Source organism: Gastrolobium bilobum, unplaced genomic scaffold (genome assembly GCF_033153095.1).
Source record: "Gastrolobium bilobum isolate Gb01-03AN ecotype WA unplaced genomic scaffold, APGP_CSIRO_Gbil_v1 utg13468, whole genome shotgun sequence".
Lineage (NCBI taxonomy): Eukaryota > Viridiplantae > Streptophyta > Magnoliopsida > Fabales > Fabaceae > Gastrolobium > Gastrolobium bilobum.
Window position 1 is genome coordinate 201801 of NW_026898617.1, and position 285230 is coordinate 487030.

Genomic DNA, 285230 nt, shown 5'->3' on the forward strand with positions numbered 1-285230 from the left:
CTCCTCAAGAGTCAAAAGTCTAATGTAAGTAGTTTTTGCCACAAACTAGTTATGATTAAGGACCGATTCGTGAACTTCCAAAAGTTCCTCTTTGTTTCCCCCCCTCGTAAATATTGCAACGAGCCAAACTTTTCATTTGTGAAAGAGATTATGTTAAAAGGAGCTACATTGTAATTTCCCAAAACATAATTGCTGGAAGATAAGCTAATGCAAACAAGGGGAGTAAGACAGCAAGTGAATGTCACGTGGAAGGAAATAAAGTAGGTGCCCTACTAAGATTGGAAGCTGATAAATCACTTTCACAATTTAATTGTCCCAAACAAAACAAATTTCTTGAATATCAATCAATCTTTACTTTCCATTTGCGAACTGCAATAAAAACCACAGGCAAACATGGAACCGGAAATTTTCACATCATATTCCTTTCAGATCCTCCGAAGAGATACAACAAAAAGATTATTGAATGAAGGGACCAACCAAACCCAGATTATCTAGTCTAGCCCTCCAATTTTTAGCATCCAACATGTCCTTTCCTATAGTGGAACAAACCAAGACACAATTGGTCCATAACCACTTGTAACACAAGCATTGGTTACAACTGTTTAAATTTAAAAACTTATCATTCTAACTCACTAATTACAAACTTCAAGTAGTAGAAATAAAATTACAAATTTGAAAGCTAAGTGTTACAGAAGATGCAACGACTTGATATGATACTATCAACAATGCTTCCCTTTACTACCTCTAGATTCCTACTCTGCCTGTTCCACAGGTGCACTGCCAAGCTTTCTTTGCGAATTTGCTCCATTTTCTTGACCAACCATTTTGAATGGAGCTCATCTCTAGGCCCTCCAAACAGACTCCCAATCCCTCTCCAATCCACAGGATAAAAAGCAGATGGTGGCAACACAGTGAAATTAAACCCGGGTCTTCCACTCACCCTGGATATCACTCTAGAGATCAAGTAAGGACCATTGTGACCCCACTTGTTCCCATCAAAAGTGAGTGCAAATTCTTCAATGAACTTGAAAAGCAATGGATGCTTCTTATCAAATATCAACACCGCATTGTTCAAACGACTCCATTTCCCAGTTTTAACATCAAAATTCTGTGCACCAATGACGTTCCTTAGCTTAGAGAAGCTCTTCAAGACCATGACATCTGCGTCCATGTATGTGCCACCAAATTTATACAAAAGAGCAAGCCTAAGCAAATTGGAGAGGTTTTGGCCCAAAGAGACTTCACCTGGATTCACATTCCCATTCTTCAGTCGATTAAACCAGGCTTCAGCATGAGTACCCTTGAATATATAATTGAAATCAGGGGCAATGGCTATGACTCTAAACCCATTATTCACAAATGGCCTCAGAATCCGAGTTCCTGTATCAGAGTCCAGGGATTCTGAAACTATCACCAAACAAGCTTTTGGGTGAGACTTGAACAAGCTCTCCACAGAGAACAATTCCCTATCACCAAATTCTTTCAATGGAGAAATCCAAGTCATGAAGAACCTAACCTTGCAAGAAGAAGAAGAAGAAGAATTTCCAGTGAAGAATGCTTTAATCCTGGACTGAAACAGTGGAACTTCTGAACGCACACTTCTGAGGCCACGCTTGTGCTTCTTGACTCTTCTGGACCTACGAATGGAAATTTTCTGAGTGGAGTTTTGCTGAAGGGGAAAATGGATAACCGGCGAAGTTTCTTCTTTGACAGCAAGAAAAACAGAAGAAGATAGCTTTGAATGGTAAGAAGACCATTTGGTGTGGCTTGGTGGGGAAAGAAGGAGAGGTTTGTGTGTGGATTTGGGGACATGAATCCAGAACACAGTGAAACCATTGTAAGCCAATAGGAAGAGAATGAGAAGAGCAAAAAATGAAGTGGGTAATGAGAAGAGTGTAGCAAGCACGGATCTTTTGAGGTGTTGAAGTTGCTGAAGGAGAATGAATGGGAAGCAGAGCACAAAATAACGAGGTTTGATACTTTGGTCCATTGTCTCAACAAGAACATGAACAGGAATAGGGGATGATTCAAAAAGTTTCAACTTTGGGCAGTTTTTCGAGGTAGAGAAAGTGGGAAAGAAAGCATTGTAATGGCGGAAGCGGTAAAAGAATGCTAGAGTTTAAGTGGAGAGAGAATAAACATTAAATTCAAGTGAATCGGTTCTTGTTTGTTTTGGCTCACGTTGCTTCGCTGTCCTAACGCCACTTTATTGGAAAAAATATCTGATGCTCGGTTAATTAGGATTAGAATATGTAATTAATCAATGAAAGTCATGATTTTCATAATAAATATGTTTAAAAAAAAAACTATGATCTTGAGAGGAACACGAACAAATGGTTTAAATAATTGTCTTATAAGGCATGTTTGGTGCACATTATATTGAGATAAGCACGAACAAGGTTTAAATAATTGTCTTATAAGGCATGTATGGCGCACATTATCACAAACAAATGGTTTAAATAATTGTCTTATAAGGCATGTTTGTTTGTTGCACGTTATAAAAGAAGGCTTAATAATATAAGATCTGATAGTATAAGGTCTGATTGAATTTTAATATTATTCAGTGTTTGACATGATATTGTATAAAATAATATATTGTATAAGATAATAGCACTAGTGTTTGGTGTAACATCCCTTAATGTTAACTTTTGTAAGGAATATTACATGTTTTCTTGTTTCATGTATATTTTCGCTTTATGTATAGTCAGGTGAGAAATAAGATGGAAAAGAATTAATGTTATTAATTAATACATATTGATGATAACAACAGTAAAGAAAATTATATAAACATCTATCAACATTACTTCATAGATAATGTTACGTCAGGTACAAAAGGAAGTTATTTTACATAGGTCCTATAGTCTACTAAATATTACATCACTTCAGTTTATATTTTACATACTGACATCACATAATTATACAATACAAGAGTCATATCCTAATCTAGTCTATAGGTGTAAGTCTCCACACTCTCAGCATAGAATATCGAAGCAGCTCCTTGATTTGCTACTACAATATAAAACTCCATGCGGTCCTCGTAAGAGTAAATATTGATACTCCACCCTTCACCTGATAAGCTTAGACTAGGCATTATGATTTTATGGAAATGTTAGCACAAAACAAACACACGTGAGAAAATTCTCAGTAACATTGAGATTTTCTAACTATAACCATTTCCAGCCGTAATAACGGAAAATACCATTCTCTCAAATAATTTAATAAAATAAAGTAATATAATAAATAATACATTGTGTAATATTTAACTGAAGCTAAATAATTTTCCAACTTTGTGGTTCTCTGCATATGAAAGATTTATTGTGGATGAGCTCAAGCCACGATAAGGCGTCCCTTACCCTATAATCATCTTAACCCAAACTCTGTGGTTCAGTTCATTGCAGTCTTCATCAGTTAAATTTACACATTCTCTTCATAATTATTTGGTACCAAATAACGACCCAAATTAACAATCAGAAAACAAACTTAAAAGAAAATAAAGAAACCGTAGAAGAATGAAATCAAAAACTAAACTACTGTAACAAGAAAATTCAAGGAATATTAAAAGAGAAGAATTTAACAAAACGACAGTAGCATAAAAATTCATATCGTTTGAAAATAAGAAGAAAAATGAGAGAATATATATATATATTTCTACCCAAAGTTACCTTCTGCATTACTGCCTCGTCGCTTTCCTCCTTTCTTTTTCTTTCTTTCTTTCTCTTTTTCTTCTCGCTGTTCTCTCTCCTTTTTTCTTCTTACGGATAGCGATATATATATATATATAAGAGACTTGTTTACGGTTAAATTATATTTCGTTAGATTTGGACAATCTGGTTAGATTATAACTAAGTAATCATTACTATTCAGTTATAACTATCCACGTTATCAGCAACGTACCAGTTTCTAGAAGGATTCTCGTAAGCATTTATCAGATGGTTCCACGTTACATGTTTACGTTTTATTTAGTTTCTGTAATATATTTATACATATTTTTATTTTTTATCAATTATTATATTATTATTAGTATTTTTTATTTTATTATTAATATATAATATATTATATACATTTATCTTAATATTTATTTCTTCTTTTTATTATTATTATACATATATACGTAAACATATATATATATATATATATATATATATATATATATATATATTTACGTTCACGCGAAAGTTCACGCTCTTTGCGTGAAAATTGGAGCAAATGGCGCCACTCTTGGCACTCTTGGCGCTAAAGGCGTCACAATTGGCGCTATTGGCGCTATTGTTGGCGCTAATGGCGTCACATTATTATTTTTTTATTTTATTTTATTTTTTGAATATTACATTTGGTAATGCATTGTATAATACTATATAGGATAAAAATAAATATTTTTGATAAAAATAAATATTTTTTGATAAAAATATCATTTAATAAAAAATTATATAATTCTTTCAAATATGTAACATGACATTAATTTTATAAAAATCCATTAATTTTATAAAAATCTTTTAAATTTATAAAAATCAGTATGTCCAAAAAAATATTAATTTTTATAAAAATAAAAATCTCCAATATATTAAAAAATAATATATTGAAAAATTAATTTTTATTTTAATATATTAATATTAAAATAATATATTAATTTTGAGAATTATACGGATTAGCGATGTTAATACATTAATCTTTTATTAGACCTAATCTCACCTCTTTAGGTCGGATTAAGTTATATATTGTTTTGATGTATTAAAGGATTCTGTTGTTTAAGCTTATACTATATAATAGTCATACCAAATAACTAAAGATGTTATAATATATAATATAAGCTTATATAATTAGATCTTATACATCACACCAAACATGCCTATTTGATGCAAAGTAATTGGGACTGCTCTTAAATGCACAAGTGGCAGTAATATGAAAATTTGAACCTAATTTAGTATATTATGAATTTTTTTAAATTTTGTAAATGTACTTTAAAAATTATATTTAAAATAACTCTTCAGTCATCCACTTAAAAGACAATTGGAACAAGAACTAGAACCGTCGGTGACGCATATTATTAGATAGAATCGTTACTCATAATATAATATTGTTCAAAATTTTATTTCAAAAATCGAGAATAAAATGTTCAAAATTAACTGTCAATGATATTGAGAGTCTCAAAGAGGGGAAAATTAGTTTGGAAAATTAGTTCATAGTTAATTATCACTTCACATGAAAAGAGTTTAGTTTTTTAAAATAAAAGAGAGAATAACATAATTTAAGCATCGCAAAAAAAAAATTACCCTAAAATTTTAAGGAAAATGTTATATTTACTACCTCTTTTTCTTATTACATTTTACTATTAAATCTTAGTCGTTGATTTTTGCTAATCTAACAGTTATAATTTATTGGGTCATACTTATTAATTAATTATTAATTTTTTAATAAATTATAACTGTTAAATTGACTGAAATCAACAATTACAATTTAGTAATATGAGATAGTAAAAAAAAAAAAAAAAGTATAATCTCTCTCTAATTTTAAAATTAACATAACAGACGTTTAACTAAAACGCAAGTAATGAGTCTGAACATGTAATGTAAGTACCCATTGGATATAGATATTTGCTTTCCCTACATCTACGTCTAACTGGAAACTCAACAACCAAAGCCGAGGCACTTAAATCAAGATTACTAGTTTTAGATTGTTGTCGGAAAAACGTAAATGCCAAAGTAGCATAATATACTTAGACAGTTAGCACTTGCCATGGTGACCAACAGCACTTTAATTGTGGCCCAATAGGCGTCCTCCTCAACTGGATATGACTAAAAATGTCCACATAGGGAATGTAAAAGATAAAAGCCCAATCGCTTCTGATTGAGATATGACGCGTTTAATGCAGAGAGTTGAGATTTTAAATAAAATCAGAAGGAGATTAAAAAATTATAAAACGTAAAATTGTATTATAAAAAAATTGTAAAAATGTAAAAGTATTTGGAATATCGGCAAAGTCATTTTGATGAAAAAAAAAATCATAAAAATATAAAATTATAGTGATAAATCAAGATTTTAACAACTATTACAATTTACAAATGATATAGAATAGAAGCCTATGATCACACAAGAAAATAAAACAATCGATAAATATTGCTTTAATTGGTAAGAAGGTTGTTCCCATAATTAAAGTTCTTTTTGAGTATGTGTGTATGAAGACATCACCACGTTAAGGCCAAATGATCCCCTAATGACAAAATGGGGTTTATTAACAGAAAAGATCTCAAATGGGTTAAAGAGCTGAGCCTTGCAGCTGCTAGCCGATCCAACCAACTAGTAGTATAACACTGCCAACTGCGAGTCTCGAAACTAATTAAGTTACTTGTTATGAGCATCCTTCTCTGCCAGTTAAATTTGATGAAAAAATCATTTTCCAACCAAGTACGAACATCACTACTAAAAAAGTGTTAATTTTTGACAGAATTTTTTGACGGAAAATATTCTGTAAAAAAATAACAACGAAAATTTTGACGAAAAACGTATCCCGTCGAAGTTTTCCACGAAAATAATATTCCGTAAAAAATTTCGTCCATAAATTTCGACGAAAAATGAATGTCGTCAAAAACTTTATAAAAAATAAATCATAAAAGAAATAATATTATGAAGTTTTCGACGAAATTCATTTTCCGTCGAAAATTTTCCGTCGAAAATTTTTGACAGAAAAATAATTCCGTCGAAAATATTATTAAAAAATAAATCAAACAAAATTATATTTATAAAGTTTTCGACGGAATTAGTTTTTCGTCAAAAACCATATAAAAAAAATTATATTTATGAAATTTTTAACGAAATTCATTTTTCGACGAAAATCTTATTAAAAAATAAGACAAAAATATTATATTTATGACGTTTTTGACGGAATTAATTTTCCTTCGAAAATCATATAAAATATATATTAAAAAAGAAATTATATTTGTGAAATTTTCGACGAAATTCATTTTCTGTCGAAAATCTTATGAAAAACAAATCAAAAAGAAATTATATTTATGAAATTTACTACGAAAAACTAATTCCGTCGAAAATCCTTTTAAAAAATAAATCAAAAAATAAATTATATTTATCAAATTTTCGACGGAATTCATTTTTCGTCGGAAAAATAATTCTGTAAAAAATCTTATTAAAAAATGAATCAAAAAGAAAAATATATTTATGAGGTTTTCGACGGAATTATTTTTCCGCCGAAAATCTTATAAAAAATAAAGTAAATAAGAAATTATATTTTCGAAGTTTTCGACAGAATTCATTTTTCGTCAAAAATCTTATTAAAAAATAAATTAAAACGAAATTATATTTATGATATTTTCTACGGAATGCATTTTTCGTCAAAATTTTTAATTATCAACGAAGAGAAATTCGACGACCTGAATTCCGTCGAAAACTTCATTTTCGACGGAATTTTTGTCATTTTCAGCGGAATTTTTTCGTCAAAATTTTTGACTTTTGTAGTAGTCGCGTGGTAAAAGTTAAGAAGAACACACAATATTTTATGGGATAGGTTATTTTACCTACTTCTTTTTTGCCTACCCCATTCAACACCGTCAGATTACAATCTCATCCGACAGTACATGTTTGCTAAATAAAACAAACCTTTTTTCTCTCTTTCTTTCTCCTCACTTACTGCCACACCCTTTCTCTCTTCCTCGCCACCAAGATCAAAATTCCAGTAACGAAAAAGGGTTCCTCCAAAAAAGAAAAACACATATTCGATAAAAAAGAAAAAAGGACGAAAAACAGAACATGATCGACGACCATAAAACGTGAGGATTCCTTAGGGTTCATGGAGCTGGTCTCACTTAATTCTAATAAGACGATGGCGTGATTGAAGGATACTATAGTTGTCGCTTCCGGTAAAGGTGGTGTGATTACGAGTTTTGATTATTATTTTTTTTATTCTTTCTCTTCGAAGGAATGATTTCTTCTTCTTCAAGTTTTGATTATTTTTGTTGGTGGAGTGTTGTTTCAAATTATTTGTTGGCAGTTAATTTAGCTTTTGCACTTGCAAATAAGTGCCAATTGAAGGTTGGTTTGCTTGACGTTGATGTATATGGACCAAACTTTCCCACCATGCTGCACAACAACACGATTGAAGGTTGGTTTTCTTTCTTTCCATCAACCTTTTCCAACGAAACATCCATCATGTAGCTATCCTATTATGTTAAAAGGGAAGAAAGCATCAATATCAAACAAAGTTATCATACTATTTTTTTTTCAATTGAGTTTTGATTACTCAGTAATTTTTTTTAATGTATATAGAATTGTTTGCAGTTTGAATTGTTTATGTTTGGTTATCATACCATGTTTTTTTCTTCAATATTTCCTTTATGGTTCATGGGGTTGGTGAGTGCTTCTGGGTTTTGTATTGTTGTATTTGTTATTGGGAACTACATGTTCAGTTCTTTTTTTGTGCAAATTTTTCTCTTTTTTTGTTTGGATTGTGGTTTTGCTTTGGATTTTTTTTTAAATATTGCTTGAATTTCTTTACAAGACAACGTGCTACTTGAGGAGGTGTTTCAGACTCTGAGGTTTGATTCAAATGAACCATAAACATATCAGAAATATAAGAGGCCAGATGGATGATCCAGGGACCAATTTTACACAATTTGGAGATATTGATGACGACCCAAAAGATTACATTGACTTTAGTGATGAGATTGAATATGACATGCCTCATGAAATGGAAGAGTGCATGCAGAAGGACTTAATTAATAGTATGTCAAATGTCCATCCGTCGACACCGACAAAGAATATTGATATTTCAATTGAGGTTGGAATGGAATTTTCTAAAAGGAAAGATGTAATAGACTTGTACAAAGAATTTGGTATGACAGAAGGTTTTGGAATCCGGGCACGACAAACCAAGAAGAATTACATGAAGCTAACATGTGCTAGAGAGGGTCATCTAAAATCGAAGACAAACAATGTTGGTGAAGTATGTCAAACCAAATCAAGGAATACATCGTCCTCACGTGTAAGAACCTGCACCGTTAATTAAGGAAGTCAATTAATTAATTATGCGAAATTAAGAAATAATTCCATAATTGACCCTAATAATTATCATGAGACTCTAAAAATTATAATAAGTGATTAAGAATGCTGAAAGTCACTTTTCAGAAGAAAAGTGCAGATACTGGTTCTGCTAGTCGGTATAAATGCGTACCGAAAAAGTATCCCGCAAAATTATAATAAGTGCATGATAATTACTAGAATAATATGTAGGACTTGTAAAACGAGCTTCAAGTCAAAATAATGAGAACTGGTGCCAGAAACTGGTACTGGCTATGAAAAGCGCGTACCGGAAAGGTGCTCCGAAAATTATAAGAAAAATATGATAATTCTTGTAAAATTAAGTAGGTTAAGAATCCAAAGTTTGGGATTAAAATACTAAGCGTAGCAATTAAAGTTAATACTGTGTGTTTAAGTGTTAAACCACCTATATAAGCCTTAGTGGGCACTAAACCCTAGGCCATGTTGTGCCTCCTACGTGAGTTTTTGCTGAGCTTGAAGTCAGCCACCCTTAGCCACCCCTTCATCTCCATTTGTGAGCCAAGTGGCCATCTTTCACTTGGTTTCTCCTCTTTTACTTGGTAAACACTTGAGGGCTATCATTGTGAGGGTGTGAGAGTGCATCTTCTGAGTTGTTGGCCACTGTGTGAGGTCAGTTTGAGTGCTGAGTTTGGAGTTTGGGTGAGAGACATCTTGCTCTTGGCTTGTGAAGCTTCAAGAAGCTTCCTTTGTGAGGAAAGGGCCAAGCTTTGGTAGCATTTTTGTGCATCCTTGAAGTCAGAACCTTGGAGCTGTTGTGTGAGCTCCAAGAGCACCCATTTTGCTGAGTTTTAACTGTGGTAAGTTGTACCAACCTTGGTCTTGAGTTTTGTTGCTTAAAGATGAAGTCTTGGCATGTTTAATGAATTAAACAAGTAACCAACTGTCATATGGACCTCTATGAACCTTAAGATGCATGTTTAAGCTTCTGAAAGTGTTAAAAATGGAACCTTGGAAGGATATCTTCGCGAAATGCAGAAACTGCATTCTGTCGTGAAATATCCGGATATTTGCCCGTGGAATATCCGGATATTGATATCCAGATAATGGGATCTGGATATCCGGATATTGATATTCAGATATTTCTAGAGTGATATCCGGATATTGGATATCCGGATATTGCCTGTGAGATATCCGAATATTGCATATCCGAATATGTCCCCGAAGAATATTCAGATATTCTGGGTTGGCGAGGAACAGTAGCGTACTGTTCATCCAGAGCTGATCTATGGGTTTATGGACCCTAGTTTGAGGAAGTTGAACTTCTGTAATTAATTAACGTAAGTCAGAATCATGTGATTAAGGGCTTATGGCTTGGTGAGAAGCCTTAAGACGTAAAACGTAATGAAAAGGCGTTGTCTTTATGTTGTATACTTGTAGAGTATGATTGTTGATGTATTGTTGGTCCATAACAGATTGTGAATCTGTTGTGTTTGGACTTTGAGCTGTGGACTCTTGGCTTTGGGTGTTAGCTTGCAAGGTAAGCTTTCGTGTCCTCGGTTTAGCCATGTTGTGGTTCCACCATGTCCCATAGGGGTATGGTTATATGCATGCTGTGTTACATGCTTTTGATATATGAAATGTTGTTGAGCTTTATATGTTAATGGCTTTTAATATGCATGTGTTGTTCTATCTTGACGGTAAGCCTGAGTATGTAGCGTCATACAAGACGGTGATCAGGGGTGGATGCAAGTAGCATCTTGCACTATATTTGGGTATTAAACGTATATAAATCCTGCATTTCTCTGGCCAGTAGAATAGAATTAACACACATGACATGATTATCTATTGCATTGCACTGTTTTAGAAATGATATTGATGAACTACTTTTAAACTTATATTGCACATGTAAGTGAGCTTGGGGTGGAAGATCCTTTAGGACCCCTTGTCTTACTGAGATTTCTTGTTTAAAGATCTCACCCCACGTTTGGAGAATGCTTATTTCAGGTTCAGGTAGTATGGTGACTGATGCCTCTGGCGGCAGGAGGCCAGAGCTTAGCTGATTATGATATTACTGCTTAATTGCTAGCATGACTAGACTGGATGTTGTTTATGTTTTATGCATTATTATTATGTTGTTGATGTTGAGACTTATGTTGGGCTTTGTTGCCTTATTTGGGTGAGCATGGGAGTTGTCCATGCCACTATGTTGTTAGTACTTTTGAGTCGAGTTGTATAAACTGCTAGTTGGTCTGGTCTACGTGTTGTAGCTCCGTGACTAGAGACATACTTATGTTGTTTTATTTAATGAGGTATTTCAGTTAGCTGTTTTATTGCAATTGCATACAGGCGATGTTTTATTAATTGATTAATAAGCAAGTTGGTAATGTTAATGACTTCATAATTGAAAAGAAAAAGATATTCTGCATTTTTAATTAAGCGCAGCTTAATACGATAGTATGATAACATTGACGGATATATACGGGGTGTTACATCATGCATAGGGTGTAAAGCTTGTCTCAAGGCTTCTATGAATGGAGACACAAAAATGTGGAGAATTGCATATTTTGACGACAACCATAATCATGGTTTGGTTACTCCGAAGAGTGTTCCATATATAAGATCATATAGGCAAATGCCTGATGTTGCTAGATCATTAGTTGAGAAATTCAATGACTCAGGCTTGCCCACCGGAAAGGTGGCCACCATCCTCAGAGGCCATGATTTATTGTTTGATAGTCGAGATTGTTATAATCATATGAAAAATGTAAGGAGGAAAATATATGACGTTGGTGATGCACAAGCTGTGGTACGTTATTGTAATAGACAACAATCAATGAATCCAAAATTCTTTTATTCGATCAAGTATGACGATGAGGATCGTATAGAAAGTTTTTTTGGATTGATGCGAGGTCCAGACATGTATATGAGCTTTTTGGTGATGTCATCACTTTTGACACGACATATAGGACTAACAAATATGCATTGCCTTTTGGACCCTTTGTCGGTGTGAATAACCATTTGCAGTCAATCTTGTTTGGTTGTGCTCTATTAAAAGATGAAACTGAAGATACTTTTGTGTGGCTATTTGAGGAATGGCTTCGAGCAATGAATGGAAAACATCCATGTGCAATAATTACTGACCAGGTATAATCAATTTAATTTCGTATTTTGAATTGTTTCATACATTAGTGATTGCATACTTACACATGTAGGTGAACTTGCAGGACAAGACAATTACCAATACAGTATCCAACGTTTTTCGAAATACAAAACATCGATTTTATATGTGGCATATTATGAGAAAGTTTCCAGAGAAGTTGTCACATGTGTACCAAGACCATGGGTCTTTCAAGAAGGAATTCAATGATTGTATCTATAAGTCCAATAGTATTCAAGAATTTGAAGACAGCTGGCATCGTCTTATTGTTAAGTATCATCTTATTGGGAATGAGTGGATGCATTCACTTTATTCAATTAGATCATCTTGGATACCAATATTTAACCGTTCCACTTTTTTTGCTGGTATGCACACTACTCAGCGCAACGAAAGCATAAATGCATTCTTTGATGATTTTGTTACATCTAGCACTACATTGAAGGAATTTGTGGAGAAATACAACCAAGCAGTAGATACTCGATACGAGTCATTGAAAAAGGAAAATTTTGAGTCCATGCACAAAGAAAGATGCTTGCAATTCAATATGCTATTGGAGGAGCATGCGGCAAAAGTGTATACACGTGCAATTTATGTAAAGTTCGTTATTGAGCTCTCTCATATCCTAAGTTTCTCCAAGGAGAAACTTAAAACTGATGGTGAATGGGTTTCATATTGAGTTTTTAATAAAAGAGACATAAAAGATTCAGCAACAGTTGAGATTAAGTTGGAAAGTAGAGAATCTAGGTGTTCATGTCTTTATTTTGAGTTCATGGGAATACTATGTCGGCATATTCTTGCTATTTTTTTTGTTGAAAATGTTGAGTAGATACCAGAACACTTCATTTTGCGACGTTGGCGCAAGGAAGGAAATGATTTGTTAAGTAAAGACAGAGAAATGTGTTTGCTTAATGGAGATGGATTCGTCCACAGCCTTCACCTAAGCTCTAAATGTAATAGACTTATTGAGCTTGCACAGAGGTCAGATGAAGCATTTCAATTTATTTATGATGGTCTTGATTCTCTTGCTATATCTGCTAAAAAGATTCCAACATATGAGGGGAGTAATGGCCTTGGGGATACTGATATTCAGTACTTGAATTCTCAACTCGAAGATTCTTCTATGATAAACTTGAAAGATCCCAACGTTTCCCAGACGAAAGGCTGGAAAAGGATTCGTAGCGGGATTGAAGAAGCAGCAAAGCCATCCAGTATTTGCGGAAACTGCAAGAAACAGGGACATAATAAGCGCACCTGCAAAGAAATAAATATGCATTAATTATTGATGTTTTTTGTGGTTTCAATTCTTTATTTATACTTTTTTTTAAATGAAGTTCAGGAAGCTCATTACATACTTATAGATAAGTTTGAACTTCTCATTAACTATAAAGCTAGATGACAAATAGTTTCTGGTTTTCTGGTTTTTGTTATTTTCTGAGTTAAAATGAAACCAGTTTATTGTTGTTTTCTGGTTATACCTTTGGTTGCCTTGAGAGATGGCTGCATATAATGGTTAAACTTAGCAAACTGAATTTATATGTTGTGAGTGAAGCTATTTGCTTTCATTAGTAATTATGCAGACTGAATTTTGCTAGATGTAAAACAATTAATTCGCATCTTACACCATAAAGGAATCCCAACTCACAACATATAAGACTGTTTAAGCTTCAAACTTGCATGGTGCAGAATTCTTGCGGAAGCCAATAACCCTTGGGGGAGGGTTTTGTGTCTAGCCATCTCTTTCAAGAGGTAAAAAGTTATTGGCCATCAAAAAATAGAAAGTGAATAGTATGCTTTGTCCTTTTTTGTAATGCAAGCTTGAAATATGCCTTCTCTTTCAAGGTGAGAAAGCCCCAAGTGTTTTTGTCAGATTGCTAATATGAAATTACACAAGCTCTTACTGTTACTTACACAAGCGCTAAGTATTCCTTGAAAGATACAACAAAGATTGAATGAAAATTATTAAAAAATAGTACATAGTTTTGAATTATATGGTTGGGGTTTGATTTTCTCATGTTAAATGAGAATTCAATTCTCATGTTGTAGAGATAAAAAACATGTGAGACCCATGTGTTAGAAAAAATTATATGTAGGACCCATGTCAGCACGAAAATCGAAGGGTGTGTAGGAAAATTTGAATTCTCATGTTAAATGAGAATTATAAAACCCTATATGGTTTATCTAGTTCATTCTCATCGTGTACTGGGATTTTTGCCACCAGGGACTCTGAATTAAAAATCAGTATGCTAGCACCACTACTTTACTTAATTATATTATAATCCGATAAAAGGAATAGTTAAAAATAAAAAATATAACTAATTACATATACTCAGTCGCGAAAAATGGCATGAACCGTGACATGTTAACATTCAGTTAGCCTCTGATTTGTATATATCAATCAATAAATAAACTTGGTGACATTCGAACTGAAGGTTTTAAATTTTGATTCCCATCCCAAATTTTTTTTACAAACATGATATGCTTTACAAATGAGATAGATACATTCAACCAAAGGAAGATTACAAGGAGAAGAGAACAAATTAAATTAGCACGATACGGGTAGAAGGTTTTTTCATGTTATTTACAAACATGATATGCTTTACAAGGAAGATTACAAGTAGAAGATTACAAGCCTCATCTACTTGGACCTCAGATTCAACTACTTCTCAGGGCCACGTCCTCAAGAACTCTTCAATAAGAATCTGGATGCAGTATTTCTAAACAACAATCAATTTGAAGGTGAAATTCCACAAAATTTGGGTAGTTCCCGTGCCTCTGTGATAAATTTAGCCAAAAACAAGTTGAGTGGAAACATCCCAGCAAGTTTTGGCTTCATGGGTTCTAAAATAAAGGAGATTTTGTTCCTCAATAACCAGCTAACTGGATGCATTCCTGAAGGAGTGGGGCTCTTCATAGAGATGCAAGTTCTGGATGTGAGCTTCAATGCACTGATGGGTCATTTGCCAGACACATTATCTTGCCTGCAAAATATAGAAGTTCTCAATTTGGCGTACAACAAACTTTCTGGGGAGTTATCAGATATAATCTGCTCTCTAAGTAACCATCAAGGTATATTTCACTGCTTTATTATAGCAGTCCCCATCGACATCCACTGATGGACTCTCCATTAACACTTGAAGCCGAAAAGAATCATGCTCCCCTTTTATAAGAAAGTATATAACAAGTTGGTAACTTACATAATAATGCACTAAATGGATCTTAAAAAAAAAGCCAGAATTCATATATAATTAGACAACGTTTTAAAACATAGACAGCATCACATGATGCCATCGCAACATCTCAGTTGCATGGCCGCCTCAATGCAGGCAAATTTTTTTGATAGGAATCTTTTTCTTATATGAAAATAAGTGAACATAAATATATTAGCATGAACTGTAATGGAAGCTGGAAAAAAAATTAGCCATAAATCAAAGCTTAATGTATAATTAATGCATAAGAAACAACTTCAAAGAAAGAATAAAAAATTTAAAAAGAAAAAAAAGGATAAGAAAAACTGAATAAAAAGATAGAGAAAGAGTTCATACATTCTAATTATTCTATTTGATTCCATCCAAATGATATATGTAGAAGCAAAAATTTAAACACACTTCATATGGCTTTAACACTATCACCATTGCTTGAATATGGAAACAACACCCCACTCATTCATCACCAGCAAAAAAAAATCAAAACTTGAAGAAAAAAAATCATTCCTTCGAAGAGAAAGAATGAAAAAAAAAATATCAAAACTTGTAATCACACCACCTTTACCGGAAGCGACAGCTATAGTATCCTTCAATCACGCCATCGTCTTATTAGAATTAAGTGAGACCAGCTCCATGAACCCTAAGGAATCCTCACGTTTGATGGTCGTCGATCGTGTTCTGTTTTTTGTCCTTTTTTCTTTTTTATCGAATATGTGTTTTTCTTTTTTTTTGGAAATATTCCAATCGGTTCATCGCTTCGCAACTAATCTGATTCGGGGCGGGTCCAGGATTAAGGCTTTAAACCCCTCCCAAAGGTGGTACTGGGAGGATTCGAACACATGCTCTCTCCCCACCTGCTCAGCTCCCATGCTATATTTTATCGAATATGTGTTTTATTTTTTGGAGGAACCCTTTTTCGTTACCGAAATTTTGATCTTGGTGGCGAGGAAGAGAGAAAGGGGAGGAGAGAGAAAGGGTGGCAGTAAGTGAGGAGAAAGAAAGAGAGAAAAAGAGTTTGTTTTATTTGGCAAACATTTACCGTCGGATGAGATTGTAATCTGACGGTGTTGAATGGGGTAGGCAAGGGTAAGCAAAATAGGAGTATGTAAAATAACCTATCCCATATTTTATAACGTTATTTATTTATATTTTAATATGATATGGTAGAGTAGGCACTTGGAGATGGATCTTGCCCATCTATACTGATGTTTCGCTACGTCCAAAGTTCCCAACATGTTATCATAAAAATTGAATTCCAGGGGATGTTGAATGATGATAGGTCAGTGTTAGCAATGTTTGCCTCCAGCTATTCATCAACATCTGCGGAGAAGAAGCTCTGTGTTTAATGTTGGGGGAGCATTACAGTCCCAAGGTCTTCGACACTTCTACAATCATGAAAAAGCATGTAGTATCATTTCATTTGGTTCATGTTCGATCCTTGAAGAATGGAGATATCCAATCATAGATTGGTATGTTTCTATAGGATTTAAATACCCTCTTTCATATACATACATATAGAAAATATACTTTAGAGAATAACAGATCACTCTACACTATAATAGCGGCATAACTAAAGGGTAGGGTGTGTGCACAAAAGAGAAGGGGTTTATAAGGTGTGTACTTGGTTGTCTTAACCCTTTGGAGTTACTTGACAAGAGTGGTTTCTAGGCCTCATAGAAATATTGAAGGTATAGTTCTTAATCTATTGTTGTCGTATTATGATTAGTATAATTAAGGAGAAAAGAGATAAAGAGAAAATATAGGTCCCACACACTTTTAAGTGTGTGTAGCAACATGTGAAACATATCAAACCCTTAACTGTACTTTCTATTAAAATTTACTTTTTTCTATATATTTTCAATGGGAAAAATATTTATTTTTTTAAAGGACAATCATTTTAGTTAAAACTATTATTTTTTATTTAATTTTTAAATTAAAAAAATCTCTCATTTTTTTTACCATGATTTCTGTTTTTCTCACTATAAAATACAATAGTTTTAACAAAAATGAGACAACAAACACTAATCCCATTTTTAATACACTTCATATTTTATATTTTTTAAACTAAATCAAACAATATTATCTTTTAGTAGAATTAGAAGAAAAAACCACCACAAAAAAAAATAATTAGAAGAAAAAAATCAAACAACTTTGGTAATAACTTGGTAGGCGTGCGTAGAGGTGGCAAAGTAGGCGGCCCGTCCCGCCCCTCTCCACCCCGCCAAAAAATGAGCCAGCCTGTCCCGCCCTGCTTTTGAAATTAAGCTGAAAAACTCAGCCCGCTCTGTCCCGTTTGGCGGGTTGGCCTACCAGACTGAGCCTATTTTATACTGACCCGCCAAAAAATGAGTCCACCCCGCTTTTGAGCTGGGTTGACATACTCAGCCCACCCCGCCCCGCCCCGTTTAGCTGGTCGGGCAGGTTGGCCCGCCGAACCGAGCCCATTTTGCCGGCTCTAGGCGTGACAAGCACATGTGTGCAATTACTATATGGTGAAAACTATTAGTCGCTTTTGAAAAGTAAAGGGAGGCCATCACCCCTAATTACCTCGCATCAACCTGGTTTATCATGTATGATCAGGGGATAACATGTGTAGCAGATTTTTTAATTTATTTGAACTAATATATATTTAAAAAATTATTTTGTTAAGTGGCGGAGCTAGCGTAGGAACTCAGACATGACTAAAAAAATTAATCAATATCAAACACTAAATTTTATCGAACAACTCTACAATTTTGTAGCCAAGGTATTGGCTAGAGCTAATGTGGCTCCGTCACTGAGTATGTTTGGCTTATTTATATATTATATATATTAAAAAATCATAGCACTGAGGGTGTTCAGCTTTCTTCTCTCGAGTTGGAATCCCTCAAAGGTTAGGGCTCCTCTCCACTGCCTTTGACATTTAATAAACCTATCAATTTGTAGTATATTTGGATATTGAAAATTGCTATGGTGAATTGATGCAGCGGATAAATGTATTCTCGAGGTATCGGAAGAGGCAAATTTGGATGTGAAAATGTTCGGGAGAGATATTAAAGGTGCTTTTGGGGCATCATGGAAAGAGGTGCTTTGTGAAGGGAAGCTCATACAAGGCAAAATTGATGCTGGGAGCCCATCAGTTCTTATTATAACTTCCTTTGCCTTAAGATCCATACATCTTTTAAGGTATTTCATCACAACATCAATGCATAAAAATTTAATTTCACTTTTCTTATTATGCAATGACAGGTGCAATTTTCCTTTTAAAAAAATGTACTTAACTTGTATCAGACAGATCACTGTAAAAATCCTGCACATTTTTTTGGTAATTGACCGTACCAATAAATAAGAACTAATGATAGCTATAGGAGATGGGTACATAGGGGTAAGAATGTTATTATATAATATTAGAATGTGGTAACATACATCAGTCATGACCCATCTTAGCTTTCATCGAGCAATTCAATTTATGTGATTTATAGTCTACTGAGAAATTTCCATGTTGATAGTGTTGTATGTATGATGGTTATAACTTCGTAAACTCGTTTTGTGAGCCCTTGTTTTGGTGTTTCTATAAGTACACAGAGATATAATTTTAGACTTTAGTATTGGTGTGGAATTTATAAATTTTTTTATCACAAACATAATGTAGAAATAGACTTATGGGAAGAATTGGAAGGAAAATTAAGACTCAAATGTTGTGTGTATATGTAGTATTGTCTTATGTTTCATATGGCTACCCATCAATGTTAATCTGTTCATATGATCAATGTTATGGTTTGACATCTTAAATTAAAATGCTTGGTATATTTGTGAGAGTAGTATTTTAAAGTTTTGACATTACTCAAGAGTCCAATGTCATATCATAATGGTATGTCTATTTTTTGTCAATGAGGTCTTAGGTGTTTCTATTTTTACTCTATTGAATGTACGTTGTGGTCTATTTACGTATACAGCATCTTAAATTTTTTCTAATACCAACCATATTTTCATTTTGCAGAGCCACCCTAATGCCAAGGGCCTTTTCAACAAGCCTTTCCCATACTATCACGTTTTGGGGACAATCTTTGGCAAGGATGCGGCTACTGGTGGTAATGCAGAAGGCCCACAGGAATCAGTTCAAGGATTGGGCAGGGATAGCAATATGACAGATATCTTCATGCAATGCAACCATGATGCCAGAAAGTTGCTGGTGGCTGGGTTCTTGTCTAGGTCTTTGTGATAATATCTTCAGGTGGCTTTTTGGAAAAAAGGGATATGTTGGTAGACTCTGTATATTGTCTTTTTGGTGTAGTTTGGTTTCAAAAAATAGTCTTGTAAATACCATGCTGTGAATAGTACACACATGGCTGTTGGTGAGTCAAATAGAATCTAACATTCACAACTGATTTTTTGTATGTACCTCAGTATCTGCATTTTGAATGACATAATTCGTAAATTCTCTCATTTTTTTGCTTCTTTAATTTTGTTGTACAAAGGATCTAAACTATATTATTGTTGCAGATGCAAGTTTTACTTGATCCTTCTATTGTAGCCAATCTGCAGAATGGGTACAACCATGGAGTTCAGTTATCCAATTCCATCAGTGACATAAAATTTCATGTCGACAATATTTTGTACGGGTTCAGTTAGTGTGAGTAATTTAATTCTATGGCAATACTTCTAACAGGTAGCAATAGCATCTCAGATTGATTTGGTTAAGTTAGTGTCTGGTTCCATCTCAGATTGGCAAATTATTTTTTTCAGTTAATGTCTCAGATTGGAAGTGTATATCTGTCTCTACAGAAAAGGAGGAAATAGAATTAAATTTAGTTATTGAATCTATAAAGAGTTTTATTAGCAGCAGCTCAGCAAGCCAACCGGAGGTGGCGACCCCACGTGACACTAAATGTGAAGCCAAAGCACAGAAAAACAATTGTGTGAGTCGGTCCAGCTGCAAAGTTGCTAGATAGGAGGAGCCAATTACATCAGTCAATGTAGAGAAAGTGGATGGATGAGATAAAAGCTTGCTTCCTTTTGTACCTTTTGTTTTTTAAACATTGTGATCACAGCTTATTGTATTCAGGTGTTGTACCTTATTTTTTGTCGTGAACAATTATCGTTATTTGTTCCATTTTAGATTTTACTATTGTAGGACTTTAAGTTTCTGATTATCTGGTATTTTTACTGAGATGTCAGAAGAAACACATTGAAGTTAAGATAAATAATTGGTATTTTTAATCTTTACACAATGGACTGAATTTTCAATCTTTAGCCACATAAAAGATCTCAACTGCTGACCAAGGAAAAGTTGACAATTAAATTACACAGATATAAACCAATGAACAATCACATGTTTCAAGGATAATATTGATTATTAATTACAAGCTGGGTGTCCAAAAATACAGACACAACATATATTATTTCCAACTTCCCACTCCCAGTACAAACTAAATAGCATACATGAGGTTATCCATGATAGTATGATGCAAAAGTTAATCTATATGGCTGCGTAGTCATCTTCGGTTGCGGGTGCATCTGATACAACAATGTTAAAACAAAGGCACCAAATAAGACAGTGATCACAGCAGTGAAGTTGACAAGTAAAGCCTCATTTTTTTTATTTTCCAAATTTTTTTTAAAATAGGGATATTTTCGTAATTGTCATTTATTTCTTCATCTATATTTTACCTCAAGCCAAATATAGACTTTATAAATCTTACTTAATTTGCTTGGTAAATTTTTTTCCAACTAAATAACTTTTTTTATATTTTCTTACCAAACTCACTTTCCAACTATTTTCCTATCAATTATATTTCTCTAGTATTCAAAAAATTTCTCCTCAATCAAACGTCCCAGAAAAAGAAAAAAAGAAAAGAACAAGTCATAGCAGCCACGTAAACTCTCAGCCAATAAGAAAACGACGCGTAAGCACACCGTCAACTACATCCCTGTACATTTCGATAATCTCGGTGAATACGCGCACTCAATCTCTTTTCGATTACCAAATACACGTAATAAACCCGTACTTTGGTTTGAAATCTTTATTCGAATTCGGAAATCCACACGATGAGAAAAAAAATATTTATCCCCCCACTAAACTTACTAAATTTATAAAATCACCCCCATCTATTTATTTATTTTTAAATACCGGACATTATCATTATTTATAAGCACTGGCTTATACATTACCAAAGCATACTATTTTTGACCTATTGATTTGGGGATCTAGGTTTTCTTTTTTCCCTAATAAATTCTCTTTCAAATTCGTCATCTCCTTGTTGTCAAACCCTAGCATCTGCCACCAGATTACTGTGTTTTTTTTTTTCTGAGACGAAAAATAATCAATCACCAGTGACCGAATCGGGGATTGATGTTGATGATCACTCACCCTCGGCTAGTGTAGGGTTTATGGATTTTTTCCCCCAAACTTCGTCACCGTCGTCGTAATCGTCATCGTCATCGTGTATTCAATTACGGATCTAAAATTTTCTCAGAAAACAAAAGTGCCTAATGTTGTTACATATATGTGTTTACAGTTGCCGATAATTGAAAAAAAAAAACTGGGATGAATCTAAAGCATTCTTGACGAGGATGATGAATTACATGTAAGAAATTGGAATTTTTTTTATGAAAGCACCAATTAGACTTTGAATTGAGTTTGTGATTTGAAGGGAAAAGAAAAAAGAAAAAAAAAAAGGGAAAATGTATAAGTCAGTGGTGTACCAGGGGGAGATTGTGTTGGGAGAGGTAGAGATATACCTTGGGGAGAAAAAGAGCAAGAACATTGATCTGAAGGAAATCAGAATAAGTCACTTCTCGCAACCGAGTGAGCGGTGTCCACCACTTGCTGTGCTTCACACAATTACCTCATCGCGTGGTGTTTGCTTCAAAATGGAGTCAAAGACCTCATTGACACAACAACAACAGCAGGACGCGCTCTCTCACTTGCACTCCTTGTGTATCAGGGAGAACAAGGTATAATTAGCAAAACTTGTAAAAGTGAAAACTCATACTTCTGAACTTAACTCAACTTTATAAACTTTCACCGTAAGGAGAAAAAAAGAAAAGAAAAAAAACCCATATTCCCATACAAGCATATGGACTCTGGACAGAATCTCACACTTGAAATAATTGTCTCGACTAATCAACTCACCTGTTTGAACACCAGGTGCTTGCTTAATTGGTCGCCCCAAACTTGATTAAACACTTTTCCTTTACTCATCATTACCCCAACTGGGTTATGAAGACTGATTCTTGTTCCTTGTTAATCTTATAACATTTTTGTTCAGGCTTGCTTTTTATGTTAGGAAGCATGTGATGATAGTCAAATATAGTATCTGTGATACATGTTATAAATACTTAGCTGATGAAGAATTTTAAAATTTATTGATAATTTCAAGTGCAGTGTAATGTAATAGAATAACAGATACGTTAATCATGTATCACTACATGAAAGACGTGTGCTCTGCTTATGACATCATGGTAAAACAGATTAACCATTAGAGATATTCCTGATATTTTCATAATAGATTTTAGAGAAACCATGATCTTATAGTTTTGACACTCTGTATCTTTAACATTTTTCCAATAATCATGGGCTTAAAACCTTGTTAAGTTTTGTTTGTTTTTGCATTGAGCATTCATTGCTCATGAATTATATGTGGATATCAATATCCCTTTTTATAAATTCTCTTGTTGGATTTTAACCATGATTTCACACATGGCTCATGTAGACTGCTGTAATGCCATTGCGTGAGGAAGAAATACATTTGGTTGCAATGTATTCACGGAATAATGACAGACCATGTTTTTGGGGATTTATAGTTGCCTCGGGACTTTACGATTCATGCCTTGTGATGTTAAATCTTAGATGTTTGGGTATAGTGTTCGATCTGGATGAAACTCTTTTAGTGGCAAATACACTGCGTTCTTTTGAGGATAGAATTGAGGCACTTCAGAGAAAAATAAACTCCGAGGTAGATCCACAACGAATTTTTGGTATGCAAGCAGAGATCAAGCGGTACCTAGATGACAAGAGTATATTGAAGCAATATGCTGAAAATGATCAAGTTGTTGATAATGGGAAAGTGATAAAAATTCAATCTGAGATTGTTCCAGCATTGTCTGATAGTCATCAACCTATACTCCGACCACTAATAAGGTTACAGGAGAAGAACATTATTCTTACACGCATCAATCCACAGGTATGTAGTTTTTCTTTATCCAATTATTTGATTGTATGTGTTAGAATATATGAAAAACATCTCATTTAATCTTGATTGTTTCTTAGAGTAATTTAAAGTATCTTAGATCATTGCTTAGGATTGGTTCCAAAATATTTTTATATTTCATCATTTGTTTCTTTTTTTTTTAATTAGGATTTGGAGTTTAATGTTAGTATAAATAACTATCAGTGCTTGGTAGTTTGTATCACATCATAACACGTCCTTCATACCAAATTAATATTAATTTTAGATTATTTAGTATTTATTTTAATATGATATCAGAGAAGTATTATCCTCTGTTACTTGTCTAGTCACTATTCTGCTACCGAGTTCCCTAAAATGTTGATCTCTACTTTATTCCCATGATTATTTTCTTCTTTCAAATTAGTTGTCTCTTTTGCCTGGTTTTCTTTCTAGCACCTCTCTCTGTCTCTCCACTGTGCTATTGTTAGTTCTGTTTCTCATAGTCAACGGGCTTTTCTCACTGCCACCATCTTCAGAATCCTTAGATCAGTTTGTCCCATTGCCATGTTGTCTTTCTGGCAGCCTCCTTTCCGCCATCTGCCACCATTCAGCGATTTTCTAGTAAACTTTCTGGCCGGTGACCATGCTATTGGTCTCTCCTCCTGATCTGCCCATTGCTTGTGGTTTCAGGCCAAACTGACCTCGTCTTACTGTCTGACAACTTTTCTAGTGACATCTTTCTACCAATGTGTCATACATTGATGAATTAGTAATGAGTTGTGTGTGATTCATACCATCCTCCAATTGTGATTGTATATTAGATAAATTTAGAGTATTTTTTTTTTTGGTAAACAATTTAGAATATTTTTTATTATCTCTTAGGATTGTTTTTCATATATCTAAATATTTCAAGATTTGTTTTCTTATTTAATTAGGATTTGGAGTTTAATATTAGTATAAATAGAGATTAGTGCTTTGTAGTTTGTCTTGCATTCTAACACATCCTTCAGATTATATAGCATTTATTCTCTCTTCTTTCTTCCCTACTTAAATCACTTTAATTTAAAAGTATCCACTGCCACATATTAGGATTGTGCATCTTCTTCTGGAGTTTTTATTCTACGTTGATCCTGTTCTCAAATGATACGTTTCCGTTAGTGTGAATTCTGCCTTTCATGTTGTTCAGTCGAGAGAGTATATGATTATTACATTATGGTTTTACAGTGACCTATGCTTGAAGCATTTATGTTTCTTTAGCAGAGCCTTTTGATGTCTGATTTGATGAATTCAACATGAAAGAATATTCCATGTTTTATATAGTTTCTTAACATATATAAGTATATAGGCTTGTCAGAATCATTAGTCTAACAAAAACTTGGGTCTTTGGAAAGATTCGTGATACAAGTGTTCTTGTGAGGTTGAGACCTGCATGGGAAGATCTCCGGAGCTACCTGACTGCAAGAGGGCGCAAGCGTTTTGAGGTTTTTGTTTGCACAATGGCTGAAAGGGACTATGCACTAGAAATGTGGAGGCTTCTTGATCCAGATTCGAATCTGATAAACTCTAAAGAACTATTAGATCGTATTGTATGTGTCAAGTCTGGTAAGTGGCATGTTTTTTTTTTTTTTTTTGACCATTCTATTATTTTTGTTTCCAAATTAGAAGCTTTATATGTGTAATGGAATAGCTAAAGGAAGCAAATTAAAGGATGAAGATAGCCTGTATTTAAAATTTAAAATCCACGCCAGCTTTTCTGTGACTGCTGTTTCATTTATTTATGATGCTTCTTGTGTGTTTCAATACATTATATTAGGTTTAAAGAAATCATTGTTTAATGTATTCCAAGATGGCTTATGCCATCCAAAGATGGCATTGGTAATTGATGATCGATTGAAAGTGTGGGATGAGAAAGACCAACCTCGGGTGCATGTCGTCCCTGCATTTGCTCCATATTATGCGCCTCAAGCTGAAGTAAATTCACTTGCCTATATGATTTATACTCAATATCTTCAGTTTCATATATAGAATTTCATTATTTCTTTAGTTCTCTGAACTGATTAAACCTATATATTTGTCTTGTAGGCAAGCAATACTGTCCCTATCTTGTGTGTTGCAAGAAATGTTGCTTGCAACGTTAGGGGTGGCTTCTTCAAGTAAGAACTAAACCTTTTAAAATTTATCTTGAATAGGCTTATTTGTACACCTGAAGTAAAGAGAAAAAAAAAAATACAGTCTCACTAAGTTTTCTTGACAAATTGGGAAATCTTTTTTTTCCCCCTTTTTTAAAGTCAGAACTTGATTTTTGAGCACTTTTGATTTTTGAGCACTTTACTTTTCTCCAAAGTATGAAGTTCAGGATTCCTGGACCTGATTATGTCCTCTGATTTGGTGACAGAGATTTCGATGATGTTTTTTTGCAAAAGATTCCTCAATTTGCCTATGAAGATGATATCAAAGATATACCTTCTCCTCCTGATGTGAGCAATTATCTAGTTTCAGAGGTTAGTGTATGTCTAAGTATACACGTTGACTAATGACCATAATTTGCTGGGTTATATTATGTTGAAATTCAAGCAGAATGTAATTCGTTTAATTTTTTGTCCTATAATATATGTATGTCTATGTTTTACTGTTGTTCAGGATGATGCATCTCTTTCCAATGGAAATAAAGATTCAATTATATTTGATGGCATGGCAGATTCTGAGGTAGAAAGAAGTTTAAAGGTAACAACCTGAGGCTGAATGAATATGAGACCTGTGATTTACATATCATTAACATTTTATTATCTTTCTTTTGACTGTGCTTGCTTTTAGGATGCAACAAAATCAGCTGTTTCAACTATCCCTGCAATGACTGCTAATCTAGATCCCAGGCTCGCTTTCGCTTCTTCTCTTCAATACTCAATGGTGTCTTCTTCTGGTACAGTCCCTCCCCCAACAGCACAAGGATCTCTGATGCAATTTGGCGAAATACAGTTCCCTCAATCTACTACTCTAGTTAAGCCAATAGGTCAAGTTGCTCCTCCAGAACCCAGCTTGCATAGTTCTCCTGCCAGAGAAGAGGGTGAAGTACCTGAATCAGAATTAGACCCAGATACAAGGCGTAGGCTTCTCATATTGCAACATGGGCAAGATACAAGGGAGAAAACATCAACTGAACCTCCATTTCCCCGTAGACATCCCATACAAGTTTCTGCTCCACATGTCCCATCTCATGGGGGATGGTTTCCTGTAGAACAGGGGATGGGTTCACAGCAACTAAGTCGGGTAGTAGCTAAAGAATTCCCTGTAGATTCTGAACCATTGAGTATTGAGAAGCACTGGCCTCATCATCCATCCCTTTTCTCCAAGGTTGACAATTCTATTCCATCTGATAGAATTCTCCATGAGAGCCACCAAAGATTGCCAAAGGAGGTAATGGTTATAATAAATTTCAGTCTAGCTCTTTTGTCTGAAGTTTTGCTGGAGGCTCATACTTTTGGATTCTTTAGTAATTTAGTTAATTAATTTTACTAAAGATAATTTCTTTGCAGGTGCATCATATAGATGATCGCTCAAGATTATCACTCTTTAGTTATCATTCTTTCTCTGGTAAAGCTATAACACTTGTATCCGAATATTTGATTGGTTATCTTGTTCTGTGTTGTCATTAAAATTACATGATGTCATGGTTGTCATGAAGGTGATAACATTTCCTTGAGTAATTCGTCTTCCCGCAACAAGGATCTTGACTCTGAATTGGGCAGTTCTCTATTTCATTCTGATACTGCTGCTGGAGTACTAGAAGAAATTGCACGGAAGTGTGGAACTAAAGTGAGTAGAAATATGTGTCTGCAAGAACATAGTTATGGCATCATTGCATAGATTACTATCCCAATGTTACCCCTTAAATTTCTATTGCTTTAATGTGAACAGGTGGAATTTTGGTCATCGATAGTTGGTAGCACAGAACTGCAATTCTCCATTGAGGTATCTTTCATTCTGGGCTGCAAGACCTTCTGAGTCCTTGTTGATTATGTTTGGAAACCAGGGGTTATTTATGAAATAGGTTGATTTCCATTTATTTAGAAAAAATTTCTCTTTTTAAAATCTGTTAATCTGTCCTGAGATATTTATTTTTTCTATACTTAATTAACTGGAAGAAACTGATTTTGACCAACGTAGCAGTAAACTTATTATTAATTATGTCTTCCAGATACTAAACACAGGTTGGGTGTCCTATTTCTTAATTGGTAGATTTTAATTTGTTGGTTTTATTGTTTTATCTGGAAAAACGATCCAATTAATCTTAATATTCTCTTCTAGTCATAGGCTCAAATTTGGTTTCGCATTGCTTCCTATTAGTGGTGTCACTTACTTAAATATGTCCTCCATTCTGTTTATTGAGAATTCATTGATATACCTCGATGAACTTGATGTCATTCTCCTTTGCAGGCATGGTTTGCCGGAAAAAAAATTGGTGAAGGAATTGGTAGAACTAGAAGGGAAGCCCAACATAAGGCAGCTGAGTATGCTATCAAACAATTGGCTGGTAAGATTTTGTAAAAAAATTTAATCATGACTTGATACAGCATTACATTTTGACAATTTTTTATAATGTTTTTGTAGATGTATATATATCTCATGCTAAGGCTGATCCTGCTTCCACTTATGGCGATGTGAGTGGATTTCATGGTGCAAATGACAATGGTTTTGTGAGTAATGTTAATTCTCTTGGTAACCAACTATTGCCTAAAGAGGAGTCAGTCGCATTTTCAACTGCATCGGAGTCAGTGAGGGTTTTAGATTCTGGGATGGAAGTCTCTAAAAGACCAATGGGTTCAATTTCTGCCCTGAAAGAATTGGTAAGCTTTTTGATAAATAGAGCAACCAATTTTGGTCTATTTATTTGTGTTAAACTCTTTTAAGTTTGGTATTGATATGCTATATATTCTCCTTTCAACTTCTTTAGTGCATGATGGAGGGCTTTGGTCAAGGCACTGAGAAGCGGGAAGGTTCTTTCAGGTCTGTTATTTTTTGACCAGGAGATTTTGTATATTTGATTTTCTTTACAGATTCTGTATATTTTGATAAGGATTCTTTAAAAAAAAAAAAAACAGCTTCTCGAGATTAAAAAAACAAACATCCAAACAGACACAGTAATTATCTTTACACCTTCCCCTGGGGTTTCACTGTTTCTTTTTGTATTTTTCTTACTGTTTCTTATTATTAATATTTTGTAAATCAGGCCAGTGCAAGGATTGTCAAATAAACGTCTAAAGCAAGAATATCCCCAAACAATGCAGCGGATTCCCTATTCTGCAAGATATCCCAGGAATGCTCCTCCCGTTCCTTGAAAAGTATAACGACCTTTTTCATCTCAACTAATCAGGATGGCCTTTGTTGGGACATGCTTATGTTACTGAAGCAACTATTCGGAGAGTGACTGTTGGTTGGATGACTGCCAGTTAAGTGGGTTCTTGGTCTTTCATTTTTTTTTGTTACCGAGTCCAATGCCAAGTGGAACACTCGCTTTTCATATCTTAAGATCCTCTCTGAAGTAGGAATGGATCCTCTAATGTGATACGAGGTTATGCAGATGATCTCAGTCATCCATAAATGAATCAAATGGTTATGGAGAGTTCATTAGGATAAAGAGTGAAAAAAAATATATATATAACAATTGATTTGTCTATAAACTGTTGAGATGGTCTCATTTGACTTCATGTCATATGAGAGGATTCATTCTCCAGTGGTCTGGAGCGAGATACTAGACAAAGATACTGAACATGAGAGGCAATGCAGTGCCGGTTGTGTGTTTGAGGCCGGTTCAAAAGATGATGAGGCAGCCCCACATGCTGTACATATATTTATGTGGCTTTTATACTTGTGTACTCAAAGAGCAGCCTATTGGAATTGAGATTTGATTCTTTCTTTCTTTTTTAACTGAAGTATAATACACCATTCAGTACAGGTATTTCTACACTCGAAGTTGGTTTGCACTAACCTTTCCGGCTAATAGTCTTTCATGCCACTGAAAATTCTATCACTAGGCATGCTTCTGAAGACAGTGTCATTGACGGAGTTTTTGCGGTCAGCTCACTTAAGTAGTACAGTTTTTTCACTTTTGGTTATCTCTGATTTTTTTCTTCTTCCCGAGTCTTTAGGTAGAGAACTATTACCTTGTGCTATAGAAATCTCTCACAATTAAAACATATATATGTGCCTGTATCTGAATTGATACGAAGAAATTTTTAACAGATTGGGGCTGTGCACGATTTTGTATTGGACCGGTGCTTGTAGCGTATTACTCTGCTAAATGTTAATTGCAGCTTCATGTTAATATTAAATGAAAAGGATTTAGCTAATAACTTTGCTATGAAAAGTGGATATATATGTACATACAAAATGGGATGGTTCAAAATGATTTGATGAAAATGTATCATGTCTCTGCATAGGGATGCATAAAGATTTAAGGATGGAGTGGACTGGTTTGGAACGCTTCTTTCCAAACCTCCTTTCCCTCCTCAAACTGGTTAGGTTTGAGTGGAATTAGGTGCTTTGAGTTTTCTTCCTTCCCGTTACTTAAAAAGATTCCCAAACAATGGGTTGAGGTCTCTTTTATCACACCACTTCATTACTAAACACACCATTCTATCCATGCAAACATAACATTAGGAACAATCTTCCTTTATATGTGTAAAGGGAGAATAATTACAGATTCAGAGAAAAGACTTCTAAAAACTAACAGTTTGGCCCCAATAATTACTGAATATCTCTTTGTACCAAGGAATTAACGTTGTATTGCTTTTCGGAAATATAAATTACTCATACACAAACTAGGAGTGTTCAAAATGTCCAAAAGAACCAAACCAATCAATAACCAAACTGTTTCACATTTAAAAAACCGGTTTCATACAAAACTGCATTTTATTTTATAAATCGGTTATTTACCAAACCATAAAAATAATTGGTTATCCATAACCAAACTGCTCTACTTTTTACAAACTTCAATTTTTGTTGTGGGTTTTTTTTTTTTTGTGTGGTATTAGTAGCACTTGCCTAATGCTAAATTTTATGATGTATTATTAACACACTCAATTTTAGGATAGATTTTCCTTTTCTTTTTCCAAACCTCATGCCAATTTTCTTTCGGATAGATTTTGATCCATAAATATGATGCTTACAGTAAAAAGGAATTTGAACTATGGCTTTTGTGCCAATTAAGCAAGATTTAAAGAAGCTTGAACTCATGTTCTAACAGAACCTCCTTCGGGGTGTGCTATCTCATCATTAAATGATAGACTGTTGGGTGCAGTTTTGTTGGTTTTTTTTTTTTTTTGTGCTGTTTGTTTTTAATTCCCCAAATTTTCAAAAAAAGAAAACCTCTCTTTTCTCAACCAGATCAAGATCCAAATAGATCTTCAATGGCTCAAACCGAGAGAAACAACTACTTATAAAAATAACACAATTCATCAAAAAATGATTTTGAATATGTTATAAAACCGGTTTTTAACTTAATAACCGGTTTATGATTCATAACCGATTTTGAATTAAAACCGGTTATGAACCATAAACCGGTTTGGAACCGGTTTTTTAAAAAAAAACCAGTTTAGTTTGAAAACCAAATCTTTTAAAACCGATTCAGTTCGGTTTTTGTCAAAACCGGTTATGAACCGCTCCATGCACACCCCTACACAAAACACGGAATATTTTGCTCTGATTAGAGTTTGTGTATGCTTTCTCATAATGTTGTAACGAGTTTTCGAAGGTGAGATTATTTGCATTATTTGTGATACTAAAACTTTATTTAATAAAATTCATTTAAGAACTCAAGTTATCGATATGAGCTTCACATGGAAGAAATGATGAAATTTAAGTTCTAAATCTAAATGCCCAAATATTATATCTTTCGCACAGATAGAGGTTTAGAACGTGGGGTGTTTGATAAGGGAGTTTTAATTTTTTGCATGGAAAAATTCACATGGGATTTAAAAAATATCATGTTTGGTAGAAGTTTGTAAAACATTTGCATAGGAATGTGATGTAACATGTAAAATTGCAAGAATTTGTCCACTTCAGAATATCACCCTCTTATTTTTCTTGGGAAACCAAAAAGCGGCAATGAAAAAAAATTTAACTTATATCAATTTTTTTGATAATATTTCAGTTTACTAAACAATTTTTTTTTTTTTATTTTCTTACCAAACTCACTTTTCCACTATATTTTCAGTAATTGAGTTTTTCAACTAAATTTTTTTTTTCCTCTACCAAATGTCCCCTAAAGAACTAAATATACTGTTTGTAATTGTGAATTTATTTCACCGTATTACAATTTATTTTTTATAAAAAATATCATGGGAGAAGTTGTTGTCTAAAACAAAAAGATAAAGGATGTTAACAATATAAAGTTACTTGCGCATTATGTACCAAAAACAAGTAAATAAAGTTATTTGTGCAAATCATTAATATGAATTATTCTAAAAGACCAATAAAATTAGTTTAATGATAAAAGAGTTTGTTCCATTAATTAAAAGATGAATAATTAAAATGAATATTTCTTCATATTTTTGTGACTGTTGATTTAGTAATAAATAACTGCAATTTATTCCTGTAAATTTGTGTGAAATTTTTTTGGTGTAAGTCTGGTGATAGATTGCAAATTTAATTTTAAATGAATTTGATTTTGTAAAATTTATTTTACTTAAAAAGTGAATTTGAAGTAAAGTGATTTTTGCATACCTTTATCTAAAAAAATTATTTGTGTAAAATTAATGTTGTTTTCTCTAATATTTAGCTTTTTTTTTTTGGTGGACAATATTTAGCTCTTTTTATTGTGCTCCTACATGCTCCTAATTATCATATTTTTTAAGTTTTTATATATTTTGACACAGCCTTTTTCTCTATCTAGAATTTTGAATTTTTTTATATAAAATACCGATTTAAGACCGTAATCAAATTAATTATTAATATCACATTTTACTAATATTTAACTCTTTCTACAGTCTTATTTTTATATCCTCCATTAATCTTTTAACTAAAAGTATGATGATAATTAAATAATAAACATAACTAAAGACATTTGTTAACAGTTTGAAATGATGTTAGAAAGAAAGGAAGAGGTACAAAAAGATTAGAGACCTAATTAATAAGTCTAACTCCCACAGCTTTAACAAATTTTGACCTTTTTTTTAAGTTGATTGGAATTAGGAGTTAAGGTTTAGAGTTAAAAGATTACAAATTTGAGAACTAAACTAACAGTTTATTCAAACTAATTTAATTACTTTGGACTATCAGTTTATTGAATAATGCTATTCAATGAACATCTCTATAAACATTTGTCATTATTAATCATTTACTTAAATGTATTCAATGTATGTTAAATTAACTTATTTTAAAATTACTTAAAAGAGCTTTAAAAAATGATCGATTATCATAACTAGATAGGTAACAAATAGAAATTTTCTTATCATACTATTTTTTTTTTTTTTTATAACATTATCATACTATTTTATATCACAAGTAAATATTTTCGTGCATGTTTTTCAGGTGTAAAAAGTGATCAAGATATTTTTCTTATTTTAAAATTTTCAACATAATAATAACCATAATAATTTTTTGGGTTCGTTTTTTCTACCGTCAAGGTAGATAACTTATCTACATTGAGCTCAAAACGACGTCGTTTTGAGGCAGAAATCAACGTATTTTTGTAATTATAATTTATTTCAGGGTTATAATAATCTTTTTAATTATAACTTTTTTAATTTTTTAACTCAGCGGTAAGCTTAAGCTTGCTTGCCGTGGTGTGTCAGGTCGCGGGTTCGAATCAGCCTCTCTGCAAAAAGCAGGGGAAAGACTGCCTAGAGTATTCCCTTCCCCAGACACTCACGAAGTGGGTATTTGAACTGGGTCGGCCCTTTTTTAATTTTTTAACTCAAAACGACGTAGTTTTGAGAGCGAATGTAGATAACTTATCTACATTCACTTTAGAAACATTAAAACCTAATTTTTTTAAAATATTATGATTAATATTTGAAGACAACTATTTAATATATTTTTTATAAAAAATGAAAAATTGATCCATTAATAATGCTAACAAACGCAATTGTTTTTATTATATAAAAATATATTTTCATTGACTAAAAAAATGATAAATGCTATATACATTTTAAAAAATAACAAAATATTCTATAACAGCGATGAAATATTTTCTAACTTCAATGTAAAACGTTATATTAATAATGAATCAAAATTAAATTCTGCAATTTTTGTTATATTTTATAGAGAAAAGTGTTTGTCATTTTAAATGACAAAAAGTTATGTTATTTTAAAAGAGATATAGACACAAAAAATTTAAATTTTAAATTAAAAAAATCATCAACTTTTTCTCATGATTTCCGTTTTTTCCATGTCTATTTCTCTCCTAAAATGACATAACGTATATCATTTAAAATAACAAACAACAAACCTGTTTTATACTTATTGTTGTTTTTTCTTTTTCTTTTGTATTCACCGTTAAGTATTTGAAAAGTCAAAAAAAGTTTAGAGGCACTGCTCAACTTCCGTCCAAGCAAATCAGCATTTGCATTTGTATTTCACAGAAGAGAGAGAAACTCATTTCTAGAGAGAGAAACCCGCAGACATGTCTTCCTTCGACACCTTCACCGATGACTTGAACGTCAACTCTTCTTCCACCCACCACTTTTCCGCCTCCTCCGCCGCCGACCACGCGGAGGAAGAGGAAGATACCTACTCCGGCTACGGTGGCTACTCCAGCTTCACCGGAGGATTCTCCCCCGACGGCGATGTCTCTGTCGATCACGCTGCTGCGGCATCGCCGGAGATCTACGGGTTCAGTGATCCGAATCCTGGCTACTCTCAGTCTCCCTTCGAGTCGGTCACCGTTGAGAATGGGAATGAAAACGGAAACGATTACGGCGACGATGTTTTTGTCTCCGACGGTCCAGTGCTTCCGCCGCCAGGTGATATGGAGCCGGAGGAAGGTTACGCCCTTCGGGAGTGGCGCCGGTGAGTGGTTGCTGTTTTTCTTATGGTTTGTGAATTTGTTGGATCTCGTTTGAATCTGCTTAGATCTGTGATGATTTTGCTTTAATCCAGAAGTTTATAGCATGTTTGATCACATAGTTTCATGCAGTTACTTGATTTGGAATCAGGAATTAGGAATCAGGAAGCTTGATCTTATATGTATAAAGAAACAAATTGATGAACCTAGTTTGTTACTATGTCACTTGAAGTAGTTAGTTGAGCTGTGGTAAGATATGAAGATGGGATTTTTCCTAAGATTTAGTATAATTGTTTGTTAGGGAGGAAGGAATTGATTTATATCCACAAGTTCTAAGAGTATGTTGGATGGAGGAAGTTTGGAGGGGAAGGCAGGAGAGTAATTAATTTTTTCACTCATGGAAGTTGGATCTCTATAGTCTATAGTTATTGTTTGGTGAGGTATTTTTTAGGTTAAATTCGATGGTGCAAAACACTTAAGATAGCATCTCGGACTGAGATTCCAATCACAGTGCAGATTATACTACTTTTAGTGTCTCTTTTGTGTGCTCACTTTATTGGATTAAATATTAGTGGAAGAATAATCATTGTATGACCCCTTGCCCTTTGGAGTAAAATGATCGTACTCAATGTCTCAAGGTGACAGTAATGAGTTTTACATCTCTCTTCTGTTAAACTTAGATAAGGTAAGCAATTTAAGAAGAACTAGGTGATGATAAATCTTGATGAGGATTGCATCAGATCCTCCTGAACACATATCTTGGATTTTGTGAGTGCTATGAAAAGTATGACATGAAAGCTGTATAATATTTAATCGAGTGTGCTTCTTAAATAGGCTATTGGCAGAATTTTTTCCCTCTCCTTATCTATTTCTTCCACCCGTGTTCTTCAGGGAGTAATAGATATTGGGCAATCTGGTTATGCAAATATGCACATTTATCATGTGTCAAAAGAAATTAACTCGTAAATCTATGTTATCCGATGCTACAATCAGGTTCTACGCCCCTAAAAAATATTCCTCCCAGGTTTATGTTTTTGCTTGCCCTGAATAACCTGTTTCTTCTACATTCTGTTTAGAGACAATTGAACTTCTCCTCCTTAACTTTATGGTTTTACAATGTTCTCTTCTCTCTTATAATTGAAGAACTAATTTACTCTACCATTTTCTAATAAATCTTGCCAATAATGCCCATCCATTTGATATAGGATTGAACTCTTATAATGTTTGATATATTGCATGCTGCGCAACTGGTCTAGGCTTGAAAAAATATTACAAATTTTTGTTGTTTTGATTTATACACCGCATAATTTGAGCATTCCTGTAGTATCAAGTAGCAATACAGAAATTAGGATTCCAATTTTGATATGAAATATTTATGTAAATTGCATGGTGCATTACTTAAACAGTTATCTTTTTTTTGGCCTAGATAAAGTGTTTAGTGTTTTAGATATCCAAAAATGCCTGCATAGAGTACTATTTGCGATAACGGCTTAAAATAATAGGTCAATGTGACATTATTGTAGTTAATACTGTTATTAAATTTTTTATCCGAAAAAAGTTGATGCCATTAATATAAATTCTCTGTTTGTACAGTTATCAGAGGCAAAATTATTCGAACATAATGGAAAAACTATCATTTTCTTAATTTCTGATCTTAGGCCAATAAAGATTTAAGATCTAATGCAACTTTGAACTCAGTTGTCATAAAGAAAATGAATGCCTTTGTCTTTCGTTATACAGTCAAAATGCCATTCTGCTAGAGGAGAAGGAGAAAAGGGAAAAAGAAATGAGATTAAAGATAATTGAGGAAGCTGAGGAATATAAGGTGGCTTTCTATGAGAAAAGGAAGCTTAATGTTGAGACTAACAAGGTTCAAAATAGAGAAAGGGAGAAGGTAAGTTTTACTTGCATCATGATATCATCTTTCGCATGATGTTTTTTTTTTCCTGCTCTTTTAATTGTAGAAAATGAAATTTGTTTGTGGAGCAGTTATTCGTGGCTAATCAAGAGAAGTTTCACAAAGAGGCAGACAAAGCTTATTGGAAAACAATTGCAGAGCTCATTCCTCGTGAGGTTCCCAACATTGAAAAGAAAAGAGGCAAAAAGGATCAGGAGAAGAAGCCATCAATTATGGTCGTCCAAGGCCCAAAGCCTGGCAAACCCACGGATCTTTCTAGAATGCGGCATATACTGTTAAAGCTGAAGCATACACCACCACCTCACATGATTCCTCCACCACCTGCTCCGACTAAAGATGCCAAAGATGGTAAGGATGGAAAAGAAACAGCATCTAAAGTAACTGGATCTGCAGCAGCAGAAGGTACACCTGGGTCACTACCAAAGGATGCCACCTCTAACGGCTCTGCAGATGAACCCCAGAAAGAAGCTTCTGCCACTGAGGAGCAGCCTGCTGCATAATTCTGCCTTATCATACTTAAGCTCCCTCTCAATCTTTCTTCTGCTATCCCCTTCTCCACCTGCAGTCTTTGATGAATCTTTTTGTCTTGTTATTAGTTTCTAATGTTTATTGGTTGCATTTTATTACCTACATTAAGGTTTCGTATGAATTAAATCCATTATTGACAATGATTACATGGAGATTCAATGTTCATATGGGTTTAAATACATCCTTTTAGACAAGAGTGTTTTTTTGACCTTAATGATCATGGGATTGCTGACTGGTGGTGTCAAATACAACGTATTATCATTTTTGGTGTTAAAATTTCCTCTGGTATGCGTCTGATCGGCGAGTAACGTTTTAGTCACGGTTGAAATAATTTAGCTGAATTAATTAAACATATTAAAGCAAATCAAATCAAATCAATAATTCAATAATTTACTTTATAATGCTTGCTAATTATTTGTTCGGAGTTTATATGTATCATAATTCATTACACATTAAAATGTTTTTAAGATTTTTGTAGGTTTATCCCAAACTATTTCCCCCTCAAAATCCTTTTGTATCTTTTCGTTCGCTTGATCTCGTGTTGCTTTGGATTTTTGTTATATTGGACCCCTTAGCACTTATTATTTTTATCATTTTTATTTTTTATTTTTATTTTTTATGGTGTCTAGAGTTATGGATTTTTAGTTAAGTACGAACTATTAAATATATGTTATCTACCACTGTTATTTGTGTCTTGTGATAGATCATAAATTATTAACAAAAATCTGAAAAGGTAATGAATAAGATAAGACATACAAATGAAAGGCTTCCATGCTTTAACTGGGGTTTCAAACTTGGTCTAATTAACTGATAGATATACTGAAAGAGTTAAAATTTCATTGTTGTGATTATTACCAGAGCACGTGAGAAATAGAGCGGGGCAGACAACTCAACTATCTCTTCCTCTTCACCAGTGTTTGGTATGGGGGGAAATTTTATTTTCGTGGAGAAGTGACATTGAATTTTTTTATTTTCCCATGTTTGGCACAAGATGTGCAAAATTTTTCCAGGAATTGAGAATCTCATCCGATGGGAAACTTAGTTAATTTTTATGGGACAAAATTAACCCCCGTCTCTTCTCCTTTCTTCTTCTTTTGACTCCGTTATTGCTTCATCCTCAGCATCAGCGACTTCTTGGCTCTTCTCCAATGCGTTGTCTTCTTGCACATTTGTTATCTCAGAAGCTTTGCCATTAATGCCATTGGACTTAACATCCTTAATCTCTTCGACATTTTCATTGTTCTTCTGTTCAATAAAACAACAACTCGGTGTCCACATCTTCCACAAAAATGCAATGACCCTTTTCCAAGAAACACGTCCATTTAAAGCCCCAGATAAAACTTTAACAATTTGAACCCAGAAAACCAGACTTTTTTCCACAATGGGGTGCCACCCAATCAAGAACCCAACCCCAAAAGTCAAACTTTAAAACATTCACAGATTCAACACAAAATGGGAACCCCAGATTTAAGAGCTACCTTCAGGAAAAACTCTCCAAATACCGCAATCAATTCATAAGCCACACCATGAAAACAAACGCTGGATTTCTTGCGCTGGAGAACGATGGTGTTTCCGGAAGCAACATCGTGTTTAGATTTTCCACAACCCATTTTTTCTTTCTTACGTGAATTGATTGTGGGAAACAACACAAACCGAGAGATAAAGTGAGAGAAACTTGATATGAAGGTTGGAATCTCTGTCTGTGTTATAAGAATGTATGAAGAGGAGAGGGATGTTTTTTGTTGTTATGGTTCAGCGGTGAGGCTGTGGCCTGCATAGTAGGCGTGGTGGTACGCAGAGTGTGAGAGAATAAGAAAGATGAAAGGGAGGATGTTATTTTCATAAAATTATTCTACATTCTCATCAATATTTCACAGTTAATCAAACATTGCATGGGGAAAATTGACTTAATATTATCAGTAATATTTTGGCGTACTAATTTTTTGATAAGATTCATTATAAATTCATTCCAAAAATTTTCTCCTCACTTCAGGGAAGGATACTGGATACATTGTACGTTATCATTTACGTTGGACAATTTGTGATTTGTGTTTCAAGCAAACTCTGCTCCCCAATTTCCTACTGTAAGATAAATATGAAATAAACATTTTCAACATGCACTAGCATGTGGATGTTTTCATCATTCATGCTACGTTATATTCTTTGGAAAAAAAAAATGAAACAAAATAGATTATCTAAATCTATTAACTTTTAAGAAAACAAAACCTACTTTTTTTTTTGGTCTCCCTTTGCAACTCTGGAATTGACATAAGAAATTATTTAGGCATCACCGTGGTGTCACCTGAGTAATACTAACTTTAGTAGAGCTATTCTGGGATTCTCCTGCATCAGTGAAAAATCCTGGTGCTGTAAGTTGTTTCTCGTTGAGCTGAATTTCCTTGGTGAGCATATCAACTACCTGAGTCATCAATGGCCTTCTGCTTGCTGTTGACTGTGTGCAGAAAAGAGCAACCTTCATGTACCTAATCACCTCTTTCACATGAAAATTTTCCATGTCTGAATCCACAAGCTCCAACAATTTCTCCTCTTCATAAAGTTGCCAGGCCTGTTAAACCAAATAATTATATGTCATTATGTCCAATCCAAAGTTCCACATTGAGAAATAAAATACATGTCTTGCAAATATTTGCTCCAAGGAAAACTTAGGAATGCTTTATGTTAAGTGGAACAAGGTGGCTATTTGACTAGTTTGCCCTTTTTTAATTTAAAAATTACTACTTTATCCCTGTCCTAAAATTATACACCAATTTGATCTTGTTTGACTGTTAATGACCAATATATTTTAGTATATCAACTCTCATAAACATATACTCGAGTATTTCTTGTTCCCTTGACATGTACTCGAGTATATGTTCAAAAGAATTTCTATAAAAAAAATTTAACGCGTAGCTCTTGAAAAGTTACGTGAAATAAATAAATAAAACTCGATTTGGACATCTGAGTTCAAAGTTATGGCTTTCCGAAGTCTTATTAAAGAATTTCCAAAAGTTTATAATGTCAATAGGTTTTGTGATACCCACAAAGCTACTCTTCAGGTTACTCATAATATCTGAGTCATTACTCGAGTATATGTTCAAATATATTGGTCAAACAGAGACAGATTAATGTATAGTTTTGAAAGGGGACAAAATGAAATTTTTTAAATGAAAAAAAGGACACAATGGTCAAATAACCGAAACAAGTAGTTAATGAAAGGAGCACGGAGAGAAACAGCATATAAACGTTTTTTCCCGCAACTTGACTCACATGTTTTACAATTGGAGACTAACAAAACATAAAATGTATAATGTTGCAAAGTAACTCATAAATATTGGAAATGGAGACTTATGTACCCATTCTAATAGGAATTGGTCTGGCATTCCCATGTTTGTCCTCGTGCTTCTTTTGGCACTAATAATTTCAAGTATAAGAACCCCAAAGCTATATACATCAGCCTTCATGGTTAACTGGCCACCAAATGCATATTCCGGTGCTAAGTAACCACTGCATACATGGTTAGTATAAATCAGTTCCATAATCCAAGTATAAATTGACCAAATTCCGAAGTGAAAAAAAAAATAAAAAAATCTGAAATATGACATACGTTGTTCCAGCAATTCTTGTGCTAATGTGACTGATGTCATCTGGAAATAATTTAGCCAACCCAAAATCACCTATTTTGGGATTAAAGTCTCTGTCAAGTAGTACATTACTAGCTTTGATGTCTCTGTGCACAATATGTGGTGCAAGTTCTTCATGAAGAAATGCAAGAGCCTTAGCAGTTCCCACACAAATAGTAGATCTTTTTCTCCAGTCTAGTTTGATGTTTTTATTCTTTTTGCCTACAAAAAGATAGGGAAAAAAAAAAAGGTTACATGTTTCATCCTCTCATCTGCATATGAATTTAATTTGTGACTTCATAATTCACACCAATCATTTGGAAAGTTACCAAGTAATGCACTATCAACGCTTCCATTTTCCACATACTCGTAGACTAATGTACGGCTAGGTCCTTGAATGCAGAATCCAATCAATTCAACAAGATTTGGATGTTTAACATTTGACAAAGTGTTGATTTCAGCCAAAAATTCACGAAATCCTTGCTTTGACCCAACTGAAAGGGTCTTCACTGCTACCTGCCTTCCATCTTTTAAGGTTCCCTAGCAAAATTGCAACATGGGCATTTAGAATGTACTTAGCAATCAATAATAAGAGCATAAAATAATATAATGAGAAATGAATAAAATCTTAATCTGAAAAGCTGGATGCTGAAAAAGCAATCAATTATGGAGCATGTGCAAAAGAGAATAAAATTTAATATATACAAGCTTTGCTTAAATCTTTAATCAGTTGTTGTTTAAATCTTTTCTTATAGTGAAGGGTATACCTTATCTTTGTTAATTATGAAATTTAAAAAATTTAAACACAAAAAATTTGTTCCAATACCTATTTTTTATTTGATTTTTTTTTAAAGTTTATTTTTCATAATCTACTTTTAAGAGTAAAATATTAAGAATATAAAAATTTTAAAAACAAGAAAAGAATTAAACAAGCTCTGACTATTTTTAAATAATTATTTTATCATATCTCCACATAATTAATAACATGGCATACTTTTTCTAATGACAAGTAATAATACTAACGATTGAATGATTGATGAATCGAATATTTATATAAAATGTAAAGGGGAGCTGCGTAGAAAGTGGCAGGACATGCAAAAGTAGGTATAATATTAAAAAATAAATAAAAATTTTAGTATATTTCCTTTAGCATAGTGGCCCACTGGCTAGTGGTTTCTACGTTATCTCATGTATATATTCTACTCCTATTATCCGGCCAAATTCAGGTCATCCGTACAATAATCTAGGAGATTTACAACTATATTTATTGTAACTTAATCACAAGAAATCGATACAGTTTGAATAAGAAACTCTAATCATGTACTTATTCGCACATATATATATATATATATATATATATATATATATATAAAATAGGCAAAATTCAGGTCATCCGTACAATAATTTAGGAGATCTACAACTATATTTATTGTAACTTAATCACAAGAAATCGATACAGTTTGAATAAAAAAACTCTAATCATGTACTTATTCGCACATATATAGATATAATAGGCAAAATTCAGGTCATCCGTACAATAATTTAGGAGATTTACAACTATATTTATTGTAACTTAATCACAAGAAATCGATACAGTTTGCATAAGAAACTCTAATCATGTACTTATTCGCTCATATATATATATATATATATATATATATATATATATATGATAAAATCATTTTTACAGCCGTTTTACGTACAACAACGATAGGTGTATGGTTATGATTTTTCATATTTAATGTTTTCATCCTTTGTATGGTTATGATTCCTCGCATTTAATGCTTTTAAATATATATATATGGCAAGTATTTGATTGCTGCACATACAGCAGCGGCAGAAATGTAAACCTATATATATATATATAGGTAAAAGTAAAATCATTTCTGCAGCCACTTTACGTACAACAACGACAAGTGTATGGTTATGATTCTCCGCATTTAATACTTTCAAGTATATATATGGCAAGTATTTTATTGCTGCACGTACAACAGCTGCAAAAATGTAAACCCCATATATATATATATATATATATATATATATATATATATATATATATACCACTAAACCCATTATATATTTTGCATACGAGTTTTTCAAATAAATCAATGTATTGGTACAATGTATTGATGTTTTCCATTTCTTTTCTTATTTTTGCATTACACGGGAATTGAACACACACCACTACACTACACACACCTAACACACACACCCACAACCACTAGGCTAACCCTAGTGGTCGATGTTTTCCATTTCTAGTTAGTCTCAGATTGGCTTTTGCATCTCATATGACATATGAAATCTTAGAAGTGATATTCAGCATGAAAGAAAGAGATAAAGGAAAAAGAAACTGCAAATAGCAGCAACTCAGCAGCATAAGCACCCCTGAAGAATTATTTTGATAAGTTCAATTGGACCAACATTCATATTAATTCCATAGTTGCATTTTTATACAAGAATCATGAGTAACCTGAATACCTGGTAAACAGTTCCAAAACCTCCTCGTCCTATCTTATGTCTTAAATGATAATTATCGGTTGCCAATCTCAGTTCTTTATCAGAGAAATGCCTAATATTACCTAGCGGATAGCCTGCACAACAGAAGAATATATATACTAAGTACATAAATGGGAAGTAATAATATGTTAAGAAAGGAATTCTAGATAAAGATCTTTCCAGTTTAGGAACAACTAATCACTCAAAGTGGTTAAAGGATCAAGCTAGCTAGGTGATTTTAAGGACAATCTTTACCACATATAAATGATAACGAAATTTCAGAAGGTTTCTAGCATTGTTGAAGGCCATAAAATAAGATAAGTAACCAGTAGATCCTCACCATCAATTTCTTTGGGAATATAAGAAAGACTTCTTTTCTTCTTTATAGTGGAGGCTCCAAAGCAGCCACAACTCATAATGGTCCTGTGTATATATTACTGCAATACTCTGCAATCTGCATTATATAACATTCTAACATAAAAGACTAATAAGAAACATAGCCATGCATAGGCATGGGCACCCAAATGGAGATGAAATCTTATTTTCTTGCTTAATTGGAAGATTAAACCTTATTTTTAATTTCAGGATGGAAAATAACATTCATATGTGTTTTCAAATTAAAAAAAAAAAACTGAAGGATACAACACAGTTTGTCATTTTCTTCAATTCAAAGTTCAACAAAACCAAAGAAAATACCCCTTCAGTGAAACAAAGTAAGACATGAGATTTGAGATTGAGAAATGGCTACCTAGTTAGTTGATAAGACAATTCAGGTGGAAGCAGAGGTGTAATAATAGCCCTTAAAGTTGAAGGATAACCACAGACACAAACCTAAATCCAAACGTGAGAAGAACATGGGATGTTAACATATTATAGTCAGCTATATAATTGAATTTTGAAAAGACACAAATTTTCAGCAGACAGGCTGGTTGGTTTTATTATTTTAATGGGCCACAGTGGCGGCTAGTGTGTTTGGTTGTTCTTGTTCTTCTCTGCTTTGTCCAGCAATTAAGAGTGTTATGAAACGGTCACACATGTCAAGCTACAACTTCACCTCATGTCAGTTCCCACTTTGTCTTATTATAAAATCAGAATCTGATCAATTGAGAGCACAAACAGAAAAAACAAAATACAATTACCTTAAAAGAGGGACTAGTGTTCCTCATGCTTAAATTTCCAACACTCACCATTCAATTTTTGTTTTGATTTTTACATTCTATTATTAATCGATATTTTAAATGTTTTAATATTTATTTATTTTTATTTTGATCAATTTATTTTGAATTGAAAAATGTTTTTCAGGTTAATCAAAATACACGATTTACCAATCATTGAACATTGTCAAAAGTTTCAGCTTTCAAAGTTGGGCACTTTGCACTCTAATCCAACTGGATAGCATAACATAATATGAATTGATTTCAAGCGAAAAAAAAAGTAATACTTGACTTTTTTTGCGGAGTCATGTTTTCTACATAATGGGGTAGGCATTTTATATTATCAACTATTCTATCTTTGACTATAATAAGATTAAGGGGAGTTCCTGTATATGGTTGAAGTCATATATGAATGCTGAAAATCACATGCATATTGCTTCAACTCTTTTGTTTTTAGTGCTATTAGTATTTATTGTGGAATTTTTTTCTCTGCTAGTGATTTTCAAAAGTCAAAAAGATCTCCGTATATTTGTGGGCTTAAGTCGGCATTTGCGAAATGATAATTATGTCAATGGTTGGTTTAAATACCAGCTTAATTAATCAACCATCAATGACTTTCTTGATCTTGTAGGCTGTAGCTTCATCAACAAAAGGACAAACACTTTAGAGAAAATATTTATAAAATATCAGTTATAGCCTTATTTTTATTTTTTGAAGTTAATTAATAAAAAATATAAATAAAATATTATTAACCAGTAGCCAGACTTAGACTCTAGTATCATAATAACATTTTTTTTTATTTTAATACAACCATAATAAGTAATAACAACCAGTAGCTCGAGACCTAGCATCACGGAGAAAGCCCCAGGAGTCAGAAAAAGATTGAGTACCAGTTACAGGTTGCGTCTACCACTATCTGGGATTAAAAAATTTGAAATTACTCAAATAATTGATGAAGTGATAGATAAATTAAAAAAAATATATATATATTGTTTCTATAATTTGTCTCGTGTGATATATTATATAAAAAAAATGAACGAAATTCTTTGTATGTTACATGAAACAGCACGAGAAATAATATTCATTTTAAAAAAAAGTATTCATAATTTCGTTTCTCTATCAAAAGTTGTTGCAGCTACTCGTACTGCACGTGGCATAACTCTAGTTTGCTTAATTGTATTTGCAAACCCAACTCAAATTATATCATTGGGTCCCTGGTAGCGGTGGTAAGAGGAGGTATTTTCATATAGCTAAGCATGACATCAATGCCTCTTATTAAAGATCCAGCTATTTGGGATATGTAACACAATTACCCTACAAAGTTAGGCTAGTGAAAGGCCACCAAGATGATTAAGTGATGTTGTCCTCAAGCCAAAGGGTAATTTGCCAAGTATTCCAACCAAATCATTAGATATAATTTTCTTCTCTAAAATGATTTATACATATCATAATCGACGTGTCAAACCTTATCACTGATGCAATGCAAAACATCATTCTATACCAAACCCTCGTCAGCAATCAATAGTTGTCAACTATTATCAATTTCCTATTGTCAAACTTGAAAAAATTTATGGTGCATCAATATTACTGTGATCCTTCAATTAGAATTTTGACATTTGGCTTAAAATAAATTTAATCTTTTTTCTCTCTCCTCTTTTATCAACTTTTTTTCTCTTTCTCACTCCCCTGCCCCACTGAATATTGTGTGCTCCAGGAACACTAAGGGTATACATGACAACCATTTCTATTCCCTAGTACTGTTCCTGAAAAGAAGTAATTCTTTTCTATTTCGGTGCCTCGGAACAGTTTCTAAGAAAAACAATGTATTTGATAATATGTTTTATTTTTATTTCTGAGAATAAAAATTGTGTTTGATAACATAATAAATAAAATAATAAAAAATAATTCCTATTAAATATAAAAAAAATTCGGAGCAACACTTTCCATATGGTGTGGCGGCGGCGGGTGGCATGGTGGTGGTGGCGGCAGCAGTACGGTAATGGTGGTGACAATGACGTGGTGATTGTGACGACAGTGGTTGCGACGACGGCGGTGGTAATAGTGGCGGCGACGTGGTAATGGTGGGGATGGTGATGGTGGAGCTGGTGGTGGAGGTGATGGCAGTGGCTGCAATGGTGGGGGAAGGTGGTTGGTGGCGGCGACAATGGTAACGGTGGCATGGTGGTGGTGGTTGTGATGACATCATGGTGGTGGTGGTGGCAGTGGTTGTAGCGGTGACGGTGGCGGTAGGTGATAGTGGTGGTGGCGGTAACATGGTGATGGTAGTGGCAAGGGTGGTGTAATGGTGGCGATGGTGGTGGTGGTTGGTGGCGGTGACAGTGGCGGTAGTGGTTGCGGCAATGGTAATGGTGGTTGGTGACACTGGTGGTGGTGGCAGTGGTGGCGTGGGGATGGCGATGTTGGCGTTGACAGTGGTGGTGGTGGTGGTGGTGATGGTGACGGTGATAGTGGTGGTGGCGGTAGTTATGGTTGTGATGATGGTGACGGTGATAGTGATGGTGACGGTGAAAATGGTGGTGGTGGTGGCGGTGGTAGTTATGGTTGTGGTGGTGGTGACGGTGGCATGGTGATAATGATGGATGGAGGCGGTGGCATCGTGGTGGTGGGGGGTGACGACGACACTAGTGGTATGACAATGGCGGCGACGATGGTGGCGGTGGTCGTGTCGAGATGACGGTGGTGGTGATGATGATGGTAGAGATGGAGAGTGATTGAGAGAGATAAGTGTTTCTCATTTTGTGCCCGAGAACAAAAAAAATAGAAATTTTTTATTCTTTTTTATGTTTTCCAGCACAAAAATTAAATCGGTTCATCCCGGGAACAAAAAAATAAATCGATTTTACCAAACGATTTTTCTATCCATTTCTATTTCCGGAAACATAAATTAAAAAAGAATTGATTCCGAAAAAGATTATTCTGCACACATCGACAGACCCACTTTGTTGCATGTGTCTGCAAATGCAGACACATATTTGGAGAAAAAAATTAATTACTCGGTAAGGCATTGGACTTCATGGACTCTGCACTATGTGAAGCATGTAATGGAGATGATTGCTTGAGATGTTAATTTGTGGAATTTAAATCAAGGTTTAATTACTTTGATATTTTTGGTACAGTAAAAGATTGTCTACTGTGAAGTGACGTGAAGCGTTGAATTTAATTATGCGCACAGTTGTGACTTGAAGATTAGAATGCATAAGATAGGTTTTCTATTAGGTGATTTTTTCTTAAACGAGCGAAGTATTTATTAGATACAATTAATTATATTTTATATCAAAATAATAATAAAAAATAAGGTAAGATTATTTTGCATATAATTCTTATTTATAACTATAGATCACAAAATTATGAATATTGAGAATAGAAAAAATAACAATAGAAAAATCATCTTTATATTATTCTTGATTACTATTTTTTTTTATATTAAATTAAAGTTTTTTTCTCTTTTCTTGTTTATATTTTTTTTATTCTTAATACATTTAAAAAAAAAATTAAATTTTTTTTTGGGACGTTGCCCCCGAACTCTATCACTAAATGTGCAGACATAAATAAAAATTTATATGTTCGCCATTGCCTGCACACCCTAAATATGCTCTCGTCAATGCTAAATAGTCATTTGTCATGTATCCGCAACGTCTTTAGGACAAAATGACTCTTCTTTATTTTTAATTGTAAGGGTATATACGGGAGTTTGATGGAGGAGCAAATGCAATATGGAATGAGATGGCTAAGTGTATTAAAAATATGGGAACGAAGGTGTTGGGAGAAAAGCAAAGGAAATAGATTTCATACAAATGAAACATGGTGGTGAAATGGAGAGGTGCAAGAGGCAATTAAAAATAAAAAGGAATGCTTTAGATCTTTGCATAAAAGCCCCAGTGAAGAGAACTTGCAAAAGTTTAGATTGGCGAGAAAAAATGCAAAGAAAGCAGTGCGAGAAGCTAGAGGCAAGGTTTTCGCTGATTTGTATAAAAATCTTGGGAGCAAGGATGGTGAAAAAGGTATATATAAACTTGCAAAAATAAGGGATAAGAAAAGTAAAGACCTCACCCAAGTTAGATGCATCAAGGATGAAAATCAAAAACTTTTGGTGAGAGATAAAGATGTAAATGAAAGATGGATGAACTACTTCAACAAGCTATTTAATGGGGATGGCGATATAAACGAGGTGGACTTGGAAGACACTTATGATGATTTGAATAGAAGATTTGTGCGCAGAATTAATACACATGAAGTTAAGGAGGCTTTAAAGAGGATGGAGACTAATAAAGCCTTGGGACCTGATGGTATCCCTATTGAAGTGTGGAGAGGCCTGGGGGATGTGACAATAAAATGGTTGACCAATCTTTTCAATAAGATTCTTCAGACAAATAAGATGCCTGATGCATGGAGGAAAAGTATGATTGTACCTATTTACAAAAATAAGGGAGATATACAAAATTGTTCTAACTATAGAGGCATTAAGCTAATGAGCCATACTATGAAGTTGTAGGAGAGGGTTATTGAACATCGCTTGAGGAGAAATACTGAGGTTTCTGTAAATCAATTTGGATTTATGCCATGAAGATGTACCATGAAAGCCATTTTCTTGATGCGACAATTAATGGAAAGATATCGAGAAAAGAAGAAGGGCTTACATATGGTGTTCATAGATCTTGAGAAAGCATACGATAGGGTTCCAAGGAAAGTTTTATGGTGGGTTCTGGAGAAGAAAAAAGTACCATCAAAGTATGTAAAGGCAATCAAGGATATGTATGATAGGGCTACTACACGTGTGAAAGCTTGTAACGGAACATCAAGTTATTTCCCTATCACGATAGGTATACACCAAGGGTCGGCTCTAAGTCCTTATCTCTTTGCCTTAGTTATGGATGAACTAACAAAAGATATTCAAGAGGAAGTGTCATGGTGTATGCTTTTTGCATACGATATTGTGCTTATCGATGAGAGCAAAGACGGTGTTAATAGAAAACTTGAATTGTGGAGAAGCACGTTGGAATCTAAAGGATTCACATTAAGTCGGAGCAAGACTGAGTATCTGAAGTGTGACTTTTCTCTGGTAAGAGATGTAGACCAAGATCTCGTGCATCTAAGTGGTCAAGAGGTACCCAAGAAAGATGCTTTTAAATACCTGGGCTCCATTTTGCGAAAAAGCTGAGAGATTGATGAGGATGTAAATCATAGAATTAGAACAGGGTGGATGAAATGGCGTAGTGCATATGGGTTTTTGTGTAATCGCAAAATCCCCCTTAAGTTAAAAGGAAAATTCTATAGAACAGCAGTAAGACCTGCAATGCTATATGTAGCTGAATGTTGGCCAGCACATAGGCAACATGAGCATAAAATGGGAGTAGCAGAGTTGAAGATGTTAAGGTGGATGTGTGGTTATACGAGGATGGATAAGATAAGAAATGAAGATATTCGACGAAAGGTAGGGGTACTACCGATGGCTGAGAAGATGAGAGAACATAGATTGAGGTGGTTTGGGCACGTAATGAGAAGGCCCCTGGATGCTCCCGTAAGAACAGAAGTTTGTTACCAAGAGTTCAACACAAAAAAAGGTAGAGGTAGACCAAAACTTACTTGGGGGAATGTATTAAAACAAAATTTAATGGAGTTGGATATAGATTGGAGGACGGTATGTCTTAGAACGGATTGGATAAAAGCTATAAGCATGGTGGAGGGTTAGACCCGTTGTTACTCTTATGTTCCAGATGATCCCTTTTTAGTCATTTCTCCCTCTTCTTCTTTTTCCTTTCTTTTTTACTTTTATATATATATATTTACTATTCTATTTATTTATTTTCTTTTTCTTTTTTCAACCTTTTTGTATATTTTATTTGGGTTCATCTACCACCGACCCTAATTAATTTGTGATAAAGGTGTTGCTGATGTTGATGTTGAAAGGTATATACGAAGGGGAAAGATATACTTACCACCAAAAATATATATTTTTTTTTGGTGAAAACCACCAAAAATATTTACCACCTTTATAATCAATTTAATCACTGTTGATTTTCGTTAATCTAACAGTTATAATTTATTAAAAATTATTGGGTTGCACTTATTAACTAATTATTAATTTTCAATAAAATCCAATAAATTGTAGCTGTTAGATTGATAAAAATCAACAGTAATTAAATTAGTTATAAATGTGATAGATATTTTTTGTGGTAAATATATATTGTCCCATATATGAATCAATTCTTACATTAGCTTTGGCTAAATTTATTTTCCGGTACATTTAACATTCCTTCACATATAAAAAATTTAGGAGAATTGACTTTTACTTGTGTTAGTCCGAAATTCGAGTATGATTGATTAAGTATGCCACGTTATCACATTTAGTAATTTATAAAATACTGATTTTTTTGTCACTATTTGCCCGTAATCATTCATTTTTGGGTAAACTGTATGTCATTTCAAACGATGTAAAGTTGTATCATTTTAAGAGAGAGAGAAAAAGAGATAGATAAAGGAGGAGAGAAAGTTGACAAAAAAAATAAAGGTGTGAGTCCCACCTCTTTGTGAGAGTGAAAGAATATAAGTTGTGTTATTTAAAAGGATAAACATTTTTCCCTTCATTTTTATTCTCCAAAAACATGGCAACAATCGGAAAAAAATAAGATAGAAAAGATGTGAAAAAAACAAATTATTAAGAAAAATATTATATTTACAATCTCTTTTCACTTATAATCTTTTATCATTAAATTTTAACCGTTAATTTTTATCAATCTCATAGTTTAATTTATTGGGTCATATTAATTAATTAATTATTAATTCTCAATAAATTATAACTGTCAGATTGACGGAGATCAACAGTTAAAATTTGATGATAAAAGTTATAAGCAAAAAGAGGTTGTGAATATAATTTTCCTCAATTATTAAATAGTAAAAAGTATGCTATAAGATTTATATTAAACTTGTTGTTCTTGTGGTTGTCGAACTTGATGAGATTGGTCAATTAATCGATAAATTGGTGGAGAGATTTTCAAAAAGATTAATACTAGACTTGCATAAATTAGAGAGAATAATTAATAACTAATTTAAACTTATTTTGTGGAGTGTATTTTTTTTAATGTAAATTTTTGCCTAATAACCACAAAGCACATGGTTTCAATTGGCACGAGGTTATTCCTGTTTAACTAATGATCCTGAGTTCGAATTTTAGTGCACAGTTGTGTTAAAAACCCTGGGTCAGTTACTATATATCTCCATTTTTCTCCTTCCTTACTACTAACATAACAACATATTCATTTTTCTCCTCCCTCACTACTAACATAACAACATATTAATGTAATGTCTTATTTCTATTGGATGGATGTATTAAGTAATGGGTGCAACAAGAACACTTAAATATTTTCCATATAAAGAGTGTTTGCGTCTTCAAATTCTTAGAAATCTTCACTTGTGAAAATCATTTTTGTTCTTTTGGTTACCCAGATAGTTATAATTGACAAGAATACTATACTTTCAATTTCGCCCCCTCCCTTGTCACTAAATTTGCTGGCTCCGTCATTGCTCCATAATAGATGAATTGCCGAGTAGGGGTTCAAATATCGAGAGGGCCTTTGGGTCAAAATTGGATAATTTTCGTGTTGATTGATTTGGGATTAGTTTCATACTTGTGCGGGTCTCTTTTCATGCCTAAGTTGTGGGATGCTTAGGGATCTAATTTTCCCGAAAGTGATAATTAAGGTTGTGGAATCCAAAAAAAATGTATCTATATTATATTTTCTAATTAATGAAAGTGTATATTTGTGCTAAGTTAATAAAGGTGTATATTTGTTCTAAGTATCCATTTTATTATTTGCTATTTTTCAATGTGTGATCTTACATAAAAATTAACAATTATCTAATTCACAGTTTCGGTATTTTAATTTGGAGCAGGAAGAATGCAGTCAAATAAATTGCAGTCGTCAGATGCATATGACTCAATGGCTAAATTTGTACTTATTATTATTTTGCGATACAGATACGATTTATACAATACAATACGATTCACAAGCCCAACAATACATATCGTGAGTTGTATTAGAAAGAAATTTGTATCGAACGATACGATACGAAACGTGTATCCTACGATACAAAAATTAAATCAAAATTTGTAATTTTTAATATAAAAAAATAAAGATATGATTTGTGATTTAAACAAAAAAATAATCGAAAAAATCTGTATTAATAAAAAAAATTAATTAGATAAATATTCTAAACCTCTTTAATCTCTAAGGAAGAAAGTTTCTTTTAGTCAAATGTTGTATCTAATTTATTTACATATGTAATTATATATTTTGTTATGTATATTTTTATTTTGTTATGTATTATGAAAAGAATACAGGTTCGAATTTTGGAGAGAATCTTTAATATCAGTATTGGATAATTATCATGCCACTTAATTCAGAATTAATTTTATATCTATGTGGGTCCTTTTTTTCACTCGAATCATGAAAATATTCGGAAAATCTAATTTGCTATAAAGGAATAGGAAATATTATATTTACAAATTTTTTATTTACAAACTCTTATAAATTATACTATATACTTCCAAAAATATACTAGGTTAGACCATGTACTTCCGGGAGTACATAATGTAATTTGTAAAAATTTATAAAAAATATTTGTAAACATATCCTTCCTCAAATATTATAATAATAGGGCATAGAATAAAAAATAATAATGATTGATAATAAATATTAGATTGCTCAACGGTAAAAAAAAAAAAATATTATCAAGTGACTGTTACTTAGGTAAAATTAATTTCTCGATAATGAACGACATTAATTTTTCTTATCAATATTTTACATTTTAAGTAATGATATGTAGCTGACACAAAAAATTTCCCATGCGAATCGTGGATGAGTGGAAGGCTGAGTGACGAAACACTATCGTTATAAAGGTATATGAGCGCCACCCTCGTCTCCAACTCAGAAAGAAAGAGGAGCACATCTTTGATATTACTAGAGTATATATTTTTTATTAAAAATAAAAAAGAGTGATGATTTAGAGAAAAATAACCATATAAGAAAAGGTAAAATAACAAAAAATATATATTATTATTTTTAAATTGAGTAAATGATGCACTGAATCTCCAGTATTTCAGTAGTACTAAAAATATTTCTCATAAAGAGAAAAAGTAAAGGGACAAAAGTCCTCAATTCATAAAAGGTTTTTATTGTAACAGATAAAAATATATCTTATAAATAAATAAAAGTATATGAAATTATGTGGATTTATATGAAAAAGAAGTGAAAGAAAATATGAATTTTATAAACTACACTTTTATACATGTAGGAGCGAAATTTTGACAATTTTTTTTATCTAAATATCATATGAACAATATCTTTTATTAGACTGCGACGCAAAGTAATTCGTTACGATTGGTAGTGAATTACGTTCGCCAATAATTTTATGATACATGATTTATTTTCGCAGAAAAAAATTGACTGGACGAAGTTTGCTACTAGTGATAGTAAATTTGGTACGTAATATGGCCACATGTCATGAAATCATAGACGACAAAATTCGCTATCAGTCATAATGAATTACGTCAGGTGATAGTCTAATAAAAATTACTATTTACATGATATTTGGATAAAATGTTTGAAATCACTGTTCCAAGTCGTAAAACATGAAATATTTTACAGTTTTTCAGTAAGTGACGGCTGCCTATGCAAGTTAGAGAGAGAGAGAGAGAGAGGGAGAGAGAGGGAGATTTGAATAAATCAGTGGGAGACAAGCAATAGACAAAACACACAACAGCTTCCTTAGTTCATGCATGCAAGCTCATCCAATTGGTTCAACAATCTCAACATTTCAACCTCAACCAACAAAGTAAAAGCAAAAGTGGAAAAATAAAACCACCACCCAAAATACACTGAATTGAACCATCTACTGTTTTGTAAGATGAAAAAGAAAGAAAAGTTCCCCTAACAAAGCCTGGAAGAATTAATCACACACACCTGTTTAATTTGCTTTGCTTTGTCGCCCACCAGTACCACCACAAACCCTAACCTCAAAACCCCTCTTTTAATAAACAAATAGAAACCCAAAATTACACTAACCCCCCCACTAATCTCTCTTTTACTTTCTCTCCATCTGTCGCCTTCAATTGCGACTTTCTGCCACTCCCACCCATTCTCTCTCTCTCTCTCTCTCTCTCTCTCTCTCTCTCTCTCTCTCACTTGGTATATAAAAATCAGAGCTTTTTTTTTGGGGTATGAATCAAATTGCTGAAACAAAGGAGCCAGAGGAGGAGCCAGTGTCTGAACCACAGGAAGTGTTACAGGGTTTGGAGAAGAATGAAGCAGTGAGTGGTGAAGAAGAGGAGAAGCCACCGGTGGACGATCCAATGGAACAAGACTCAGTCACTCCCGCCACCGTTTTTTGTATTAGGCTCAGGCAACCCAGGTCTAATTTGCTCTATAAGATGAGTGTCCCTGAACTTTGTCGCAATTTCAGGTATCTACAATAGAGTGCAGGAAAATTCACGGATTCTAGTTCAATTTCCTGCATTTGTTGATTTTTAACTCTCTCTTTTTTTTTTCGGTGAATAATTTTTACTCTTATCTGTTTTTTTGTTTGTTTTTGAAAGGGTGTGGTGGTGTCATGAATTGAGTGCTGGTTGATTTGAATATGACATTGCTAGTTCAAAATAAATTTGATGAGAGCAAATTTTGTTTGCATTTTGAGTGTTAAACTCTCACAGACTCACTATATCAAAATAGAAAATTTTCATCTTTTGTATGGTTGAACTGGGTGGGGATCACCATATCTACTGTAAGATTTTATGATATATATATATATATTTTTTTTCTTTTTACCATTTTTATTTGTCTGTTGCATTCAACAGTTGGTTGTATATCCACTGACAAAACAGTGAAGCTAGATTGGAAAGAGATGCCACGGAAATAATCCTGTTCCATAACATATGTAAAGGAAAGAGATGCCCTTGAAAGTGATTGCAACCAAATACAACAGAGAACAGCATAAAGTGCAAACTGCCATAATTTTTATTGCTGAAGCCCTTGATACTTATCATGAGAAACTTCTCGAAATTGGCAGGACACACACAATAGTCACGAAAACTCTAAGGATATTGTTCCATAGGATATTAGCTTCTTGACAATGCAAAAATAAATATGCATCTATTTCTAAACCAACCCTACATACAACAAATTAGGCGGCATAGCTGTGTGATGTCTGCGAATCTGTAATGCCGTATTAGTATTAATTATATTAAGTATTTCTGTCCAAACAGATAATTTGACCTAGAATATGCCTTTGATTACCAGAGTAGGGGAACAAGTCAGAAATTGTAATAGGATTTAGAAGAAAGCACAGCGGAAGTGTCAATCGTCCAGAGTATTTTATTATAATTGGAAGAAAGACAAACAAAATCAAGTAAGTGCAAAAGAGGTTCTAAATAGTGCCTCATGTCCCAAGGGTGCGTATTTCCTTTGATCACTTTCTTTGGTAAAAATATCCTTTTATTACTTCTGGATTTTGTTCACATCAGATGGATAACCATTTAGATTGGGATGCTTCTTTTGGAGGATACTGAATCATTGCTTTGTTTTACTTTTTAATAAAATCACATTCTAAAAAAATAATGAGCAGATATCAATGCTTTGGATAAAGAAATCATGGAAAAATATAAAATGTACAGTGTATTTTTCCTTGAAAATGTGGATTGAGAAAACTTTCTGTCTTTATCTTCTGCTACAATTTTAAAAAAAAAATATTATTCTCACATATTTATTTGAATGTTCCAAATCGTCTGAGGAAGATATTTATGGAGATAATACTACCTGTTGTTGCATCTTTGCATTGCTTGGAAATCAACACAGTAAACATCTTGTCTTTAGTACACACATTGTTTTCATCTCAATAATAGTAATTTCATTCTTATGTCAGGGTGCTGCATCAATTCATGCATTTTACTTTTGCTTTCATTTGCAGTTGGAATTTCACTCTTTCTAATGTTTAAAATAGAATAAAACTTTTTTTCTTTTTTTCTCCATGTCAATATAATATTGAATAATCTTCATCTCTCCCTTAAATATTTATATAAGCATCTTTGGGAAGTAGAAAATAAGTAAATGGTCGGCTTCCTTGGCTGTTCTTCATAATCCCGTGGAGTGCTGGTGTAGCCAGTGCTCATTAGTCATCCCTATTATTGGGAATGAGCATATCATCTCACATTTCACAATGAATCTATTGGTGTAAGATTGAGATTTTGTGTTTGAGCACTTTGTGTAAAGTGAATTTGTTTGTGTATTATTTAGACCTTTTATAGCATACTAACTCTGGTACTGTCAATTTGTAAAAGAACTTATTAATTTTTTTTTTCCCCAGTGCTGTTTCCTGGTGCGGAAAACTGAATGCTATTGCTTGTGCTTCTGAAACGTGTGCCAGAATTCCAAGGTTGGTGTATTTTTATCCGTTGGTCATGTTTCCTTCCTGAAATTCTTGGTCCATGTGCTAAATGTTTTGTTAGAAATATGACTTTTGTTTGGATAGGTCGTTGATGGATCAAAAGAACTGATTAGATTCAGATTACTTTTGCAGGGCCTTTGCATTTTAGAATTTATGGATAATTTCAAGAAGATTTGATTGATTAATGTTTCAAACTTTCTCAACTATTTTTATCCTATTGTTAGACCCAGAAGAGGCACTAGGAAGAGATATTATGGGATAGATATTCTTGTAGATTTATATGGGTGACTGTTTCTTGGCTTCTTTCTCTAATTGGCTTATGTAATATTTTTCTTGCTCTTAATCAGTTTCTTCATTTATTGGCAAATAAATTTGTCAACTTTCAGTTTTGTCCTGTCCAGTTTCTACTTTCTAGTAATATTGTAAAAAGTTCATAAAACAATGTGTTAAACTATGGGTTGAAATCAGACTTTCTGATCAATATCAACATATATTGTATGCATATTATAGGCGTATTCATTTGTTAGACAGACCCACAAGCAAATTTGAATGTACAGAGCTTATGCCAAACAGACTTGTTCATGTGCTATATAAGCTGAGCTTAATGATGTCCGAAGCTCATATCATTTATTAAATGTACTTCTAATATTTGTTCAAATCATTAAATTTTTATTGACGAACAGTCCCATCTGATGTCTAACCCTGCTAAATCATGTCTACCCATTGCTTTGACTCGCTAACAACTCTGTATGTTTGTTTTGTTGGCAATTTTGTGATGATTATTGTTGTTTTTCTTTTTACCATAGCTCAACTACAAATCCACCATTTTGGATCCCTATACATATTGTGATCCCGGAGAGGCCGACTGAATGTGCAGTATTTAATGTCATAGCAGGTATTTTTAATGTCATTGCTTCCTTCTATAACCATGGGTGTTTCATTTTTGCTGTGTTTGGTGGTTTTGTTTGATCTTATTCTTCACTCAGCAGTAATGCCAAGCCTAAACAATAGTAAAGTTAGGAGTTGGTTTTTCAATTTCATTACCAGTATCAAGATTCTGCTAAGTCCCTGAGGCCACTCCACATTGTAATCCTGCATAAACTAACTTTATTAATATATGGATTTAGGAATATAAAGTTCGAGTACAAGGCCTCAAGTTAAAAAGCAAAGAAGGAATCTTTTAATCTTCAGAACTTTTGGCACTCATGTATGTTGAATTAAACCCTTGCAAGATCTTGATCTGGATAGCCTTTAAGCATCATATTTCAGATGTTATTGACACATCAGAGTACTCTTTTTGATTTGATGTTGGGGTATTAATTGTGGTCAATCTTTATGAAGTTGTTGTCTCTCAATCAGAGGGGCAATATAACCGATATCAATGAAAAGTTCGAAGGATGTTCATGATGACAATATATGCATTATTATTATTAACATAACCAATTTACATTGAATTTTTTGACAAGTCATATCTCATTTGTAATATTGGTAAAATGAAAAAGCAGCCAAGTTGAATCTAAATGATGCAATCTATAAAACCTGCAATGGAATTTGAGGTTCTCTATAACAGTAGCAGATATGTAAATCATGGAATTAGCATTCAGCTCATCTATAAATCACCTCAAATACGGGAATGTTTGGTTTATTTTGCTTGATGGACTATCCATCATATGGGAATAACATTTTGATGTTATTTCTTGTCTCTGTTTTTTCCTGGTCTTTTAGTTTCCGAACTGAACTGCTTCATTATTTGTGTGTATTTGGATATTTGATTAGTTGCACTGTATGCCTTCTGCAGATTCTCCTCGTGATTCTGTCCAGTTTATTGAATGGTCCCCTACCTGTTGTCCCCGTGCATTATTGATAGCAAATTTCCATGGGAGGGTAACTATTTGGACTCAGCCATCGCATGTGAGTTACTATGGAGATAATACTATCATAATCTCTAGCATAGTATAATTGCAAGTACTCTGTCATAAGCTTTCCCATGGCCATAGGTTTAATTCTGTGTGCCTGTAATAGAAAATGTGTTGCTAAGACTTACCCCAAACTTTATAGTTGCCTGTATTATTTAGGTGGTTTTTTTAAATCCCAGGATGGGAGATTTAGCTATTTAATATATATTATATATTATAGCCTAGCCTTACTAGGAGCTTAATGTGATTGACTTACCACTTGTGTCTTCCAGTGGGATGATATTTTGCCCACCTTTAACCTTCCATCACATGGCTTATCCATTGTTCATATATTTATGTTGTTTGTTTGTTACTGATTTCTTGTCCATTCAGGGGCCAGCCAATCTTGTACGTGATACTAGCTGCTGGCTGCGTGAGCATGAGTGGCGACAAGATATTGCAGTTGTTACAAAGTGGCTATCAGGGGTGTCTCTGGTATGCAGTTAACTTCTCTTCTATGTGTTCAAATTTTCGTTATGTTGTTTTTTAGGAAATCTTGTAAACATTTTTTTTCCTGGGTACGTTCTTATAAACATTTCTATTTGTCTAACTATGCCCTTAAACTTATGTGGTTATACAAAGCATGGGGAAAAAGAAAACAAAATTTTTTCTCTAAAAAACTATCTCTCTCTCAACAACTCTCTAAACAAATCACTGTAAAAAAAATCCTATCTCTAAAAGTTCTTTAGAGAGCGAGCTTTTTTATAGAAAGAGAGAAATTAAGAGGGGGAGATATATTTTTTTGAGAAAGAAAGCTTTGTTTCAAGAGAGAGTTTTTTTAAAGGTAAATGGATAAATTAAATTTTTTTTCCTCTAAATTAATTTCCCCCCCTCCAAAACCCCCCCAATTTGGAAGAAAAATTATTTTTTAACAAAAAGAAAGGTTTCACAAGATTAGTGAAAATCCCTAATTGCCCTTCAGCCACAAAGTCATTTGATCTGTGCAATTACTTACAATTTGCACTGTAACTAGCGTGCATCTAACCAAACACATATAAATCTTGTGCAATTTGAATCTGATCCTTTTAATCTGAATAAATTACTTTTCTTGAAAAAATCAGTATAGGTGGCTTTCATCTAAACCTAGTGCTTCTGCCAATTCGAAGTCAACATTTGAGGAAAAGTTTCTTTCACAACAATCTCAAACTTCAGGTCAATTCTTTTTGTATATGGCATTTTGATTGTCAGTTTTTTAAGTAAGGTTGTTCACTGTGGTGGTGGTAATGTGATATTTGGAAGAATACTACTGTTTTTATTGCATTTTTGGCAATATTTTTTAATTCTTTTTGTCCTTTTTTAGTGAACCATATGAGAAAGGAAGCTAAAATTGTATCATCCGTGGTGCAATACGACAAGGAATTATCGTGCCGAATAGGTTGTGGAAGTGGAGGGATCCATGTGTGTACAGTGGGTGTATGTTGTGTGTTGGGAGTTTGAGTGTTGTACAACTACTCTTCGTAACTTCATTGATCATAGTGAATTAGTTTCTTTCACCCATGGACATAGGCCTACCACTTTCTCCTCTTATTTTTCTGCTGCACATCAGGCTATAACAATTTTCCATGTTGTTTTTGTGATTTAGTGATAAGTGTCTTCATGAAGACAAATCATTTGAGATGAGTACTGGACTTAATCTTCTTTCCAATTTTGGTTGATTTTGTCTTTTAATTATAATAATCAACCATTTAGTGGCTGGCTGATGCCAATTCTTAGAATACATTGTAGCGGTTGTTCTCTCTTTTTCTTTTTCTTGTCTACATCCTAAAGTTTTAACATGGTATAAGAGCAATACCATCTGCCATGACTTGTGTGTCTGTTTATGCTAAATTGAGTTCTTGGAACTCTATGTATATGCCCCTTTTGTTTTCCCTTAACCTTATTGTTTTCTTAGAAGTGAGATATTTCTGTTTTGGAAAAAAAAGTAAAATGTCAGTTCATGTTCTCGCTGGTTTCTTCTAAACAGCCAATGGTGGCTGCAATTTGAGAACTTTCAGGTGTCCTTTGGGCATCCAACAGTGAGGATCAGGCTGGTCATGTCTGACAGGCAGTGGGAGTGATAGACTGTGGTTGGGTGAGTGGCTGCTTCACCAGGTTGTGCGTGTTTATCTGTTGACATGTTTTTGGAGGTTGTGCATCTGTTTAAATTTCTCGAGCAACCGGTGGTAGTTCCCATTGATATCAGTCCGGTCGTGGTTGGTTCATGCTGGGAGGAGAGATGGAATTGAGCTGGGTTGCACATTTTTTGGACCTTTTTGGTGTGTTTTGCTGCGTTTCAGGATTGGGTCTGTGTTTTCCTAGTCCAGGCAATGTTGTTTGGCAGCTTGTAGGTACGCCGATGACAGTGGTGCTCCAGGGAGGCGTTTTCAGGTCTGTGTTGTTATTTCTAGTGACTTTTTCTGGTAAATTTTCCCTCCTTGGTGGTTCGGGTATTTGCTTCTTGATATCATCCTGTTTGAGGAGGAACAACAAAGCTAGCTCATGATTGCTGACCACATTTGGGTGGATGTTGGTGCCACGTTTGGCTGTTGAGGAGTTCCTGTTGATTGTGATTGGCAGCACTTGGCTGGTGGTAATGATGTTCTTGTTGCTGCTCTGCCTCTGTTTGATTCTGTTTGAGGTTTGGAAGTAATTTTGTGTGGTTTGTATGGAGATTATTATTCTAGGTTTCTTTCGCAGATTGAAGACTGGGCACTAGTAAAGGTCCCTAATTTGTGTTACCAGGTGGTATGATTCCCGACACAGTGTTCTTGAGATTAAATTAGGAGGCTGAGGGAGCCACCAAAAAGAAAGTTTGAATATTCCATAAACTTATCTCATATGCTTGGGACGTGTGACAACGAGAAGCAAGGAGCTATCAACCAAGGACGTTGCCAAGATTTGTGCTTCAAGGGGAGTACTAGTTGCCTAAGTTTTGTTATTTGATGGGCTGGTGGTTTGCTACTTGTATCAAGCTTAAACATAGTGAGCTTATGCTTGAGGTGGGGTGTTAGAAGATATTAGGATTAATTGTCTTGTTAGTATTTGTTGCGTAAAATCGGCAAGTGCACCGATCGTACCAAGTAATAAAATAGTGAGTAGAGATCGTCTCCGCGAGGATTGAGGCACCGAATTTATTTTAACTATTCCTTTCTTATTGGATGAACAAAAGTTGGTTTTGAGAGTAATTGTGTTTGTGAAATTGTGAACTATTCAAGACTTGTGAACAATTCAGAGAATGATTTGAAAACTTGAGAATAAAAGATTTTGAGAAAAATACTTAAAAAGGCTATTGCAGTAAAGGACGCCAACACCTTTCCGATCCCCACCTTGTAATATTGATTAATGTTTATATTTAATTACCCAATTGATCAAACAATTCACCATCTAATTATTAATTAGTTAAGCCCTAATCCCTTAGTGATCTTAACTTTATTAACCTTATTAGAATCCTAATCCCTTAGAAATCCTTTTTCAAGTTAATCCTTTAACCCAGTGAATTTTCCACGTTTGCAGTTCATGTAGCCTATCCCTAGTGCATACATGAATTGTTATTTTACTCTTGTCAGGAACTAGAATCCCAATATTCCTATTGAAAACCCTAACCCTCGCAATCCTAATAGAGTGATCAATTCTAAAAGAATTAAAAGATAAAGAACAAGATAAAATAAATGCAATTGAAATAATTAAATATAAAATTAACCAAACTACAAGAGGTTCACATCAAGGGTTGTGACCCTTACCACAATATAAAAAGACTAGCCAGACATATTCATGTCTGACAATTCTAAGAATTGAAAAGAATTCATAAAATAAAATAATAAAACCAGAAAATTGGAGAAGAAGCTTGCTCTGCGTTCTGCCTCCGTCTTCCTCTCTGTGCAAAAGCTCCCTTTCTCTTGAGGTCTGAGTCTCTATTTATAGAGTCTTTGACCTAGTGTAGAATCTTGATTGAATCCTTGTCGTAATCTCAGTGTGATCTGTCTCTGATTTAAAACAGATTTAATGTTGATTGACGCACCTCCCACGCCACTAGTGTGGTTCCCACGCTATGAGCGTGGGAGTTTTTCTTCAGAATCCTGGAGCTCCACGCAACTAGCGTGGTTTCCACGCTGCAAGCGTGGACTGATTGAGAGTCTGGCGCTACTAGCGTCAATGCCACGCTAGTAGCGTGGTAGCTTCTGCCTGTTTTTGATCTCTGGCGCTACTAGCGTGAATCCCACGCTAGTAGCGTGGATGCCTCTGGCTGAAAAGCTCCTTTCATGCTTTGAGCGTCATACCCACGCTGTGAGTGTGGGCCTTCAGTTTAGCTTTTTCCTTTTTAGCTCCAGTTTGTCTGTTTTTCCTACGAAATCAACATAAAATCAGTATGCAATCTCTGATTAAGATTTTGACAGATTAACAGTGATTATTGCCCTTTTTGCTTAAGATTTAATCAACATTCTTTCTCTTTTTGGCTTAGATTTCCTTATATGCTGAATGCATATCAGTATTGGCCTTGTAGTAGTAGTACTAGTACTTGACCTAAGTAATATCTTTCTATCAAATTCATACCACATTGTCATTCTCTCTTTTTCTTTTTTATTGTTTAAACCCTAAAGTTTTAAAAGCTATCAAGCCCGGATAATTCAAAAGAGGAGCCATGCCTGTATCAGACACTGATGCCATGATGACACTTGTAATCCTAGTGGAACACTTTCCAAATTGTGTGTCTACATCTGTATCATGTTCTGTGTCTGTGCTTCTTAGGCTTATTCTAACGCAAATTTTTTATATTGATGATGATGGTGGTGGTGACGACCATGACGATGCCGAAAATTATAACTACGTTTTCCTCTTATTTGATTGCTTATTTCAGTTATTTGTTTAATAGCTCATTTTTTATGTTCATTTTTCTTTCTAATTAATAGTGCATATCTGTATATTAAATTTCTGTATGCTTGTGTCTGACACATGAAATTTGTTTGGTTTCAGCCAGATGGCCCAATTTTCTTTGTGTATGTTCTGTATTCTCATCAGGCTCGGTTCAACTTCATTGGGCCCAGTGGCCTTGTCAGAATGCGACAGCACCCAAATGGTTTTGCACTAGTAAAGGACTATTGGGTTGTGGGCCTAGTGGCATAATGGCTGGTGATGCTATAATTACAGAGAGTGGTGCCATGCATGTAGCAGGTGTGCCAATTGTTAATCCATCCACCATCGTTGTTTGGGAGGTTATGCCTGGGCCTGGAAATAGTTTCCAAGTAACTCCAAAGACAAGTACCAATAATGGTGTCCCACCTCTTAGCCCACCCAACTGGACGGGTTTTGCACCTTTAGCGGCATATTTATTTAGTTGGCAAGATTATCTATTATCTGAAGAAAAGCAAGGGAAAAAACAGACAGACCAAAACTTTGGTGATTCTATACCACTTCACTGCTCACCAGTTTCAAATTTTTCAGCATATGTGAGTCCTGAAGCCGCAGCTCAATCTGCGGCAACCACTACATGGGGTTCTGGTGTAACAGCAGTAGCCTTTGATCCAACTCGTGGTGGTTCTGTGATAGCTGTTGTGATAGTTGAGGGTATGGACCTGATTCTGATTTGATCTTTTTCTCACACAGTAGTTGTTCTGTGCCTAGGCATGCCTTCATTAATAATGATTTTTTTTCCCCCCAGTTTCAATGTTTTCCTTCTTACATTATAATCTTCAACATCTATCATTATTTTACCCCTTTTATAACTGAGTCTTGTTGAATGGCGTTTAGATCTGGAAAGCTTTATTGTGTTTATCTGTTCAAGTTATTAAATTCATGTATATGTGAACCTAATATTTTTTTCCACCAGCTACTTTATAATTATTACTATTACCATCTTTAGTTCTACTCCATTACCTTCAATTAAATTCGTATCTCATTATTCAAAATGAAGAAATATGGAGATAATGTATATTCAAATATTAATTCTTTCCTTCATTTTTGGGTATACATTTCCCTTTTCAGCAGCCTGTGTACCCATCCACTGTCCCCCCCCCCCCCTCTCCATTGCAAGCATTTTGCAAAGAAGTTGTTTCCTAGACTCGAACCCTTGACCTTCCTATCACAAAGGAGCAGCCTTACCACTGCTCCAAGGCTCACCCTCGTTTGTAAATGAAACCAATGAATTTATTAAATAAACTTGTGTTGTGGTCAAAACTAGTTTGTATTTGATTAGCAACTATTCAGTTATGAAACAAAAGGATTTTATATATCCACAATTGAGAAGAAAAAATTGAATATCAAATTATAGTGATACTAATGGAACAGTACAAGCTTTGACATGTTCCCTCGTAATAGTCGTGTTTCCAGTCTTGCACTATTCATCCTTGTGCTAGTTGTATTCTAGCTGAGACCAACTAAAGTAACATATTGGAAGGACCCATATACTTATCTTGCCTTCTCTATGCCTCTATGTTTTGCGACAATGCTGACCATGATTCATGTTTTTCAGAATTTTATGCTAGATTTCTTGTACCCTGATTCTTGATCTAGGAACTTGATTTTATAATAATACAACTTATCTTACCTTTATAGGACAGTACATGTCCCCTTATGATCCAGATGAGGGCCCATCAATCACAGGGTGGAGAGTGCAACGCTGGGAATCATCTTTACAGCACGTTGTCCTCCATCCAATATTTGGGAACCCTACTTCAAGTATGGGTGGACAGCCTCCAATGCAAACTGTTTGGCAGTCCAAAGTGGACCTAAGCATTGCACCAACTAATGATTTCATGAATCATCAAGCACTTGCAGTTGGAATGAATGCTGGTATGCAAAAGGTATCTGAGTCTGGCTTTGACATGTTAAAAGGGGTCAATTTTGATCCTTTTGATCTTCCAAGTGATATTAGGACACTTGCTCGAGTTGTTTATTCTGCTCATGGTGGTGAAATTGCTATTGCTTTTCTTCGGGGTGGTGTCCACATCTTCTCTGGTCCAAATTTTGCACCTGTAGACAACTATCAGATTAATGTTGGATCTGCAATTGCTGCTCCTGCTTTTTCTCCTACAAGCTGCTGTTCAGCTTCTGTTTGGCATGACACAAGTAAGGATCAGACAATATTGAAAATAATCCGGGTTCTTCCTCCTGCTATTCCAACTAGTCAAGTAAAGGCCAACTCATCAACCTGGGAGCGTGCAATTGCTGAAAGGTGATTTATTAAAACCCTTTTTACTACTTGGCATGTTAACTATTTCTTAATTATCCCATAAATTATTGGAAGTTGTGATTTATTTCCTTTTGCAATGGTTTATTTCGCTTCTAACATCTGTTGGGAAAAGCAGGTTTTGGTGGAGCCTTTTGGTTGGAGTTGATTGGTGGGACGCAGTCGGATGTACACAGAGTGCTGCTGAGGATCGTATTGGTAAGGAGTTGCCAATTATTAAGTCCTACTATTTTATTTTTATGTGTTCTTGAAGTTTGTTACAGGGAAGTTAGAGATGGTAATTATTTAGTCTTATTATTTTATTTTTTGGGGTTCCCTTGAAGTTTGTGCTAGGGAAATTTAAGAAAAGGGAAAATTAAATTTTACTTTGTTTTGTATATGCACTCTACTGTGTAATGTGCTATTGATACTCTATATTGATGAGTTTTTTTTTTTTTTTTTTGCAGTTTCACTTAATAGCGTTATTGCAGTATTGGATGCGGATTTCCATTCTCTTCCTTCTGCTCAGCACAGACAACAGTATTGTCCTGTATATTTCTGTGAACTGTCACCAATTGCTTTCATACTTATGTTCTTCATTGTTAGTTGCAGGGGTGTTCATGGGTGAAATTGGCAAGTATATGAATTTGAAAGTAATAAAGTGGATGAGTTTAGAATCTTCCCAAGAAGATGATAACTAATTACAACTACTCGTATCCTTAATTGTATTTGGAAGAAATCAGAATAGAAAGCAAAAATTGAATCCTAAAAATCTAGAAAGAAACTGCAAAAAACATTATGATAGGAAGTTAGGGAGTAAGCATGCAACATTGATGACATTAGGGATCCAATGCCACTTGGTTTTTCTAAGTAGTATTTAGAATTCCAACCTAACTAAGATCTTATCAATCAATTGATTAGGAGATTCCCTGGATTAACCAGTATCCAATTCCTTGGCATGTCAATCCTAACTGAAAATCTAAGTCGTGTAGATTTTTCAGGAACAGAGGTAATTTTTTTTTCTTAACTTGTGGATGGATAAAGAGCTTAAGATGTTGCACTGATCATAGTTGACATTTCATTTGAGTATAGTTCGATGCCATAGAGCTTTAACTTTAGGCTTCATAACAGGAAGTTATACAGACACAAGTTACACTTATGTTCCACGTGATGATCCTGATTTGTTAGCCTTCTTGTTTTAGAGCCTGTTTTGTGCATCTTTTTTTTAAGCTAAAAGCTACTTTTAAGTTAAAGTTAAAAAAAAAAACACTTAAAAAATAAAGCTAAAAGTTTTGGGTGATTATATAAAGTTATTCTCAGGGTTTTGAAGGTGGGAGAAGAAATGATTTGTTATTAGGGTAAATTATTAGGGTAAAGGGTAAAATTTGTAAATACAAGTTTCGAATAAGGGTGACTGAAAAATAAATGAGAACTCCAAAAAGTTGAAATATATCTTAAAAAAACTCCTCTTGGGAGGGAGCTTTTAGGTTTTTTTTTTTTATTCATTATAAAAATAAAAAAATTTATAATAAGAGCTTTTGTAAAAAAAAAATGGCTAAGCTTCTTATAAGGAGAGAAGCTAAAAAAGAGACCCGCCAAACGGGTATTTACTATGTTTCAAACTGGCACAATCCCCTCTAAAAATGTTCTAGATGTAGCCTTACATTTTTTAATTAATTTTTTAGCCATTTCATTGAATTGTTTAAATTTATTTATTAATTTAGTCTTAAATCCTTCAGAAAAGCTGCTAAAGCTCACTTTTCATCCAAACTTTCGTGATCCCTTTTGTGTGTCTTTCAGCTGGGACAATGCTTGCTATAAAGCTAAACAAAACTATTGTTATAAAGCTAAACAACATTATTGTTATAAAGCTAAACAACATTAACTTTACTATTTCAGTTTCTTCTGTTTATTGTAGTTTTTTTCCTCACGTGGAAATGGCTGTGTTGCTTCTTTTTGGGCCAACAGTAACTTGGTTTTGTATGATTGCAGAGTCTAGACAGGATAAAGTGTAGACTACTTGAAGGAGCAAATGCTCAAGAGGTCAGGGCAATGGTTCTGGATATGCAAGCTAGGTTGTTGTTGGATATGCTTGGGAAGGGAATTGAGTCTGCTTTGATAAATCCTTCAGCTTTAGTGCCTAATCCGTGGCAAGTATCTAGTGAGACATTATCCAGTGTTGACCCTGAAGCAGTTGCTGTTGATCCTGCACTAGTTCCAAGTATTCAGGTTTGCTTAGGTTACAGTTGTAATCACATGCTCCTTATTTTGTTTAATGAGAAGAACTAGAGTCCAGACAGAACTATCTGGTGCAGTGGTGGTTACTACATGGTTCTGTCTGCATACTCTGCTTGTTTATGTCTTGCCATACATTCTTTTATTTAAATTCACACAATTAAAAGAACTGAAACTGTTGCATTTATAATGCACTATTTATATAAACCTACCTACCAACCTATTGAATGTGTTTGTATATTAAACCATTCAATTCCCTCCCATCTTTCAATGAGCTGGCATTTCTTTGAATTTGTTAAATATTTGATTCTGTATACATCTACTCTTACTTGTTTCAATATCATGCAGGCCTATGTTGATTCAGTTCTTGATTTGGCTTCACATTTTATCACACGGTTGCGGCGTTATGCAAGTTTCTGTCGTACATTGGCCAGTCATGCTGTGACTGCAGGGACTGGAAGCAACCGAAACATGGTTGCTAGTCCTGCCCAAAGTTCTGCAACTCCTGCAACAAATCAGGGTCAGTGTGCAATGATATGATATTTTTTTTTTTGAATAACTATTTTTGTTATATTATAGTTTGTCTGGTTTCGTAACCAATTGTATAGATCCATACTTCTATAGTCTTTTCATTATGGATCTACTACAGAAGCAAAGATTTGGTGCTTTTTTTTATTTGTCACAGAAAATTATCAGTCGTCGTACCTGGAATGTAGGAAATCTCGCAGTCAATCCCTATATTTTAGGGATCCTTGTTCTGTCCATTGTTACCCTAATTAGGCTGATTAGATTTGATTCCTTGTAATTAGTTGTTTCCTTTTTGTACACATAGACCATGTGTGTATATATTGTAACCATTCATGCTTGGAAATAACAAGATACACAGATTTTTCACGTGGGATATCTTTAATCATCAGCATGACTGCATGTTCTTTATTGTTTATTTTACATTTCAAACTAAAGCAAAGACAACATTGTCCAGGAGGTCAAAATGGGACAACCAGTTCCAGTGGAAACCCACAGATGCAAGCTTGGGTGCAAGGGGCCATTGCCAAGATTAGTAGCACACCTGATGGGGTATCCAACACAACGCCTAACCCCCCTATCAGTGGTCCTTCTTCCTTTACGCCCATAAGCATTAATACAGGAACATTTCCTGGAACACCTGCAGTTCGACTTATTGGGGACTGTCATTTCCTTCATAGATTATGCCAACTTTTGCTTTTCTGTTTTTTCTTTCGTCGGACACAACTTCCCCGCTATATGGGTGGTGCGCATAGAACTGTCGATACAAATACACAAAAGCCTCAACCTAATGCTTCTGCTCCCGGAAAGGTGGATGATACTGCAAAACCTGTGTCAACTGTGGTTAGGTCAGATGATGGTCAGACAGGTCGAGTTGGTCAGCTTGTTCCTGGGGCAAAAGGAGGTGAAGAACCATCTCCTGGGCGTTCAAGACTTGGTACTGGAAATGCTGGCCAAGGATATACATTTGAAGAGGTATAACTTTATTATAACTCATCCGAAAGCTCCTATTTCAGTGATTTGTGTCTGACATAAATGTGTTTTGCAAGTTCTGGTAATTATTTATTTTGCTTACCTGACTGTTAATTTTACTTATGGTCTTACCGCACTGGTAATGCAGGTCAAGGTTCTTTTTCTAGTACTTATGGATCTCTGTCGCCGAACTGCTGGGCTGCAGCACCCATTACCAATTTCTCAGGTGGGGAGTAACAGCATTCAAGTTCGGCTGCATTATATTGATGGGAACTACACTGTACTGCCAGAGGTTGTGGAAGCATCCCTTGGCCCACATATGCAGGTAACTCTTTTATCATTCGAAGTTAGTGTTTCTAGGAGACAAGTGAAAGTAGTTATAATTAGTATTTCATGAGCATGATATACTATTGCCACAAATTTATGATGCCATTCAATTCATGATTTGAAAAAGTGATGTAATAGTGATAGAAGTTAATGAAGTAAGATTAGAAAGGGACTCTATTGTCTTTCTTTACGTAAGGATGGCTATTATAGCAGATGTATTTCTGATTTAGTGAGACAGCACACTGCGTTAGATTATGTAGGAGCAGTTGATTTGATGATTGAAAATCAAGCTTTTGATAAAATACATGTTTTTGTTCTTTTTGTTTCTTTTGGGTGCATTAAAATCTGTTTGCTTTCTAGGACTAAGTGACTAATTTTCCTGTGAATGACCGCTGCCCCAAAACTAAATAAAAAATGGCTATACAGAACATGCCCCGTCCTAGAGGTGCAGATGCTGCTGGTCTTCTACTGCGTGAGCTAGAACTCCACCCTCCAGCAGAAGAGTGGCATAGACGGAATATGTTTGGTGGACCTTGGTCTGATCCAGATGATGTAGATTATGCAAATGATACACCAAAGCTAGTTAGTTTAAATCCACTTGATTCCAGCTCAATGGAAAATTGTGATGTCTACTATGGAGCCAATGGTTTATGGCCAAGGAAGCGCAGGATGTCTGAACGAGATGCAGCTTTTGGGTTGAACACTTCTGTGGGTCTGGGAGCTTATCTTGGTATAATGGGATCTCGAAGAGATTGTATTACTACATTGTGGAAGACTGGCCTTGAAGGGGTCTGGTACAAGGTGCGAAGGGAAATCTCAGTTGTTTATGTTGCTTTCTGTCCATATGTACTTGTAAGGTTTTATGGTTATTGAATACTTGTTATTGAGTATGGTTTAGGAGAGTTTTTTTATAAATAAAAAAAAGAAAAAGAAAACTCTAATGTAGTCAATGCCAGGTTTTCTCTGTATATATCTCTACCGATAGATTGAGGAAAGTGCCAACTGGTGTAACTGTTTGATAGTGATTAAAATTTTTAGCAGTCCCAGACTTTGTTAATATGGTTAATCAGGGCCAATTTTGTAAACAACGACATTCCTTCGATGATGCTTGGAAATTAGTAATAGGCACTTGGTCTTTATTCTTCCGCTTGACCTCCTAATTTTATTGTCTGCCTGCAGGATATTATTTTATTTTCTGATTCTTATTTTTACTTTTGTGATGCAGTGCATAAGATGTCTGCGGCAAACTTCTGCTTTTGCCTCACCAGGTTCTGCCAATGTTCCTAGTCAAAATGACAGGGAGATTTGGTGGATCAATCGCTGGGCTTATGGCTGTCCAATGTGTGGTGGAACATGGGTTCGAGTTGTATAGCTGGATTTATTACAAATTGTCATTATGTGAATTTCTGTCGGGGTGAGGGAAGCAACACATATTTTTGGCTAATTATAGAACTGAATGTGGATCAAATGCTGACTGGAATTGTACAGGAGGGAGAGATGTTGATTTACTTGACAGGTTCATTCTCAGCATGTTGTCATCGTTGGTGACTAAATGAACTTGTATTTGAGTATTTGTCCTACTTATCACCTTGTTTGGTTCCAAGTATTCTGAAGTAATTCATCCAGATCTCCATTTTTTGGGAATAATGTTCCAGTCCCACTTATCCATGTAGAGTTTACAGTTGCTTCCTCCAGGTATATGTTCAAGTCCCACCATATCATGCTAGGCATATAGTGTTGTCCCCCCCCCCCCCCCCCCTCTCTTTCTTTCTCCCCACCAACACAATCTTTTTTTGTCCCAAGAAAAAATGAAATTCAAACAACATTTGAATTAGTCTTAAAATCAAATTTCTAAAAACTTATTGAAGCCCCACCATAGTAATTTGTATATAATTTTCAAATTTCTTAGATCAAGTTTATTTTGTCATTCTATACACCTCAAGGTAGAGAATAGGCAAAGGAGTTGGATATAAGCTAGCTAGTTTTGGCTGATCTTGGTCATGCAGAGTCTGATATTATTATGAGTCTTCTGGCTTTTAACTCTGAACTCTCATTATCTGTTCTGTAAAATGCATCACAAGTCAGCCGGATGATCATTTTGTCATAAATTTTTCCCTTCGGCCATGTTCCTTTTATTTTCTGACTTTTATAAGTTATTCATTCGACAATGCAGATTGTAAGACCTCTGTAATAACCCTGGTGAATATGTTTCATGCATGCAGGTGCTTTAATCTTCGCAAATAGGATTATTATATTAGAGGTTGCTGCCGAAGGACAAGAGAGTAGGAACTAATATTTGGTGTCCCTGATTAGTCCCAGAGAAAGCTCTGCATAGCATACTACTGACTCCTTGTGTGCACATGTGTGTGTAGAGGCGTCAAGTGGTCCGGGTGCTAGAGAAGTTTGCCTATTTCTTGGAACAGACAGAAACCATGTAATTAATTGAATAACTGAGCATTTTATGTCTTTAGAACTCTGTAAATTGATTAATTAGTTTATTTAATTTTTTGGGGCATACGCAATAGTATTATATTTAAGCAAGTTATACATCAATTTACTATGGGTCTATTATTTCTCCTGTTGTAAGATAAAATTACTTCTTACATATAAAAATGTGTGAGATTTATATTTTCTTTTTCTTCTCTTCACATTGATCCATATGACCTTCACACACTGTGTATAAAAGATAATTTTATTTTCTATAATATAAAAAACATTAAAACACATTTACTACACAGCCTAGTAGTTTATATTTTGGGTCATTGAGTATCTTCATATTCACTATATATATATATATATATATATATATATATATATATATAGGTAGGATCTTTTGACACTAGTGTCAAATTTGAATTTTGAGACCTCATTTGAGAGCCATTGGATAAAAAAAGATCAATGGTATCACATGTTTACAAATCAGAGTTGTTAATCTTTTTTTATCTAATGGCTCTCAGATGAAGTGGCAAATTTTAAATTTGACACTGGTGTCAAAGGATCCTACCTCATATATATATATATATATATATATATATATATATATATATATTGGAAATTCAATTCTTATGTTTCAGGAAGGTGAAACCATTTTCCTACTCACCCATGGACAAGCGTGCTAGATTTTTTATATGGAGAATTGTGTCTGGAAATTCGAAAATCTCTCTTGCAAGAGAGAAAAAAGTTTCTACACCTAGATGAAAACTAATACCCAAAAAAACATCCTTATGCACACCTAGCAAAAGTTGTGTTTTCTTTTTCCCTTACTACAGAAATATGAGAAACTAATACCCCTCATATAATTACTAACTATTTATGCGTGAATGTAGCATACAGGTTTGATGTTGTGCTTTACAGCTCAATAGAACAGGAAGAATGTCACTGAGGAATTCTTATATGCACTAAGGGGCCCATATCAATGGGAATAGGATGTTGATTTGATGTCTCCATGCATATTTGGTCAAATCAATTGTCTAAATCCATTGCTATTGATTGTGACAGCCAATGCATAAAAGAATTTTTTATGTGAATGAATGATAAAATAGGCCTTTTGACCTTGGTTACATGAGTTTTAAAATATATCACCGGAATGATTTCGAGGTGAAATGTATTGTCGGAATAGTGCATAACCACGCGGTGGAGAATGTACCGTTTTCAGTTGCGTTTTGTTCCAAACCGCGTTACATGCAACAGGTATCACGTGACAATCGGTGCTGGAAGTGATGGAACTGGGCTGAAGTGATGTAACTGGAACGTGATCATGTGAAGACCGCGTGTCTGCAGTGTCGGAAGACCACTGACGCGGTACTGTCAAGCCGCGAACCACCAGCCAATGGTGGTCCACCATCTCCTCCACTGAAGGCGGTCGTCTCAGAGCCGCGTCCGGGAGGCGTTCTTCAAGATGCCGCGTCCAGCCCTCCCCGGACCACTACTTATTCTCCCTCGTCTCCGGCAGAACATCGCACTCTCTTCCAACAAAGAACGTGTCTGGTGGTTGTGGGGTTTCTTTCGGTTTGCCATTGTTTGTATCATTTTCAAGTAAGTAGTATTATTATATGCTTGGTTTGCTGTATTATTAAAATTAATGGGTTGCAGTATTATTAAGATATTAGGTTTGCTGTATGATTAACATATTAGATTTGTCATATTTTCAAGTAAGTAGTATTATAATCTGGTCCACATGTGTTAAAATCATATTATTAAGATATTAGATTTTTGTAAGTTTTTCTTTTTGTCTTAAAATGTTAGAATAGTGAATTTAATTGTGACCACAGGGCGAAGTGACCATTACTCTTCAAGATGTGAATGCTATTCTTGGATTGTCATCAGACGGGGAACCCCTGATTGGACCGACATCCGCAAATTGGAGTAATGTTGTACAACAAATGCTAGGACACCAACCTTTGCCGCATGAGATTGAGGGAAGCTATTTGCGAATGTCCTTCATAGATCGACACTATGGACATTGGGTTGCGCACCAAGGCATGCCTCATACTGAACTCCTCTATTCACGGGCTTATATATTACGCCTCATTGGTGGATTTCTGTTTAGTGACAAGTCAGGGAATAAGGTTGCCCTACGATTTTTGCCATTTCTAGATGGGGATTTTTCGAGTATGACCACGTATAGTTGGGGAGCAGCAGTGTTAGCACTCCTCTACAGGGAATTGTGCATGGCGACAAACCCAGCCCAAAATATTATGTCTGGTTGCCTAACCTTGTTGCAGATATGGGCATGGTCCAGATTCCCCCCATTGCACCGTTTATACCACCTGAAACCGATCCAAATGATCATTACGGAAGAAGGTATGATGATATTTGCGTATTGTACTGCGAAAGTTGTCGTTATACATGTCGTTATACAGTAAGACTTGGAGCCAAATGGCATTTTTCTTATTTTTTGGGCTTGTTTTTTTCAGATTTAATAATTTTCCAAGGCGGATACGACCAAAGGATTTGATGCACTATAGATCGACACTTGACACTATGAGCAGAACCGATGTAGGAGTTATGCAGTCGTTATGCAGTCAAAATGATCAAGCAGAACAGCACACCCCGGATATACCTGTTAGATCATTTGTCAAGGATGAAACTGATCCATCTGATGACTTCTTTGCAGCGGCCACACATGAATTAGATTTCACATCCCAAATGGATGCAGAATCGTCATTACCCCTGGCACGTAGGCTACCTCACAGGGATGCGAGGACGAGACAATGGCCTCCCAGATCGTAGATTGTTTATATAATGGTTATTGTTATGAATGCACTTTATGTATACAGTTTTATTGTAATTGAATGTGGTGATGTATTATGGACGTTATTTTATTTATATTTGAATGTGGTGAATGCACTTTATGTATACAGTTTTATTGTAATTGGAGGCTGCTAATCAAGATAAGGGTTTGCAACTGCCGATAATATTCCTCGATGTCGATCTGATATTAGGCATATACCTGTTTTTTGAGTGACATACAAACGTATACAAGACAAGAAGTATTCCCATGACTCCTTGGTTTCACCTTCTACCACTGCAAATGCCAATGGTAATACCTCGTCGTTTCCATCCTGCGTTGTGGCAATCAGCAATGTACCTTTATACTTCCCATATAAATGAGTGTCATCAACTTGTATAACAGGTTTGCAGAAGTTGACGCGTCACAACAATGCTTAAAAGTCCAGAAGATTCTATGAAAAACCCGGGAACCAGTCACAACACGGTGATTGACCACGTAATCATTTGTCTGAATGTGGTAAACCGAACCCTCAGAAAATGTCCATATGTAATTCAACCATCTGGGCAAATAAGCATAAGACTGGTCCCAATCGCCATATATTTTTGCCATGACTTTTTTTTTAGCCATCCACGCCTTCCTGTATGAAATAGTGAATCCATAATTGTTTCGGGTTCTTTCTTGTATCAAACCGATTGATACATGAGGTTCTTCCTTCACCATTTCTGCCAAAACAATATACATACATAACCTTAATAGCTTGCCGAAGTGGATATAAAACTTGAGAAATACAAATTTAATTGGACAAAAACACTCACCTAATATCGTCGAAGAAATAAAGGCGGAATCAAGTTGTCTGAAATCTTGGGACAGATTACAAGTGACACAATTGTGAGGTCCCTCCCATCTACTCACAACCCACATTAATCCATTTTTTGGTTTTATTGCCCTCATTCGCCATGGACACCCCGACCCATGGTTCCTGCACCTCAATACTAGCTTCATAGTCGTGCTCTCAACAATAATAGCTTCCTTATTAATTTTCATACAATATGACTTAACTGCCATCTGCACTGATTCCTTATTAATTTTTATCAATTAATGGTTATTATTTTCGCAAATTTTTTACGATCGTTAATTTTTATCAATTAATGGTTATTATTTTCGCAAATCAAATTTATTAATTAATTATTAATTCACAATAAATAATAACTGTTAATTGACAGAAATCAACAGTTAAGATATGATTATATGATGTTGTAAATGAAATATGTCGCAAGTATAACCTTATATTCCAGTTTTTGCTGTTTTATGTTGTTATAAAGGTAGTGACTTATGCGCTTACCGGAAAAAAAGAAAAAAGAAAAAAGTAGTGACTTATGCAACATGTCATAGCCACTAAATCATATGAACCGCTGCTTGATTCAGAGGTTATTCGTTTACAATCAGCTGGTGACATGCCTCAAGGTTTAGATTCTCTTGTAGTTACGGCTAATTGAACAACGTGCATGATCATCAAAGGACTTTTCGTTCAATCACTTCACTGGACTCAAATGCAAAGTTCAATAATTAAATTGGAGTAATGGGTGGTTGGTTATGTAGGCAAATTGCTTGTTTTTATTAGAACAAAGAAAAGTGCTTGGTGGTTGTATTCATTCATTTCATTGTCATTGTTGCAGAATATTTCTGTAACTGGAAGTGCTTAAGCAACTTTCCCTGTAGATGATGTACATCACAGATTTTCAATTGTAGTAAATGGTCAACAACACGAGCTTTATTAATTGACAGACAACTTCCTCAGTTTATTTTGTATGCGTGATTTTCTCCTGCCCTGTTTCATTTTTTAAGAAAGATCTAATAACAAACATATAACGAAAGCAAGAATTCAGAATAGAAATTATCATAGTCATGTTCAACATCGAAGCATGAATATGTACAGAACAATGGAACCAAACAAGAATAACCAGATATACCAAAAGGGCTACAACTACAACTCTACAAGCAAAGAAGTACCCCCCAATCATATTAAGTTGCTCTTAGCATAAAAAAAAACACTTAAAAGGTTATGATTAAATTAGTAAAAGCTTGGTAGCTAGCCCCAAGTAGCCCAATTAGCTTCGCTTCCAACACGTGGCATCATTGGGATTCTTGACTGAGAATCGACATTGAAGTTGGCCCCACACATAACCCCTTCACTGTCAATCCGAGGCATTGCTTTCATCTTCCTCGTTGGATGCTCAAAGCTCATTAGACCATGCTCACTATGAAACATACACCCTGCAATGCATTTTCAACACCAATTATGCATTAAATTCCAGACAAAGAAACTCACCCTTTATAGTTACTATGTTTCTATTAGTCCCTTTGCCATTATCTCATAATTTTATTAATTTGATAAAAATTATGGACTCTTTTATTATCTTACAAAATCCTGATTTTACAAGGGAAAGAAAGAGTAACCAAATTTACATACCTGTTGGGAAAGGTGCAAACGATTTAGCACAACTTGCTTTTATAAGCTCCAGGTTCTCAGAAATAACTACTGAACCATCAGCTGCAATACCCCAGAAGAGCCCAATCTTGCCATTAGAACCCTGATCAAGCATAAACAACATGTGGGTAATTAGTCCCAGAAAGATCAGTAACACCATGTATACATTATTAAATCAAAAATTTCCTTTTTTATTCCCAATGTATATAGGGGTTCAGAAAGGGACTTACAGATGCAACAAAAACTGTTCCATCTTTGTTGTCATAGATCACGAATCCAAAACTGCCTTCAAGTTCTTTGAGGACCTGATCAGCTGGGTATGGACCCCTATCCCGAAGTGTCCTATAGGCTTCAATGATGAACAGTGCCTCATTGGTTCCCTTTGATAGCCCATACTGCTTGTTGAGATTGCTAAGGTTGTGCAAGGAACCCACGAAAACACAGTATATGTTATCCAAACCACTAAACAACCTGTGACACATTTTTTTTTCATTAGCAATACAACTCAATAAACATACATATATATATATATACATATAATTCATAAATCTAATACTGAAATAATAGATTCATTAATAAATCTGCTCTTTTTTTGTTTGTTAATCTATTATAAGCCATTTTCAGACATATACCTTTGGTGAATGGAGGGCTTGTTAGAAGGGGCATATGCTAATAAAGCATCATTTCCAAAGCTCATGGAGAAAGCATTGGAGGAATTGCAGGACATGAAATCTCTAAGGATTTCATGAGTTAGCTTAGGCTTATTGTATGAAGAGAAAGAAGCTGGACTGTTCAGCTCCTTGGGTGCATTAACCAACTTCTTGAAAATCCCCAACATCTTTTGTCTCTTGGTCTGAGTAATTAATTCCAATGTCACCACTCTTGTGTATAGACTTTCTCAAAGAAAAAAATGCACAAATTTCAGTATTGCAATTTGCTGCAAAAAGAGCATGAAAAATCTATGAGCTTTGGAACAATGAAGATAATGCAAATGAACAAATGTAAACACTCAAAAAGTGGAAGAGGAGAAGAGAGAAATGGAAATGGAGGGTACCAAAAATCAGCAATCAAAATAGCTGCAGATGGAGAATGAGATAGATAGCCTTTGATAACGGACAGTGATGAAAATAATGAGTAACTAATGTCTAGATATAGATAGATATATATAGATACAACACAAACTCCAAAATGTAGGAATTGAAGAGAGATAACGTGCCCTCAATGTGGCGATTCTATCCATTCAGGGAAAGTAGATAAAGATAAAAAAGTAATATATTATGGGATAAGATATTGTAACAATCAATTAGTGTTATTACCAATCAATTTCATCGTTAGATCGATTATATTGATACAACGGTTATATTTATTTTCATCTTTGTATGGTTATGATTCTTCATATTTAATGTGAAAATTAAATATGGAAAATCATAATTATACAAAGATGGAAATAAATATAACTGTTGGATCAACATAATCGATCTAACAGTGAAACTGATTGATAATAACACTGGTTAATTATTACAATATCATTCCCCATATATTAATATATTATTGATCAATGATTTTACAATAATATGCTAGTGCTTGGTACGTATGAGCTTCCATATATGAATTAACTATATGTAATTTGTTTTCGTTGAAAAGTTTAGAACATAAAAAAAAAAAGAATTATCTTAAAGAAAAGGAAATGGTCAATGATATATTTTGTAGACAAAACAAAAGTAGCATCAGATTCTAATGATAGGAACGTGATGTGATGAGGTGGAGGTGACTGGTTGGCAAGTAATAACTGGAGACACGGGCAAAGTCTTATCCACATTCATATATATGACAATGATCTGACTCAGCAACTTCCAAAAGCGCGTTCCCCCATCCGCAAACTATGCCGCATTTCAATCAATTTTTTCTTTTCTTGTTTTAATCATGAGGTTATTAAAGAAAATTCACTTTAGTCTCTTATAGTTTGTACTTTATCAATTTACTCTCTTTTTTTCTTTTAATTTGTTAAATTTAATGATAAAAAACTTAAAATCATTTAAAATTCAGTTGGGATTCGAAGTTAATTTTTTTCTTGGGCTGTTGACATGAATATATGTATAATTTATTATGTTATCATCTCAAATAAATTTTATTTATTATATTCCTCATACTACTTTCGTGCATAATCATTATAGAAAATCTTAGTAAGATATCCTTTTATTATATCCTGATTAGTAGTGTCTCAATTAGAATCAACGAAGAATTATTGATTTATAATTTTTACTTCCGGTCCAATGATATTAAGTTGATTGTAAGGGTGATAAATTTTTTTAATAATAAATATAACCTTCCATATATAGAGCATAAGCGAAAGCTGCGAAATCACGAATCATTAAGTACTGTAATCACTATTTTGATCATCTGTCACTCCCTTGCCCATTTCAATGCTTATATACTATTAGATTAATGATGTGTATGTCTTGTCATTGAATTTTAACATTCTATTGCGATCTTTTCTTAGGTTAGCGATTGACAATTATTGTTGGGTATTGATTTATATTAACCATCTAAATATCTTATTTATTTATTTTTGAGAAATGTCATTTTTAAAAAAATAGTCATAATAAATTAGAAACACGTGAATTTAAAATCATGTGACGAAATAATACTGTAAACTTGCCTGGTGACTCGTATTTGAACATGACTTCGAAAAGATTAGGATGTGCAGCTGATTCACTCCTACAAAGAAAGTAATGTTTGTGCGAATTGACTCTCTAAATATCCACTAGACTATCTTATAGAGGATAATTTACCTATTTTTTCTACCTCTCTTGGTATTTGGCTGACTTTTCTTCTTTTACAATATTAATTTTAGTCTCTGTGGGGTGTTTTTTTTCCCTACAAATTATAAAAAAAAAAAAAAAAAAAAAAAAAAACATAAGAGAGTACGTTCCTAATTGTATAAACCACACAATAAGTAAATATAAAAAATAAAGCCACAAATTTCACAACATACCCCAAGCTAAAATTAACCCTTAACTAAATAACTAGAATTGATAAGCATCTGGATAGCATATGAAATTATAAGTTCAAACTTCAATCTCGCCATTGTATGAAAAAAAAAAAATTAACCCCTTAACCCAAGTGCAATTAGTATTAGCATATAATAGCAAAATTAAAATAGAATAAATCCAACTCATTTATCAAATAAATGATTTTAACTATAATATTAGAATTGTTTAATTATTCAAGTCAAACTTAAAATAGTTTAAGATTGACTTTCTTAATTTGTGTAATAATTTGAGTAAAATAATAATTTATTGATTATAGAAATAACATTATTTACATCTCTTCAATTATATATAGTTTCACCTTTAATCAGATGAATATGATAACGATGGAAATCAACGATAACGAGCAAGACTTGATTCACACATCATTCTATATCTCAAACAAATTTTGAAGAGTTCAATCGTTAATCATTAAAATTGTGGTAAGTGATTTTTCCCGTGAAGTCATCATCGATGCATGATTTACAAGAAATATTACCGATAATAACTAAAAAACTCAATTCTAAAATTACATGTAAAACTTGAGTTACGAAAAGTGAGCCACAAACTTTACAAAGAGATAATGATCTTTATATTTGATTATATATCATACTCCATACTCAGATATTTTTCTTCAGGAAAATAAACGGCAGTCACAATATTGCCCCCGAATTTCCTACCATTTAGTGCATTTTTAGCGGCGGAACAACCAGCTGTATCAGAGTACTCCAAGAACACCTACAGGGGAAACCAACACCACGTTCAAACAACTGTGAGTTTGGATTATTCTTACCTTAACATTCCTCCTTTAAAGGCTTAATTAAGATGCCCTTCAAATGTTTAAAAGCATTATGGCTCGAGGTAGATGAAATTAGGCCAGTCCACCACATTAGGCCCTAATGCATGCAGGTTAGGGCCAAAATGCCCACGGGACCCAAAGACCCACAATAACAAAGTGGAGCTACATGCCCTTTCGTGTTAGCAACTGAAGCGAGAGCTCAAACGCATAACAATTGAACAACGTACCTTTCCAATACCTGGAGGCAGCTCTTCACTGTGTTTTGGACGAGGAATAACAACATTCAACAAGGTCCCTATACAGTCCAACCAAATACAAGAAAGCATATCAATCAGAAGCCCATGAACAAAGACATTAGTAGATATTCCACAGCAACCTTTTCTAATCTGATTTGTTTTAACAGACAATTGCCATTTTGATATCGCAACAAAATAAACTCTCAAAAAAATAAAGTCATGAAGTAAGCACCAGAGTTCCAAAAACTATATTGACCAGTACATAAAGGGACATTATAACCCAATCCCGTTCGCACAGATGGAAGGAGTCTGTGTTCCCTTAACCAGTGTCTCGAGTTCGAGCTCTGGGTATGGAAAAAATGGATTGGATAGAGCCACCCCCGAAAGGGTCCGATCGATGCTCGAAAAGGGATTAGTCTCACCGCCGACGGGGGTGGGGATACCTTTGAGTTTACTCAAAAAAAAAAGGGACATTATAATTTAATAGCCATAGACAGTATTTATATATATTTTTTAATTCTCTCTATCCCTTTGGAATACTCCAAGAAATTGCATTGTCATTAGGCATCTCAAGAAAGACAAACTTCAACAATTTTTTCTTGCGTACCAACCATCGTACAAAGTCATTATCAACCATTTTGAAAGCCCCAGGTGACAAGAGACAGAGTTAACTAATCGAGAACTTCTCCACACCAAGCTAGAAAATGCAGATCCAGACATAAGTTGAACAATCTTACTAGCTTTCCAATACATAATGAGTTTTAAAAAAGTCTTCAGAATGGCAAACAAGGTTAAGTGTTCCCTGAAGATCTAATTACATATTATACGTAGATCCAACTCACTCACTAAGCCAGAGAAAATTTAATGTAATATAATGAATTAACATGCACAGCTTTAAGTAGAAAACGGCAAGTGATGGGACACATCATATTGCACAACATGCATACCAAATTTGCAGCATTCATCCCGCATGTCTTCCAATATTTCTTTATACTCCATGTCATCCATCAATTGATCGGTAGTAACGGCCTTTAAAGAAAATCAGGTAAAACAGGAGAAGGGAAAGACCAACAAGGGTCAGTCAAATCAATTTGTTAACAACCACAGTAAAACTATGATAAAATGGAAATGAAGAGAAGAAGAGGAGGAGGAGGAGGAGGAGGAGGAAAGAAGAGGGGGGCGGGGGGGATAGAAAGTAAATCAAACGTCAAACCTATTGAAAAGCTCTATATCAATTATTTTGGTTAACAATAAAATTATGCACGAAGTAGAAAGCAGAATTACCTGAGTCAAACATAAGACTTTAGTGGGGCTTTCATCATTTGTTGTTGGCACTCTTTCCATTCCTAAAATATTTAACCCACCCACTTCCAGAGCTACTTTCTGTTGATGAAAGCATACAAATAATCAAGAGCAATAATAAATGGCAAACAAGTACAAAAATAGGAGGTAGAAGTACATGTGCTTCACCTGCATAGCTATATGCTGTTGTGCCCGTGCAAAGATATGTTCCTGTTCTGTTTTAGAATGTCCACTGCCCAAGAAGTAGTTTGTAATGAATTTCGTTGACCAACAGGAAGTAGAAAAATAAATAATCCCAGATTTAATTTTCAGACAATAGAAAAAATGTAGTGAAGAGTACTGGAACAATGGTTTCAAACAGTACAAAATTCATCTACATCACTTCTAACTTCCTTGTTCCATGCTCACCTCATCAACAACAGCAACCCAATTCCCAAACAGCAGAATAAAATTAAGAGTATGCCACAAAATACAAAAATCACAGAATATTAACGGTTATTGGAACCAGTATATAGAAGCTTCACAGCATAATAGAATGATCTACCCATAAATCAATGGGAAGTAGGATTAATCAGCAATCAGGGTATTCAGGGGTTTAGTAATTAGAGATTTAGCTCAACCGTTGTTTTCTATCAAATTACAAATATTTAGAAGAACACTACTTAAGGTTTCTTAAAATTGAAACTAACTTGGGCTTGCCAACTAAAAAGGAGTCACTAACTGATCAATTATTCAGTAGTCTCAGTAAATTACTTCCTACTCCTTGATCCTTTCTTCTTCTAAATTAAATTTCTCCTATCTATTTCTAGCATGTTCATATTGCATATTTCTCCCATCTATTTAGCTTGCCAACTAAATACATGTTCATATTTTATAGGATAGGAACATGTTGAAGGAAGGAGAGTTGGAAATTGGGTATGCCATGATATTAATACAGAGGTATAAAAAAAAAAGAGGCAATAGATGAAATCCAAGTTCAAGCACATAACAGACTTGTTTCAGTAAAAAATCCAACCTGACAGTAGCACGCCTTACAGTCAATGTTTTATCACCCATTTTAAGGCCATTGAGAGAGGCACAAGCAATGTCTGTTACCGCTGGATCCTAACAAGATTGTACCCAAAAAAAATTAAAAAGTTTTATACTTTGCTAGGAAATTACCATATGGTTAAAAATCGTGAATTGTAAAGTAGCTACTTGAAAAAGAAACAGTTGAAAAGTAATATCATCATAAAGATGCACTGTCTACATTACAAATTTCTTCACCTGATAGATGCAGAAACCATATCCTTTAGAATTTCCAGTGTCTTTATCCCTAACTATATCAAAAGCCCGGAGAGGACTGCAATGGTTCAAATGCCATCACAACATAAATATACACCAGGTTTATGTTCGTAAAGAAAATCCATAGGCGTGAATGACATATCAAATAAAATTCCAGAATACAGAAAAGACCAAACTTAAGAATAATTAAATGCATGATAGCCTTACCCAAAAGCCTGGAGCAATTCTTTCATTTGTTCTTCAGTAAAGTAGTATGGCAGCCCACCTACAAAGATGCGGTCAAGTCCCTCAGTTCCACCAATTGCACTGGAAACAAATCCAAAATGGTCAGAATAGAGGAACAACTTTGAACATCATGTAAAATCTATATAAAATATGCACATCCGCATCAAACTACATGGTCAACTTACCCCACAGAAAGTCCAACAGCAGACAAGTTAAGGTATGGACTTGGCTGGCTGGGACCTAGAGCTGCAGCTAGTGAAGGGTTATAGTCAGTTGGCCTACGAACCCTCACAGCAACACCCTGAGATATAACAAGAAACATGTCAGTGTTTAGTGTTCTCACACATTAAGTTCAATAGAAATTATCAAGCATTAAGTTGCACATTCCAAAAAGGCCTGAGCCTAAGTTGCATGGATACAAGAGTACCTATGCCAGTATAGGTACAGTAAAACAACCAACTAAAGTAAATCATAAGATGAATATAATTTTCATAATACTCTAACTGAAGCAAGCAAAAATATTTATAGGGAGTAAATAGCAAACCAAACCACTTAGTAATAAAACTAGGTGTTTTACATGGATCGACTTGTTCTTTAGCGATAATTGAGTACTGGATACATAGTCATGTGTATCCAATAAGTACCGGTAACAGATACATACCCAGTACCGGTATGGCAACCCATTATTAGTACCCGTGCATCATAGGTCTGAACAAACAGGCTGCATGAAGTATTAGATTGAGAATGCACTAAATAACAACCTCTTACGAATATGCAGGTAAAGAACTTAAGAATTGTGCAAGAAGCTTACTTTATCAACAAGCATTCTTCAACTGTATTAACCATGACCATAGGCATATATAAAAAATAAAAAATCAATACCAAAAATTTGTAAAAACTGCAAATCAACATATCAGGCATTACCCTTACTCTGGGATACACTACAGTCCCAACCCAACCGCAGGTAGCAATTTGCCATATACCAGTAGAACAATATATTAAAGCTCTCTGTTTTTTTTTATATTTTTGGTAATACATGATCCATTGGTTTTAATTTGTCATAACCTTGAGAATGACAAAGACTACAGAAACCTCAAGCATTTAGTTATGACTAATGATGGAAAATGAATGGATGGACCATACAACAATTGCCATGCTCCTTATTTAATTCCTTCTATCACTTATTTCACTTTTATATAATAAAACCTTATGATACCAGTGCAAGAATATTAACATGGCAATACTTGCCTCAAATATTATTCCATCTAATGCCATTGCATTACTAGCTTCTTCAACAGTTCTCATCTCCACAAATGCAAATTTCTTCTCATGATTGATGTAGACATTGACAACAGAATCACCTATAAATCAGAAAATCTTGAATAAACAATACAATAAAGCAATGTTGGAAGGAAATAAATAATATCTATATCAGATGGGGATCAATTGACACTAGTATAAGACTCGAGACACTTACACTGATAATAACTTCTTACAGACAAATCTATTTCTACTATTTTATCAATACAAATGGTGAATTGTAAGTAAGCATGTTTGATTGCAAACCTATACTGTCCAGTTTTTCTTTAAATTTAAAAGGCTATATCAAGAAGATGATTTCTTGTAATTCAAAGGTTGAATTAATGAAAACAACATTCTCAAATAAGCTATTGAGTAACGTAACTGTGCTAAAAGCTTGTTTGGCACATCTTTTATTTAAGCTAAAAGCTACTTTTGAGGTAAAGTTAAAAAAAAGAGCTTAAAAAATAAAGCTAAAAGTTGTTTGATAATTATATAAACTGTTAGGGTAAATGATAAAATTTATAAATACAAGTTTAGAATAAGGATAAAATTGGAAAATAAATATGAGAATTCCAAAAAGCTAACATACATCTTAAAAAAGCTCCTCCAGGAGCTTTTAGCTCTTTCTTTTTTTCTTCATTATAAAAAAAAAAATCTCTTTTTATTATAAGAATTTTTGTAAAATTATGGTCAGCTAAGCTTTTGCTTATATGGAGAAGAGAAGCTAAAAATAAGAGCTCCCAAACAAGTACTAGGTCTTATACAGGTGTCTAATTACAAAATAAATTAGTATGCATATTGCACCTGTTCCAGTAGAATTCCCCCCAATAGCAATCATGACGTGGCTGAAGAATGCTGCAATTGACTGTTTCAAAAATAAAAGAACCTCAAAATAATTGCAAAAAGCACAGGGAAACAATTCTTAGATTATGCTAGTTTTAATCTAACCCAATTTTGCTAATTGAGCAGACAGAAGAACGTAATATGCTATATCCACTGGAATCTTGCGTCCAGGAATAGTAAATACCCAAAAAAAAAAAAAAAAGCACTGAAGAACATAAACAATGCAGCGAGCATGAATAAAGTAATACTTTTCACTAAAAAAGTCTATTGTGGCTAGAATTCATTCTAGAAGACCAGTATGTCCCCTATAATAGTAATGACTCCAAATTACTTGAAAATTGCAATTCTTTTGCACTTCCTTGGTTATCATAATCATGAATGCTAAATCATTTTACCACCAATATTGTCTTTATATAATTGCAACATATCTTTACAAATAAGGTAAAATTTGTTCTCATAAAGAACTGGAAGGCAATACTTGTAAGGGTTGTCAGTCATTTGAAAATATTATAGATCTTATATGGTTTATCTGTCTACATAGGAACTTAAATTTTTTTTCCTCATTAATGGATCTCAAGACATATCAAAAATTGATCTGTGGAACCCACAACACTTAATTGATAGTCAAAACACACACATGCACACAAAGAGAACCTGTTCATTAGTCAAAGGAGGAAGCCCACCAACATACACTCGCCGTGCGTGCCTTGTAGCCTTTAGAACAAGAAAATAGAAACTGTCACAAAAGACATATAAGCCTACGAACACACATATTGACACAGACATATCAGGAGTCACACAACCTGCTGTGTCATAGGTTGGACTTGCATTAAGGAAAAAGCTCCAATCTGTGATAAATTAAATCATCTAGAGTGTTCATAGAAATAAAATAACTGAAAATCTGTTGCCACAAAACTCATGACAAACAAGCACCTGCGATATCCCAAATTGTGGCAAATTTTGTGCAGTTCCTTGAATCATTTGGTTAATACCCAACATTTGCCCTGCATTATTAACTTTTAAGAAACAAGAATATAGAGGAAATAAGTTGTACAGAAAAAACATTGCATGGTTTTGTAGCTTGTCACTAGATCAAACAAAGAAGAGGCTTACAAGCATCCATTTGACAACAAATAAAGCCAAAATGAAAGAAAATATATCATACCTACTATATAGCATGAAAAATATAAAAATTTAGAAATGAGTTTGATCACTGCAGATGCTGGGGGGAAATGTGTCTACCAATAGGCAACTTTTGCCAGTTGAGAGTGAAAGGTCCAGCTACAGAACGCATAGGCTGTCCATTGAATATGCTACAGGGTGTACGCTGATAGGTAGGTTGGTAGGACATGCAGCCCAACATTGCCTTCTTACCCAACCATAAAAATAAGCCAGAAACACAAACCACACACAACAGCCAAACAACACAAGAATGATTCTTAGTTTCAAAAGTGAATTTATCACTTTAAAATGTACAGAAAATATCAATGAAAACACATAAACTAAGGCAACAATTATTGCAGACTGAATATGCCAAAAAACAAAAGAAGACCAAATGAAGGCTGTAAGCATAATCTAAGGAGGAATCCATACATGTAATGCATTAAATTAAGGGTTTACGTAAAAACCTGAAACACCAGGTGTTACGCCCGCAGCAGGTGGTGCAAGGTCAAAACCAGAGGTCTTTTTGCTGCAGTCACAATTAGATACAACAGAAGATAAATGAAAAAAACACAATTAACCAAAACTAAAAGACAACGAGGAGCTCAAGAGTATATCATATTAGAATAAAAGAATGATAACATTACAGAACAACAAAACATAAGTTAAGGAAAATTTAACATGCAAAACAAATGTTTGCTCAATTATAGGAATTTTTTTAGAAAAATCTACAAAAGACAGGAACTTTTTCAAAACAAGTTGTTTTCAGTATAAATACAGGTGAGCCAATCAGTAATTACTAATTACCAAGCCTGAAATGGCCCTTTATATTTTAATTATGCTAACACTGAGTTCGAAACTGAGGCTAGAATATCATTAGGGCTCAGAAATCAAATAAGTATTGGTTGGTAGCTATTCAAGAGCAAGAAGATCGACAAGAACAATGGAGACACTGAAAATTGAAGTCCAGGTACCATTCTGAACGAGAAGGGGATCTGGATCGTGATCTAGATTCTCCCCTGGATCTCTTTGAATATGCTCCATATTTGTGCCTTGTATCTCCATCGCGAACATGGTCATTATGCCTACAAAAGGAACATATCTATCCAATATATGAAATGATAAATAGAGGAAAGATACACAAAGAAAGGTGATGGATGATCTATAAATTTCTTCAGAAAAATATTAGAAAAATGGGGAAAGAATGGTCAATAGAGTAACCTATCATAATCACGGCTCCGGTGACGATTATAACTGTCATATTTGCCCCTTCCTTTAAAACCCCCATCCCTATAGTCTCTGTGGTGGCGGTTATGAAAAGGTTTCCTCTCTCCATCTCGCTCTCTCATCCTCAAACTCTTATGAGCTGATCCACGAGAAACTGGCTGAAGTAATTTAAAAACATTGAGTCAACTCACTGGAACCACAATTACCAGGAGACCAGCCAAAAAAATAAGCACGGAGTATTCAAACAATATACAAAGCATATTTTAATCTTACGAAACAAATGCACATTGCAGGAAATTTTAGAGAAATACCCTTAAGTTAACACCACTACTGCAGGTAATGAAATCTTTTCAGTGAGCAAGCCCCAAACCCCAAAAAAAGATAAACTATTTCAGCGAGAAAGACATCTAAACCGGGAATACCCTTAACACCACTACAGCAGGTCATGAAATCTCTTCACTCCTCTTGCTCAATCATGCACCAATTATGAACATATATATGTGATTAAAACACATCAAACAACATCCCGGAGTATCATATCCAAAATGAATGAAACTATAAACTAAAAACACAAAAAAAAAATTGCAAACAAGGTGAAAATTATGATATAAAGACTTCAAAGCGACAAAAAGACCTCAAACAAGAAAGGATCTCGATGTATGAATTACAGAAGCGACACGAACCACATACAAAGAAATTAACCATTCGGGAAAAAATAAATACATAAAGTGGGGGGGGAACCTCGTCGGGCGATGAACCACCACGAAGGGAAGCGTGATTTTCGATGTCAGACATTGCAGGCAAGGCAGGTATAGAACTTGAAACCCTAAATCAATCGTTAATCTTTTAATGGCAACCAACCATTTTTGAATTCAAAACATGAAATTACAGGAAATTGATACAGAAAATTGATAAAATAAAAATAAAAATAAAAAATATTTTCACCAATCAAATCACACCTAACGATCTATGCCAAAAAAAAAAAAAGGAGGAGAAAGGATGGTTCGTCAGGTTTTCTTTCTTGTGTCAAATATTTCTATCTATACAAAATTCGAGCAACATTTCTGATCATGTAGAAGAACTCATAATTTAAAAATTTGTCGAATATTTTAGTTTGGTGTATATGTTTACCGTGAAATTATCGAGTATGCTATGCAATATAGCAGCTTATAATCAGATTTTTTTTTTCTTACAATCTCTCACAATAATTTTTATTATAGTTGGATGAAAATTAAATTAATTTTCATTATTTTATAACTATAAATTTAATTTAATCCAACGTTAACTGAAATAATTATAATATATGGTAAGAAAAAATACAAATATAACCAATCTTTTATTTATTTGTATATAATAAAAAATATTTAAGAAAAAATATATTTAATTGTTTGGAGAGGTTATACTTATAAACAAAGATTTTGAATCAAAATCAAAACTAACTTTCAAATTTTGTAACGATTAATTTGATTTTAATCTAAATATAAAGAAAATAATTATAAGAGGTTATAGGTATAGCATCTCTCTAATTGTAATAATATTATTTTATTAGTGATAAAAATATAAATCATAATATATATATAAAACAGAAAAAAAAAATTGCAATTAATGCAGATAAGTTATATGCATTTACTTTTAAAACGACGTCGTTTTGAGATTGAAAGATTAGAAAATTATAATTATAAAGACTATAATAACTCTGAAATAAATTAAAAATACAAAAACATCATGATTTATGTCTCAAGATGACGTCGTATTGGACTTATTGCAAATAACTTATATGTAGTAACTGTAGAAAAAGTGAACCCTAAATAAAAACAAGCATGTAATATTTTAATTTTAAAAAATAGTTTGGTTTATAGAGAATTATTGTAATAGTGATTTTGTCAATACTCCGTTATGCTTAATATTGATTAAAAAATTAATCATACATGTTTACACGAGAACGAAGGAATATTCAGATGTTATCTTGTTCTAAAAAATAAGGATTTGAATTTGTTATTGATGGGTCTGTGACCCATTATTTTTAGTAGTTGACCTTGGCCCATTTCAATAACTTAGTCTACTTGAAGAAAAAAAAAAAAAAAAAAAAGACAGCATCGGCTACACATAAAGAAGAAATAATACGTACATTGCCACTGGTTTGTGTTTTTTTTTTTTTTGTTGGTGAGAAGGAAAAATAGCAACGCTGTTGGAGAAGAGAAAAGATAGTAGGATATTGGATTTTCCTCTCTTTTTGATTTCCATTTATTTAATGATGATGTTGGATTCCTCTATTATTAAAGAGAGATAACAATTTATATGAGTCCTTATTATTATTAATTGTTAATGGTGAAAGTTTTGGTATCTCGTTGTTTTTCTTCTCGTATTGGATTTTTCATGTAGAAATTCTTATGTATCAAATTACTGTGTTGCTGGTATTACTGTTGTTATTGATGTTGTTTTTCTTAGTTATAAGTTTACTTTAATTTGCACTTGGTTATTGTGTTTGGCCCAAAGAGCTTTGGTTTATAATTAGGGTTTTTGTTTTATCCTTTAATATAACATAACAAATTTTTCTACCCTCACAACATTTTGTGGGGCTCACACTTTTTAAAACAAAAAAATAAATAAAAAGTTAAGGCACGTAAAATAAATCTCTATAACATTACACAATCACTTTTCCTACAACATAACTCTTATAAAACCCTTATAATTATGGGTATTTGAAATGTAAATTGAAATGGAAGGTAACTCAAGCTCTATGCGCTCTATGCTTAAACTTAATGGATCAAATTGGTTTATTTCAGTTATGTTTCGTTAGTATAGTTTCAATTCGGTGATCTATATTCAAGCTCTGTATTCTTGACAATTTTTAGAAACGAAAGTTTAATCTTTTAGTCGTTGCTTTTGTTTGTTTTGAGTTTTGATTTTGCTTAGGAGTGCAAAAAGATAAGTGTGAGAAAACTTGATAATTGATATTTTTTTGCACTTATTTATCACTCTTGATTAGTATTTTAGGATTAATTGGAATGAAAATAATGGTTTTTTGGGTTAAATTAGTTTTTTTGGTTGTTTATTGGGTTTAATTTATTTTCGTCATAAATTTTCAGTTTTATGTTACTTTAGTATTTTGATCATATGTCACCCCACAAGTGTCCGTTTGACTTCGTTCTTGTTGCGTTTTAAAGATAACTCAGAGGGATACAAATTCTATGCAGACATGAAAGCCCAGTTCAGACAAGAAGATGGACAAAATGGCCTAAGGGTGAGGGATAAGGCCTGATAAGAGATTGATGTATTAACATCGTTAACCAATGTAATTCTCAAAAATTAATATATTATTTTAATATTAATCTATTAAAATAAAAATTATTTTTTCAATATATTAATTTTTAAAATATTGAATACTTTTATTTTTATAAAAATTAATTTATATTTTGGACACACTGATCAATAAATTTTTATAAAAATTAAATCATAGGACATTTTTTGAAGAATTATATAAATTATTTATTAAGGGATATTTTTATTAAAAATATTTATTTTTATCCTATATAGTATTATACAGTGCATTACCAAATACTAGATGATATTATCTTATACAATATATTATTTTATACAATACCGTGCTAAACGCTGGATAGTATTCAAATTCAATCAGGTCTTATACTATCAATCCTTATCCTATACTATGCACCAAACATGCCCTAACACAACAAGGGCCTATTTGGTGTGATGTATAAGGCTTGACAGTATAAGCTTATACTAGACGTTATGACATTTTTAGTTGTTTGGTGTAACCATCGTATAGTATAAGCTTATACAGTAGGATCCCATTATACATCAAGATGATGTATAACTTAATCAGGACTAAGAGGGTAGGATTAGGCCTGATAAGGAGTTGATGTATTAACCAATGCAATTATCAAGAATTAATATATTATTTTAATATTAATATATTAAAATAAAATATAAAATTTTAATATATAAATTTTTTAAAAAATTGAAGATTTATATTTTTATAAAAATTAATATATTTTCTGGATACACTGATCAACAAATTTCTAAAAAAATTAATATCGTTTGATATATTTGTGAGAATTATATAAATTCATTATTAAAAGGTATTTTTGTCAAAAATATTATTTTTATCTTATCTAGTATTATACAGTACATTATCAAATATTGAATGATATTATTTTATACAATATATTATCTTATACAATATCATACCAAACGTTGGATAATATTAAAATTTAATCAGGCCTTATATTATCAGGTCTTATATTATTAGACCTCATCCTATATTGTGTACCAAACATATTCCAAAATGATGTATAACTTAATCAGGCCTACGAAGATGAGTTTAGGAGGGGTTGATGTTTTAATATTGCTTATAAGTACAATTCTCAAGAACTAATATATCATTTTATATTAATATATTAAAATAAAAATTATTTTTTTAATATATTACTTTTTAAAACATCGGAAAATTTTGGTTTTATAAAAATTAATATATTTCTTGAACACACTGATCAATAGATTTTTATAAAAATTAATATCATACGACATATTTGGAATAATTATATAAATTCTTTATTCGAGGGTATTTTTCTTTAAAATATTTATTTTTATCCTATTCAGTATTACAGTGCATTATCAAACACTAGAGGATATTTTTTTTTGGTAAACAACACTAGAGGATATTAACTTATATAATATCATATCAAACAATGGATAGTGTTAAAATTTAATCAGATCCTATACAATCAGACCTTATACTATCAAGTTTTATCTTATACTATGCACCAAACATGCCATTTGGTGAAATATACATGTCCAAGAAGGTGTTTCAATAATTAAATATTTGAATTAAATATGCAACTTTGCATTTTACAAAGAAAATTAAGACATTTGCCAGTATTTAATTTTCTTAATTTATTATTGGACACTGCATTTGGTGAAATATTTAAATGATTGGACATATTAGAAAAGAACAACGGATAACTTAAAATAATAGAAAAATATATAATTGAAAGCACGAATCTCACCATGGGAAAATAATTTGCATAAGAATATATATATATATATAATATAATAAAAATATTTCTACAGTTACTGCAAATAAGTTATCTGCATTTATTCTTAAAAGTGACGTTGTTTTGGTGTTCAAATATTAAAAAATTATAATTATAAAGACTATTATAACCCTGATTTAAATTAAAATTACAAAAATACCTTGATTTCCGCAAAAAATAATGTCGCTTTGGACTCAATGCAGATAACTTATCTGTATTTTCTGAAGAAAAAATGAACCCATAAAATATATATAACAATAAATAATTTTCCCAATTTTTTTTTTGAAATCCCTATAAATTTAATTGTTATTTTTATGATTTCAATAAAATTAATAAAATTATATGATAATTAAGAAATTATTTTAAATTATTATAAAATAACACAAAATATTTAAATTATTTCATAAAAAATGAAAAAAATTAATTTTCAAATTGTCATAGAATGTAACAGATTTAATATTTTTAAATGTAAAAGAATTTTAATAATTTCGCATAATAATTATTTATTATGTTAATAATTATTTGATTAAATAAATTCAATATTAATTTCTAAAATAATATTAATTATTATATGATATTAATTACTATTATTGCAAAGTGCGGAAATAGAGATAGAAATGATAATGAAATTTGAAATAAATGACTGAGTATCGATTATGTTAGTCGTGTCTTATCATATTATTTTTCAAATAATTTCAAAAATAATTGAATAATTAGTTTTTAAATTTGCATTAATCATACTATTTTAGTTACCGTGAAATTTAATTTCAAACAGAATTTAATTCTTTATCAACATGGAAAAAATTCAAAGTGATATATAATTAAAAAAAGTAGTGTAATTTGATAAATCATTTATAAAAGTACATTTACTTGGTCAAAAACCCGACTAAATAATTATAAATTTAAATAAAAAAGATTACAAATTTGACATGAAGATGCCTTATTAAATGGTTCATATGGAGGGCCATCAGAGTCATTCAGAGCAGTAATAAACCCCCAAAAAACTGTGGGTGCCAGTTGTAAACAGTGACATGAAAACGAGACAACAACAGATAGGGCAAAATCAATCAATATTTGTATTCCAATTGAAATTCTACTTGTCGAATTAGAAAGATCTCGTGGACGTGAACAATCTAGGAAGGAAGAAGGCCCCACCTCTATTATTAATAATTAAAATTTTATAAGCAAAGCGTTACCCACATCTTCACCTCACCTCGGAATCCTCGTTTTTGGAAGAAAAAAAAAAATACATGAAATGATAATACCAGAAAGGTAAAGAAAAATGTTTTTCTTCTTTTATACAACGAATATTTGATTTCTATACATAGATTGAATTTCATGTCAAGTTTTTGCTTTTATTTTTTTTTATTTGCTGGCCTCATTTTTTTTGTCTCAATATAAGACAATTTTTTTCTTATGTTAAAGGAAAAATATATTTTTCTATCTTAAAATTATAATCATACACAATTATCATTTTATAACTATCTATTTTAAAAGGGTTCGCTTTTTCTACAGTCAATGTAGATAAGTTATCTACATTGAATTCAAAACGACGTCGTTTTGAGGTGAAAATCAAGGTATTTTGTAATAATAATTTATTTTAGAGTTATAATAATCTTTTTAAATATAATTTTTTAATTTTTCAATCCAAAACAACTTCATTTTAAAAGTGAACGTAGATAACTTATCTATGTTCACTTTAAAGTTTAAAAACATTAAAACTATTTTAAAATTATTACATTTTACCTACACTTTTTCATGTGATTTTTATTTTTTCCCATTACATTTCCCCTTCACCTCCGTACGTAACCAGTTTCTGTACGGGATTACATTACAGGCTGTTTAGGTCACCACAAGCCTATAAATATATCCCCTCGTTTTCAGCCACTAATTGCTCCGTTTCTCAACAATTTTCTTTCTCGAAAAATCTCAATCACATTTAAATACCATCATAAACAAAAACCCTTCGTTTTCTTTCTCTCTCTCTTTGTAATTCTTCTGGTCATCGATTTTTTCTTGGGCTGTGTATGGCAGTGAGATTTTCAGGGTATGAGGTATCCGATCTGTGTCTTGGGAAACCCGCGCTCCGGTCACTTTCTGTCACCGACACCGTAGCCGACGCCCTCTCCGCCCTCAAGAGAACCGGCGACAGCTACGTCAGCATCTGGAACTGCCATCACTCTCTCTCCAAGAACCATCAACGCCAAGAAGAACCTCAAAACGAGGACGAGGAGGAGCATAATTGTAGATGCATCGGTAAGGTTTGCATGGTCGATATCATATGCTTCCTCTGCAAACCCCATAACCTCTCTTCCCCTGCCGTCGCGCTTCAATCTCCGATCTCCATTCTCATCCCCGATAATTCCGGCATCGTCCGACATATCGAACCCAATGCGAGGTTTTCTTTTCCTTCTCGTGAATCACTTTTCTGTTAATTTTGATATTATTTTTTGTTTGACTCTATCAATTGTAAAATATTAACCCTATTTTTTCTTATAGATTAAAGTGATTTCTTTTTTAAACTTTTGACCTTTTCTTGACTTTTCCTTTCTTCCAGATTCCAGCCGTCATGTTAGAATCATCTTTACAAAATCTAAAGAAAAAAAAAGTGATTTTGCTTTAACTTGAGAACATATACTTTTAATGGTCAAGAACAAAGTGTATTACATAATACAAAAAGGCACTTTTACCATAATTGGATTTGAAAGAATCACCTTTTGTTATTTATTTATGTAAAAAGGAACTTTTAGCTTAATTGGATTTGAAAGACGTAATGTATTAAATCTTCTTCAACTCAAGAATTGCGTACGTGGGTGTGCTTAATTAAGAAAATAGTGTGATGTTTTTTCCCCTTGTGATTTTGTTTTCTTGCAGCTTGTTGGAGGCTATAGATGCTTTGTATGAAGGGGTGCAGAATCTGGTGATACCGATACAAAACCAGAGCAGCTCAAAGAAAAGGGTGGTTGAATCTTTGGATTCCATGTTTTGCAACAAGAACCGCACCTTCTGCTGGCTCACCCAAGAGGACGTGATTCGTTACCTACTGAACTCAATTGGGGTGTTTTCACCAACACCCGCAAGCTCCATCAACACACTGGGCGTCATTGACACTCAAAACCTCTTGGTTGTTAACTATGATGACCCTGCCTCCTCTGCTTTGGAGCTTCTCGCCGTTTCCCTCATTCGCCAGAGTTCTGTTGCCATTGTTGATCCGCAGGGCAAGTTCGTCGGTGAAATCTCACCGTTCATGCTTAACTCTTGCGATGAGGCCATTGTGCCCGCGTTTGCCACACTCTCCGCCGGTGACCTCATGGCCTACATCGACTGCAGTGGTCCACCGGAGGACCTGGTTCAGCTTGTGAAGGAGAGACTCGAAGAGAAGAATCTAGGAGCTGCTTTGGAGTTACTTGGAGATGAAACTGGGCTTTCTTCTTGGTCCTCGTTTTCTTCAACTTCATCTGATGAAGAGTTTTGTTCGGGGAAGAATTGGAAGCTTGGAGGGTACTCAGCAAGGGTAGTTAGGAGGTCAGAGGCCATTGTTTGCTACCCATGGAGCTCTTTGGTGGCTGTTATGATTCAGGCACTTTCCCACCGTGTGAGTTACGTGTGGGTTGTAGAAGAGGATGGAACCTTGACTGGTATTGTTACCTTTGAAAGCATGTTGAAAATTTTCAGAGAACACCTGAAATCCTAGTGCCAACCCAGAGACAGAAGATGATGAAAACAACTGCTTCGCGCTAATTAATAAATGCCACTCATCTTCTTTAGTTTTCTCAAAAAATCAAACATGTGGTAGATAACTCGGATTGTGTCAAATTTGTTTTTTGTTCATAAACGCAGGTACACAGGTACCAGAACCAAAAAAGTTCCTTTTTCGTTTACGTGCTTGTGCGTAAGAGTACGACTTTTATTATCTTTTTGGGGAGAATGATAATGTGGGTGCTTTATTGATTTTTCATTTTTTTTTAATGACTTGCATAACCAAACTCAAAAGTAGAATACTTTAAGAATACAATACTTTAGAGTAAATTACGTGCACTTTAAGAAAACAACCCTTTCTTTATATGAATTTAATAAAGAATTTTAAATGTTTTTTAAATGAACGATGTTAAATTTAGATTTCTTATACTTTTTGTTCCAGGATGGGTTCCGGGTTTGGGACCTTATTTGAGAAATGGGACCTAAAGAGTAGAGATGCTGTATTGATTCATGGCCGGAATTTGCCCTTGCTAGGCAGCCCGCCATGCTCCATAGCCCGGGTCGTGGGTCGTTGGATTTCATGTTTTGGATCATCTTCCACTCTCCCAATTACCATGAGACTTCTATAAAAAAGGCTGAAACAGTGTTAGGGAGGACACACGTCCTTGGTTGGAGATACTGTACTTAATTTATCAGTTGTTTCTCCCATATATCCTTAGATACAAACACTAGCTCATCCTTGCTAGACATCCAGTGTTTAACACTATTAATTTTGATTCTTTTTAAAGAATGCCATATTGTGTAAAAATTTATTGCCATTCTTAGTATTATGCATAAATTAAAAAGTGGTATTACCAAAAGCTTGTTTCATAGCGAATTTTATATCCCACAACATATCCATCATTTAAAAAAAACTGCAGCAACAATTTTTACTCAAGAAAAAAAAAATTATATTAGGAAAACAATCCTGAGAGGAGATGATAAGCAATCTATGAATTCCAATTACGAAACTGTATGATTGTGGCAATTGCTAATTAGGAGGTGCTGCTTATGACTGACAGTAGCATATACTGTGTCGAGAGATTCGGATGCCTTTGAAAGGTCAAATTCGATTCCCTTTCCATGAAAAACTAAGCTTGAAAGCTACGCGTGAGGCGACGTAATTTGCAATATGTCGCTCTGATAAAACTTTTATGACTTTCTTTCACTTAAGGTAGCTGCCACATATAATGAAAATTTGATATTTAAGTAATTTTATTTTATAAACTGAACCATGACGTGACTATTTTTGATGTTGTAATTGTTAATGGCAAGTTGATTATGGTTAGAACTATCAAGGAAGTCACTGCTAAGAACGACCTTCATGTTGATACTAGATGATGGGGACACTCAATTTGGCTTTCTTGAGGAATTTAAGTGACCCCAGATAATGTCACAGTAATCTTGCTTAAGAATTTTTGAAGCGTTCAATAGCATCGTCTTCCCTTCGCCTTGTTGCTAGCTGCAAGATATTTTGTATTCAAAGAAGTTTAAATGATAACTCACATAAAATAATACTTAACCGTCTAAATTATGTTTGTTTCTTTTATATTCAGATTATTTAGTTTAATAATAAAATTTATTTAGTATCTCAAACAAAATAGACAAGTTGATTATAAGTGAATTTGTACGAGCAAAGAAGATATTTATAATTAATTTAGGAACATATTATATTTATCATCTATTTTCTTTTACAACTTCTTATTATCATTTTTATGGCTGTTGGGTCAAAATCAAATCAACGGCTCTCATTTAATATTATTTTTTAATACTTGATTGGATTTTGATTCAATAACCTTAAACTTAAAGTGGTTGTAAGAGATTCTAAGAGAAAATAGGTTATAAATATAACCTCTTTCGTTAATTAAAATTAAAATATAATATGATTTTAACCAACAGAGATGAACTCCAAGCCAAGGCTAGTCTAGCCATGGGCTTTGCATATTCTTGTGGTCCTAAAGCTCTCTCTTTTCTCCTTCTGATAGCGTTTTGAGGTCCAAAATCAAAACACACGAACAATTACAGTTCACAAATTTATTCCCCATTTAACAAGATTGGACCCAGGTTACATGATGACAACTACACCCCAATATCAGATGGTGACTATATAGGAGAAGCCCAGTCCAATATGTTACCTAGCCCTTTTGCTTTGCATTTGGTTTTGGTGTACATGCCTTTTACGTAATTTTACTATACTAAAGTTTGCTTAGACTATTAAAACATAAAAGCCAGTACAAGCAAGCATTATCAAGGAGTTCAGATCGAACACACACACACACACAAACACAAAGGAGAAATGTTGGATATTGATAGAATGGAAGCTACTTCTATAAAAATAATTTCATGTGGTTATAACTAAGTTATGTTTTACGAACTCCGTGTTACGGCGTTACTATGACATTGCATTTTTTATTTCATTTTTTTATCATATTAGTCACATAACTCTTACATTCATATTTCTTCATACACTTACCAATTTTTTTTTTAAATGATTTATGAGATCTTGACTCTTGAGCAATTTCAAACCTTAACCAAAAGTGAACAAATGTTCTTTAAAAGATGGCCAAATAAAATGCTTTACAATTGGTTTAGACAACAAAGAAGACAAATATTAGCATGTTATTTATTTCTTTTACCTTAGACCAGAAACTAGATAATACAATTTAAAAGTTCATTAAAGACAGTAAAGAAGAAAACTAAAATGAAATGACTATGAGACAAAAGGAAATAAGAGAGAGAGAGATAGAGGGGAGGGGGGCAGTTCCATTATATCCTTATCCGAAAGTACATCCATGTTCATATTATGTATTAAAAAGTGGGTTTTTTTTTTGGGGGGGCAAATGATAGGTGTGTATCATTTTATAGTATGATAGCACTTGGTGACAATGTGATGAGTTGGACACCACCTAATCTATTTTCAATGAACCTAATCGTTTCATCACCCTCCTTCTCTGTCAACTCCCCAAAGGCCCAAACAAGGTACTTTTCACCCTCTCATTCATTCAGTCTCTCCCAACATAAAGCTCATCCCTTTTGTTTTGACTTAAATATCCCTTCTGTTTCACCTATTCTCACTACTACATTTTCTTAAGGAATACAGATAAGTCTCGCATTGTATTTTTGAATTTCTTTTATATAGAAATAGAATCTTGCATGTTTTGAACTTTTTTTTTTTTTTTTTTTTTACATATATTCCGAAGTTTTGTAGTTTTAATTTTTTTTTCCAGAAAAAAATAAGAGAGTAAATTTATGGCATTCTATAATTTGAGATTGAGCACACTTTCATAAGATGGTTGCCTTGTTACGTGGCGTTACATTGAAAAAACACTTTATTTGAAGAAAATGACAGTGTTAGATGTTTTGAGTGCTTAGAATAATACCATTGAAGATCATAAGACTTTAATCAATGAGCACCGTCACTAATCATTGTTATATTCTTAATCTTTGGTAGTGCCAACTCTTTCCCCTTATTTGTAATTTGGCGTGAACTATTATTTTTTTCCATTCCCTTGAACATATATAAAATCTGGAATCTCTTCATAATTAATTATAATTTAGAGGAACTTAAAGAGCGTTTGGTACAGGAAATTTTTTTTTTTTAGCCGGGATTCTCAATTTTCAAAAATATAATTTTTACATTCAGTTTATAATAATATCCGTAAATTTAAAATTTAAAAAAATTCAGTTTCCCGAAATTCTTGAAGAATCCCACATACCAGACGTCCCCTTAGGAGTTAAAATCACTGAGTGGGCGAAACTATCTTCGGCCCGCACATTTAAGGATTTAAAAAATTATGTCGTTGTATATACAAATTTAAAGTGGGGTATTACAATTTAATTTATTAGATAAGTAAATATATAATTTTAAATACATGATATTAAAATAAAAATATAAACATTTTATTAAATTACTTAAATAGAAATTAGTTTTCTTAGTCAAATATAATTATATGAAAATAAAAAAATTATACCAAACAAATATTGTACGATAAGAAAATCTTTGATTAACCTAGAAAAAAGTCAAATAAAAAGAAGCGTAGAACCTTGGACTTGTAGGCCTGACATTCATGAAACACGCCAGCCTTGCATTTTTCAAAACAATTTAATAAATAATTCTGATATAGTTTATTCTAATTTTGATACAAGCTAGTGTAACAATATATTCTAATTCTGATACAATTTAACCCCCCTTTTTTGACACGGGGGAGAAAAAAATGTTCTGTTGTTAAGAATAGGAACAAAAAGAGCATTTAGATATGTCATCGTTAATTATTGGACCATCACACTGACAATTAAAAAAAATAAATAGATATCATTATTAATGTAATGGGTGCAAAGGTAAGTGGTTGATTGTTGGCTGTTGTGGCTACAAAATCATGGGAGCTATTTTTCTTTATATCCGGTCTATAATCATTCTCATATATTATTTATTACTTTATAGATGCAACCAAGAGAAATGGAGGAGCAGGCCCATAGTTCCTTCCTATCGTGAATGATAAATCTTAATTACTGACTGAAAAAAGAGAGAATGGTAGATCGGAATGTCGTTAAAACTACAACTTAGCATTTATGAATCCTTGCGGTATTTAATAATAGATTTGATGTTTCTTCATTATACAGGAGATAAAATTATTTTTTATATACGTATAAAAATATGTGGGATCCATACAAGATCACGTAAAGAGAAGAGAAAGAAAAAAATATAAGTCTTATACACCTTTATGTATATATAGCACTGACCGACCTACATGGTTGCCAATGTGTGCAAGTACAGACACAAAAAAAAAAAATCGTTTGAAATAACAAAGCTTGATACATATTACTGTAGGATTTGCTATGTGAATAGCTTGAAATAACATTTAATTTTTTTTAATAGCTTGTAGAGTAAAGTATCTTTTGGGTCCTAACAAAAATCACGGAGCCCATTTTAATTCCTTAGAAGAAAAAAAATCTACATGTGATCTCTCTAAAATTCAAAATAGACACAATTAGTCGAAATCGTGGCCCCTTTGAAATTCAAAGGAGACCCACGTTAGTCCTTAGGCGTTAACATGAGTCTATTTTGAATTTCAGAAGGACCACGAGTCGACCTTTTTTTTCTAAGGAATTACATTGGGCTTCGTGATATTTATTAAGAATCCAAAAAGTACTTAACTCTAGCTTGAAATAACATTTACAAAAATTGAGATATGCGTGAAATAGCTTGAAATAACAAAACTTTATATATCTGAATATTTTTCTTTTCTTTTTTTGTTTACATTCTTTTATTTTTTAATATATTTAACATTTTTTTGGGGACGATTCCCCCGAATCCCGTCACTAAATGTGCACTCATAAATAATATTTTATGGGTCTATCATTGATGTGTAGATAATTTTATCACCTACAACTAAGATATTAAATTCTGCTTATTCTTATTTTGCCTACCTCTCATTGATGGAATATGTTATTTTGCCAACCTTTGCCTACCTTTCTTAACACTGTTAGATTACAACCTCATCCAATAATGGAGATTTGTGGAATAAAATAAATCATTTTTCTCATTCTTTCTCCTTACTACCTCTCACACTCTTTCTCTCTAGTCCCCTTTCTTTCTATCGATTTGCGTAATTTACAACATGAATTTATATTTGAATCTAAATCCAATCAATAATTAATGGCATGATAATTCTGCTGGATGAATATAATTTTCAAAATTTCTTGAATCTGATATAATTGATCATGGCAAAAATCACAAAAATACAAAAAAACGAAAACCACGAAGAATCCCTCCTTTTGAATTAATCCACAATTACAGTAACGTTCCTATTTTGCGGTTAAAATTTGAAATCGAATTAACTTATCTCTTTCTTATTCTTATCTTGATTTTTACTTTGAAGTAGGAAAATGATCTATGTTCTTTCTATGTTACGCTCAATAACAGGCATACCTGATCCTATAACATAGAACATATGAGTTTGTTTCTTCTTGACACCCTTTTTCAATTTATTTTTTATGTAAATGCTCATAACAATGGTTGGATTGGATTAATTGCTTTTTTTGATATTGAAGTGACATTAAAAAGAGAGAAAGGACACGAGAGAGAGAAAGAATGAGAGACAGTGAGAGAGAAAGAAGAGGAGAGAGTTTTTTGATATTGAAGCGACATTAAAAAGAGAGAAAAGACACGTGAGAGAAAGAACGAGAGAAGAAGAGAGAGAAAGAAGAGGAGAGAGAAAAGAGAAAAAAGTTTATTTTATATAGTAAATCTCCACCATTGGATGTGATTGTAATCTAACGGTATTGAAAGGGATAGACAAAGATAGGTAAAATAAGAGTAGGCAGAATAACCTATCCCTTTAAATAATTAGCCTTTTTTCATACTTATATCGGATTTTCATAATTGGGAAGAAAAATACAATGTAATGAAAGCATAATCATTAGCATGAAAACAAAAAATATCTTATCCATGTCTCCAAGATAAGAAAGATAAAGTAATAATTAAAGAAAAAAAAAGGAGGGGATGGCAAAATTGTGAATAGATAGGTATAAATGGGGGAAGAGAGAATAAGGGGCTGCGTATCCATCAACGGTGCGTGGAGCTTAAGCTACCAAATCCTAAAAAAAAAGATAAAGTTGATAAATAATAATAAGTGTGTTCACTCTTCATTCACGGACTCACACAAACAAACATGACATTTATGTTTTCAATGTTATAAAGATAATTTTATCTTGTTAAAAATAAGGGTTATTCATTTCTGCTGCTCATGAAAAAATTTGTAACAAATAAATTTACATAAGATATGAAGTCAGATCCTGAAATTAATTTTTTTTTTTTTCAAAATACGAAATCGGATCCTTGTGAAATAAGTATTGCTGCAAATTTTCTGATCTGCACCTACATAAAAGCTATTAAAGCCTAGAAATAAACATAATGAAAAATATTAAACGCAACAAATATACATACCTTCTTTTAATATTAAAAAATTTAATTAATCCTAAAAATAAAATAATAACATTCGAGTGTGTGCAACGCCACGTGTCCACCCTCAAAGCTCTGGGTCATGCCTTTGAAGAAGAGAAGAGAATAGAAGCTTCAGTGTGACAGGGAACTGATACTGCTGATCCTAGAGAGAGAAAGAGCAAAAAAAAAAAAAAAAAAGGAAAAAAGAGCGAGAAAGTATGAAACTTTGTTGTGGGTTTTGGACTTGGGTTTAGATTCTTTGTTGGATTTTGATTGAGAAGTTTTGTCATCTGGGAAGTGGGGAAATAGATATGTACATAGCTTCTTCCATGGGAAGGTCTTTCAAGGACTCATTGAAACTGCTTGAAGCTGATATCCACCATGCCAATACCCTGTCAGTTTCTTCTCCCTTTTTCCACTCCTCTCAATTTTCATACCCTTTATAAAATTAATTCATTACCAGTGGTAAATTTTTAATTTTGTTTTGAATGGTAGACACCCTTCCTTTCATTTTTTTAATTTTTGGAATTGGATCATGAGTGATATTATTTTGGTTTGGGAATGATTTTCTGGGATTTAGCCCCTGATTTTTTGTTCCAATGTATTTGCTTTCCTTTTCAGTCAATCATCAATTTTCTTTCATTAATATGAAATATGATCCCTCTAATTTACTGCCAATTCATGGTTGAAATAATTTTCAATTTTTTGATTATCCACTCTACTCAGTGTACCTTATCTTTCCCTGTGTCTCTCTCTAGTTGGGGAAAATTGAGTACTTTCAACTGTGAAAAAGCTATGATGGAGTTTTTCCTTTGTTTTCCACCTCGTGTTTTGTTTGCTTAGTACTAGTTACATATATACGTCTAACTTCTGGTTTCTAATTTTGTAAATGACTGTATTGCACTGTTTCATGTGTGTTATACAGAAAAATCAGAGAACTTTGGTTCTCATTACCGCTTGAGTCACGTGGTTATGAAGAGAAGATTTTGTTATTATTTTCATGATTTCATTTATCTGAAATTTTTTTAATGCACAGTGACAATATTTTTTTGTCCTCTTATGGTATGTGTGATATTGTCACCTGTTTGACAGGGGTTGAATGGTCCCCTTAGTGATTTGGATCGCTAGCAAATACTGCATGATGATTTTGATACCAATTTGTTGCTTCTCGATCTCTATTATGCAATGCATTATCTTTCCCAGCTACGGTGACAGGCTGTGTAGTTGTGGTTTTTTTTAATCAATGTTTTGTAGTTATTCGTTGTGGTTGTGATGAGCCTTTAGTGAAATTTTGTCTAGAGAAGCTATTGATAACAGACTTTAGTTCTGAATGGTGTCCTTTCTAAACATTGAAAATTTGAAATGATGAGTCTTTGGAAGGATGCTTTTTATTACTTGTCTCGAGCCGTTCTTCTTATTTATATCAGTATTGAAGTTATCGCTTCATCATGCAAATATGTAGGGCGTCAGATTTTTCAAGGGAATATGATGGTGCGTGCCTTCAGATGAGAATGTCATACAGTCCAGCAGCACACCTGTTTCTATTTTTGGTGCAATGGACAGACTGCAATCTTGCTGGAGCGCTTGGACTGTTAAGAATCCTAATTTACAAGGTAAGGTATTTTGATTTTTGGATGTTCATATTGAACTGAGAAATTGGGCCAATGTGATGAATTTGTCCCATGCTGCAGGTGTATGTGGATGGGACAACTACCATGTCTACCCATGAAAGAAAAGCAAGTATTAGGGAATTCTATGGTAAATCTTTGTTTTTATTGTAATAAGTTAGTTTGTATTTTAGTCTGTGAACTGCTGATGTATTGAATTTCTGCTTTGATCAGCGGTCATATATCCCTCTTTGTTACAACTTCAAAAAGGTGTCACCGATACAGAGGATAAAAAACAGAAGGCTGTATGCATGGAGAGGTATCGTAAAAGAGACGATGAGGAGCACAGACAATCTTCAGACATAGACATTGAAAGAGAAGAAGAATGTGGAATATGCATGGAGATGAATAGTAAGATTGTGTTGCCCAACTGCAACCATGCCATGTGCCTAAAATGCTACCATGAATGGTACGCTCTCTCTCTCACAGCCCGCCCCGCCCCCTCTTTTCTCTCATTTTTGGATCATGACTTATTGATATCTAGAAGTGTTAGGTTGGGGGTTTTTCTGCTACATCTTGATTCTTTGTGTTTCTCTAGCAATGTGCTTTATGGTTGCTTTTTATTGGTTCTGTAATTTCATGCCTTATAGTTAGTACTGAATGACATAGGGTTTAGCTGGAGTAATTTGTAATGTGTTGAGCCTGCTTGAGTTTTCATAGATTTTGAATTTTTTCTGTTTGTTTGGATCATAATTGCTTATTACCATGTAAAGTAAGATGGCTTCTGCCACGATAGATTTTTCAAGTAGCATAATAATTATCATTCCCACCATAAGTGACCTGGTTTTAGAATCCCATGCTTTATGGCAGGTGTGATGCCATAGCAGGCACCATGTGTATATAGGTATGGGTTCTCATTTTTTTTTTTATTTGTAACGCCCCGCATTGACTAGATGCTATACGCTTATATGGTTTGAGAATACATCAGTCAATATACGCAGGTATAAGTGATACACAAGGATGATACAAAATTTCAAAGACTGGGTACTCCTATAATTCCGAAACAGCCATGTATATAACATTATGAGTACTTCACAAGTACAAAACATATCTTAGGATGCCATAGATAATAGTCTCATCTCCTATCAGCAGCCAACAACCCCAAATTACAACTCCCTCATAAATCAAGAGTTCCACAACACTTACACAACATCAAAATATCATAAGGTCAATTTACAAAGGTAAGATAGCCATAGCATCATTCACATAACAGCCCATAAATGTCCATTTCAACTATCCATAGTTCCTTTCTTTTGCACATCAGCCCCTGCAATCAAAATCCCATAAAAGGGTGAGGTGAAATTCCAATAAGTCTAGAGTACATTCTCATCTTTTCTTAGCTTATTCGAAAGTATGGCCTCGAAGGCATACTATTCCTCAAAACAGCCCTACATAAAGGATTAGTCACATAGAAAGTCATCATGGCACATGCTCATTTTTAACCAAAGTTTCAATTGTAAGGAGCTACTATATGGTCTCATGGACCCAATTCCAACACTATTGTATGTGCACCTAGTCAACCTATATGTGATTTGAGCTCAAACACGGTGAGGCGTTCCTCACAATTGCCAACTATTATATCTTCACAATTTTTGATATAGCTGCAATCATGCAATTCTATGAACATCTCAATTCTATAATTCTATCTAGTGAAAAGCATCTGAAACGACATTCTCTAACATCAATTAACCTCTGTGTGGTAAGACAATGATTCAAGGCAGTATAATTCAAGAAAACACCAATTTGGGGCTTTAGTTGGAGATTTTCTGAGTAAACTCCCTGAATTACTTAAGTCTCGAGTAGAAGCAAAATAATTGCAGATTTTCGGTTTCACCCCCAAATTGCTTCACATATACATTTCTACACTACAATACATATCAGAATCCACATCAAACAATTACAATACAAACGATAAACATTTCATGTACCTTCGATACAAGATTTCACAAAGTTCACACTTGCATTCAAGAACAAATTGGGGAAAAACACATGCAAGCGATTTGAGTAGTTCAGTACGCACATAGAGGTTTCAGAAATTAGCATGCATTCACATGGGTCACTTTTTCGAATTTTAAAACACAGAAAAGAAGAAAGAATGTCGCTCTGACTTACTTAAACAAGGAAGAACGAAAATCAATACTAGAGCTAGAGCTTGGTCTTTTACTCCAACCACAGCAGCTCCCCATCAAACTTCAATTCTGAACAGTTTTTCCTTGCCTTAGCCGAAGAGCACTCTAGGTACAAAGGTAGTGATGTTGCCCAAGTGTTTTAAGGGGAACTAAAAGAGGTGCTTTTTTTTAAATTTAGAGGAGTCGTTGAAGTGTTTGTAGGAAGAAAGGGACGGTGATCGTGGATTGCAGAGAAGAGGAGGGAAGGTGATTTCTGTGAGAAAATCTGAAGCGGGTAGAGGGAAGTGTTCTCTTAAGAATAAGAGGTGAAGTTGGTATAAAGAGATAGGGGTGAGCTCTGATAATGTTTTCGAACAGCATGGGTGTAGGAATGGTGGGCAAAAGGCCGAAAATGCCCCTCCTTACAAAGAAAGGTTCATGTGGGAGGGTAGGGGTAGTTTGGGATTTAACATAGAAATTATTTATTTATTTATTTTGAGAAGTAATTAGATTATTAGCTTTACTTAATTACACCTAGTAAAAGAAAATCAACAAGGTAATTACACACACTAAGATGGTACACAATTTCTAGGTGTTACATTATACTCTTGAATTAAATACTCAACTAAAAAGTAGAAAACAAGTAGAGTATTGGACTGAGAAATATTTGAAGAGGCGAAGTTGATTGCAACTGTTATGTCAAGCATAAGTTGTTGTGAAAGGGGTTATCTTGTTTTTCTCCTTGGTCTGAAGCTATGATGAATAGTTACTCCAAAATGGTGGCATATCTCAATGGTATCCGTATCTGATACTCAAATGATACACTCGCATTCATATTTTTGGTGTATCTTTTTTGTTGTTGTTGTATATATGCTGCCCTCAAAGTACTTGCCAAACTCAAAATGATTAATAGGGACTTGCAAGAGGGAAAATTGAAGAGCAGAATAGTTAAAAGCGTCAAAAGGCACTAAGGTGGGGCAAGGGAAGGGTCCAGCACCTTTTGCTGAATAGCACTTGGTCTTGTATACTCTGAATTTCTTGAACAGGAGGAGTTATGATTGTACCTCGTATGCAATGATTTTATGACAATTCTTCACTATTTGAAAGTTTAATGGGGTGGAGGGTGGGGGTTCCCTATAGCTAATTATGATGATCTATATCTTTTCCATTTGATACATTGGGTTAACTTAAGTTGCTCCTACAAATACAATGTACTATGTTTCAAGCAAAATAGGGTCTATCTTTGGTGCCTAATCCGGGTGCCATGCAGGAGAGATCTTGATGGTGGGATCAGTATGTGTTCCCTGAAGTTAAGCTGTCGAGGCTTGAACCCAATCTGTAAGAGGGGATGGCTTGGTCTCTGGTTCATCTGCGTGGTGGTATAATATATAAATGGCTCGTGCAGTGTGGTTTAAGGATATTTTTTACTTTTATTTTATTTAGTGGGATTGAGGTGCTTTATTTGGTGGGACACATGACTGTTATATCTTCCATGTCGTGGCGACTTGATTGTCTGAAACATGTGACTTGTTCAGCTTTATATGGTATTGCAGTGATAAGAAAGGAAAACTAGGTTGCTATTTTCTTGGGGAAATATTCTGGGATATCCAACATGATATATTTATTAGATATCTTGGCCAAAGAGAGTAGAAAGAAAAAGTTTACAATTTAATTATTACTTCTGAGAATGAGGCACAAAGTAATTTTGACCAAGAGAAGAGCTTGTCAAGCATACATGTTGGCCTTGGGGTTTATTTGTAGGTTAATGCTTTTATTGGATGTGAATGAGAAGTATACTATGTGGATTGGACTATATGAAGCCAGGCTGTTGTCCTTTGGGCTTTGGGATGACAATGCATTCACTTTGATCTTCTAATTGGTAGTATGACCGGTTATTGTTTCACTTGTGAGTCGTTCATTTCTGAGATTGAACCATGAAAGATTTTTCTCTCCAGGCTCTTGTTGCATTGATAGTCTGTGCCAGTGTGTTAATGGCCAATCTGCCCTTTAGTGCTAATAGGTTGTGGTCGGAACCTAACTTATGCGAGATGGAGGCCCAATCAAGGAAAGGCTCAGCAGGCCCAGAAGCCATTGCTTAACCATGAAGGAATGCGCGTCCATCCCGCATAGAGCAGCAAGCATCTCGCATCCTTTCTGGAACACACTAAACAAAGCATCTCGAACTTGGCAAGATCAGCTGCTCAGAACGACTAGGTCTCCACATGAGCCAATGAGCCAATGGCCAACAACTATAAGGGCATAGCTTGACCATAGACATCTTGCCTACAACATAGCCTGTGAAAGATGGCCTCTCTCCACCAATGAGAATGAATACCGCCACACAAATGCAGCACAAGCAAATGCACCTTTTTACTATAAATACGAAGGCATTCAGCACAGACAAGATCATCTATCTCTCAATAAAAAAGCTACTTAAGCATTGAATCACCTTGGACCTCTGACTATTTGATCTTCATCTCCTCCAATCTCTCTTAAACCACTTGAGTATCTTCCCTATCATCTCGCATACGCCCCCTTCATCTCGCTAGACACCCCTTTCACATTCTCTTCTTCAACATCACGAGACTCAACCGTGTGTGATTCAGCCCAATAGTTATTGGACTGATCAGGTTGTGTTAAACAACTTGATTATTCCTTTTAAAGAAGACCACAACAATCATATATCTTCCGTATTTTTATTTATTTTTTTGTGTTCTCATTTATTCCTTCCCCACATCTCAGTATATGAAATTTTGGGTGCTGCATCATACCTCCTGGTGCATTTTCAAGTGTTACTTGTTTAGTTGAAAGCTGGATGTAATTTGATATGTTTTTGCAGGAGAACAAGATCACAGTCATGCCCCTTTTGCCGTGACAGTCTTAAGAGAGTTAACTCATGTGATCTATGGCTATTCACTGATGGTAGGGACATAGTAGACATGGCAACAGTGACAAGGGAGAATCTCAGAAGGCTTTTCATGTACATAGATAAGTTACCTTTGATCGTTCCAGACTCCCTTTTTGACACATATGACTCTCACCTAAGATGAGTGATTGCAACAGACACATTTCACTGTCTGGTGTGGTCTTGGATGGGTGGTTCCTTTCAAGTTAATCACATAAATTCCAAATGTAATTCGGTAAATTTAGTTCATATAGAGTTGCAGTGCTTGCTTCCCACGTTTACTGTGGGTTGGTGGTGAAGTTGAGATGGTAAATTGTATCTATCTCATTTGTATATCCCTGTACAGATTGAATTACTTATTAAGAAGAGATTTGCATATTCAGTGGCTCTGACGTTTATAACCATTAATCTCTTGAGATACGCCATTCCCTGTCAAGAAATTAAATCTTTCATCATGAATGTACTTGCTAGAATATCAAATGGCGGTGGTGTCCGGTTTAATTGAATTAGTTGAGTAATTGATGAATTGGTGAAGTTTAAAAATATCAAAAGCCAACTTCACCAATAGCTAGCTACTTGTGTTTTTTTTTTTTTGAAGTAGATGATCCAAATCCCGAGTAATGACATGGAACTAACCTTTTTGTGATAAATAATTATGACGTTACTATATATAGTATACGAATTGACACTCTTTTAACTCTTAATTTCTATAATTATTCAATAAAACTCATATCGCACAAAATCATTTTATCAAAGATAAAATTTATATTATAATTTGTTATCTATCACCATCAAATATATATATATATATATATATATATATTATTACTATTAATTTATAGTTTATTACTATTAGATTTTTTTTTTGGATATTACAAATCATTTATCAATTTAACATTAGTGAAACGTGTATGAAAAATGTGTGTATTTAAGTCTCGTATAACCTCGTAACATGGTTGTATGCTTTCAAGTTCGGCTTGTTTCTATACACGTCTTGTAGAATGTAACACACGATAAACATTTTTTTTTTACACTTTTGCATGAGTCATGCATTGCCTTTTGCACAGGGACATATTTTACTAATATTAAATTAGTAAATAATTTATCAAAAGAATTAAAGGGATAATATGTTTCTGATTCTACGATACATGAATCAAAATGCCAAAATAAAAAGTGAATGTTGAAATGATTGATTGCCATTCAAACTAAAGATCTCATAAAGTTATATTGTAAGAAAGTAAATATGTTGTTTTAAAGTAATCACATCATGTACGTATATTTTGATAATTATATGTTTTTTTAAGCACCGCATAGAAAACACAAATTTACAAATTAAAGTCGTTAAAAAGGGTCATAATCATAACTAAAGACACAAAGAGGGAGTGAGAGAATAAGGGGTAATTAAAAAAACAAAAGGAGGCACGTGATGTGATGCGCAGAATTAATAAAAATAAAAATAGAGTGTTTGCTAAATGGAGGAAAGGCTCCAAAGTATATACAGGCTGTAATATCGGAGGCAAACAAATTGTGACACAGTGAGGCTGTAATCTGCCTCTATTGTTAGACATTTCCATTATACTAATCTTAATATTTGTATATAAATATAATGTTGTTCCATCAAATGAGTCATGTGATGTGAGAGACACAGAAAGAGAGAGAAAAGAGAAAGAGAAAGCGAAAGAGAGAGAGAGAGAGAGAGAGAGATATGGGGAAAAGAGTAGGAGGAGGAGGAGAAGATAAAGAAGGGGTGGTGATGGCTGGGGACTTCTTCTGGTCATACACTGATGAACCCCATGCCTCACGACGTCGTCAGATCCTCTCCAAATACCCTCAAATCAAAGAACTCTTTGGCCCTGATCACTCTGCTTTCTTCAAGGTTCCTTCTTTCTTTCTTATCGTTATCCGTTTCTTCTTTTCCACCCAATGTGGCTTCTTCTTTTCTTTTCTTTTTTCTGGGTTCGTTTGCATTCATCTTTGTAAGAAAATTTCTCTGTTTTGGGGTTATCATTCTTATTGTTCAATGCTCACATTACGAAGTTGTATGTTGCCGCCCATGTTTGTTTCCTGTACTTTATTCTTGTCAATTTCATATTTTGCTTATCTTGTAATTGTGACATTGTTTGTGTGATTATTTCACTTTTTTTTTTCTTGTCTTCCTTTCTTCTGGATGCCAACATTTGAAAATGAGTCATTGATGAAGTCAAGCCTGCATTTTTGTAATTTTTTTTTTATACCACCTAGATCTCTTTAGAAAATTCAAGTTGCTCAAATCTTTCTAAGTCTTGCTTTTGTTAAAGTAGTCCTCTTGTAATGGATATTTTATGGTTTGTTCTTCGTGAGTGAAAGGTCATGAGTTCAAATCTAGAAAACAACCTAAGGATAAGGTTGTGTATAAAGATTTACTCTACCCCATGTTCGCTGGTCGAGTTTAAGGAGTAATGGTTTTTTATATTCTTAAGTGGTATTTATATGCAATAATATTAGATTAGGATAGGGATTTGATATGAAATGTGTTTGATGTGGATGAATAAGTTTCTGTAAATATGTTATTCAGAGGGTAGGGGTTTGTGTTAATAGTCTTGAAATTTTTTTTCTTGCAGATTTCTCTAGTTGTTTTGCTTCAGCTTGGTACTGGTATTTTACTTAAGGATGCAAGCTGGCTGAAGATATTACTAACAGCCTACTTTTTTGGCTCATTTCTCAACCACAATCTCTTCTTGGCTATCCATGAGCTCAGTCACAATCTGGCTTTCTCAACACCAGTCTTTAACCGTTGGCTAGGGATTTTGGCTAACCTCCCCATTGGTGTACCCATGTCTGTAACTTTCCAAAAGTATCACTTGGAGCACCACCGTTTCCAAGGTGTAGATGGCATGGATATGGATGTCCCTAGTCACACTGAAGCACGTCTTGTGACAAACATTCTTACAAAAACCATATGGGTCTTTTTGCAGCTCTTCTTTTATGCCCTTAGACCTCTGTTTCTTAAACCAAAGCCTCCTGGTGTTTGGGAATTCATCAACTTCTCTATTCAGATAGCCCTTGATGTTGCAATGGTTTATTTTTGGGGCTGGAAATCCCTTGCATATCTGATACTTTCCACATTTGTTGGTGGAGGGATGCATCCAATGGCTGGTCATTTCATTTCAGAGCACTATGTCTTCAATCCTGAGCAAGAGACATATTCTTACTATGGACCTCTGAATCTTGTGACTTGGCATGTGGGCTACCATAATGAACACCATGACTTTCCAAGAATTCCAGGAAATAAGCTTCACAAGGTGAAGGAGATTGCTCCAGAGTATTATGATGATTTAGCATGCTATAAATCTTGGAGCCAGGTCATTTACATGTATGTTATGGATCGAACAATTGGACCTTTTAGCCGAATGAAGAGAAAGCCAAGCAAAACTGAATAGATGTTTCCATACACATCATTCGTTTTTCTTTCTCCCTTGTGATGTCTCTCCACCTTCCTGGATTTTCTTTATGAATCTCACTTTTGACAATTTTTATGTGTAACAGAAGAATGCTTTCTAGTTTTTGACACAATTAGCAAGTCATTTTTGTTCATTAGCTAACAAATGTGTTGAATACATTAGTTTTGGGGTTTCCTCCTTCAATACATAATGTTCGCTCATGCCCACAAAATTTATTTATTTTTATGTATTTTGCAAGCTAGAAAATGTTTATCATCGTTTATCTATGTACGTAGCTTCTTTGCCTCTGAACTAGTCAGATTAGGACAATGTTATGACAATTTCTAAGTGATTCTTTCCGGACCTGAGATTAGTGAGCTGATGGGCCTATAATAAATATACTAAATAATCCAAGCTCATTAGGGGGCGTTTGGTTGAGGAGAAATTTTATGAATGATAGGGAAATGTTATAGATAGGGAAATGGTTGAAAAGTGAGATAGATAGGAAAATGTAAAAAAAGTTGTTTGGTTGGAAAAAAATTTACCGGAAAAATTAAGTAACTTTTATGAAATCTATGTTTGGTTGTAGATAAAATATAGATGGAAAACAAGTTAATATTACCAAAATAACCCTGTACAGTCATAATTTTTAATCAGTACCCTTTACCCAATTTCATCTCCCAACGTCTATATGTCATCTCCCAACGTCTATTTGCCAAAGACCATATCTTCAAAAAAAATGAAAAAATCTCTTTCCTTGTAATCGATCTGTGTAAAATAAGAAGAAGGAGTGAGAGTGGTGGAGGTGGTGATGATGCACAATAAGACGAAGAAGAAGAAGAAGAAGGGGAAAGTCAAAGCGTAAAAGAGAGACATTAGTTAGAGTGACAAACTAGAGGAAGGAAGAATGCCAAATTTGGTACTAAAAGTTTTGTGACTTTTTTGTTGTGAATTGAAAATCTGGTGTGCATTATGCTGAGCTAGTAATAGTAGTCTCTTTCATGGTTGCAGCTTGCTTGCAGTTGGGGATGGTTAGATTGAGAAATGAGTTAAGAGGGTACCATGGTCATCAATGAGTTGCCAAATTTTCACAGATAGCTAGATAATTCATAATACCATGGTGGAAGTGGGTAAATTTGGCCTGCTTTTTTGGCTCAGATAGCCTTGCAAATGGCTTAACTAGGGAAGTGAGATAGATAGCAATGTAAGAAACCTGTTGAACCAAACATTGTAAACCAACAAACCCACTTCCAATTTACCCATCTTTCTCCACAAAATCCAGGAACCAAACACCCCCTTAGTATCTTAGAATTAATATATATAGAAGTTTACCTTGATGTTTCTGTTATGCATGTATTCAGAATTGGTTAGGGAGAAAAATTTGGAGATCTCTGGGAGTTGAGGTCTCTAGGGGTTTATTTTATGTATTTTATCTTTGTAAGGAGCTTGGCTCCATGTCTGTTTTCATCATTTTCAGAATTATAAAAGTAGGTTCCATCATGAGCTAAGTTGTTAACAAGAAACTGATTGTCCCTCGCCACAAGCACGTCGAGAAATACCAGCTTAATCAGTAGTTTTGAGTTCGAATTTTAGGAATGCCCGATCGGATTAGTTGATTAATTGATAAACTGTTAGAGAAATCTCCAAAAAGAAGCTGAGCGTCACCCCTATCCATTTACAAATATCATAGGTTGACTTCACTAAGTCCTTTGAATCATTAAATTTTCCTGTTGGATCCTTAGGTGTGTCCATAAGTGTTTGGTATAGGAGATATATTTTTTTTATCGGGAATTTTTTTTTCTAAGAATATGGTGGTAAATATTTGTGCCCAAGTAAGTTACGAAAAAGTGTTTGATATGCCAAAATTATACTGGGAAAGTTGAGTTAATTTTACTGATGTTGCGTTTGGTTGGGGATAAAATATTGATGTGATTTTGAAACAAAATGACGATTTCGTGTTTCTTGCCACAAATTTTTAAGACATCTGCATGTCTTATCTTAGGGTAATTTTGTCTAAAAAATGTAAAACACTTTTCATAGTTTATGGGTAAAAACTAAGAGGAAGGTTATACTTACAACATTTTTTTTACGACCTCTTACAACCATATCTTGGCATCGTTGATTTTCGCCATTCAATGATTATGATTTTCGCAAATTAAACTCATTAATTAATTATTAATTCATAATAAATAATAACCGTTGATTGGTGGAAATCAACGATGTTAAGATATGATTATGAGAGGTTGTAAAAAAGAAGTTGTACGTATAACCTTTTTCAAAAACTAATACCACCCTTCAAATGAGATTTTTTTTTCCAATGTCACGTTGAAAAACAGATTCAAGAGAATATTTATATCTAGATTTTTATCTCATTCTCCGTACCAAACATAGTAAACAAAAATTTCACACCCCACTTTCCTAACATATCTATCACATTCTCCGTAGCAAACACCTAAAGGTTTATTATTGGCAATTGATGATAATATCTAAAATCAAATTATTAGCTCGTGATATGAAAAAGAGAAATTTATTTAGAAGTAGATGCAAAACCATAAAATGTGGAAATGTTTCCATTTCTCTCCGTCAAATTCAAAGCATTAAAAGACCATGATCTTTTCCCACTATTCCCATGATAGAGGACTTTCAGCAACATATTTAGGCAAGCTGTTGCAGTTGCCTCCACCATAAACACCCAGACACGAGCGATTCTTGCTCAATAGTGTTTAGCTGCCAAAAACGATGATGATTTACTCTGAAGAAACATCATGTCCTTGTAATAATTTATATTTTTATTTAAACACATATTATCACAACTAGTTGCTGTGGTGTAGTGGTTATCACGTTAGTTTTACACACTAAAGGTCCCCAGTTCGATCCTGGGCAGCAACATAAGTTTCCTCATGTTTTTCGCCTTTCTTATCTCTCATTTTTTCTTTTTCTTTTTGCCAAAAAAGAATTTTCCAGAGGGGTTCTCTACAATTGTGAAAAGTTAGATTTCAGATGGTTTTTCAAAAGGTTACACAACCCTTTTCAAATTGTTAAAACATTGTTGACACCAACGGCTTTCCAAATTGTGTAATGGGTAGATATATTTGCTTTGAAGTAAAATTAACCAAGGGCCCGTAGAATAGTGAAAAAAATAATGAGAAGTTCAAGCTAAATTACCAAAAGCTAGGTGAATAAATAAATAAAACTATAAAGTGCGAGGATGGAATTATCTAATGTAACATTTTTAATGAACTTATTCCAATCCCAACGAGTTTATCAGATTAAGGATGCTAATTGGAAGTAAATTTCAATTTTCAAATTGCGTTGGTCAATCCTGCATTCATTACATAGCAAGCAACTATGAAGAACAATTGTGTCATCAAAGTGGGCTAAGGATATAACTTAGGAAGAAATATTTGTCCTTTTAAATGACACAACTTGTATTATTTCATTCTCACAAAGAGATGAGACTCACTTTTTTGTCCACTCTCTCACCCCCATAATCTATCTCTTTTTCTCACTTAAAATAACACAACTTTACACTCTTTAAAATAACACACACTTTTTCCTATAACTTAAAGCCATGAAAGTAACCACGTTTGGAGATTGAAATGTCAGTGCAGTGTCAAAAGACAAATCTATCATGAAGAATAATTCTTCAGTTGCAAAGCACAAAATCCATTTGGCCATATGGGAAAATTCCAAATTTTCTCGAACAAACTAACTGCCTGTCATTCACCACCAGATAGAAAATTGGAAGAGTAGCTCAATAACTTTAACAAAATCTAGGAAGCCCCGGTTTAGACTATAGTTGTCCAACGACCAAATTTCCCGGATTCTCTGTTTTCAGACAACATGAAGCTTCTAGAATCTCAAGGCAAAAAGGCATAAGGAATCATGCTGTTAAGTGTTACCCCCAAAATGAACATAAACCATGCTTATGCAAAGCAGATTGTAAGAAAACAACATAAATTCCTACAAAAATGTAGCCTATAAAGAATGGTTAAATGTACGCCTTTTTTGTAAAATTAGGTTGTTTTCACTATGCAGAAGTGCCAGGCATATCCTCCGGCGGGTAAATTGGTTCCACCGGTTGTGACCTCGGCTTCTGAACAGGGGTAGGCTTTGGTGGCCTGTTTGGACAAACTTTATCAACTTTATCAGGTTTAATGTCAAACTGAAACATGCAAGATACACAATTGGGTTATTACATGTTAAAGTTTGAATACATCCTTCAGAATTATGTAGAGCTGTGCAAATTCTTGACATTCAATAAAAAGCGAAGTTTTATACTTGCAATATGACAAATCAAATAAATCGGCCATTCAACAGTAACGGCTTATAATAAATGGGAAAATTACTTAAAAACAAGAGGAAAAAATATATTGGTATATTAATGATACTCTATGCCTATAATCTGATCTTCTCCATCGATTTAGCAAATCTATTGATGAATCACATTCAGTTTTCAATGGCTTTATATGTGAAATATGTTATGAATAGAGGAACATATCAGTTTTCTTTTACTAAATATTTCTCAAAAACTTAAAAGCTGAAACCAGGAAAATGAAAGAAACCATTTTGTTGCTCAACCGGAGAGTTGTAAGTTTATGTGATGGAATTGTAAGTGGATAGCCTTCAGATGTTTCGGGAAGAAAGTTCTAGGGTGCATTTCTATATTCAACTTCTCAGATAAAAAACATGCAATCCATTGAATAGCATTGGGCTGATTTGTGACACGGAAATCCTGTTAACCATACAAAGGACCGTGTCCTCTCCAGCTATGGGCAAGACAAGGAATATGGATGTAAAGTCGCGCTATAAGAAATTTAAAAAAAAATCACAATTATTATATGGTTCCTTTCATTTTATTTACCAGATAAATACATGCAAAAAATTGGTTCTGTGAAGCAAGGATGGGGGGAGTCCAAAAAGCATTCATGGAAAGCATCATTCCCTTTGTGATCATTGAAAAGATTCTCAGGCCTAAAAGCCCCTTTTTTTTTTATTTTGTTTTTTTAAAAGAGCGGGGAGCTGGGGGTGCATATAACAATTTAACCAAGATTTAGGTCCTTGAAATGAAACTGACCTTATAACCGCAGCCAGATACACAGGCATGGAAACATTCCTGTACAGGAAGGGAATAACCATCATTAATTTGAAAATAAAATTATTCCATAATTAATCTCAAGCCATTAAAGAATATCAAGTAAGTTGTAATTGATTGCCAGCAGGCATATTTATTAAAAGTTCTGACTATCCCCCATGTGTTATGGGTATCCCACTTCCCTGCATACGGATATTAAGATTTTGAAATGACGAGGTATTAAAAAACAAAGCTAAAATATATTTCAAATTTCATACAAAGAAAGTGAATTATGACAAATCAGAAAGCCAAAGAATATGGCTCAACCTGCTACTCTTGAATGAAAATATTATTTTATTATCAATTAAAAAGAAGAAGGAAAGAATAATCATTAATGAATTATATCTCCTTTACTCTCAATCCTTGACCAAACATTTTTTATTTTTAAAATAAATGACTTAGTAATGCCACAACACCTATGAATGCATAAATTGGATGTTCTCACTCCTGCGCCCTGTAAGGAGATGCCATGTTGTTACTTACAAAATTCTCACTTACAAACTAAATGTCAAAAAAGATATCATTTGAAATTTTGTATATTGTTGGAACAGGCACAGCATCAAAGGGGCTGAATTTTTGGAAGGGGACTCTGAACAGATAATGCACAGAGATTTTTAAAAAAATTTGACCTCCCAAATCTGTCTAACCTTCAGAGATGAAAATAAGATTCCTCAAACTGGACAATAGACTAGCTTTATGCCCATTTCTGGTGCTGGGTATAAACAACTAGTTGATTGACCCCACTAAAACAAATCAAGCAGTATAATTTAATCAATTGTAGCTCATTCTTTCGAAAGCACAGACCAAAATGCTTTCAAACCAAACGCTGACACCTCATTCGAAAAATATAATAAAGAGCTGCAGATTTTGGGATTGAAACAAGAATGTACCATTGGTACAAAACATAACAGGATGCTATAAATGTCTATCTAGTGAGCCCTGGGGTTTATATTTAGCCGTAAGTCAGAAGCATTTGGTAAGAAAATAAGGGGAAATAGTATTTTTCAGAGTGCATAGCATTTTTCAGTGTTCTGTTTTCCACTAAATACAACTACAATTGATAGGGTATGCACCAATATTTTGCCTACAGTTTATGCACAAAACTAAAAGCCGAGACTAGTACGTTTGGGAAGATAAATCTCTTACTGAGAAAGGGGCTTTAACGCATGCTTATGAAACTGGATGGGTGTGGATTGTACAATTTTAAAGTTGATATAAAATTTTGATTTGGACAAAACTTCAACGTGGTAAATCGTAATTTATCCTTAAAAATTTGAGATTAAAGGAAAAGTGTTGGTAGAATAAACCCAAACCAGCATTAAACCAAGTTGCAATTTGGAATCACTAAAATGGAAACTTGACAAGTAAAAGAAGAATGGGAGAATAGAGAGTACCTCTGAATAACTGGCAGCACCAGGAGAACGATCAATATAAGCACTCCACTGCTTGTCCTTTAGTACAGGGTCCTTGTAACATATTTGATTGCACTCCTCCAAGCCTGGTTAAACAATAATCTATCATTCATACATCAGAATCAAGTTCTGTCAGTCAACTTGTAAGTGCTACTTTTAGAATCACAGTTTGAGTTTGAAAGCCAAACTCATATATCAAGGTTTATTGCATAGTCAAGGAATCCAAAGTATGCTAAGATCCCTGACCATAAAAGGATCTAGACCAGGCTCCTATTTCTGTATTGCATCTCTATGTGTCCAAGTCTGATGAGTGGAGCAGCCACTGAGTCACTAGCATGCTTGAGGACCCACCCCTTAGGGAGAAGGGCTTCAAGTTCCACATCGGAGGTAGAGTATTTTGTTTACGTTTAGCATTCGGGAAATTCAAGCTACCACCCACATTAGGTGGCTTTGTCAGATTCCCTTTGGCCAAAAAAGACAAAGACTAGACTCCTATTTAAAGTAGTTTTCCTAAGGGTACGGTCTACTACTAATTAATGCTTTGGGAGGATTTTCATTGATGCAAGGCATAATCATATCCTTTATCAGAATGTGGCAAGAAGAAAACTGATATGAATCAAGTGAGTTTAAAGATAATGATTCTCGAAAATGTGAGCTAAAATTATGTGTTTAATCAGCCAACTAGTCCTGCAATCTACAGAGGCAAAATCATAGTTTGACCTGGCATGTGCATTTTGAGCTGCTTCCATAGCAAAAGTTAACATGTTCTTGTGATGTGGTGCATCAAGAAAATACTAATCGGTTAAATTTCTTTATTGCTAAAGTGGTTTAGCTGTTTAAGAAGTGGATCCAAACTCCAACACTTAACCAAATTGCCAAAGGTAAAACCTTTCATTGAAGCAATTATTATGCTCCTCTAGAAAGAATTGTTAAATAAAAACAAATTTTACAATTATTTTAAAGCAACTTATTAAGGATAGGAAAGAACAATTGCTCAGTCACTATTAGTATTGATGCAGAAACACAGGAAACTGAAATCTATAAACCCTGAATTCTCAGTGAATAGTAATAACTTTTTTCTGCATAGACATTGATAAGGAAAAATTAATAAAGCAGCAAAATGATCTCACATTCCTCCCAGGTCTCTCCGTCAGAAGTGCACCCCTTTTTGCAGAATACTCGCCCTACAATAACAAAAGAAGTGTTTGATGTTAAGTAAGTGCTAAAACAAACACAAACAATGAACTTTGAGTACAGATCCAAAACCATCTAAAACCAGAATAAGCTCACAAAAAGACCCCCTTATTCTATCAAGTGACTAATTATAGTGAAAGCCTAAAGTATCAATGGCAATCTTGTAAATGCATAACACAATAATTGTATCATCATAACTCTACTAATAACACTTACTCATGACTGAGTAACTAACAAGCACTCATCCATAGGCGAATGCAGGGTTCCATTTTGGCGTTGTTAAGAAATTATTGGTTTTATGATAACAAATTGTCTTAATTTGCTACCCATAAAAAAGAACAACTTGATTGAGTAATGTATTGTGCAACCAAGCATATCCAGAATGAACAATACACCACAATCTATCTATAAAAGTGAAAAAAAAAAAAAAAAAAAACAAATGAAACTGAATTGAATAATTCCACCATAATGTAGCCATATAAAATAAAAATAAAAAAAATGAGGTAATGGTGAAAAAGTGAGAGAATACATGGGATTTGAGTAAGGGCAGCGTATTTATGGGTGCATTGATTTCCACAAGGGGATGCCCACTGCTGCGGCATCATCCTCTCTTCAATAATCTGATTCTCCAAAACGAAACTATTCCTTACTCGACAATGGAACACGACATTTGTTTAGTATCATCATCATTCAACTCCATAACCATAACCGCGCTTCTTGTCCCAATTTCGGTTCGGACCAGTCATTTGTGGATCACAGATCAGCAATTTCGGTCCTTTTTTAATTTATTACTCCAAATTTTTTATAAATGGAAATAGACGGTCTCTTGTAAATTTTAATTTTTTTTTTTAATCTAACTCTTCAAAATTATTCATATATATGAAGAAAAAAAAATAGATATAGAATTTTCACTTTATAATATCCATTCCCTGTACAAATATCTTAGATAGTATTTTTTTATTTATAAAATAAAGACACTTTTATTACAATAATAAAAATATTATCTTATATATTTAATTTTTTTTAGAGTTACCCAACCTTAATTATCTCTTTGAGACAAAAATATTGTAAAAGAAGGTGAAATTAAATTCTTATTATCATTTTTTTTTAATTTTAAATTTTAAATTTCGAATGATCCATTAACTCGACTGTTGGGTGGAGTTAAATGCGTTCAACCATGGCTTGATGGAGCCAGACACATGCTTCAGGTTAAATGCGCTCACCGAACCTATTGAGTGTAGTTAATATTTTTTTTTTGTCAGCTTCATTTTCATACCAAGCTTCAATTTTACTTTTGTAATTAATAATGAATAACCAAAAACAATAATTGAACTTGTCAAAAAGATATAACTTCAAAAATTATACTAACAATTTTTTAAAGGGAAAAGTGTTTGTCATTTTAAATGATATAAAGTTATGTCATTTTAAGAGAGAGATAGACACAGAAAAATATTTTTTTATTTAAAATTTAAATTAAAAAATCCACTCACTTTCTCTTATATGATTTTCATTCCTTGTGTCTATCTCTCGTAAAATAACATAACTTATGTTATTTAAAATGACAAACACCAAATCTTTTTTTAAAATATAAAACTATTTAATAACTTTGTTAATCTTCTAACTGTGAAACAATCTTGAATTCAGAGAATATATGATGTTGTAAATAATAATTATTTAGTCATTTATTTGTTGTATTGGGCCAAACCCATTAGGTCAAAATTAGGTCAAGTATTCTCTATAAATAGATAACCTTTTGTATAGATTATTTACAATTCTATAATATATTAGAATACCTTTTTTCAAGTTGGTATCAGAGCTCTCAATCTGAGGGATTTGCTTCCGCACATATTATCTTCTTTTTTTAACAAAACCCTAATTTCTTTGCCTCTTGCCGCCATCAGCCGCCACCAGAAATTTTTTCTGGGGACCTTTTGGACCAAGGGGACCATTGTTGACCTTATTTTTCCTTTGTTCTATCATTCTACGCACTATTCCTCCGCCACAAATGACCCAAACACTTCTGACCACCTCCAATCATATCTGTCTTCACCGTTTGGATCACTTTCCGGTGACTTTTCAACCGCGACCACCCACAGACAGGCGCGCGCTCACCGGACGACCACACCAGAAAAATCTCAGCCGGAGAAGCCCCTCCACGCGCTCTGACGCGCCGCCCTTTTCCGGGCGAGTGAAGCCCACGCGCAGCTCCTTTTTCCGGCGCGTGGAGGTGCGTGCAGCCGTGTTTTTGGACCGGACCACCACCATTCTTCTCGTCTTCTTGTCTTCTGTCTGGATCTGTGATTATTTTTCTGATCAGAGGTCATTTGATATTCTGTTTGGTTGATTTATCGCTGGTTGTTAACTTTTTTTGTTAAAAGATGGCTGAGCATGATAGTTCTTTGATCTTATCTGGTAAGAGCACACGTTCTAGATCTCTTCTTGCTTCTTGCACTGATTTTAAAACCTCATGGATTTTGGATTCTGGTGCAACTGATCATATGGCTTGTCGTACTGAGTTGTTTTGTTCTTATCATCCTACTGTTGGTAGTCATACTATATCCGTAGCTGATGGATCCCATAAATCAGTTATTGGTTCTGGTAACATTCAAATTCAACCTTCCTTGTTTCTTAAAAATGTTCTTTATGTTCCTCAGCCTTCTACTAATCTTATCTCCACTCAAAAACTTACAACTGATTTGAATTGTTCTATCACATTTTTTCCTTCTCATTGTGTTATTCAGGATCTTACCACGAAGAAGACAATTGGAGTTGCTAATGAACAGGATGGGTTGTATCATCTCCTTCCAGACCAAGCTAGCAAAAATTAGTTATTAATGACACGTCATCCTTCTACTGCAGAGTCTATGATTTGGCTCCATCATAAGCGTCTGGGGCATCCACCATTTAGTCTTTTGAAGTCTATGTTCCCCTTTCTGTTTCTCAATAAGTCGGTTGAGACCTTTCATTGTGATGTTTGTGAATTTGCAAAACACCATCGAGTGTCATTTCCTTCTAGCACTATTAAAAGCAGGGAACCTTTTTCTCTTATCCATTCTGATGTTTGGGGCCCTTCTAAAGTGCACAATGTTTCAGGTGTAAGGTGGTTTGTTTCTTTTATTGACGATTGTACTCGGATAACATGGATATACTTGATGAAAGACAAGTCTGAAGTACCAGAGATATTTATTCGGTTTCATCACATGGTTGAGACTCAGTTTGGTAAGGTTATTAAAAAACTCAGATCTGATAATGGTACTGAGTACGTCAATCAACGCCTGTCACAATTCATTTCAGACAGAGGTATGATTCATGAGCTCACATGTGTTGATACCCCTCAACAAAACGGGGTTGCTGAAAGGAAAAATTGTCACCTTCTTAAAGTTGCTAGAGCACTACTTTTCCAGACATCTGTTCCTAGTTCTTATTGGGGAGAAGCAGTGTTAGCTGCAACTTTTTTGATCAACCGTTTACCTTCACGGGTCCTTAACAATATCAGTCATATTCATTCCATGACTTCCTTCTTTCCTTCTGTTCCCATATTGCAGAGCCTTCCACCAAGAGTGTTTGGATGTGTTGCCTTTGTCCATGTTCATAAACAACATCGGAGTAAGTTGGATCCTAGGGCTCTTAAGTGTGTCTTCCTTGGTTATACCCCTTATAAAAAAGGGTACAAGTGTTATCATCCACCAAGTCGAGAATTTTTTGTTTCTATGGATGTCACCTTTCAAGAATCTGAATCTTATTTCCTGGGTCCTCATCGTCAGGGGGAGAACAGTTCTTCAGAAGACTAGTCCCCTTCCTTCTTTGAGTCTGGACCAATCTTCTCTCTTCCTAGTGTGTCAGAACCTTCAAATACACCTGAGATACGGAAAATTTTGACACCTGAATTGGTATATCAGAGGAGGAAACAACCCATATTGTCTCACCAGCAACCTCAATCGTCTGAACCACTGGTAAGTCCTGAATCTCCTATTTCTTCTGAGTCTCCTGAATCTTCTGTTTCTGATTCTAATATTATTTCCTTTCATGATTTGTCTATTTCTTCTGATATCTCTAATGACTTACCCATTGCTTCTACTTCTGATGACTTACCTATTGCTCTTAGAAAAGGAAAAAGATCTTGTCACAAGAAAACTTGTTCCTCCTGTCCCTCTTGTACTCAATACCATATCTCCCACTTTGTTTCCTCTGCTAATCTTTCTGTGCAGCACAAAAACTTTGTTTCAACACTAGATTCTATTGCAATCCCAAAATCAGTACATGAAGCCTTGAAATATAGGAATTGGGCTCAAGCCATGCAAGAGGATGAATGCTTTGGAGAAAAATAAAACATGAGAGGTTATTGATAGACCCAATGGAAAGAAAGCAGTAGGGTGCAGATGAGTTTATGCCCTGAAATATAATTCTGATGGCACTCTTGAGAGATATAAGGCTCGATTAGTGGCCAAAGGTTACACTCAAACCTATGGCATTGATTATGAAGAAACCTTTGCTCCAGTTGCAAAGATGAATACAGTGAGAATCTTGTTATCCCTTGCCGCCCATTACAATTGAGATATAAATCAATTTGATGTGAAAAATGCTTTCCTCAATGGTGAGTTAGAAGAAGAAGTCTACATGAAAATTCCGCCTGGTTTTGATTCTGTGAAGGGGGAAAATAAAGTTTGTAGATTAAAAAAGGCCTTGTATGGATTGAAGCAGTCACCTCGTGCTTGGTTTGGAAGATTTACTAAGGTTATGATGACCTTAGGATACAGACAGAGTCAAGGAGATCACACTCTTTTCTTCAAGCACTCCCAAAATGGGAAGCTTACTGTGCTCCTTGTATATGTTGATGATATTATTATCACAGGTGATGATTTTGTGGAGAGATAGATTCTGCAAACACGGCTTGCCTCTGAGTTTGAAATCAAAGACCTTGAGAAACTGAGATATTTCCTAGGGATAGAAGTAGCTCATTCAAGCAAAGGAATTACTACCTCGTTATTCCTGGACTCTGTATTAGTAGTCCCCTCTTTAGAATTTAATCTCTTATCTGTTTCCAGAATTACTACCTCTTTGAATTGCACTATTTCTTTTTGGCCTGATTTTTGTGTGTTTCAGGACATCTCAACCCGGATGACAATTGGTTATGGAGTTAGACATGGAAAGCTCTATTTTTTGGATTTAAGTCACGACTTTATTCCCACTTCTGTCAAGTCTTTCAATACAACTGCTATCGATCAAGCCTCTGCCTCGGTGTGGTTATGGTATCGAAGATTAGGACATCCCTTATTTCCCTACTTACAAAAATTGTTCCTCAATTTATTTTCGCTTTTGAATAAAACAGATTTTCAGTGTAATATCTGTGAACTGGCCAAGAGCCATCGTGTTCCCCACCCTCCAAGTATCAATAAAAGTCAGGTTCCATTTCAAGTTATTCATTCGGATGTTTGGGGTCCATCTCGGGAACCCTCCTTGTCTCAAGCACGTTATTTTGTTACTTTTATTGACGAATGCACAAGATTGACTTGGGTCAGTATTTTAAAACAAAAAAGTGAGGTTTTTACTGTTTTTAAACGCTTCCACTCTATGATTTTCACTCAGTATCAATCTCACATTCAAATCCTACAAACTGACCATGGAACCGAATACACACATCACAATTTTAACTCTTTTTTGCTTGACAACAGAATCAAACATCAAAAATCCTGCACATATACTCCACAGCAGAATGGCCTAGCTGAAAGGAAAAATAGGCACTTGCTTGAGGTTGTTCGAGCTTCTTTCTTTGGTATGCAAGTTCCTAAACGGTTTTGGGGAGAGGCAGTCCTCTCTGCTGCATATCTTATCAATCGGACACCCTCTAGTGTCCTTGGTTTCCAAACTCCTCAACAAACACTTGAATCCTTCTTTTCCATCCCTCATATTCCAAATTTAGAACCACGAATTTTTGGTTGTAGTGCCTATGTTCACACTCCTAAACCCTTCACAAGTTAGATCCTTGTGCTACTAAGTGTGTTTTTGTAGGATACTCTGACTCTCAAAAAGGATACAGATGCTTTGATCCAGTTCTACACAAACTACATGTTACAATGGATGTCTCCTTTCACGAATGGGAACCTTTTTTTTCAGGGGGAGTCCTGAGTCCTTCACCTCAGGGGGAGACGCCTTCTGATGATTATCTTGGAGGAGAAGTACTGTTACAATTGAGTCCTCACTTAAACACACATCCTACAGTCGAACCTACATCTGAGGAAATCCATCAAGACACCATAATGAATTCACAAGCTGAAACTCCACTTCTAACTCCAATAACCGAAGCTGCATCCAGAGATGTTCCTGAACAGCAATCCGGAGATACTTTTGAACAACAACCGATTCTCATTGAGGTAATATCTGAACCAAATACTCTTCTTCCTTCTATTTCGAATGTTCCTGACAACACCATTCCTGAACCTCCTCCTTCCTCTAAACCTTCTACTCGGCATTCCCTAAGACCAACCAAAGGAATCCCAAAAAAATTGTATGAACTAGATCTACAAGCTAAGGCAAAATATCCTATTAGCAATTATGTTTCAACTCACAAGTTATCTAACTCATATGCCCTATCTGTAAACCAATTATCTACTGTATGCATACCTAACAATGTGCAGGAAGCTCTTGAAGATCTTAAGTGGAGAGAGGCCATGAACATTGAAATGGAGGCATTGAAAAAAAACTCAACCTGGGAGCTTGTTTCTCTACCTAAAAACAAGAGAACAATTGGTTGCAAGTGGGTGTATGCTGTAAAACTGAGAGCAGATGGTAGCATTGACAAATATAAAGCACGGCTAGCAGCAAAAGGATTCACCCAAAAATATGGCATTGACTACCAAGACACCTTTGCTCTGGTAGCCAAGTTGAACACCATTTGTATCCTCCTTTCCCTTGCAGCAAATAGAGATTGGCCCCTCAAACAGTTTGACGTAAAAAATGCATTTCTGAATGGAGATCTCAAGGAAGAGGTGTATATGGATATACCACCTGGAAGTAATACACAGCCAGGCAGGGAATCAAAGGTTTGCAGATTGAAAAAGGCACTGTACGACCTTAAGCAGTCTCCTAGAGCTTGGTTTGGGAGATTTTCATCGGTCATGAAGAACTTTGGGTACAATCAAAGCAATGTTGACCACACCTTATTCATAAAACGTCAAAATGGAAAGATCACAACCTTGATTGTGTACGCGGATGACATGGTGCTTACTGGAGATGATTTGGAAGAAATGAAAAAATTGGAAAAACACTTGAACACTGAGTTTGAAATGAAAAACTTGGGGGAACTCAAGTACTTCCTTGGAATTGAGATCTCAAGATCAGAAAAAGGTATCTCACTTTCCCAAAGGAAATATATTTTAGATCTTCTGACAGAAACCGGAATGTTGGACTACAAACCAATCGAACTCCTATGGAAATGAATCACATGTTAGGCATCTATTCTGACCAAGTAGCTGCTGATGTGGGAAGATATCAAAGATTAGTAGGAAGATTAATCTACTTATCCCACACTAGACCTGATATTGCATATGCAGTAAGTGTGGTAAGTAGATTCATGCATTCCCCTAGTAGTGATCATATGGCTGCAGTGGTTCGGATCCTAAGATATTTAAAAGGAACAGTGGGAAAAAGGTTACTGTTTAAGAAAAACAGCACATCCTCCATTGAAGGCTATAGTGATTCAGATTGGGCAGGTGACAAAACAACTAGGCAGTCAACCTCATGATACTTTACATTTGTGGAAGGGAACCTTGTCACTTGGAAAAGTAAAAAACAAAAGGTAGTTGCTCGATCAAGTGCAGAAGCAGAGTATAGAGGAATGGCACAAGGAGTGTGTGAGTTTCTTTGGATCAAACGAGTCCTACAAGATCTCGGGTTGTTTCAAGATCAAATTATGAACTTACATTGTGACAACAAGGCTGCCATAGAAATTGCTCATAATCCCATCCAACATGATAGAACCAAACATGTTGAAGTTGACAGACACTTTATAAAGGAAAAGCTAGATGAAGGCACAATTCACTTTCCTTTCATTAAGTCTGAAAAACAACTCGCTGATGTTCTCACCAAGGCAGGATCGGTAAAAACGTTTCAAGAATCAATAGATAAGTTGGGAATGATTGATATTTTTGCACCAACTTGAGAGGGAGTGTTGAAATATGATATTTAAAATTTAAAATAGAAATTAGTTGTGATCTAAGTTGTTGTTTACTGTTATGTATATTTGGTTTGTTTGTAACAAGATGAGATCAGGTTGTTTAGGATAGTTTCCTTCTTAGTAGCAAGTTGTTGCTCTGTTTTGTATTTATATGAAACCCCTTGCTGAGGGTGAAAACAATTGAATAGATGAATTCACCATTGATACAAGTTTTAACAACCTTCTTATCCTGTGCATCAAACAAGCTATTTATCCTATCTTGTGCATCAAACGAGCTAGCTATTACAATGAGAAAATTAATAGGGGTGTTTATGAACCCGATCTAAATCGATTCAAACTGCGATAATCGAATCCAAAAATCGGTAATTGAATTAACTGAAAATCGAAAAATCAAAAACAAAAAAAACTGCATATTTTAATTGGATTGGATTGGATCGATTTTCTATTTGGTTGGTCAAAACCATCCAATCTCAACCAATTCAATGTATTATATATTTATTATTTGGGGAAGGATATTGTGACAACCAAGTTGTGTTACTACCAAATGACTACCAATGAATCTCACTGTTAGATCGATTATGTGGATCCAATAGTTATATTTATTTCCATCTTTGTATTGTCATGATTTCCCAAATTTAATACTTTATATTTATTTTCACCTTTGCATGGTTATGATTTCCCATATTTAATGCTTTCACTTTAAATATGAGGAATCATGACCATACAAAGATGGAAATAAATATAACCGTTGGATCAACATAATCGATCTAACGGTGAAATTGATTGGTAGTCACTTGGTAGTAACATAACTTGGTTGTCACAATATCCTTCCCCTTATTATTTTTGAAAGATAGTGAGTTTGAATCTTGTTGTTTCTAGACTTGAAATATTGGATATTATTGATAGCAAATTACTTTGTTTTTATTTTTTTATTGTCTATTAATCTATTTTAACTCTTTATGAATTTGAAGACTTGTTTTAGTTTCAAGACTTAAATTTTTCAGTAATTTGTAACTTTGAATGACTTAATTTTAATATAGCTAGTGATTTAATTGTAATATAGCTAGTGATTTGTATAACTAAAATTTTAGATTTTTTGAAAAATTGAAAATCGATTCAATACAAACCGAATTAATTGGATTGGATCAGATTTAAAAAAAAAATCAAAACGAATGAATAATCAAATGATCAAACAAATGTAATTGAATCAGATAATTTTTGTTTTAAAACCGATCAAATCCACATCTCGAACACCACTAACAAATTAAGTAGCAAGTAAAAAAAAAAACATTATAAAAATGAAATGGAAACAGACAACAACCTTTGTGGGTCGTCCATGTGCGGAGCGAAGTTTGTGCGCTCCGAGAGCAAAAAAAATTTAGGGTGATAGAAGTGAGAGAAAAAGAAAAAAAGTTGAGAAGAGAGAAAAAAAATTTGGTCAATATATCAATCTTTTTAGTAGAAGGATGACTAATAATTATACTCCTAGACCATATTAAAAAATTCGCCAGCTGCGCCATGTCCTATTTTCACTTATCTTAAAAAACGTGGAACTTAGTGAACGGGAAGGGGTGTTTTTTTTATTTTCTCTTTTAATATTCTCCATGCGTTAATATCTTTTGACTTTAGAAGTGAATATACATTATCTGTACTCTCTGTTGTGTCGTTTTTACCATTATCAAAAGTGAGCACAGTACTGAGAAATGGAGAGGCTACTATGGAGGATATTACCTTTGCTAGCACTCCTCGTTTCCTTCGTAATATTCTTCAACATGCAGGATTCTTACCGGGCCGAAGTATCTCCTCTCATAAAGGTTCACAATCATTTCACTTTTCCCCGCTTTGATTCTTTTTTATGTTGTCTTTTTTAATTCATGATTATGTTTGCAACACCAATAAAAATTAGTAACCTTTTGGGACAACTGTGACTTCAAACTTGTTCAGTAAACTTATTATTGTTTTTCTTTTTGATAAAATATATATAATTACTGGACTTTTTGAAATTTTTGTTATAATAATCTCAACTGCCATTGTGAAAAGATCTTTAAGCGGAAGAGGGTGTGTGTTTTATTGTTATGTTATGGGGGTTGAATGATGCCTTTTTTGTGCAACAGTTATCAGGTGATGAGTGCAGCCTTCTTCCCCATCGTCATTACTGGATATCCAGCAAGCGCATTGTGACCCCACAAGGGATCATCTCTGGTTCAGGTTTTGTTTTTTAATCCTTGATCATTATATTTTTCTTGGGTATGAATCATCTCATATCTTATTTTAACATGACCATGTCATATGCAAAATTTCACCATTTATTCATAAATAACAGTTACAATTTTAATGAAGAAGTTCATAAAACAAAAAAGTGGAAATTATCACTTAAATTGCTGACGGTTTACAAGTATAAGTGGTTGAGATCTTCCACATGACATAGTTATGCTTAAACAAGACATGAGAAGATCCTTTCCCATTTTTCTTTTACTACTTTCATTTTGTCCCGTGAGGTTGTGGGAAAAGATCCAAGATAAGTATTTTCATTCTCCAAAAATCCTACCAAAATAAAGGACAGAAAGAAAGAGGGATACACTTGAGGTGAAGACACTTGAGGTGAAGTTCTAGGGACTCACGTGAGTGGCTCTAAAATCAATTCATTGACCATATTTTGTCTTGACCATTTGTTGTTTTTAATTTTACATCTAAATCTTTCACCTGGCTATCACTGTGTACATATGTTAATTGATTTTATTTGTGAACCATTAACAGTGGAGATAAATGAAGGGAAGATCGTATCTATTGTTGAGGGATACAGTAAGCAAGGGAATTCTATGCATGAAGAAGTAATTGATTATGGAGAGGCTGTTGTTATGCCTGGCTTGATCGATGTGTAAGATGTGCCAATCATCGTGTGGTTTATTTCTTTCACTGTTCTGTAGATGCATGTTCTAGATACTTCAATTGTGGATAGCATAGTATGATAAGAACTCTGGATACGCAGAATTCAGAAATGCTTCTGAAAATAGGTGAAAGCTATGGTATGGACTAACTTTAAGAATAAGATATCCTTGTTCTTAGACATTTTGGTTAGACCTTTTTGTGGATCACACAATCGGTGAGGCTATACCTTGTCACATGAATGTAAATGAGTTGAAGTATTCATGAGCTATTCGAGCACTTGAAGTATTCATGAGTAGCTTATTTTTTTCCTCAATCCAAGCCTGAGCATTAAGTGCTCGACTTGATTTACACCTGTCCTATATTCTCACTTCTCGAGCTACAAATCTTGTATCTCGTGCTAAAAATGCTTATTTAATATAAATTACATGGTAAAATAGAGTTGTGGAGAGAAGTTTCGGAATCATATGGTTTCTGTTTAAACAGAATTAAGACTAAGCATATGGAACGTAGGTTAGCAAGACATGCATCAACATTTTCATGGAGATGAAAATTGGAAATTGTAACGCCCGGCCACTTCAAGAATTAACGACTATCCCCATACTAGTACGAGACTTTTCAGTGTGCTTTTTCCTCACTCGCAGACTTCCCGAAAAAACTTCCTAGGAGGTCACCCATCCCAGAATTGCTCCAAGTCAAGCACGCTTAATTGTGGAGTTCTTCCGTTCCGGGCTACCGAAAAACAGATGCATCTTGTTAGTATAGGTAGTACCAATTAATTCTTATAAGCTATCCCAAACTGTGCAGTCTCATACCTGCACAGTCTTTGCCCTCGTCAGCGCTTAGGATGTTACATGCCCACCAGCTTCCGCCTATTTCGTCCTCGAACCACACCGTACTGGAAGAGAGGCCCTGCTCTGATGCCACTTGTAACGCCCGGTCACTTCAAGAATCAATGACTATCCCCATATACTAACACGAGACTTTTCAGTGTGCTTTTTCCTCACTCACACACTTCCCGGGAAAACTTCCCAAGAGGTCACCCATCCCAGAATTGCTTCAAGTCAAGCACGCTTAACTATGGAGTTCTTCCGTTCCGGGCTACCGAAAAATAGATGCATCTTATTAGTATAGGTAGTACCAATTAATTCTTATAAGCTATCCCAAACTGTGCAGTCTCATACCTGCACAGTCTTTGGAATCCCTCTCTTTCGGGTGTCGATTCGATTCATTCATGCATGTAACCCCCCACTGGAAGCCTGTCAAGAGCCGCTCCTTGTCCGTGCCTCTTTCCCCGCCCTCGTCAGCGCTCAGGATGTTACATGCCCACCAGCTTCCGCCTGGTTCGTCCTCGAACCACACCGTACTAGAAGAGAGACCCTGCTCTGATACCACTTGTAACGCCCGACCACTTCAAGAATTAACGACTATCCCCACATACTAACACGAGACTTTTCAGTGTATTTTTTCCTCACTCGCACAATTCCCAGGAGGTCACTCATCCCAGAATTGCTCCAAGTCAAGCACGCTTAACTGTGGAGTTCTTCTGTTCCGGGTTACCGAAAAGCAAATGCATCTTGTTAGTATAGGTAGTACCAATTAATTCTTATAAGATATCTCAAACTGTGCAGTCTCATACTTGCACAGTCTTTGGAATCCCTCTCTTTCGGGTGTCGATTCGATTCATTCATGCATGTAACCCCCCGCTGGAAGCTTGTCAGGAGCCGCTCCTTGTCCATGCCCTTTTGTACCGGCGATCACTCCCCGCCCTCGTCAGCGCTTGGGATGTTACAAAAATCATACCATATCACAAGTAGTCTAGTTTTGGTATTTTGGATCTATCATACTAATTAACAGGGAGATAGAGGGAGATGTAAATCATGGGATTCAAGTTGGATACATATAAATGGAGGAATGCTTTAGGTGTTATTTATGATCGAAGGTGTCACTTAAGTCTAAAGGAAAACTTTTCCACACTGACATAATACTATCATTCCTTTACAATACTGAATGTTGTGCAGTAAAGTGCCAACAAGAGCATAAGCTTAGTGTTGTGGTGTTGCGAATGTTGCAATGGAAGAATGGACAAACAAGAATGAATGTATTAGAGAGAAAGTAGGAGTAGCACATATCGAGGAAAATATGATAGAATTGCTCGGCTAGTAAAAGCACCCTTAAGAAGAGTTGATCAAATGGAGGATAACCAATAATTAGAGGTAGATGAAGACCAAGAAAATCTCTTAAGTTAAACTATTGAAAAGGACTGAGATCTAAATGGTCTATTTGTTCCCACCCAGTGAGACAAGGATTTTTGTTGTTATAATAAAAAATATTAAACTTACATGGGAAATGTAGTTCTAATAGGGTTTTCTTGATTAAGTTGTCTCAATAATCTTTGTAGCAATCGTTGTAAGTAAGATTCATTTGGAATAATCAGATTGAGGCATGAGGCATTATAAAAGTTGCAGACTCGCTAAGAAGATTATATAAATGTAGGAACTGAAAATAGGATTTACTTCCTGCTAGAATAAGTTCTTCCTTTCTTAATTATTATTATTAATTTTCTATGCTATAACTTGTGCTTCATGAACACCTTAGATTTAATGTAATAAAGGAAACTAGGGAAAAGAACAAGACTAGAACAAAAATGAAAAAGGATGAAGAAAACAGTTTCATGTCCTTTTTGTTTGGTTAATTTTTAGAAAATTTTATTACAAATTTGGAATGCTATACTAGAAGAGTTGATTACCTATACCTTTTTGAAATCAGTGAAATTCCAGCTGGTTCATTTTATACCTTAACATGATTTCTATGTCTCATCCCCCCTCTAATTATAAATTAATTACTTTGTAGGCATGTACATCTTGATGAACCAGGGAGAACTGAATGGGAGGGATTTGTTACTGGTACTAGAGCTGCTGCTGCTGGTATGCAGATGTTCTTCCTCTATTGGTCTGCGCATTTTCTTTATTAGTAGTATACCTTGAAACTTGATTCGATATCTCAGGAGAAATCTTAATGATTTTTCATATGCTTCTTAAGAACATCCAGATTTCAAGTTTAGAACAAAGGAAACAACAAATTTTATATGGCATTTATGATATGATGCTGTTATGATTTATCAGTTCTCACCTGATGTTACTTAGTAGATGACTTCAAAGAATTGTCCATCTCTTCCTGATGGCAGCGCCTTAGTGGTTCTTCCATCTGTTTCTATTGAAGTTAATATGCATTACATAGATCTATTGCAACACTCTGTTTCCACAGGTGGTGTAACGACAGTGGTTGACATGCCTCTAAACAATCACCCTACAACTGTGTCAAAGGAAACATTAAAGCTTAAGGTATCAGTGATTGATTCCTTTGTGCATTTAAATTTTTTAAAAGCAGTAAGTTTATCTATGGTAGTAGTATCTATACTCTTATGATGGATCCATTCATTTCAAAGAGGTAGAAGGAGGAATTCTTTCTGAAACACATTATCTAATATCTGGGTAAGCTGTCTTTTGTGATGTTGAATTTGCTAGGGTGCTTGTGCTTAACAGTTGAATTGAATTACTTGTTTTCAGCTTGAAGCTGCAGAGAATGAAATCCATGTTGATGTTGGTATGTTCAACAAAATCTACATTGGCATACTATAAATTGAGTTTCTGAAATTGTTTTTAATCTTCTACAGGTTTCTGGGGAGGCTTAATCCCTGAAAATGCACTTAATACCAGTATTCTTGAAGGTCTCTTAAGTGCTGGTGTTCTTGGTGTAAAGGTAGCTGTTTGAAAACTTATGCATTGCTATTGCAACTCTGCTTAGAGTTCAAGGACATATCAGTGGGGTCAACTTCATGATTCTATTTTTTTTTTTTTTAAAGTTAATTCTTACATTAGAGTATTAGACATTATGTAGGATTAATCTGATTTATTTACTTTAGTGTTGAGAATCCATGGATTTAGAAATTTTTAGGGTCTGGCTCTAGTTAATATATATCTTTGAAATGGTTTGGCACTATTTTTCTGTGGATTCCTGAATTACTGTGATCATCTATCATCTCATCATCTTGGAATTTAACATAATTGCTTCGAAGTATATATTACTTGCAACTGCTGTTTCGCAAGCCAGTATAAATCTGCTTGATAATATCTGTTGTATTTTGGTCTGACTCTTTTTGTTTTTATGTTTGTAGTCTTTTATGTGTCCTTCAGGAATTAATGACTTTCCTATGGTTACTATTGACCACATCAAGGTACATTCCTTTCAAGTTATACAAAGTTATAACTGGGAAAATATTTCTTTTTTAAAATCAGTTCATTACACTTCTTTATATTTCTTTGCTTGCCAGTTCCATTTTTCAGATCAACATGGCATGGGATTGTTGCTTTGCTTGACATACTGTGGTCTTCTTGCATTACTTTTGACTCATACATGGAGTCGCTTTTTCCTTTGGTGTTGTTCAATTGTTTTGCTAATGCATTTGTTAGGAGGGATTGCCTGTGTTGGCAAAATATAGAAGACCTTTGCTTGTTCATTCTGAGATTCAACAAGATTCTAAAAATCATTTGGAACTTAAAGATAATGGTGACCCGCGTGCTTACTCGACCTATCTCAACACTAGGCCACCTTCATGGTAAGGCATTATTTATAGCTTTGCTATAAACGGGTAGTTAAACCATAAGTTTAGTGCAGATAAATGACTTGTTATGCCTTTTCTTTTTATCATATCAAGACATGAAATTGGTTAGGCTCTTGCTTAAAACCTATCATGAATTTTGACGACTGAATTAGATTACCAATGGCCTCGACCAAAATTGGTTATGAGCTCCCTTCTAGAAGGAAAAGGGTCTGAGTAGAAAGGTGACTCCAATGAGGTGAAGGCTGTGTCTCAGGGTGTTGAGAAAATGAAGGCTACCCCTGTTCCTGACCATTGTCATTGTATAAACAGAATTGGTTATGAAGCTATGACTCTCAGGATATGTTTTAAATATTCTATGAGAAACTAACATAAACTAAAAATATGTATGAAATGTCCATTGGGCATGTTTTTTCCATGACGCAATCCATTTGGAATCTTGGATGAGCATAATATCATATATTTTTAAATAACATAATGACGATTAAATTTTCTGAAATATTGTTAAAGCTCTTCTTTACTTAACCAGGGAGGAGGCAGCCATTAAAGAACTTGTAGGTGTTACGAAGGACACTATAATTGGTGGTCCTTTAGAAGGAGCACATGTTCACATTGTCCACTTGTCTGATTCAAGTGCTTCCTTAGATCTGATTAAGGTATTATATGTTCTTTTTATCATTTTGCATGTATATTCCTATGATGTTGAAATGCTCTTCGTTGTAGATTGATAATCATGAATAGCATTTTGCAATAATATTTGATAATGGTTATTATAGTTAACTGAAAGTCTGAAGTTAAAAGCTGTTTTATGTTAAATTGAGTCTTAATAAAATCAAAATGCACATTCTTTATAAAGCCTGAACCATATATTTATAAAAACCTAAGCATTAGATGTTGTTTTCTTGTGATAATTAATATTCCACTTTTGATAAAAGAAATTTTATTGTAGAGAAAAAAGGGTAAATACCATATTAGATATAATATAAATATGTTAGATATATATTAAAACTAACTATTTCAGCACAAGGTTTCCATCTCTTTTCTCTCACTTAGGCATTCAACAGCTCTGTTCTTTGATCTGGTACTAGCAGCGTCATACGAGAGAGAGAGAGAGAGAGCAGTAGTTGCGGTTGCTCTTGAAAAACCCATATACAGAAGACTGAAGTTAGGCACTAACCTATCCCAAGAAATAAATATGTAAGGGCAGAGAAACACTCTTGAAATGCTGTCAATTAACTTAAGATAAATCAGATAACAGCATAAACTGCACACTGCCACAAAGTTTAGTCCCTTCTTTCCAAACCCCTTTGAAATGTATAATGAATGATACAATGGGGATACTGACCAAAATGCCACTGTTCACCAACTTTTTTACCTAAATGCCACGCGAACAGTGTTATTTCCTAATCTGCCACGGGGGCAAGTCGCTTCTGACACAAGCGACCTCGGTTTGCTGACGTGTCACATTTTTAGTGGATAACAAGTATTAAATTTAAAAAAAAAATTCAGAAAAAATGAAGTTCGCCTACCATGTAGGCGAACTTGGTTAAAATATTGTTGGAACCGAGGTCATCTGTGTCAAAAGCGAACTCTGACACCACCAGGAAGCTGACACATCAGCAAACCGAGGTCGCTTGTGTCAGAAGCGAACTTGCCCCGTGGCAGATTGAAAAATAACACTGTTCGCGTGGCATTTAGGTAAAAAAGTTGGTGAACAGTGGCACAGTGGTCACTGTTCCTGATACAATGAGGATATGCTTATTATTCACCAAGACTTCCAAACGTTAAATTCCACAAGAAAAATAGCTGGCAACAATGCAAATGTAAATTGACAAATTTTCTGAAGTTACACACAACACCGGAATTAGGGAAAATAACTATGTAAACCCCCACCCCTGGCCAGAAAAAAATCTTGTGTTAGATATGAAATTTTTTAGCAAACTTCTCTCATCAAATGAGAGTGCCATTGTTTTATTCTACAGGAAGCAAAAAGTCGTGGTGACAGCATAAGTGTTGAGACTTGCCCCCATTACTTAGCTTTCTCATCTGAAGAGATACCAGATGGAGATACTCGTTTTAAGTGTTCCCCACCTATCCGTGATGCATTCAACAAAGAAAAGTTGTGGGAGGCTATATTGGTATGCTTCTGCTCCACAATACACAAATTATTGTCTTACGTAAAATCATCCATGATCTCATCCGTTGTACTTGTTTTATACTTCATTTCAGGAGGGACACATTGACCTATTAAGTTCTGATCATTCACCAACTGTGCCTGAACTCAAGCTTCTTGAAGAGGGTGACTTCTTGAAGGCTTGGGGTGGCATATCATCTTTGCAGGTTAGTGAGTTTTCATTCAGAACAGGTTAGATCATTTAAAATTTGTTGTTACTATAAACCTAATCAAAATCTTCAAATTGATCGTTGAATGAATTTGATGCTTAACCACAGTCATATTAAATATGAATATCTGGTGAGCATATCCATTTTGAAGTTTTATTATTTGTTTTGGCAATTCGACTAAACATTGGGCTGTACTTCAGCAAGAGTGTGTAAAAGCCATTATTTTTTTCCTCATTTATTTGTGAACTGTACATATTTGGCCATACTATTGTAGCATATATATGATCTTTAAATTGATGAACATCACATAACATATTTTATGCTACTAAAATATTGTATATTAATCCAATGAAAGAACTTAAATATGAATTTATGATGTGTACTTCACCTGTGCCTCGGATTCAATTTTTCTTCATTATTTCTTTATGCTTGAGCTTGGTTGTTAATTTATTAATCAATTTAATAATATGACTAAGTATTTTCTATTATATAATGGCATAACTTTTTTATTATTATTATTATTGGGAAGGAAGGGTGGGTCTTATTCCAAGGACCAGGCCCATGCATATGCCCCAATAGAAGGCCATCCCTTATGGCAGAACTCTGGAAGAGCTCATTAGAGAATGAACAGATAAAATAATGATGGGGAGACTTCTGAGTTGCTGTCCTTGTTTACCTTTCTTGACACCTACTTTTCCCAAAGCCCAGATCTTGGACCTTGGTCTTTAAATACTTGGGTTCTATCACCTTTTAATCTTTCTCTCTTTTCTTGGTCCATGATTATTTTAGTCAGAAGCTGATTTTTACCACTTCTTGGAAGTTCCCATTCAATGTTAAAAGTGTTGTTTTAGTGATATAAATAATTATTGGGCTTCTAACGATCCACTTAAGCTTTCACCTCCATTTATGCTAAAACTTTGGCTTCCAAAGACAATTATTATTGGGTGCACTACAAGGAAATACTTGCTCTCAATTCTGATGTTACTTAAGATGCATAGGAATGGTCACATCTTTGTTTCTTTCTGATAAAATTATTTTTTATCAAAATAAAAAATAATTTTAAATCATAACTACTGGATGAGCATAAAGCATGCCTTAATCCCTGAGGATCATGATGGTGGATTTATGCAAGATTTTAATCAGAAAGCACGTCAATTGAATTTGATTTCTTATATAGCAAATATAAATGCTGTTATTGCCCAAAAGACTAATTGATGTTCTATTGGGAACTTGTAGTTTGATCTTCCAATAACATGGTCGTATGGGAAGAAATACGGTATAACTCTGGAGCAATTATCCTTATTATGGAGCAAGAAACCTGCAGCGTTTGCAGGTTTAGAATCAAAGGTGATATGACATGATTATAATTTCCTTCTTTGCCTCAGACCTGGTATAGTATAATATAATAATAGCAGTTTTCATTCCCTTGGTTCTGTATATAAAAAAATTATTGCAATCTATTTAACAATAAAAAAAGTTTTATTCTAATTATATCATTTTCATTTCTACTTAGAATAATGTCAGCACTATTCATTTGAAGCAAGTAATTAAAAATTTAAATAAAAGAAATGATATTTTGGTTTGTGAAAGTTTGACTGAAGGGGAGTTTGTCCCATTTTAAAGTTAAGGGATGTCAGGTGCCACAAGTGACATGCCTCAACCGGAGTTTACTATGGTACCTGTAATGACCTACCAAAGAAGGAGCGTGGATTGAACCCCAAGCCTTTTAGTCACGCATTTCAATCATAATATTCAATCCTAAATAGCACAAGATTGTCTGAAAGAAATGAACCTTATGCTTTTTACCTCGTTGCTACTACAAGATTTAACAATGTCTAAAATAACAACTCAAGAAAATGTTCTTTTGGTATCTTACTAGAAAGTATTATCATTTGCTGAAATAATGCACTGCCAATCAAAAACAGAAAACCAATTTCTCCATGATTTGTTCACATTTTTTTATTTCTTTTGGGAAAAGGCCACATGATAAAGCACTTAAGTATTTACTTGTGGGATTGTCAAGTCAACTTATATGTTTCTTAGAAAATAATTTCAGTTCAAATCTGACTAAATTTCCACTTGTGCTTTATAGGGGGCCATTGCAGTTGGAAACCATGCAGATATTGTAGTGTGGCACCCAGAGGTGGAGTTTGACCTGGACGATAATTATCCTGTTTTCCTTAAACATCCCGTACGTCTCAATTCTTCTTTACCCTGTTATTGAACTCATTTTGTTTATGACTTTCCTTCCTTGTCTCAATTACAAATTAAACTTAAAACCATTTAAAACTGCCATATGGTGGCTTCTTCTTGCTAAACTTTTCTACTTAGACAAATTGCATAATTGCAGTTGGGAAAAAAGGATTTCAGAAGAACCAAATCTTTCCTACATTCCACTTTTTTTATAAAAATAATATTCCTTCCACTCTAGATTTCATTTATTTATTTATTTATTTTATTGATTCCTTTCTCTTTTTATGAGAAACCATAAACAGAAAGACAAATTAGTTTTTTAATAATTTCAAAAAGGGACCATTGTTTCCCACTTTACCTTACATAGGCAGTTAGTATTATTATGACATGATTTTGATGTCACCAAGAAAATATTTGGCTAATGACTTGGCTGCTTTTGTGATTTCCATACGCAAAAAATGAAACCCTGGTGGTATTTAGAGCCTCTCTGCTTATATGGGAAGAAGGTTATCCGGAAAAGTTTTGGACACTTTTGTCAGAGGAAACCTTGTCTTTAAGGATGGAAAGCATGCTCCTGCAGCCTGTGGTGTTCCAATTCTAGCCAAATGAATTGGTTAAAAATTGGTGATCCCTATAACTTTCCGAACTCATCTCAATTCTTTTTGTCCTCTAAGAATTCCTTATGCTTGTCATGATCTTGATTCACACTGTAAACTGGTTTTATTCAGATGCTATTTGCCTCGGGACATAAATAAGAGATGGAAGTAGCTGTTGGCATCGGCTACTGAGCTAGAGATTCTCTTTCTCGTAGAGCAAGACTTCTTGTTGTAACTTGTATTATTGCTGCATGGGTATTTGGACACTGAAACATAAGGTCATACTTGTCTTGAATGTATATGTAAATTATAACTTAATATTTATGTTTTCCATTGCATGAAAAGAATAAGCACATGATTCGAAGATAAGACGGTATTAACACATAATAATAGTTAATATGATTAAAATAAGGGAAAAGTGTGTATCATTTTAAAGGATGTAAAGTTGTGTCATTTTATGTAAGAGAAAGAGATAGATAAAAGAGGAGAGAGAGTGAACAAAAAAATATAAAGGTGTGGGTCTCATCTCTTTGTGAGAGTGAAATGATATAAGTTGTGTCATTTAAAATGATAAACACTTTTCCCTTAAAATAATAGTTAACTTTAGGAAGGTAGTTTGGGAACATTATCCTTCATACTTTTAAATACGTTGGCAATGATTTTTCAATAGTAATATGTTCAAAAATCACATCCAATTTCTAAGGTGATATAACCTTTTGCTAACTAACCTGCTCAATAATCATCTCTTGATCTAATCTAACGAAAAACACTCCCAGTATTTGCAGAGTGGCGTTTGGTGGGTTGCTACAGGGTCCAAGAATGATGTTGGTACATTGTTAATCAAGAGAGATTTTAGCAATTGAATGTGAACCATGGTTATTTCGTTTTCATATTACTGTCTTCTGGATTTGACTCCTTCCATTTTTGTTTCAAAAACTTGCAAAGTCTGTACTCTACAGTTACCTCTTAAATATTAATTGCAGGGTCCTTAAATATGTACCCATCGTATAATATAATTCTTAAAATTGAAAGGATATTGTAACAATCAACTAGTATTATTACTAATGTTATTACCAATTAATGTTGATTCAACGATTATATTTATTTTTATCTTTTTATGATTATGATACTTCATATTTAATGTGAATTAATATACTGACATGTCGTAATCCTGTGTCGGTACAACATAAGTAGCATGTGCTAGGGGAGAAGAAACATCTAGACTACTCTATCATCATAAAGAAATTCTAGGGTATTCTTAAACTAAGATATTTATCTTACTTCATATCATTAAAAAAAGTAAAATAATATATAGTAATAACAAATATTTAATAATATGGAATAAAAAAATGCTGGGTAGTAATTGGACAAATCTTCAAAACTGCGACCGACAGTGGTGTGGAAAACCATGACTTTTGGCACATCTCTGCATGTAACTTCTAAATTGGTTACGTATTAATACACGTATCACCCCGAAATCTGAAGCAATCTTGTGAGGTTGCCACGTAAATAATCTTTGTGTAAGTTTGTGAATTTTTTAATGCTTCCATCCCAGAAAAACTGCAGAAAAACTGAGCATGAATTAAACCTCACCGTCCTATGTAAGTCTATGAACCTGTGTTGAGTTTAGCAGGAGCTGAAGAACCATTGAACTAAACTAGCTAGTCAGCAAAAAATGTTGGCGGTGTTTGCAAAAGCCATTGGAAAACCACCGGAGGAACTTATGCTTCCGGGAATGGCCTGCAATAATTCCAAGACCCCAGAAGAAATTGTAAACAAGTTTCAATCTTTGTGGCCGGATTCTACAGTTTACAACCTTTCATATGGGAACTTCATGGCTTTATCCCATGAATACGAGAGTCCAATACACCATAGGTAGATCAAAAGTTTACTTAATTCATTCATCTATTTTCATCTCTTATGAAATTGCTTTGTATAAGAAAAATGTATCTAGTAGTGCTAAAAGTTTAATATTCTTAGCTTTCAACAGAAAACACACTGGAAATCCATGGTATTCGGTTAAATTTTTTACTACTATGCATGCTTAGAAAATAAAAGTAAATACTTGAATTCAAATTTTAAAATTTTACTACCCATTGCTCAGGAGTCAGGACTCAATTGGTTCTCTAGTTTTGTTTATAATTTGTTGAAAACCATGTCCTTGCAACAATTTCTTATTTTCAAAGTTGGTTAATTCCTCATTGTTGTGAAAGTAACAGGTCAATTGTTGTTTTGGACGATATCTTCTGCATTTTTGTGGGAAATCTAGCAAACATTGCTGACCTTAGACATCATTATGGCCTCCCGAGACAAGCAACTGAAGCCATGATTGTGGTTGAAGCTTATAAGGCCTTAAGAGATAGAGCCCCCTACCCACCTGACCAAGTTGTTAAACATCTTGATGGAAAATTTGCATTTGTTATTTTTGATGCCAGGACAAACATTCTTTTTCTAGCTAGGGTGAGTTATCTTTGAGAAACTTAATGTTTTCTTATTAAACATTCTTGCTTTTTACTGTTCCTGCTCTGTAGTTGGTCTTAACATAGTTGATTCCTATGTTAGGATCGTGAAGGAAGTGTGGAATTTCAATGGGGAATGGCAAGAGATGGATCCTTAGTGTGCTCTGATCACCCTAAAATCATTGAAGAGGGATGTGGAAAAGCTTGTGCACGTTTTCCTCCCGGTTAGTTTAGCTTTACGAACTTTTTATTCTCTAAAAATACTCTGCTTTGAACTTTTTATTGGTCTTTCTTAGAACCTTCATGTTGCCAATTAGGCACAATGCTTTGTAATTTTCACTCACTCAATTCTTCAATTGGAATTCAGGGTGCTTTTTCATCAATGGAAGTGGGTTGACAAGCTTTGATCATCCACTGCACAAGGTTCGAGCTATTTTGAATGAAGATGACAGTGGAAACGTCTTGAGTGTATATTTTCAGGTGGATTTGTACACAAAGATTCCCAGCATTCCTCGATCTGGAAGTGCAGATAATTGGGCAGATGCTGCTGTAGCCAAGGGAGAATAAATGTTCGATAATTCATCACTGCTTAGTATGATCAAATTCAAACTTGGTGTAACAGTAACTAAAATATTCTAGAAATTATGTTTGTGGATTTATGTCTAATGAAGAGAAGAAGTGGGATTTCGCTATTAATTGCATCCCCAAGTAATGAAATTTGGACACTGAAAAAGCTTTTGCTAGGTTGAAATTATGTTACTTTTTATGTTAGAAATAGTCTCTTTATGATGTTCACTTTTTGTACAATAAAGTCTCTGGTTCACTTGATGTTCCTTTTGATTGTACCACATGTGAACTAGGAAAAAGTAAACTACCTCCATTTTCTAACAACGTAACTAATCAAACGCAATGTTTTGATGTCACTCAGACGTGCATGACAACCTTCCCGGAATCAATTTTTTTTTAATTTCTGTTCCCGGGAACAGAAATGGATAGGAAACTCATTTGGTAAAATCGGTTTATTTTTTTGTAACCGGGATGAACCGGTTTAATTTTTGTGCTGGGGAACAGAAAAAAGAATCAAAAAATTTCTACTTTTTTGTTCCCAGGCACAAAATGAGAAACACTTATCCCTCTCAATCACTCTCCACCATCGTACCACTAGTGTCGTCGTCACCACCCCTCACCACCATGATGCCACCACCACCTCCACCTATCACCACCACCACCACTATCATCGTCATCACCACCACCACCATCATCGCAACCACTGCCGTTACCGCCACCATCGCCATCACACGCCACTGCCACAACCCTCATCGCCATCACCACCACCACCACGACGCCACCACTACCATCACCACCACCACTACTATTGTCGCAGCCACTACCGTCACCACCACCGTCATCACTGCCGCCGCCACCAACCACCACCACCATCGTCACTGCCATTACTGTCACCACCACCACCATCGCCACCATTACACCACCCTCGTCACTACCATCACCACATCATTGCCACCACTGTCACCTACCGCCACCGTCGCAGCCACTGCCACCACCACCACCAAGATGACTTCACAACCACCACCACCATGTCACTGCTACCATTGTTGCCGCCACCAACCACCATACCCTCCACCATTGTCGCAACCACTATCGTCACCTCCACCACCACCATCCCCACCATTACCACTGTCGCTGCCACTATTATCACCGTCATCGTCACATCTACTGCCGTCATAACCACCACCACTATCTTCACCACATCACTGCCACCACCACTACCGTACCACCGCCACCGCCACCACCACAACTACACCATGTGGAAAGGAAAGTGATGATCCGAAATTTTTTTATATTTAATAGGAAATATTTTTTATTATATTATTTGTTGTGTTATCAAACACAATTCTCATTCTCGGAATAAAAATAGAACATGTTATCAAACATATTTTTTTTCTCAGAAACTATTCCATGGCACAGAAATAGAAAAGAATTGTTTCTTTTCAGAAACATTGCTAGGAAATAGAATGGTTGTCATGCACACCCTCATAGTGATGTTGGGGAATTGCAACCATTATTTCCCATGCCCGTTATAAGTATTTTGCTACATTCACAGATCACTACCATCGGTCTAAGGCAGAATGCTTGTAATCTTTAAGGACTTGAGGGAAATCACACTTTGGACATTGTTTCTTGTCCACCAACATTTAAACATCAAGTGATCAGAAGTCATACCAAAGAAAAGCTTCAAACATGTAGATATCCATTTAATGCAATGGCCAAGATTGAGATGTTCAATATCACAAATTGTTGTATAATATGTTAACGCATCTAAAATCATTATTTTTTATATTAGGCCTGGCTGTAATACTTAATTTCTCACAAGTTTATTATGCATATAGTAGGTTTACAGTTGTAATATACTTTTTATCATGTATAAATACTAACTTTCAGAATATTCTAGGCTTGATTTTAGGACAATATTTCCTGTAATCTTTCTTGCAATGTAAAACATAAGAATTCTGCAAGGGCTATAGAGAGCCGATCAGTTTTTCCAAAGAAAATGCCATAATGATATTTGACATATTATTGCTTAATATACAACAACATACATGTGTTAGCAGCACATTTGGTAAAATCCAGCAATGTTTCAACATAAACTTTATTTCACTATCATACTAAGGACTCAGTATTATAAACTTAATATGTAATAACCATTTTGATCAATTTAGTAATCAGATGGGGGTGTAGCCATAGTCATGTGTTGTTCATTTTGGTGGTAAGGGTTCCGAGTTGATGTATACTACGCCACATAAACCACTGAGGCTAGGACAATTGACAGGTTTGGAAACTAGAGGAGCCGTTCCTCCATCACTATCACTGCCAGAACCAGAACCTGTCATTTTGCCATGAATTCCAAACCAAGAGGGAACAACACCCTCCAAACCTGATTCAGAGTCTGCACTATTACCTGAAGATGGCTTAGGAGGGGCCCTACTTGCTTCACAGAAAAATGCTATACTTAGAAGGACCAAATATCCAAAGTATATTGTCCATCTTGGTGTTGTCATTTTTAGCTGCTCTTAAAGGCTTGGAATAATTGCATTGTTTGAGGACTTCAAAATCCGGTATTTCTGCATTTTTACTGTGTGTCATGGTGCCTGTGTGACTAAAAAGAAAAATCGTATAAAATGTTGGGTTTTATTAGTGTTATGTTACATGATTTAAGTGTTGTTTCCAACACACACAAAAATGGAGAGAGAAAGTGGAATGATGAAAGAGAAAGAAAAACATATGGACCCCACCTCTTTAATGTTTGGGTAGGAAAGTGATGTTATATCATATTACATGATAAACATAAAACCCTAAAATATTTGTTTCTTCTCTTTGTTGAAAGACTCGTAGCAAATGAATAGTTTTATAATAGGGTTTAATATTTTTGCAATATGAAAAACTTCTCAGCCATATTCATTTAAAAATAGTGGGACCTATTAAAGGTTGTTAAAACGTAAGTCTACTTATAATTAATGGTAAAGGTGAGCAAAAATGTAAAATTATGAAAAGTAAGAGTTTACTATGTACAAAAAAATAAAATCAATATTTATAAAATCAAAACACACCAATATATAAATCATCATAAATTTAAGTCCAAACACTTAAAAAAATAAAAATTAAGTTCAAACTCAGTCATTATAATACATATTAGAATCAAAATATCAAGATAATAAAATTATAAAAGAGATTAGGATCTCTAAATTAAATAATTGGAATCCAAGTCATTATCATTTTTTTTATCCCCTTCCTCACTAATAAATTCACCAATAAATTCAGAAATTTCCAAATCATTCAAGTTTTCCCCTTTTTCATTTGGATCATTCAAGTCAAGGGGATCTTGATCTTCTTTAACATCTTCCAAAAAATGTAAACTCGTCTATTTCTACGAGTTGACACTACGATTTAACAACAATAAACTTATTACAACACTACAAAAAAATGTGTAATTTGTGGAGGTTAATAAAACCCCCAATAATTCTGTGTATGGTGGCATTTTAAGAGGACACTAGATTATATTTTCAAATTTTGTCAATTTTTATAATTTTGTGGAGGGCTTTGACCCCCAAAAATATATATAATTTTAAAATATTTGAAAATTTTCTAAAAATGACCGTTATAAATATTTTTTTTTTAAAATATATATTTTTTCTTTGTTAACTCTCATCTAATCTCAAACTTATCTCTTCACTATTTTCAGCAACATCTTCTAAAGCCAATGTTAATCTCAAACTTGTGGCGTCGCTCCTCATTGTTAAGAGCTACAGAGAGTTGTGCATTTAGGACTTAGACATATTTTCATCTTTTTTTCTCTCTTAGTGGTTTTCATCTCTATTAGGATTTCTTACATCTTTTTCTTCTTCCGTAAATTTCTCCATGAGTTCTTTATTTCTTCTTCTTTATTTCTTTATTCATTTATTTTTGCAGATTCTTAAGAAGTTTTCAAGCAACGGGAGCTTGTCCTAGATCCAACCATCAACCCTGGACTCGGTTCCACTCGATGCCCTCGCTGTGTCTCCCTTCTCAACCCTGATTCCGTGAGTTTCTCTTCTTATTCTTCTTCTATTACGTGTTTGTGTTTTGCGAATGAGGTGTTCGATGAATTGACTCACTGAGATTTTCTGTGTTTTTGTGATAGTGTGTTCAGGAAAGAGGCGAGCGGACCATCACTTCTGTGATTAGAATATATAAATGTTGATATTCGTTTCGCGATTGGATACTTTTGGTGAAGATTATACAGTTGGCTGTTTTATTTCCCAATTTATTCCGCTTTTGTGATTTCCGAAATCAGAGAATATCTATTTGTTTTTTTTTTCCGGTTTCCTTTTCTTCAGTGATTAGTTTAAATTACTGCTGCGTTGTATATTGTTTCTTGTATCATCACTTTGACATGGAATGAGAAGAATAATTATTTCCAATTTCTTCTTTCTATTTTTCTATTGTTAATTTTTTATTTAATAATGAGAGAAAGTGTTATTAATAATTTTAATTTTTAGTAAGTTAATAAATGTTATTAAAAATTTCTGACTTATTAGTTATATTGAAAATTTGAGAGATTATATTTTGAAAATTCAGTGTTAATTTACAGAGATTGTTGAGGGCAACCAAAACAAGGACTTCAAATATACCTATATATCTAAGAAGTCATAATAACCATAAGAATCTTAGATACGTAGTGTCTTACATACCAAAGCATCTCCAGCATATCATGTAAGAGGAAACTAAGGAAACAAAATCAGCAAGATTATAAATTATCAAAATTTTATAACCGTAAGAAAGGGCATATGTCCACTTGTATCAGAGACGGTAACAGCAAAGTTTCATTCCCTGAATAGAAACATTCCATGCTTGATAATTCATATAGAGTTATCCTTACTAGCTACTCAAATTTGATCCCTTCTGGAGTTGTCTCATCATGGTGAACTATTTTTGAAGTTGTTTTTTCTTGCTCTTTTGCCACTACTATTTCTTTCGTTGATCCACATTGCTTGACTGTACATGTTAATTTTAAATAAGCCATTATTTTATAATTTTAAAGCATGGTTTCCCTCATCAAGTAAAAGATTTGCATGAAACTTCATGTTCATGAATTTGTATGTTTCCTGACCCTTCAAGTAGTGGGTGGCCACAAGAGAACATACTTTGTCAAATTATGTTTAATCTGTTAAGGTTGGGTGCTTTAGATTTTAATTTTTTATTGTTTACTGATAACCAGAGTATCATGTTAATGACCCTGAACAAGAACCTGTTCTGGTTGATGCAATCCCCACTTTGAAGTTCAACCAAGAGGCTTTCAGTTTCATTGAAGATACACAGTTAAGTCTAGTCTCTCAATTGGAAGTCACAGAGAACAAGTTCCTCTTTTTTGTGGTATCATATAACAGTCTTGTACAATTTTGCCAAGTGGCATATATGTCAATTCTGATTTGGATAATAACAACTCCACGAATCACTTTAAGGAAAGCTTGTCTTGGCAGCCTCATCGCGGCCCCGTTCTTTCCCTTACCTTCACCTCTTATGGTTATCCTTCATTCTTCAATACTGACTTTACTGCTTTGCTATTATTATACTTTGGAATTTTGATTATAAGCTATTTTAAATACAAAATAATCTTATCCTAACTAGTCAGTATTACTTGGGATGTTAAGTTTATGAAAGTTTTAGTTTAGTTATTTTCATCTTTTTCATTACCATAATGTGATTAGGTTTTGTTTATGGATTTAGTATATCTTTTCCGATTTTGATTATGTTTGCATTCCAATTGTTTGATATATTGACAATTTCTATTTATCTCTGTCAATATGTGTCGATCAGTTCTGGTCTTGCTAAACTAAAATTCATTTAATCGTGTTGCTAATTTTGTGATTTGTTTGTTATTCGTACATTTTCATCCTTGTGTATAAGCTGATATCATATTTATACTATCTCCATACACAAATTGTTTTTATAGGAATAAACATGCTAGCGTTTGGTCACCAGGCTCACCACAATATTATGGATTCTTTTTAGTTGCATTCATTGCCTGCTGCTATGTTGATGAACTTGCTTCTCTAATTATAAAATGCCATGCTTTTTTATGTGCATTGGAAATTAAGGATTTTTTTATCATCAAGTGAGCCTTGAACATTTTTTTTCCAGGGGGATTCTCTTGACAGGACCACCGGGAACTGGAAAAACTCTGCTAGCCAAGGACTGTGGTTTAGCAATGTTCATATCAGAAGAGTAAAAAAAAGTTAGTGTATACATGTTAGGAAATCTGGTTTAGCAATTTAACTTATTGACTGTGGCATATATGATTAATGTATGGGTTTAAGTCACTACAGTTTTTTGTCATCTCAAATTTTTGTATATGAAACTTTTGTCGTACATTATTTTAAAATTCCATACTTGTCCATGTAGCTGTCATTTCATGTTATAAGGTTGTTTCCAAGTCTACTCATCACAATGAAAATCTGCAAAGTTGAAAATTCTGAGAACTGAACTCTCAGAAATTCCATCCACTCATGAAAAGACTAGTACTAATCTTTGATATATATATATATATATATATATATATATATATATATATCAGCTATTGCTTGTGCTAAAATCTTATACCATTATCTTAGGAAAACAACATTTGCACATTATTTTTTTCTTCTTTTTTTTAATACACTGCACACTATTTCTTTACACCTTAGAGAGAGTATGTTATGATGTGTATTTCTCTTATTTTATTAACAAAAATGGTTTTTGTGATATGATAGGTGCCAAAAGAGATACGTGGCTTAGAAGTTGTGATGCCCTAAACTGAGATTCCAGAATGGTTTAACTTTAGAGGCAATGAAGGGCTCGTTTCTGGGCTCATGGGAAGTCCAAGTTCCTCATTGTTGCTTTAGCGTTGGTCTTTCAGGATGTGAATGAAATGGCAAACCAATCTCGCAGGCAACTTGTTCAGCTCCGCTTAGTTATCAATTTTTAACACTTGTCATGGGACATTTATGCCATATGCGCTAAGCTTGTTAAAAAGATAACTATAAGTCTAATTAGGATTAGAATTTCTTTTCAGTATTTTAACATGCTTGTAAAATAGTTGCATCTGCTTGTTAAAAAGATTTTAGCCTCAGATCATGACAAGCTTCTGAAAAAAGTTATCAAAGAATATTCTATGATCATTAAGGATCTTATCAAATATTTATCTTTGTCCATCTTTATAGTTACAAGGATATGAGGCTACTTGTAAAGCAGGATAACTTCCAAATTTTGGCCTGCATGATAGTTATCAATTTTTAACAACTTTTAGTTTTTAATTTCATTTATACATCTCTTTGATTTTTTTATCTTTGAAAACCAAGTTCTATTTAGATATGTATTCAAATATTTGGAATGAATTTTTTTTTATCCTTTTGAATCTACCTGATTTTTTAAAAGAAACGTAAAATTTTAAATATATTTTTTTTAAATTTTCAACAAATTTGTGGGGGGTTTTAAACCTCCAGAAACTGAAACATTTGTGGGGGGTCTGGAGCCTTCAGAAAATATTTCAACAAATTGTGGCATTGCACATAAAGTCCCCACAAAATATGTTGTGGCGTAGGCAAAACTGGGGGTCATTGAGGATGCCACAAATGTACTTTGTGGCGGTCAAAGACCCCCACAATATGAAAATATGACCCCCACAAAATGCTTGAATTTTTGTAGTGCAAAAAAACGAGTGAAAATATAAATGGAATCTATTCACTTTTATATAAGTGTGACAGAGAAATTTTTTTTCGTATTACAAAAAGAAATATTTTTCTTTGTATTTTATCCTTTTAATTAGTGCTTTCACAAGAGAGTTTATTAAACTAAAATGACAGACTCGTTATATATATATTTATAGCAAAGAAATTTTATATTTTAATTATTTATTATTAAAATGTGCACTGAGATTTGAATTCATTTTCACTACTTAATCACAAGTCTTGATATAATGTATTGCAATTAATTCAATTGGATAATTTAAATTATTAAATAAAATTCAAATTAATAATTTTATATTAACTGACACTGAATTTAAAATCTTATTATTTCTCTTTTCTTTGTACGTCAACAAGTACGTAATAACACCATAATTATGATTTTTTTTTCCCGGTAAAGGCTTTACTTAGTTCAAATCACGTAATGTTGTGAGAAATGTGTCAGATACACTACTAGCACATTTTAATGCGATCTGCATTACCATTGGCAAGTCATGTCAGGAAGCGCGTAAACCTACTCCCCAAAAAATATTTCAAAGAAATGAAGAATTATAATGATTAAGAAAAGAGTTTGTCTTTTTTATTGTTAATGTAAATAATTTATCTATATTGAGCTCAAAACGACATTATTTTGAGGCAGAACTCAAGTATTTTTATAATTATAATTTGTTTCAGGATTATAATAATTTTTTATTAAATTTTTTAATTTTTCAACTCAAAACTACATCATTTTAAAAACAAATGTAAATAACTTATATACCGTCAATGTTGAAACGTTAAAGCCTTAAAAAATTATTTGAAATACTGTAAAATTGTTTTCAAACTTATGCAGAAAACCGATAAAAATATTTCAAAAACAAATGTTGTATCTTAAAAATGGCATTATCTTCATTTTCTTATATATATATATATATATATATATATATATATATATATATATATATGAGGTAAACATTTCTACGGTCACTTTAGATAAGGTCATTTACAGTTAACATTTTTACTATGTTCTCTCGGGAGAATATAGTTATAATATTAAAGTTATTTTTTCTGTTTCCTTAGTTACTTTTTAGAACTTGTTTGCTGATATGGGCCCAAGGTGCATTGAGTCCAATAACCAAAACCAAAGCCCAAAGGCAGTAACAGCAACAGAATCAGCCGAAGGAAAGAAGGTACAGCCAGATCCAGAATGGCATGCAAGTGTAGAAGATGAGGTGTATCCTAAGGAAGTGGAAGTTGAGAAGTCCATTGCAGAAAGAAGAACTAAGAGAATGAGTAGAAGGCCAGATAGATTCAATGATTAGGATCAAAATGCACTTCATGTATTAAGTGATCAAAGCACATTTCTGTTGTAAGTAGTTAGTTAGGATTCAGTTACATCATCAAACGACCAATAAGTGTTTGGGGGATGGGATGCATGTAATGAGGAGTTGTTGTTGTATGTCTGTTGAACCTTGAACTATAAAAGGGGCAGGATGCTTGTAATGAGGGCATTGAATGAAAATAATAAAACTCTTCTCGTCTGTTCTTACTTCTTCTCCCTCCTTCTTATCTTCGATAGACCCTGTTTCTATCAATTTGGTGCTTTCATCTTCCTGAACTATGGCGAATGCAACACGATCTAAATCGAGTGATGATCGTTGGGAGCAAACACAATATGATGTTGATGTTCTCAAGGAGCAGATGCAGAAGCAGTATAAGGAAATCACATGCAAATTAGATGCGATTTTCGATAATTACAGAGAACATGAGTCTTCTCATTCTGCATCTTCTTCACATCATCATTCTTCTGGTTCTAAAGAGCTTCAAGCAGCTAAGAATTTACGCATCAAGGTTCCTCGTTATGATGGATCCCATGATCCTCAGGACTGGATTTTCAAGGTAAATCAATTCTTTGATTTTTATGACATTGTTGAAGAACAAAGATTACGTGTGGCTCCATTTTATTTTGATGGAAAAGCTTTGGCTTGGTACAAATGGTTACATAAGAATACTTCAATAACATCCTGGGAAGGGTTTCTGCAATCCCTTCAAATTCACCACTGGTACATCAAGTTCTCCAGGAAACTCATTCTTCTTTGACAAGTGGACATGTGGGAATTCAGAAGACTTTGGCTAAAACTTCTACCAGTTTTACTTGGCCTGGATTAAGAAAGGCTGTTAAGGAATTTGTTAATTCCTGCTTGGTGTGTCAACAGATGAAGTATTCCACCCAAGCCCCTGCTGGCTTATTACAGCCTATTCCCATTCCTACACAAATTTGGGAGGATTTATCATTAGATTTTATAATCGGTCTTCCAATGTCCTATGGTTACACCACTATCCTAGTGGTAGTTGACAGGCTTTCCAAACAAGCTCACTTTGGATCATCACCTAGGAAATTTACTTCTAGCAAGGTTGCTGACTTGTTTTCTCAAATGGTATGTAAACTCCATGGTATTCCTCGGTCTCTTATTTCAGATAGAGATCCTTTATTTCTTAGCAAGTTCTGGACTGAACTATTTGAACTCAATGCACCCAGTTGAAGCACACAACTACATACCACCCCCAATCAGATGGTCAATCTGAGGTCGTTAATCGAGTCTTGGAACAGTATCTTCGATGCTTTGTTGCTGATACTCCAAAGAAGTGGTATGAGATTCTACATTGGGCAGAATATTGCTACAACACTACTTACCATAGTTCAGCTGGTATGTCTCCTTTTATGGCTGTATATGGACGTGAACCTCCATCTATTTTGAATTATGTATCTTCTACTGCTACACTGGATGAGATTGATCACATATTGGGTAATAGGCAAGCTATTTTACAACAACTGAAGGCCAATTTATTGCATTCCCAGAAGATTATGAAACAGAATGCAGATAAACATAGGAGAGATGTCCTTTATAAGGTGGGAGACTTAGTATGGGTTAGACTTCAACCCTATAGACAGTCTTCAGTGGCTAATAGGCTGTCTCACAAGCTAGCCAAAAGATATTTTGGTCCCTTTGAGATTCTTAAACGTGTAGGTAAAGTTGCCTATAAATTGGCTTTACCTCTACATGCCAAAATTCATCATACGTTTCATGTTTCCTTGTTGAAGCCTTTCAAAGGAGATCATACAAATCCTCCATGTTCACTTCCTGACTGTTTTCAAGGAGGATTGCCTATTTTGGAACCCCATAAAATACTGGATACTCGCATAATCTCTATAGATGATGTTCCAGTTCAACAAATACACATTTTGTGGCATGGCATGACAGAGGAGAATGCCACATGGGAATCTCTTGCTGAGTTTTCTACACAATATCCTACTTTCAACCTTGAGGACAAGGTTGATTTTAATGGAGGAGGTATTGATATGGGCCCAAGGTGCATTGAGTCCAATAACCAAAACCAAAGCCCAAAGGCAGTAACAGCAACATAATCAGCCGAAGGAAAGAAGGTACAGCCAGATCCAGAATGGCATGCAAGTGTAGAAGAGGAGGTGTATCCTAAGGAAGTGGAAGTTGAGAAGTCCATTGCAGAAAGAAGAACTAAGAGAATGAGTAGAAGGCCAGATAGATTCAATGATTAGGATCAAAATGCACTTCATGTATTAAGTGATCAAAGCACATTTCTGTTGTAAGTAGTTAGTTAGGATTCGGTTACATCATCAAACGGCCAATAAGTGTTTGGGGGATGAGATGCATGTAATGAGGAGTTGTTGTTGTATGTCTGTTGAACCTTGAACTATAAAAGGGGCAGGATGCTTGTAATCAGGGCATTGAATGAAAATAATAAAACTCTTCTCGTCTGTTCTTACTTCTTCTCCCTCCTTCTTATCTTCGATAGACCCTGTTTCTATCATTTGCTGACGTGAAAAGAGAAAAAAAAAACTTTAATGTTATAACTATGTTCTCTCGGGAGAAGATAGTTATTATATATATATATATATATAGGAGAGAGATCATTTGACTCAAGAGTAAGACTTATAAGTCTTACTCTCCATCCTAACCGTTGATTTTCGTCCATCCAACGGTTATAACTTAGGAAGTTATATTAATTAATTAATTATTAATTATGCTATTAATGACAACCGTTGATTTCCGTCCATCAACGGCTGGGATTTGGAGTAAGACTTAAAAGTCTTACTCTGGAGTCAAAAGAACCATCCCCATATATATATATATATATATAGGAACCTTTGACACTGGTATCAAATTTAAAGTTTGACACCTCATCTGAGAGCTGTTAGATAAAAAAAGATCAATGACTCTGATTTGTAAGCATGTGATACCATTGATCTTTTTTGAGATAATGACTCTCAAATGAGGTATCAAACTTCAAATTTGACACCAGTGTCAAAAGATCATACTTCATATATATATATATATATATATATAAGGTAAGGTTATACTTACAACCTATTTTCGTTTACACCCTCTTACAACTATATCTTAACCGTTGATTTTCGCCAATCAACGGTTAAGATTTTCGCAAAATAAATTTATTAATTAATTATTAATTAGCAATAAATAATAATCGTTGATTGACGGAAATTAACGGTTAAGATATGATTGTAAGAAGTTGTAAACGAAAATAGGTTGTAAGTATAACCTTCCTTTTATATATATATATATATATATATATATATATATATATATATATATATATATATATATTAGGGGGCATTTGGCAGAAGAGAAATTTATTTGAAAATCAGAATTCACAGGAATATGGTGGGTAATTAACTTTCTCGAGAATGCTACAAAAAAACTATTGATAGGCCAAAATATTCTCAAAAATATGGATCAATTTTTCTAATGTTATGTTGGATCTGAAAATTAGAAAGCATTGTGCCTGATTTTCCTAAGAATCCAAGAATACCACCCTCTAGGTGGTATTGTTGGATGGTATTCTTGATTAAATTTTGTTCACAAAATAAAATCCTTAAAAATTCACATTTTTGGAAAAAAAATTCAAAAAATTTCTACCAAATGTAAGTCACTTAGATTATCGCCTTCAATTTCTTAGGAACCTAAACAAAAATCCTCTACCAATTCCCGCTAACAAATTCTATTAGCAATTTATGATATATATATATATATATGGGGAATGTTGTATTTACAAATTACACTAAGTATGATTGATCATACTTCAATCAAGAGTGTATGACCAGTCATACTTAGTGTAATTTGTAAAAAAAGTTTGTAAACAGATCTTTTCCTTATATATATATATATATATATATATATATATATAGGCAAAAATTCCGTACTAGCGTAAATTTTCAAAAGAATCTCCGCGCTGAGACACATCTGTAAAGAATGACGAGAGTAAAGCAGTCAAACACGTAGGTTTGACTGGCGGGACTGGACTCGCCACATACAACGACGTGATCAGGAGCCACGTAGGATGTCTGCATCTCTCCCGCCACTTGGTCTGACTCATTTGAGTCCCGCCATATGAGTTGGCGAGACACACTAGCCACATAGGATGTCTGCATCTCTCCCGTCAATAGGTCTGACTCATTTGAGTCCCGCCATATGAGTTGGCGAGACACACTGTCATCCGCCACGTGCCTTGACGTGTCTCACTCATTTGCACCTTATCCCTGCGCACCTTCAAACCGTCTTCTTCTCTCCTCTCTTACCCGGTTCCTCCATTTTCGTAGCTCGGTTGTGGAGCAATTGTGGGAAACAAATTTTCGTTGGCCAAATTTTCTTCTCCCGTCCGTTGGCACCTGAGCTGAAGCAAAGTGTGCACGTTCTCATTTTTTCCCCTTCCCCGTTTAGTACTCTCTGGACCACAGGTACTTGATTCTTTTATATCTGTGTAGTATTATTTTTTAGGGGTTAAGGTGTTGTGTATCTGCATTATTTATAGGTGGATTTTCTACAGGACACGCAGGACGATTTTCTACAGGCAGCAGCAGAGGATTTCGATATTAGGCACGATCCTGATGCAGAGAGAGTGGGTGGTGTCATTCGCAGGAACCCTGAACGTGATGCACGTTCCAGACCATGGCCTACTTATACTCCACCATCATAGCATGTGAATCCCTATCTATGCATTTGAGATGTGTTTATGGATGACTGTACTTATGCATTACTATATATTACTGATTTCTTTGGTTCATGTGTGGTTTCATCTTTAGTTCGGTACACTGCTTTTATGTGGGAAACGATATTTCCAATATGGACATGGTTGAAATGTATTTCGACTGTTATTTTCTGTATTTCAGGTACACTAGGTTTTAAAGTGTGGGATGCGATTCCCTGGATTGTCCATTTTCTGTTGTTATGTTGTCCGAATTTCGCCCGTTTCCTGGTTACTATTACGTTGTCATGGGTGTAAGTGGTTAAGTAGTTTCATAAACTCAAAGCACGATTTTCTAATAAAATATTGCCAACATTACAACACATTAATTTGATATGCGTCTTGTAGGACATGCACGCCTATTATGTCCGGCTATCTTACATATACTGCATTTAGTTTGGCTAGAACTTGGTTGGTCCTCAAGTTCGTCCATTTCATTGCGAATACGTGTAGATTTAGGACGCCCCTGTCCACGCATCATTGAGACATCAGGAACAAGCTTTGGTCCGGGATGTGGGGGAATTCCATCTTCACTACCAATCGGCAGAAATGGAGAAGAGTAGACACGCATAATGGAGTTTACAGAGAACACCGGATCCACGTATTGCTCAACATCAAGGGCTACCTTCTTACATGATGCAATAACATGGCTACACGGAATTTTGAATGCTTGAAACTTACCACATTGGCATTTCCTATCATTGAGGTTAACCCAAAATGTATCTCCTTGGTCATCGACTTCAAATGAGGTGCGCGCCACGTTATACTCCCGAACACGCATCGATGTAGCCCTCTCACTGTTCTTTGTCATCGCTTCTGAAATAGTTTTTGAGAAACGCTTTCCAATCTCAACATCTGTCTGTGCTTTACACCCTCTTTTAAAAAAGTAACGTGCAAGTCGACTATATGTGCATTTTACCAAAGAAGTTATTGGCATGTTCCTCGCTCCCTTGAAAACCCTGTTCACTGATTCAGAAAAGTTAGTTGTCATGTGACCATATCTTCGTCCACACTCGTCGTAACTCCGAGTCCATTTCTCCTTTGGAACAGCCTCAATCCACGCAGCGACCTCTGGACTAATGCTGCAGAACTCGGCATACGCAGCATCAAAGTAGTCTTTATTTGCAATATATCCTGCAAGAAAAAACACACTATAATATACAAACGGACCCAATCGACAAAGGATATACAACATTTTATGTAACTAGTTTGCATATATAACCTAGCTTCTTTAGAAAACCCTTCATGTATTGATCCTTGAATCGTGTATTAAAATTGCTCCCTACATGACGAAGGCAAAACACATGGTATGCATTAGGAGGTTGCCATCCAATGTCTGGATTGGCCACTGCTGATAAAATGCTTTTGTGTCGATCCGAAATAAGGCTTATACCAGTCTTATTGGTTACATGCATTCGGATGGATGCCAAAAAATATTCCCATGCATCTTTTGTTTCACTTTCAACGACCGCAAATGCAATTGGCAAGACCTCATTGTTTCCATCTTGCGCTGTGGCGATCAATAATGTCCCTTTATATTTACCGTACAGATGCGTACCATCGACCTGTATGAATGGTTTACACCATTTAAACGCCTCCCGACATTGACCGAAAGTCCAGAAAACACGTTGAAAAACCCTGGACCCGGTAATAACTTGTCCATTCATGACACACGGTCCATGTTGAATATGGTAAACTGACCCCGGAGAAAAATTCAACATGTGTGCGAACCATCTTGGCAGGAACGCGTATGACTCGTCCCAATCTCCGTAAATCTTAGCAATTGCTTTCTGCTTTCCCATCCACGCCTTCCTGTAAGAAACATTATATCCAAAAAGGGCAGTAACCCGTTCTTGTATCAAGATAACGGCCACCGACGGCGAAGCCTTCACCATGTCTGCATACAGATATAGAGCATATTTGTAATTAGTAATAATATCGGCCTTCACATGATAAACTCATAAATTGTCCCAGTACGATAACTTCAACAATGTATAGTACCTAGAATGGCCTCAGATATAAAATGTGAATCAAGTTGTTTGTGATCTTGAGAAAGGGTTGTGCTGACACAAGAATGTTTTCCAACCCATTTACTGACTACCCAGCTGTTCCTATTCTTCGGTTTAATTGCCCTTACTCGCCAATTGCAGCCTTCTTCATGCTTATGGCATTTCATAGACAACTTCGTGGTTGTACTTTCAACCACTACACCTTCTTGATGCTCATTCATGCAGTAATGTTTTATAGCAGCTTGAACATCGCTCTTTGACCGAAACTCTTGTTTCACATACATTTCGTCTCCTCTTGTCCACGGACCACGACCTAAGCCTTCAACATCCAGTATGTCTTCGTTCGGATAATCAAAATTAACAGCCTCATAGTGTGGGATGTCATCCCAAAATGGTGTCATATCTACAAAAAAATACAAAAACAAATTTGCCAAATATTAAAGTGATTATATAAAAAATTAATCATACAAGACGATACAAGACGTTCAATGGCTAACCTGATGATGATGGAATAACCGGATTATTGGACGTAGGGATAACAGTCTCCTGTGATATGGGATTATCATGATGTTCATCATCACCTCCATCACTATGATTCTGATCATGGTCATTTTCCAGTAGAGTGTCTTCATCTTCCTCCTCCTCTTCATTGTCAGGTTCAACATCTACCATATAGTCGCTTTCATCTCCACTTGCAATAGTTGATTGTGTGGGCTGGGGTTCCGATGATGACGGCATTTGTGTCTGACTGTTAAGGTCCAACCCACGTGTCGGTATTGACATGTCGTCTGATGTCTCAATATCGACATATAACTCAACAAATTGAGATGTAGTAGAGTTTTGGACAAATGTTCCAAGAAAAATGTCAATGTCCTCATCATCAGTTATTTCTAAACCTGCATATTTTCGATTACCACATGGGACTCGACCCGTGACTGAAGAAATTACCTGATTTTGTTGCAACTTCAACTTCTGACGAATCTTCTGAAGTAGATCTTCAATGGACAAGCCTCGGACAATATACATTGCTCTTTTTTCCCCTTCGAATCTCAACCCGCCTACACTGTTAATTTTAGAACCATTATAATATACAAAAGACCGATATTGTTCCATTGTACTGTGTATTTATGCAAATAACACAAAAGGAGATCTGATGAAAGTAGAGATTAAAAAAAAGTAAATACAAACATTAAATACGCATTACAGCAACTCATACAAAAAAAATTACGACATTACAGCAAGGTCATACAACAAAATTTTAACACTACAAGCAAAGCAACTGATACAAACAAAATTACTAGAAGTCAAGAACCCGTCAGTCAAAATCATATACAAAAATAGCAAGCATCCCGAACTTTCAAAATGTCCCATACTAAGTAACACCGGAAGACCCTATATATAACCAGGCAAATATTTCCGTAAGTGTCAGTGGCGAGATTAATTTTGTAGTGCACGGGACGCTACCCCACGAGTATCGCGTGGGGGGATGCAGAAGGACAACGTAAACCGTCAACCAAGGTGGCGGGAGTAGGTACGTGGCTGGAACACGTCACATTACCTGGCGGAGCTTTTGTACACGTGGCATAGTCTCGCCAACTGATATGGTAAAGAAGATTCTGTTAGTCATTTAAAAAGTGAATTTGAATCTTCTTGACCATCATGTTAAAGAGAGATTATAAATAAAAAAAATTATTGTTCAGGAATTACCCAATGTATTATAGTTATCTTTAAAATAAATTGTACTCAATCTGTAATAGGCTGAGTAGCTGGGTGATTCCAATCAAATATATGTTTAAGGAGAGATAAAAGAATTTTTAATTTTGATAAATCCCAATTCAGGATTAATCTCTATAGGCAAAGTCGGTGTACAAAAAATATATAAATAAATTGTCGTCCAAAGAGATAGGGACCCAATGGAATATGGATTCAGGTCCTATAAAAAAGGGTATTCCGTTACATAATAATGTAGCCGGTCAATATTCAGTATCCGGCGAGACTCATAAATAATGCTTAGATTCACAAAATAAAGGATGAATATTGTCTCCTTTGTTCCGTTGCTTTTATTCCCTCATTTCTTCTGTACTTCTGTTGAGATTTGTTTAAGTTTTTTAAAAGCTAATAACGAATTATTATGAAAAGATACTCTCTCTTTTTAATTTGAATAATAGTTTATGTGATATCATCTCTTCAATAACGTCTTTTTTTGCGCGTCATATGTAGAGGCGGTCAGGTTCTAAAGAAAAATAACGACGGTTTATCTGTCAAATATTTAGTTAAAATATCCTAATTAAAAATTGTAATTGTTTTTACTTAGTTACTAATTATATTTATTTAGCTATGTAATTAGTTTTAAAAACCAATTTTTATTTTAGATAAGCATATAACAAAGTCTAGTTGCTTATATATAGATATATCTTCTTAATGCATATAAATAAATTAACATAATTTTCTTATAAGATTGTGGGGTTTTATCTCTTTATTTCATTAAAAGCTTCTTTCTAGAAATATAAATCCTTTTACTTCTGTTTGGCGCATTTTATTTTAAGTTAAAAACTATTTTTAAACTAAAATTGAAAATAATAGTTTAAAAAATGATATTAAAAACTGTTTGGGAATAAATAAAATTTTTAGTTTAAAAGTTACTCTAAAACTCAAATTAAAATTAAGTTGTTTGATAAAAATAACTTTTCAAATTTCTATTTCTAATTAAAAACACCATAAATGTATTAGAAACCTATAGCATTTAGATAAACACAAATATAATAAGAAGTAAAAGATAAAGATTTTAAGGAAAACATAGATTGAAGAATAAATAACTTTTTTTTTTTTTTTGGTAAACAACGTTCTTAAATTTGAAGAGGATATCGAATAATTTTTTCATTAAGGTAGAGAGTAAAATATTTTAATACAGTTTTAGAATAAGGACATAATTAGAAAAAATATTAGTACTAATTAAGAAGAACTAAACTACACCTTAAAAAAAACTATTCTTAGGAGCTTTTAATTTTTTTATTTTATTTATATAAATATGTTTGATTAAACTTCTTGTATAAGAAGATAAATTAGAAAAAAGACACGGTACAAAATATACGTAAATAAATCTCTTGTCAATGGCGATAGAGATTAGAGAGGATAAATTAAAACTGGTATAAGATCCAATATTATTGATTAAAAAGTAATGGTTTAAAAATAATAAGAATATAAATTATTTTTCATATATTTCAAAAGTACTATATATTATATTAATATTAAAATATACGATGAACTATTAGATAATTCTAAAATAATATAAGATTTTATAATATAATAAGAATTTTTAATTCAGTGGTAGATTGTATAATATAATTATTCAATAAAAGGTTATTTAATAATGTAAGTGTGATTTAGAATTATGCAAATCAATCTCTCTTACTAAAGGAAACCATTGTCATTTGTAAATGAAGAATCGGATGCCTTTGAATTTATCAACACGCTTTATTTAGATAAATGTATATAACAAAAGTGAAGCCCAGCTTACAGATATATCTTTTAGTGTTAACAGATTCTGTTAGCATTTTATATTATCAAAAATATAAAATAAAATAAAATAAAATAAAATGAGAGAGAGAGAGTAAAATATATATAAAAAAGTTAATAACGAATTATTATGAAAAAAGATTATTTGAAATAGAATTGGATAATCCAAGATATGTTCGTTTTGTGTAATTATCTCTCCAATAATCTCTTTTTTCACGCATCCTACGGAGGGGGTGGTTAGGTCCTAACGAAAAACAAAATAGGGCTTATCTATCATTATCTTATTTTTGTTGATGAATACATTTTCCGCGTAAATATTATAGTCATGTGAATTAGAGATCCTATATATGCAGGAGCCAGGAGGGGTCTGGTCTTAGTGAAGTCATTCAACAAGTGTACGTCCAGAATACAAGTTCCATGGAGAAGTGTTCATATGATTACTTTAAAGATGTGTTCATTGGTGCTTCTGATTCGCAAAATGCAGGAGAAACGGTCACTCACTTTTGTTTGTTTTGTTGCTTTTATTTCACTAATTTCATCTATATATAATGATTCTTTAACATTTTAAGTAAGGGTGGCAATTCGAATTCAACACGAACATGGAACATTCAATACGTAATAAATTTTAAGTAAGGGTGGCAATTCACAGCCATTGAATCAAAAACTGATCATTTTATGTTGGCATATAAATACGTAATAAATTGATAAACAATTTTATTTTTTTAGAAAAAAATGATTTCTTAAAAAAAAAAAATCATCCTAATTATAATTAATGTTAATTCCATATAAGCCAGCCATCTAATTCCTTTCTTGAAAATATTGTGCAGAGACATCTTTTTGGAGTTATATTGAAAGATTATATGTCCTGTTCGCCACCAATCGGATTGAATCTCCAGTTTAGAGGCGCTGATGGCGATGTTGCTGCTAACGGAACAACTCAGAAAGCCACAGTTGGGTTTTTTCCCGCCTCTGCGCTCAAAATCGAAACATACCACGTACGTTACTCAATTAATAAATGTTAATACTTGCTCATACAAAATGAGTTTCATTTATTAAATTTTTTTTTTACGTTTTTCAATTTTTTTATGTTATTTATATATATATATATATATATATATATATATATTTTTATCATTTATTTATTTTTAATATATTTGTTGTTGTATATTACATACAGCCTGTGGCTTCACAAGAAATGGAATTGGTGGCTAAGTGTTATTATGAAAAGCGAAGATTTGCATGGGAGGTGTTACATAAATATCATATGATCAAGTATAAGTTTGAAGTATTATGGGAAAATATTGTAGCCATGCGTGCAGATATAAAAGAAGATAGAACCGGAATTCTTGAAATTGAGGTTTATTTTTATTTATTAATTTCATACTTTTTTCTCTTAATTAAATGTACTCGATGTTCATCGTTTTTTTATTTTTTATTTTTCTCAGCTAAACAAGCCACCAACGTTCTATCATGACCTTGACCCAAAGCCCAATAGCCATCCTAATTGGGAGTTATCACAAGATTTCACAGGAGGTCGTGCTTCGAAATATTGGTATGCATTTTGTGTTGATTCTAAATTATTATTATTATTTTATTTAATTTTAGAATAACGTGTCAGATATTCACTTTCTTTATTATTATATTTCCTTCCTAACTCCATGAACAGGATACATTACCTTGAGTTCCCTCATGGAGTTCTGAATAAACTCATGCAATGTGTAAATGGATTGTTGAATTTTCAACCATTTGACAATGTGATGCCATCATCGCTAATGCATTCAACTTCATCAAAATCAGGTAATAACTATGTTCATTATTTCCTTGCCTTTGAGATTGAGCTATATATATATATATATATATATATATATATATATATATATATATTATTAAAACATAATGAAACTGATCTTGGTTTTTATTAAATAAAGGGGCCACGGTATTGGAAACCGACCCAGCTACTGACAAGCAAAAAGGAGTTCTTATTTCATCTCAAGAAGCTCAACCAATTGACCATATGATGCCATCATTGCCAACGCATTCAACTTCAGCAACATCAGGTAATAACTGATTTCATTTTAATATTAAAATATAATGAAACTGAACTTGGTTTTTATTGAAACATTTTAATTTTAATTTTAATTTTTTGGTAGATACTCGCTTTCCTCATGTCAACATATCCAATACTCCGATATTCCAAGATGGAGAGATGGCCCTAAGGAGTCAAGAACTTGATGTTGATGCAAATATGCCAAGTACAAGCGGTGTCAAAGATCAATCTTCTGGGCTGTACGATGAAAACTCTATTGACTTTTCATGGCCAATAGAGGATATAGACCCAATGTTTTATGCGCCGGTTAACGAAGATTGTAATGACCTGACATGGATAGAAGATTTTTTCAAATCTATTGATCCTGAATAATTATATCTTTTCATTATATGTGGTGATGCAAATTTAATAAAATTCAATAAAATTCCTTACACATAAACTCATGTGATGTGTATTTACGTTGTATGTTGTACCTTAAATAATTTCATTTCGTTTTATATCATCTAAGTTTCATTAAAGACACGATTCTCATGGGACTTCTAAATCATTAACCACAAGTGAACATGAACCGCAAAATAGAATGATAGTCATTACATAAACTACGTACCACAGCTCCAAAGTTGGCTTAAAAATTATTGCCCAAGCAGATCTTGTGCTATAAAAGATATAAAATAAAAAGCTCTTGTGCTTTATGTATCGTTACAATTCACAATACGATTAATCAGTGGTGAAAAAGAGAATAAATTAAAATTGCCGTAAGATTTAATATTCATACACTCTAATAATTCTAAGCAAAATGTATTTTTTTCTTCAATTGAACAGTAAAAGTTTAAAAATGATAAGAGTATGATTTATTTTTCATATATTTCAAAAGTATGCATTACGTTAGTTTTGAAATATATGATGAACTATTAAATAATTCAAAAATAATGTGAAATTTATAATATGATATAAATTTTTAATCCAATGGTAGATCGTATAATATAATTATTCGATAAAAGAGTTATTTAATAGTTTAAGAGTTGTTTCGAATCTCTCATACTGAAAGTAAAAAAATAAAAGTAATAATAATAATACACAAAAACATTTTAGTTTGTAATTGAAGAATCATATGGCTTGAAGCTTGATAATATCGTAAATACATGATAATTATGGGTGAGCACCGATTGCTTGCTTTTAATGTATTATTTCGTTGTACCAAAAAAAAAAATTGTATTATTTCATTAAGATGTTTATGGTTGGATCGTCTTTGAACATAATTTTAAATTTCAAACCATGATGTATTATTTTAACAGTGAATATATTGCATTAAATTTATTAATTAATTAATAATTCACAATAAATTAAAATTGTTGATTTATGATTTAGGATATAAAAAAAATAAAATCATATCCTTTAAAAGAATAAATATTTTTTTCTAAGAGAATACTTTTCTTATATCACATAAGAAAAATATAATTTCTTATACTCATATTTCTTAAATGGATCTGATAAGAATTTTTCTCTCTTCTATTTATTGTTCAGGTAGAAAATAATATTTTTTTATGTAAAATAAGAAAAATATTTTCCTTAAATAAATTTCAAAAAAAAAATCCTTTGTGAATCCCCAAAATGATGTGCAAACTTTCTCTTGTTCTTTATGATTTTAACTTATGAATTTATTACTATCATTATTTATTTTGAGAAAAATGAAAAACTTGCTCGAGAAGTTGTTTGTTTGGAGGAGTTTTGCACGGAAAGTAAAATAAAATCCAAAATAAAAAGGAATAGCATAGCATAGTTATTCTTCTTGGTTTTCTTTTTCCCGTAAATTCCTAATTCAATGATTATTCGGTTGTATATATATAAAAAGGAATAGCCAATTTTTTTCGATTTAAATTGGACCGGTTTTCGGTTTTTTGAAAATCCTAAAATTTGTTTCATTATTATTGTGCAAATAACATATTTTGTATATATTGATCTTGTAAATATTTTTTTTTTGAATACAAAAGCATCATTAAACGATAATATAGTTTTTTTTGGACAATGAGATATGAAGCTCTGTATAGATGAAATTTTGTTGATGAGAAATAACTAAGTTTTTTTCTTGGGTTTAGTTGATAGGTTAATGAGTCTTGTGTTTAAAATTTTTTGGGCTATGATTAAGAAAAGACCCAAATAGATAGAGGGGATTAATATATTGTATCGTTTGGATGGAATCAGTTTTTATTAACCAATCCGAAAATAGATCTAATCCAATTAAAATTTGCGATTTTTTTTTTAATTTTCGATTTATTTAATTATCAGTTATTCTGTTCGGTCACTGCATCTTGAATCTGTCGAGGAACACCCTAAGCTGCATAAACATTTTTTCCTTTTCCTATACAAAAAAAAAAAAAGTGAATCTCACCTTTTTTTTTTTTTTTTTTTTCTCTTTTCTATTATCTGTGGATCTCATTCCCTTGTGATTTTATTTCTACGAGGTAAAATAATTATTTTCCCACGACATAATAAAAGTATTTCCATTATATAAATTACAAAACTTGAGTGAGGAGAGAAGAGAAGAATCTGGTAACTTCAGAGTTGAGTGTTGTTCTCACACAGACGCACCCAGGTACGCTCTTCCGTTTCTTTCATTTTTGTGGTGAGTGGGTCAGTCAAAGTTGTTTTCTTGGCCACTCTATCAATTATTCTCTTGCAAAATGCATGACCAATTTTATACATTTCATTTTTGCCATTTTGATTGCAAAATAATGTTATCCTACCTAGGTGCGGTGCGGTACGGTGCAGTGCAGTTTGATTCCTAATTTTAATTCTTCTTCTTTTTGTGTTTTTTTTTTTTCTTGATAATTTTATTTGTTTTCTCTGTGTCTTTGTTTTTCTGTAATGTAATTCTTATATCGTATTTACGGACAAAGGTTTCCCTTTTCGAATTGGAACGCTCTCCTCGTAGTGGTTTGTGGTACTTTCTTTAATTGTTCTGCCCTAATTTGTTCTTTTATGATCGAAAACTTCAATCATGGGTATAGGGACTTTCTTTAATTGTTCTAATCGTGGGAGCATTTAATTTTGGAAAAAGTGATCAATTATGTGGTTACTTGGATCTAATTTTCTTTGACAGTGTTTATAGCATAATTGGGATGGAAGTCTCTGGCCAGAATGTAGTGACATGTGATGAAGAAAAAGCATTGAAGTGCTTGCTTGATGCCTTTGGCTCTGCATTTTCTCTTGAGGAAATAGCTTCTGCTTACTGCAAGGCAAGCCGGAATGCATGCTTGGCTGGGGAAATTTTGTATGAAATGCAGGGAAGCTCCTCAACCTCTGCAACCCCTTCATCTAATGGAGGTGCCAGGGTTGAAGAGTCTTCACTATCATCTGATGGATATCCCTTTGAAAATTTCGCCCAAGAAAGAAAAAAATCAAGCTCCAGAGTTCGCCCAGCTTCAACAGGTACTGTTTCAAGCATTATTGGGAAGGATTATGTTAGACCCATGTCATCAGGAAATGGGTCTTATGGTGTCACTAAACCAATTAAGTTGGATGCAAATGTGCTGCCAATGACTGGAATCTGGCGTGAAAAATGTAAGCCGGATATGTTAAAGCATGATCAGCTTCAGCAGGATATGGAAGATTTCTTATTTAAAATGCTTGGAGATGGCTTTCAGCTTGACAGAAATATGATACGGGAAGTTCTTGGTATATAACTAACTCCCAAACATTTTGCTGTTGAAATAATATTGAAGTTGTTTTTTCTCTCATTTGTTGACATTTCCTTAATTTTTTTGATTTACAACCTCCTTTCTATAAATATTATAGGGAACTCCGTGTCATCTGTTGTTTTGGTCATTTCATTGTAGAAAACTCAAATTGTTCTTACCTCCTTTTTTTTTTTATTCAACTAATCCCATACTAGCATTGTTTGCAACTGATATTTCATTTTCTTCTTTGTATGATTTCATATAATGCTTAGCTAACCATTTCTAAGAAAACTTCATCATATATTACTCAACTGAAAGTACTAGTTTTACCAAATGTACATCATAATTCTTTATATTGTTATTTAGTTATCTTTATCATGATTATTCTGGGCATGCATATGCCGTTTTGAACAGCTTAACATCTAGAATTAATTATGACATGTCTTGAAAATAAATTAGCTTGTAGGTTGATCTGATGCAAGTCTTGAATGCTTTCTTTCCTGGCTTGACTAAACCAATTTAACACTCAATTTTCTATCTTGGGTGCCATTCTGTTCGTGTATTAATGAATCTGATTTTACTTTCTGTTGTCAATTCTTACTATTATTTACTAAACAATTCAATCTATTGACATCTAATGTGTATTATTATTTATTAATTTCATGACTGAGACAAGTAAAACATAAGCTGAACTATATAATTATTTATTATTATCATTATTTCTTTAGTTTGTATAAACAGCTGACCTGATTTTATTGCCAACATGCAGATATTTGTGGTTATGATATGCAAAAGGTACACACAAATTTTCTTGTGCTGCCATTGATGACGCTTTATGCTTTTTTTTTCCCCTTTCTGGGGTTCATATCAAAATCTACTATATATGTTTTTTTTTGCACCTATAATCTCATTTAGGGTTCAAACATCGTAAGTCTGACAATATATCATCTTTCTCTTATTTATTTTTTCTGGGTTATCCACGTTCTACCTCAATTTTCTGATTTTCTTAGTAAAATGACATACTTTATTAACAATCATGGTTTTTCTGTTCATACTACCCGATTTTCATTTTTCTATTGTCATTTCTAATTTGCATGACATCATTGTTGTGCGATAAGAAATAGCACTTGTTTCCTATGCCTAATAAATATATATTGAAATTATCCAGAGCTTGGAAAAACTACTAGATCAATCAATTGTGGCTCTGGACAAAAGGACAGCTGATGTTGGTGATTCAGCTGGGAGGGTAAGTATGAATGCCAAGATAATCTATACTTGAAGTCCACTAGGACTACTTTTTCTATTTTCATTATATCTAGTTGCAGATATTATAATTTGTAAATATTAAAATTCCTTTGCTATACTAATGCAAAGATTTGGGATTAAATTCTGCCTTCACCATGTAGGAGAGATTTTAGGCATGGGAGAGGGTTACCTCATGTTGTGAAAGTTGTTTGCTGCATTCCAGTCTTTCTTTTGAATGTTGTCTTGTGATATACGTGAATGATTTCTTTAACCAATTGTTTACAAGGAGCACATAATGTCTTGTGAAGAATATATTTGTTACTAAGAACAAATATATTTGTTACAAAAAAAGACCCCTAGATGCTCCCATAAGAACGAACGAAGTTTGTTACTAAGAGCTTGGCACAAAGAGAGAAAAAGGTTGACCGAAACTTACTTTGGGCAAAATAGTAAAACAAGATTTAATGGAGTGGTAAATAAATTGGAAGGTGTGTCTTAGGACGGATTAGCACTGTGGAGGGGTAGACGTGTTTTTCTTCGATCTAGGCACCTAGGTGGTCCCTTTTTATTCCCTTCATTTCTTTCTTTATTTATTTAATTATTTTCTTCTCTAATTTATTTTTCCCTTTTATCTATCTATTATTATTTTTATTATTTTGTCCTCTTATTTATTTTTCTATCTTATCTATCTTTATTTTTATTATTTTTTTATATTTATTTTTCTATCTTATCTATTGTAAAGAACCAATTCAACCCAAAAGCTTAAGCTGTTGGGTGAGGCTACATTATGGTTTTATATATCTCAACACGCCCCCTCACACGAAAGTCCACTGGGCTTGAAGGGTGAACAATGCACAGGCCCACCTACATGTGCGAAGAAAGAAATTTCACTTGAAAGAAAGTGGGAGGTGGTGAGGATCGAACCCGGGACACGAGGTTTTGATACCATGTAAAGAACCAATTCAACCCAAAAGCTTAAGCTGTTGGGTGAGGCTACATTAATGGTTTTATATATCTCAACATTTTTTATTTTTTATTTATTTTCCCCCTTCTTTTCTGTCAATCTTTTCTTATTTTTTCTTTTTGGGTTCATTTGCCGACCCCTTTTAGTTTGGAATAAAAGTGTTATTGATGTTGATGTCTTAGTTTTTGACTTTCACCTTTTGTGCTGAAAATTATATCTTGATGTCTAAATTAAAATTTTGACTGCCATCTAAATTGTTGATTGCTGTTTAAGCTAACTGTACTTTTATAGTTTACAGATGTGAAACCAAAATCTGAAGCGCCTTCATCGGAAAGAAAGTCTCAGAATTTAAATTATTTCAGAGGGTATATTTTCCTTTTTTTCTCCTTTCATTTTTTCTTTCTGTTAATATCTACTACTTCTGTCATCATCTTATTTACTTTCAAAGATTAAGGGTGTTCTGCTTTATCTTTTGTTTTAATTACATTGTGCTCTAGTGAAATACTCAACTCATTTTAATGCCATATTTTGGGTTGTAATTGTATATTTTGTCATACAGCGATCAGAGCATTGTTTCAATTAAAGAAGTAGAATCACATAAGCAACAGAAAGAGAGAGTTGACCTTCAAAAAGAAGTATTGTCTACTTTGTTTAGTTATCGTGAGCATTCTGAAGAGTCTCCTAGTAGAATTGTAAAGGGCGTAAAGAAGAATTCACGATATGGACATGTGGTGTATGAACCTCCCAAAGACTCGATGGAAGAATACAAGATTGACATGAACTTCTCACTACAAGAAAATGTCGATGGTACTTCCTTTTCACTTCCCTGGCAAACCTGATTCTCAATATCTGTTGTTGTTTTGTTATTCTGGAAAACCTGATTCCCAGTTTTTCTTTGTAAAAAGTTCATTTATTGAGCTACATGATTTTTGCAGAGGCATAGTTGTCTATATTAGACTAAAACAGTGGAAATATTGATATTAATTGTAAGTTATATCTTGTATGAGAGTATAGAATTTCTTCAATTTTAGAAAATATATTTTATGATGCTATAACCTGCATGCGTTTCCTTAGCCTGAGGATTATTGCTTTGTGATTAGATGTTGATTCATATGCTACTCTTCACTGTGGGCCAAGTATAGGAATTTTTTTCCGTTTTAGTTAGAAGAATATCTTGATGCTTTCCTTGAAGCAGAATCCACTGATCGTTTATTTTCATCTTATATTTCTTGTTGCATAATATATGGCTATTTTATTTTCTCTTTTTGAAGTTGGATTACTTTATATAAAATTGAGTTCTGTGTATGGCAGCAGATGCAGAGGACGAGGAAGACTACCAGACTGTGCGAAGAGCTGTGAAGGAGCACCGAGCAACAATGAATGAATATTATAAAGCAGTATGTTGCATTCTTTTCTCCCGCTTACGGGTGTTATATTTTTGTCCCACATTTGATTATGACATATTTGCTATGCGGAATGACTTGGTGTGGGGTCTTTACTTTGGACATTGTAAAGTGCACTCATGGGTCACTTGTCACTTCAGGCAGTTGATGCATTTGCAAATGGGGATCAAATCAAAGCTGAAACACTTTTAGATAAGGTAAAGTTTTTATAGAATTGTGCCTGGAGATAAGTTGCTTATGATGCAATAAACGTTGACTTTTTTCATGACTTGCTAATTTGTGGTTCATTGATATACTGGTTATTGTGTGTTGTTAGTAATGCTTTCTTTCTTTCATATTATTTTTTTCCCTGCTTGTAGCCGTAATCATCTTGCTTTCAGTTGTTTTTTTTTCTAATAATGTATTATAAAGGGAGACTCCTTTGAGCATCTTGGATTAGTTGCCATTATATCAGAAAGTGCTAGTTTCAAAAGAGAAAAAGTTGCTACATTTGGTTTATGTTGGACATATCGCGTGTTTCGACTATCATATTTCTCAATGAAAGTCTGACCAGATACTTGTTTAATTATAACTTATAATTACTCTAGTTGCTCAAATTTTGTCGTTTGACAAGTGTACGCTATGGTGATGACAGGGGCATATTTTTCTCAAAAAGGCTCGTGAAGCTGATGAAGAATCTAGCAGAATGATTCTTGAAACTAGGTTAATCTCTTCTGCTCTAAAATTTTCATTGCTTCATAATTTTTCTTCTACTTCTTTAAGGGGGTTAGCATGGAAAATTTTCTATGATAGGTAATATAATATTTTTTTTTATTGTTTGTTGGCAGGAATACAGAAGCACAAGAAATGGTGCTTGACTTGCATGACCATAGTTCAAAGGAGGCTATACGTCTGCTAAAGTTTCATCTATCTTCCCTTTCTGGCATTCCATGTAAGTTACAGGGGTTAGCTACTAATCAGTATAAATTATTGATCCTTGTCAGTTTTCAATTTTCCTCCAGTTTTCTATGGTTATTTTAACATTCTATAATTTACATCAGCCTTTAAGTGCCTCAAGGTTATCATTGATTCAAATGATCAAGAAAACACTAAAGGGTCTCGCAGACGACGGGTAAGATTGACTGATTTCTTGATGTTTAACTCAAATTTCTAATTTGCGTGCATGTTCTGTTTGATAAGGAAATAGAAAATCTGACTAATTTTCTTTTTACGTGATTTCAGGCTTTATAGTAGTTTTAGTTTGGAGTACCACATGAGACTTAATGATGTCTGATTGTTGAGCCATGAGGCAATCTGTAACATGCTGGTCTTTGATTTTGGACAGGTATTAAAACTATTAGAGCAGGAATCTATAGAGTGGGTTCCAGGAGAAACTGCTCATACAATATTGATCCGCTTGGATAGCATAGAGCGTAAAGGTTTGAGTTTTCTCAAAACATAGCTGCCTTTTGAATGAAGGGTGGTTTATTATACCAAGTCTCCGATTAGTTAACAAATGATTAACCATCCATGCCCACAATGTGCGAGTAATTGGCTATTGGTGTAATTCGCAATTGAAGTTGTAAGGTGTGTTTGGTTTTCTAGCCACATAATTTCCCCCAAATTTTGTAACATTTTTTGAAATATGGAAGATCCAAATCAGTAAATGTCTTTTTCCTCTCTGAGAATGAATTCTTAGACAATAAAGTTTTACGTGATCTCATTTTGTTTTTTTCAATCTCTTGATAGACATTAAATGAGCAAAATCTTATTAAAATGTATGGAGAAAAAATATTGGTATAAAATTTGACAGCGAATTTCTTTCATAAAATATTCGTTTCCCTTTCTAGGTACATGGGATTTTTATTAAAACATTAACTGCGTGCTAGTAAAATGCAAATTATGTTCCCTTGAAAACACACAATTTGAAGTTTTGGCGCTAGGACTTCTGATGAGTTTGTATGAATGTTTTTTTTTTTCAAGATTGCCTTTACAATTCGTATAATATCTTTTAATAATGGTACTTGTTTAGCTGGATTTCTAGTCATGTCCAATTTGCGTGACCCTTTATTGAACACGTTGGTTATCAAGATTTTCTACGAAAAATGATATGCGTGAGCTCATTTCCTTCTTGAGAGAAATGAGATTTGAGTTTCGGAAGGTATCGTTGAAACTGTGATAGAATTCCTCCCCGCAGTTAAAGAAACTGACCTTTTTAATTATTATTATTTATTTATTTTACCCATGAAAATATAATCTCGCCCAAATGTTTTTGCGATTCACACAGGTCGTACTAAAATGGACCTTTTCCAAATTAAATTAGCACCCGATCCCTATAAATCAACTGCAAAATATTCACTACTACTAAAACCGGGTCAGGTCACACGTGGCCTAATCTAACACGTCTCACTAGTACTAGTAAAATTCTCCATAAGCAGGTGCTATCATTGAGCCTACCCTAGCGTTTGGCAAATAATTTTTTTTTTTCTTTTTGGAGTTACAGATCATAATTATTTTTTTAGGTTAGTTGGCTCCTCGGTATCCTTATAAGTTTCAAATCTTTGAGCTGGTTATGCGACTAAATCAGAATACGGATGAGTCAGAGATAAAAATATTTAAACTCCTTCTAAAATAATATTTGACAAATAATTAATTTGTGTATTTGTGTGAATATTATTGTCAGCCAAACTCGCTTTCATTGATGTTCCGACTGACAATGATACCATTCATACTGTGATGAACAACAAAATAATATTCCTCCAACCCATAAGTAGGGGTTACCATTATGTTTGACCAATGATCAATGCGTGTATTTGTGTCGGTACTGTTGACAACACGATCAGCTACCATTGATGGTCCAACAATATATTTGACGAGTCCACCTTCGCCAATCGCCATATCCATGAAATGTCACTAGAAATCTACATTTCCTAGCCCACAATATATTGATTCTATATAGCATAGTGTTTTTCTTACGAATTCAGAGCCTATTGACCATGAAAGGTCATTAAAATATAAAAAATGTTTAAAAAATATTTTATCAGTTTCCGCATAAGTTTGACCATTAACGTAACCTTTTAATTAACAGCTTAAGAGAGCGTCATATTTCGGGATATAAATAAGTTAGGCTTTGGTTTAAATAGGTCAAGCCTGTATAAAAAATATTGGGTCTGATCTGGTCTGTTAGTCTGTGTAGGCCGTAAATTTCAAGTTTGATCTGACCTATATTTAAAAAATAAAAGTCTTGGCCTAGACCTGTTAACCTGTTTAAGCCTATTAAATATTCAATAATTAAAAGAATAATTACAATAATATTACTTTATTATTAAAATCATAATTTTATTTTAAATAAATACTATGATATAGGTCGATCTGTAGACTTATAGACCCGACATGTACAAAAAAAATCTATGGACTATTTTCTAACTAGATTTTTTTAAAAGCCTAGATTTGTTCTATTTTACTATTTGTAATAGGTCAAATCTAACCTAATATAGAGTAGGCCGTAAGTCCCTATCCCATTTTCACCCCTAACCATATCTCTTCTCGATTTTGACGTGTTAGGTTGGGTTGACCATTAACGTAACCTTTAATTAATATCTTAAATTATTGGGTTAAATTGATGGTGTTATATGATATATATTAGGACTTGTGACCAAGTAGTCACATATTCAAACCTCACCACCCCTATTTTCTAATAAAATTGAAAAGTAAGTTAAAACCAATATAAAGCAAAAAAAATAAATAGAAATGGACCAAATTAATGTGGTCTTCAACTAATAGTTTAAGTGGTTGGGTTAAATTAGTTGCATTACATGATATTAGTACTTTGATCAAGTGATCACAAATTTGATTCAGATCATCTCATTCTATTAATAAATAAAAAAATTATAGAGTTTCTTAACACAAGTAGTAAGTTTATGCATTAATCACGTATGAGTTCATGATAGATATGTATATTATTTATGCTTAAAATCCAAAAAACTTGTATGTGAAGAGATGTATTAAAGTAATATAATATAAAATTCGCATTCAACTAACTGAAAAAACAAACATTTTATGCGAAGACAGACAAAACAAACTGATAGGTTTATCTTTTTAGTCACGCAAGCACCATTATGGCAGCTAGTTAAATGCAGGAATACCGGATTGTATCTCCCACAAATTTGAGCTTTGTGAGCCATTTTGTAGTTCTCAAACAATGCAATTATTGCAAGCCTTTGATATCATTTATTGCTTTAAAATATGAAAAAGTGTGTTATTTTAAAGGATGTAAAGTTATGTCATTTTAAGTAAGAGAAAAAGATAAATTATGTGGGAGAGAAAGAGAGAGGACAAAAAAAGTTAAAAGTACGGGTCTCACCTTTTTATGAGAGTAAAATGACACAAGTTGTGTCATTTAAAAAAATAAATATTTTTCTTTTAAAATATCAGAAAAATATCTCTGCAGTTAATGCAGATAAGTTATCTGTATTTATTTCCAAAACAACGTCGTTTTGAGATTAAAAGATTAGAAAATTATAATTATAAATATTATAATAATTCTGAAATAAATTAAAATTGTAAAAATACAATGATTTTCATCCAAAACGATGTCGTATTGGACTTACCACAGATAATTTATCTGCATAACTGCATTATAATATGAGTTTATCATCTATCATTTAACATGACCACAAAAAGTTTCCTACACACACAACATTTTGTGAGGCCCGCAGCAAAAAAAAAACAAACTTCGGCACGCAAAACGAATCTATATAACATAACACAATTATTTTTCCTACAAGATAACTTTTATAAAACCCTTATAATATATGTTTAAAAGTGAAAAGAAAAGGATATACTTAAATAATTTGACTCTATTCCAGGAGGTCAAAGGAAATTAATTAGGGGACTAAGCTTGGGAAAAGTTTCTAGAAACTTAACAGCGAAGAAAGCAGCTAAACAAAAGAAATTGCACTTTGTTTATAATAGTAAGGAAAGATCTTGAGAGCGAGATACGCGTTTAGTCGTCGCTTTCTCAGCGGAACCCTTCATTCATCATATCATATGACGCCATTTTTTCCTTCTATAAATATCTAAAATCCCCTTTCTCATTACATTCCCAATTTCCACCTGAATCCTAAACCTAAACCTAAAACCTAAAACCTAAAACCTCACCTCCCAAACGAATCTACGATCATGGCCACCGAAACCGAAGCACATCCCCAACAATTGGTAAGTTTCTTTTTCTTTTTCTCTTTTTTTCTTTTTTTCAATCATATCATCTATTTTATTAGGGTTCCAGTTTGATTGAATTGAATTGAATTGATTTGATCTGAAAGGATGAGAACAAGGAAGAGCAACAACTCAAGTACCTTGAATTCGTGCAATTCGCGACCATTCAAGCCCTGATGCGTTGCGCTATCCTCTACGGTTACGCCAAGGAACGCGCCGGTCCTCTCAAGCCCGGCGTCGATACCGTCGAGGAAGCGGTGAAGACCGTCGTCGCCCCTGTCTACGACAAGTTCCACCTTGTCCCCGTCGAGCTTCTCAAGTACGTCGATCGCAAGGTCGACGAGTCCGTCACCGAGTTGGACCGCCACGTCCCAACCAACGTGAAGAAGGTCTCCTCCCAGGCCTGCTCCGTCGTCTCAGAAGTCCGCCGCACCGGCGTAGTTGACGCCGCCTCCGGCTTCGCCAAGACCGTTTACTCCAAGTGCGAACCCAAGGCGGAGCAATGTGCCGTGTCGGCGTGGAGGAGGCTGAACCAGTTGCCTCTGTTCCCTCAGGTGGCCAACACCGTCTTGCCCAAGGCGGCGTACTGTACGGAGAAGTATAACGAGGCGGTTGTTAGTTACGCCGAGAAAGGTTACAGGGTTCCTGCGTATCTCCCCTTGGTGCCTACTGAGAAGATAGCCAAGGTCTTCAATGATAATTGATCTACATTTTGAAGATCCTCCTTGTGCAATGTTTGTTTTGTCTGGTTTTTCCTTTCTAAAAAAAAAAAAAGTGTTATTAGGATACATGTCAATGTGTCCCATTCGTTGTTTGTCTTTTGTCTTTTTTTTTACATATAAATGTCTCGTTCTCTGGAGTATAAATGGAGCTTCAATATATTGGTTGGATTGTATGTATGTTTTGCAACATAGCTTGGAGGAAAAATGAACCTTTAAATTACATAAATGAATTCTTCCAAAACAAACCGGGAGTTTACATTAATAATTATGAATTAAATTTAATTTAGTCTTTTTCACTTATTAAAATCTGTTGTTGGTACATGAGGTGGGGTGATGGGTTTTGAACAACAACTAAAGGGCCAGGGTTAGGCAACTTCAATCCATCAGATTTCCACTGATGCTTCTTCACTTGAGCATAAACTGATGGACTGTCGATTGTGCTGTCAGTCTCATGCAAACCAGCTTAAAAACAGGTCACCAAAGGAAGGGGATCTTGAGAGTTTCTTTATGAACGCAAGTGGTTTGCTACAATTTTGATTCTTCCTCTTATGTACTGACATCATTAATCTAGACTCTGAAGGCAAATTAAAGCCTTGACACGATGATTTAGCCGCAGAAGAATATAATGAAAAAGTACGTTTCCAAATTTATGACTTGCTCATGTCAACAATTTCCCTAGTTTCTTCGTTTTCATCGAAGTTGTCTTTTTTCATGCTGTCCAAAAGCCCATCATCCACTTCTTTACCACCTCGTATATAAGACTTCATTAGGGCATGATACATTCGTCTATTTACTGGGACAATATTTCTTAATAAGCTCACCAAAACTACTGCATCTTCAATACTGCCCCTTTTCCGTAATCCAACTCAATAGGCCTGCAATCAAATTGGGGTTAGGCTTCCCTCCTTTATTTTCCACACACAGAGAGGGGGCTGTTTTCAAGCACCTCAATGCTTTCTCCATCTCACTCTTATGCAGGTATCCACCTGCCACTACAATCCAACAGTTTGGAGTGGTAGCCTTTCTTTCCCTTCTTCTGTAAATCTTCAAGCGTGGATTCTGCTTTCTCATGCAAACCTTTTTGTGAGTATCCAATGATTACGATATGTGGGATTCCAAAATCATAACAATTGCCGGAGGATTCATATTCGAGCAGTATTTTCTCAGCTTCATCGAGCTCCCCAAGCTTTACAAGAGATTCGAACATGATCTTGAAATCCCTGTTTATGCATCTTTTGCAAACATTTTTCTCCAGTTCCCATAGCCTTACAACCTCATTCCTTTTTCCTAGACGGGGGCATGATTGTACCCCTGGCCATCTTTATTGTCTAGCCTCTCCTCACATTTCTTTAGAGCATCAATTGCCTCACTTGTAAATCCTGCTTTTATATGGAAATTAGCAACGACAGATTAAGTGTTCCAGTCCGTTACACTCTGTGGTTGACTCTCCATCTCTTTCACTATTCTTTCCATTCCATCAATGTCAGATCTCACACCAAAAGAATTTGGGAAATAGTTTTCTCATTTTACGTGAGAAAATTTTCTCATGCTACATTCACAATACATGAGTGGGTCCATCTTGATTTTTTTGTCTTATCACCTTTTTGTGGACCCCACTCATGTATTGTGTGTGTAACATGAGAAAATTTTCTTATGTAAAATGAGAAAATCAATTTCCAAAGAATTTATACAGATTCTGTAACTGAAGTTGTCAGGCAAAACTTGTTTTTTTTTCATCACAGCTTAGCACATCAGGAACCTTCTGATGCTGTCCAATATTTGTGTACAAGGGAAATATCTATGGTACTATTGCTGTACCATTAGTTCAGTACATTTATCCAATAAAAAATGACGAATGACGGTTATTTTATATGAAAAGAAGAGAAAAATATTTTTTTAATCTAAGTGTCACTTCCTGAATGGCAGATGTACCTACTACAGATATACAAAATATGTTCTTGTGTACAAGAACAAATGTCATTGTAACTTAAGAGATGACGAAGCAAAACCCAACTCCTTCATTTTCTGCAAATGGGAGAGGGACTTATCAGTTTGGCGCTGACGAACATGGCAATTCAAGAGAGCACCGTACGTCTTCTCAATTTTGGAGTGTTGGGTTGAGTTCACCATTAACGGCACCTTTAATTATTGGGTTAAATTGTTGGTATTATATGATATATATTAGGACTTGTGACCAAGTTGTCACGCATTCCTCACCACCCCTATTAATAAAATTAAAAAGTAAGTTAAAACCAATATAAAGCAACGAAAAAAAAATAGAAATGAACCAAATTAATGTGGTTTTCAACTAATAGTTTAAGTGGTTGGGTTAAATTAGTTGCATTACATGGTATCATGACTTTGATCAAGTGATTATGAAATCGATTCACATCGTCTAATTCCACTAATAAATAATTAAAATATTATAGAATTTTTTAACACAAGTAGTAAGTTTGTGCATTAGTCATGCAAGAGTTCATGATAGATATGTATATTATTCATGCTTCAAACCCAAAAAAAACTTGTATGTAAAGAGATGTATTAAAGTAATATAATATAAAATTCGCATTCAACTAACAGAAAAAACAAACATTCAATGCGAAGACAGATGAAACAAACTGATGCGTTTATTATTTTAGTCACACAAGCACCATGGCAGCTAATTAAGCGGGGTGTATTGCAATGTCGTGAAACTCGAGTTTCTACGTAGAAACGGAAAGGGGTGGTAGAAACGTAAAATATATAAACGACACGAAATGTAAAATTTTTACTTTCTACTACTTAAGATCCAGATACAAAATTATATATATGCATGTAAAAAAATTATTACATAATTAACATGTATGTTAAGCCACTTATCTATCTAAAAAGAAAAATTATTTTTGATAACCAAGTATCAAAATTATAAACGGTGATAACTTACAAATAATGGATAACCAATCTGCTCTAACTGTTTCATACACTCTGCAGATTTTGGATCATCACTCATTAGGATGTAATTCCACTTCTTTCAATGCACACAATGATCCAAAAATACAAAACGATTCTCATAGCATAACTTATAATTGTATTGCAGCTTTATACGACATAATTATAAAAGACAGATACCCAAACAAAAAGATATCAAGATACTATGCATATGATTTAGGAAAAACGAAAATTGGGTTTTTTTAAAATCTTTTATTTTATTTTTTTGTTTAAAGTAAAAACGTAAGTTTTTATTGTTTTTACGCTTTTAGACGGCGATTTTACCATTTTTTACCAAGGACCGCTTTTACTTGCGTTTTAACACACATCACTGTAGTAAAAACGTAAGTTTTTACGTTTTTTACACTAGATTTTGACAACAATGGTGTATTGAGATTTCAAAGGATTTTAATGGATTGTTTTTGGGGAAAAAAAATCTGTTGGCATTCGATTAGGATTTTAAAGGATTATTTTAGAATCTGTCCAAATACATTGGTATTCAATCAGGATTTTAAATAATGGAATCACAATCTCGTGGTATTCAAAAATCTGACGATTTTAATGGATTTTCTATTGGTGTGGATTTCGTGAGACTTTTTAGTGAAAAATATAAATAGGATGCCTCTTTCACAATCTCACCTTAACCCCTAGGATTTCTTGATATTCTTCTATTGTAGTGTTTTCTTCTTCCTTTGACAGGTTGACTGCTCAAAATTGGATTCCGCCATGGGAGATTCGTCAAAACTAAAAAAAAACATATTTTTGAGCGAATTTTATGACAAAACAACCCAGAAACAACAAACCAACGAGATTTTAATATAATCTATCTCAAAAATAACATATTTTTGAGCCATTTTTGAGAAATTTTGGAAATTTAAAAAGTGACTTTTCAAACTATGGGTCGCGGTTTTTCTTAGCACAAAAACTTGTGATTTTGGTATTAAAAAGAACATAAAATAGAGAAAAAAAAATAACAGGGAAACTAAAACCCTCAAACCAATTTTCGTTTTACATCAATGAAACAATATCAATTTAAAGTAAGATTGAAAACTTTATAATATGAACCCTATATTTCGTAACAATACATTCATGAACGAAATTCCTTCACTATAGGAAAAGATTTCAAACAATTTTTGTGTCAATAGATAACTAAAAACTTGTTTCTCAAAAGCTCCAAAGCAATTTAAGGTTTCAATGTATCGATTGGAAAAAATTTGAGAAATTTTCTAAACTTTCATGTAATTAAACCCAAAATTTCATATTCGAAATTTTCTTAGAATATTCAATGAAAATATGCATATAATATATAGTTAGAAAACTCTCATCGCGTAAAATAAAAAACCCAAAGTTTTCAAGATCAATTGCAAAAAATTCCAAACGAAATTTTATCATGAATTGTAGGTTCTATATGCAAATTTAGAATTATTTTTATAATTAAAAAAATTGGGTCTTATAATCATATATGCATAGTTTTGATAATTTTCAACCCATTAGATATGTGAAAAACTGTTGTTTAGTAACTTTGAATGTTTGTTAAAAATTATATTATGTTTTACTGATTGAGAAAATTATATTAAGTTTTACTTTTTTTTATTAATTTCATTGCATTTCTTTGTTATTTTTTTATGGAGAAGATTATACTTACAACTTATTTTTGTTTACAACCTTTTACAACCATATCTTAACCGTTGATTTCCGTCAATCAACGGTTATTATTTTCGCAAATCAAACTCATTAATTAATTTTTAATTTGCAATGAATGATAACCGTTGATTGACGGAAATCAGTGATTAATATATGATTGTAAAATCCGTCAAATCTTAAATTCATTTGATTTAAGGACAATATGATTTTTTAAAATCTTATAAATCCATATTGTCCTTTAAAAAAAAATCTTTTCTATCACCACCAATCCTAGTTGCATTGTTTGAGAACTACAAAATGGCTCACAAAGTTAAAATTTGTGGGCGATACAATCTGGTATTCCTGCAAATTTGATTTTAAAATACTAGTTGATAATTATTAACAATTTTTTTTAAAAATAATCATATTAAAAGTTCGTTACTTTTCAGAAAATAATAATAAATCCTTATTTAATATAAAAATATTGTTTTCTTGTTATCTGCATTATTATGGGTTATAAAGAATGGATAAGTTATTCTATCTACTTTTTTTTGTCTACTTCTGTCTACCACTCTCTAACACTGTTAAATCAGAATTTAAAGAGAAGAAAGAAAAATAAATATTAATTAAGATTCTAATCTAATGATCTTTTAGAATGGTAGGCAAAGATAGGCAGAAAAAAAAAGTAAACTAACTTATATCTATACAGAATTGTAATAAAAAGTATTTCACTCAGAAAAATGATATAAAAAAGGGAATTATATATCTATTGTTGCTGGAAATCTTCTCCTCAGACAACAGACACATACACATGTGGGCCATCATTTTTTTCTTACAAATATATTAAAAAATAAAGGGGCATGACTTTTTATGTCTCACAACCGGAGAATAGCTTTCTCCCATGACAGAAGAAGCTATTCTCCCATAAAAAAATTTAACCACAGCTCCTATGAGTTTATAAGAGGAGTGGTTATGTGACATTTGTTTTAGATGTTAGAAACGTGAGATTTGACAGAGATGTACATGAACAGTGAGAAAAGCTAAGTTTGAGCAGCTTGTTTGGGGATAACCAAATTATGTTTTTTTTTTGGTGTGTGGCTAAATTATGTTTTTTTTTTTAAATGCTAGAAGTAGCTATATTGCAACAATTGTTTTTTTTTCAAAACCTTCCCCTCAAAGAGCATATTTTCGGTACTCCTAAAATGAAAAAAAAAAAAGATATGGAAGAAAATAATCACAAAAATAAAAATAATATAAATGTGTTACTTTTTCAATATTTAGTAAAAGATGTATCGAGTACTAACTATATCTGATATTTCGAAAATATTTCCCCCTTCAAGATATTAACTAGCTAGGACCCACCGTGGAATACTGGTGTGACAATTGTGTGTAATTATTTAATATTCAATTTAATCTTTTCTCAACCATAAACACAAGGTATATTAATTAAACCATGGTTTCATTTTTTTACAGCTATGATAGAAAGATTTATCTACATAGACATATATTCACCAGAATCTATCGATCCTCTTTTGAAAAAAATCAGAATCCGACATTGAATCCTAATAAAAATATGTCTGTAGCAGAAAAAATATTTCAGCCGCAAAGACAAAAATACTTTTGCCTTAAATTATTTATTTGGTTTAGATAAGTGTGTTTATTTGAAGGGAAAAATATTTGTCATTCTAAATGACACAACTTAAGTCATTTCACTTTCACAAAGATATGAGACACACACCTTTATTTTTTTTGTCCACTCTCTCCCCTATGATCTATCTCTTTCTCTCACTTAAAATGACACAACTTTACATCCTTTAAAATGATACACATTTTCCCCTTATTTTGAATTTGCCTTAGATTTTTATGGCTAATATTTTTTATTAAATCCAATGTTGATATATATATATTTTTTTTTTGGTGAAAATCCAATGTTGATATATTATTAGTATAAAAAAGGTTTTAAAAATACTACTTAATTATGTGTTTTCATAACAATAACAACATTTTATGAATTTAACATATTATTTAATTATTATAATCATACTCTTCAAATATATATCGTTATAAGAATAAAAGATGGTGTAAAAAAATGAAATAATAGTGCGAGTTTTCATGAAACATGAAAATTTAAAATTAAAATCTCATTAATTTTTTCAGTTATTTATTTGTATTTAAATTTGATTTTCTTCTTTATCTAACCTTGATCTCACAATAAATTTTATATAAAAATATTCTTGAGAAAATATTATAGAAACAACGAATCAAAACTATTATTATTTTTCTATTTTCAGTTCTATGGTATCAGAATATATTAATTTTTTACACAAAATTAATAGTTAGTCTTTATTGACCTTATTATTAAAGGGGTTTGCGTTTATCATTTAACATGACACGAGAAAGTTTCCTACACACACATTTTGTGGGGCCACACTTTTTGAAGCAAAAAAAAAAAATTACGACACGCAAAACGAATCTCTATAATATTACACAATCATTTTTCCTACAACACAACTCTTATAAAACCCATTATTAAATGAGGTAAATGCATTTAATATAAAATGTCATAATTACAATAGTCAACAGTACTTCTAATTTAAGTAAATGTGCTCCTTCATTCTCAATTCTAACTGTCTTACATAATCGTTTCCCAGGTGAAATTAATTTTATATGAACAAAAGCCCATGCGAATCTAATCTTTAACTCCTATAAATAGCCCTATAGTTATAAAACACACACATTGGAACAACATCACTTCCTCTCGCTCAAAACTTGCTTAGAGCAATGACAAAAGCTCTGGCATTATTCATGCTCTTAGTGAGCACTTTCACTGTGTTTGCACAAGAGTTTGAAATTATTGAACATAGTCATCTTCATCCCCCAGTAGCAGCTCCACCTCACTACCACCACCCCAAGCCTCCCTCTACTACTCCATCCCCTCACCCCTCACATCACCACCACCACCACCACCATCACCACCACCCTTCTGCTCCAGCTCCAGCTCTTCTTGAGCCCCAGGCTCACATTACAAACCACCCACAGATTCACCCCCCACCTCACCACCACCCTCTTGCTCCTGTTGACACTCCAAACCACTTATCTGCTAACCCTCCACATCACCATGGTGGCCACCACCATCACCATCACCATCACCACCCTCCAACTCCCGCTTACGCTCCTTTTAAGCCCCCTACCCACCACCACCATCACCCTCCTACACATGCCCCTGTTCACCCTCCTGCTCACTCACCAGAACACTCCCTTCCCTAAAAGCTATGTAGCAGTTGAAGGTGTTATTTTATAGACTTATGTTAGTTTTGTTGTTTCCATTTTCTAGTGTTTCGGAGAAGGGTTATATCCCTAAAGTTATTTTCATGTACTTTTGAGCTTCAATTACATGCAATAAGATTGATTGTAGTACATTCTGTTTGCAATCAATAAAGGAGTTAATTTCAAAATTGCTATGCTGATCATTATTAATATCCATTTAAGAATTTTTTTTAAAGTGAATTTATATATAAAATTAGTAAATAAAAGTAAAGGTGAGATCTTTTAATTCCGGTACAAGATTAAGAAGTCGTGCTCCTCATATTAGCTATATATTAATGTCTATACATTTGATGGTGTCTATACATTTGATGGTTGTATTTTATTTAAAATTAATAATTAATTAATAGAGATAACTCAATAAACTACAATTGTTGAATGGATAGAAATCAACAGCTAAGATATGTGAAGTAAAACTTCTTAATTTTATACTGTAGTTAAAAGATTTTCCCTCATAAAAGTATGTTCATCATTAAATTTAGTTACTCATTAACAATTAAAAACAAGAAGTACTAAACAAAAAAAATACAGTTATTTAAGTTTGTAATATATTAAATATTTTACATTTAACTTAACATTTATATTTTTTAATCAGCAACCAAAGAATTTTGGTATGTAAAATTATTATTTTATTTGCTGAGTGACTTTTTTTTTTTTTGCCTTGTTAGTTTCATATTCGACTTAAGCTTCTGGATAGAATCATTCCAACAATGCATGATTTTCTCCTCTTCGTGAAAACAAAGTGTCATAAAAATAAGAGCAACGTATGGCTTGAGGGATCTATGATCTATCGTAATTAATGTCAGATAGCATCTTCTTATACTTCGTTCCGGATGGTCGAATCCCATGCAATCCAATGACCTGAGCCCAAACTTTTATCCTCCCTCCACGTCAGCCCTACCAACCCCCCCATACGTCTTGTCTCCAAGGCGGCTGCACCCCCTATGTGAGACACCAAAATGTCTTACCTTGGGATCCAATTTCTCTAGGAGACCGCCCCAGACACCGTAAATAGTAATCCCCACCGTTATACACTGACATCATCGAAGCATAGGCTGCATCACTGTTATTCTAGCAGTGTCAGCCACCCCAACTGATCTCAAGGAGGGTTGATCCCCTCTCACCAACCCACACAGGGCAGGGATCTGATCCCCCTATAAATACCTCCCCCACACACAAGGAGGGGCATCCTATGTATCGTTATTCTGTCTATAATCCTTGAGTCACGTACACACATACCCCCCATTATCATCTGTTAGCATTCATACTTGGGATAGTGAATTCTAGCTTGGTCTCTACCTGTGCTAGAGGTATAACCCACACAGTGACTTCATCCCTAAAGAAAACATAGTGAGCTTATAGATCCCAACGGTACATACTTATTAATAAATATTTAGATTCATATACTTGTTTTAAAGTCACATAATGTATATTCATAATTTTAATTTTATCACATTCTGTATATTACTTTAAAAATGTATGTGATGTTGCGATGAAAAAAATGTATGTGATGTATTATTAAATTTTTCATTTTATATAAATATAAATATGGAGACAATGTTTCTCATGTCTTTAGCCATCACTGTTCCCCCGCACTCCGGATTAGTCTCATAGCCGGCTCAAAGAGTCGAAACTCGTGGGGATACCGGAGGGAGCCAACTCGTCTCAAAGAGATAATTAGGGTTGGGTAACTCCAAAAAAAAAAAAATTAAATTTTATCTCCTACACACATATAAAAGTGTATGAGACACCTTTTTCTCTCTCTTCTTCTTCTCACATGGACCTCACACTTTCTTTCTCTCACTCTTTTTCTTTGGGGCCTTAAAGCGCCTTTTAATGTTGTAATGAATATTGCACGGATCCTTCCTGGTTTTGTCTTCTTCTTTTTTTTTAAAAAAATATTTTATGACTTTATATTACTTGCTAACTTGCACTGCTTTAACGCTGGTATTATCTTAGCCGGCCTTTTAGAGCAAGACTTTTATTATTTTTTTTCCTGATAATATAATTTTATTCGCCTAGATTTTTAGGCTTATTTAATAACTCAGATATAATTTCAAGCTTTTTAAAACATAACAGGATTATTTTATTATATCTATCAACTCGGATATGAATCTCGAGTGCTATTGTTGACCCGACCATTGTCAATCTTAGGGGTGTTCAAAATGTCCAAAAGAACTAAACCAATCCATAACCAAACTGCTCAACATTTTAAATAATCGGTTATTTTAAAGAACCGATTTCATATGAAACTGCATTTTATTTTATAAGCTGGTTATTTACCAAATCATAAAAAAATTTGGTTATCCATAACCAAACTACTATACAATTACAGAACAAATAAGTATTATCTTTTATCATGCCTATTATATTAGTCAATTGACTCGAACTTTCAAAAAATAAATTTGCAAAAAAAGCTAATCAGCTTAAGCAAAAAATATTTATTAAAAAAATTACACATAAATCGAAAGGTCGCATCCTAAGAAAGCACTTCTTATGCAATAGAACAACTTTTTTTCCCCAAAAAAAACCAGATAGAGACCTCTGGGTAAACTCACAACTTGACAAGACTAAGGCTTTGAATTGACAAAGATGAAGTTTAAAGAATATAACGAAAAGGGCAACGAAATTAATCAATTGGCTTAACGTTTCTAAGATGTTTAGAGTCTGTTTGGATCCTCTTATTTTTAAGCTAGAAGCTACTTATAAGCTAAAGCTAAAAAAAAGAGCTTAAAAAAAAGAAGTTAAAAGCTGTTTAGAAATTACATAAAAAATTTAGCTTGCAAATTACTTAAAAGCACATATTTCAAGAAAATTATCTCTCTCTTTCTTTATCACTCTTTATTTAAAAAAAAAGCACACAATTCAAGAAAAATACATAAGAGCTTAAAAAAAGCTCCTCCTAGGAGCTTTTAGTTTTCAGTTTTTTTCTTCATTATAAAAAAAAAAACTTTTCGTTATAAGAGTTTTTCCCAAAATCTGTTTGGCCTAGCTTATGCTTATAAGTTGGGGTGTAAATGGGCCTGGCTGGCCTGGCCTAGCCTACAGCCCGACCTACGTTGAGTCTGGTCTAGCCCGGTCTACGTTGAAAAGTAGAGTAGACTTAGGCTAATAAGAAAGCCTTTTTAACAAGTAGGTCATTGACCAATTTTATCAAGCCTGGCCTAAAGCCTTGTAGGCTGGCCTATTTAATTTTAAAAAAAAAAATAAATAATATATTTATTTTAGGTGGCAATAAGTACTAGTGCATGCATGAAAGGAACTTTGCTTAGTATATTTTGGATTAGTTATTTTTTTACTATTGTAAAAATTTTAATGCTCACTAGTGAAATTTATATCTCGTGTAAAAAAATGCAGCAATTTATGAACACGTTAATGACTTGTAATGTCAAGTGAATATTTTAAAAATTGTTAAAAATATTTTTAAATTATTTTAAAAATATATCACTAGGGAGGCCTACAAGGCCCGTAGGCCATGTAAGGGTCTCTAAACTTTAAAAATAAGTCAGGCTTGGCCTATAAATAAAGCCTTTAGTAGGCCAATAGGCCATATAGGCTGAATATTTTTTTACGTAGCCTTAGGCCAGGAAAGTCAAAGTGCGACCCAGTCTGACCCATTTACACCCCTACTTATAAGTAGCTTCTACCTTAAAAAAGAAACGATCCAAACAGGCACTTAAGATGATGAATCAGCGCCATTAAAAGGACAACTCATAACAGATTTACTTATTTGTTCTTTAATTGTAGAACAGTTTGGTTATGGATAATCATGGATAACCAACTATTTTTATGGTTTGGTAAATAAATAGCTTATAAAATAAAATACAGTTTCATATGAAATCGATTTTTTAAAATAATCTGTTTTTAAAATATAGAGCAGTTTGGTTATGGATTGATTTGATTCTTTTGAAAATTTAAAATACCCCTACGAATATATTCCTCTATTAGTTCAAATGAAACTCTTAGTAACATAAATTTTGAGAGAATGAAGAATAATTTTTTTATAATTTAAAATAATTCAACTGTTCTTCTACCAATCACTCTCTAAACAACTTGAAGCAATTTCTATAAGAATCATTTCGTCCGGAGCGTTCCAAAACAACGAAGATTCTTGCAATAAATAGTTGGCCAACTACCTATAATTGAGATATAGAAATGACTAATTATAAAAATAGTACAATTCATCAAAAACCGATTTTGAATTTATTATAAAATCGGTTTTGAATTTGAAAATCAATTTTGAATTAAAACAAATTTAAAACCGATTTTAAATCAAGACCGATTAAAAACCATAAACCAGTTTTAAAACCGGTTTGAAATCAGTTTGAGAAATGAAAATCAATTTAATTTAAAAATCAAACCATTTAAAATTGATTCCGTTCAATTTTTATCAAAATACGAACCACTGCATACACACCCTAATAGAAACTTAACATCGAAGAAAGCGGTTAAATAAAGAAAATTGCACTTTGTTTATAATAGTAAGGAAAGATATGGAAAGCGAGATACGCGTTTACTCGTCGCTTTCTCAGCGGAACCCTTCATTCATCAATTGACCCTAAATTCGGGCCGATTCATATGACGCCATTTTTTCCTTCTATAAATATCTAAAATCCCCTTTCTCATTCCATTCCCAATTTCCACCTGAATCCTAAACCTAAAACCTCACCTCCCAAACCAATCTCCGATCATGGCCACCGAAACCGAAGCACACCCCCAACAATTGGTACGTTACTTTTATTTTATTTTTTATTTTTGGTATTTTTCAATCATTTCATCTATTTTGTTAGGGTACTAGTTTGATTGAATTGAATTGAATTGATTTGATCTGAAAGGATGAGAACAAGGAAGAGCAGCAAGAGCAACAATTCAAGTACCTTGAATTCGTGCAATTCGCGACCATTCAAGCCCTGGTGCGTTGCGCTATCCTCTACGGTTACGCCAAGGAACGCACCGGTCCTCTCAAGCCTGGCGTCGATACCGTCGAGGAAGCGGTGAAGACCGTCGTCGCCCCTGTCTACGACAAGTTCCACCTTGTCCCCGTCGAGCTTCTCAAGTACGTCGATCGCAAGGTTGACGAGTCTGTTATTGAGTTGGACCGCCACGTCCCAAGCAATGTCAAGAAGGTCTCCTCCCAGGCTTGCTCCGTCGTCTCAGAAGTCCGCCGCACCGGCGTAGTTGACGCCGCCTCCGGCTTCGCCAAGACCGTTTACTCCAAGTGCGAACCCAAGGCGGAGCAATGTGCCGTGTCGGCGTGGAGGAGGCTGAACCAGTTGCCTCTGTTCCCTCAGGTGGCCAACACCGTCTTGCCCAAGGCGGCGTACTGTACGGAGAAGTATAACGAGGCGGTTGTTAGTTACGCCGAGAAAGGTTACAGGGTTCCTGCGTATCTCCCCTTGGTGCCTACTGAGAAGATAGCCAAGGTCTTCAATGATAATTGATCTGCATTTTGAAGATCCTCCCCGTGCAATGTTTGTTTTGTCTCCTTTCTAATTTATTTATTTTTTGGTTTTTACTTTCTAAACAAAAAAAAAAGTGTTGTTAGTCGGTGCAGGATACGAGCTATTATTTCATGGTCCGGAGCAAGGTGATTCTGGCCAAAAATGAAAAAAAAAAAAAAAAGATAGAGGGGGAAATATAAAAAAAGAGAGGGATCTAAGAGTATTTTTTTTACCAAAAAAAAAAAAGGACCAAAAAAAGAAAAAGGAGCATGAAAAATTTGATGGGCCCGATGTATAATAAAAATTTCCGTAGGATACACCCGTTCTTGCTTTTTCTTTTTACATATGAATGTGTTATGGATTATTAATTAATATTATTTGATATTTGTTATTTGTTTTCGTTAGTGTTGTAATGAATTATTTGTTGTTCCTTTTTAGGGTGACTACATTAAGGAAGATAGTTATAGGATGATAGTATCTTATGGTTATGGTTATGATTGTGTGTCATAACTTATCTATTTAAACATTTCAATTGTGTTGAATAAAAATATTAGATTAGAAAATTTATCTCAAAAGATGCAAGAGGTCAGATTTTGTAAAGCTAAGCTATAATTTTATTTGAAGTTAGGCTTCGACAATAAAGCCAAATCCCCACTTTTTTTATTTTGTACGTACCAGTATAAATGGAGCTTCAATATATTGGTCGGACTGCATGTATGTTTTGGTCAGTTTACAAGTTCATCATCACTCATGTTGCATTGACACAGGACACATATTCATACATTAATTTTAAAAAATGTTAAATTTTAATATATTAAAACATGTTTTGATATTATATAATATTTTTAATTTATGTAATGTATATTATATTTAGTATTCGATAATTTAACAAAAAAATAAAACTAAACTTATAATAATCATCAATTTTACAAAGAAACATAATATATCCTAAATGTTTATATTAAACTTAATAAAATCATAATCATAATATAATGAATCGAATAATTGAAACTCAAAATGCAATGCAACATGACCTTTAAACCTTTTTTGAGTCTTTGTAACGAGTATTAAAATATCGATAAATATCGAACATGACATGTCAAATTTTTTGAAATGTCGATACTTCGTAAGTCATCACAACATAGCTTGGTCAATGTCTGGAAAAATGAAGCTTTCTACCGAAATTACATAAAGAGTTCATTAAAAAACAAAACGTGAGTTTACATTAATAATTATGAATTTAATTTAATTTTTTCTAACTATCTGATGGTGGTAGATGAGGAGGGATAAGAGGTTTGGATTCTCTTGAACAACGATTAAGGGCCAAGGTTAGGCCACTTCAATCCATCAGATTCCACTAATGCTTCTTTCACTAACATAAACTGATGAAGGACTGTAGGTGCTATCAGTCTCACGCAAACCAGCTTAAAAACAGGTCACCAAAGGAAAGGGATCTTGAGAGTTTCTTTATTAATGCAAGTGTGTTGCTACATTTTGATACTTCCTTTATGTAATGTCATCATTAATCTAGACTCTGAAGGCAAATTAAAACCTTCACACGATGATTCAGCCGCAGAAGAATATAATGTGAAAGTACGTTTCCAAATTTATGCCTTCCTCATTTTAACAATTTCCCTAGTTTCTTCGTTTTCATCAATGCTGTCTTTTTTCATGCTGTCCAAAAGCCCATCCACTTCTTTACCACCTCGTACATAAGACTTCATTAGGGCATGATACATTCGTCTATTTACTGGGACAATATTTCTTAATAAGCTCACCAAAACTTCTGCATCTTCAATACTGCCCTTATTGCTAATCCAACTCAATAGTCCTGCAATCACCTTGGGGTTAGGCTTCTCTCCTTTATTTTCCACACAGAAAGAGAGGGCTGTTTTCAAGCACCTTAATGCTTTCTCCATCTCACCCTTATACAGGTATCCACCTGCCACTACAATCCAACAGTTTGGGGTGGTAGCCTTTCCCTTCTTTCGTAAATCTTCAAGCATGGATTCTGCTTTCTCATGCAAACCTTTTTGTGAGTACCCAATGATTACGATATGTGGGATTCCAAAATCATAACAATTGCCGGAGGATTCCCATTCGAGCAGTATTTTCTCAGCTTCAATGAGCTCCCCAAGCTTTACCAGAGATTCTAACATGATCGTGAAATCCCTGTTTATGCACCTTTTGCAAACACTTTTCTCCAGTTCCCATAGCCTTACAACCTCATTCTTTTTTCTCAGACGGGCATAAAGAGAGATAAGATGATTGTAACCCTGGCCATCTTTATTATCTAGCCTCTCCTCACATTTCTTTAGAGCATCAATTGCCTCACTTGTAAGTTCTGCTTTTATATAGAAATTAGCAACGACAGAATAAGTGTTCCAGTCCATTACAATGTGTGGTTGACTCTCCATCTCTTTCAATATTCTTTCCATTCCATCAATGTCAGATCTCACACCAAAAGAATTTATACAGATTCTGTAACTGAAGTTGTCAGGCAAAACTTGGTTTTTTTCCATCAAAGCTAGCACACCAGGAACCTTCTGATGCTGTCCAATATTTGTGTACAAGCACATAATGTCATTGTAACTTAGAGGTGACGTAGCAAAACCCAACCCCTCCATTTTCTGCAAATGGGAGAGGGACTTATCAGTTTGGCGCTGACGAACATAGCAATTCAAGAGAGCACCGTATGTCTTCTCAATTTTGTGTTCATCCTTCAAGCTACTAAAATAGCGTTCTGCAGAAGGAAATCCATGAACCTTGCCAATCAGATCCAAATGCACTGCATGTTCAGTTGGAGAAAATATGCACACACCATTCTTATTCATCCACTCAGATACCTGCAGCCATTAATAAACATTACATAAGCGATAAAAACAAATAAACAATGAATCGTTCCAATAAGCCCGAACACGGTGTATTCACATCAAGCTTTTCCAGTCTAACATACATCTTATTTTTAAACAGTTGCAAATCATGTTTGTTCTGGATACTACTTACCTTAGACCCACCAGATGGGCCCAATCTCTTAAAGCCCATATCTAGAACCTTCTAGAGGGCACCCATGACAAGCCATAGAGGCTCACCACTAGGGCTTTCCCCTTCCCTGCACAGCTGCCCCTGTACACTGACAGTGGGCAGCATGTCTTGTCCCCATGCTAGAGAGGGCTCTCCTCTCTAAATACCCCCTTCACACATGGAGGGGGGATCTTCTTCCCCACACTTTACTGTTACTCTGCCTCCTTGGTAGAGCCATCCTTGCCATACACACACCCCCCTTGTGCACCATGGGAAGCTTCACTAGTGCTTGGTCTCTACCATTGCCACTATGGACACCATCTATATCAACATACCTCACCCTCCATGAGACACATCTTATGTACACCATCAGTACAATGTTCGAACAATGAAGCAGTTGCGTTCATAAGTTTTCACGCAACTATTCACAACTTTTCAATTAATCAGAGTTCTACAAGTTATGGTGATCACGTTGTTGCAAACTTCTAAAACGAATGTATCTTTGTAAATAGAGACATTATACTGAGATGAAAGCAACTATTAATCCAAGAGCCATCAATTCATAGAACGTGAAACTAAGATCATGAGAATGTAATACATATTAATCAACCCATTCCACGCATTCAATTATTAGTTTCCATTTCCAATTATCAGTTTAGGCAAAAGGTCGACCTCAAATTTAGAAGCAGGGAAAGATTTGAAGAACCTGGAGGGCTTGGGTGAACCTACTGCGTTTGCGAAGATCTCGAATGATGCGTTGAAGCTCGCCAACACAGACCTTGTTCCCCTTATATACCCAATCGTCGAGTTCGGGTACGACGCTTGTGGTGGGATTTCCAAGGGGGCTGATTTTGGAGTAGAGGCTCGGTTTCTTGTTCTTGCTCGTGTAGTATGACCTGCTACTGCTACTGCTAATGCTAATGCTGCGAAGGAGCTTCCACTCCATGTCTATGCCTGTGCTTACGACTTACGATAGGGTTTCCTTTCACTCTCCACAAAACGACGAAGATCAATAGGATGCCTCAGTCACAGTTCCTGTCACTGTCACGCAACGGGCCTCAAGGTTTGGGCTTATTGGGCCAAATTTTTGTGGTATTAAGGGATGGTTCGGTTTTAATTTCGATAGAATTTATTTTAAAAGTTATTTTCAAAAATATTTTAATATAAAACAAAAATAAAATACTTTTTAGAGATAAAAATCAAAAACGTGTATATTATTAAGAGACAATAATTTCTGCTTCAAAAGCATACATCATTATTTATGCTTCAAAAGTAGAAATTATTATTTCTGCTGCAAAGACATAATGATAAAGAGAGAAAGCAGAAATGAAGCACAAAATAATAGTGAGAGGAAGTACAAAATTTGTCTTTGTGGAAGACAATGATTCTAGGTTTTGAAGTATAAATCATGGGATTTATTATTTTTATGTTACATAAGATATAATCTATCTTCTATATACACAAATTCAAAATGAGTCTCATTTTATTTTATTTTTCTCTTCCTTTAAAAGTGGACCCCACGTACATAAATGAGTCAGTAAGAATAATACTTATCTTTTACTACATGAAAAAACTATTACCCATAAATCATTTTCCCATAAGCAGTAGACAATGATTCCTGTTCTCCCAACGCGAGGATTTTTTCTTGTTGCTAAGATGCACTATTATGCTCGGAAATATTTTATATTGGAATTCACATTTTCAATTACAAAATGTAACGTTGCTGTGGTGTAGTGGTTATCACGTCAGTCTTACACACTGAAGGTCTCCAGTTCGATCCTGGGCAGCAACACTTCTTTTAATGTTTGTAATTAAGGGGATGTATTTTTATTTTCGCTTACCTTTATGTCTGTAAAGCTGAAAAGCTAGAATGCTACTCGAAATGGATACCTATCTATGGAATGTGGTCATTTTCAAAATAATTCTTTACCATCAATACTCAATAGAAACATTTTCTTTATAGATGAATTTATAATAATTCAATGAAACATCATCTGATCTCTACATGACATGTTTGTCTTGTAAGATACCACAACCAAACATGGAGCTCTGACAGAATATGAGTGGATACAACAGGTCATGAAGTATAATATGGGATATAAAACTGCAGAGAGGCCATAATGGAGGCACATTTTCTCTAAGATTTTCCTGCTATACCAAGTAACAGAGAAAAAAAGGAACAAGAAAAAGATGATTATCCAATTCCCTAATTTTCACGCCAACCCCGTATTCAAATATATTTCTTTCTCCTCTCTCTTTCAAATATATATATATATATATATATATATATATATATGGGTCAGGATCATTTTACACCAGTGTAAGTTACATTCTCAATCTTATCCGTTGATTCCATTTATATCTAACGGTTAAATTTTTTTAGTAATGTGAGCCATTGAATACAAGTGGATCAATGGTCAAGATTGAGCGTAAGACTTCTAACTGTTACACCGGTGTAAGAATATCCTGCCCCTATATATATATATATATATATATTAAAAAAGCAGGTGTAGGCCCTGCAATACTTGCTCAAAAGCAACCCTGCTCTCTTTATATCTGCTACCTCTCTATATTAACCTTAAAAATCAACAAAACCATTCAACTGTTCCAGAACCTGAATTTGTAGAATGAAAGAGAGAAATTTAACTTCGATTTTCATTTAATGTTTTCGTTTCTCTTGAGAACTAATCAATTACTTCATCTTTGAAATTTGAGTGAATGTACTAAATTGCTAACATCAATCATGGGTGAATAATTTAATGAGTTTCTTGAAATTATATGACAAACTGTAGCTTATAAATTAGCCACAACCTTTGAAGGTAGCTGCTTGATCAGGACTAGTAGTGCCTCTGAGAAATCAAGTTTGAAAACCGAGGACCAGTGGTTACATACTCCAACAATCTGCTTCAGTGTATAAAGAAACATAGGATGTTGTTATGTATTACCGAAGAATCACAGTTAAGGATGAGAAAAAAGTATCGCAAATACTACCTCCCAATGTCATCTAGATTCTAGAATAATGACACTCAATGGTGACTTCTATGTACATATCTTCAAAATTATGTTCTACATTTTTAGAGGCTTTAGGATTTACGTGATACAGCAAACCAGCTAGGGAAATACAAAACTAAAGCCACTATATCTTTGTACTTGCTAATTTAAAGCATATATTTAGCTCAGACATGTAATGTCCGAGTTATCCCTACAAAAACATCTCTAATAGATGAATTTATAATAAATCAAAGAAAATTTTCATTACTTCGTTTTGTTAAGCATATTCTTTATGCAACGAGAGTAATTACTCTTGTAAAAAAGGGAAAAAAATGATATGAAAGGAAATAATCATAAAGATAAGATAATTTAAATGTGTTATTTTTTTCATATTTGATAAAGAATATATCAAATGATCCGTGTATGTAGTACCGAAAATATTTTTCATTTTGTTTCATTTATATGACATGCATGTATGTAAGACAACACAACCCAACGTCGAGCTCTGACAGAATATGAGTGTATCCAACAGGTCAAAAAGTATGACCTAGGAAATAAAACTGCAGAGAGGCCATGATGGAGGCACATTTTTCTTTAGCTATAACAAGTAGCATAAAAAAAGGCACATGAAAAAGATGATTAACCAATTCCCTAATTTTTACGCCAACCCCATATTCAAACATATTCCCTCCTCTCTCTTTCTCTCATTGCACAACATGCGGGGGCAGTGGTATCTAAATTTCAGATTTCAGAAACAGAACCAAAGACAAAGAGACATAAAAAAGCAGGTGTAGGCCCTGCAATACCAGCTCAAAAGCAATGCTGACTAGAAGAGTATCCATCGATTCTCTCCCCTCTCTGTCTCTGTTACCTCTTTATATTAACCTTAACAGTTTCTTTTTCTTCGTTTTTTTTTCTTAGATATTCCAATCGGTTCATGGCTTTTGAGACTAGTTTGATTCAGGACGAGTCCTGAAATTAAAGTTTTAAATCTCTCCCAAAGATCAGTGCTGAAAAAATTCGAACATATGTTCTTATCTCCAATTGCTTAGTTTCCTGACGCCAACTAAGCTACAATTATTTGGTTAACCTTAACAGTTTCATTCTTGTCTTCCTCTCGAGTCTTCATGGCTCCACCATTTTGTCTTTTGACCAAGACCCCTTTTTATCTCTTTTTAATCTCTGATATATTGTCACTCAATATTTCATCTGTTCACACTTCACACTTAGCCTCTCAATCAGCTCAATAATGATAGGCCTCCGTACTCAAGCACTGACGTGAAGCTTGCTTATTCTCATGCACCTATGTCTGTAAATGTTCTCCAAACATCACTCTCTTAAGGATTTTACTTTGATCCTATTATATATACCAAATATTATTTGATCCTGCTATACCTTCTTTCCATTTGTCTATATCCTCTTACTGCTACTCCTTCTCTGTCATACATAAAGGAAAATTGAACTAGTAAGCTTTTTGTGCAATTGGAATTTTCATATTGTTTTTGTTCAAATGTTGAGAGAAAGCAGAAGAGTATGCTTTAGTCCTGATGTCAATGAGAAACCAACCATCTTTCTCAATCATGGTGGGGGAAGAGTATTAGGAAACAGGAAGAGGATCATTGGACCTTGGACTTTCAAAGACCCTATTTTGTCACCTGTGAGATTCCTAATAAGGCTTGGAGCAAAGGTAGCAAGTTCAGTAAGAGTTGTTTCTATGAGAAGGAGATCATGCAGGAAGGTTTCTTCATCCACTTTGGTCAGGTCACGTTCATTATCAGACCTCACTGATTCATATCGTGCTAAAGCTGTAGAAGATTGCATTGAGTTCTTACATTCTTCTTCCTCAAGGGAGAGACCAAGTTGATTTTGTCCCTGCAAATTATGGTTGGGAAAGTTATTAAGGTTGCTTGCTTGCAAGAGATGTATATTAAAGAAAAAGGGGTATGCTTTATTGATTTCAATTTAAATGTTAGTTAGTAGAAAATAGAGGTTAGTGCTTTGTGCACCATGCCACTTCAAAGCAATGGAGTTTGAGTAGAGATACTCATAAAACGTTGGCTCAAATCATAGTTTGAATTGCAGACTGTAGTAGTCTCCCAGTTTGATTACTGTCCTCCAACTGTTTCCATTCTCTCTTTTTTTGCCCATAATGTTATCTACAAATAATTTTTTCATACTTTCCTCTAAAAAAAGTGGATAAGCTTCTCCATTAATCTTCTCAAATCCACTCTTAATACATAAAAATAGACTAGTCATGATTATATAATGCTTTATTTTATTTTATTTTCTCTCTTTAAGATATGTGATTAATACTTTGTTTTCGTGAGTTTTATAATCTCTCAAATTATTATTCACTTTCAAAATTTCCTTTTTACCTTAAATTTTTTTCTTTCTTTTCAAACTTTATTTGTTTATACTCTCAAAATAATTACTTTCAAATTTTGATTTTGCTTTCCCAAATTTCAAACTATTTATATTATCAAATTAATTTTTCCAAAATCTAAGTTTTTATATATTAAATTCAAATACTCTATCTTCAAAATAATTTAATCTTTTAGTTTGCTTTTCCTTAAATAACAACACGTGTCATTCTTAACTTTTTTTTCTTAAAAAATTAATTTTAGTTTCTTTGAATTAATTATGCATGTTTTCTTTCTAATTTTTTAATCTATTTTTTAGATTTAATTAATTAGGCATATATATCCCTCATAATTTTATTTTTAAAAAAATATTTTTTTCTTGTAATGGATACATTCAATTGAAAGAATGAGCTAATTGTCTGTTTAAATAATTGGTCTAAAACCATCTCTAAATGAAATAATTGTTGAAAACATTGCTTGACGAACAGCAATTAAGGCACCAGCAACCTAAATGGGTGGTGGACCATACATGAATTTAACCACTCAGGATACCTGTTTAGTATTTACAATTCATCACTCTATGGCTATACCCGAACAGCTCATAGACAAGACAGGAGTTTCTGCTTCCCATGCCTCTTCTCTTATGTCCCACATTCTGAAAGCTACTGTCAGCCATATTCACTTTCAACAATCCTTTGACCAAAGCACAAGAAATTCTTCCCATATTGCCAAGCAATCCAACTTATATGCATTACAAGTCATAATGCAAAAATTGCTCCCTGCACACAGGCCTAGACCAGGTGCAATGGTTCCGAACCCCTATGAAAAACAGCACAAAAGAATTGACCCAACAACAGTTTCCTAGTGACACCTTATTTTTCTTGTCTTTTTGCCTCGTTTTTGTCGAAAGAAAACAGTCTAACATCATCCAGGGGAACAGTTATAAGCTTGAATGGTTTATCTATAAAATAATTTGTATTCATTTAAAAGATTGTGACAAAAAAGACTCGCCAGGCAGGCAAAGACGCGACAAGAGAAAAGAAAACGGGTAAAGTTCACACGTACGCTAATAATTGTCAATGCACAAATCATATCATGGTAAGTAAAAAACAAAGTTTGAAATGACATTATGAATGAACACTGCATAGCACGATCAAGAATCCAATTTTTCAAGTTCGCGGGATCCTTGACTGGAGGCCTTTTTTAACTCCAGAGCTCTCTTGTAAGGGGGTGCAATAGGGGGCTGTACAGGATCCAAGCTCTGATATGTTCCCCCATCAACTTTAGGTAGTGGATACGAACGATCAGAATCATAACCACTTAGGTCCCCACAAGCTAGAAATGGGATATACACCTTATTAGGGCCATCCAACCACCCACTACGACAATCTGCAAACCCATATGCATTAATGTAGCAACATGATAATGGTTGAGAGACCAAAGCCCACGAAAATAAGTGTACATGATACAATGAAATTCAGTCAGAAAATAAAAAACTAAAAAAAGTATTTCTCGGGGTCATGATGATTAAGTATAATGGATTCAGGAATATATTTTAGAAGCTGAATTTGTTTATATTCTATGATTGCTCATAAGATTTGCTATAAGCAGTAAGGACATACATATACCTGTATCATCTACCCCCGAGGGACTTCCAACCTTCTCAAGAAGGCGATGAAGATCTTTGGGATTGAATCCTTCAGGAGGCTTATAGTTTTCACAAACTGCAAATGCCTCTGCAGGGATGAAACATTTAGAATTAGCAAAAAATAGTATAAACCCATCTTCCTACCATTATAAACCGCCTCCTTGGCCTAGTCAGTGAGATCAAAACTAGCTTAGACACCTGTAATTGCGAGGTTTTAGAAGCACAGGGGCTGCATCTAAATTTAACAAGTGGTATATCCAAAGTTCATGTACTTTTGTTAGATAAATAGATAAGCTTCTGTCAAATATAATGAATGGCATGACTAACAATTCATAAGCAATGGCAAATCCCCCAAAAAAAATCATAAAGAAACTATAAAGAGCTGGAAAAGTCCGCATATCAAAAAATAGTAAGAAAGTGGGAATATAAAATTCTTACCTATGCTGGAATTTCGGCTGCTTCTTGGTTTTGCAAAAGTCACTACAGGAAAAAATAATTTTAGCTGCAAAAAAACAGAATATGTAATGATGATTCTAGTATTATAGAATAAATTTAAATTCACAAAAACTGAGCAATGAAAGAAGACCAGTGCATTTTCAAAGACAACGATACACTTTTACCACTTTCCCCTTATTATGTTATGAGATTTTAGCTGAAAGTAGAACTTCACAACATTTCACAAGTACAACTAAAATTTTAGATACAGTCACCAAACAAAAGCCATGCTATAAGTAACGGTCAGATAAAAAAAAAATTATCTTTAACTTATGTAGGTGCACTCCTTTTATTTCTCAAGAAAGTAACTCAATGATTTTCCTTTTTCTTTCAAAGTTTTTTTTTTTAAAAAAAAAGTGGCTTAATGGTAAGGGGAAAGAACAACTATTTTGTTAGCATCTCTGCATTTTTATGAAATTATGATGATCTAACTTTCAAAGTCATAAGTCTTTGTGGTATTTGGATTATTTCCATTATTTTCAAAGGTTTGAAACTCTGGTTCATTGTTAACCATAATTCCCGGAGACGACCATCTATTGTCACTTTTCTACAGCTGTTGCGAAAGCTAACTAAAAAGTGGACGACTGCAAGAGATAAAAGCAAAACATACTTAAGCTAATGTCAAGCTATGCGTTAGTTTCCACTTCCTAAAATCTTAATGGTAAGGTGAAACTTCAAATACCTGACAATATAGAAGGCTTGTGTCTTTTCCTCTAAATATCTTTGCAATAAACTTCCCTCCTTCCTTAAGTACATGAGTAACAATTGTTAATCCCTGCAAAGAGTATCAAGTTAGCATCAATCTGCAACAAAAATCCCACAAGATAACCAGACAAAATCATGAAACTCCTAGCAAATCAAGGAATAACCCATTTGAAATACATCATATACTGTGCATTAGTATGTGCTCATTAGAAATGAGATTCGATTAATTTAAAATAAGCAGCAAAATCCAATGCATCCTTGTCTGGCAAGAAGGTAAAGAGGAATAGATAAAGGAGTGATCACTTATACCCTTCAATTTTTTTTTTTCCAATCCTCAACTCGAGATAAGGATAAGGTGAAAATGTAATATCAAGATGGCAAACCTAAAAGATAAAAAGCACAAATAAAATAATAAAAGGACAGAAGTTCAGTACTTACTGCAAGTATGAGTTGGGATTGAACAAATTCATCCATGTCATGAAGCCCCGTAACTGCAAAAAATATAACGAGCTTTCTTAAACTACAAATAATAATAAGGAAAATGCTAAATAATAGAGATTTTTTTTCGAATAATGTGTTACAAATGACATGGAGGAACTAATGAGATAAATTGATTCTTGTGGGTCCCATGAAATAGGTTGAGGGTAATCGTTGCGGGTCCCATTGAAGTTTAGGCTAAAACAAACAATGTCACATCATTTGTAGCTTTTCGTGAAATTTTATGTGTGAAATAGCACTTCTGTAAACATGAATATTACGTATCAATAGATACGGAGTTAAAATTGCGCATTTTCAGTACCATCAGGAGCACCATCACACACGACCAGGTCAGCCTTGCAACCATCAAAATGCCTAATGACCTGAATAGAACAATACAAAAAAACAGGTTCACAAACTTTAGTAAATAGTCGTTCAAGACAATTAAATTGATGGGATAAAGCAGCTTCTAAAAAGCAAGTTGTTACGAACCTGCACATAAGAACAGACAAAACGTATGGAAGATGCAGCGAAAAAAGGAACAATTCTATAAATGATTACTGAAATACAAACAAAGAAAAGGAAAGAGTTCTTCTTTCAAGCGTTTCCCCTTTCAAAACTGAGCCACGACTCTATTTTCCCAAACTAACAAATCTGATTCCCCCTCCCTTCTACCCCTTCTGCTTATTTAAGCTAAGCCCCTACTCTACCAACCATAACTGCCTAACTGATTCTATAACTACTTTACAACAAATTCTATAGCTTCCTACCACAAGTCCTACATGATTCTTCCGAGTTCCAACAAAGCATAGAGTCCAGCAGAAAAGGATCATTTTAAGAACATCAATAGACATAATTGTGCATGTCCAAAGTGAATTGAGTTTATTTTGTAATGATGGAACATAAGACCACACTATGTCTTTTCATTATTTTTTCGGTTCTCTCTCCCTCTCTCTCTCAAACGTGAAGCTAGTAAAATTGGCCAAAAAAATGAAACAACTAAAGGATACCAATTGAAAGCAGCAAACACAGTTGAAATTCAAATGATATAGGAAAAATTATATATTAAATAAAACTCATAATGCATACACATATGTGCACCAAACTCAACTTGTCCTCCAAATAAAATAAAGATATCTATGAAAAGAATTAAGGTAATACGGCTGTATATACCACTTCAGCAGTCCGCGCATTAGTTATATCACCCTGCACCTGGATAACACCTTCTATTGGAGCCATTGGCTGCAAATCAATAGCTACAATAAGAGGAAGATTTTCATCCCTGCACAACATGATTCAGCAAGAAATTGAAGATGATATTGATAGAGACAAGAGAGATTCAGCAAGAAAGTGATTCATTAACACAATATTTTTCTATAGAAGAAGAAATTTATAAAGACAGAGAGAAAATAATTACAAAGAGTTTGGAGAATAAGGTATCCTTCTTAATGTAAAAAGACAACACAGACGATAAAGAAAAAAAATTCAGAAATCAATGAAGTAGAGCTACCCAATCCCTCTATATATCTATCTGTAAGGGAAATCCACTTACAAAGACCATATACTTTATACCAAATAGAAGCCAAATGCTTAATCTTATCCCTAATCAGCTGCTGATCCAATGGAACCTCCTTAAAATTACGAAAGTTGCACTTCAACCAAGTGCGCCAAAGTGTAGCATACATTGCACATTGCCACCAAAATTTGGCTTCTTTACTTCTACTAAAACCATTAAAGCTAATCATAAAAAATTGGCCCAAAGACCTAGGGTACACACAATTCACCAAAAATAACAAGCAATGAATTCATAAAGAAACAGCATCAAAACATTGTAATTTGTAAGAACAGGAGAGGAACTAATTCTGACTTTGCACCATGCATAACACATACCAGGGCAGTTTTTTTCATTGATATTTTCTTTTTTGTTTTTCTTTCTTGTCATTTTTCTCTTGTTTGTTATGTTAAGGAGGATCCCTAATCCTTCAAACTCTTCGTTATTTTCTTCTCTTTGTCTTAATGAAATTCATCTTTTATAATTAAAAAAGTAACCTATTGTACATAACTATGACAAAAAAAAGGTAAATTTAAGTTTAATGCAGCTTAATTTAAATCGAAGTCCCAGCATGCATTTACAGGATGTGAGACCTCAACATCAAGGAAATCCTTATCAAAGCAGGGAACTTACAAAGAAAGTCAACTTACTTTGTGTCAGGTGCAAGCTTGGCTGGGAGATATAGTTTACGACTCAAAACCTGCATATAAGAATTATTATACAGTCATCAAGATGGCTACCAAATGAGAGATCTGTGAAGGCATGGTCTTGCCTTTTTTTCCCTCCTCTTAATGTATGGTAGTAACTTGGATATCTTGTATCATTGTTCTAGAATTGATAATTTATCTCCATGTCCAAGATGGACCTGGGTTACCGTTCTTATGTTAATTTTTTTGGCAAAATAACAAATCTTTTTTGCTGGGTAGCGCATCATGTACCCAGGTCTGCAAATGCTCTTGCCAATAAATAAGCAGTGTCTGGTAAAACTGCCTTTTCTGGTTGCATTCGGCATTCTTCCCCCCTTTATCTTCTTAGTTGGGGTAAAAAATTTGTGACTGTATTTTTTATAAATGAAATCAGAGATCTTTGAGGGGAAAAAAGAAGACTAAAATCTATTACTATAATACTATCATAGTTGATAGTGCAACAAGATCAAATGTTTGTTGACATTTGACACGACAGATATCATGTAATTATGTATTCAAACAAACATCAAGTTTGAATTCAAATCCTGCCTTAACGTAAATTATATGTTACGATGGTTATAGAATAATAAAGCAGTAGACAAAAACCAAATCATGAACTAAAATCACAGCACAAGGGAACACTAAGGGTTCTTTTTTCTTTTTTCTTTTTTTTCTTTCTTTTTTTAAAGAAAAGTTTAGGAGTAGGGGGTTTATCCCATTCTAAGGTCAGAGCATCAGCATACTTCAAGCCTCAGTGGTAGCTCATAGATGACTTACCAATGAAGGATCTCACCAGATGGAACCAAAACCAAGACCTTTGTGTCAATTATGTTTAATCCTACAAGTTGAGCCACCCCTCATTGGAACTATGGTTTCTTATTGTAGTGCTTTTCAACAAAAATAGACATGTTTTTTTGTGCTTGGTAAAAATTAAAAAAAAATTAAAAAAATTCAGGTGCTTTTGAGAAGCTAAAGCATATGAGAATGATTGTGTAAAAATTGAAATACATTTTGAAATGCCTGTTTATTTGTTAACAATTAATATGCCAGGTCAGTGAGAATTTCATCACTAGTACCTGACTCCAGCTACCTGGGGCAGCACATAAATCTACAACACGTTTCACTCCTGCAAATAAGAAAAAAATTTATCTCAAAGCTGAGGGCAAGAATTTGAATTTGTGCACATTCTTTGTTATATATGCACGCATATCTGCATGTTGTTCTGTGCACGCAAGAACAAAATGCTTGATAAGAACTTTTTATTATTTCTAAGACATTAAATAAATGCAAAAGCTTTGTATAACTGAAGTGAAATGCAAAAGGATTGTAGGCTATTTGTAGATGCTCTTTCAATTTATCTTTGCTGGGTTCACAGCTAATGTTCCAATCACATTATTACACTCAAATTCCGGACAGAGGGCAGTAATATCTCTGCTAAAAAAAATCCACAAACCCAAACAAATAAACACGGGGTTTCATGGAGAAGGCAAGCACCTTCAAAAATGTTGAATTCCTCATCTATCTGAAGGAGTTTAAAGGCACTTCGAGCACGCCAACCTTCTTCTTTTGCTTTCCGGTAATAGATATCCTGAAAATCAATTTAGCCAAACATGAAGGCGACCCCCTCAAAAAGATGAAGAAAGAAGGAAATGAAAAACACACTGAGAGATAAATCAACCATACCCTCTTATCCCTTGAAGCTTTGCCCATGGTTTATAGCTTAACTTGCCCAGCCACAAACTCTGAAAACAAAATCCCTAACAGCAACAATAGACACAAAAAATTAAATTGGGAAGAAGTTCGTAAAAACAAAAGGTATTTGTTTGGGCCATTCCTCAAACATCTGGTGTGCATATTAACACAAACACAAACATAACACTCCTTTCAACCATGCATATGACTAAAGGTTTTTGACCCCCATATTTGAATACAACTTCCATCACCTATCATCAACTCCACAAAGCCATAGAATTTCACAGTAATAATATCCCAATATTAAAAAGAAAACAACGCACCTTTTGTCCTGAACTGAACGACCCAATGACCAACGCTGTCACAAGACTCACAACTCACTCGTTTACTTGTACAGCAAAATAATAAAGAGTTCAAAAGGGTTTTGTGACAGTAACCGGGTCAACCCGTCAAAACACCCGGTTTGTTTTATAACCCATATTGACATGTCTGGGTTGGAGCAAATGAAGCCTGTGAATCTGAATGTGATAGTGATACACGCTCAAAATCAGCTCATCAAAAACCCTAACCCCCAATTGTTAAACCCATTACTGGGACTCCTAAAAAACTCACAAGATGCTTTCTTTCTCTACAACCAAATGCTTTCACACCCTTTCTCCCATAATCACTACACCTTCACCCACGCCCTCAAAGCCTGTTCTTCCCTTCACGCGCGTTCCAAGGGCCTTGAGATCCACGCGCATCTCATCAAATCTGGTCACTACGTGGACCTCTTCATCCAGAACTCGTTGCTCCACTTCTACTGCCACGTGGGCAACGACGTCGTTTCGGCCTCGCGCGTGTTTGAATCCATTCCCTCCCCTGATGTTGTTTCATGGACATCAATGGTTTCGGGTCTCTCCAAGTGTGGCTTTGAAGCAGAAGCCATCAGGAAATTTTCGGCGATGGATGTGAAGCCCAATGCAGCTACTCTTGTTAGTGCATTGTCTGCTTGTTCTGGTCTCAAAGCTCTTGGATTTGGCAAGGCCGTTCATGCTTATGGGTTGAAGTCAATGATTGATGGGAATGTTATTTTTGATAATGCTGTGCTGGACTTGTATGCAAAGTGTGGGTCTTTGGTGAATGCAGAGAACCTGTTTGTGAAAATGTCTAAAAGGGATGTGATTTCTTGGACTACGTTGGTGATGGCCTATGCTCAAGGAGGGCATTGTGAAGAGGCTATTGCTGTGTTTAAAAGAATGGTGCTTGAAGGAGAAGCTGAGCCTAATGAGGCAACTGTTGTCACTGTGCTATCAGCGTGTGCATCCATGGGTGCTTTGAGTTTGGGGCAGTGGGTGCACTCCTACATTGACACAAGATGTGACCTTGTGCTTGATGGCAATATTGGAAATGCCTTGCTTAACATGTATGCTAAGTGTGGAGATATGCAGATGGGGTTTAGGATTTTCAACATGCTTGTGCATAAGGATGTTATCACTTGGGGTACTGTTATTTGTGGCCTAGCTATGAATGGCCACGGCAAGCAAGCAGTGCAGATCTTTTCACACATGTTGATTCAAGGGGTTCCACCGGATGATGTAACCTTTATTGGACTATTGTCTGCATGCAGCCATGCAGGTCTGGTCAATGAAGGAATCATGTTCTTCAAAGCCATGAGAGATACTTATTGCATTGCACCTCAAATGCGACACTACGGTTGCATGATTGACATGTACGGACGAGCTGGTCTATTTGAGGAAGCAGAGGCTTTCCTTAGAGGCATGCCTGTTGAAGCTGAGGGGCCTATTTGGGGAGCTCTTCTTCAAGCCTGCAAAATTCATGGTAATGAGAACATGTCCGAATGGATCAGGGGACATGTCAATAACAAAAATGTTGGGATTGGTACTCTTGCTTTATTATCTAATCTGTATGCAAGTTCTGAACGATGGGATGATGCTAACAAGGTTCGTAATACAATGAGAGGCGTTGGTTTAAGGAAGCTAGCAGGATGTAGCTGGATTGAGCTTGACATGTCCACCAACAGATTGGATTCAAATTTATGTGTTGCCTAGTAGGCCTAAGGGAGGATCAATGGTGTTGTGAACTGTGTAATGCTACCAAACCACGATACAACCTCTAAAGGGTGAAACTGACCTGTCTTCACATTTCTCTGTTCACACGTGGACTCAATATGTGATTTATTCCATTCATGTTCAAGACTCTTTAAGTCTTTCTTTGTGTGTGGTTGGCTGCAAGCATCGCAATCCAATGACAAAAGTATAGTGTAAATTCAACACATAGACTCGATGAGAATGATATTCTATAAGTTTTCTCTTTTATTGTACTGTCTAAAACTTGTACATGGTTTTCCAGCACACAAAAAAACTTGTACATGGTTATTTTCTACATTTTGTGGCATTGTCTATTAAAAAAACAAGGGAGTGCAATATTTTGTTTAATAACAGTTAATTGAGACAGGAATTAAACACACTGTTGCCATCTCTTCAAAATCCGTTAGGACATGAATGGATGGATGAAAACTAGTTTCCTGTTGGATATTTTTTATTTGGAAAAAGTTAAAGGTCATTTTGCTTTTATCAAAAATTGAGTATTAGGATATTGTCGGCACTTGTGTCTATATTTCACATGACAGACTTTTCTGTGGTTGATTGTCTTGCAATTTGGTTTTTCAAGTGATTGGTTAGATAGGGTGAAATATCAGGGATGAAATTCCTGATTGTCTACTGCAGTTGTCAAAGTTAGTTGAGTTGAAAGTAAAATATATGTAGACTCTTTTTACTGTTGCAAGCTGTGTAAGCTGGGAGGCACTTCTTTCCTTCGATGTTTAATGCTTTATGTATTTCTTTTTTCTTGTTAAAACTCTGGCACTTTTCAGTGTTATCCGATTTTCTACCTTTGCCTTTCTGAAAATGTGTCTGCTTGTGTTCAATCTTGGTTATGTTCGGAGCCCATATATGTGATATATATTTTGGGGGGGAGGGTGGAGGCAAATATATCTTTAAAATGCAGTGCAGGGGTTAATGTTGAGGTGCATTTCTTGAAGTAGAATCAGCAAGGAAAAATCCTTGACATCAGAAAACTTTGGTTTTAATCACTGAATAGTAGCTCAATTTATCTGAAAGTTCACATTGATGAACTTTCATCCTCTGTGTTTGTTTCAGACAAAGAGGCTCTTACTTTAAGCAAAAGATATGGCTTTTCGGCCATAGCCCAGTGTATTTATTTGTTACAGTAAAGTTGATTCCAGACATTTTGACCCTAGTGTCCCACAAAAGAGAAAATCAATGGCCAACAAGCCTTTAAGCAGTATGTAAAATGTAGACAATAAAATCCCATCCTTTAATTTGAAATCTATGTGATTTCTGTTTAAGTAGTTAACATTACAATATTTGTTATTAAACTTTTGCAGTATTTATAAAATGTAAAATTTTAGAGTTGGTATAAAAAAAGAAAAAAAATGTAAAATTTAATGTCATTTGTTTGAAGGTGAAGGTGAAGGTAAAATCTTTATTTGCTCATGGCCTTGAGCCAATGAGCCATTGGCAGCTAACCCACAATAATAGGCTGATATAACGTTGATTTGGGCTGGGCCTAGACCCAAACATATACAGCCCAGTGGGTTTTTAATGTATTTAGTAGGGGTGTTTGCAGTCTGGATTAGATCGATTTTGGAAGCAAAAATCATCTGATCCATCCCTTCGGTTTGATCATGTAATTATCCATTCGGTTTGGATTTTTTTTCAAATCCGATCCGATTCAATCCAATTTTTTTCGGTTTGGATTGGATCGGTTTTTGGTTTTTTTAAAATCCTAAAATTTGTTTCATGATTATTGTGCAAATAACATCTTTTGTATATATTGACTTTGTAATTTTATTTTTTTAAAATACAAAAGCATCATTAAACGATAATATAGTTTTTTTCTTTTTTGGGCAATGAGATATGAAGCTCTACACAAATTAAATTTTGTTAATGAGATGTGACTAGGCTTTTTCTTGGGTTTACTTGATGGTTAATGGATCTTTGGTTTAGAAATTTTTGGGCTATGATTGGAAAAAAAAACCCAAGTAGGTAGAGAGAAATTAATATATTGGATCGGTTTGGATTGGATCGGTTTTTATTAACTCATCCGAAAACCGTTCTAATCCAATTAAAATTTGCCCTTTTTTCGGTTTTTGATTTTTCGATTTTCGATTTATTCGGTTATCGGTTTTTCGGTTCGGTTATTGTGGTTTGAATCGGTTGATGAACACTCCTAGTATTTAGTGCTTGTTTTAGTTAGTTTATTTCAAATTAAAAAATTACGACTTTCGGGGAATTAAGAAAAGTAATCATTTATAAACATGCTAAGAAAATTTTATTTTTATTAAATATTAATTATTTGAAAAATACCCTCAAAATACTCGTTAACACGATCCTTTTTATATTGAGAATTTTAGGAATCCTTTTTATATATTTCATACCTTTATATCAGCGTAGAGTGTATTCCTAGGCCAAATTAATTAAGGTCAATTGTGATTAATAGGATATTGAATTTATTTTCTTCGTCACATGTTTTATGTTATAAACTTCATTAGCAGAGTGCAGGCGGGAAATATTTTTTAAAGTAAATACTATTTTTGGTCCTCAGAAAATTTTACGAGGCCCGTTTTAGTCCCTAACAAATAAAAAGGTCCATTGTGGTCCCTCAAAAATTTAAAAGGACCCATTTAATTGAAATCGTGATCCCTCACAAATTTAAAAAAGACCCCTATTAGTCCTCAAAAGGACTAAAATGGGTCCAATTTAAATTTTTTAGGGACCACGATGAGTCTTTTTATTTGCTAAGGACTAAAATGAGCCTAATAAAAAATTTTGAGGACAAAAAAAGATATTTACTCTATTTTTTATGTTCCAGGACCACTCAATGATCCGGTGCTCCCTCTCACATCATCAATTTTTTCTTTCTTTTTTTATCTCTGTTATTTTTTTTCTTTTCTTATTTTAACTCTCTATTTACACTGAAAGACCACCTAAAAAATGGTGATCCCAAACCACACTAAATAATCTCGTGCGCCTATAGCGTAGAATAATAAAATATAAAGCAACCGACGTTTACACGCTATGGATCAGCTTTAAGACTAAAAACACGACTATTAAGACACAGGACCTGACTTTTATATTAAATAGTTGTCATTTTTATAGGATTTTAAATTGTTAAATCACATTCATAGAATCATCGTTGATCTTGCAACTTCAAATGTGATGAGGTATTCTACTACGTTTTTTATAATAATTCCTATCATAGTGCAAATAAATTTGGAAGCATATGGGGGCCTAGCCACCTCCCACTTACTAAAAAATATAAAATTAGGAAGCATACGTCGAAGAAAAGAAATGATATAAAGGGACAAAGAAGGTTTACCCAAAATGAAGAAGATAGGGTACTTTCTGCCAAACCATGTTATACTAGATGATTAGGAAAGAAACTTGAGAACTAATAGATATCCGATTGCATGTGTATATTTAAATTTGGATAAAATATAAAAGGAAAAGGTTATACTTACAACCTATTTTCTTTACAACATTTTACAATCATATATCTTAACCGTTGATTTTCGTCAATTAACGGTTAAGATTTTCGTAAATTAAATTTATTAATTAATTATTAAATCACAATAAATGATAACCGTTGATTGACAGAAATCAACAGTTAAGATATATAACTAAAGAAAATAGATTGAAAGTATAACCTTCCCCAATATAAAAATGTAATTTAAAAAATTAAAAAATATTTAAATTATATTCATTAAGCAATATTTAAAGAGTTTCAGTTATAAATATTTAAGTGACAAACAAACACATCCTTTAATGTGAATGATCAAACTTTCTGTAAACAATTATTTATTTATTTATTTTTTAAAGAAAAAGAGAGGAGAATAACACTTTAAACTAAAATACTATGCTACAAAAGGTATAACATACACAGATAGTGGCTTTCTGCAATAGGGAACTCCGATTTAGTGTGTACTAAATGTAGAAAGAACATAAAGTTCTTTAGCCAATGATAAATCACTCAATCTATCAAGTTCTTAAAGCTTGCATCCATGCTTCTTTGCAAATTATACAAAAGGAAAAAGGAGAATAAATTTCAACTGCCTACTCAGAAAACGATTAGACAAAGAAGAAAGCAGCAAAAGAGAAAAATTGAAATTCTGTTCAATGATTTGTCTGCCTGCATTTCTCGCCTTCTCAATCTAGGGCTATTCCTTCCCATCAGCCGATAAGAATTCGGGTAGGCATACAAATTTTCTGAGTTTCCAAACACTCTGGCATAAACCATTTCCCCAAACATCCCAACCACAGGGTGGTGGGATCCTGGAGTCATGGTGGCACCAAGATTGAGCATTTGTGAGGTGGCATCCCCTTCTTGGTATAGAGGAGGGCTGAAATATTGACCCTGATAAGGATTGCGATATGGAAGCTGCTGACCCCTTTGAGATGATGTTGCCAACAGAGCTTGAACACTTGAAGCAGATGGTCTTGGTGGTGTAAAAATATCACAACAGGATATCTTCCCATCAGGGGGGGCCTGGCCCCGGCCATACAGTGGGACCATTGCGGTATGGGATATATCAGCTTTACAAACAGGGCATTGTGGGTGCTCATCAGGTGCAAGAGAATCACTTTGGACATGCAGCCACTTGTAGATGCATGGCCAGCAGTAAAGGTGGCCACAGAATGTGACTACCGGTTCATGCGCAGAGTCTAAGCAAATGTTGCAATCAAAACAACCATTGGAATTTTCTGTTTCTGTCACAGCATTTGGGATGGTTTTCAGTTCCTGGGAAAAGTAGTGCTCAAATGCCATGAATCAAGGAAAGCCCTCCTCACAACTTCAGTCACCAGTGCTTCTTTAGCCCTGCATATACAAAGAGACAAAACCAACTTAATACGCAAAACTAAAAAAATGTTTGGAGGAATTCAAAGACACAGTCAAACAGAATTGAAACTAAAAATCGGACATGAAGTATAAATCAATTATGATTTCATGAGCAAGAAAATGAAAATGCCAATATAGAAGAGGAGTATTCAAATTGGAACAATGAAGATAGAGTCTTGATAAAGGTGATTATTAAATAGGTAGGAGATCCACTCAATCAAGCAAAGACCGATGATCAGTGAACCAAATAAACTGCTGTTCATAAACAATATCTCAATAATGCTCATCTTCAAGTTGCTTATGAAGTACAACCAGAAAAAATAGTAATTACGTATGCAGACGGCTTATTTTTCCAATTTCCAAGTCTTTCCGAACTAAAATATAAAAACACTAAAGCAGCAAATCTCAACCAACTCAAATGCATCAATCTGAGCTCAAACATATATCATGCATCACTTCTACCAAGAATGAAAGAAAGATGCCCAAATCTCCATCTGGAGGCAAGCAAAGAGCAAATCAAATCTATCCAATTATGCAGCTGCTTACATATTCATAGAAGATGAGAAAACAAAAATAGTGGAAACATGAATAAAGGCATACACAACCTAGGACACAATCACTTGTCTGTTTATATTCCATGGATTCACCAAAACAGCCAATTAGAGATATAATATAAAATCATTTATTAATCTTCACCTAAAAACTTAATCTCCACTTGTGTCCTATACGATGCCATGGTGATGTGATTTTGTGCAATAACCAATCGGTATATAACAAAGGTAAACAAAGACAAAAACTATAGAAACAATAGAGGAGCCAGAGAAGTTATCCTTTCAGGAGATCGAAGCAAGCTGTGAAAAATCCAATATGATATCATATGGAGATGCACATACCAGTTCAAAATCTTGAAACCTTTCACTAAGCACACAAAAGCAAATTGCTTAATGTCTATAACCCAAAAAGAGAAAAAAAAAAAAAATCATAAATATTGAACTTTTATAGTCTCCCCCCACACGCTTTTCTGCACATTTCCTACTCGGAATGCAAGAAAATCGCGCCCCCTACTTATCTCGCTGGAAAGATATCCCTAACATTGCCAAAGGATAAGATTCTAGATCCTTCAATGTCTACATATCTCAAGAATGATTGATTTTCAAATGAATTAAGGATCAAATCATCATGCCCACTACACAAACAATAAAGTTCAAAGATTAAAAAAAACACAAGATCCACGCAACACAAATAAAATAACGAGACCGTACAGAACTCCATTAATAAACAAGGAAGAGATTGCAAAGCAAAAACAAAAACTTGATGATGATGATGACGATGGTGATGATGATGATAAAGAAACACCATGGAAAACGAGAAAGAAAAAGACATACCCAGATAAAAAAAGGAGAGAGCTTTGGCTCTGAGAAATTTCTTGAATGGAAGCAACAACGACGAAACTGGGAATAAAAGACAGTGTCAGAGAGTGGGGATGCAATTATGATAAAAACGTATTTCACTCTCATCAAAAGTGAACCCTTTCATGCCGTTTTTCTTTAAATAAAATTAATTTATCTGTAACTAAAGTTATAGTTACTATTTTTTTTTTATAATTATATTTTAATATTGTTAATTTTTGTCAATCAATAATTATTATTTACTGTGAATTAATAAGTTTAATTTACAAAAATTATAACTGATTATTAACGAAAATCAACAGTGTTAAGATATAGTTGTAAGATATTGTAAAAAAAAAGTTATAAGTATAACTTATAATCCCTTAATAATTAATTTTATTTATTTAAAGTTAAATTAAAAATTCTGAAAAGAAAAAATAAGCTAGTTAAATCGATTGTATACCCTATATCGATAATATTCCAGTTGACCGCCTCTAATTCGAATTGTTTTGTTCCTCAATAAGCAAACAAAATTTGTGTGTTAAATAAAGGCGTGACTGTACATATATTCTTCTTTAAAAGGTGGAATTATAACCTATATTCTTCTTTAAAAAGCGAAATTGTAACGTGTATTTTTCTTTAAAGTTACATATGCTTATATGATCATAAAAAATATATATGATAGTTAATTAGTTATAATTAACTACTTTTATAAGTTTCGAGGGGATGATTACTATTTACAGGATTAAAAAAATCAAAAATAATATTTAAACTTATAGGTTTATATAAAGTTTAAGGGAAAAATATTTATCCTTTTAAATGACACAACTTATATCTTTTCACTCTCACAAAGAAGTGGGACCCACACCTTTACTTATTTTTGTCGACTCTCTCCTTTTTTATCTATGTCTTTTTCTCTCTTAACATGACACAACTTTACATCCTTTAAAATGACACACATTTTTCCCAAAATTTAAGGGGATAATTATCCCTTCTAACTTCTTAGCTCTAGCAGTGCCATGCAATGATTAGTCTAATGGTGAGAGATTGTTGTAGGACTTATCGTTTCTCAAGTTATTTGAGATAATTTTATCTTCGGCTATTAAATCATAACCGTACAAAGATGGATCTATGGTAATGAAGGAAGAGAAAGAAAAAGAGAATCATAATCATTCAAAGGTGAATCAATTAATATAAGAAAATAAATAAACAAAACGACGTAATTTTGGGGTGACCGAAGATAAACTTATCTCAAGTTGCCAGAGAAATATTTTTTCCATATATATATATATGGCATGTTATTCTTACCCCAATGCAAGAATAAGGAATCTTACACTCAATCATGACTGCTGATCCACTTGTATCTAATGGCTCATATAACTAGAAAATTATAGCCATTAAATAAAGGGAGTTATTAATCTCATGTTGCTTGAGATAGTTCTCTCATGTGTGAGAGATAAATATGTGGGGTCCACACTTTAAAATAAAGAAAAAAGAAATGGAAAAAGCTGGCACAAAATTCGATGGGTGTATAGCATGAGATAGCTATCTCCAACGAAATGAGAAAAATATTTCCCTTAAATAAAAGTGAAATCAATAGCCAAGATTAAGAGTGTAACTTACACTATTGTAAAATGATCATGGTTATATATATATATATATATATATATATATATATATATATATATAAGGAAATGTTATACTTACAACATATTTTTCTTACAGTATCATTTTTTTTTATAGAAGTAAAAATGAACACGTAACATAATATAACCTTCTCAAACCCCTCACCAACCACTTTTAAAATGACACCATGTGACAGTCGTTTGAATTCTATTTTTAAAAATAGATTTTTAGCTTTTGTAACAAAAAAAACCTTGTTTGATAATGCTTTTTTTGTAAAAATAATTTTAAAAATTATATTTGTTTTTTAGTTTTTAAAAATCAAATTTAGAGAATATACTTCAGTTGTTTTAATTAGTGTTTTGACTTTTAACTTTAAAAAAAAATCACAAAAAGTACTCATTTCATTAATTATTTTATGAAATATTTGCAAGAAAAAAAAAACAAAACACAATCAAATAGACCCTTTAAATTTTTCTTTTTTTATTTATTATAATAAAAAAAAATTATAATAAAAACTTTTGTAAAAACATGTTTGATTAAGCTTTTACATATAAAATAAGAGAAGTTAAAAATAAAACTTCCCAAATAGGCACTAAGGTGGATGACAACCTTTCGAGATTTTTTTTTTCTTTTCAAATTTTGTTTTCGAGAATAGAAATAGTGTTTGACAAAATTGGTTTACTTTTTGTTCCCTATAATGAACTGGTTCAATTTCAATACTGGGGAATAGGAAAAAAAATCAAAAAACATTTATTCTCGAGCACAAAATGAGAAACACTTATATTTCTCAATCACTCTCTCCCGCTACCATCATCACCACCACCATCCAGACACGACCACCGCCTCCATCGTCACTGCTATTGTTGTACCACCACCACCACGATGTCACTGTTACCATCACCACTCCATGTCACCGTCATCACTACCACCACCACCATTTCCATCACCATCACTACTACCACCGTCACCAACCACCACTATTATTGTCGCAACCACTACCATCACCACACCACCACTATCACCGCTACCACCATTATGCTACCACCATCGTCACCATTTATCACCACCATCGTTGCAGTCACTGCCGTCACCACCTCCACCATGTCATCACCATCACTACCATTATTACGCTACCGCCACTACCACCGCTCTGCTGCCACTATCACTATGTCATCGTCATCACCACCATAATCACCATTATGTCACCACCATCACATTCGCCGCCACCACCATCACACTATATGAAAAGGAAAGCGATGATCCGAAAAAATTTTATGCCTACTAAAAATTATTTTTTATTCTTTATTTGTTGTGTTATCAAATATAATTTTTATTCTCAGATAAAAATAGAACATGTTATCAATCACATTTTTTTTTCTTAAAAATTATTCCAAGACATAAAAAAAAATTTGTTTTCTTTCAAAAATTAAAACAGGATAAGAAAACAAAATAATTATCATATACCTCCTTACTATATTAAACAACTTCGTCGTAAGAGTGCCTTGCAGGTTCGCTGAGCCAAATCATTAACAATGACATTGGAGAGTGCAACACGCTGATATCATATCATCCCTTGCATCAAAGCAAAAATCCATGATGAATCCAGCCATTTGGGACAGACCCATCCTATGTGATTATATCCAATTCCTTACAATCTGATAAAAATCTAACTAACTGACTTAACTTTCACTAAATTCTTTTGGATCTCTAATAAAAATATAATATTCACTTTAATTTCTTAAAAAAAAATTAGTCCAGAGGTTTTTAAAAAATTTAAAGTGAATCTATTTAGTTGAAAATTATGATCTCTCACGAATTCAAAAAAGACTCATATTAGTCCATTTAAAGAACTAAAATAGATCAACTTTAAATTTATAAGGGATTAAAAAATAATATTTTTTGTTTGGGACTAAAAAAAAAATTACTCTTTAACTTTTTAAGGTTTAATTTCCTTTTATTGTGTTCACCATCAATTTAATCAGTTGAATTGATAAATCATAATAACGTGAGATTCCTATAATTTTAAAATAGTATCATTTAATATATTACGTAAAAAATAGTATCATCTCACTTTATTAACGTTCTTTCATTTTATTTAGGGAAAACTTCAAAAAAAAAAATTCGTAATTTTTCTCTTAATCATTTATTTTCTTCCCAAAATTTTGAATCATTTATTTTCCTGACTTCAAGTTTTTTTATCATTTACCCCTAAGTGAGGGGTAAATGATAAAAAAACTTTAAGTTAGAGGGATAAATAATAAAAAAAAATCTAAATAGGAGTGTAAATTATTCAAAAAAATTTGTAAAGAGGATAAGTGATGATTAAGAAAACTCATTCGCAAATTTTTGAAGTTTTCTCTTTTATTTAATGATGATATACAATATGATAGAATTTACTTAATTTTCAAAATAGTAAATAATTTAAAATAAAATAAAATTTCAAAATAGTATTTGTAGAAAGAGAAGCATGATACATTTGGAAATGTGATTTTAATTGGGACAGCAAGAAAAGTGCCTTCTAGAAGCGCGTGATGAGTTTGAGTTTGCAGGGGAAAAATCACCTTTTGCCGGCTTCATCCGCTTTCAAAGAGATAACCCTTTTTTAAAAATAAAAAAATTATTATATAACGCCACTTGAAAATTAGATACGAAAAATTATTATGTAAAATGTTTCCCTTATAATATTTTACAATTATTTTTATTATTATTAAATTAATGGTTATAAAATAAAAATCAAATAAAGACTGTTGATGTGATTTTGATCCAATTATAATAAAAGTATTTGTAAAAGAGAAGAGATTGTAAATATAATTTCCTTCAAATTATGTTTATATAAAAAAAATATAAATTATGTTGTAAATTAATTAATGATATACAATTATGTTCTTTGTTTGAAAAATTATTAATAATTAATTTTTTTTAAGTAAACACCAATATGGAAAGTGTTGTAATTTATTTAAAAAAAATTGTAATTTGAAAGATAAATCTTAATTTATCCCAAAATATTTTTTAAACTATTTCTCTTTTTCTGTGGACGATATGACACCCTTCAGCCTCTTTAAAAATTTACAAGAAGGATAATAAATATGTAAGATAATGGAAATAAAACCAACCATAAAAAAAGAAAACACCTCAAGCAAAAACTAAAATCCACCTAAAAGAACTAAATTTTATTAATTCAATTTTAAAACACTTTAAGACTTATCACTAAAATATTAAAGAAAACAATATTTCTGCAGTTACTGCATATAAGTTATCTGCATTTATTTTCAAAACGACGCTTTTTTGGGATTGAAGTATTAAAAAATTATAATTATAAAGACTATAATAACCCTGAAATAAATCAAAATTACAAAAATACCATGATTTTCACCCCAAAACGACGTCGTATTGAACTTACTGCAGATAACTTATCTGCAGTAACTGCAACACGTTGACCCTTTCCAGAGACTTCATACAGATCTTGGACCAAGTTTCCAGTCCATGTTGGTGTCCAAGAATTGCTTGCAACCGTCAACTAGTCCAGCCTCTTCTGTTGTGCAGGTGCAATCTTACCCCTAAAGGTTTGTAGAATCCTCTTGTGTGCTGTCATCCTTCGCATTATGTAGCCCCTCAATTCCTCACATAATGTCATTATAGGTTTGGACTTGTAATTCACAATATTTGCATTCCACACCTCAGCCATACCAAGTTCATAAACTCCATACCAAGTTCTAAATAGACATGCCCAAAAGAAGCTTGTTCATTAAACTTTGGCAAGACAGGTCTAACATTCTCATCATCATCACTTGAAGGAGGAGTCCTCAACTCCTCAGACAGATACGTATATCCTTCTTCCTCAAATGACTTTATGTCTTCCTCTTCATCAACTTCTTCAGATTTAGAGTCTTGAATTGGGGCATCCTTCTTGACTGCCTTCTTCCTTGGGGTCTGTTTTGCAGGATTTTTTTTCTCTACCAATGGCACATTGTGTTCATCATCATCTTCTGAATGATCCTCAACACCAGGTGGGGGAGGCTTGTATACCTCATCCTCTGCACTCTCATATGAATCTGAGTGTGAGGAAGCATGGTCGTCATCTGCATTATCATCTTCAAACCCATTACCAGCATCATCTGCACTTTCTTCATCATGGTCTGAATTGCTCCCATCATCATGTAAATTCAAGCCATCAGCAGCTTGTGCATGGTCTTCATTTTCTTTGACCCCATCATCACCTTGTGCATTGTCTTCAAAGTAGACATGTACCTCCTTTTTCACTGTCATGTTGAGGTGAAGCAAACTCGGGAATTGAGATGCAGTCCTCAAAGTAGACATGTATCTCATTGCCATTCCCTAAAGCAGCCTCACACATCTGAATCTGTACTAAGTGGTCTTAACCCTTGTTCCAAATCGGGTACCCTAGGTTGTAGCCACATCATCTTCGTGCATTTTTCATACCCACATTGCTTAAACAGGTGTCAAGGTCACGGTGATTGCAGTAGTCAATGTCCATCTCTGGCAATGAGTCCACCCTTCCATTTATATAGGTCATCACTTCATCTTCATCTCTGACTAAAATACCACCATGATGATAAACAATCACTATGTATTCGGACATCTGTCAAAACCAAAAAACCAAACCTATCATTAATCCAACAGCCACACACGTTAGACCACTTAAATAATACAAAGCAATAAACAAGCAAACATTTTTTATGGATGCTGACTTTTTTTCCAACGATTTCCATGGGGTTTTTAATTGTTACTGGGTCAACCATGAACCACTTTCTAAAACAGGGACCACACCACCCGGTAGTTACATTCTTTAACCTAAACCCTAAATGGAAACATGGACCACAATGTCCACTTCGCATGCAGACGAAAACACGCATTAAACAAATGGGAACAACATGGGGACCACAAACAAAGGAGGACAAAGAACAATAAAAAAATGTTTCAAGATTTAAATACTCTCTTACCTTTTTGTACGAAAGGTTCAACCTCACACAAAGGGAGAGAGTTCTTTTACTTTCACAGGTTCCCTCCGATTGTTGAAGAAGTTCGTATTCCAAACGTAGGCGAGTTTTTCCTCCACGGTCCTCTTCCTTCTCAACAATGGAGCGTCCAAGTTTGAAGGGAGGGAAAAGGTAAAGTGACCAACGGTTAGGTGAGGGGAAATTTTGGGTTTTAAGAGAACTGGTTTGACCAACATAGATGAGTCCCTCCAAACGACGTTGTTCCTCAACCCACGTGGTCTTCAGCATGTCACTTAACGTGACACATCATCACCGTCAGTGACACCGTGAGTTTTGGATTAACAGAAGAACTAACGTGAGTCCTGTTTCACTTTGTTGAGGACTATTTAATGAGTTTATTTTTGTGAGGGACTAATTTGGATACCGAATTTTTTTGTCAGAGACCAATTTAGGCATTTACTCTTAACTATCTTACAAAACCGTTTTAAGACAAAAGAAAAAAAAAACACACACACAATGAAGCTTTTAACTTCAGCTTTTTTCATAAGCAATGAATTCTGACTTCTTAAAAAAACACTATTTTAACTGCTGTTTTGCTATCAAAACACATAATATTCTCGAAAATACCTTTTTTTTTAAAACAAAAAATAACTTCTCTAAGAAAAAACGCTCATCTAAACGCACGCTTAGTGTATAAAAACTAGCTGCAGTCAACGCACTCGAATCGATACTAATAATATATTGTCAATATAAATTCACTACATTATTAATAAAATTTTAATTATTTACTAATAGAATTATAAATTCATTACATTAAATTCTACAAGAATCGAACTCGAATACTAAATACAGATGCAGAGATTACTATTAGGTCTCGGGTTATAGAAGTACAATACACCAGAGTCAGTCCTAAGCATTGCAACGAAATTTAATAAATCCAATTCACATAACGTTTTTGATGCAACTGCAACAGTATTTACAAAAATAGTGCTAGAATTCATGGTAAATTGGAAACACATTTAAGAAATCGTTAAGTGTTACAAAAAAATCTTGAATTCATTGCTTCATTAAAAATCACATTACAGAAATTCCCCCTAACCCAACTCATACTGGCAAATAAGAAACAAGCTATTGTGTTTCCGGTGATTCAGAAACAACTCTTCCATTATATATACAATGCTCTGTAATATTAGTTGCTAGGAGACGAGCACCCTTGAATAGAGAAAAAGTAAAAGCAAATGTAAAAGGGGCTACATCAACCTTAGACGCAGGAGGAAACAACAGCAAGTGCCATCAAAACCACTCGCTTGTGACTTCAACATTTGAAAGGCTCCGGATCTCATAATTTAACAGTCATTGAAAAAAAAAGAATACATAAACCATGTTTATTAGGCTCCTTTCTTCTTTTGGTCTTTAATAGATTTGACCTCCTTCGTAAGCATTCTTGGAGCTATGGCCATAGCCATTAGCTCCTGGAAGAGCAGCTTACAAGCATAAGGAATATAAACCTGCAGACAAAAAAAAAACATTAAGCTAAGAATTCAGAGCACAAGGAAAACCTTGGACTTATGGACTATACTGCCAAAAAAGATAAATGATAGTTCACCTGAACAATGTCAGTTTTGTTCTTGCAACCCCTGCACTCAAACGAATTCTTCTTGAGATTTGCAATAGCTATCAACCCACAACGCTCACACACATGGACCCTATATGCATCGCTTTGGTCAAACAATCTTTCTTTTAGGAAGTGTGCAGCTCCATGGGCTATCATGCAATCTCGTTCCATCTCTCCAAATCGGAGACCTCCATCACGTGAGCGTCCCTCAGCAGGTTGCCTTGTGAGGATCTGCACAGGACCTCGTCCACGAGAATGGATCTTGTCATCAACCATATGCTTCAGTCTTTGGTAATATGTAGGGCCAAGGAAAATCATTGCACTGAGACGCCTCCCTGTATGACCATTGTACATAGTCTCAAAACCTCGCATTTGGTATCCACACTTGTGTAGAGCCTTGCTAATATTATCCACCTGGATCACAGTAGTATAGAATGATAGAATTTAAAACTCAAACCAATGTATAAATAAATAAATAAAATAAAATCAATTTAAGATATCTCGACATCAAACCATAAAACAAGAATTCTACCATGATATTTTCTGACAGAGTAAGTAGAGGAATACTGTGACTGAAGCAATAAAAAAGATAATTTATCCACCACCAGACACATGCCCTAGGGTCTAAAGTAAGCTACATGATTATGCTCATAGCCTCATAATTGAATAATGAGGGGCACATTGCTTAGTTCTGGGCAGACATTTTTTTATAGGCATAACAGCTTGCTCATGATATATACCGCTAGAGCTCATATTGTCAACCAGTTCTTCCTATGTAAATGGATGGATGGGTAACAAGATCCAATAGGAGCAGCTGGAAGTAACTTATGTGAGGAGTCCAAATTTCTGACAAGTATTAAATTGTTACACGAAAAAAAAAAAAAGGATGAAGGAATGCTACTTACAGTAACATCTGTAAAAGGAGTCGCATCTCCTTCTTTTCCCATGTGAGCTGCTACCTTCCCCATGATACACTCAATTAGCTGGCCAATTGTCATTCGAGAAGGAATAGCATGTGGATTGACAATAATATCAGGGGTGATGCCTTCTACAGTCCAGGGCATGTCTTCTTGTGTATAAGTCATACCAACTGTCCCCTTCTGACCATGTCTACTACTGAATTTGTCACCAATTTGTGGTATACGAACAGATCTCACCCTTACTTTCACAAATCTCAATCCATCAGCATTTGTTGTCAGCAAAACCTACCAAATAGGCAATTTATAAATCCAGCAATGAAATAAATAATATGCTAAGAATTCAGGATTTGGTACATTAATATTTACTTCAGATATAGTCATTTTATTTTTGTCAAGCAGCTCCTTATTTTGAAATTAAAACGTCCCATCCATTAATCTTTCATAATTCATAACATAAACTCAATTCGTAACACATGAAAAACTTACTTGATCAACAATTCCAGTTTCACTATGGCGTAAGCTTATGCTGTGATCACGTCTTGTGTAACGTACAGCTTGTCCCTGTGCCTCATCCTGAGATATTGGGGTGGTCTTTCCAATAATAACATCCTCACCAGACACTCTTGTGCCCTATTTCATAGTAACAAATCATTTCAGTTCATATAAAATTTCATTTTGGGACAGGCTGATGGTGTTGTCAAAGCATAAATTCAAATTTGCTTACTGGTGGTGCAAGACCGTCATCATCCAGCTTATCATAAGAACCATGCCTCATACCCTGCAAAATGGAACTTGGTTATAAACCACAAATAGCAAGTCCATATGCTTCTTTATTTTGGTGATGAAATTGCAAAGCAAGAATAATCATTTGCCACCAGAGGCAAAAATTTTACCATGGTGTTAGCTCTATCTGGACGACCAAAATCTTCTTTGACAAGGGTTCCCATCTTCTTCTCCTCATCTCTGTAAAAATTAACAATGCAACATGTCATAAAAATCACAAGCACGTCAATCAAAAAGAGTTAATGTCTAATTAATTCGGGCAGCACCACACACCTGTATGAACGGAAAAACAAAGACCGAAAGAATCCACGGTCAATTGATGATTGGTTCATGATGACAGAATCTTCTTGATTATAACCAGAATAACAGGCAATGGCTACAATGGCATTCTAAGACACAAGGGAAAAACATCTTAGAACACTTAATATCAACATAATGAAAAAATGATAAAAATAAAGGAAACAAGAATTTACAATTCCAGCTGGGAGTTGACGGAAATGAAGATGCTCCATGGCTCTTGTAGTGACCAGTGGCTTTTGAGGATAATATAATACATAGGCCAAGGTATCCTAAGTAATGGAGGAAAAACCATCAAATGGAATCCAGTATAAAGTAAAAAGTATAATAGACTAACAGAAGAACAAGAACACATAAGTCATTAAAACAAGTGAACAGTACCATTCGAAACTGGTAGTTGGTAACATATATTCCCATTGCTTGTTTTCCCATTGCAGACTGATATGTATTACGTGGGGACTGATTGCACCAGCCAAAGGTAAGTGATATGAATGACGTGTATTAATCAGAATGAATACACAGCAAAACACCATATTCACCTGATTGTGGTCAGGAAATGGTATGATAGAAGCACATACACCCAAAATCAATGATGGGTGGATTTCACAATGAGTGTATGTATCAGAATATGCGTCCTCTGGATTAAGCCTTGCTTGTACAAGATCCTGTTAAATTTATTCAACAATCTTTTTTTTATTGCTTTATAGCTTCTTAATTTGCATTAATGAACAAGTATATAAAGGGTATGCACTTTTGAAATCTAAAATTATAGTACTGACATTAATTGTCATGGAAATCATTGTAGTCTCTTCTTCCTCCGTGTCAATATATTCTATAAAGCCCTTGGACACCAGATCATGCCACCCACCATCTTCGGGGGACTCCTGAAAAATTTGAATAACAAGTTATGCAATCACAAAACAATATCAGCTAATAAGATACGCTACAGTTACTATTGACTTACCCTCTGTTGCAAAGCATGAATATCCTTCTTCTTTATGAGAAGCCTCTGCTTATCCACGATGAATAAAGGACGACTGCAGCGACCATAATCTGTATATATACGCAATTCTTTAAGACGGATATCTCTGACAACTCCAACTTCAGTATTAACATCAACCTGCACCACTTGAACAGCCATCAGCACCGCACCACAATTAAAACATATCATCGCGTAACATCTAAGCAATTAAAACCAATCAAATCCCAATAGAAAATGAATAAATAATGGCTATGTAGATTGCTCAATAAAGAGGCAATCAATAAAGCAACTATTTGAAAAATTGGTCCATACTATGGGGTCATCTAGTAAAATTAATATAATGAATACTCTTTTAAACATATGGGTGGGATTTTAAAATAAGCAACCACATCCAGCCTTGTTGGGATGAAATTGTGGGATCTAAAAGGGGAAAAATGGATAATCATGCTTCTGAGTTTTGGTTTAAAGACATTCATATTAGTTCTGATTATCATTTATCTACTATTCTTATCAGTTAAAATAGTTCATCCGTGCAAGAATTGATTACAACTTCAAATATCTCACCCAAAAAGTAGTACTGATAAATACCACACAGGGGATGCAAACTAACAAGGTAACATTTTTAATATCGGCTTCCAATGATTACAGGTACTACAAGATGATATCAATTTTTTTGGTGCAGGAGGATAATTGATATTTGCTAACAGTTTCATTCAAAATTAGATTTCTAGGCTGTCAAACAAAATCAGAAAGTGAAATGAATAGTTACCCGACGTCTCAGCTTTCTCAGTGTTCTCACCAACATATCAGGGTCACGATGGATGCCCATCCAGCAACCATTTACAAAAATTTTTGTAGCTTGGGGAATCACAGCAGGAGAGATTTCCTGAGTGGAGGGAAAACAAATAAATTTAAACATAAACCAGTAAGAAACAAATTCACTCTATGCAGGAAAACCCTATGCACCTCAAAATTCTCTGTGCCCCATTCTTCCAAAAACTCCAAAATAGGATAAGCAGCTGAACCAACTGTTATGTAAACCATCAATGCCAGATTCTTCACCAGTCCACAGGCCTATAAAATAGCCCAATCACAAGCATAAATACCACAGATAAAGATCAGTTTGTCATGACAACTATTAATGTAGGAATATACTTGGAAAGCAAAATACTTACTTGTCCTTCAGGTGTTTCTGCTGGACACATCATTCCCCATTGTGAATTATGCAGCTGTCTTGGTTTGGCCAACTTCCCTGGAATAAAAGGTGAAGGAGAAAACTGTAAAAATTACAACTGAAACAAATTTTTTTAATAAAAAGCAGTAGTGCCTAACATGTGAACCTAAAGAAATAACTTAGAGCATATTACCATATTGCATTAATGGTATTAATTTATGCATGAAAATGCACCAAGGGGAGGGGAAGATTGAAGGATGGATCATGCATGGATAACCAAGTAATTTTACCTTCACGCCCTATGGGAGAATTCAGTCTTCGCAAGTGAGACAAAGTGGATGCATAAGTTAAACGATTTAGCACCTGAGGCAGAAGAACAAGAACATAAGTATTATTTCCTCTATAGAAGAGAGAGAGAGAGAAAGACAGTTTTGAATCATAAAAATAATGCAATAATTCATATTCAAACCTGAGACACTCCAGCTCTAGTACCAGCAGCATTTGCTTGCCCCCAATTACCAGTAGCGAGTGAGTATTTAAGTCCACTTGTGATGGTTTTTGCTTTGATAGCAAATTGCAGGTTAACATCTTTCCCATTATCAACACACTGGACCATTCATGAGGTAGAAGGGCATAAGGCAAAGCAAATAAAATTTAGCAACTGATGTACTTTAAAGCTAGAACAAACCTTCTGTACATAAGCCCTGACATCTCTAGTTAGCTTTCTGAATAGCTGCATCATAAGTTGAAGTAACCAGGAATTCAGAAACAGAAAATTACTACATAACAAGACAAATGGAGTCAGGCAATATCAATTACTAGAGAAACAAACCATTCTAAAGAGACCGCCAAGTAAAGGACCTGCCAGGTCCAGCCTCTTGTTGCCATAATGATCCCTATCATCTTCAGCCCTCCGCCCAAGTGCACATAGGAGTAGCCGGTGAATGATATATCTGTCGAACAATGGTAAGCATTATAAATCCTTATGAAGTCATCAGAACGAAAACACAAGATCTGACAAGGAACAAACTTACCCAAAATAGTACGCTTTCTTTGTCTCACAATACTCTCCAACACCGACATGAGGAAGCATCTCCTTTTGAAGAATCTCCTTAGCATACCTGCATATTACGATACAAGTGTAACACTTGCTCAATAGAGGCTGCACACAAATCGTCCTCAGACTCTATAGAAATATAAGTCAACTCACTTAATTCTCTTTTCCTTGGTTACGCCTACAGTTGCTCCTCTTTTCCCGATGTAATCAAGTGCAACCTGCAGTGGAGATAAATATATAAGTTAAAACAAAATTTCCTAATACCAAATATAAGGAGTTTCAAGAAAACCATGTATCAGATAATACAATATTTGACTAATAATAACAGTTTTAAATCATCTGAAATTAAAAAGAGATGAACATTCTACTGCAAAATCAGATGACTGACACCATGCGAAAGGGGATTGAAGTAAGACAGAGAGATTATATAACTATATAAAAAAGGAAAGAATTAAAATCAGAACATGTACACAGAAGACTTTATTAAGCTGGGTTATAAAGCATATGCAATGCATGAAAAACAGACTATTGCAGCACCCGAACAAGGGAATAGGTCAGAGACTGAAATGGGCTGGGATTATACATTGGTCTCACCCAAAATTATTATAAATTCTACATAAGCAAGCATCACCTTGGCTGTAAGCAAGTAACATATAACAAATAGCAGAACCCACCTGTTGATTTTGAATAACAAATGCCTCTTCCAAGGAAGGACGAAGTAACTCCATCATTTGAGTATCAGAGAAGTCATAGCATATATGTTCAAGTATGTCCTTGTCAGCAACAAACCCCAATGCTCGAAACACAATAATGATGGGAATTTCCGTTCGTATGTACGGAAGAGTAGCGCGTATATATTGTCCTGAAGAACCCTGAATGGATAAAAAGGCATAAATTTAGACATTGCATAATACATCTAGCCATGTGGCAAAATGTGATTTATTGTCATGAAGCACAACTTGCGCCAAGAAAGCTACAATAATTTGCATTACCCCTTTGGAACTAGTTCGAGAGAGCATGCGCACAAACATAGTACTGGGCGGTCTATTCTGGGACTCTGCCATGGACCGAACTTCCCCCACATAAGCATACTTGTTAGGTTGTCTCTTCTTGAACACATAGACATGATTGGTGCTCATCTTCTCCTGAGCAATTAGAACCTTTTCACTCCCATTAATAATGAAATATCCACCTTGATCATACGGACATTCTCCAAGCTCGGTCAAATCCTTCTCCGAATTCTGGTATAAAGTGCAATAACTAGACCGAAGCATTATAGGAACCTAACAAACAAGAAAAATAATAGTAATAATCAAAGAATCAATAGTTGAGCGCTATTATCAATGCTGGAATTAAATTTAGCATCTAGAATTAAGAAACACAGACCTTGCCAATGAAAACTTTGGTGAAATCCTGAGTCTCAGTGACCTCTTCACCATCGTGCCCTTTCTTGATGACCCTCTTGGTAACATCAACATACAAAGGAGCTGAATAAGTGAGGTTCCTTAACCTAGCTGCTTTGGGAAACAAGGTAGCAGTTTCTCCATCAGACTCCGTCATCATGGGCTTACTCAAGTAAATCTGACCAAAGCAGATTTTGTAAATTGTCTGCTAAACAAACAAACAAACAAACCCAATTTATCGTTAAGCTCGGAGATTTCAAACGCAATAAACAAGAAGTTAAGAGTTTCTACTCATACCTCAGCAAAATCGGATTGGTGACCCGGATTATGCTGGGATTCGGGTCGAATTTCAATGTCAGCAGATTCGTCGACGATTTCCTGCATAGTGTTTTGGATGAACTCGTCGAAGGAATCCAATTGCTGACGAACCAAACCCTTCTCTTCGAAGTACGCAGATATCACCGCCCACGCATCCTCCTGAGTTATCTCGTCGTCGTCGCCTTCATCCTCATCCTCCATCATTTGCTGATCATACTCCTGTTCCTCTTCCAAATCCATGCTGCTTCGAGTTTTCTCTTCCCAATTCAAATTAAGCTTTTTGCTTGAACTTCTCTTTTAATTTTGCGCGTTCGGGTTAACAGAAAGAAACAGAGACACAGAGAGTGAAAGAAACCCTAGCAAACAACCAAATATCCAGCTTATGAGTTGTGGTTCCATAAAAACATAGCATGTTGAATTAAAAAACAAGTAACTCATAAATAAGATTTTTATTTAGATAATTATAAAATATCAATTGACTTTATTTGAAAATTCTTTTTTTTTAATGTTATGTTACTAATTTTAAGTTGTGTACATTTAAAGTTTTTAATTTTCTTCACATGACCTTCTATTTTTATTAAATACTGTTTAATGTCCATATGGTGCTTTTATTAAATAACTGTTTAATGTCCATATGGTGTTATTATATTTATTTATTTTTGATAAAATTGGTGTTATTATATTTGTTGATATGATGAATGATTTTTGTTGATGTGATTTTTTAAATGAAAATTATAGTGCCCTGTTTGAATCTATTCTGGTTTTTCTGTTTCTAAAACTATTCAGTACAGTGATCTATAACAACTGTTTTGGAGCATAAAAGAAGAAGAAAAATCCACTTGATAACAATGTTTTGATAATAATTTTAAAAATTAAAGAAGAAATTTCTCTTGGTAAAAATATTTTAAGAATATGTTTTTAAAACAAGAAAATAAAAAATCCAATTGATTAATACGGACTCTTTGATAAATATAAGAAAGGATTGCTAGCACAATACTGCTCTTTCTATTTTAAAAAATGGTTATAAATAAATGAAAAATCTAGAACTCAAAGATGATAAGAAGAGAAGAATATTTTTAAATAAAACAAATATAGTCACTAAGATTGGTCTAACTATTGAGGGATTTAAATAATTTGCAAAAAATGATAGATTTAAACCTAAATGCCTAAATTTTATAAAAAAAAAAAATTAAAAAATAGGGGTGCAAAACTGAACCATAATCCTCTCCGGGCAATCCCACCACTAACTAGCATTCTCTTATTTTCCTTCTTTCACCCGTGTAAAAACACCATTGAGCTAGAATAATTTCATAACTTTGTCTCTTTAGTGCTTGTAGTTTAGAGTTTTCCCTTTGATTAGTGTAAGTTCAAGAAAAATTTTTCTCTCCTCTAATTATTGCAAGAATTCAGTTTTAGAGAATATAATTTTGTATGTTACATGAAACAAAATTGTCTCATACGATATGAGAAGCTATATCCGCTTCAATTTTATATTAAAAATTGATGTGTGGTTGTGTTTTGATTGTGAACTTTGGTGAAATGAGTATTTTACCATATCTATGTTGAGTTCCATGTGACAATTTTTGGTCTAACACACTTGCATGTGAGTAGTTCATTACTATATCGAATCTTAGAAAATACTTTTTCCTACCGTGTGTTCATATTTCTCATGGACCGTACGTAGTGAGAATAATGTAATGAATAGGATCTGAAACAAAAATTCAAATGTGGGGCTCTTTTGAATTTTTGGAATGAACACTTGATTTTTGTAGGTATTAGGATATTTGTCGAAGAGTATCCAGAAATCTAGGCAAAAAATATCTGGGATACTTACAGATACTTTCTCGCAAAATGCAATTTTTTTGATTTAATTGTTATAAGTTGCATGGATATTGATATCTCTTATTGTGATGTTTCATAATGATTGACTTACACATTTACACTAGGTTTATGGTGTGATTTTTATAAAATTATCAGGGGGTTTGTGGTAGGAAAACAGTTTTCTTTTTCTACACACACAAACATGGAACAGTGACCATTTTGTTATTGTTGGCCAAAAAAATTACCAGACTGCCACGCCAACAGTAAATTTTATCAAAATACCACGTGTCATATTTCGCTACACTGTGTAGCGAAATATGTGTGCAAATAATTCGCTACACAATAGCGAAATATGCCACGTCAGAACCAAAAATGCCACGTATCAAAATTATAGAAATTCGCTACCCTATGTAGCGAATTTCTTCAATTTGACACATGGCATTTTTGGTTCTGAGCAGTCTGACGTGGCATATTTCGCTACACGGTGTAGCGAATTATTTGCACACATATTTCGCTACACAGTGTAGCGAAATATGCCACGTGGTATTTTAGCAAAATTTACTGTTGGCGTGGCATTCTGATAATTTTTTTGGCCAACAGTGGCACTTTGGTCACTGTTCCCACAAACATAGAAAAAAGTGAGAAAAGAGTTGTGAGAAAAAATAAAAAAAGTGGGATATATGACGGTACCTATCTTAGAATTCCACTTGTCAATGTTGAGAGTACATTGTCAATATTGGAATATATAAACTCTGAATTTTGTACAAGTATTTAGGGGCGTTAGGTACAAGAGATTTTTTTTATCTAAGAATTATGATTACTAAAAGTATGGTAAGAAAGTGAGTTTTTTGAGAATGTTATCAAAAAGCTATTAGATAGGATAAAATATTACTAGAAATATTGGGTAAAGATTATTGATTCTACGTTTGGTTAATTGTGAAATGTTACTGGGAAAAGGGGTTATTTTTACTTTTGCACGATTTATTTCGTTTTTTATCTGAGCAGCTAAGTCAGTTACGTCTGTGCGATTAGACAAATCAATTTCAACCATGATTCAGTAGTACAAAGCCAAGGAAGACAACCCCACATGTGTGAAGAACGTCCTCGACCAAGAAAGGTTAATGGACCGTAAGAAAGAGCTCCATGCCAATGATACTGAATCTAACATGTCATCATCCACGCAAGGACATTGTGAGAAATCGAGGCGCGAGATTAGAGGGTAACGATGAAAGGTTCTTGAACAGAATTCAAGGCGACGCGACTTCAGTGCTATGGAGTGGTTGGACTCGAGTGAGTTGAAAGACTTGCAGATCTCAGTGAATGACTTTTTGGCTGCACAATATTTTTGTCTTGTAAGTTTGCTTCGTTTTTTCTTTGGTGTGAGATTTATAAAATACCACACTTTCAAAGGTAATTTGAAACAAGAATTTTGTGTGTAAATAAGAATACCAGAAAAGAAAGATATCGAGGAAAATTTTCGGGTAACCTTGTACCAAACATGACAATATAAGATTACCAATGTAACTTTCCAAGCAATCTAAAAAAAACGCTTGTACCAAAGATCCCTATATAATTTTTATTTACACTGTGTTTGGCTGGACGATGGTTCAGAGTTGGAATTCTTCTTTAAATTTAGGAAAAATTTCAAAAAACCCCCTTATGACTTTCCTCATAATCATTTACTTCCTTTCTAAAATTTTGAATCATTTATCCCTGACTTAAAGTTTTTTTATCATTTACCCCCTAAGTGAGGAGGGTAAATGATAAAAAAACTTTAAATCAGGGAGTAAGTGATAATTTTTTTTTTAAATAGAGGTGTAAATGATTCAAAAATTTTGTGAGGAGATTAAGTGATAATTAAAAAAATTCATAGGAGAATTTTTGAAGTTTTCTTTAAATTTATTGAGATTTGAGTCTCACTCTTTTCGAAATTCTTATCATGGTTAAGGGTTGTCTTGATTGATTTCTTTATGTACCAAACTTGATATGAATTATGACACCCTTTATAAGTTGTAACAGTGTAACCAAGGTTGTTGAGTGCTTTGGTGATGATACTGTGTATTCAATGACCTTAGTGCTATATTGTGGCATGATATAGGGAATTAGGGATGTTTTGGATATGCCCAAGTCTTTGTATTTGTAAACTCATGAAAATATTATGTTATGTATTTAAAATAAAAAATAAAAAATGCTTAAGTGGACATCTATGATATATGAATAGATTTGATGGTGGATCTTGAATCTTAAAAATATTAGAATCATTTTATGATGTTGGATATTAAAATTATGATCTTGGATTCTTTAATGCGTTATATTTTCCATTATGTGGTATCGTCTGAGCGCTCATATTATGTATAAGGTACAGTTGTCAATGCACGACATTACACTAGACACGAACAAAAATAACTAGAGGATAAAAGAAAACTCTAATAAGAAAGAAAATTACTAAATTGAGAAATATTAATGAGTTATATATATTCTCATATTGTTAGAAATATATATCTCCTACCACAAATACATAACATGGTGAGTCTATCATCCATTAAAAAAAGAGTGATAGCATAATTTTTTTATGTGAAAAAAATATGAGATAATTAATTTATGTAAAATAAAAAAACTTTCTCTCTCTTTATATATAATGATAGTATTGAGATTCGAACTTAAAATTTTATATAAATTATTAAAATTCTTTACTACTAAACCAATCCTAATCACTATTTTTTTTTTTTGGGTACATATCCTAATCACTATTTTAATGAGGAAGGAGGTGATATGAATCCATCTGAAACCTTAACCTATCAATAATTACAAATTTTCCATTAATAAAAATAATATATTCTCCATGCTTTTTTTTATCTTTTTTTTTAAAAAAAAAAAATTGATAACAAGACAAAAAACAACTCATGGATATTCTATAATTTTGATTTTAAAAACTAAAAAAATATTATTTTAAAAGTCATTTTTACTATCGAACATATATTTTTATTTTTTGGTTCTTAAAGCTAAAAAATCAACAGAAGTCAAACTGGTCCAATTAATATTTTAGCTTTTCACAATTTAAAATAAAAAAGTGATTTTTTCTATGAAAATCAAATATAGTTTACAACGAATCTTTGTATGTTTAAGGCATATCCTGAAATCCTGGTAGTTTGGAAGGGTATTATTAACATAACCGAAAATTGTCGACCATAGATGAGTTTGTGAAAAGAGGAACTAGTTAGAACCACAAAGCTAAGACACTGTAAAGGAAATATGGGGAATGGAGGGGTTGTGTTGTTGACCACCCCTTTGTGCTCAGCTTGTGTTTCCTCCATTGCTTGTTCTAATTCTCGGCAACTTACCCCTCACTCTCAGCTTAGGACTCTTTCATATGCATCTCTCCGCATTCACTGCTCAACTTCTACTTCAAAGGCTACCCCAGGTGAAGTTCTATCTTCTCACCTTGATACCCTCAAATTGCTTTGCTGACATAGTAATGAAAAGCAAGAAAGCAAACAAACAAGCCAATGGAAGGTGGGTGTTTGACAAGTTTTGTTCTTGTGAATGGAAACTTTGCAAAACATAATGGGTTCAGTTCAGTTTAGTAAATTCTTCTTTTTGTAATTCTTTCTGACGAGTGTTGGTTGCATTTCCATTATAGAAAAAAGGAGTGACGATTAGAGATACTACCATTTTTAGATAAATTTCTTCCCTTTTATGCTAATCAGTGTTAAGGATTGTGACATATGGAATTGAAGTTCGGGTATGTTCCATCCATGTTCCCTTTAGTTACCTCCTTTTTGAGCAGGACTTTAGTTGGATTGGATGTTTGGAAGTTGGCAGAGGCTAACGTTTGTTTCTTGTTTCCAAGTATTTTGTTGTTAAATTCGTCAGTTTACATGTATTCACAGAAAGTTTTTGCTTGAGTGTGTAAGTCACGTGTTTTTTGAAATTTTGAAATGTGGCAGAGGCATGTATTTGTTTGTTGTTTCCACAAATTTTTAACTGTGGCTAAGTTTGTTCATTTATGTGTAGTTAGGAGGAAAAGGGGTATTTTCTTTACTGTTATTCTACCTACATTTCTTCAACTTGTAATTGTTATAACTTAATTGCTCATGTCAACTTCAGAAGATTTTTATTGTGAGTCAAAAGCGAGGGTGATGGAAAGGCACAGAGAACTATATTCAAAGAAACATGTAGAATGGTTATATTCTTTGTCTATAATTTCTAAAATCTCAGGTCATAGAGGTTGCCGGTTGGTGGTTTGAGGCCATTATTTAAGAGTGCTTCGGGCTAAAATTTCAGAAACTCTATTTTGCTTTGCGAGTTGACATTTGATTTGCTGTGTAGTACTATAATATTTCACCAGACTGACGGATGGATTTCTACTTTCATGTGCCATTTATATTGTTAATGATCTACCTATAGATTTCAATTGAAAATATTTACTTTGGATCAGACTCTAGAAGTGGTTTTGCGCATTTAAAAGTTTGATCTCTTTGATTCGTCCTTGATTCAAGAATCAATCATAAATAAGTCTCGATCATATCAAGTGTGTTTCTGAAATATTCCCAGAAATTTTTTGAGACATGTACTCCAACTGGGATTAAAGTTGGATTTGTGGTGCCTTCATGCAGAAACACTTCCATTTAGTACCAATTTTCCTGCAACTGGTGGTGCATATGATTTCACGAATGCAACAACATCACTAACAAATGAGTTAATCTCTTCATCAAAGAAAGTAACTCTTTTAAGGCATGGTCTTAGCACTTGGAATGCAGAAAGTAGAATTCAGGTTAGCTTTTTCTACTTTCAAGTTATTAGCTATATTATGGGGTTTGGGGGAATGGTGGATGATTTTTTTCTCTCGTTTATGTCTTCATTCTGAAATGCTTTGTTCATTATTTAAACTGTACCTAGACTCTAGGGTTGTTAAAAAAATTGAGTAGCCTTGCCTTCTATGACTAAAGTTTTTGTTTGTTGTTTAGATGTTTCCTTTTATTGCATCTGCCATCCATTGTCATTAAATTGATCGTATGTGTTCAGGGAAGCTCAGATTTGTCTATACTAACTGAAGCTGGGGAGCAGCAAGCAGAGAGGTGCAAGAAATCCTTGGAAAATATGTACTTTGACCTGTGTTTTGCAAGTCCAATATCTCGTGCCAAGGTTAGGGGCTAGTAATTAAAATTTAATTCTCAAGCTTAAGCATGCTAATACTAGTCATCAATTTATTAAAATGGTTGGGGGTGTATGATGTAGCAAACTGCTGAAATTATATGGCAAGGGAGGGAAAGGCCATTGGTTTATCTTGACTCGCTTAAAGAGTTATCCCTATATCACCTTGAAGGCCTGAAAAATGGTGAGACTGCCTCTGCTCAACTTAAAAATTTGGAACAAGTATCTTTTAATATGTTTATGGCTTTTCATATATATTATACATTGCATTTGTCATATTAATATTGACGTGCTTAAATTGATTATTATTTTATTATTTTTTACTTAGTAAACTTTAGTACTTTTTGATAGGAAGAGTAACTGGTTTTGGTAAAGACAATGCTACTGAATGTTGATAATATGTTTTCATTTTATATCACTGTTCAATCTGCATTGTTCCCATAATTTTTCTATGATTCAACTAAATCAGCATGTTCCTAATTTGGAGGCAGTGGATGCTAAGAAAATATATCCCAAGGAATACACAATCTGGAGAGAAGATCCAGCCAATTTTTGCATGAATGATAGATACCCTGTACGAGATCTCTGGGAAGCAGCAAGAGATTGTTGGAAGGAAATTTTGTTGTCGCCTGTAAGATTTCAGGGTCGTTGGTACAAGAGATTGTGTTTTGGTCATACATATTCTTTAAATTTGATTCTAAAAACAAAAAAAAAACAGTAAGAGTTTTAAAAATTTTTTTTTTTTACAAAATAAACTTTATCAAATGGATTTTTTGTTTTGAAAATCAAAAATCTGTTTTTGAAAACTGATTTCAAACAAAGCCCTCAAGGTTCTGTATTCTGATTTTTTTGCTCTTAAAATTATTTTGTAGAATAGTTATGGAAACATATGTTTTCTGTGTTTTTTTTTTTTTTTAAGTTAAAAGTCAAAACATAAAATAAAAACAACTAAAACATGTTCTCTAAATTTGATTCTAAAACAAAAAAAAACAGTTATAATTTTTAATTTTTTTTCACAAAACAAGTCTTCTCAAACGAGTTTTTATTTATTTTTTTGTTCCGAAAAGTGAAAACCAAAAAACTGTTTTCAGAAACAGTATTCAAACAAGGCCTTAGTTTTGCAAGTATTGATTTGAAAGTGAAATGCAAGATTTATCTTATTCTTCAGGGGGAAAGCTTTCTGGTTGTGACTCACAAATCTATATTGAGGGCATTAACTTGTACTGCTTTAGGCCTGGGCCCAGAGAGGTAAGAATTGTTGATTATAGCTTAATTGCTTGAAACGTCAAAACCTCTTACATATGTAACATGGCTGAAGCAAACTTCTAATGCTCTGCCTTATCTAGCAGCTGACATTTAGACGTTGATCATAATGTTCAGGTTTCGTTCTCTTGATATCAACAATGGTGGGATATGTGTATTCAGCTTTAACATCAGAGGAGAAGCAATGCTTGAAGCTTTAAATATGACGGCTCACATGTACAGTGATCATGTCTATCCTGGCTAGAGCAAACTAGTAGGAGGATTTGAAATGTACCATGGAACAACCCCACTGAGGATTTGATGTGGGATTTTTCATTTTAATTATGAGATATTCCGAATCCATGACCCATATTCTTTTCTCTTCAGTTCACTCTAGAAAGAAGAGTGTAATATAATCAGAAGAAAACAGTAGTTTTTGATTCAATGATTGAGGGGAATGTTATATATTACGTAGACAGCTATGACATTTGGTATAAAACTCATGGTTATGGGTATTCAAGCTACGGAACTTTTCAATTTGAGCATGTGGGACCACAGCTCAAATAATGTTTGTTTGTCTTATATACATGTGCAGATATGCTCATGCAGAGCTAGTTCTTCAATAAGAAACAAGATTCTTCATTAAAAAAAAGGAGATTGTCATGCTTCTACTACATTAATCTATTACATCTGTTAAAAGGAAAATTACTTGAAGGTATTACATCTAAAATCTGATTAAGACCAAACTCGTAAGTAATTATTATAAGCAAGTGGAAGTAGTGACATAACATAGATGATGCGGTAAACTTTTTTTAACGGACACGAGCCATTTGGGCCAAAACAGAGTGCTGATGCAGATAACGTACTGTAAGTGTCAGAGTACGACAAAGTAGATAAATACAATTTTATCCCATCATATTGATATAATTGAATAAGTTTAATATTTCTCAATATTATACGAGATATATTAATTTTTTACTCATATATAAAAATAGGTGGATTCATATTTTTTTTTCTCGTATTAATATATGAATTTTATATATTTTTATATGTACAAAAAGATAACTTTGTCTAAAAAATAATAAATCCTAATAAATTATAAGATTCTATTTTTGTACGGTTGCCTACAAAAAATTTATATTCATATCCACGGTTATATGTCTGTGACGAGTGGAAATGCAGTGTCTGGGAGCATTTTTTATTGGATGGGACATAAGAGAGAGGCGAAGAAAGAAAAAGTTGGAGAGAAAAAAAAAAAAAAAAAATTTAAGTATTGCGTTGTTATTAGAAAGACCACAAATACCGGAATCATAATAAATTTTTGTGATACAAAGTTTACTCTTGCCTTATCCAATACATATATTCCAGGCAGTGATTCTTTTATTCCGAAAACCAATACATCAATTTCTCACTCATCCTAATGTTACATTCCTAACACCTCATCATAAGTATATTGTCCATCATCAAAACGGATACCAAACTCATGCGGCCCCATTAAAGCCCACGTGGCATTGTTTCCCTTGTAATTAAACTGTTTATTTATTATCATATAATTTCTTCAGAGTTCAAACTGAACCGCCTCAAGATCTTAAGGTTGATATTAATGCATCCCACATATAACCATTGGTGCAGGTGTCACACCGCTCTTTCCAGCGCGTGGCGTCAAAGCTGCACGGCGAAATAAAAAATTTTCAGTTCTTTTTCGTGCACGTCTACTTCTCCTTCACACTGCCTTGGAGTGAAAATAAAGCTTTATCTTGATAAGCCGTAGCTAACAGTGAGATATTCGAACCAAAAAGAAAGAGAAATTGGAGAGAAAATGAAAAACAAAACCAACTTAAGTAAAAATATCCTTTCGAAAACTGTTTATTTAGCAACAAACTCTTAACTTAGTTGCTTCGGTTACTATGAGCTTGAGACAACCCTCCGTCCATGAAGCGGAAGAGGGGGCAAACCAGTCACGCTGCCTGGCTGCTGTCAGAGTACCACAAAGTTGATAAATACAATTCTATCCTATCATATTCATATAATTGAATAAGTTTAATATTTTTCATATTATATAAATATATTAATTTTTCACTCATATATAAAAAGATGTAGATTGATATTTTTTTCTCACATTAATATATGATCTTTATATATTTTTATGTGTACAAGAATAAATTTATCTCAAAAAATAATAAATCTTAATAAAATATAACATTCCATTTTTCTACTGTTATAAAAAAAAATTATAATTTTTCATAACATATTCATCAGAATCCACAATTATATGCATGTGACGCACAAAGTTTACTTTTGCCTTAACCAATACACATATTTGAGGGCGTGATTCTTTCATTCCAAAAACCAATACATCAATTTCCCACTCATCCTAAGGTTACTTTCCTAACGCTTGTCAAAATGGGTTAAAATTCATATTCCAATTCGGAAAGTATTTTATTTGATTCTAATTTATTAAGATTTTTTATGGTAAGACCTTTTTTAATCCTAACCTTATAATTTAGTGGATTGAGTTAGGAATGGTCCACGGGCCAAATTATTTTTTTATTAAAATTTTCATTATTTAAAAAATTAAAAATTATATAAATTTAAATATTTATAAATATAAGTACAAATTATTATGTATTTGATGAAGAATATAAAAGAAAGTGAAATACGGAAAAAAAGAAAATGAAGTGTAAAAAATAAAATACAATATGAATAAGTTTGAGCAAAGAGTCTTATATAAGGACCTATCTTAGATGCATTTTTAAACATAAAAGTCATGCAAAAATAAAGAGTCACATGTTATGAACCATGTGAAGGGTCATTCATAATCTATGTGAAAGGTGATCCATATTCCATGTAAAAGGTCATTCATAATATTTTATAATATCTCCCTGGATGTATTCTACAATTCAACATACCATTAATGTGATGATTATAGAATATATCAAAGATCATGAAAAACAAAAAGTCATGTATTATGAACCATGTGAAAATTCATCCATAATATTTTTCTACATTTTAACACATCAATAATTTGATGATTGTATAATATATCAAAGGTCATGAAAAATAAAGAGTCACATGTTATGAACTATGTGAAAGTTCATCCATAATAGTTTACAACAAAAACAAATTTTTCAGTAGTGATATGTTTTAACAGATATTTTCATCTGTGTATCAATAAAAATAAAATTTTCTATTGACATCAAAGCATGTTATACATCTAAATTTGTATTTGAACATATTGTATACAATGCACTTTAGTAATTTTGTGGACAATAATATCTAAAAAGTTTTTTTGTAATGGTAATAGTTAAAGAAAATCAATTATTGTACTTTCAAATATATAGTAAATTAAGAGCAGTTATTCAATATTGCTATTAAGATAAATTTTTCTTTTTCATCATTAGTTTTAGTTTTCCACTCTAATTATTGTATTCTGTTATGATTTTCGGTTGATGACATCATTTACCAATGAATTTAGTAAAAGTAATAACTAAATTTAAGTTTTCACTTATATTAAAATTTTTATTAAAAAATTAAATTATAAAAAAGTTATAATTTGCATAAAACATATTAAAAAAATGTTAAAAAATTATTTGGTACAGTATTTTTTAATATACAAAATATAATAAAAAATTACGAAATTATAATTTTAGATCACTCACGTGCTTTAATCAATACATTTTTTTGTCGAGTATAAACCTTGATTATTGAAGTTTATTTAAGGTGCGGACTTTTTGACTCTAATCCAAACGTACAAAGACCAAATGGACGTGCTGACAGCTCTACTCATCAAAACGGACACCAACCTCGTGTGGGGGCCATTAAAACCCCACGTGGCATTGTTTCCACGGTAATTAGACTGTTTATTTATTACCATAAACTGCTTCAGGATCTTAACGTTGATATTAATGGATCCCACATATAAATCCCCCACTTTAAACCACCACCATTGGTGCGTGCGTCTTACTGCTCTGTCCAGCGAGTGGGGCTGTACGTGAAATAAAAAATGTTCAGTTCTTTTTCGTGCTCTGCTGCATCTCCTTCTTCCTCACATTCCTCACAGTGAAAACAAAGCTTTTTCTCCCCAACTGTGAGTTATTCGAACCCAAAAAGAACTACAAATTGGAGAGAAAATGAAAAACAAAACCAACTTAAGTAAAAATATCCTTTGGAAAACGGTTTAGTTAGCCAACATACTCTTTACTTGAATAGCTTCGGTTACTATGAACTTGAGACAACGCCCCGCCACCGCGCGCGGCGGAAGAGGCGGCGGCGTCAACCAGTCACGCCTGCCGCCGATGAACTCAGTGTTCAACATTATACCAGTGCACGACCTCCTGACGGACCACCCTTCCCTCCGGTATCCGGAGGTTCGGGCCGCCGCTGCCGCCCTGCGCGCCGTCGGGGATCTCCCGAAGCACCCGTTCATGGCGTGGGAGCAGCACATGGACCTGCTGGACTGGCTGCGGTTGTTCTTCGGGTTCCAAAACGACAACGTGCGGAACCAGCGGGAGCATTTGGTTCTTCACCTTGCCAACTCGCAGATGCGCCTCGAGCCACCTCCCTCCGTCGTTGACTCCCTCGACGCCGGCGTCCTGCGGCGGTTCCAGCGGAAGCTGCTCAGAAACTACACCGCTTGGTGCTCTTTCCTCGGCTTGAAATCGAGCGTGTCGCTCTCCAACCGTCGAGACCCTACCGATCTTCGGCGAGAGTTGCTGTACGTTTCGCTCTTCCTCTTGATTTGGGGAGAGGCCGGTAACCTTCGTTTTACTCCGGAGTGTATTTGCTATATATATCATTTCATGGCTAAGGAGCTTAATGATGTTCTAGATGAGCGCATAGACCCTGAGACGGGTCGTCCCTTTTTACCTACAGTTTCGGGTGATTGTGGGTTTTTGAAGTCTGTGGTTATGCCAATATATAATACGATTAAGGTTGAGGTTGATAGTAGCAGAAATGGAAAGGCTCCACACTCTGCATGGAGGAATTATGATGACATAAATGAATACTTTTGGAGTAAGAGGTGTTTGAAGAGACTCCAGTGGCCTTTGAATTTTGAGTGTAGTTTCCTTGGGACTGCTCCGAAGGACAAGCGAGTAGGGAAGACGGGTTTTGTGGAACAAAGGTCGTTTTGGAATATTTACAAGAGTTTCGATAGGCTCTGGGTCATGCTGATTTTGTTCTTTCAGGCTGCTATTATTGTTGCTTGGGAGGATACTAAATATCCCTGGGAAGCATTGGAGAGAAGGGATGTCCAGGTCAAAATGTTGACCGTGTTTATCACTTGGAGTGGTCTAAGGCTACTTCAATCGGTGCTTGATGCTGGGACTCAATATAGCTTGGTTACTAGAGAGACTCCATGGATTGGTGTGAGGATGGTGCTCAAGAGCATGGTTGCCATAACATGGACTGTTTTGTTTGGGGTCTTTTATGGATTGATTTGGGCTGAGAAGGGCTCTAATCGAACTTGGTCTGATGAGGCAAATCAGAGGATTATTACTTTTCTTAAGATTGTCCTTTTCTTTCTTATACCAGAATTGTTGGCATTGGTACTATTCATAGTGCCATGGTTACGGAACTTCATTGAGGAATCAGACTGGAGGATAGTATACTTGTTGATATGGTGGTTTCATACCCGGATTTTTGTGGGTCGTGGTGTGAGACAAGCGCTTGTAGATAATATAAAGTATACTATTTTCTGGATAGCAGCATTAGCTTCGAAGTTTTCCTTCAGTTATTTTGTTCAGATCAAGCCTCTAGTTGCTCCAACGAAGGCTCTTTTGAAACTTAAGGGCATACATTATAGATGGCATGAGTTTTTTGGTAACACCAACAGAACTTCAGTTGTCTTGCTATGGTTACCTGTCGTGCTGATATACTTTATGGATTTGCAAATATGGTATTCAATTTTCTCTGCCCTTTATGGTGCAACGATTGGTCTGTTCAACCATTTGGGTGAAATTCGGAATATCTCCCAACTGAGACTTAGATTTCAGTTCTTCGCCAGTGCAATGCAGTTCAATCTGATGCCAGAGGAGAAGCTGCTAAGTCAGCAAGCAACGCTGATAAAGAAGCTTCGCGATGCCATCCACAGGTTGAGACTGCGATATGGACTTGGTCAGCCCTTCCAAAAGATTGAATCAAGTCAAGTGGATGCTACAAGGTTTGCCTTAATATGGAATGAGATTATTGTTACTTTCAGGGAGGAAGATATCATCAGTGATAGAGAACATGAACTCTTGGAACTGCCGCCAAATTGCTGGAATATTAGGGTTATTCGATGGCCATGTGCCCTTCTCTGCAATGAGCTACTGCTTGCTCTCAGTCAGGCAAAAGAGCTGGAAAATGAGTCTGACTTGTCACTTTGGTCAAGGATATGCAAAAATGAGTATAGCCGGTGCGCTGTCATTGAAGCTTATGATAGCATTAAAACATTGTTTCCTATGGTTCTTAAAGTTGAAAAGGAAGAGTTCTCCATCATGACTAATATATTCAGGGACATAGACAGCTACATTCAGATGAGGAAGTTAACAGAAGCATACAAGATGTCTCGGCTACCAGAACTACATGCCAAGGTGAGTGAATTTGTTCAGCTTTTGATACAACCAGAGAGAGATATGAATAAGGCTGTAAGTTTGTTGCAAGCCTTGTATGAACTATCTGTTCGAGAATTCCCAAAGGTGAAGAAGACCATTCCCCAGCTGAGGGAGGAAGGTCTTGCACTACAAAGTTCAACAGATGAAGGACTGCTCTTTGAGAATGCTATTGAGTTTCCTGATGCTGAAGATGCAGAGTTTACCAGGCAGCTCAGACGGTTGCATACAATTCTTACTTCAAGAGACTCAATGCGCAATGTCCCAATGAATCTTGAGGCACGACGACGGATTGCTTTCTTTAGCAATTCTTTGTTTATGAACATGCCTCGTGCTCCCAATGTTGAAAAAATGATGGCTTTCAGCGTTTTGACCCCATATTATGATGAGGAAGTTTGTTATAGCAAAGAGGCTCTTCGAAAGGAGAATGAGGATGGCGTTACTACTTTGTTTTATTTGCAGAAGATTTACGAAGATGAGTGGAAAAATTTTATGGAAAGGATGCATAGAGAGGGCTTGGAAAAAGAGGATGATATCTGGGCAAAAGAAGCCAGGGACCTCCGCCTTTGGGTATCTTATAGAGGCCAAACATTATCTCGCACAATCAGGGGGATGATGTATTATTATAGGGCCCTTGAGATGCTTGCCTTTCTTGATTCAGCGTCTGAGGTTGAAATAGGACGGGGATCAGAACGTATTATTTCACTTGGTTCAACAAACCGAAACAGCCGTTTGAATGGCCTACCCTCAGATGAGCCTCCATCTTTACGGAATCTCAGAAGGGCAGATAGCAGTGTGGCCTTGTTATTCAAGGGACATGAACATGGGAGTGCGCTGATGAAGTTCTCGTATGTGGTGGCATGCCAGATGTATGGGCGCCAAAAGGCAAAGAATGATCCTCGTGCTGAAGAGATACTGTATTTGATGAAAACCAATGAGGCTCTTCGAGTGGCATATGTCGATGAGGTTTCTTTGGGGAGGGATGAGACTGAATATTACTCTGTTCTTGTGAAGTATGATCAGCAGTTGCAGAGTGAGGTTGAGATTTATCGGATCAGGTTGCCTGGTCCTTTAAAACTAGGAGAAGGGAAACCAGAAAATCAAAATCATGCCATAATCTTTACACGTGGTGATGCTGTTCAAACCATTGATATGAATCAAGACAATTATTTTGAGGAGGCTCTCAAAATGCGGAATCTGTTGGAGGAGTTTAATACTCACTATGGTATTAGGAGGCCAACCATTTTGGGGGTTCGAGAGAATATCTTCACAGGATCTGTTTCCTCACTTGCTTGGTTCATGTCAGCTCAAGAGACAAGTTTTGTGACACTGGGCCAGCGTGTTCTGGCAAACCCTTTAAAAGTGCGAATGCACTATGGTCATCCGGACGTGTTTGACAGGTTCTGGTTCTTGGGTCGGGGTGGAGTCAGCAAAGCCTCTAGAGTGATCAATATCAGCGAAGATATTTTTGCTGGTTTTAATTGTACGCTGCGAGGTGGCAATGTGACACATCATGAATATATACAGGTAGGCAAAGGAAGAGATGTTGGTTTGAATCAGATATCCATGTTTGAGGCTAAGGTTGCCAGTGGCAATGGTGAGCAGGCTCTGAGCAGAGATGTGTACCGGCTAGGCCATAGATTGGACTTCTTTCGCATGCTTTCAGTGTTCTACTCAACCATAGGATTTTATTTTAACTCCATGGTTGTTGTTCTGATGGTCTATGCCTTCCTTTGGGCCCGTCTTTATTTGGCGCTCAGTGGTATTGAAAATGAAGCCAAGAATAATGCTACCAACAATAAAGCCCTTGGTGCAGTCATAAATCAGCAGTTTATAATCCAGGTTGGTCTTTTCACTGCGCTACCAATGATTGTTGAAAACTCTCTTGAGCATGGGTTCCTTCCGGCTGTATGGGACTTCTTGACAATGCAGTTGCAGCTTGCATCACTATTCTACACATTCTCTTTGGGAACTCGTACCCATTTCTTTGGTCGGACTATACTTCATGGTGGTGCTAAGTACCGAGCCACTGGTCGTGGTTTTGTGGTGGAGCACAAGAGTTTTGCTGAGAACTATCGACTATTTGCTCGAAGCCATTTTGTGAAAGCTATTGAGCTTGGAGTTATTTTAATTGTGTATGCTGCTCATAGTCCCTTGGCTAAGGATACTTTTGTTTACATAGCTATGACGATCTCAAGTTGGTTTCTGGTAGTTTCATGGATAATGTCTCCTTTTGTATTCAATCCCTCCGGGTTTGATTGGTTGAAGACTGTATATGATTTTGAAGATTTTATGAATTGGATATGGTATCCAGGGGGGCTGTTCAAAAATGCAGCATTTAGCTGGGAAACATGGTGGAATGAGGAGCAAGACCATTTAAGAACCACTGGTATATGGGGAAAGCTGATGGAAATCATTTTAGACCTTCGTTTCTTCTTCTTTCAGTATGGTATTGTTTATCAGCTGGGTATTGCAAATGGAGGTACTAGTATAGCTGTGTACTTGCTGTCTTGGATATACATTGTTGTGGTTGTTGGGATTTGTATCATCATAGCGTATGCACGGGATAAATATGCTACAAAGGAGCACATATATTATCGACTAGTTCAGCTTCTAGTGATTGTGGTCACAGTTCTTGTAGTTGTCCTCTTACTGGAGTTCACTAACTTAAAATTTATTGATCTTCTAACAAGCCTGATGGCATTCATTCCCACTGGCTGGGGAATGATTTTAATAGCCCAGGTGCTTAGGCCTTTTCTGCAGTCGACTATTGTGTGGGATACTATAGTTTCCTTGGCTCGACTGTATGATTTGCTATTTGGAGTTATTGTTATGGTTCCTGTGGCAGTGCTTTCATGGTTGCCTGGATTTCAAGCAATGCAAACTAGGATTCTCTTTAATGAAGCATTCAGCAGGGGTCTCCAGATTTCTCGAATACTCACTGGCAAGAAGACTGTTTGATTGGAGGTGATTTTTGCATCTTTTTCTTAGTAATATTGTATAATCCTTCCTCAATTGATCATGAAGACATCATGGTATTTGTGCTGTGCTAAGTAATTACAGTGAAGCTGAATTTTACGTAATAATAGACTGCAATTAACCATGGTGTATAGATTGGGATGTTGCTTCTTGAAGCATTTTGCTATTGAGTTAGGTAGTCAGCTGGGACCCATGCGTTCGAAATGTTGGTCCAATTTAAAGTTGCTATTTAAATTGCCAACATATGCTGTGCTAATTTACAATTATATTCATATTACAAGATGCATATGCAGGTCTCACCTAAAACAAAAGGTGTAGGCCCTGCTGCTAGTAGTATGCAGAGTTCTGTATTTTCCCACGTAGTAGTATCAAGAGTCCTGCAACTTGTTAGTGGACCAGTACGACATACTAGTTTTAGACCCAAAGATTGAGGGCCACTAGTTGCATTTTAAGGCTAAGTTGTATTGCCATGATAACGGGTGACCCAGAGTCAATGTTTTACTGAGGATGCGAAGAAATTGTCAGTTTTGGGACATCCAAATTCTCCCCATATTATATTTTCTAATTGCTATATAGTATTTTTATTTTTATTTTTATTTTTATTTTTTCTAGCATCGCTACAATATTCATGATAGAAGTTGAATACGATATGCAATCTTGGATATTTTAGTATCTAATTTCATTCTTTGAGCAAATGACACTACTGCAATTTCTTCCAAGTTCTAACTTGGATGAGTTTTGCCATGTTTACTATACTTCAAAGCATAGAATACAGCAGTCCTTGGTAGGACAAGCACGGCACGAGAAATCAATATAAAGCCTGGTAGCTATACCTTATAACTGATTATGGCAATTATTGAATTAAATATTATTTTGTCATTTAAAATAATCAGATCTGATTCATATATACTGCAACAAATAAGGTGAGCTGGAATATGTTGATAACTAAGGTGGACTATGCTCTTAACATTATATGGTCAACCTCAAGTGTAGCGAATCTTCTGTACCTCAGTAACTATTATACAGAATATTTTAGGGGTTGTAGAGTCTTTAAATGCGGTGTATCATGCTCTTTTGTGGCAATGCATATGTATATCCTTTTCTAATATATTTGTTCTTAATAAAAAATTTTAATTCTAAATTTTTGGTATTTATTTTCAGGTTATGCAATGTCGAAAACCCAAAGGTTTAGCCTTCTTTCATCGACAGTGATGGCTTATGTATAATAATGTAACATTCTTGTTGACACAATCTAAGGAAGGAGGTTGAATGTGATTTATCTTCTAGAGCAGCACAACACCATGGCTTCCCAAGTTGTGAATCTCTCTAGTTTAGTATTAGGAGTATCAAGTGTTTTGCCCATGTCAATCATTGCCAATCGAATTTCTGTACATCTTGTCCATATCTAGTGCAACCTCTCTAACCAAATTCTTCATCGCCACTTAATCAACAATTTTCTAGACTTAACGTTGCTAGTTAGCATCTTGATCCTTTTGTTTAGCAGCTGTCGAGAACCCTGCACGCATGAATATTATTATATGAATCTCGCCTTGAATTTAAAGAACGGCTCATATACTGGGAAATCACCCATATTTCTCAATTAGAAAATCCCTTTTTTTTGTCCCAAATAATTCTGGTAACTTGAAAAAATTGCGCATAACATAACTATTTATTTAAAATGTACTCTTTTGGATTGTAAGGAATATTATTAACTCTTTTTGGTCACATAAAGAATATTAACTTCATTTCGCATGGGCCCCGATGCACGGATTAAAGATCGGAAGGTGACACTTTACATAAAATACTATTTAATCTGAGAAAAAAAAACATTTAATTTATTTTGTTTCAAGAGACTCACCAATTTTTCTTTAAGTTTTATATTGAGGTGAAATGAATTTTCCTTCTTTGATTAGAGATGTCCAGCAAGACAGTTCTTGCACAACGAATTCAAGAAATATGTAGTCCATAACGATTTTCTTGTAATAATACATAAAAAATGCATTTACCTTGGTCTAGGTAGCTTCATATTTTGGCATTAATTATCAGCGCTATCAATTAAATAAGGGATTAATATTTTATAAGAGATAATTTTATCTCTTACATATTATGTGAGAAGTGCCTATGTTTTCTTTTTTTCTTCATATTGGTTCCACATATGAGAGTCACATACTTATATATATAGATGATAAAATTATCTCGTACAAAATAAAAAACATTAATCTCATTAAATAAACAGCATTATGCCCCTTTTCTGTTTTTCTTCAATTGGGATAGAACATTCCTTTGGGATTAACCGAGCTATGAAGGATTTTGAATTCTCTCATAAAATGTCATTTTTGGAGAAAAAAAAAAAAAACTTTATGGCGAAATTTGTGTACCGTAGACAGAAATTATGCCCTCAACACGTGTCTTTCTCTCTTTCGAAAAAACAAAGGAAGACAAACGATGATCCAAAGAGCTCTCAAGTGGTTGCACACTGTTTCTTGAAATGGGCAAAATTCTTTACTTCTATAATGTGAACTGTATATCTGCCATTGCAATACATGGCTTCCAAAGCTCAAAAAGTCGGAGGCTAAAAATCATTTTACAAAATGCAATCAATATTAGGGTATCACAAATCATCGTTACCAATAACAGGTACTTTCTCATAGGCAGAACTTTCTCTGAACCTCTTTGGAAGAATGCACCGGCTGCCAAATCTCTGCTGAAAGTATACGAGGAGAACAAATAAAAGACAACCGCAAGGGATTATGATGTCCCAGGCTGTAGAATAAAAATCCATTCTATGGCTTGCATATATATATGATAAATCAAGGTACCATGGAGAACTGTGAGCTCTGTAAAGATCATATGCATGGGGCAATATACGAACAATGGTCGTCCCAATATAAAAAGAAGATGCTAGAGGCTTTCCTTCAGAGTTATTAAATAATATGTTGAATAGTATTTGTGGGAGCAAGAAACCATCCAGGAGCAAACCAGCATAAGATTTAAAGTCTTCCCAGAGGGAAGGAAGCTGGTAAGAATGTCCACGAGGAAACCGAAACCTGTGTCGTGAAAGTCTGAATGGTTCAAATCTTTTCTGGTTAGAATTCTTCCATATGTGCATGAACCAAGCTGTCAATCCGCCACCAATATACAATGGTAGAGTCATAAAAAGAACCTTTTTCTCAGAAACCCACAAACCTGGATTGCTTCCCTCACCCTGTCTTGAAGACCAGGTCAATTGTACAAGACGCAACTCTAGAAGGAAGGCTATCAGTGTCACCATCCTCACAAATACTTCATTCACTTGAAGCCAGGCTGCACTACCAAGAAAAACGTTCTGCTGGCCATGGTTTTCCGTGAATAAAGCTTCAAAGTTCAGCATCAGGGGAATCATGTGACCTAGAGTAATAACAAGTATCATCACAACAGAAATATAGGGAAGCACGTCTGGGTGACTTTTCACATGGAGGAGTTGCAATCCTATAAACACACAAGCAAGTGTGTTTGATATCAAAACCATAATAACCTCAAAATCCATTCTCCAAATGGATGCATCTGCTTGGCTTGTGTAAATGGAATATGAAGACAAATAAAGGGGATCAAAATAATAAGGGTCTGACTTTTGTCTTGTGCTTTCTATAGTTCCTTTAACAGATTCACCTCCCTTTGCATTCAATGGAGAAAAGTGGACATTAACCATGATTTCACAGTCCAGATAATCATTCTTTATCAGTATTTTGTCAGTTGATTTCAAGTGCCGACATCCTATCATACACAGAAGTCCAGTATTTCTATTATACATTCCTTCAGCATCAATTTTAACTTCGGTTGAAGTGAGCTCACCACCAAACTTGAAATCAGGAGGAGGATTAAAGCTTATTAAATAGCTGACGTTCAACAAATTGAGGTAGTTATCTGATTGAATACTGTGTATTTTCAACTTTCCCATCGTCAACATATTTGGAACCCCATATGACCGTCCATCATTAATTTGATCGCCCATGAATAGTGGTGATGAGTAACCTTGAGCTACTTCTCCTTTGCTGTTTGTCACTAACATGCTAAATGTCATATCAGAAGAATATCCATCCGGATACATCTTCCCCTTCCCTCTAGCAGTCATCTTTTCTGCACAAGATTTTCTTACTCTGTCAATTTCAGTATACTTGTATTGGAAACCATGGAGGCCTCTTGATAACTTTGAGGAACCCTGAAATCCAATTTTACTGAAGTAACCAGATTCACCAACCACTTTGTCACTCCAAATCTGGCCCAAAACAGTACTCCTGTTTCTTAAAGATAAAGCTGAAGGAAATCTTAACGTGAGCTTAATTGAGCAATCTCCAACATAAGGATCAACCCACGATTCTGTGAAGTTCAAGATCCGGCATGCGACTGCACAAAGCCGGTTCTCCTTCTCATCCCACATTCCCTCAGATATCAATGTTGTATTCGGATAAAATGGAAACACAACATCACTGTAGGCGGAGCCAGGAAAACCCAAAAGCATCTGAACCTTCTGCCTCTCCATGCATCGAATGCCATAAAAATGCATAAAATCAGGCAACTTTTTAACATCAGCACCAAGTGGATTGCAACTAACATTATGGCACTGATCCCCATATTCCAATTCAAATCTATCTGTGTGTCCATGAAACACAGTGCAGGCACCATGGCTTAAGTTTTGAAGGGACAAACTCTCTTCATTTGACCCAGCTACACAACCATTCTCATTGTCATTTCCAACTAGTGTAAACTTGTAATTTGAACTCTGAGATAAAGCCAACAACGAAATCGGTTCAAAGTAATGCAAGCTATTCTTGTCATCAAAACTTTCTAGAGTCCCACGAATCAAACTATCCAAAAGAGTCAAATCTCGCGGATAACGAAGCTTAACAACAACATTAGCATTTCGCAAATTACCATAAGATCCTATTCCAAACATACAAAGCTTACCAGAAGATTGTGACCAAAATCCACTCAGAGAAACGCGCATCCACTGCGATACCTTCCAATGCGACACTCTTCGTCCCGGATAAACTCTCCCGAGCAACCTGCCACGAGGCGGTTTCACTCCTCCTCGTTGCTGAAGAACCAATTTCCCTCGCAATTCGTAAACGCCGTCTTTCACGCTTCTCCGAACTGAGGTTGCGCGAAACGACAGGCGCTTTGAGTAGTTCAACGCGGTGGATTGATTGAAAACTCGATCGCCGCCGGCGAAGTAACCAAATTGAAACCGAAGCGAGTCGGCGATGCCGGGGGAGGTTCCGGCATCGAACCGCGCCGCAGATGCTTCGACGACATCGTTGCAGAGACGAATGTAAGTAGCTTCAAAAGCCGAATCTGAAGGCTTGGAGGCTACAGAGGAGAAGTTGCAGATTAAGAAGAAAAGAAAGAAGATGAAGAGCGGATTTGAAGATGGAGAATTATGGGGTTTTACGTGGAATGGCCTGAAAAGGGTGACACCAGATCTCTGCAATGGAGAAGAAGAAGAAGACTCCATTGGTGAAGCTGCATCACATTTCGATGGCTATTTCAATTTCTAGGGTTTTGGGATTCGCAAATTGCGATCTAAGCGTAAAGAAGGTGTGTACGCTTGGATTGCAGAAATGGAAAGTGTTGAAGATACGCAAGCTTCAGTTTTTCACAGATAGTAAGCTTTCTTCTCCTTGTTTCTTTCTTTCCTTTTTATTTTTATTTCATGCAATGCAATGGAGGGGATTGGATTAAGATTTTAAAAGATTTTTTTTTTAGATAAATTTCTCTATAAATCTTAGAAGACTATTCAGAACTGAGGGATTTTAAAGATTTTCTTACCATTAAGATTTTGTAATATTGAATTTTAATAGCATTTATAAGATTTGAAAGGAATAAGGACAATATGAATTTATAAGATTTTAAAAAATTATATAAATTTTTAGTAAATATTTAAAATTACAAGACTCAATAAAAAAACAAAGAAATAAAATGATATTGATAAAAAAATAAAACATAATATAATTTTCTCAATTAGTAAAATTCATGATAATTTTTGTTTAGAATTTTTTGCCATTAATCTTATAAACCTTGAAGTTTTTGTTCTAAGTGATGATAGTTTTCTAACCATATATCATGTACATATTTTCATTGAACATTCCAAAAAAAAATTTGAATTTGAATTTCTAGGTTTTATTACATGAAAGTTTAAAAAAAAAATTCATATTATTTTCAATCGATACATTGAAACTTTAAATTGCTTTGCGGCTTTTGAAAAAAAGTTTTTAGTGATCTATTGACATAAAAATTGTTTGAAATCATTTCCTATAGCGCAGAAATTTCGTTCACGAATGTATTGTTATGAAACATAGGTTCATGTTAGGAAAGTTTCAATCTTTATTTAAATCGATTTTGTTTCGTTGATATAAAACGAAAATTGGTTTAAGGGTTTTTATTCCCCCGTTATTTTCTCACTGTTTTATGTTGTTTTTAACACAAAAATCACATATTTTTGCACCAAGAAAAATCGCGACCAATCGCTTAAAAATCATTTTTTAAACTTCCAAAAACTCTCAAAAATCTGCTGAGATGGATTAAATTAAAATCTTGTTGGGTTGTTGTTTATGGGTTGTTTTGCGATGAAAATCGCTCAAAAATCTGTTGACGAAGCTCCAATGGCGGAACTCGATTTCGAGCGGGTCGACCAGCCAAAGGAAGAAGAAGACATTGCAAGAGAGAAATCTCAAGAAGTCCTATGTGAGATTGTGAGAGACATTTTATTTATATTTCTCACTAAAAAGTCTTACGAAATCCACATTAATAGAAAATTCATTAAAATCGTCATATTTTTTGAATACCATCATATTGTTTTTCCTTTGTTTAAAATCCTGATTAAATATCAACGGATTTAGACGGACGCTAAAATAATATTTTAAAATCTTAATCGAATACCACATTACTCTTTTTCAATACTTTAAAATCTTAATTGAATACCAATAAATTTTTTTTTGTCAAAAAATAATATATTAAAATTCATTAAAATTCCAATCCAGTACACTCTCTAATAAATAATATTATTTATTAGAGAGTAACTTCTATGTGCTTAGTTGTTCATTCTTCTCTTATTATGATACTTTTTAGCCTCGTTTAGCAAATTAGCTTGGAATTGGATCATGCATTTGGTTCAGCTGGTTCTTATTATGATACTTTTTTACTCTCAAATTAGCCGTATTTTAGAGTACAATGATCGCCTGTGAGTTTTCTTAATACGATTTTGTATGATATGTAATATATTCCACGTCATATATATCTTTATTCTAGATGTAGATAATATATTAATTTGATTAGGAATAATGGATGCTTCGTTTATTTGTAAATCGTTGCTATTAGAAATAACGAAAATCTATACATTAGTACTATATTGGCCACTAAACCAAATAAGCCTATCTTTTAAATTCTTTCTTCTTTCTTTGTATTTGTTCCCACATAATTTGTGTTCCACCTTCTTCATTCCCAGCACAAAATATTGATGCATCCTCAAAACCAAGTTTATATCCGTCTGTCACTTTAGTTAACATTTCAGATGATACCCAAAATCCAATCAAGATATTTAGCTAAAATTACCCATTCATTGCATCTTACAGTAAGATTCCAGAACAAGAACGAAACTCAAAGTAAGATGAAAGTGAAAGTCTTTCATTCATTCTACTGTTCAGATGCAGAGAGAAACATATTACATAAAAAGGACAATTGAAAAACAGTAGTGAAACAAAGGTAAAGTGAACTAACTATACAACTGACTACTTCACCTAATATTTAACTATGGTAACTAACTAGAGTTAGAATACATAAGTGGAAAAACAAATTAAATAAAATACAAGTTGTTTATTATTGCAAACTGGAAAGAAACATTTTTAATTCCTCTAAAAGCCACCATAATGGCTATCAAGTAATTAGTGACACCTTCACCAAACTCCCCAACACCTTCCTTTGCACGTGATAACAACATTTATAAATCATTATCAAATAGATGAAAATACACATCAAGCAAATATCCAATCATTGTGTTTCTTATTTCATATATTTCACATCTGCAAGCCATTGTATGTGATACATACACATACCACAAGGGTTCAAGGTTTCTCTTATTAGTACATCTCCAACACATTATTTTATTTTTTTGGGAGATATTGGTGTTTTATCAAGCACACATTTGATATTATACAGATACCTGGAAACACATTAATATCATACATAAGGTTGGAATATCCATAAAGGAAGCTGGACGGTTTACTCACAACTTCATAGAACAGTTAATTATGCATCTCAATAAACTGGCTGCAATCAATTCCCTTATCAGAAAATGCCTCAACAAGCTTGGGGAAGAGCTTAGCCAGCATAATTTTAAATCCTGTAGAAGTTCCCTTCTGGTTTTCATGTTCAGTTTTTCCACTTCCAAAAGCATATCCAATGGGAGCTCCTTCAAGATATGCCTTACAAGCAAGAAGTATATGTTCTGAGCTCTGTCTAAAGTGCTCTTCCACCAATGCCTCAAAATGCTGCAATCGAAATCATCATTAGTTACAATTCCATCCATTTAACTGTATACGCAGATTCAGATGGCACCATTTTCTTTACAATAATTGGGAACAATACAGTCATCAAACCTTGATTGGCCCAGTGTAATCAACTAGAAAAAATTTAACAATCAAAATTTAAAACTTCAAGAAACTTAAGGTCATGCTAAAAGTATGAAAAATTAGAAATCAAGGACATGCGTACATCTCAATGATAGTCTCTCCATCATTTTCAACTTCCGAATAATAACTGCTCTTTATTCAACAAACATGCACAGCCCAAAGACAACAGAGAAGCTCAATAACTTGTTCAGATCCTGTCCTTCGTACTTAAGCAGATCTTTGACCATTTTATTATGATCATAACCATCTCTTCTCTGTCAGAAATTAGATTTCAAATTTTAATATGCAAGATATCCAGGTTTTGTTCTTGCAATGTTCAATGCCTTTTTATTCTGTTCTAAGACATATTTCTGGCATGCCACTCTGGGGTTATTGTCTATGCTTCCTAGGTCATCACTGAGTTCAGTGTAAGGAGAGGCAAACCAAAATATAGTAGTCATTTTACCTTGGGTGGCTTCCTTAATAGATACAACATGGATTTGCAGGTGACAAGGAAAGCATTCTCATTGTAGCTCACTGAGTTTCTCTCTCCTTCAGCTCTTCCGATTTGTTGATCATATCCTGCCTCGTTGAAATAAGGCTTCTCATTCAGGACAAGAGCCTGCAGAGAGAGAAGGACTTGAAGAATTGTGGAGGCTCCAGGGTTCCACACTTCAGTGGTTGTGCCAGTCCACGTATTTAGGAGACTCAGACAGACTTTTCCTGACTCGTACAAATTAGGATTTAATCGAAGCCCACCAGAAATGTAGTGCACCATCTGCATGGGATTTCAAAGGCCATAATGACAGTATGAGAGCTTGATCAACAAACATGCAAGTTTTCTCTGTAAGAATGCTGAATGCTAAGTGGAGGAGTTCCCATGCATGAATCATAAATGAAAAGAATTCGCAAAGCTCAGCAAAAACTACATTCAAGAGCTTACAGGTGGCTCACTGGGATACTCTGGAGGGAAGCATATATCAAAGAAAAACAACCCATCATGATAAGGTGTGCCAGGCGCTCCGACAATGGCTGCTCGCATGAGATCCATTCTTTCTTCAATAACACGGACAAAAATAGTTTCTGTTTGTGCAAATAAATATTGTAAGTGAATTTGCAGAAGCTTTGATGGATGTTTACAGCATACTTCTAAAGATTTTCTTTTCTGGTAAGAAAATCAATTCATGCATTTATTTAATCAGCAGGATACTTATTTTCAGGTCATTTGCAGATTAAATCTTAATGGCCAATAAAGCTTAAATAGTAGCATTCTACTTTCAATTAAACTTATGGATTTCAACTTCTGAAAGATGGAACTCTGACAATTTTTTGTTTATCTTTACAGACAGTAGCAATTTAATTCCCATTTCGCTGTAATCTACTCAATCCTTAACTTCCTAAAGCTGAAACTTGTCTCTAATTTAATCTTCTGTGTTTTCCTTGCTGATTAAAATGGCTAAAGGAATTAAAAGCACTATCAATCCCGGTCCATAGAATGAATGACAGGGACATGTGATTGCTGTGAACCAAATATAATTTGGTAGTCTGAATTTAAGCATTGTATAACATCAAAGGCTGCACAGCATATAAAATAATACGATTCAAAACAAATAAGATGAAGTGCGCACCAGGAAGATTTTTCTCCAGGATGCTCCATTCTTGCTGAACCTTTTTTGCCCATCCTTTTTCGACCTACAAAGGAGCAGAACGAGAGGAAAAAAATTAGCCCCAATGCTTCCAATGTAATTATATATCACAGTAAGTGATGACGTGTTAATTTCTAACCTGAGATAATGGCAACCCTTTTCCCTCGTCAAAAAAGTGGTGGTCTGAGCAACTATCAATTACATCAAACTGCTTCAAATGATCTGAAATGTTGCTGTTTGAAGAAACAGGAAAATCGTTCCTCTCATGAATACTAATAACTTCACAATCTGGAGTTTTGTCTTCAGTGGACAGCAACCTGCTCACTGGATGTGATTCAGTGCAGGAGCCACAAGTTTCCGAATTTTTCTTATCAAGAAAATCAGATCCATTTCCCTCTTCAAACGTAGGGACCGAGCAAACTGCTCCAGAAAGTGATGTTACACCAAGTGTTTGGAATATACTGGCTTTAATGCTGGCGAAAAGTTCAAAGGCGGCTTGAGGAAGGGAAAAGTAACTACTCTCTCCTGGATGCTTTTTGCAATTATCTCTATCACCATTACAATCTAACAAGTCCTGATCATCAAAATGATATTCAGCTTATGATTAGAGACAATCACTGCTGTAAACTCAACAATTAATCTCATTGAAAATTGTAATTTTAGGACGATAATCAATCCATCATTTTGAAGAGTTTAAAAATTCCTTTTTATTTTCTCTTGCTATTAACTTCCTGATTTCCCCCCATAATTTCTCTAAGACGAGACCTCTGTATTTCGATGTCACACAAGCATATGCATCATTCACATATGGATGCACTTGAAAAAAGTAATGAAATATATTATTGAATTGTATGTAAACTGCACAAAGAGTTCTTTATTTAAAGAGACTACATGGCCTAATGGGCTAAGCCCAAGAAAGATTCTAAAATACAACAAATATATAATTATTATTATTTACAACACTCCCCCTCAAACTAAGGAATAGATATTTATCATTCCCAGCTTCCTAGTAAGTTCTTGAAATCTATCTGAAAGAAGTCCCTTTGTCAATACATCAGCTAATTGATGCCCAGTGGGAATGTATGGAGTGAAAATCAATCCACTATCAAGTTTCTCTTTGATGAAATGGCGGTTGACCTCAACATGTTTAGTCCGATCATGTTGAACTGGATTATGAGCTATACAAATAGCGGACTTATTATCACATAGCAGCTTCATAGGTCCCTCACATTTTATTTTGAGATCATCAAGTATAATTTTCAACCACAATAACTCACAAATGCCTTGAGCCATAGCTCGAAATTCAGCCTCTGCACTTGATCTGACAACTGCATATTGTTTCTTACTTCTCCACGTCACCAAGTTACCATAAAGAAACATACAATAACCAGTGGTAGAACGACGGTCAGTCACAGATCCAGCATAATCAGCATAAGTGTAAACTTCTACTAAAGAGAGATTGTCATCACGTCGGAATAACATTCCTTTACCAGGAGTGGCTTTAAGATACTGAAGAATTTTCTCCACTGCCTGCATGTGTTTCTCCTTTGGATTGTGCATAAACTGACTGACAATACTAACAGCATAAGCTAGGTCTGGTCTAGTATGAGCCAGATATATCAATTTTCCAACTAGCCGTTGATATTGTCCTTTATCAACTAGAGGACTCTCCTCTTCATAACCCATATTGTGATTCTGCTCAATAGGAGTATTAGAGGGTTTACACCCAAGCTTTCCTGCTTCTTTGAGAAGATCAAGAATATATTTCCTCTGGCTAATAAAAATTCCTTCCTTTGAATGAGCTACCTCTATCCCTAGGAAATATCTCAGTTTCCCAAGATCTTTAACTTCAAACTCAGAGACTAGTCGTGTTTGCAGAATATGTCTCTCCACAATATCATCACCTGTTATAATAATATCATCAACATACACAAAAAGCACAGTGAACTTCCCATCTTGGGAGTGCTTAAAGAAAAGAGTGTGATCTCCTTGACTCTGTTTGTATCCTAAGGTTATCATAACCTTAGTAAACCTCCCAAACCAGGCACGAGGTGACTGCTTCAATCCATACAAGGCTTTTCTTAATCTACAAACTTTATTTTCTCCATCCACAGAATCTAAACCAGGCGGGATTTCGATGAAGACCTCTTCTTCTAACTCACCATTAAGGAAAGCATTCTTCACATCAAATTGATTTATATCCCAATTGTAATGGGCAGCAAGAGATAACAAGACTCTCACCGTATTCATCTTTGCAACTGGAGAAAAAGCTTCTTCATAATCAATGCCATAGGTCTGAGTGTAACTCTTGGCGACTAACCGAGTCTTATATCTCTCAAGAGTGCCATCAGAATTATACTTCAGGACATAAACTCATCTGCACCCTACTGCTTTTTTTCCATTAGGTCTATCAACAACCTCCCATGTTTTATTTTTCTCCAACGCATTCATCTCCTCTTGCATGGCTTGAGCCCAATTCTCATCTGTTGATGCTTCCTGTACTGATTTTGGGATTGAAATAGAATCTAGTGCTGAAACAAAACTTTTGTGCTGCACAGAAAGATTAGTAAAAGAAACAAAATGGGATATAGGGTATTGAGTACAAGAGGGACAAAAGGAACAAGATTTTTTGGAACAAGATCTTTTCCCTTTTCTTAGGGCAATAGGTAAGTCATCAGAAGCAGAAGCAATGAGTAAGTCATAAGAGGTATCAGAAGAAATAGGCAAATCATGAGAGGCAATATCAGAAGCAATAGGCAAGTCATTAGAGGCAATAATATTAGAATCATAAACATAAGATTCGAGACTTACCAGTGGTTCAGATGATTGAGGTTGCTGGTGAGGCAGTATGGGTTGTTTCCTCCTCTAATATACCAATTCAGGTGTCAAAATCTTTCGTATCTCAAGTGTATTTGAAGGTTCTGACACACGAGGAAGAGGTGTAGGAGTAGACAAGGACGATCCAGACTCAAAGAAGGAAGGGGATGAGTCTTCTGAAGAACTGCTCTCCCCCTGAAGATGAAGACCCATGAAATAAGACTCAGATTCTTGAAAAGTGTTATCCATAGAAACAAAAAAAATTCGACTTGGTGGATGATAACACTTGTAGCCTTTTTTATCAGGGGCATAACCAAGGAAGACACACTAAAGAGCCCTAGGATCCAACCTATTGCGATGTTGTTTATGAACATGGACAAAGGCAACACATCCAAACACTCGTGGTGGAAGGCTCTGCAAAATGGGAACAAAAGAAAAGAAAGAAGTCATGGAATGAATAAGACGGGTATTGTTAAGGACCCGTGAAGGTAAGCGGTTCATCAAAAAGGCTGCAGCTAACACGGCTTCTCCCCAATAAGAACTAGGAACAGATGTCTGGAAAAGTAGTGCTCTAGCAGCTTCAAGGAGGTGACGATTTTTTCTTTCAGCAACCCCGCTTTGTTGAGGGGTATCAACACATATGAGCTCATGAATCATACCTCTGTCTGAAATGAACTGCGACAAACGTTGCTTGAAGTACTTAGTACCATTATCAGATCTTAATCTTTTAATACTCTTACCAAACCGAGTCTCAACTATGCGATAAAACCGAATAAATATCTTTGGTACTTCAGACTTGTCTTTCATCAAGAATATCCATGTTACCCGAGTACAATCGTCAATAAAAGAAACAAACACCTTGCACCTGAAACACTATGCACTTTAGAAGGCCCCCAAACATCAGAATGGATAAGAGAAAAAGGTTCGCTGCTTTTGATAGTGCTAGAAGGAAATGACACTCGATGGTGTTTTGCAAATTCACAAACATCGCAATGGAAGGTCTCAACTGACTGATTTAGAAACAAAGAAGGAAACATTAACTTCAATAGACTGAATGGTGGATGCCCCAGACACTTGTGATGGAGCCAAATCATAGACTGTCCAGTAGAAGGATGATGTGTTATTAATAACTGATTTTTTATATCATTTATAGCATGTTCTGGAAGGAGATAATACAACCCATCCTGCTCATTAGCAACTCCAATTGTCTTCTTCGTGGTAAGATCCTGAATAACACAATGAGAAGGGAAAATGTGATAGAACAATTCAAATCAGTTGTAAGTTTTTGAGTGGAGATAAGATTAGTAGAAAGCTGAGGAACATAAAGAACATTTTTAAGAAACAAGGTTGAATTTGAATGTTACCAAAACCAATAACTGATTTATGGGATCCACCAGCTACGGCTATAGTATGACTACCAACAATAGGATGATAAGAAAAAAAAGACTCAGTAAGACAAGTCATACGATCAGTTGCACCAGAATCCAAAATCCATGAGGTTTTAAAATTAGTGCAAGAAGAGATGTAGAACGTGTGTTCTTACCAGACAAGATCAAAGAACGGTCAGATGGCTTACACAGATTATCAATAGCGGGTTTAAGCTGATCCAACTCCATTTGCTGAATATTCACATATGGAGAGACATGTGGAGGCTGCGTAATAGTCGAACCATCTTTTAAATCGGCCATAGTGATAAGAAAGGGTGAAAAAAACAGCTCCAAAAACACACAACGGACACCCAAACGAAGTCGGATCAGAGATATAAGTACAGATCTAGATAGAGAATGAAGAGACAAGCAGAACGACAGTGGTCCGAAGCGAAGAATCGTCGCCACGCGCCGGTGAGGCTGTCGGCGCGTGGGTTTCACATGCAAAAGAGGGGGTGGCGCGTGAGAGCGCGTGCGGTGTCTTCTGGGGCTGAGCTTTTCATGGCGAGGTCGTCCGACGAGCGCAAACCTGTCTGTGGCTGGTCGGAGTTGAAAGGTCACCCGAAAAGTGTCCAAACGCTGTAAACAGATCTGGTTGGAGGCGGTCGGAAGTGTTCGAGTCGTTTGCTACTTAGAAACAGTGCGTAGAATGATAGATCGGAGAAAAACAAGGTCAACAGTGGTCCTCTCGGTCCAAAAGGTCCCCGAAATTTTTTTTTGGTGGCGGCTGATGACAACGAGAGGCAAAATAAATAAATAAATATAAAGGGTTTCGCTCTAAAGGCGATAGGCGCGGAAGCAGAGCCCTCAGAATCGAAAGCTTTGATACCAACTTGAAAAAAGTAATGAAATATATTATTGAATTGTATGTAAATTGTAAACTGTACAAAAGATTCTCTATTTAAAGAGACTACATGACCTAATGGGCTAAGCCCAAGAAAAATTCTAAAATACAACAAATAAATAATTATTATTATTTACAACAGATGCACATTGATACAAGAAATACAGAAAAGTTATTGCCCTCACCTTTCCTTTCTCATCAGAAGGTGGATCTCCATGTTCAATCATATCTTGAGTCAACTCCTCAACATTTGCTTCATAAGGAACAGGGGTTGCAGTTGAACCTTCATGTTTATCAATCCGAAAAATTTCATAAGGTGCAACCTGTTGGAGCAAAAATAAATTTATAACGAGTTCCTGTATATGAAGGCATACAAAGTAATGTATAAATTACAATAAAATATAAGAAAGAATTATTCTTAAGTGACTAATATAATATTGGTGCAGTCAAAGTTCAGGAGGATCATTAAATAAATATGATGCAGTTCAAGTTCGGTCGTTGTAACTTGGAAGGTATTTGCCAATTATCCAAATCTAGATTTTGACCAATGAATGGAAGCATTTTCTGTTGTATCCCGAAAGAAAGGAAAGGATCATCCTAAACCAACCTTAACTACACACAAAATAGCTGCTATAAACCAACCCTGGCTTCAGATTAGAAAGATCTTATACATCACAGGCAAACAGCAACACACGGTTACAAATAACATTTCCAGGTACAAGGAGGATTGCATGAGAGGAGGGGATCACTAAACTAATAGGATCAATCATTGTCTATTAAATTGTTCTTTTATATAAAGCATTTATGGGAAGCATAAACTTCATGAGTTCTACATCATCATTTTTAGCCAGTGGCATCATTAACTACAATATATTGGGTACAGGAAGTTTTATGTCATACCTGGGTTGTTAAACCAGTAGCCCATTTCACCTCCACGTCACCATCTTTGAAACCAGTAACATTGCCAATACAGGACAGGTAACAGTTATCTTGGGACTTATTCTGATAACTGATTTGGTCCCAGTTTCTCAGAGGAGCCTCTGCATTCAAGTCAGACACTGACTTTGCATTATCTTTATCAGCTTGGTAACCAAGCTGTTTTTGAGCCGCCTTGAACACAATATCACCAAAACAACAGGAATAATCTGGGTGCTCAACAAGTTCGTAGGCACTCACAGTTTCCATCACTGTATCTCCAGCCAAATTATCTGGCTCAGATATGGGACCAGTTCTCCATTGTACCTTTACAGTATGCTCTTTTGCATCCACGGATTGAACAACACCCCATCTTTGATTTCTAGGCTTAAGAGGATCATCAGAAGCATCTTTTTCCAGGACGAACTGCTGAGGCCAAAATTCATGAGTGTTTATGACATTCACTGGAACTAAATTCTGTGGATCTAATCCCAAAGTATGTTCACCATTTTGCCAAACAATATCAACTTTGGTCTTTATCTTCCCAATTATAAATAATTCCCCAATGTTAGAATTGATGTTTCTTTTCTTATATCCTCTAGCCATCCTATGCTCATGAGAAAGGTCGCCAGTGGATGCATCTTGAATCATCTGTTCCTTTTGGTCTGCAACTGGGAGCATGCACCAGTCACCAAGTTGCCAGTTTGCATATGAAAAACACGACAACAAGGTCAAGTTTTTGGAATCTTGCCAACATGGAGGAGCACTCACGTTCAAGTTGGAACCCAAAAGAACAGAGACAAGCCAGTTAACACACACCAAACCTGCTTCCACAGCACAAACAGTTCCTTTATCATGATTGTCTCTCCAAGTACCACATAACCATCTAGCTGATTTAGAAGCAGTGGACGACTTCACCTTTACTCTCTGCCCTGGATAGTATGGATACTGTGAATCTTCAAGAAAATTATGGGTCAGAGGTAAAAGCTTATCCTTTTCCAAGGTAATGATCTCACATTTAGTTCCATCATCAAACAATACAGTTACTCTGTCCACCACCATTTGAACCTGGCCAAGCCATGGCCCCTTGATTACATAGTCACCTTCTGAAATGGAGCGAATCTTCAGAAGTTTCTTGGAGTTGACATTTTTTAATATGCTTCCTTGAACATTTTCCAAATCAACTAACACATCAACACTTATGACCCTGCCCATCTGTCCAGATGGGTCTGACAAGGAGCATACCACATCCCCATGAACAAATGCCCTCTCAAATGAGAGAAAATCATCAATCTTCCCAATGCTTTCCTCTAAACTTGATAATATGCTCCTAGCTTGCCCACCATATAGAAAATCAATATCCTCTTGATCATCACTGCTGCTGCTCTGACTGGAAGTCTCCCAGTCCAAATCACTAATGTGTGCATCCATCAACTAGATGCCTGTCATAATGTGTTCATAGTAACATCAATGAAATGAATACAAGAAAATAACTTCAAAACCCAACAATGGGAAAGGATAGAGTTCTTAGTCAATGGACAGGAATCCTGACAAGACTGAGAAATAAATGGAATCAGAATTAAACTGCAATCAGTAACATCTTGAGAAGAAAGCACACAACCTAATTATTAAGATGTAGATTTTCAACCCTCAATTTTATTTTATTTCTTTGAATGAGCTATTCATGAAAAAATTATAAGTAATCTCATTTCCTTATTAAGGAAAACCTAGAGCAACTAAGTTATCAATTTAGACAACAAAATTTTAACATATCCATAAACGATCATTAACAATAAATAGGGATTCAAGAAGATCCTTACCTTCTCAAGAAAATAGAAGCATTAAACTCCGGTGTCAGTATGTATCGCGATCCACAACAGGTGCACCAACATAGACTTCAAAGGATATTTGTTTACAATACAAAATGTGTCTGATACTGCTGTTTGTCACAGATAGTAAGAAGCCAGTTTCTTAAATAGATTATCTTGACCACCGAAACTGGAAACTTGATGCCAAAGAAGATTTGCCCGATAGGATAACAGGAGTCGAACAAGGACTCCAAAATGCCAAAGGAGATTTGCCCAATTAGGACTGGAATTTCCACAGATAGAAATTCTTGAGAGAGATTTCCAAAACTAGTATCCAGGAGCTACAAATATGAGATGAATTTTTATTTTTATTTTGGGGGTGGGGAGGGGGGTTTTCGTGGAAGAAAAAACTATAGAAGTTGGAGGAAGCAGAACAAGATAATCAAAAGATGCCAAAGGAGATTTGCCCTAGTGAAAATGTAGAGTTCCTAGCGGAAGAACTTCAGAATGGTAATATTTTTATAGAAGATGACAAAAGTTATTTTCATATATTTTTTACTTCCAGGAATCCAACCAAAGTAAATTAAGTAATTTTTGCCAAAGGAGATTTGCCCAATACAACTGAATCTTCAAACATAAGTAAATTCCAGATAGTTAATAAATTTGTCTCTTCTAATATTGGAACTTGGAAGCCATATTGCCAAAGGAGATTTGCCCCACATGAAGCCAAACATTCTATAAGGTCTATCTGGTACCAAGGAAGATTGGTTAATATCTGGGATCAATAAAATTTCAGAGTTGAAATCAGGAGTGCATTTCAACAGAAATAACCAATCAAACACATACTTTATGCTCCTTGATTCACAGCAAGAGGGAAGCAATCAGATAACCTGTCTGAGAGAACTAAATCGAATTAGAAACACAATTGCCATTGCCAAAAGTCAAAAGAGCTTCCATTACCGGATCATTTCTTTTGAACCTGCAACAAGAAGACTAGTGAATACTTTCTCTAATCATTTTCTATATGAAAAGAAAGTGGAAACAACAACATAATGAGATTGCGATTAGAATATTTAAGCTTACAATATTTTGAAAATATTGCATCCTGATTCACGAGGCAAGAGAAAGGCAGGGACTTAAATTGAATTAATGAACTACTTTTGATGAATCCGTATCTTAAGCGCACAAGAAAGAAATGAAATCTAAAAAGGGATCACTGTGTTTTGACTGAACAAAACTAGAAAACTATTTTAAAAAAAACTGATAACTAATAGTTTACTTAAGATTCCTTCCACACATATAGAGATGCGTGCAAGTCAATATTGCTGCTTCTAGCACCCAACATAAAAGTCACTTGGTAAGGCAGCTATTGCAACACTAACTATAGGTTTTCTGCAAGTCAAATTAAAAAATAAACAAATAAATAAAAATCTAAAAAAAAAGGTTCAAGTCTCACAGTCTCTAATTGAGCTTTGGAAGAGACAGAGAGAGAAATAAGGAGGGATCAAACTTGTCCACGGAAAAGAATGATACTTATCAACCACCAAACAATTTATAATTTCTGGATATCAAATAAACCACAGCAGCTTAATTACTTTTATTAGTTGGAAGAATAATACGAATCATTCCTTTAGATTAAATTAAACCTTCAGAATTCATATGAAAGGACTTGTAACTTAATCATGTTCTATGGAAAACAATAGTATTGAATTCAACACAATCAAATACCAAAAATCAAAAGCATTAGAATGAGTTTACAAAGGGTTAGTTCACAAAGCAAGTGACTGTACCATTTGCACCACTGAGAAGGTTGGAATCCATATAAACAGCTAAGACAGTTATAGACCCAAAACCAAGAAACCCCATGACTCTCTAAACGCAAAATGAAAGGAACTCCACCGAAAACATAACAAGTTGAAAGAAGGTTACTCCCAAAATTTGCTTCGAGTTTCAAAAGGTGGGTGCTGTTCATTTAGGCCTAGTTCCGCGCCCAGTCCCACCATCGTCCACTTCAACACCGTACTTGGGAACCATTTCAGGTAGACACACACACACACTGTCTCTCTCTCTCTCTCTCTCTCTATGTATGTTTTCTCTGCCTAAGGTTTTGTGTAGTGAAAGAGAGAACTAGTTTAGAGTTTTATTTGGTACTTGGTGGTGCCTTTGTGTTTCAACAGAAATAGTGTACTTATTGAACCAATGGGAAAAGTATATGCCAAACAGTATCAGACACAGATACTGTAGTTCTAGAAAAAGACAGTCGGCCGCTTGCTACGCGGTATTTTTTCGAATTTTCGAAAAATTAAATTTTTTAAAATTTTTAATTTTTGAATATTATAATAAACTGAATGTAAAAATTATATTTTTAAAAATCAAAATTTTTGAAAAAAAAAAAAATTTATCCTGAACCATACATTCTCTCGGTAAGTTTGGAGTCAATGCAATTGGAATAGAAATTGGACATGTTTGGTTATGTAAAAACAATCCAAAACAATAAAAAATTTTGAAAAAAAAATATATATGTAATGTTACTTTAAATAATTTTTGTAATGTTTATCGAAATAATATTATTTTGGGTTAAGAAATTAGAATAATAAAAATTAATATAATTTTAAAATAAATTAAAATTACGAATATACTATAATTTTTACATCAAAATAATATCATTTCGATAAACATTAAGTAAAATTATCTAAAATAACTTTCAAAAAAAACGTTATTTTTATTCGTATCAAATAAAACATAACAATAAATGTTATTCCTTATTTTACTTCATTTTCTGTTTTCTTCATATTATTATTCTTGTTTGATCTAAAAAAAAATGCTATCCAACTAAATTTTAACTAGGAGGGCAGATATGTCATTACCGTATTACTTGAAGCACCAAAATTTTCCCAAGAAAGCAATCCAATAAACACCAATTCAAAATTCCAATTGTTCCTTCTGTCCCCTTTCGTCTTTTTCTTTCGAAATGAAACCCATTGGACTAAAATCACGAAAGGATTTGCTGTCACTATGTCGCAATGACATGCATGTCCGTAAGTCGAATTGTATAATTATTCACAAGTTTAATTCTGACAAATAATTTATTAATTTAATTTGAAAAGACGTATGTATCAACAATACGTTTAAGTTGTGCATCACTTTATAATGTGTTATAAAACATGACACTATTACAGCTGCTGATTTCTCCCTTTTCACATTAAATTAATTAATCATTTACCAAAAAATTTAAGACTTTAACTTTTTTACGGTTAATATAGATAAATTATTTATATTTACTCTCAAAATAATATTGTTTTATATTGAAAAATTAAAAAATTACAATAAAAACAATTATTATAACCCTAAAATAAATTACAATTACAAAAATGCTTTGATTTTTGGTCCAAAACGATATTATTTTGGATTTAATGTAAATAATTTATCTATATTGACGGCAGAAAAAACGAACCCAAAAACTAAACCCGAGAATATGTACCAATTTTTTTCATAAGGGTCAAAAATAATTGGGGACACAATCATCTTGGCAATGATTTGGAAAAAAAATAAAAATAGGCAATGGCTATATTTTTGTTGAGATGATCATGTTTACTAGTTCAGGTATCAATTTAATCTATATTTGATAAAATGACAAATTTTAATTTTATAGTCTCTGACGAATGATTAGAATTTAACTTTGAGTAATCCTTTGGGATAAAATAAATCATGTAGATGTGGTGAAAAAAAAGGAAATATTTTTAATTTAAAGTATTTAAAACCAAGAATATATGCAATTTTGTTATAAATTATAATACTGTCATTGATGCATTTTAAAAATTAAACTGTCGTTCATTCCAACTTACAATTTCAAGCCATTAAGCAATGTTATCTCAAGTTTATTCTCTTGAATATCCTAGTAAAAATGTTGCTTTTCTACGGCCAAAACAAAGAATATTCTTTGTGCTTCAAAAAAGAGTGGGATGCATTAGCATGATCTAAAAGAGTTGAATGTTTGAAATCAAAAAAAAAAAAAAAAGAGTGGAATGTTAGTAGAAACAAGTCTTTCTTTTTTCTTCCTATTAGTATACCTCACGCTACGTCGACAATTTCTTTACAGATAACAAAAAGAGAGGATATTAGGAGCGAATCAGTTTGGTTCTATAGTATATAGTATGTATGAACTGAACAAAAATATTAGAAACACTTGCTTTTGTAGTTGAAAGAATGACATGTGACTTTGCCTAACGCCAATAAGTATAAGACACTACTTGAAAATGACCAATTCCTAACAACTTTTCTTACACACTATGACCTTATGGAGTTTTAAACCCTTTCTTTTCTCTTTTCGTTGGGTAGATTTTAGGTTGACAGTTCCTTTTGTACTTTATTGTGCATGTGCCCCGGATTTGATCCTATATTCCAATGACCCCATGATGATTGCTTGGGACCAGTTCCTTTTGTACTTCTTTAACAAGCAAGCCTTTAAAAAGTACCACTGGTGAAAATGTTTTTGACTTCTAATATTCTCAGTAACCCAATTTGTTATCCATAACTTTACTAGTTCAAAATCCTAACCCCATACATACTTCTTAAGTTGCCACATGCCAAGACAAGAAAACTAATTGCTTTGTATTGCTATCATCTTCAAGAGAACGCGGGAATGCTGTTGCTACCTAATCAAACCGCAGGTGACAAGTTTCTTTCAAAAGCCTAAACTAAATTAGAAAAATGCTTGTGTCATCAGAGGTTTTAAGCATATGCAACAAGTTTCTGAATCATAGTTTGTTTTAATTGTATCACTCAAACTGCAATTTTTATCTGCTCAACAAAATTTTTATAAATGTTCTAACGGATCTACAGTGTATGATTGCTCTTTATTTTTTATTCCTAACTGTGACTGTCATTAAATTATTTGCATAGTGGATTCCTTGCATTTAAACAAGTAGCTATGTCAATGGAGAATGTTATATTTACAAACTACACTATGTCTGACCAGTCATACTTCAATCAAAAGTATATGACCGATCAGACTTAGTGTAATTTGTAAAAAAAATTTGTAAAGGGATCCTTACCCATGCCAATCTGCACCAGTTGATAGTACATTGGTACTTACTAGAGAATTTTCACTACTAAATAGAGAATTTTTTGGTGGCATGCAATATAGTTGTTTGCAAAATATGATGGTAATCTTCAAGGAATATGGTGAAAGGTCCACATTGGTAGACTTTACAACACGGATTGAGCCACCTGTGCACCATAACCACTATATATATTATGAAATGGGTGTTTACGTGTCAGTTTTGTCTCTGTGTGTTTGTGCGGGTCTGTCATGCCAAATGAGATATATTAACCGATGAAGGTGGATGTGGAACTATTCTACTTACTTAATGTTGTACCACTAAATTGCATCATGTCACTGGTGGCATTTTTCATATTAGTGCTTTCATACAGGTTTTAATTAAAATCACAACATCAATGTTTGTGGGGGAGGGAAAACATCACCTAAAAGTGTCTGTCAAAATCATGCATTCATGCTCATCCTGAATCTGTTCAACACACACCTTACCCCCCCTTTTTTTTTTTTGAAAGTCTCTGTTTCTAAACATCAAGATTTCCAAACTTTCTGCTTTGCTGCTAAAAATCACAATTAGAGTGAGAACGGACTTGTAAGATTTTGAGAACTTGTTCAACACACAAAAGTTCGGTCAGTGGCCAACACAACACAACATGTTCATATCTAGCATGGTAAATGAATGGTTGAGAACAAAGCCACTGTCAAGATCAACCTTCTGCAAAAGCGCCAAGCTTTGGCTGTTTATTGTCTATAATTAAAAGGGGAAATTCTTTTAAAAATGGTACTTTGGGCACTGAAGAAGATCTATAATCAAATTTTATTGAAAGAGTGGCTATGCTGGCATTCCAAAGACAAGAATAGGATACCAAGTAGTGTAGTGGTGTCCAAATTTTGATATATAAAAAATCAAAGAGGGAGAGAGAGAAAAAGAGAGATGCTCTTCATAAACAATGATAGCCTTAACAGCATCAATGATAACATGGTAATCATGACTACAGAATACAGATACTTCAGTTGTTACTTTATCCTTTCCCCCCCCCCCCCAAAAAAAATTACCATTGTTTTGCCAAAATCTATTTATTCTTTAGAGAGCATAAAAGTTTATATTTTCATTACGTGGGTCACTGTTTAAACCTTTTTGGGCAACCTTTGCAGTAAGGTAGGGGCAAAAGGCAATTAGAATTTTGGGGGGGTAACCTTTGCATTTGAAGAATAGCTATTTACTTGTCTTTATGAATATCTTTTTATTCTCAAACCAATGAGTTAGTGCATCCACTCTGACTTGCAATTCAGAAAGGGAAAGATGGCAGCAGGAGAGTAATCATCCACTGGTTTGCAAAATCCTTTGTTTATTGCAGAATAAAGGTAGGCTTTATAATTGGTCCTCCACTATTTATATATTAATGAATTATAGAACCACTTGCTAGATAGTGCTTCTTTATGGAATAGAATAGTTTCACAGCTAACGTGGACTTAGAATCGTCTTTTTTTTTTTTTTATTTGAACTTTTCTTTTTTGAGATTTTTTCACCCCATTGAATTATTTTTAACATAATTACGTATTCAAAATTTAAACTCAAAATTATTTATTAAACTGAAATAATTTCTTGTCAATTTATCCACATGCATGAAGTGTTTTCTTTCGTCAGTGGCACAAATTGAAATAAGTCAAATCGTGTCAATTAAATTAGCCGAGATTTAAATCCTTCTAAAAACACTTGGTTAAGTTTGAAATTCTGTCTTAAACATTTAAACGAGACAATCACTTCTAATTTTTTTTTTCCTATCAAAAAGATGAAAACCCATTCCTGGGCCCAAGTCTACCTAATTAATAGATTCATGAAAAGATTGAAGACTGGTACAAGTCTAATCAAAATCCACCATCTTCCAACAATTAAAAAAGAAAACTACACCTGTAGGGGGTGGCGTGATGAACAGTGTAAACAAAATAATAGTCACATTGAACAGTAAATTCATCGCAATCTCAACCTATAATAATAAATTAAATAACTTCATACTTTTATATACTTTTTTAAGTGCTATATATTTTATATATACATTGTGTGGTGGCAAGATGAAAAGAAGTGGGAGTAGCTGTTGCAAAAAAAAAATTCGTTATCATAATCATAATTTAAACAAAGTGGGAGCTGCGGAAGTGCTTTACCGTATGCCACGTCCTTGTATATAGTTTGAGAAGATTGACAGCTGAGTCCACATAGAACCACTTTTATTCCATAAAAGGAGATATTCTTCTTTTCCTGAATCTCCTTGACCCTTGCAACAATTCACACAACCCTAAAAAGAATAATGTGAAGGGTTTAATGTGTGTATTTTTAAAGAATACAGGATTGTGATTTTTTTAGCAATTATAACTATATATTATATGTAATATATAATTATAATATTAAAGTTATACTTTTTTTTACGATCTTTTGGTGACTTACTTTTTATGTCAACACACAGCTTATGAAAAAAAATACAATTTTAATATCATAATTATGGGTTTTTTTTTTTTCTATAGCTACTTTAGATAACTTTGTCTAATGTTCACCGAAATGATGTCGTTTCGAGGCAAAAATCATGGAGTATTTGTAATTTTAATTTATTTCAGGGTTATAATAGATTTTATCATTCTAATTTTTTAATTGTTCAATCCCAAAAAGACGTCGTTTCGATAAACATTAGACAAAGTTATCTAAAGTAATATTAGATATTTCCCCCCTAAAACTATATATTATCTGTAATACATAGTTATAACGGCTAAAAAGACAAAATATTTTTCCTACTGTAAATTAGAACATCAGAAAAATTTAATAAAAAATCATAAGTATTTTACTAATAAAATCTGAATTACGTGAAACATTTAGAGTATTCATTTACCAACTAAATACATACATAAGTTTGGATATTCAAATGTCCAATTAACGAAAAAAATATTTAATTACTAACAATTATTGGTTCAAGTGATAAGAAATTTATTTTCCTTAATTAAAGATCCTTGAGTTCGAGTATTGTGAATAAAAATAATAATCTTAAAAAAATCATCTATTATAATAGTATTCGAACCGAACTAGTCCGACAATCGACAAAGCAATGGATATATTAAAATAAATGTTCGGTTGTGTATGATAGTTGTGGCAGAGGGGTCCTTGCAGAGATAGACATGAATATGATTCCACGTTTAACATACCTTTCATGATGGAGAAGCCTTGTGATCTAACATTAGGGGTTTGTAAGAAAAGGGCCAAATGGTATTATGGTCCCAAGGGAAAAGGCTCATCTTAATCAAGTTCAAGGTCAACCATAGTGATATATATTAGCCCACCCTCTTTTGCACTACTCTGTCCAATAATCAAATACAAGAGGGAATGAGATGTCACAAGTGGATAGGCCACATCCTATAATAGGATAATGTGGAAATGTAAAGCTCAGTCATCGTCTGTGTCCAAAGTTTCATTTGGTAATAGCCTCAAGTTTGCATATGACTTGTAATGGATACCAATCTTTTATAGCATAAAGGGGTATCCATCAAGGAAAGAGATGTTTCCACACCCACTAATTCATTAACAGCCACAGAAATAGCATTCATTGCAGATTCATAAACAGCCGTAGATGTTTTTTAGTTTTCTTTGGTTGTTTTGCAGCCACGATAAAATTTACCACATAAGGCAACGTCTGAATTATATCATCAATCATAGAATGGGAAATTTGAAGCTAGGATCTCAACTGTGTTGTGCTATAATTTTTTATAATAGAATTGCTGCAATGCTAAGACAAGATTTTGGATACAAAGAGCATAATATAACTTGTACATCAAATCACACAAGCTTTCATCAAATTTAACATCTTGATTTGATTTGACATTGCAAAAATGATCATGTTTCGAAATATACAATAAATCATTGATTCATGATGACAGAATTGGAATCAAGCCACCTTTTCATGATCACTACATGTAGCTAATTCAATTAAAAGAATGATTAATAACTATCTATTCATAAACCGAATTAACTATATTGGTTCCTTAAGATAAATGACCATCCATTGGTCTTATTTTATATAATTGTTCCCTATATTTTGGGAAGTGAAAACAGGGACATCGGAAAATGTAGCCAATAAAACCATTTTTACGTTCGTAGTGCCACATCCCCATTTTTTATTTTTTATTTTTTATTTTGGTAATCTTATGAGCTAATAATTTTGGGGAGCTTCAACCTATGCAATCAGTAAATATACCTGGCGAGAAGATTAATACTAGCAATTAGCATAATTGCTATCTGTTAACCAACAAGAATTCTAACCAGCTTCCTATCAATCGATTCATAAAACATTTGATCAAAGTTGATTCAAATGCTGAGATAACAATTTCAAGTCTAACAGTGAAGGCTTTTCAAGGTGTATCCCAATAGAAACATATGTATTTCAATCCTTTTAAGCAAAAGACTTCAACAAACAAAAATGCAGACACTGTATTTTGGTCAATATGGATCAAGATGTTGTATGCCATGTAAAAATCACATTTGGGTTTTTCTTTTTCTTTTTCCCTGCTGCACAGGAGGTAGAAGATGAATTTTACATACTTTGTTTTCCAAAGTTAGAAATCATTACAGTACAGGCAGGATAAAGTATACCCTGCAAATAAGAGCAAAATACAGTAGTGAGGAGTCAATATAAAAATCCTACGGCTTCAAAAAGTTGAGAATTATGGACTTGTTATGACCGGCCTCTACAGCCCAACATATTGGGCAGCTCCTAAGAGACAGTGGGAAATTGGACAAACAAACCGTGAAGAAACAATTCAACCAAATATTCGAAAATATGATTGATTTTGCCGGGAATTTCGATTTTCAAAAATATGATTTTTACATATTTGAAAATTTAAAATTTAAAAAAAAAAAAAATCAGTTTTCCAAAAATCCAAGAAAAACCGTGTACCAAACGCCCCCTAAAAGTTAAGTTGTTGAACTAGGGTTTTTTTAATAGCTTATATTATTCTCCTCTAACACATTTCTTCACATGAGAGTTTATTGGAATTGAAGGGTACATAATGTACAAATCCACCATTGTTAAGTGCCACTTCAATCAAAAATCTTAAGGCATTGGGTGAGACTTAATTAATTATTTTGTAATTTTTTATCTCTCTAACAAACTCTCTCACATAAGAGTCCTTTGGAATTGAAACATAGATATGATATAGGTCCATTTTTTTGTTTACCTTGTGTTGCGAAAGTCAATTTTTGATTTATTTTTAATTTCACCTGAAAGTGAAAGCGCTGAGGATCGAACTCGTGATCTCCTGTTCACTTTAGTTCTGATACCATGTTAAGCGCCACTTCAATCCAAAACGTTAAGGCTTTGGATAAGACTTAATTAATTATTTTGTATTTCTCTAACAAGATTATGCTATTCTCTCTTCTATGATGAGGGGATATTTTTCATCTATATAAACCCTTCTTCGATGCATTAGAAAATCACCATTTGTATGAATTGTTATTCTGCCATATTTTAAAGCCAACATAACCCTTACATATTCTCCCTTTTCTCTATCTTGCCTCAAATAGCATTGACAATGACTCTCCTAGAGCTTTGGTTCATATCACTGTCTCCTTGAGTACCCATACATCGAGATACTTTACCCTTAGGGCCTGTTTGGTGTGATGTATAAGGCCTGATAATATAAGTTTATACTGTACGTTATGACATTTTCAGTTGTTTGGTGTGACCCTCGTATAGTATATGCTTATACAGCAAGATCCCTTTATACATCAAAATGATGTATAACTTAATCAAGCCTAAGGGGGTAGGATTAGGCCTGATAAGGGGTTGATGTATTAATGTTGCTTAAAAATATAATTCTCAAGAACTAATATATCATTTCAATATATTAAAATAATATTTTTTAATATATTAATTTTTAAAATATTGGAGGATATTATCTTATACAATTCCATACCTATCGCAGGATAGTATTAAAATTTAATCAGAGTCTTATACTATCAGGTCTTATACTATTAGGTCTTATCTTATACTATGCACCAAACATGCCCTTAGGAGGTGTTTGGTAGAGAGAAAAAAAATTATCCGAGAATCACGATTCCCAGAAATATAGTGGAAAGGTGAGTTTCCTGAGAATATTATCAAAATATTATCGAGATTTTGGTCAGAATTTTCGCATCTAATTTTCTATTTTTTCGAAAAAGTGAGAATACCATCATCTGGGTGGTATTCTTGGGTGATATTTTGGTTTACATTTTACACACAAAACAAAATCATTCCTGGGAAAATTTTCGGACATCTACCAAATATGGATAAATTGGATTATCACCCTCACTTTCCCGTGAATCTGAAAATAAATCATCTACCAAACACCCCCTTAAAGAATATGACCTAACTCTATCTCACAATATGTAACATCCTTGGTTTGTTATCCAAGGAATGTTACTTGCATAACATCCTTCGTTTATTATCCCTTGCCTCATCTTATCTAAAAAAATATGTTGCCTGACTCAAGAAACCTATTTTCTTGACTATACACATATTTAGATTACTTTCTATGAGGAATTTCATAAACTCTTTAGGCAGATAACATGCCTATACCTCCAAAATGGATCCCATAAAAATATAAGTTATAAGAATTTTTACTGTACAAAATTTACCATACAAAATTTATCGTACAAAATTTACTATGATAATTTGCCTAAAATTTAAAGACATCACATATTAATACAATGAATATGCAAAAATGAAAACAAACAATTAAATAAATATACATATGATATTTATCACATATATGGCACTATTTACATACAAGGTAATTATAAATTACAAAATTATAAAATTGCAATATGCAAAATTAGAACATATATACATAAATATGTATAACTATAATATGTAACAATATAATTTGCAGAAAAGTAAATTACTGAAATATAAATTGATGAATTAAAATAAATATTTATATATATAATTATAAAGTGCTGAAATGTAAATTGCTAAAAATATGAATTGCAAAAATATAAATTATTAAAATAAATAACATAACATAAATTGGTATCCCATTGGATTAGGGGAATAAGAGAAAAAGTTAAAATAAGTAACAATTAGCACTTCCATGGAGTTTATAATATAAAAGAAAGGGAGAAGATGTCCTCCGTCGCCTTTAGTATTTACTTTTACTTTTTTTTTTTTTTTTGTATACACTTTTACTTTTACTTTTACTTTTGTTATTATCAAGCTTTCTTACACTGAAATTCCTTTCTTTTTCTCTCACTCCTTATTAGTGGTGTTTTCTCTAAATTTTCGTAAGACCCTTCACTCTTTGATTTCTCTAAATTTTCAAACAATGACTAATGATTCATCAAGTCTCTATTTATAGAAAAAATATTACAATCCAATGGTAAAATTAACGTAATAGTAAAATATTATTTTCCTAATAATCATTAAATAAAACATTCCCATGTGAATGTTTTGGAATTTTTTTTTTTTGGTATGCAATGTTTTGGAATTTTGTTTGTGATAATTTATGATTGATTTATGTATTTTTATAGTGTAGTTTATGATAATTTATTATTGATTTATATATTTTTTAGAATATTGTTTTATAATTTTGTAATTGATTTATATATTTTGGATTGTTGTTTATAATAATTTTGTGATTGATTTATGGGAAAATAGTTTGTCCTTTTAAAGAACCTAAATTATGTCCTTTTACCCTCTTATAACTATGTACTCTCTGGAATATATAGTTATAATATTAAAATTGTACTTTTTTCTCTCTCTCTCTCTCTTCAGAAACTGTCGGCTGACGTGAAAAGTGAAAAAAAAATATAACTTTAATATTATAACTATGTACAGCCCATAATACATAGTTATAAGGAGGTGAAAGGACAAAAGTTATATCTTTTAAAAAAACAAAACATTTTCCCTTTATTCAAAATTTAAGAGTTTGCAGCTGACACAAAAATATGGTGGACCCATCATTGTTAAAAAATAAAATAAAAAATAAAATAAAGGAAAAATGCTGGTGAATGTGTGGCGGGAGGAAATTAAATCACTTCTGCTATAGTGACAACAGAAGTGATTTCCGCTTATAGGAAAAAACAAGAATCATGTTGTAGGACAATTCTCTTGTCATGCTATAGAGACAATAAGTGTGGGGTTCACCATGTTTAAAATAAAAAGAAAAGGAAAAAAAATGGAGCACAAATATCGATGTATGTGTAGAAAACTTTACATTTGTTATGCAACATGACAAATGTAAAACCCTTATTATTATTAGTTTAAAGGGTTTTACACAACACGCAGGACTTGTACTCAAACATTGACCCCACTAAGTACATAATTTCAAACCAAAAAAATAAAGGGTCATGCTACAAAACTTGCCAACAAAGTGGATGGTGAGAATTTCGGCCAGATTTTTAGATGTAAATGAAGTTTTACAGGAATACATTCATGCTCCTTACATGGCATCCAATTTTTAAAAATCATTTAGAGATGCAGGTAGCAGTTACTGTCAACAAACAAGGGGATACATCCTTTTTTAGCAGTAAGAGCAACCTTTTCGTGTTTCTTATATGCTTTTTGAAGGCTTTTCAGCCAAGTCATTTTGAGATTTCTCAGTTCATAGAATATGTTATCCTTATCTTGGTCAACTCCTGAAGATATAACCATGCATGCATCAAGCATATTTAATATAAATAATTTACTCTGACATTAAATAATTGTTTTACAACATACCTGGCAATGCCCTTTGGTTCTTCGGTAATTCTTCCTTCCCTTTTTTCTTAAAAATGATTACTTTTACATCTGTTGTCTTTATATATAGAAAAAAATGATAGAAAAACACATCTAAAGGTACTTGGAAAAACTATGAAATCTTCATCATTGCATCAGACAGAAAACCAAAGAAAAGAGATTAGAAACAGTCAAACAGGAAAATTATAATGCATAGTGACCACAATAATAATTACCATGATAAAGGGGTCCATTATGATTTATGAACACCATTATTGGACCGTTTTATAACAGAAGTCCAGATTTCATTTTAAGGGAATGGTACAGAAAAAGAGAGAGTCAGAGTGACTATATCACTTGAAGCCTCAGAATCACCGTTTATCTAACTTTTTCCGAGGAAAAAAAGGAGACCATACATTAGGGTTAGGGTTCCTCTCTTTTACTATCAACGTAAATAAATTATCTATATTGAATCCAAAATGTTGTTTTGGGGCAGCAAACAAGGTATTTTTGTAATTATAATTTATTCCAGGATTATAATAGTCTTTTTTATTATAATTTTTTTTATTTTTCAATCCAAAACAATGTCGTTTTGGAGTAAACATAGATAACTTATCTACATTCACTGTAAAAACATTAAAACCTACATTATAATATGGGAAACATGTTTTTTACATTGAATGAGACGATCATAAATGTTGTCTAAATCCGAGATGAAAAATAATGATGAGATGCAGGTTTTGCTGCTGTTGAGCTCGCTGCCAGAAAGCTGGGATACTCTGGTGGTGACTTTGAGTAATTCGTCTTCAGAAGGAAAATTGAAGATGGATGCCGTAACTGATAGTCTCTTGAATGAAGAAGCCAGGAGAAGAGAACGGGGTGTTTCTAGCACGTCTGAGGCCAAAGTTGTTGAAAATAAAGGGAAATCCGACTCCCGGGGTAGAAGCAAGAGTCGGGGTCGAGATCGTGACAAAATAGAAAAGTCCAGAGACCGGTCAAAATTGAAATATGAGTTGAAGTGCTTCTATTGTGGGAAGACAGGACATAAGAAGCCAAACTGCTGGACTTTGCAAAATGACGAGAAGAATGGCTCTGTGAAGCCGGATCAAATTATTCCTAAGAAGAGGGAAGATAAGAGCACCACTGCGGTGACTTCCAACTCGGATACCGAGATATTCCTCCTTGGTGAGGATAATTATTTGAATGTTGCACATGATGATTGCACCTGAATTGTTGACTTCGGTGCCTCCTTCCACGGTACTCCATACAAAGATTTTTTCTCCTCTTACCGAGGTGGTGATTTTAGAGTCGTGAATATGGGAAATCAAGTGACCAACAAGATTGTTGGTGTCGGTGATGTGTGACCCTGACCACAGATGTTGGGTGCCGACTTGTGTTGAAAGATGTAAGGCATGTTCCTGACATGCGATTGAACTTAATCTCGATAGGCAAACTTGATGATGTCGAGTTAGTGAACTACTTCGGTAGTGTTAGATGGAAACTGGCCAAGGAAAACTTAGTTGTTGCCCGAGGTAGGAAGGAAGGCTCCTTGTACGTGATGCAAGGAAAGATCAATGGCGAAGAAGCTAATTCTGTCTGAAATGGACCTAGCTTGGAGCTATGGCACAAGCGCATCGGCCACATGAGCATGAAAGGGCTCAAAATCCTGCACAAGAAAGGATTACTGACCGGGTTGAAAGGTTAAACGTTGGAAATTTGCATGCACTGCCTAGCTGGAAAGCAGCACCGGGTTTCTTTTGTGAAACCGGATCAACCCAGAAGACACAGGTATATTCTTGATCTCGCCATAATGATGTTTGCTCTATGTCGGAGAGATCACTTAGAGGAGCTCAATACTTTCTTTCATTCATTGATGACCATTTCCGCAAAGTGTGGGTTTATTTGTTGAAGTCTAAAGACCAGGTACTCCAATCCTTTAAAGATTTTCATGTTATGGTTGAAAGGGAGACTGACAAGAAATTGAAGGTGGTTCGATCTGACAATGGTGGTGAGTATTGCGGCCCTTTTGATGCATACTGCAGAGCAGCCGGGATCCGACTTGAGAAGACGCCCACAAGACTCCGTAGTTGAATGGACTGGCTGAGAGGATGAACCGAACTATTGAAGAGAAGGTACGAAGCATGTTATCCAATGTCGGGTTACCGAAATCAATCTGGGAAGAAGCCGTCAGAA

At 34.2% G+C, this 285230-nt stretch overlaps 28 protein-coding genes, 1 long non-coding RNA gene, 3 other non-coding genes and 1 pseudogene across 51 annotated transcripts; 20 read left to right on the plus strand and 13 right to left on the minus strand.

Moving 5' to 3' along the window:
- Positions 1-679: 679 nt before the first annotated feature.
- LOC133317704 (uncharacterized) lies at positions 680-1990 on the minus strand. Its single transcript, XM_061519584.1, has one exon. The coding sequence runs from the start codon at positions 1988-1990 to the stop codon at positions 680-682; it is 1311 nt and encodes a 436-aa protein (XP_061375568.1).
- Positions 1991-21557: 19567 nt separating this feature from the next.
- LOC133317693 (RNA polymerase II C-terminal domain phosphatase-like 1) lies at positions 21558-29774 on the plus strand. 2 transcript variants are annotated; one of them, XM_061519564.1, is made up of 15 exons: positions 21558-22302; positions 23061-23531; positions 24908-25118; positions 25330-25487; positions 25599-25669; positions 25912-26017; positions 26157-26240; positions 26331-26930; positions 27035-27107; positions 27199-27329; positions 27432-27485; positions 27951-28047; positions 28125-28360; positions 28468-28520; positions 28744-29774. In XM_061519564.1, the coding sequence occupies exons 1-15, from the start codon at positions 22030-22032 to the stop codon at positions 28850-28852; spliced, it is 2727 nt and encodes a 908-aa protein (XP_061375548.1). In that variant the 5' UTR covers positions 21558-22029; the 3' UTR covers positions 28853-29774. The 2 variants fall into 2 exon arrangements, with proteins under 2 accessions (XP_061375548.1, XP_061375549.1); XM_061519565.1 differs by having other exon boundaries at positions 27050-27107.
- Positions 29775-34054: 4280 nt separating this feature from the next.
- LOC133317689 (clathrin light chain 2-like) lies at positions 34055-37185 on the plus strand. Its single transcript, XM_061519561.1, has 3 exons — positions 34055-34523; positions 36259-36412; positions 36508-37185. Exons 1-3 carry the CDS (start codon positions 34138-34140, stop codon positions 36934-36936), a joined length of 969 nt encoding a protein of 322 aa, XP_061375545.1. The 5' UTR covers positions 34055-34137; the 3' UTR covers positions 36937-37185.
- Positions 37186-38977: 1792 nt separating this feature from the next.
- On the minus strand, positions 38978-43994 carry LOC133317728 (cold-responsive protein kinase 1-like). Of its 2 annotated transcripts, none has more exons than XM_061519610.1 (7): positions 43829-43994; positions 43421-43534; positions 43063-43175; positions 40914-41124; positions 40569-40806; positions 40318-40468; positions 38978-39530 (listed from the first exon to the last, which is right to left on the minus strand). In XM_061519610.1, the coding sequence occupies exons 2-7, from the start codon at positions 43494-43496 to the stop codon at positions 39252-39254; spliced, it is 1068 nt and encodes a 355-aa protein (XP_061375594.1). In that variant the 5' UTR covers positions 43497-43534; positions 43829-43994; the 3' UTR covers positions 38978-39251. The 2 variants fall into 2 exon arrangements, with proteins under 2 accessions (XP_061375594.1, XP_061375595.1); XM_061519611.1 differs by lacking the exon at positions 43829-43994 and adding an exon at positions 43777-43802.
- A 10477-nt stretch (positions 43995-54471) lies between these two features.
- On the plus strand, positions 54472-72417 carry LOC133317691 (mediator of RNA polymerase II transcription subunit 16). Its single transcript, XM_061519563.1, has 17 exons — positions 54472-54713; positions 56610-56678; positions 57497-57585; positions 58489-58601; positions 58979-59080; positions 59707-59797; positions 63596-64186; positions 65174-65792; positions 65926-66005; positions 66254-66336; positions 67779-68015; positions 68370-68541; positions 69004-69521; positions 69667-69843; positions 70272-70646; positions 71071-71540; positions 72068-72417. The coding sequence occupies exons 1-16, from the start codon at positions 54472-54474 to the stop codon at positions 71215-71217; spliced, it is 3705 nt and encodes a 1234-aa protein (XP_061375547.1). The 3' UTR covers positions 71218-71540; positions 72068-72417.
- A 4582-nt stretch (positions 72418-76999) lies between these two features.
- Positions 77000-78676, minus strand: LOC133317729 (stem-specific protein TSJT1-like). The gene is made up of 5 exons (XM_061519612.1): positions 78621-78676; positions 78199-78503; positions 77797-78037; positions 77549-77669; positions 77000-77352 (listed from the first exon to the last, which is right to left on the minus strand). The coding sequence occupies exons 2-5, from the start codon at positions 78402-78404 to the stop codon at positions 77168-77170; spliced, it is 753 nt and encodes a 250-aa protein (XP_061375596.1). The 5' UTR covers positions 78405-78503; positions 78621-78676; the 3' UTR covers positions 77000-77167.
- Positions 78677-81039: 2363 nt separating this feature from the next.
- LOC133317683 (splicing factor U2af large subunit B-like) lies at positions 81040-90078 on the minus strand. 4 transcript variants are annotated; one of them, XM_061519550.1, is made up of 19 exons: positions 89934-90078; positions 89716-89800; positions 88969-89132; positions 88722-88832; positions 88215-88276; positions 87520-87602; positions 87390-87434; positions 87241-87300; positions 86548-86608; positions 85690-85802; positions 84627-84742; positions 84424-84522; positions 84199-84274; positions 83948-84036; positions 83101-83164; positions 82915-83013; positions 82578-82659; positions 81622-81689; positions 81040-81333 (listed from the first exon to the last, which is right to left on the minus strand). In XM_061519550.1, the coding sequence occupies exons 2-19, from the start codon at positions 89767-89769 to the stop codon at positions 81196-81198; spliced, it is 1584 nt and encodes a 527-aa protein (XP_061375534.1). In that variant the 5' UTR covers positions 89770-89800; positions 89934-90078; the 3' UTR covers positions 81040-81195. The 4 variants fall into 4 exon arrangements, with proteins under 4 accessions (XP_061375534.1, XP_061375535.1, XP_061375537.1 ...); XM_061519551.1 differs by having other exon boundaries at positions 87520-87590; positions 89716-90077; XM_061519553.1 differs by lacking the exon at positions 87390-87434 and having other exon boundaries at positions 87520-87590; positions 89716-90077.
- Positions 90079-95941: 5863 nt separating this feature from the next.
- Positions 95942-98532, plus strand: LOC133317716 (CBS domain-containing protein CBSX5-like). The gene is made up of 2 exons (XM_061519599.1): positions 95942-96429; positions 96906-98532. The coding sequence occupies exons 1-2, from the start codon at positions 96059-96061 to the stop codon at positions 97723-97725; spliced, it is 1191 nt and encodes a 396-aa protein (XP_061375583.1). The 5' UTR covers positions 95942-96058; the 3' UTR covers positions 97726-98532.
- Positions 98533-104271: 5739 nt separating this feature from the next.
- LOC133317695 (E3 ubiquitin-protein ligase AIRP2-like) lies at positions 104272-111820 on the plus strand. Of its 3 annotated transcripts, none has more exons than XM_061519571.1 (6): positions 104272-104282; positions 105050-105106; positions 106175-106325; positions 106404-106470; positions 106554-106788; positions 111327-111820. In XM_061519571.1, exons 1-6 carry the CDS (start codon positions 104272-104274, stop codon positions 111535-111537), a joined length of 732 nt encoding a protein of 243 aa, XP_061375555.1. In that variant the 3' UTR covers positions 111538-111820. The 3 variants fall into 3 exon arrangements, with proteins under 3 accessions (XP_061375555.1, XP_061375556.1, XP_061375554.1); XM_061519572.1 differs by having other exon boundaries at positions 106590-106788; XM_061519570.1 differs by lacking the exon at positions 104272-104282 and having other exon boundaries at positions 104863-105106.
- Positions 111821-113088: 1268 nt separating this feature from the next.
- LOC133317733 (sphingolipid delta(4)-desaturase DES1-like) lies at positions 113089-114933 on the plus strand. The gene is made up of 2 exons (XM_061519615.1): positions 113089-113268; positions 113993-114933. Exons 1-2 carry the CDS (start codon positions 113098-113100, stop codon positions 114809-114811), a joined length of 990 nt encoding a protein of 329 aa, XP_061375599.1. The 5' UTR covers positions 113089-113097; the 3' UTR covers positions 114812-114933.
- Positions 114934-117627: 2694 nt separating this feature from the next.
- On the plus strand, positions 117628-117700 carry TRNAV-UAC (transfer RNA valine (anticodon UAC)). Its single transcript has one exon. It is a non-coding gene; the product is annotated as a tRNA-Val (tRNA).
- Positions 117701-118288: 588 nt separating this feature from the next.
- LOC133317734 (uncharacterized) lies at positions 118289-123277 on the minus strand. Of its 3 annotated transcripts, none has more exons than XM_061519618.1 (5): positions 123081-123277; positions 122488-122541; positions 121340-121443; positions 119889-119927; positions 118289-118932 (listed from the first exon to the last, which is right to left on the minus strand). In XM_061519618.1, the coding sequence occupies exons 1-5, from the start codon at positions 123154-123156 to the stop codon at positions 118828-118830; spliced, it is 378 nt and encodes a 125-aa protein (XP_061375602.1). In that variant the 5' UTR covers positions 123157-123277; the 3' UTR covers positions 118289-118827. The 3 variants fall into 3 exon arrangements, with proteins under 3 accessions (XP_061375602.1, XP_061375600.1, XP_061375601.1); XM_061519616.1 differs by having other exon boundaries at positions 118289-118945; XM_061519617.1 differs by having other exon boundaries at positions 118289-118976.
- Positions 123278-132379: 9102 nt separating this feature from the next.
- Positions 132380-143757, plus strand: LOC133317698 (allantoinase). Of its 2 annotated transcripts, XM_061519575.1 has the most exons (16): positions 132380-132538; positions 132839-132932; positions 133482-133602; positions 136464-136537; positions 136878-136954; positions 137180-137216; positions 137287-137372; positions 137788-137847; positions 138083-138228; positions 138761-138887; positions 140214-140369; positions 140461-140571; positions 141811-141921; positions 142667-142765; positions 143248-143391; positions 143496-143757. In XM_061519575.1, exons 1-15 carry the CDS (start codon positions 132428-132430, stop codon positions 143374-143376), a joined length of 1539 nt encoding a protein of 512 aa, XP_061375559.1. In that variant the 5' UTR covers positions 132380-132427; the 3' UTR covers positions 143377-143391; positions 143496-143757. The 2 variants fall into 2 exon arrangements, with proteins under 2 accessions (XP_061375559.1, XP_061375561.1); XM_061519577.1 differs by lacking the exons at positions 132380-132538; positions 132839-132932 and adding an exon at positions 133035-133345 and having other exon boundaries at positions 143496-143755.
- A 1281-nt stretch (positions 143758-145038) lies between these two features.
- On the plus strand, positions 145039-146389 carry LOC133317705 (stem-specific protein TSJT1-like). Its single transcript, XM_061519585.1, has 4 exons — positions 145039-145238; positions 145583-145823; positions 145926-146046; positions 146190-146389. Exons 1-4 carry the CDS (start codon positions 145039-145041, stop codon positions 146387-146389), a joined length of 762 nt encoding a protein of 253 aa, XP_061375569.1.
- Positions 146390-150062: 3673 nt separating this feature from the next.
- On the plus strand, positions 150063-153535 carry LOC133317724 (uncharacterized). 2 transcript variants are annotated; one of them, XR_009752356.1, is made up of 5 exons: positions 150063-150417; positions 150519-150605; positions 151596-151695; positions 152519-152612; positions 153127-153535. It is a non-coding gene; the product is annotated as an uncharacterized LOC133317724 (long non-coding RNA). The 2 variants fall into 2 exon arrangements; XR_009752355.1 differs by having other exon boundaries at positions 150519-151695.
- Positions 153536-160483: 6948 nt separating this feature from the next.
- On the minus strand, positions 160484-163193 carry LOC133317706 (uncharacterized). Its single transcript, XM_061519586.1, has 5 exons — positions 162665-163193; positions 162160-162570; positions 161814-162055; positions 161381-161723; positions 160484-161292 (listed from the first exon to the last, which is right to left on the minus strand). Exons 1-5 carry the CDS (start codon positions 163191-163193, stop codon positions 160484-160486), a joined length of 2334 nt encoding a protein of 777 aa, XP_061375570.1.
- Positions 163194-170286: 7093 nt separating this feature from the next.
- Positions 170287-176712, plus strand: LOC133317714 (putative nuclear RNA export factor SDE5). Of its 5 annotated transcripts, none has more exons than XM_061519597.1 (12): positions 170287-170323; positions 170831-171405; positions 172177-172202; positions 172576-172653; positions 173908-173981; positions 174176-174423; positions 174928-175013; positions 175160-175216; positions 175654-175721; positions 175847-175950; positions 176060-176130; positions 176344-176712. In XM_061519597.1, the coding sequence occupies exons 2-12, from the start codon at positions 170850-170852 to the stop codon at positions 176458-176460; spliced, it is 1485 nt and encodes a 494-aa protein (XP_061375581.1). In that variant the 5' UTR covers positions 170287-170323; positions 170831-170849; the 3' UTR covers positions 176461-176712. The 5 variants fall into 5 exon arrangements, with proteins under 5 accessions (XP_061375581.1, XP_061375579.1, XP_061375577.1 ...); XM_061519595.1 differs by lacking the exon at positions 170287-170323 and adding an exon at positions 170359-170671; XM_061519593.1 differs by lacking the exon at positions 170287-170323 and adding an exon at positions 170373-170488.
- Positions 176713-180042: 3330 nt separating this feature from the next.
- LOC133317721 (stress-related protein-like) lies at positions 180043-181105 on the plus strand. Its single transcript, XM_061519604.1, has 2 exons — positions 180043-180215; positions 180323-181105. The coding sequence occupies exons 1-2, from the start codon at positions 180180-180182 to the stop codon at positions 180917-180919; spliced, it is 633 nt and encodes a 210-aa protein (XP_061375588.1). The 5' UTR covers positions 180043-180179; the 3' UTR covers positions 180920-181105.
- Positions 181106-181584: 479 nt separating this feature from the next.
- LOC133317707 (pentatricopeptide repeat-containing protein At4g21705, mitochondrial-like) lies at positions 181585-183067 on the minus strand (annotated as a pseudogene).
- Positions 183068-188308: 5241 nt separating this feature from the next.
- On the plus strand, positions 188309-188794 carry LOC133317708 (uncharacterized). The gene has a single exon (XM_061519587.1). It carries the CDS (start codon positions 188309-188311, stop codon positions 188792-188794), a length of 486 nt encoding a protein of 161 aa, XP_061375571.1.
- Positions 188795-193453: 4659 nt separating this feature from the next.
- On the plus strand, positions 193454-194744 carry LOC133317688 (stress-related protein-like). The gene is made up of 2 exons (XM_061519560.1): positions 193454-193577; positions 193687-194744. Exons 1-2 carry the CDS (start codon positions 193542-193544, stop codon positions 194290-194292), a joined length of 642 nt encoding a protein of 213 aa, XP_061375544.1. The 5' UTR covers positions 193454-193541; the 3' UTR covers positions 194293-194744.
- Positions 194745-195442: 698 nt separating this feature from the next.
- LOC133317687 (pentatricopeptide repeat-containing protein At4g21705, mitochondrial) lies at positions 195443-198262 on the minus strand. The gene is made up of 2 exons (XM_061519559.1): positions 198023-198262; positions 195443-197138 (listed from the first exon to the last, which is right to left on the minus strand). The coding sequence occupies exons 1-2, from the start codon at positions 198260-198262 to the stop codon at positions 195900-195902; spliced, it is 1479 nt and encodes a 492-aa protein (XP_061375543.1). The 3' UTR covers positions 195443-195899.
- Positions 198263-199035: 773 nt separating this feature from the next.
- On the plus strand, positions 199036-199108 carry TRNAV-UAC (transfer RNA valine (anticodon UAC)). The gene has a single exon. It is a non-coding gene; the product is annotated as a tRNA-Val (tRNA).
- Positions 199109-201817: 2709 nt separating this feature from the next.
- On the plus strand, positions 201818-202171 carry LOC133317709 (uncharacterized). The gene has a single exon (XM_061519588.1). The coding sequence runs from the start codon at positions 201818-201820 to the stop codon at positions 202169-202171; it is 354 nt and encodes a 117-aa protein (XP_061375572.1).
- A 1315-nt stretch (positions 202172-203486) lies between these two features.
- LOC133317700 (uncharacterized) lies at positions 203487-210373 on the minus strand. 2 transcript variants are annotated; one of them, XM_061519579.1, is made up of 12 exons: positions 210246-210370; positions 209914-209987; positions 209725-209818; positions 209307-209356; positions 208195-208244; positions 207166-207274; positions 206315-206375; positions 205954-206006; positions 205493-205585; positions 204754-204817; positions 204296-204403; positions 203487-204056 (listed from the first exon to the last, which is right to left on the minus strand). In XM_061519579.1, the coding sequence occupies exons 2-12, from the start codon at positions 209938-209940 to the stop codon at positions 203821-203823; spliced, it is 945 nt and encodes a 314-aa protein (XP_061375563.1). In that variant the 5' UTR covers positions 209941-209987; positions 210246-210370; the 3' UTR covers positions 203487-203820. The 2 variants fall into 2 exon arrangements, with proteins under 2 accessions (XP_061375563.1, XP_061375564.1); XM_061519580.1 differs by lacking the exon at positions 208195-208244 and having other exon boundaries at positions 207166-207234; positions 210246-210373.
- A 28-nt stretch (positions 210374-210401) lies between these two features.
- Positions 210402-212190, plus strand: LOC133317699 (pentatricopeptide repeat-containing protein At1g08070, chloroplastic-like). Its single transcript, XM_061519578.1, has one exon. It carries the CDS (start codon positions 210408-210410, stop codon positions 211971-211973), a length of 1566 nt encoding a protein of 521 aa, XP_061375562.1. The 5' UTR covers positions 210402-210407; the 3' UTR covers positions 211974-212190.
- A 3680-nt stretch (positions 212191-215870) lies between these two features.
- On the minus strand, positions 215871-218352 carry LOC133317717 (E3 ubiquitin-protein ligase RMA1H1-like). The gene is made up of 2 exons (XM_061519600.1): positions 218229-218352; positions 215871-216822 (listed from the first exon to the last, which is right to left on the minus strand). The coding sequence occupies exon 2, from the start codon at positions 216769-216771 to the stop codon at positions 216064-216066; it is 708 nt and encodes a 235-aa protein (XP_061375584.1). The 5' UTR covers positions 216772-216822; positions 218229-218352; the 3' UTR covers positions 215871-216063.
- A 7468-nt stretch (positions 218353-225820) lies between these two features.
- Positions 225821-233715, minus strand: LOC133317685 (DNA-directed RNA polymerase II subunit RPB2). 2 transcript variants are annotated; one of them, XM_061519556.1, is made up of 25 exons: positions 233344-233715; positions 233030-233251; positions 232636-232926; positions 232318-232515; positions 231797-231861; positions 231621-231707; positions 231419-231539; positions 231275-231319; positions 231056-231193; positions 230877-230949; positions 230588-230664; positions 230379-230486; positions 230182-230298; positions 229395-229550; positions 229210-229314; positions 228970-229095; positions 228812-228889; positions 228607-228702; positions 228407-228522; positions 228244-228313; positions 228075-228128; positions 227837-227980; positions 227336-227635; positions 226422-226844; positions 225821-226323 (listed from the first exon to the last, which is right to left on the minus strand). In XM_061519556.1, the coding sequence occupies exons 1-25, from the start codon at positions 233602-233604 to the stop codon at positions 226204-226206; spliced, it is 3591 nt and encodes a 1196-aa protein (XP_061375540.1). In that variant the 5' UTR covers positions 233605-233715; the 3' UTR covers positions 225821-226203. The 2 variants fall into 2 exon arrangements, with proteins under 2 accessions (XP_061375540.1, XP_061375538.1); XM_061519554.1 differs by having other exon boundaries at positions 233030-233254.
- A 4642-nt stretch (positions 233716-238357) lies between these two features.
- On the plus strand, positions 238358-242105 carry LOC133317725 (probable 2-carboxy-D-arabinitol-1-phosphatase). The gene is made up of 7 exons (XM_061519606.1): positions 238358-238606; positions 239802-239959; positions 240211-240330; positions 240424-240523; positions 240831-240970; positions 241508-241587; positions 241720-242105. Exons 1-7 carry the CDS (start codon positions 238438-238440, stop codon positions 241844-241846), a joined length of 894 nt encoding a protein of 297 aa, XP_061375590.1. The 5' UTR covers positions 238358-238437; the 3' UTR covers positions 241847-242105.
- Positions 242106-245654: 3549 nt separating this feature from the next.
- Positions 245655-252659, plus strand: LOC133317690 (callose synthase 11-like). The gene is made up of 2 exons (XM_061519562.1): positions 245655-251138; positions 252312-252659. Exon 1 carries the CDS (start codon positions 245802-245804, stop codon positions 251130-251132), a length of 5331 nt encoding a protein of 1776 aa, XP_061375546.1. The 5' UTR covers positions 245655-245801; the 3' UTR covers positions 251133-251138; positions 252312-252659.
- LOC133317737 (small nucleolar RNA J33) lies at positions 248773-248851 on the plus strand. The gene has a single exon (XR_009752360.1). It is a non-coding gene; the product is annotated as a small nucleolar RNA J33 (small nucleolar RNA).
- A 1070-nt stretch (positions 252660-253729) lies between the features above and the next one.
- Positions 253730-256641, minus strand: LOC133317710 (uncharacterized). The gene has a single exon (XM_061519589.1). The coding sequence runs from the start codon at positions 256639-256641 to the stop codon at positions 253762-253764; it is 2880 nt and encodes a 959-aa protein (XP_061375573.1). The 3' UTR covers positions 253730-253761.
- A 2233-nt stretch (positions 256642-258874) lies between these two features.
- LOC133317694 (probable ubiquitin-conjugating enzyme E2 24) lies at positions 258875-271389 on the minus strand. Of its 3 annotated transcripts, XM_061519569.1 has the most exons (10): positions 271040-271389; positions 270090-270228; positions 269262-269993; positions 267427-268883; positions 266712-266849; positions 261578-262012; positions 261421-261484; positions 260736-260875; positions 260259-260570; positions 258875-259672 (listed from the first exon to the last, which is right to left on the minus strand). In XM_061519569.1, the coding sequence occupies exons 4-10, from the start codon at positions 268870-268872 to the stop codon at positions 259427-259429; spliced, it is 2781 nt and encodes a 926-aa protein (XP_061375553.1). In that variant the 5' UTR covers positions 268873-268883; positions 269262-269993; positions 270090-270228; positions 271040-271389; the 3' UTR covers positions 258875-259426. The 3 variants fall into 3 exon arrangements, with proteins under 3 accessions (XP_061375553.1, XP_061375550.1, XP_061375552.1); XM_061519566.1 differs by having other exon boundaries at positions 269262-270228; XM_061519568.1 differs by having other exon boundaries at positions 269262-270228; positions 270333-271389.
- Between the last annotated feature and the right edge of the window lie 13841 nt (positions 271390-285230).

What these genes read in the sequence shown, in the direction of transcription:
- LOC133317729 (XM_061519612.1), bottom strand. Translation starts at nt 78,404, where the DNA reads ATGTTGGGGATTTTCAAGAAGTTGGTTAATGCACCCAAGGAGCTGAAC. An exon ending in AAGCCCTCCATTCACCAAAG is followed by an intron (nt 78,038 to 78,198) that starts GTATATGTCTGA and finishes AATGTGTCACAG; the next exon opens with GTTGTTTAGTGGTTTGGATA. An exon ending in GAACAGTTTTTGTTGCATCT is followed by an intron (nt 77,670 to 77,796) that starts GTAAGTCCCTTT and finishes ATGCTTGATCAG; the next exon opens with GGTTCTAATGGCAAGATTGG.
- LOC133317691 (XM_061519563.1), top strand. Translation starts at nt 54,472, where the DNA reads ATGAATCAAATTGCTGAAACAAAGGAGCCAGAGGAGGAGCCAGTGTCT. An exon ending in AGTATTTAATGTCATAGCAG is followed by an intron (nt 57,586 to 58,488) that starts GTATTTTTAATG and finishes TGCCTTCTGCAG; the next exon opens with ATTCTCCTCGTGATTCTGTC. An exon ending in TTTGGACTCAGCCATCGCAT is followed by an intron (nt 58,602 to 58,978) that starts GTGAGTTACTAT and finishes TTGTCCATTCAG; the next exon opens with GGGCCAGCCAATCTTGTACG.
- LOC133317725 (XM_061519606.1), top strand. Translation starts at nt 238,438, where the DNA reads ATGGGGAATGGAGGGGTTGTGTTGTTGACCACCCCTTTGTGCTCAGCT. An exon ending in TACTTCAAAGGCTACCCCAG is followed by an intron (nt 238,607 to 239,801) that starts GTGAAGTTCTAT and finishes GCCTTCATGCAG; the next exon opens with AAACACTTCCATTTAGTACC. An exon ending in CCTTGAAGGCCTGAAAAATG is followed by an intron (nt 240,524 to 240,830) that starts GTGAGACTGCCT and finishes ATTTGGAGGCAG; the next exon opens with TGGATGCTAAGAAAATATAT.
- LOC133317689 (XM_061519561.1), top strand. Translation starts at nt 34,138, where the DNA reads ATGTCTTCCTTCGACACCTTCACCGATGACTTGAACGTCAACTCTTCT. An exon ending in GCCCTTCGGGAGTGGCGCCG is followed by an intron (nt 34,524 to 36,258) that starts GTGAGTGGTTGC and finishes TTCGTTATACAG; the next exon opens with TCAAAATGCCATTCTGCTAG. An exon ending in AAAATAGAGAAAGGGAGAAG is followed by an intron (nt 36,413 to 36,507) that starts GTAAGTTTTACT and finishes TTTGTGGAGCAG; the next exon opens with TTATTCGTGGCTAATCAAGA.
- LOC133317721 (XM_061519604.1), top strand. Translation starts at nt 180,180, where the DNA reads ATGGCCACCGAAACCGAAGCACATCCCCAACAATTG. An exon ending in AAGCACATCCCCAACAATTG is followed by an intron (nt 180,216 to 180,322) that starts GTAAGTTTCTTT and finishes TTGATCTGAAAG; the next exon opens with GATGAGAACAAGGAAGAGCA.
- LOC133317714 (XM_061519593.1), top strand. Translation starts at nt 170,412, where the DNA reads ATGCATGACCAATTTTATACATTTCATTTTTGCCATTTTGATTGCAAA. An exon ending in TGAATGAATATTATAAAGCA is followed by an intron (nt 175,014 to 175,159) that starts GTATGTTGCATT and finishes TTGTCACTTCAG; the next exon opens with GCAGTTGATGCATTTGCAAA. An exon ending in CTGAAACACTTTTAGATAAG is followed by an intron (nt 175,217 to 175,653) that starts GTAAAGTTTTTA and finishes TGGTGATGACAG; the next exon opens with GGGCATATTTTTCTCAAAAA.
- LOC133317717 (XM_061519600.1), bottom strand. Translation starts at nt 216,771, where the DNA reads ATGGCATTTGAGCACTACTTTTCCCAGGAACTGAAAACCATCCCAAAT.
- LOC133317700 (XM_061519579.1), bottom strand. Translation starts at nt 209,940, where the DNA reads ATGGGCAAAGCTTCAAGGGATAAGAGG. An exon ending in GGAATTCAACATTTTTGAAG is followed by an intron (nt 209,357 to 209,724) that starts GTGCTTGCCTTC and finishes TCTTATTTGCAG; the next exon opens with GAGTGAAACGTGTTGTAGAT. An exon ending in GTGTGATGGTGCTCCTGATG is followed by an intron (nt 206,007 to 206,314) that starts GTACTGAAAATG and finishes TATTTTTTGCAG; the next exon opens with TTACGGGGCTTCATGACATG.
- LOC133317706 (XM_061519586.1), bottom strand. Translation starts at nt 163,193, where the DNA reads ATGTATATTGTCCGAGGCTTGTCCATTGAAGATCTACTTCAGAAGATT. An exon ending in GGTTATTCCATCATCATCAG is followed by an intron (nt 162,571 to 162,664) that starts GTTAGCCATTGA and finishes ATTTTTTTGTAG; the next exon opens with ATATGACACCATTTTGGGAT. An exon ending in GGGTTTTCTAAAGAAGCTAG is followed by an intron (nt 161,293 to 161,380) that starts GTTATATATGCA and finishes TTTTTCTTGCAG; the next exon opens with GATATATTGCAAATAAAGAC.
- LOC133317705 (XM_061519585.1), top strand. Translation starts at nt 145,039, where the DNA reads ATGTTGGCGGTGTTTGCAAAAGCCATTGGAAAACCACCGGAGGAACTT. An exon ending in ACATTCTTTTTCTAGCTAGG is followed by an intron (nt 145,824 to 145,925) that starts GTGAGTTATCTT and finishes TTCCTATGTTAG; the next exon opens with GATCGTGAAGGAAGTGTGGA. An exon ending in TTGTGCACGTTTTCCTCCCG is followed by an intron (nt 146,047 to 146,189) that starts GTTAGTTTAGCT and finishes ATTGGAATTCAG; the next exon opens with GGTGCTTTTTCATCAATGGA.
- LOC133317734 (XM_061519616.1), bottom strand. Translation starts at nt 123,156, where the DNA reads ATGATGCCGCAGCAGTGGGCATCCCCTTGTGGAAATCAATGCACCCAT. An exon ending in TGCCCTTACTCAAATCCCAT is followed by an intron (nt 122,542 to 123,080) that starts GTATTCTCTCAC and finishes TTGTTATTGTAG; the next exon opens with GGCGAGTATTCTGCAAAAAG. An exon ending in TATCTGGCTGCGGTTATAAG is followed by an intron (nt 118,946 to 119,888) that starts GTCAGTTTCATT and finishes AAGTTGATAAAG; the next exon opens with TTTGTCCAAACAGGCCACCA.
- LOC133317690 (XM_061519562.1), top strand. Translation starts at nt 245,802, where the DNA reads ATGAACTTGAGACAACGCCCCGCCACCGCGCGCGGCGGAAGAGGCGGC.
- LOC133317709 (XM_061519588.1), top strand. Translation starts at nt 201,818, where the DNA reads ATGTTGAGAGAAAGCAGAAGAGTATGCTTTAGTCCTGATGTCAATGAG.
- LOC133317704 (XM_061519584.1), bottom strand. Translation starts at nt 1,990, where the DNA reads ATGGACCAAAGTATCAAACCTCGTTATTTTGTGCTCTGCTTCCCATTC.
- LOC133317695 (XM_061519570.1), top strand. Translation starts at nt 105,024, where the DNA reads ATGTACATAGCTTCTTCCATGGGAAGGTCTTTCAAGGACTCATTGAAA. An exon ending in ATCCACCATGCCAATACCCT is followed by an intron (nt 105,107 to 106,174) that starts GTCAGTTTCTTC and finishes GCAAATATGTAG; the next exon opens with GGCGTCAGATTTTTCAAGGG. An exon ending in CTAAAATGCTACCATGAATG is followed by an intron (nt 106,789 to 111,326) that starts GTACGCTCTCTC and finishes ATGTTTTTGCAG; the next exon opens with GAGAACAAGATCACAGTCAT.
- LOC133317708 (XM_061519587.1), top strand. Translation starts at nt 188,309, where the DNA reads ATGACAAAAGCTCTGGCATTATTCATGCTCTTAGTGAGCACTTTCACT.
- LOC133317693 (XM_061519564.1), top strand. Translation starts at nt 22,030, where the DNA reads ATGTATAAGTCAGTGGTGTACCAGGGGGAGATTGTGTTGGGAGAGGTA. An exon ending in AGGTAGAAAGAAGTTTAAAG is followed by an intron (nt 26,241 to 26,330) that starts GTAACAACCTGA and finishes GCTTGCTTTTAG; the next exon opens with GATGCAACAAAATCAGCTGT. An exon ending in CACGGAAGTGTGGAACTAAA is followed by an intron (nt 27,330 to 27,431) that starts GTGAGTAGAAAT and finishes TAATGTGAACAG; the next exon opens with GTGGAATTTTGGTCATCGAT.
- LOC133317698 (XM_061519575.1), top strand. Translation starts at nt 132,428, where the DNA reads ATGGAGAGGCTACTATGGAGGATATTACCTTTGCTAGCACTCCTCGTT. An exon ending in CTGGTGTTCTTGGTGTAAAG is followed by an intron (nt 137,373 to 137,787) that starts GTAGCTGTTTGA and finishes TTATGTTTGTAG; the next exon opens with TCTTTTATGTGTCCTTCAGG. An exon ending in TTACTATTGACCACATCAAG is followed by an intron (nt 137,848 to 138,082) that starts GTACATTCCTTT and finishes TGCATTTGTTAG; the next exon opens with GAGGGATTGCCTGTGTTGGC.
- LOC133317728 (XM_061519610.1), bottom strand. Translation starts at nt 43,496, where the DNA reads ATGAGTTGTGGCTGCTTTGGAGCCTCCACTATAAAGAAGAAAAGAAGT. An exon ending in GTTTTGGAACTGTTTACCAG is followed by an intron (nt 41,125 to 43,062) that starts GTATTCAGGTTA and finishes CAATTTTGCTAG; the next exon opens with GGAACCTTAAAAGATGGAAG. An exon ending in CGTTGATAGTGCATTACTTG is followed by an intron (nt 40,807 to 40,913) that starts GTAACTTTCCAA and finishes ATCTTTTTGTAG; the next exon opens with GCAAAAAGAATAAAAACATC.
- LOC133317687 (XM_061519559.1), bottom strand. Translation starts at nt 198,262, where the DNA reads ATGGAGTGGAAGCTCCTTCGCAGCATTAGCATTAGCAGTAGCAGTAGC. An exon ending in GGTTCACCCAAGCCCTCCAG is followed by an intron (nt 197,139 to 198,022) that starts GTTCTTCAAATC and finishes TAATGGCTGCAG; the next exon opens with GTATCTGAGTGGATGAATAA.
- LOC133317699 (XM_061519578.1), top strand. Translation starts at nt 210,408, where the DNA reads ATGTCTGGGTTGGAGCAAATGAAGCCTGTGAATCTGAATGTGATAGTG.
- LOC133317710 (XM_061519589.1), bottom strand. Translation starts at nt 256,641, where the DNA reads ATGGAGTCTTCTTCTTCTTCTCCATTGCAGAGATCTGGTGTCACCCTT.
- LOC133317688 (XM_061519560.1), top strand. Translation starts at nt 193,542, where the DNA reads ATGGCCACCGAAACCGAAGCACACCCCCAACAATTG. An exon ending in AAGCACACCCCCAACAATTG is followed by an intron (nt 193,578 to 193,686) that starts GTACGTTACTTT and finishes TTGATCTGAAAG; the next exon opens with GATGAGAACAAGGAAGAGCA.
- LOC133317683 (XM_061519550.1), bottom strand. Translation starts at nt 89,769, where the DNA reads ATGTCTGACATCGAAAATCACGCTTCCCTTCGTGGTGGTTCATCGCCC. An exon ending in TCCCCTTCTCGTTCAGAATG is followed by an intron (nt 88,277 to 88,721) that starts GTACCTGGACTT and finishes TTGTGACTGCAG; the next exon opens with CAAAAAGACCTCTGGTTTTG. An exon ending in ATGGTTTCTGCATCTATCAG is followed by an intron (nt 84,037 to 84,198) that starts GTGAAGAAATTT and finishes CAATCTTGTTAG; the next exon opens with GATCCAGCGGTAACAGACAT.
- LOC133317685 (XM_061519554.1), bottom strand. Translation starts at nt 233,604, where the DNA reads ATGGATTTGGAAGAGGAACAGGAGTATGATCAGCAAATGATGGAGGAT. An exon ending in CCAACTACCAGTTTCGAATG is followed by an intron (nt 228,703 to 228,811) that starts GTACTGTTCACT and finishes TCCATTACTTAG; the next exon opens with GATACCTTGGCCTATGTATT. An exon ending in GTCAACTCCCAGCTGGAATT is followed by an intron (nt 228,523 to 228,606) that starts GTAAATTCTTGT and finishes CTTGTGTCTTAG; the next exon opens with AATGCCATTGTAGCCATTGC.
- LOC133317733 (XM_061519615.1), top strand. Translation starts at nt 113,098, where the DNA reads ATGGGGAAAAGAGTAGGAGGAGGAGGAGAAGATAAAGAAGGGGTGGTG. An exon ending in ATCACTCTGCTTTCTTCAAG is followed by an intron (nt 113,269 to 113,992) that starts GTTCCTTCTTTC and finishes TTTTTCTTGCAG; the next exon opens with ATTTCTCTAGTTGTTTTGCT.
- LOC133317716 (XM_061519599.1), top strand. Translation starts at nt 96,059, where the DNA reads ATGGCAGTGAGATTTTCAGGGTATGAGGTATCCGATCTGTGTCTTGGG. An exon ending in CATATCGAACCCAATGCGAG is followed by an intron (nt 96,430 to 96,905) that starts GTTTTCTTTTCC and finishes GTTTTCTTGCAG; the next exon opens with CTTGTTGGAGGCTATAGATG.
- LOC133317694 (XM_061519569.1), bottom strand. Translation starts at nt 268,872, where the DNA reads ATGGATGCACACATTAGTGATTTGGACTGGGAGACTTCCAGTCAGAGC. An exon ending in CCTGGAGAAAAATCTTCCTG is followed by an intron (nt 260,876 to 261,420) that starts GTGCGCACTTCA and finishes TTGCACAAACAG; the next exon opens with AAACTATTTTTGTCCGTGTT. An exon ending in AGTATCCCAGTGAGCCACCT is followed by an intron (nt 260,571 to 260,735) that starts GTAAGCTCTTGA and finishes AATCCCATGCAG; the next exon opens with ATGGTGCACTACATTTCTGG.